The sequence below is a fragment of the Cyprinus carpio genome, chromosome B10 (assembly GCF_018340385.1).
Source record: "Cyprinus carpio isolate SPL01 chromosome B10, ASM1834038v1, whole genome shotgun sequence".
Classification (NCBI taxonomy): Eukaryota; Metazoa; Chordata; class Actinopteri; order Cypriniformes; family Cyprinidae; genus Cyprinus; species Cyprinus carpio.
Window position 1 is genome coordinate 18,974,144 of NC_056606.1, and position 288,358 is coordinate 19,262,501.

The 288,358-nt window shown below is 36.2% G+C and overlaps 18 protein-coding genes, 2 long non-coding RNA genes and 1 pseudogene across 43 annotated transcripts in view; 8 read left to right on the forward strand and 13 right to left on the reverse strand.

Annotated features, from left to right (window-relative positions):
- Positions 1 to 11,151: 11,151 nt before the first annotated feature.
- On the forward strand, positions 11,152 to 14,076 carry LOC122138629 (trace amine-associated receptor 13c-like). The gene is made up of 3 exons (XM_042732038.1): positions 11,152 to 11,260; positions 11,323 to 11,459; positions 12,857 to 14,076. Exons 1-3 carry the CDS (start codon positions 11,152 to 11,154, stop codon positions 13,928 to 13,930), a joined length of 1,320 nt encoding a protein of 439 aa, XP_042587972.1. The 3' UTR covers positions 13,931 to 14,076.
- A 7,810-nt stretch (positions 14,077 to 21,886) lies between these two features.
- On the reverse strand, positions 21,887 to 44,008 carry LOC122138750. 2 transcript variants are annotated; one of them, XR_006155770.1, is made up of 3 exons: positions 43,748 to 44,008; positions 43,134 to 43,208; positions 21,887 to 23,707 (listed from the first exon to the last, which is right to left on the reverse strand). It is a non-coding gene; the product is annotated as an uncharacterized LOC122138750 (long non-coding RNA). The 2 variants fall into 2 exon arrangements; XR_006155771.1 differs by lacking the exon at positions 21,887 to 23,707 and adding an exon at positions 40,945 to 41,451.
- LOC109110672 (trace amine-associated receptor 13c-like) lies at positions 25,600 to 27,261 on the reverse strand. Its single transcript, XM_019123668.2, has one exon. The coding sequence runs from the start codon at positions 27,152 to 27,154 to the stop codon at positions 26,132 to 26,134; it is 1,023 nt and encodes a 340-aa protein (XP_018979213.2). The 5' UTR covers positions 27,155 to 27,261; the 3' UTR covers positions 25,600 to 26,131.
- LOC109110303 (trace amine-associated receptor 13c-like) lies at positions 36,779 to 39,133 on the reverse strand. The gene has a single exon (XM_042733031.1). The coding sequence runs from the start codon at positions 37,880 to 37,882 to the stop codon at positions 36,887 to 36,889; it is 996 nt and encodes a 331-aa protein (XP_042588965.1). The 5' UTR covers positions 37,883 to 39,133; the 3' UTR covers positions 36,779 to 36,886.
- Positions 44,009 to 46,178: 2,170 nt separating the features above from the next.
- Positions 46,179 to 47,439, forward strand: LOC109110673 (annotated as a pseudogene).
- Positions 47,440 to 49,911: 2,472 nt separating this feature from the next.
- On the reverse strand, positions 49,912 to 52,587 carry LOC109110301 (GTPase IMAP family member 7-like). The gene is made up of 2 exons (XM_042733032.1): positions 52,201 to 52,587; positions 49,912 to 51,418 (listed from the first exon to the last, which is right to left on the reverse strand). Exons 1-2 carry the CDS (start codon positions 52,247 to 52,249, stop codon positions 50,646 to 50,648), a joined length of 822 nt encoding a protein of 273 aa, XP_042588966.1. The 5' UTR covers positions 52,250 to 52,587; the 3' UTR covers positions 49,912 to 50,645.
- A 2,675-nt stretch (positions 52,588 to 55,262) lies between these two features.
- LOC109110302 (proliferating cell nuclear antigen-like) lies at positions 55,263 to 57,672 on the reverse strand. The gene is made up of 6 exons (XM_019123359.2): positions 57,185 to 57,672; positions 56,566 to 56,663; positions 56,331 to 56,398; positions 56,052 to 56,246; positions 55,841 to 55,964; positions 55,263 to 55,758 (listed from the first exon to the last, which is right to left on the reverse strand). The coding sequence occupies exons 1-6, from the start codon at positions 57,403 to 57,405 to the stop codon at positions 55,682 to 55,684; spliced, it is 783 nt and encodes a 260-aa protein (XP_018978904.1). The 5' UTR covers positions 57,406 to 57,672; the 3' UTR covers positions 55,263 to 55,681.
- A 509-nt stretch (positions 57,673 to 58,181) lies between these two features.
- Positions 58,182 to 66,257, forward strand: LOC109110674 (zinc-binding protein A33-like). Of its 2 annotated transcripts, none has more exons than XM_042733048.1 (6): positions 58,182 to 62,434; positions 62,505 to 62,600; positions 62,744 to 62,977; positions 63,623 to 63,645; positions 63,735 to 63,853; positions 64,650 to 66,257. In XM_042733048.1, exons 1-6 carry the CDS (start codon positions 61,943 to 61,945, stop codon positions 65,192 to 65,194), a joined length of 1,509 nt encoding a protein of 502 aa, XP_042588982.1. In that variant the 5' UTR covers positions 58,182 to 61,942; the 3' UTR covers positions 65,195 to 66,257. The 2 variants fall into 2 exon arrangements, with proteins under 2 accessions (XP_042588982.1, XP_042588983.1); XM_042733049.1 differs by having other exon boundaries at positions 58,183 to 62,434; positions 63,738 to 63,853.
- A 2,168-nt stretch (positions 66,258 to 68,425) lies between these two features.
- LOC109110675 (bone morphogenetic protein 1-like) lies at positions 68,426 to 102,531 on the reverse strand. 8 transcript variants are annotated; one of them, XM_042733040.1, is made up of 23 exons: positions 102,471 to 102,531; positions 102,298 to 102,375; positions 95,720 to 95,829; positions 94,304 to 94,587; positions 85,472 to 85,582; positions 84,696 to 84,851; positions 84,476 to 84,593; positions 83,020 to 83,198; positions 82,732 to 82,837; positions 79,871 to 79,995; positions 79,346 to 79,461; positions 77,138 to 77,240; positions 76,804 to 76,923; positions 76,579 to 76,724; positions 75,050 to 75,245; positions 74,835 to 74,960; positions 71,457 to 71,620; positions 71,174 to 71,354; positions 70,859 to 70,984; positions 70,004 to 70,131; positions 69,674 to 69,887; positions 69,346 to 69,596; positions 68,426 to 69,251 (listed from the first exon to the last, which is right to left on the reverse strand). In XM_042733040.1, exons 4-23 carry the CDS (start codon positions 94,569 to 94,571, stop codon positions 69,117 to 69,119), a joined length of 3,069 nt encoding a protein of 1,022 aa, XP_042588974.1. In that variant the 5' UTR covers positions 94,572 to 94,587; positions 95,720 to 95,829; positions 102,298 to 102,375; positions 102,471 to 102,531; the 3' UTR covers positions 68,426 to 69,116. The 8 variants fall into 8 exon arrangements, with proteins under 8 accessions (XP_042588974.1, XP_042588976.1, XP_042588973.1 ...); XM_042733042.1 differs by having other exon boundaries at positions 71,457 to 71,617; positions 95,720 to 95,834; positions 102,471 to 102,530; XM_042733039.1 differs by having other exon boundaries at positions 95,720 to 95,834; positions 102,471 to 102,530.
- Positions 98,075 to 123,944, forward strand: LOC109110305 (anthrax toxin receptor 1-like). Of its 2 annotated transcripts, none has more exons than XM_042733047.1 (18): positions 98,075 to 98,612; positions 101,868 to 101,939; positions 102,318 to 102,389; positions 102,703 to 102,784; positions 102,873 to 102,906; positions 104,202 to 104,281; positions 104,569 to 104,637; positions 104,784 to 104,864; positions 105,221 to 105,281; positions 105,518 to 105,616; positions 108,382 to 108,451; positions 109,127 to 109,340; positions 112,386 to 112,481; positions 113,079 to 113,120; positions 115,299 to 115,394; positions 115,482 to 115,649; positions 118,319 to 118,399; positions 121,322 to 123,944. In XM_042733047.1, exons 1-18 carry the CDS (start codon positions 98,458 to 98,460, stop codon positions 121,766 to 121,768), a joined length of 2,019 nt encoding a protein of 672 aa, XP_042588981.1. In that variant the 5' UTR covers positions 98,075 to 98,457; the 3' UTR covers positions 121,769 to 123,944. The 2 variants fall into 2 exon arrangements, with proteins under 2 accessions (XP_042588981.1, XP_018978907.1); XM_019123362.2 differs by having other exon boundaries at positions 109,127 to 109,205.
- LOC109110307 lies at positions 108,265 to 118,531 on the reverse strand. Of its 2 annotated transcripts, XR_006155773.1 has the most exons (4): positions 118,263 to 118,531; positions 117,115 to 117,657; positions 113,529 to 113,565; positions 108,265 to 108,495 (listed from the first exon to the last, which is right to left on the reverse strand). It is a non-coding gene; the product is annotated as an uncharacterized LOC109110307 (long non-coding RNA). The 2 variants fall into 2 exon arrangements; XR_006155772.1 differs by lacking the exon at positions 113,529 to 113,565.
- Positions 123,945 to 126,189: 2,245 nt separating the features above from the next.
- LOC109110676 (AP2-associated protein kinase 1-like) lies at positions 126,190 to 157,590 on the reverse strand. 6 transcript variants are annotated; one of them, XM_042733033.1, is made up of 22 exons: positions 156,608 to 157,590; positions 153,801 to 153,919; positions 153,169 to 153,277; positions 149,991 to 150,133; positions 149,559 to 149,680; positions 147,073 to 147,154; positions 145,909 to 146,041; positions 143,461 to 143,564; positions 143,212 to 143,297; positions 142,965 to 143,131; positions 141,254 to 141,336; positions 140,510 to 140,827; positions 139,346 to 139,521; positions 138,986 to 139,206; positions 138,671 to 138,751; positions 138,160 to 138,219; positions 137,143 to 137,247; positions 136,396 to 136,497; positions 135,364 to 135,474; positions 134,931 to 135,032; positions 129,485 to 129,499; positions 126,190 to 127,551 (listed from the first exon to the last, which is right to left on the reverse strand). In XM_042733033.1, exons 1-22 carry the CDS (start codon positions 156,771 to 156,773, stop codon positions 126,953 to 126,955), a joined length of 3,204 nt encoding a protein of 1,067 aa, XP_042588967.1. In that variant the 5' UTR covers positions 156,774 to 157,590; the 3' UTR covers positions 126,190 to 126,952. The 6 variants fall into 6 exon arrangements, with proteins under 6 accessions (XP_042588967.1, XP_042588971.1, XP_042588969.1 ...); XM_042733037.1 differs by lacking the exon at positions 140,510 to 140,827; XM_042733035.1 differs by lacking the exon at positions 137,143 to 137,247.
- A 938-nt stretch (positions 157,591 to 158,528) lies between these two features.
- Positions 158,529 to 167,823, forward strand: LOC109110310 (annexin A4-like). The gene is made up of 13 exons (XM_042733052.1): positions 158,529 to 158,676; positions 161,058 to 161,112; positions 161,971 to 162,058; positions 163,055 to 163,149; positions 164,408 to 164,521; positions 164,725 to 164,815; positions 164,938 to 165,017; positions 165,197 to 165,253; positions 166,176 to 166,269; positions 166,740 to 166,835; positions 166,926 to 166,984; positions 167,077 to 167,199; positions 167,544 to 167,823. The coding sequence occupies exons 2-13, from the start codon at positions 161,104 to 161,106 to the stop codon at positions 167,601 to 167,603; spliced, it is 966 nt and encodes a 321-aa protein (XP_042588986.1). The 5' UTR covers positions 158,529 to 158,676; positions 161,058 to 161,103; the 3' UTR covers positions 167,604 to 167,823.
- Positions 167,824 to 170,051: 2,228 nt separating this feature from the next.
- On the forward strand, positions 170,052 to 180,218 carry LOC109110309 (beta-2 adrenergic receptor-like). Of its 2 annotated transcripts, XM_042733051.1 has the most exons (3): positions 170,052 to 170,207; positions 172,661 to 173,878; positions 179,475 to 180,218. In XM_042733051.1, the coding sequence occupies exons 2-3, from the start codon at positions 172,673 to 172,675 to the stop codon at positions 179,481 to 179,483; spliced, it is 1,215 nt and encodes a 404-aa protein (XP_042588985.1). In that variant the 5' UTR covers positions 170,052 to 170,207; positions 172,661 to 172,672; the 3' UTR covers positions 179,484 to 180,218. The 2 variants fall into 2 exon arrangements, with proteins under 2 accessions (XP_042588985.1, XP_042588984.1); XM_042733050.1 differs by lacking the exon at positions 179,475 to 180,218 and having other exon boundaries at positions 172,661 to 174,866.
- A 12,194-nt stretch (positions 180,219 to 192,412) lies between these two features.
- Positions 192,413 to 196,599, forward strand: LOC109098144 (prolactin-releasing peptide receptor-like). Of its 2 annotated transcripts, none has more exons than XM_019111759.2 (3): positions 192,413 to 192,446; positions 194,052 to 194,507; positions 195,222 to 196,599. In XM_019111759.2, the coding sequence occupies exons 2-3, from the start codon at positions 194,080 to 194,082 to the stop codon at positions 195,856 to 195,858; spliced, it is 1,065 nt and encodes a 354-aa protein (XP_018967304.1). In that variant the 5' UTR covers positions 192,413 to 192,446; positions 194,052 to 194,079; the 3' UTR covers positions 195,859 to 196,599. The 2 variants fall into 2 exon arrangements, with proteins under 2 accessions (XP_018967304.1, XP_018967303.1); XM_019111758.2 differs by having other exon boundaries at positions 192,421 to 192,446; positions 194,049 to 194,507.
- Positions 196,600 to 201,900: 5,301 nt separating this feature from the next.
- Positions 201,901 to 216,805, reverse strand: LOC109098146 (rab11 family-interacting protein 1-like). Its single transcript, XM_019111765.2, has 5 exons — positions 216,281 to 216,805; positions 209,988 to 210,415; positions 208,020 to 208,986; positions 202,883 to 202,994; positions 201,901 to 202,757 (listed from the first exon to the last, which is right to left on the reverse strand). Exons 1-5 carry the CDS (start codon positions 216,628 to 216,630, stop codon positions 202,551 to 202,553), a joined length of 2,064 nt encoding a protein of 687 aa, XP_018967310.2. The 5' UTR covers positions 216,631 to 216,805; the 3' UTR covers positions 201,901 to 202,550.
- On the reverse strand, positions 204,549 to 207,206 carry LOC122138751. Its single transcript, XM_042733053.1, has one exon. It carries the CDS (start codon positions 206,134 to 206,136, stop codon positions 205,006 to 205,008), a length of 1,131 nt encoding a protein of 376 aa, XP_042588987.1. The 5' UTR covers positions 206,137 to 207,206; the 3' UTR covers positions 204,549 to 205,005.
- A 1,251-nt stretch (positions 216,806 to 218,056) lies between the features above and the next one.
- On the reverse strand, positions 218,057 to 221,931 carry LOC109098153 (PDZ and LIM domain protein 2-like). The gene is made up of 9 exons (XM_042733054.1): positions 221,835 to 221,931; positions 221,558 to 221,709; positions 220,678 to 220,735; positions 220,470 to 220,525; positions 220,347 to 220,398; positions 219,794 to 219,870; positions 219,226 to 219,362; positions 219,054 to 219,129; positions 218,057 to 218,917 (listed from the first exon to the last, which is right to left on the reverse strand). Exons 1-9 carry the CDS (start codon positions 221,853 to 221,855, stop codon positions 218,731 to 218,733), a joined length of 816 nt encoding a protein of 271 aa, XP_042588988.1. The 5' UTR covers positions 221,856 to 221,931; the 3' UTR covers positions 218,057 to 218,730.
- A 1,422-nt stretch (positions 221,932 to 223,353) lies between these two features.
- Positions 223,354 to 232,587, reverse strand: LOC109098147 (glycerol-3-phosphate acyltransferase 4-like). Of its 2 annotated transcripts, XM_019111767.2 has the most exons (13): positions 232,403 to 232,587; positions 231,481 to 231,968; positions 228,174 to 228,243; positions 227,815 to 228,097; positions 226,575 to 226,649; positions 225,959 to 226,048; positions 225,752 to 225,845; positions 225,557 to 225,672; positions 225,406 to 225,461; positions 225,237 to 225,322; positions 225,024 to 225,152; positions 224,425 to 224,504; positions 223,354 to 224,314 (listed from the first exon to the last, which is right to left on the reverse strand). In XM_019111767.2, the coding sequence occupies exons 2-13, from the start codon at positions 231,646 to 231,648 to the stop codon at positions 224,206 to 224,208; spliced, it is 1,356 nt and encodes a 451-aa protein (XP_018967312.1). In that variant the 5' UTR covers positions 231,649 to 231,968; positions 232,403 to 232,587; the 3' UTR covers positions 223,354 to 224,205. The 2 variants fall into 2 exon arrangements, with proteins under 2 accessions (XP_018967312.1, XP_018967314.1); XM_019111769.2 differs by lacking the exon at positions 232,403 to 232,587 and having other exon boundaries at positions 228,174 to 228,742; positions 231,481 to 231,614.
- Positions 232,588 to 233,999: 1,412 nt separating this feature from the next.
- Positions 234,000 to 265,318, reverse strand: LOC109098151 (calcium-binding protein 1-like). Of its 5 annotated transcripts, none has more exons than XM_042733055.1 (8): positions 264,331 to 265,318; positions 243,728 to 243,886; positions 241,852 to 241,882; positions 238,455 to 238,598; positions 238,231 to 238,340; positions 237,138 to 237,212; positions 236,985 to 237,057; positions 234,000 to 235,111 (listed from the first exon to the last, which is right to left on the reverse strand). In XM_042733055.1, the coding sequence occupies exons 1-8, from the start codon at positions 264,859 to 264,861 to the stop codon at positions 235,086 to 235,088; spliced, it is 1,149 nt and encodes a 382-aa protein (XP_042588989.1). In that variant the 5' UTR covers positions 264,862 to 265,318; the 3' UTR covers positions 234,000 to 235,085. The 5 variants fall into 5 exon arrangements, with proteins under 5 accessions (XP_042588989.1, XP_042588992.1, XP_018967317.1 ...); XM_042733058.1 differs by having other exon boundaries at positions 234,001 to 235,111; positions 243,724 to 243,886; positions 264,331 to 264,453; XM_019111772.2 differs by lacking the exon at positions 264,331 to 265,318 and adding an exon at positions 248,117 to 248,974 and having other exon boundaries at positions 234,001 to 235,111.
- An 11,439-nt stretch (positions 265,319 to 276,757) lies between these two features.
- The window catches only part of ggt5b (gamma-glutamyltransferase 5b), a 14,731-nt gene continuing 3,130 nt past the window's right edge, over positions 276,758 to 288,358 (forward strand). Inside the window, exons 1-8 of the mRNA XM_042733059.1 lie at positions 276,758 to 276,976; positions 280,501 to 280,628; positions 282,687 to 282,782; positions 285,397 to 285,592; positions 286,797 to 286,948; positions 287,076 to 287,222; positions 287,315 to 287,448; positions 287,870 to 288,051. Coding sequence (XP_042588993.1) covers positions 276,816 to 276,976; positions 280,501 to 280,628; positions 282,687 to 282,782; positions 285,397 to 285,592; positions 286,797 to 286,948; positions 287,076 to 287,222; positions 287,315 to 287,448; positions 287,870 to 288,051 — 1,196 coding nt within the window. The 5' untranslated portion in view covers positions 276,758 to 276,815. The remainder of the gene's footprint in view (positions 276,977 to 280,500; positions 280,629 to 282,686; positions 282,783 to 285,396; positions 285,593 to 286,796; positions 286,949 to 287,075; positions 287,223 to 287,314; positions 287,449 to 287,869; positions 288,052 to 288,358) is intronic.

The following is a 288,358-nucleotide window of genomic DNA, read 5'->3' on the forward strand; positions in this document are numbered from 1 at the left end:
AATATCATGTTATAAAATGTTTTTGTTCATGAATTATAAAAATTTTAGTTTGGAAAGTGCACTTTCAAGTCTATATTCAAAAATGTGAGTGAGTTAAGGGGTTAAAATGCATTCAAAATTCGGAATAATTTGTAATAAATAATTATTCATGGTATTTTGAAGTGCCCAGATAACAATATCGTGCATATTCATTATTGTAATATATATCGCATTACAGAATACCGGCACATGTCTAACTCATTTATAATGGAAACACATACTTTTATTTTGGAAGCAATTAATCATGATTATACCAAGGTCTGTCTGAATAACTGACTAAACACCGCTTAATTTTTTGTAGAGAGAGATGCACAGACGGGTAACTCACACAGCTGTCATCTCTCTCTCTCTCTCTCTCTCTCTCTCTCTCTCTCTCTCAATCTTGATAATAAATTCAAATAAATGTTAGAATTCATTCTGTGTCTGGTTGGAAGCGGACAGAATGCTAGGGCTAACATGCCATAACCAGTGCGGCGTTAAGACTTTGCGGGGCCCTGGGCTAAGACTAAGGCTAATCCTCATCTCTCATATAAAAAATGTCACTATGGAATTGGACACATAGGTGTAATAATTTAGGAGGTGGGTATTGTGAAATTACATACATACAATATGGCATAACATTTGAAAGCACAATTGAATGTCTATGAAACATCAGTTAATAAAGAATTTTTAAACAATGGCATTTAAATAACAAAAAATTTATTGCAACCATGTAGCCTATGAATGCATGAAAATGAAAAAAAAAATTCAATGAAAGAAAACATACTGTATAGAGTGTAGGCTGCTTTTGGTGCTTGAATTTGTTTTTCAATAATGAGGTCCAAGTTTTATAATAATTCGGTAGAAGTTAAATGTATATGTATAATTTTGTTTCTGTATTTAACAACATTACCTTACAATAGTGAAAGACGCCTTCCCTCAGGTAGATTGTATGTTTTCATACTGGATGTTGTGCTTACGATCAATAATCACGTCTCTGCATTCAACCAAACTGATCTGCAGAAATCAAAACACGAGTCCCAATGACCAAACTGATTTGTAGAATTGAGGGCAGAGGATTCCGCTTGGTCTTAAAGCCTTCCTGCAGTGGCTACGTTTGCAATTCAAACAATGATTTGTAAAAATGATTGTTTTTTTATTATTTTTGATGTTGTTGGGTTTGATTTTAAATATGTGTTTTGTTAAAGGTTATTCTTTTTTTATTATAGCTTTCATATGGAAACGCTTCTCTGATGCCTTAAATACAGGACTATTCTGTATTATACAGAACGGTTGGCAACCCTATTTAATATGCAAAAGAGAATTGTCTCAGATGCCCCCTAGTGTTTGGGGCCCTGGGCTGCAGCCCATCTTGCCCTTTAGGATAACGCGCCCCTGGCCGTAACTGACAAAAATACCCATAATTTTTACGCTTCTTAATATAATTGACAAATAGCTCAGGTAAACAAGATTACACTAGTAGCAGGGCTCCAGAAAAAAATTAAATAAATAATACTAAAATAACTTAAGCAGCCACTGGCTCCTATAAGAAACAAAAATAGGCACCGAATTCATTTTTTAGGTGCCACAGATTAAACATGCTATATTCCTCTTTTTTTTTTTTTTTTTTTTTTTTACACTTTAACATTTCAGTCATACTGTCATTTGTTTATGTCTCATTTTTTTTTTTTTTTTTTTGTCTTTATCAGCATTTTATTCCATCTTGTAGATGTCCTTGGAATTAAGCAGAGGTGGAAAGAGTACAAAAATATTCTACTCAAGGAAAAGTACCATTACATGAATGAAATTTTACTTAAGTACAAGTAAAAGTACCAGTCTAAAAATCTACTCAAGTAAATGTAAAAAGTAGCTGATTTAAAATTTACTCAGAGTAAAAATTACTTAGTTACATTTTAACAGTGGGAGGGAGGTAAAAATGGGACCAAGGGTGTCGAACTCAGTTCCTGGAGGGCCACAGTCCTGCACAGTTTAGATATAACCCTAATTAAACACACCTGATCCAGCTAGTTTAATCATTTAGGCTTACTTGAAAACTACATGATATGTGTGCTGGAGCAGGGTTAGAACTAAACTCTGCAGGGCTACGGCCCTCCAGGAACTGAGTTTGACACCCCTGGGATAGGCCTATTAATCTCAAACTTGTTGTTTTTAATTAAAGGAATAAGTTATTAAGAATAATAAGACATTTGGGCTGTTACCAGGCAAATCAGTATCAACAAACTCATCTTTTCAATGCAGAGGAAATGCAGAAGCTTCATCAGAAGTGCAATTTAGATGTATTTACACACTGTTTAGTGCAGGACAAGAATGCATTTAACCTGCAGTTACAAATGCATGAATAATGTTTTGATATACAAGACATAAAATGTTTGAATACTAATTTGAAATTATAAGAAATTAATTATTTAAAAAAATCAAAAGATACTTTAAATGTGAAATTAAAATGGCCAGTATGTGGTCAGCAAGTCACTGTTAATAAGTGAGTCATTGCGATTGAACCGAATCATTTAAACGGTTGATTCATTCAGGAACACAACACTATCATGTTGCTCAGAGATGCAAAACTGTGCTTTGGTGGCTGTTTGGAATTATTTTTTGTTGAAGAAATAGAGCAAAAACAGGCAATGTGGTGTCTAAAGCGCGAGTCTCTTAATTAACTTGTTTACTGACCTGTTGTAAAAAAAAAAAAAAAAAATGTATGTAATCATGATGATTTTTGGAGGAAAAGGCGGCATTCTTTGTGTGATTTTGATTTACTATATGAAATGATATATATGTAAATTTTCTGCCCCTATATCTTCAATTTTGTGATCATTCTAAATGCATTTTACAAGACTGAATCACACAGTGAAAGAACGCACTATGCTCGCCCACATCATTAAAACAATTATGATATTATCGCAGATGATATATATCGCACACTCCGCACCACTGTCTTTTTGGCTAATTTTGTGCAAAACCTCTTGCTAAAATGTCAAAGCTTAATTTTAACCACCAATGCAGCGATGCAATTATTTAGCTTACCTCTACATGCTTGCGAAGGGTTGATGTCTTGTCGAGATTTTAGAAGCTGCTAGTTTGGTCTCCCTAGGCAAGCACAGCTTATACTGCATAATAAAGCATAAATATGGCCAGGGGTTCACTTCATTTCCTTCGTGTTCAACTTCAGAATATGACGGCGTTTCGTTTCAGCAGTGTCTGCACCACTAACGCCTGTTTTGTCTGTCTGCATTCTTGTGATTTTAGCGCCAGTTTGCTTTCCTGCCCATTATATACTGACGTAGTTTCCAGGGAGCGAATTTATTTATTTTTTACTCAGTAATTAATGTGTTTTAAAATGTAGCGAAGTACAATACTTCAAAACAAAATATACTTAAGTAAAAGTAAAATTACAGATTTTAAAAATTACTTTAAAAAGTAGAAGTACACAAAAAAGCTACTCAATTACAGTAACGCGAGTAAATGTAATTCGTTACTTTCCACCTCTTGATTTAATTTTTTTTTGTATTGTTTTATTCTTGTCTTTATCAGCATTTTATTCCATCTTGTAGTTTTTACTGTACCATCACAAAGATCTGTTTATTACAATGAATCTGTGTGAATATCATATCCATAACAATGTCAGCTTCACTTGGCCACTAATGTAGTTTGGTCTCCTCTTTACTTCACCCTATAAATATTGTCATGTGTCTTAAACACGTCTGTTTTTCTTCATAAGTAACATGCAATTTTATAGGATGTGTTAATTTATATCTTTAGCTCCTTGCATGGTTTCTACAATAGGTTAAGTAAACATATAAATATGCAATATAGTTAATGAATTTAGTAAAAATGCTTTATAGATATTTTTCTAGCTGACTGATGAGCTTTTGGATGCCGGATGGTTATTCTGAGGTAAATGTATTGCTACGTTGCATTGTTTACAAACTTTACACGTTTTCCAAAGTTTGAAACACTGAAAGAACAATTACAGGCTATCTTATAAAATAGCCTACCTCTTGATGTCCATTCATGTTTGTTTTGTATTATAGAGGTGGTACAGAGCAGGGTCGGATCTAAAAATATATTTTTAGGGTGGCAAAGGCATGGCATGGGGTATATGAGGGATGGCAACACCAAAGCAAGCACCCATGCATAGTTTTTGAGGATTTATGGCCTGACATAAAATTGTGTTCACAATTATTGCATCACCATGAAATAATCATCAATGCTGTTTAAAATGAAAAATTAAAAAACAACAATATCCATATCCATCATCGCACCAAGTCAATAAACAATATAAAAAACTTCATCAGGTTATAAATTTTCGGATTTTCATTTTATTACTGTAAGAAATCTTGCAGTAGATGAAAAGCACTTGAAAAGTTCAAATAAAAATTGTATATGAACTTATATGTGTAACAGTGAAGCGTGACAATAAAGCTGAGGATATAAATGCAGGCTTTATTATAAAGAGTGTAGTCAAACAGGCAGAGTCAAAATGCCAGCAGACAGCAACATCCAAGGCAAAGGCAAAAGAATAATCCAATGACAAGCAAAGGTCAGGGCAGGCAGCAAACAATTACAAAACCATGAAAACAATGGAAGAGTCCAGGGTCAAAACACAGGCATGGCAAAAACTAGAAAACAAGGACAACACAGAAAACAACTCGGAAACTATGAATGATATTTGAATTGCAGTTACAGGCAAATAATCCTCAGCAATGTGTGGGTGAAAAAGTGCAGCTTAAATAGTCCTCCTGACTGGAAACGGGTGGAGTCTGTATTGATTCCTAGACTGGGGAAATGTAGTCCGGGGTTGAGTAAAGGGGCTATACTTTCAATAAATTCAAATTTGGCTAAATTTCATTACAGTATACAGTATTGTAGTTTCTCGGTCTCCCGACACAAGACAAGGCAGTCATTTCTCAGTTCTGCAAAAATGCAGTATATAAAAAATGGTAACAAATAAAACTTACACATTTGAGGGTGTACAAAATGTGCAACAGTTTACTGTACACATAGAATAATGAAAATTCTGTCATCTAATGTACTGGTACTGTGTACTGTAATTATACTGTAAAACCATGCAGATGATTAATCTAGCTCTCTCTCTCTCTCCATTGTTAGGATGCAGAGATTCTGATTGGTGTTGATGAATCTCAGACATATACGGACAGGATTAGATATCTCAGAGGATATCTCAGTTAGCTGAGAAGCAGTAATTTTCAGATTTTTGAACAAATTTTGAAAAAATTTGTTAACAATTCGTTTTTTTATATGTGTAAGCTTTGTGTTTGTGAGTCACAAAGAACTGGCATTCTTTGTGTCACTTGTTTTATGAAGCCAACTACACTAGGCATGCTGCATGCGCATGCAACCATCATGTACGGTTCACTGAAAGATGGGTTTTCTTGCAATTATTTTGTGTTACACTGTCATCGCCGCTGCTGAAAAGTAGTACATGAACATGGGCAGTGCTAGGGAGGGGCTAGCAGGTGCTTTAGCGCCCCCAAGAAAAACAAAAGCACCCCCATAGCACCCCCTCACAGATTTTTTCCTGGAACCAATTATATACATGCAGTAAGATGATAATAATATAATAATGGCTGTTTATACGTAAGATTTGCAACTGTCGCATTTTTGTAATGTCATTATTGCATTTTATTTAAAAATGGAGCGCTTCCCTGTGTTAAGTAGGCCTGCCCCCGAATAAAGATTTTTCTAGTCAACTTGTCGCATGTTATATTAAATTGATTAATATATTAACCATCCTTTAATATAGGCCTATAGGCCGACGTATTTTAGGCTATTGTATTCTGGGGTATTAGTCTCGCGCATAAAGCAATCAAAGCATCGGCAAAGTGATTATGAATGTTTCGGGGGGAAAGAAGAGATTTTAATTATTTATTAATAAACTAGTGCCTTCTGAGTCAGTGTCGGGTGCAAAGATGCAGTTGCCGAATGCTGACTCGCCATCTCCACACAGACATACCTTTAATAAAAATAAATGCACCTTTTCATATACGGACTAAAAAATTAAGAACAAATAACAAAACCGAGTGGCCGAGTTTTATTTATATTTAGTTTATTATTGATATAAAAAAAATAATAATAGCATGTTTGGGTTATATTTAATTGCAGGACTCCAGACTGCGACCATTTCTCCTGCCTATGTGACTAAATTTTGTGAGCAGTCGCACTGGCGCAACCACAGCGTTGATCAACTTATAAGCGCTGCTATTTCTGTTGAATATGAGAAATATCAAACGGCAACTCGGTTGAAGTGTGCAGCGCTTGGAGTGTAGAGCATGGTTTATGCTCACCGCGTCAGCACGAGCGCGAAGCTGCGGGCAGCAAAAATGACGCAAATATTGAGGAAACGATGGATGGTTTTTATGCTAAAGTAAAGTAAAAGACATCTTCTTAAACCAGAGAAGGTGAACATGTTGGTATTCTTGTGTGGGGGGAAAAACATGCAAGCACTGTCACCGAAAGTTTAGTTTTACTTTTCTTTTTGTTTTCATTTTGAAAACTTATCTTTACTGTTTACCTCACATTATGCTATGGAGGCTCTCTTTTATTTTTTTATTTTTTTATTTGATTCCTCATTCCTCATTTGCTAAATGTTCTGTAATTTATTAGACATTATATAATACAGCATGTGGTGAAGGCTATGCCATGCCTCACCTTATTCGTTTTTGTTAATAAACATTTTAAGCTAGTTTGTCATTGTATCTTGTTTTAATGTTGTTGTGCTTTTTAATGAAAAATAACAAGGAATCCATCGTTTAGTTTTAGTCTTAAAAAGTGAAAGGTGAATAGCAAAACAGACAATTATCTTTTATTGCAAAAAGCGACAAGATCGCGAAATCGAAAGTGAAAGCATCCGAAGCCGGGCTTATAACAGAGCGGGACTCCCGGACACAAAATTCAAATCACAAATAATACTAATGATGAAAAAGAACGGGTTGAATGTTAACCACTTTTGTTTCCATATAGGCCTAACTATAAACTATGATAAAAGTTCATCAGCATGCATTGATTAATCCCATGTTATAGCAGAAAAAAAAAGGAAAAAAAAAAGTGCTCCTGCAACCAACTGAGGAAGTCGCAAAAGAGCGACCAGTGGGAAGAATGCGTCTGGAGCGCTGAATTGCCCAGCTCCCCCTGTCAATGATCTAGCACCCCCTCAGCACCTGAGTTCAAAATTCTCTGGCACTCCCCTGCACATGAAACACTGCTTACATTTTTATTTTATTCTGTGATAATTCTGGGGTAATTCCCGGTGGAGAGAAGATATGATGGGTTCACGTGCCACTTGAACTGAGGTGCTAAAGCGATTGTTAATGCTACATTAAAGAGCATCAAAACAGTTTATTGTTTGAACATTGTAATGAATTCAGCAACATTTTAAAGTTGATACTTTGTTTATTAAAAGGTAACAGAACACAAAGCTTATTGTGATTACTGGACGGAAAGTGTGCTACAAATAATATGAAGCTCACACATTAACAACATATAGACTAAAGATCTTGACAAAGAGCCATACACACTAAAAAAAGTTGGGTTAAAAATAACCCAACAAGTAACCCAACTATGGGTTGGTATAGCACCTTCCCAACTGTGGGTTATTTTTAACCCAATGAAGTTAGTTTACAAATAAGTTGGGTTGTATATTTACTTTTGTTTGTTATATTATTTTAATGAATAAAATACACAGTTTTTAAATACAGATTGTTTAAGTAGAAAAACAATAAATCTGTTTTAAAAACAGGTTTTAAGTTTTAAATGACAAATTTACTCAATATTGATGAGCCTAGTATTTAATATAAATGTGCACAATTATATTGAATTCAAAATACACGAGTGAACATGCAGAACACATGGCAAATAAATGTTGAAGTACAAATATTCAAAATACACATTAAATTCAAAACAAATATACACAAACAATATACATAAATTCAAATACATGTTAAATTCAAAACACAAATATCCAAATACAGTACAAATATTCAAAACAAATGTGCACATATGGTTTACCAATTCAAAACCTACACAGATGCACATAATACACATTTAAAACAGATGTGCACATACAGTACAGAAATATACAACCTAAACATTTGTGCACATACAGTTTACAAATTCATAACCTACACAGATGCACATATAGTAAGCTTTTAAAATACAGATGTGCACATATAGTACAGAAATATACAACCTAAACATCTGTGCACATACGGTATACAAATTCAAACCACAAATGTGCACATACCAGTATACCAAAAACTACACAAAGTGTGTACACCAAGGACATACCTTTATAATTCAAGAAATAAACATATCCTTAATAAAAAATGCTACAGTGGTCACCATATGCATTGTGTTATAAACACATTTAAGTTATAGTTATAAAGATAATTTTTGTTCTGTTTTTAGTTATTGTTCATCATGTAGTTAAAATTCCGTAAGACATCCATTTATCTTTGGAACACAGTTTTGTATATTTTTGATGATTTATGATAGATCTGTGTTGATTTGATTTATATTAAGGGTCCTTACACCATCAACGTCCAGAAACTTAGCAAGGAGATTGGTAAAATAATCCATGTGACATCAGGGGTTCAACCGTAATATTATACGAGAATACTTTTTGTGGGCAAAAGAAAAAAAATAATGAGTTTATTCAACAATTTGTCTCCTCTGTGTCACCCTAGTGCCATTTTGGACAGTATCCACTCAACGCAAACAGCGTATGCTGTTACTCCTTTTCAACTGCCTCTCCGATGAAAATGATGAAAACTTGGGAGGAATTTTCTTTGTCTCCAAGCACCAAGACATGTGGATCCTGGCTTGTCTCATTGTTGAGGTAGTGCACCATATTAGTACCAACCTTGAAAGAATAAATAAACTTTAGTTGGCATATATGACAAACATTTTAGGGATTCAATATATTTTAAAAAATGAATCAAAGAAAAAAAGGTAAAACTGAAGCAGTCTTGTAGTGAATTAAAATAAGTTAACTCTAAAAGTGATGAATGACCATTAGTCGTGAGAACTGTGGATAAAAAGCAGAGTCACTGAAGGACAGAGTTTATGTACAGAGCTGTGTAATTTAACGGGCCTTTAATTTAATTTTTATTTTATTCTGTGATAATTCTGGGGTAATTTCTGGTGGAGAGAAGATATGATGGGTTCACGTGCCACTTGAACTGAGGTGCTAAAGCGATTGTTCATGCTACATTAAAGAGCACCAAAACAGTTTACTGTTTGAACATTGTAATGAATTCAGCAACATTTTAAAGTTGATACTTTGTTTATTAAAAGGTAACAGAGCACAACGCTTATTGTAATTACTGGACGGAAAGTGTGCTACAAATAATATGAAGCTCACACATTAACAGAACATATAGACTAAAGATTTTGACAAAGAGCCATAATGATTATATACAAAAATTGTTAGCAATATTGCCAATATCCACAAAGCTGACAGCTTTACCTGTTGTAGTTTGTTCAAGTTGTGCATGAAATAGACTCTGCTTTTCTGCACTTTTAGTTGTCACGTTGCCACAATTTTCAATCTCTCTCATGCAGCAACTGGTCCTGCTTTTAGCAGGTGTGCCATCAATGCTGGTGTTTAGCAGAGAGGAGGACTCTTTTTCCTCTAAATATTTAATGCACATCATCAACATAAAAGATGTAATCATAAAACAATCAGGAAAAATAGCATTACATGCAAATTTTTACATCATAAACTTATATAGTCGCCAGTGGCAATCTCAGCAAAAACTTTGCTCGCAAATTAATATGCTTGGTTCCAAATGTGACAGTTTTATTCGCAGTCTTGAGCCCTGAGTAGCCAAGAATCTCTGACGTTAATCATATAAGATAAAGCTGAGGCCAGAGTTTAAATGCAGCTAGAGTTAACAAAAAAAAAAGTGGCAGAATGATAAATAAATGAAAGTGAATTTAGAAGATCACTGTAGCAATGGTACTTGTCAAGTCATGGATGTACTGACGTGGCTTGCCTAAACTAACGCAGTGCTTGATATAAATTGGGTCTTCTTTGATCTACACATGAGTAGCACTATTTGTGTGAATTCCAGACGACACCAGTCTTATTAACTACCTTAAATTGTGTCATCATTTTTTAAGTGATATATAACTTATAAATGAGAATGTGCTACACTTAACTACTTTTTCCTGTTGAGCAGGGAAGAGAAGAGGCGTGTGTAAGCAGTGCTATTAACAAAACACACATGCAACTGTGACGTTGTAACAGGGCTGACAAGACGACTGACGTGCGGATCCATTTGCAAGCTTTTATTTAAACAGACGTTGTCATAAGAGGCATGGGTCAAACAGGTACATAACAGGCAAGACAGTATTACTAGGGCAAGGGTGGGTCAATGATCGGCAAACAATATCCAAAGGGCTAGACACGAGGGGAAATCCAATAACAGAGCAATAGTCCAGGCGAGGTGCAAACAGTCCGAAACAGAAAGGCAAAAGGGTTAATCCAAGATAAACAGGCAATAATCAGAAAACACGGAATGGCTCGGTAAAGCAGCTAACACTAGGAGAGTGAAACATGCAGAACAATAGTCAGTGACTTGAGCAGAATCTGGGTGGGCGTTATAGTGTGTGTGTGTGTGTAACAGTTTTCAGGCTAGCATGTGATTGGTTACAGTTTTGTGCAATCAGTGCAATGGATGATGGGAAATGTAGACCAGAGTATAGTAGAACAGTCGGTGTGGTGTAGCTAGCTGATTGGAACTGGACAGGTAAACAGTTCATGAACAGACTCGCTAGCTAGGAATGGCATTACAGACAGTTCAGACATTTGGAGAAATAGAGCAAGCAGACAGTTCATGAATGGTTTCTATGGTAGTGACCAAGTTAACAGGATAAACATGTAGTGCATTTACAGTTTCTGGGCTCACAACTGGACTAATGGAGCAGATAACAGGTTTCTTCTTGGGAACTGGACAGACGGTTCAACAATAGCCTTATTAGGGGAAATGGGACAGACAGAATTCAAAACCTGATTCATAAGTTGATCCTGGACAGACTGACAGTTCATGATCAGACTCCAACGTTGATTCAGAACAGGGTGAGAGTTCAGAGATGTCCTCATCGGCCGGTTCAGAGCAAAGCAAGAGTTCACTAACGGGCTCCATAGCCGTGACAGGACAGGCAGGAAGTTCACAGGTGGATACTACTGACAACTCTGGAGGTTCTACAGCAGTACCCTCAGGAAACAGGGAAAATTCATTAACATTCTCTTTAACCTGACAGGTACAGCGTTCACCAATGATTCCTTCGACCACAACATGACATGCTGGGTGCTTCCACCATACAAGGAGCTGAAGCGAGCGCCGCCGCCTCGGGAGATTCTGCAGCACACAACTCCACCTCTGGAGAAGCTGCAGCAGGTGCCATCACCTCTGGGGAAACAGCAGCGAACTCTACTTTCTTGGGAGGTTCTGCAACCACTGGAAACATCATAGTAGGCACCATTGCATCAGGCAGTTCTGTGGTGGTGTACGCAGCCCAAATGCAACATAAAGCGATTCCCCTCATGAAAAGCGCTTCAAACAAGGGAATTAGTTCAGGAACAGAAGGGATATAGTGAGTGGGTTTGGGGATACCAGCTGTGCGTGAAGACACCAGCTGTGCATCCCTCACACTAGACACCTGACTGGGATACCGAAAGGCTGACCTTGAAGATCTGGGTGCAACAAAAAGGACCTGACAAGACTCTGGATGATCAGCTGTGATGTGACGTGACTCTGGATGATCAGCTGTGATGTGACATGATTCTGGATGATCAGCTGTGATGTGACGTGACTCTGGACGAACTGCTGAGATGTGAGTTGACTCAGGAAGAGCAACTGACTTGATTAGACTTTGGGAGATCAACAGTGATTTGACTTGACTCTGGAAGATCAACTGTGACTTGACTTGATTCATCACAATCTACTGTGACTTGACTCATGAAGTACAGCTGAGACTTAACTTGACTCATTATTGGCAGCTGTGACATACCGGAGCGCTGTTGTGTCCGACATTTTGTGAACTTGCTCTAGTGTGACCACCATTACACGAGTGAGTGCAGGGTTGCATTCCTCCACGACACCCACGGTAAATAAGAGCCAACAGTCAACAAAGCAAAGTCCAAAAAACAACTCAATGTCAAATGCGGACCCTCACGTCTAAGCTCAGATCTTAGAGGTTGATTAAGGCCATCACAAAAAAAAAAAAAAAAACTCTATCTATAAAGACAGTCCGGTAGATCAGAATAGTGTACTATGGCCAAACACACTATGGCAAACACAGTCCGAAACAGAAAAGCAAAGGGTTAGTCCAAGATAAACAGGCAATAATCAGAAACCACAAAATGGCTCGGTAACGTGGCTAACACTAGGAGAGTGAAACATGCAGAACAATACTTGACAACTTCAGCAGAATCTGGGTGGGTGTTATATAGTGTGTGTAATAGCTTTCAGGTGAGCATGTGATTGGTTACAGTTGTGTGCAATCAGTGCAATGGATGATGGGAAATGTAGTCCAGGGTATAGTGGAACAGTCTGTGTAGTGTGAGAGTCCATGTAGTGAGTGGGTGACCTCTGGTGGTGAGTGAACAGAAGTTAGTAGGATTTGTGACAGACATGTTACTAATTATTATAAATAATTTATTTGATGCTTACAAGAATAAATTTAATTCTGATTTACTATATTATATTTTAAAAAGAAATAAATCTTAGACTGTGTATCCATCATATCAAAAGTTGGGGAAAGAATATTATTATATAATTATTCAGCATCAGAGTGGGTGGTAGATGGGCTGGTCAATCTGATCCAGACACTGTATAAAAGAAAGCACAGTAAAGGAGAGCAGAACAAACTCCTAACAGGAGGAGACTTACTCATGGCTAATGAGTGCTTTCCTGCCATCAACTCATCATGTATCAAGGGAAAACGCTCCAGTTTTGAACATAATATCACCTATATGTTTGTATTATTGCTGTCAGCCTGGACTGTGTTTCTGAACCTGCTGGTGATCATCTCTATCTCTCACTTCAAGAAGCTTCACACTCCAACCAACCTGATCATTCTCCCTCTGGCTGTGGACGACATGCTTGTTGGAATTTTTTTGATACCCATAAAGGGAATCAAGCAAATTGAGACATGTTGGTACTTCGGAGACACTTACTGTGGACTGTTTGTGATCATAGCTAGGTTGCTCCTTATTACATCACTTAGTAATTTGGTATTAATTGCTGTGGATCGTTATATGGCTGTTTGTCATCCTTTACAGTACCCACAGAAAATGACTACAACTAAAACTTTAATAAGCATCTGTCTCTGCTGGTTTTGCTGCTCAGTGTACACTATTTGGTTTGTAATAAGTAACAGATATTTTAATATGTCAGACAAAATACTGTGTTACGGCCAGTGCATTGTTTTGATGACATCTGCTTGGAGATTCATTGATTTAATAGTTTCTTTTATATTTCCTTGTACTGTGATCATCACTGCATATTTGAGGATATTTTATGTTGTGCAGAGGCAAGTCAGAGTTATTAACTCTCAAATGAATGGTGTAAAATGTGTAATGGACATTTCAGTGAGGAGGAAAACTGAGAGCAAAGCTGCTCTGACATTAGGAATCATTGTGACAGCTTATCTGCTTTGCTGGATTCCATTCTTCATCTGTTCTCAAACAAAAACCGTTTCCTCCACTACACTGACATTTCTAACATGGACCATCTATATAAACTCAGGTCTAAATCCTATCGTCTATGCTTTATTTTACCACTGGTTCAGAATATCAGTTAAAAACATTCTAACTCTTAGAATTTTTCAGCCAGCATCCTCTCTGATGGACATTGGACGTCTTTAATGTTTTACAGTGGGGATTTATTTGTTTTATTTTATGTTTTTACCTAGACACCCTCGGAGTTCAATCCCCAAAAATTACAGCATGGGAAATGTATTCACATGCTCAGATATAAGAATTACATATAAAATAATCAACAATAACTAAATATTGAGGCAAAGTTCAACCAAACTTTTGAAAATGGACATCATTTATGTACCCTTGTGTTGTTCCAAACCTGTATGTAATTTTTAAGTCACAGTCTCTGATATCTTACACTTACATTGTATGAGGGAAAATATTAAATGATCATGAAATAAACCTTTTTGGTTGCACTCAAACTTCTACAACTAATACAGAACACAGCAGCATGACTAGTCTTCATTGAGCCCACGTCACACCTCTGTATTGGCTACTAGTTACAGCTCACATCAAGTTCAAGACAATGATGCTTGCATACAGAATGGCCATCGCACATTCCTACTTCACCTCAATCTTACCAGTCTACTTTCCATCCAGAAAGGTCAGAGAGATCAGATTTCAAACATTTTCATTCACTGTCCACTGCTGGTGGCATGATCTTACCAACCCCATCCCCAACAGCCAAATCCCTGACTATATATATATATATATATATGTGGCATGATCTTACCAACCCCATATATATATATATATACTGACATATATATATATATATAAAAAAGTCTTAAAACTAATCTTTCCCATGAGCACTTAACTGCATCCTGCTGAAAGATGTTAAACTTTGTTTTACTAGCACTTCTCATGTTTATGTAGTACCCCTGGAAAGAAGTATAATAATGTTAAAGCAGCATGCTGCTGCGATGGCTTCCATCAGTTTGTAGTGTTATATATACAGTGACACTCAAATCTCAAGCTCTTTACAAACAGAAAAAGGTTTCCAGAATGTAGACATATAAGTCCAGAAATAATGTATGACATTCTCATAAATATATACCCTTAACAACCAAATGACAACATGAAATTTATGATACAACAATGCAGCTAATATATTAATCATAAATACTGTTCAATCCATCATATCTGATGTATTCCATACAATAAAGGCACATACAAGATTGATTAAAACAAATGTAAAGCATAATCGGTACGACAGTATACAGATTTGTTAGTTGCATACAATTGTAGCATTGATCAAAAGAACTGGTAAACAAGATTTCACTGCTAGTCTAGAATCACTGATGTCCATCAGCTACACTAAAAAAAAAAAAGAATTTGACCTTAAAATTAAATACAGCTTCACAAGCAAGGACCACACCACAACCAAATACATAAAATAATAGTTTATTGTCCAGAATGTTAGGGATGATTTAGAAGAGGATGAGAAGTTAAAGGGGATATGATGGTCAGGTTGATCTGGACGTCTGGAATTGATGGCCCAGAGCGACTCAGGAAGGGGGTATCATCTTGTTTGTATATTTAGGCCAGATGATTAGGACCCCCCTCAGTTGGGAAGAGCTGAGGTAAGCTTGTGCTTGACAGAGAACTTAATACTGTTGCGGATGTAGGTGTGGTATGCTCGAGATGACCAGTGGCCAAGGGTTCCGATAGTCTCATCGGAGATTCCACATCTGGTTGCTGATGTTGCTAAATCTTGTGGCCAGTTTCCAGTTTCAGTAAGGAAAAGAGGATCTTTAGGAAGTGATTGGCCTGCGTGTCAAGAGCGGACACATTCGGAAATAGATTCAAAAGGAGTCTGGACATCGTACACCACCACAGAACTACCTGATGCAGTGGTGCCTAAAAGTAGGAGTATGGACAGATGTAGATAGGAAACGATGTTCCTAAAGGGTCAGTTTGCTTCTTCAAAGGGTGAAGATGAGAGTATCTGAGGAGTGGATAGTAATCTCCAAAATACAGGAGTGTATAATATAGACCAGTTGGAAATAGAATTGAAGGTTGAAGGAGTCCAGACTGCACCTTGTGAGGTAGTGGCGCTGGACGAGGCTTCTGGACTGTAGAAGTAACTATTGAGAATTATTACGAAGCACTAGAGCTGTATTGCTGTAAAACGGCTGAAGGAGGGGTGGAAGAACGATGTTGGGTAAAACTTAATAATAACTTTCATTAATATATCATTAACAAACATTACATAATGTTTAACAAATCATTAGTTAATGTATATTCATATATGTAGAAATAAGAGATAATGTGCTCACTAATCAACTTATTAAACATTAACAAATGCTTAACAGATTATTATTTGTAATGAACTAGTTAATTACAGACCGATCTTGAATCTCCCTTTTCTGTCCAAGATACTAGAAAAGGTAGTATCCTCACAATTATATTCCTTCTTAGAGAAAAATGGTATCTGTGAGGATTTCCAGTCAGGATTTAGATTGTATCATAGTACTGAGACTGCTCTAATTAGAGTTACAAATGACCTGCTCTTATCATCTGATTGTGGTTATATCTCTCTATTAGTGCTACTGGATTTTAGCACTGCATTAGATACTATTGACCACAACATTCTTTTGCATAGACTAGAAAACTTTGTCGGCATTAATGGAAGTGCATTAGCATGTATTTAAATCATACTTATATGACCGCCATCAATTCGTAGCAGTGAATGAAGAGGTATCATATCGATCACAAGTGCAGTATGGAGTACCTCAAGGCTCAGTACTAGGGCCGTTACTCTTCACGCTTTACATGTTACCCTTGGGAGATATCATCAGGAAACACGGTGTTAGCTTTCACTGTTATGCTGATGATATTCCGCTCTATATTTCTTTGCAGCCCAGCAAAACGTATCAATTTGAAAAAAAGCGGAATGCATAGTCGATATAAAAAAAAAACTGGATGACAAGTCATTTCTTACTGCTAAATTCCGAAAAAAACAGAGGTGTTAATTATAGGAACTAAAAACTCTGCAGACATGGTGGCTGCTGTCAATTCTTCGTCATCAGTTAGGAACCTAGGTGTGCTATTTGATAGCAATCTTTCCTTAGAAATCCATGTTTCTAGCATTTGTAAAACTGCATTTTTCCATTTCAAAAATATATCTAAATTACGACCTATAGTCTCAGTGTCAAATGCAGAAATGTTAATCCATGTTTATGACCTTAAGGTTAGATCACTGTAATGCTTTATTGGGTGGTTGTTTTGCAGGCTTAATAAACAAACCCCAACTGGTTCAAAATGCAGCAGCTAGAGTTCTTACTAGAAAAAGGGAGTATGAAAATATTAGCCCGGTTCTGTCAACACTGCACTGGCTACCTATTAAACATCGTATAGATTTTAAAATCTTGCTTATTACTTATATAGCCCTGAATGGTTTAGCACCTCAGTATTTGAACAAGCTCTTGTTACATTATAGTCCTCAGCATCCGCTGTGTTCTCAAAACTCTGTTAATTTGATAATACCTAGAATATCAAAATCACTGCGGGCGGCAGATCCTTTTCCTATTTAGCGCCTACACTCTGGAATAGCCTACCTAACATGGTTCATGAGGCAGACACACTCTTGCAGTTTAAATCTAGATTAAAGACCCATCTTTTTAACCTGGTTTACATATAACACACTAATACGCTTCTAATATTCAAATACGTTAAAGGATTTTTAGGCTGCATTAATTAAGTAAACCGGATCCGGGAACACTTCCCATAACACGCAATGTACTTGCTACATTCTGCCGTTAGAAGAATGGCATCTACGCTAATATAAGTCTGATTCTCTCTTATTCCAAGGTCACCGTAGCCACCAGATCCAGTCTGTATCCAGATCAGATGGTCAGTACAGTCACCAGGATCCAGTATGTATCCAGACCAGATGGTGGATCAGCACCTAGACAGGACCTCTACAGCCCTGAAAGACAGCGGAGACCAGGACAACTAGATGAGCCCCAGATACAGATCCCCTGTAAAGACCTTGTCTCAGACGACCGCCGGGACAAGACCACAGGGAACCAGTTGAGTACTCTGCACAATCTGACTTTGCTGCAGCCTGGAATTGAACTGCTGGTTTCGTCTGGCTAGAGGAGGCCCCCGACTGAGCCTGGTTTCTCCCAAGGTTTTTTTCTCCATTCTGTCACCGATGGAGTTTTGGTTCCTTGCCGCTGTCGCCTCTGGCTTGCTTAGTTGGGGACACTTCATTTACAGTGATATCGTTGACTTGATTGCAGATGATTGCAAAGATACTATTTAAATTGAACTGAGCTGGATGATGACATCACTGAATTCACTGATGAACTGCCTTTAACTGTCATTTTGCCTTATTGACACACTGTTTTCCTAATTAATGTTGTTCAGTTGCTTTGACACAATCTGTTTTGTTTAAAGCGCTATATAAATAAAGGTGACTTGACAATGCTTAAATGATTTTAACAGAAATTATACAATGATTACAAGTTTGTTTGTTTAGTACTAATGGTATTGCTAATGATATCATTAAACTTCAGCTCACATATTTGCTAATGCTCATTTTACAAATGTTGTGAAAATATAGCTTAATAATTTTAGGCACTTCACACACTATTCATGTTAGCATATTCATTTACTCAATTACAGTATGTAAAAGTCCCATATTTGGTCTTTGTTTGTTGTGTAGACTTCTATTATTTGCACATCTTAAATAATTTATTAATGATTTGTTAATGTTTTTGCAGTAACCAATCTAGTTGTTTAAAAACATTTACTCATTTTTTTTTCTTTTTTTCTTTATGGGCATTGGACTTTTAGCTACTGTAACAACGTTTGTGTAAAGGATGGTTAAGTTAAGTTTAGCTAAATGCTTGGTAAAGACATAACACACATTGTAATTTGGGTGAAAAACTTGTTTTTATTTACTCAACGCATATATATTAGTATACTATTGTGTATCATTAAACAGAATATTCCTTGAATCATACATCAACAGGAGGGGGAAAACACATTTTCAAGAAAATACTTCATTTATCAAAACAATATAAACGGATTGAATTGTGTTCCCTTATAGTAATCAAATTGACTCCTGTACAATGTTGACCCCTTACCCAACCCTTAAACCTACCCATACAACCAAACCTGTCTCTAACCTTTCTCTAACTTGGAATTTAGAAGTAGCTATTGAGAATTATTAGAAAACATGTAATTGTATTGCTGATTGTTTGTCGTTTATTTACTTCTTAATGCCATTCCAGCATCTGTGGCTATATTCATGGTGAGGACCAGTTAATCCATACATAAATCAATCTGTACACAAGTCGGTTATACACAGGAGTCCAGGGGGAACAATTTAGAATGTTCAATTTAACCAACCTGCATGTCTTTGGGCTGTGGGCTGTATTGCTGTTATCAGCTGAAGGGAAGGGTATAGGAATGGAATTTGGGATGAAAGGATGTTTGGGAGATGGGTATTTATGAGCAGCTGTGAGCATAGAGAAGAAAATAATTTTGGGAGATATCAGATTGAGTGAGTGCAGGTGGAATTACGACTTGCCTGCCACTAGGAGGAGCTGCTGTCTGATGCTGTGGAGAAGAATTTCTTGTGACATCACGTGTGACGGAGAGTGACTCGCTAGGCGTGGCCGGAAGTGCTGAGGGCTCAAAGTTTATGACAGAAGTTTTATTGATACTGAATATAGAATTAATAATTGTTATCTGACTGAACTGGATACCTTGGATTTAAGTGTGTTGAAGGTGATCCGTGGTTCAGTTACTAATGTTGTTCTCAGCTCTGGAAAACGTGTGATGGGAGCCCTGAGACAAGCTATCGGAAGTTGAGCACTGGAGAAGCGGCTTGCAAGGAGAGCAAGAACCACTGTGGCCCGCAGATCCTACTGACAGAGAGGGCAGAGCCAGAGAACAGCTCAGAGTCCTCCCGAGACTAGCCTGGGAGTAAAACACTTACAGGCCCAGAAATTTGCACGACCGAATGCGAGTGCTCAGAAAAACAACTGCGATCGGGATGATGAGAGCCACTCCTTGAGCAACGGATTCATTAATTTTACTAAAAACAAGTAAGTGCTTTTGATGTATTTTCTTTGCGTTTTGAACAAACTTGTCAGATAATTAAATTCAATTAGAAAAAATTGACAAGTTTTTCAAGTTGAGGTCCTTCCTGCCCATCTTGGCAGCAGTGATTTCCACTTCAGTGCTGAGAAGAACAACTCGCGGGAGTGGACATCTTACATTTCAGAAGATTTATTACTCCTTCATTTTAAATGGTAAGTTATGCGTGTTCTATGTAATGCCATGCATTACTGTAAATAGTGTGTTGAAAGAGCAGTGATGAAATGTATGTGGAATAAATGTGTTTAACATAAAATTTACTTCTTGGGTTGTTGAGTCGTTTTTTCGATACTGTTGATGTTAGAAGCAAAACATGTTTTGGCATGTTAAGTGTCAGATTTAATTATCCTTGGTCGTATTCTGGTACCTTAAGATAAATGTCAAGGTTTAAATCAAAAAGATGTTTAGGGAGCATGGATGATTGCATCATGCAGGAAGGATGCATGCATTTGTTAGTTCGGCCTCTTCACAAATTGACGTCATGTTTAGGTGTGCTTGCAGAGCGAGTGTATAAAGTTTTATAGAGGCTTTAAAAAACGTGCTATTACATTTTTTTTCTTCTGTTGGCTTAAAGCAGAAGTGTATGTAGTACAAACCAAAACTGTCATTCGCAATGTACAGGAAAAATCTTATAAAGATTAAGCAAGAGATGAGATCTGTTATCTTTTAAGGCACAGCAGACATACATGGAGCAGTTGTTTGGATTCTAAGCTTTTGTTACGAATTTTTAATGCTATACTGACTAATGTTTTTAGGTAAAAATCAGAAGGAATTTATTATTGTTTTCTCACATTTGTGATCTTAACATCAACAGTAGCCAATGGCGTTTCAAGGTTTAGTGGTGGTGGCATCAGTTTTATTCGTCTAGGATCAGTGATCTTTGGCTGTTATATTTTCTGCCATTTATTTTTTGAACTTGAGCTTAAAGGGATCCTTTGTCATTAATCACTTTACCCCTTGTCGTTTCAAACCCGTAAAAGATTCGTTCGTCTTCGGAACACAATTTAAGATATTTTGGATGAAAACCGGGAGGCTTGTTACTGTCCCATAGACTGCGAAGTAAAATACACTGTCAAGGTCCAGAAACGTATGAAAAGCATCATCAGAATAGTCTATCTGCCATCAGAGGTTCAACCGTAACGTTATGAAGCGACGAGAATACTTTTTGTATGCGAAAACAACAACAATGACTTTATTCAACAATTTGTCTCCTCTGTGTCTCTCCACATCACTTTAGAGTTATTTTAAAGAATATGAGCTGAATGCAGGCATCTTATGCTCTTCTGTGTCAGCCGCGCCAAAAGGATGCGCTGTTTTCTTTCAAATCAAAGTGTAAATACACTTAAGAAACATATCCTTTTGGTGCGGCCACATTCGCATACAAAAAGTATTCTCGTCGCTTCATAACGTTACGGTTGAACCACTGATGACAGATGGACTATTTGGACGATGCTTTACATACTTTTCTGGACCTTTGAAAAATGTAGCTGCTGTTGACGCTACCGCGCTACTTGATCAAAAAAAGAGTTTTGCTACTGAAAAGATATTCGATTCAGAAAACAGCGACGCTGCCACCACACTACTGAGACATGTAGTTAAACTACTAGCATCACTACTTGTAATGACGCTACTGCCCATCACTGCACATAGATCATCACCTCAAAACAATGAGATGGTCACCTGTATGTTCAAAGACTATAAATGAAATGTACAGTGGGGAAAATATTTATTTGATCCCCTGCTTATTTTTGTAAGTTTGCCCACTTACAAATAAATTAAGGGTCTGTAATTTTTATGGTAGGTTTATTTTAATGTATAGAGACAGAATACCAAACCAAAAAATCCAGAAGAAAACATTATATAAAGGTTAGAAATTGATTTGTATTTCAGTGAATGAAATAAGCATTTGATCCCCAAGCAAAACATGACTTAGTACTTGGTGCAGAAATCCTTGTTGGCAAGCACAGAGGTAAGGCTTTCTTTGTAGCTGGTCACCAGTTGCACACATCTCAGGAGGGATTTTGATCCCCTCCTCTTTACAGATCCTCTCTATATCCATATGGTTTCTTGAAGTTCAATAAAGAACTTCAACTTGAAGTTTCAGCTTCCTCCAAAGATTTTCTATAGGATTGAGGTCTGGAGACTGGCTAGGCCACTCAGTGACGTTAATGTGGTTTTTCTTGAGCCACTCCTTTGTTGCCTTGGCATGTTTCGGGTCATTGTCATGCTGGAAGACCCATCCATGACCCATCTTCAGTGTTCTGGCTGAGGGAAGGAGGTTCTTGTCCAAGATTTAATAGTACATGGCCCCATCCATTTGCCCCTCAATGCAGTGAAGTTGCCCTTTACCCTTAGCAGAAAAACAGCCCCAAAGCATAATGTTTCCACCTCTGTGCTTGACTGTAGGGATGGTGTTCTCAGGGTCATAGTCATAATTTCTCTCCCTCCAAACACAGTGAGTCAAGTTAATGCCTAAGAGCTCTATTTTGGTCTTATCTGACAACAGCACTTTCTCCCAAGCCTTCTCTAAATCATTTAGATGTTCTTTGGCAAACTTTAAACGGGCCTGTACATGTCCCTTCATGAGCAGGGGGACCTTTTGGGCACTGCAGGATTTCAGTCCATTGCGGCGTAGTGTGTTACCAATGTTTTGCTTGGTGACTGTGGATCCAACTGCCTATAGATCATTAACAAGCTCCTCCTGTGTATTTCGTGGCTGATCCCTCACCTTTCTCATGATCATCTCAAGATCTTGCATGGAGTGCCAGACCAAGGCTGATTGATGGTTATTTTGTATTTCTGCCATTTCCAAATAATAGCACCAACAGTTGTCACACCCGCCAGCAAAAAAGCGGAGTCTAGTCGACCTGGTTGAAGGTTTAATGCATGTTTGATCTTTTACCTGTGCTTCTGCAAAGTTCACTTGATTTATCGAGACTTAGTTTAAATTTTAATCTAGCTCCGTGTTCAATCTGACTTCAATTTCAAGTGATCATCAAATTTAGGTGGTTTCTCTAATCAAAAGCTGATCACAAATATCAGTTATGTATTAATTTAGGTATTTCATTATTCTAGACATTCCATATTTTTAATTATTCGTTCATTAATAACCTGGCATCTCTTAGAAATTCACTCGGCCGTTTAGTGAATTCACAGACATAAATTTGCCAGTTCTGTTCTTACTCAAAAGATGCAGGGTGGTTACGATATCTTTAAAAAGATGCACCCTGCTAGCACATAACAAAAATAATATTCTTTTTATAACAACTTGTCAAATCAGTGACAGTCAGAAATCAGAAGGTCCCTAATGATGAGCCCCTGCTACATTCATTGGTACATCGGTATGATCCGTCCTGGACACAGATTTGTGAAAATAAAGTAAACAGTAATTAAAAAGTAAATATTACAGTTAACGGATTACTGTAACTATATGGAAAATAGCAGTGTTCCACGTAGGGGGCTAACAAATTCAACAAATTCAACACATGTACAGTAGCTAGTCTATGTGCACATGTAATAGCACAAAAACAACTATAAAGTGTGTTATATGAGCACAATGTGTTTAACACAATTACACATTCGAATAATAAAACGAAATGCATACCTGACCGAAGAGAGAGACACAGCAGCATGTGAATTCTAGTGCAGAGCTCCAGATACATATACCCTGTGGGAGTCTTTTGGTCCGGCGGGTGGATCCTTACATCTATTTCCATCTTATGATAAATCGCTTGTTGTATTCCTCAACTGTAAGTTGGATAAAAGCATCTACCAAATGAATGAATATAAAATGTTAATTTAAATAAATGCATAATGCTTTTAGAAACATCTTTATGATGCTACACTAGGGCACATCATCAGTGATATTACCTGGGTTCACAGGGTATTTCGGATCGTTCGAATATCATACTCCCTCGCCCAGGTGACCCAACCAGGGTTGATCAGACCCCGGCCTGTGCCCTTGCAGCAACCCACGGATCTACCCTCTTTAGCCAAATCGACCTACAGTAGATTTTTAACAGTAGTGCAAGTAATCCTGAGGGCTATTTAGCACCTATTCTGTATTTAAAATTCTTCTGAAATGACAATCTTCGAGAGATTTGTTCATTAAGGATGTGAAGATAACACTTCAGTATATGGACAACTTCTCACTATTAACTAGTTGCTTATTAGCAGGCCTATTATTAACATATTGGCTGTTTATTAGTACTTATAAAAAACATAATATGCATGACAATATTCTACATCTCTAATCCTACATAATTGCTAAACTTAACTACTATACTTTACTAACTATTAAGCAGCAAATTAGGAGTTTATTGAAGCAAAATTCATGGTTAATGGTTTGTTAATAGCGAGACTTGGACCTTAAAATAAAGTGTGAAAACTGTTAGCAGTTATGGTTTAGAAACATTTGCCAACAATTACTAGATCTACAGCTGCATATGCCCTTCGTTGCGAGTTGATCCACTCACGTTGAATAAAATAAAGTTTAAAAGAACGATGAGCTTTGACAGCGTTCAATCAAAATGACCATTAACAATGAGAGTTTTATCATTATTAGTGACACATGAACAAATGCCTGCCTAACTGCCTGTTTTAGCTCTCCGTTAAAGGGGTCATATGATGCGATTTCAATTTTTCCTTTCTCTTTGGAGTGTTACAAGATCTTGGTGCATAAAGAAGATCTGTGAAGTTGCAAAAAGTAAAGACTCAAATCCAAAGAGATATTCTTTATAAAAGTTAAGTCAACCACACCTACCTAAAATGGCTCATTCTAACATGCCCCCATATGTCTACGTCAAGATGTGGGAAGATTTGCATAACACATCCCAAATGTTCACGCAAAGAAAAAAGGCGTAACTTTTATTCTCGCTGTTGCCGCCGGCGACATGGAGACCCTGTGTTTCATTGTGAAAGCGAAGCTACTTTGTTTGGCCTTCTAAAAGAGGACACAACTAGAAATAACTAGTTAAGTTATATTTACAACACTGTCTACGGAACAGTCCAACCCAAATATTCAGATGTGTGCAGCGCATTTTGCGGAGGACAAGGACTGTTTCCTGTGAGAGTAGCCTACAATGGTGGTGTCTGTTTCTATAAAGTGGGGCAGTTCCAACTTTGCAAGGACAGTCTAGTGCTTCTGACTCACAGTCTGTAAGTACGTTTTTATATGTAAAGGATTTGCCACAGATGATTCAAACATGAGTTTTGAGCAGTGTAGAGTAGCGCTTCTTGTTTGTCGTTTCTCCAATCACAAATGCAGACATGGTGTTATGTTTACGTGTCGCGATACACAACGTAACGTATAAAAAGAAAGTATAAGTCATTATAATCAGTAATTATGTCCCCACTGGATGCAACAAAAGCCTCGTTTGTAATAGCGTTTATTGGTATTGTCACGTCAAGCCGGGACACACGCCATGACAGTATGGTAAGGGGTGTAACATTTATGTCACATGCTTGAGGCATTCGGTCAATCACAATGCACTGGATAGCTGATCAATCAGCGTACACCTCGCTTTTCAGAACAATGAGCTTTGTAAAAATCAACGCGTTTCAAAAAGGCGGGGCATAGAGGAGAAACAATAATGTACAGTATGTGGAAAATGTGTTTTTTCTACCTTAAACCACATAAACACATTGCATTAAACCAAATACACAAAATAATGTTCTTTTTAGCAACATCATACGACCCCTTTAAGGTTTCTTGAAGTTCAAGAAAGAACTTCAGCTCCCTCCACAGATTTTCTATAGGATTGAGGTCTGGAGACTGACTCAGCCACTCCATGACCTTAATGTGCTTCTTCTTGAGCCACTCCTTTGTTGCCTTGGCAGTATGTTTCGGGTCATCCTCAGTGTTCTGGCTGAGGGAAGGAGGTTCTTGTCCAAAATTTTATAGTACATGGCCCCATCCATTTGCCTCTCAGTGAAGTCGTCCTGTACCCTTAGCAGAAAAACAGCCCCAAAGCTCACATCATATGACCCCTTTAAAACAGCAGTTAAACAGGCCTCTGTACATGATGCTGCATATTCAACTCTCATTCAGAAGTTCCAATATTGGAAGTGATTTTTTTTCTCATAAAATGTAAAATTTGAAAAGCTTGAAAGCTTTTACGTCATACTACATAAGTATAGTTATTAGCATAAAGTACATTTACTAATTTTATGTTGTTCCAGACCTGTATTAATTTATTTTTTGAGTGGAGCATGTGAATTATAATCTGTAAAAATGTCCACCAGAGAGGATGCTGGCTGAAATATTCTTAGAGTTAATATGTGTTTAATTGACACTTTAAACCAGCGGTAAAATAAGGCATAGATAAGAGGATTCACACTTGAGTTTATATAAAAGGTCCATGTTAAAAAAGTCATTGAATTAGATGGAATTGCTGTGGTTTCTGTAAGAGTACAGATATAGTATGGAATCCAGCAAAATAGATAAACAGTCACAATGATTCCTAATGTCAGAGCAGCTTTATTCTCTGACTTTCTCCTCACTGAAACCATTACACATTTTTCTCCTGTCATTGCGTTTATAACTTTCATTTGTTGTTGTGCAACATAAAATATCCTCAGATATACAGTGATTATGACAGTACAAGGATATAAGAAGGAAATGGTCAAATCAGTGAATCGCCAAGCAGGACTAAACATGACAATACATTGACCATAACAAAATGTGTGTGAGGTATTAAAATATCCGTTACTAACTGCATATGCAACACTGTAACTTGAAGACCAAAACCAGCAGAGACAGATGCTTATTAAAGTTTTAGTTGTGGTTATTTTCTGTGGGTACAGTAAAGGGTGACACACGGCCATGTATCGATCAATGGCAATTAAAACTAAATTACTGATTGATGCTGTTAAAAGTACTCCCATGATTAACATAAACAGTCCACAGAGAGTGTCTCCAAAGTACCAACAGGTCTCAATCAACCTGATAGCTTCTACAGGCATCACAATAAATCCAATAAACAGGTCCGCCACAGCCAGAGAGAGAATGAGCAGGTTTGTTGGAGTGTGAAGCTTCTTGAAGTGAGAGATGGAGATGATCACCAGCAGGTTCAGAAACACAGTCCAGGCTGACAGAAATAAAAAAAACACATACATGATATTGTATTCATGGTTTGAGCGTTTTTCCTTGATACAGGATGAGTTGGTGGCAGGAAAGCAGTATTGAGTCTCATGATCCGCTGTCTCATAGGCCATGAGTAAGTCTCCTCTTGTTAGGAGTTTGCTCTGCTCTCCTTACTGCCCTTTCATTTATAAAGGGTCTGGATCAGACTGACCAACCCATCTACCGCCCACTCTGATGCAGTATAATGACATAATTATTCTCAATTCTAGTCTCAACTTTCAAGATGCATAGCCTAAACATAAATAAAACAAACCAAGGTCTACTTTTTTTCATATATAGTGACTTTTAAAAATTTAAAATATAAATCAGAACTACTGTGAAGCTTGTGTGCATGAAAAATATTTTGAAGAAACAGTTTACACAAATATGAAAATTTAATCATCATTTACTGACCCTTATCTCATTTAAAAAAAAAAAATATGAAAATTTAATCATCATTTACTGACATATATTGTAATGTCTGAAGAACGACTCCAGAAGAGGCTCCATTTCTTAACTTTTAATTGGAACAGAACAACTGTATCACAGGCGCACCGGCCTAACCAGTTTTCTCTTCTAGGCTTTTGAACTCCCTGCATTAACTCTGCAACTGCCTGTGCAAAGTAAAACATATAATCTGTTTATATTATAAAACATATAATATATAATCTGCAATTTCACAATGATTATAAAGAGTCTGTGCTCTACACTATATTTTGAAAGTCAGTTCCATGGTTTGGAACAGCATGAGGGTGAGTAATTTTTTTTTTAGGTGAACTATCCCTCTAAACAAATAAGCACATAGTAAGGAATGAGTATTATTTAGGATCCTCTCACTGTCCATGACTCTGATCATCTAGGTTGTAATGCAACAAATACATGCAGACAAATCATACTAGAACAGTTATCCCAGCTAGCAGAGTAATCAATTCATGTTCCACAAACATATAATAACCATTTGATCATTTCAATATGAAACTTGACACCAATAAAGTTACATGAGCTAATGATTTGATCATAAAGCATGCATAAAACAGTATACAATACAAAAACAGTAAGAATACACACAATGGCCTGGGGATATGCATGTTCATTCACAGAAAGGTTTTTCTATGAATTATTGGGAAGAAGTCTTTCTGTATGGGCAGTATGTGGCTATTTGTTTGGGGAATTAAATGACAGCTGACTCTCGCTAAATTTCTTTGAGTTGTAAACCAAACTTATTTTAATGTGTCCTTGCTGCTATGGCCTGTTCTGCCTCTGGTTGTTAGTTGTGGCTTGGGGGTGGTTCACAGACATCCTAGCACCCAGTCCAATTGTTGGGAGAGGGGTCTCTGTTGGATGATTTGTTAAATATAACAAACAATAATGGATCTGATTTGACCAACCATTACATTCCCCACTTTCAGACATTGTTGTCAGACCTGTAGACAGCGGTTAGCAACAGAAATAAGCAGGTAGATCAAACACGCCTCTGGCACATAAGGCCGTGGTGGCTCTCTGGCTGTTGTTGCCTCCAGGAGTGGTGGTTGTGCCATGGTGGATGCTGTCAGTTGGTGTGTCATGGTGTTGTAAGATGTACTGTAGATACAGGTCTACGAGCTTGTGCAGCAGGTGTCAAGGCAGTGTGACCTGTCATCCTAAAGTCACTTGGTCTGGGTCAGGTGGTTGTTTCAGACTGATTTAGTGATGGTGGCATGTGGTCTGACGTTTGTGGTGTTGCTTTGCTCTTGCGGTGGCACCGACTTGAACTTGTATGAGTTGTGTCTGGGGAGCTTTCGCTGTTGGCCATGTGGACCTGTTGCTTCATTCAACATTGTCTGGCTGCTTCTGGGCCATCAGTTAGTTTACAGGATGCTCCTCCCTTGGAGGGGTCACTGTTTTGTGTTGGGCAGTTAGTCAGATGTTTGTCCTTTCCAGTACTCCTCATTTGAGTTCTGTTCAAGGAGCTTTTCTGCTAGCATCAGCAGCTCATGTAATCCAGAAATAGGCACGTCCAGCTGTCCTTGTCCAGCCTCCATTTGTGACCTGTGTGAAGGGTGTGTAAGAGGATGTTGTTGTAGACTACTGTTGGACACCATGTAATGTTTGCAGGGTAAAGATGCCCTATTTCATGGCTTCTCCCAGTGGTTGGTCAGGTACCTGGGTCTGTCGCCATGGTGACGGTTCTGTACTGTGCTGGCTAGGCCCTTTTTGTAGAAGGGTCTTGCATTGTGGCAATACTAGGTGCCTTCTGGTGCCCACTTTGGATTCTGGGTTTTACAGTTCAGAATCAGTGGGGTCTTACAAACACCTTTTGTAAAGGCATTGTATTTGTTAAAGGCCTTCAGTGTCAGGCCACACAGTTTTTGAATAGGCATTGTGTGGGGGCAGGCCATAATGCCTAAACTTACAATAAGATGGAGGTTTTAGCAGAGGTTTCCTCGTCCATCCCAGGTTCACTGCAAACTCCGAAGTAAGCACGTCAAAGTCTGTAGTAATAAACTTGGGTATTTTCATGCCCATCCTGTTTGGTGGCTAGGGCAGTGATCAATCTGTTTTCAGACTCTGGGTCTGAAAATTCCACGACATGGCAACAGCGAGAATAAAAGTTCCGCCTTCTTTCTTTGTGTGAACATTTGGGCGGCGTTATGCACATCTTCCCACATCATGATGTAGACATGTGGGGGCGTGTTTAAATGAGGCATTTAACTTTTATATAGAATATCTCTTTGGGTTTGAGAATTTAGTCTTTGCAACTTTACAGATATTCTTTATGCACCAAGAGCTTCTAACACTCCAAAGAGAAAGAAAAAACTGAAATCGCATCATATGACCCCTTTAACATGTACGATCACAGCAGTGTGATCACTGTAGGCTGGTCCCTGAAGCATACGATCACACCGGTGTGATTAGAATGTTCAGTGTGTCATGTGATCAACTGCTGAATTCAAATCTGTTTTTGCGCTTTGGCTGGGATGGAACCAGATAGGACACGCTGAGCACTCATCATATTATCACAGCTATTCAGTGTTTTCAACCATATTATGCTTATTTTAGGTTTCAAACATTTAAATACACAAAAGTATGAGCAAAAAATACATATATAGTTTGTAAAATACACACCGATGTCTACACAAGTGGCAATAATGATACTTACAAATATAATCTGACAACATGTTTTATTGTTACGATTTTGGAAAATAACCTAATTGGGATTTTTTTTTTTCTTTTTTTTTTTTTTACCAATATTGTGATTGCGATTTAATATGGGATTATTTTTTAAAGCTTTTTATGTTCTGTATTATTCAACAAAGACAAGCTAAAAAAAATCATTGTATAGTATGACCAACAAAGTATTAGATAGATTAAACAGAAATGTTCTTTTCTGTAGGCCAGGCCTAATTTACGATGAAATTAGGTGATGCATGAATTGATATGTATGACATTTTTATTAAACAACTACAATCACAGTAGTATATTGACTGATTTTATGAACTTCCAACCTTGAAAGCATAAAATAATGACAACAGAGCTCTAAAAAATAAGCCTGGTGTAAACATTAATATACAAATCACACAAACTGAAGTAGTTTGCATAAAGATAAAAACAAATCTGTTGCTTTACCACACTACTTTAGGTGATTCAAAGTCAATGTTATAAACATATTCAAACATGTGGCTTGCACTTTTAAAACACATTAAACACTTAAAAAAAAAAAAAAAAAAAACCTACAGGGAAAAAAAACACCTGCATCACTTGAAACATTGAAAAAATAGCATAGAGAGAATAACTGTTATTATTATTATTCTCTCTGTTATTTATTTGTTTATTGTGGGTTTCGTGCTGTTAAACAAAAGGTTAAACATTTTCAATGAGGAGCAAGTTTGTGTTGTGAGAATAACTGTTATTATTAACTCATCATGCGGTGATGTGCTATGAAATTATTGCGGGGCAATAACTTCATGTAATTTAATAATAAAAGTAACCTAATAATAATAATAATAATAATAATAATAGGCCTAATAATTATAAGAATGTAAAAGGTTTACATTAATTGGAAATGCTAAATCTTCTTATTGCCAATTTGTTATGCTTTTGACAATATCTCTGGCAATCATCGACACATGATACGACCCATCTCAGCACAGGGTGGTTATATTGCCTTTTCGAAGCTGCTGTATATAAAAAAAAAAAAAACATGGTGGCTAAATTTGCATGATATTTAGAGAGCTGAAGCTTACAGACATTCATTACTTTCATGCAATTTAATTAGTTTTTTAGCACCCCCTCTGAACTGTTAAGCCCCTCCTTAGCACCCCCAACAAAAAAGTCCTGGAGCCGCCACTGCCAACAACATTAAACACCGTGTCTAATGCAGAGTGACGCATCTCAACAAAACCCGATATTAAACTGATGCCTTGTTCTATTTATGACGTACTGACATGCGACAACATTAGCATTTGATATAGGCACAGTGAGTGAAGCCAAGAGCAAGATATGGCGTGTCATATTTTCTGCATTTATTTTGAATGACCAGCATCTGCCTGGGTCTGTGTGACATCATCTATGGCTTTTCTCTTCCCTTTCACAAACCGATCCATCTCCCATTCGAAGTTACGTCCTTTGGTTGTTTACTATTTTATTTCTTTTCTTTTTCTGCTGATGGCCCGCGTGCCACCGCAATACTCGTGCGCCCCACACTTTGACAACCACTGCTTCAGAAAGACTTAAAATAAATAAATAAGAATATATAGATAGCCTATTACCTTATTATATAGATTATTTTAAGGTCAAAGTTTTGAAGTACATTCATATTATATATGCTTTCAAACATTTCCATGTATACGGGCCAGTTGCCAGGTTTTCACAACATAACCCGCCCAATTGCTACTCAAAACTAGCCCAATCACATTTCGAGGGGGTCCAATGGTATTCCAGGTGGTATAATACACGTTTTTTGGAGGGGTTCCCCAAACCGCGGACTTGGCAACACTGTAGTGTGCCAACTTGATGCTTCCTCTGAAGACTGCTCAGATGTGCTCGACTTGAAGCAGCGCTGATTAGACTGATTGGTGCGTGTCATCAAAGTACTGTGAGAGCTATAAGAGAGCGGACGTCTCCTTATGCTTTCTCTCGCCATACTTTGATGCCATACACCAATCAATTGTCAAGTCCAGTCGAACACACCTCTTTACTCTCGCGTGTCACATGACCGAGCATAATTTTTTCATATTGCGATATTATTGCAAATGCAATTAATCATTCAGCCCTATTTATTGTTATCATACACATTGTGTAGGTAACTATAAAGTTTACTCTACTCTTCTCCCAGTTCACTGGAGACTTACTTTAATGTCTTTTGGGTGTAGAGGATGAATTTACCTATTGTAAATCCCACAGCTCGGATTCAGCTCAAACTAACATGGCTGCGCACATTATAGATCAACTAACATGGTCATTATAAAAGTATTTAGGCTTTAGGTGTACAGGCTATATACAGAAAAAAGGGGCCAAAATTGTACCTTTTGGAGTACAACAGCTTGTCACTGTAGCAGTCATCTTAAAGGGAATTATTTGTTAATTTTTACCCCTAATAGGTAGACCTTCAAATTACTACCTTAAGGTTATGGATTACTACTCTAAGTTACTAATATGTTCTTATTAGGGGTAAAAAAAAAAAAAAAAAAAAAAAAAAGGTACAAAGGTGTCCTTTTAAGAGTACTGCTACAGTGTCAAACTGTTGTACCCCAAAAGGTACAATTTTGGAAATTGCATCCCAGTCCTGCCCTGCCTTCACCTCCTAAAAATGGATTATCAAGTTTCTTCCCTTGTCTTTTCAAACAGTCCTCTGCTAAATCAATTGCCCTATTTAACCTTATCTAATAGTCAAATGGAACCTCCATGAAGTTGGCCCCCCACCCAACGCAAAACGTTGGCAAAACAGTCTCAATCTTTTGTGCTGTGAAATTTTAGTTTGTGCTGCTTTGGTTTTTTAGATATTAAAATAATATTTATAGGTCAGTCTGAGGTCTCACTGCACCCCACATACTCCAAATTCACCCCAAATAGTCTCTTTTGTTTGTGCTGGTAAAAGTTTTATTTGTGTGGATTTGGTTTTTAAAATATAAGATATTGAATTATAGGCAATGATGTCATCAGCCCCCCCACATGCTCCAAATTCACCCATAACAGGCTCAATCGTTTGTGCTGTAAAAAATTTCATTTGTTTTGCTTTGGCTTTTAATTATAATTTTTTTGTTAAAATAATATTTATAGGTCATTCTGAGATAACTCAGCTCCCCACATACTCCAAATTCACCCCAAATAGTCTTGTTTGTTTGTGCTTCATTTGTGCTGGTTTGTGATGGTAATATTTTCGTTTGTGCTCCTTCAGCTTTTAAATATTATACATCAGATTATAAGCGATGACGTCACCAGCACCCAACATGCTCCAAATTCACCTAAAACAGGCTCAATCATTTGTGCTTCGTTTGTGCTGTAAATTTTTTTGTTTGTGCTGCTTTGGTTTTTTTAGATATTAAAATAATATTTATAGGTCATTCTGAGGTCACTCAGCCCCCCACATGCTCCAAATTCACGAAAATGGTCATGTTTGTTTGTGCAGTAAAAAATTTGTTTGTGCTGCTTCAGTTTTTAAGATATTAAAATAACCTTTAATGGTAATTTTCTGAGGTCACTCAGCCTCCCACATGCTCCAAATTTACCGCAAATAGACTTGTTTGTTTGTGCTTCTTTTGTGCTGGTTTGTGCAGGTAAAAGTTTTGTTTGTGCTGCTTCAGTTTTTAAAATATTAGAAAATTAATTATAGGCGATGACATCACTCAACCCCCTACATGCTCCAAATTCACCCAATATAATCTTCTTTGTTTGTGTTTCATTTGTGCTGTATTTTTTTGTTTGTGCTGCTTCGTTTTTTAGATATTAAAATAATATTTATCTTTCTGAGGTCACTCAGCCCCCTCACATGCTCCAAATTTACCACAAACAGTCTTGTTTGTTTGTGCTTCACTTGTGCTGGTAATATTTTAGTTTTTACTACTGTCTTTTTAAAAGATTTTTCCTAGTCAACTAGTTGCATGTTTATATTTAATTGATTAATATAATAACTTATTAAATAAACTTTTAATAGAGTATATAACCATTTATGTGTAAAAAAGCTTGCCGCAAAGATGAAGTTGCCAAATGCCGATGCTGATGGCCATCTCCACAGTAGGCTTATGGACGTGCCTAATAAAGAAATGCACCTTTTATACAGACCACATAATTAGAGAAGATTTGTTTTTTATTTGAATTGGTTTGTTTAATGTTTTGAGATTTCTATAGATTACTTCTTGTCTGTGAGCCATTTCATTGTTGTGATGCGTTCCATTCACAGAGACTGCATGAGACGACAGAAAGCACATCCAAAAAGTTCTTTCCGCAGGGAAAAAAAAATGTGAGGGATTGCGCCTCCATATCATACAGTAAGAGTGATGATATTCCCCCACTCCTAATAAACACTTGAAATGCGCCTATATAGCCATTTTATTATTCATATAAATAATAATAATAATAATAATAATAATAATACCCTTTTTGGTCTTATTCACTATTAATAGCCCAGCTACCCATCAATGATCTAGCACAGAGACAAAGATATAGTTCTAAACTGAACGTGTGAGAGAAGCATTAGCCTACTTCTAATTTGGCCAAAGAAAACTTGCACAAATCTAAAATTTTCTATATTAATTTGTGTATTTTTCAAATGTTTATTAAAGGTGCAAAAAGTCAAACAAACAAACAAAAAAATCTATATTTTACTTTTTCGGACAGCATTTTGTGTGTACGGTTCTAATTTCAAATTTGGTTTTCAGGAAGGCTGTTCTTTTCTTGTCAAGTAATTTGCCAAAGTTTTGACTGATACACCAAAACTATGTCACTACACTTAAATCAAAATGCAATATGGACTAGTGTCTGTGAATAATAATCTGCAAAAATACAATTAAAATATGAATCCTGCATGTTCTGCATGTCTCTGTGTGCATGAATGGCACACATGCATGGTTTCCTTTACTACACACATACTTAAGCACGCGTGACACTCACTGTGCTTTTAGCCTCTGCCACCTCAATATGAGTACATGAACACAAACAATCTCTAGAGCTGCTCTGAGAGTCACTTTATGAGGATTTTACTATTTATTTAAGTAAAACTATCGTCATATCATATACAAACAGAAACCTAAAGGTTTTCACAGCAACCTGTCAAAATAACAGTTCAGTTTAACTTGAAGAATCTGTGACAGAAATATTAATTTATGTAGTTCAATTACTACTAATAAAATTATTTTAAAGCATTCTTTTTAAAGGAATATTTACCAAAAAAACTATTTACCCGAATTTAGCAGAAAAAATAAAACATTTCATAGGGCCTTAAAAATTTAATTTTTGTTAAACTTTTAATAAATCCCTATTTAGTATTGTAAGTTTCATGATTTCAATTAATAAGACATGCTTTCTGATTAATTTTATTTTATTTAACCATTAAAACAGAGTCTAGAAAACTGAATCCATAAAAATTTTAACAGTTTAAACAGAATTTGAAAAAAAAAAAAAAAAAAAAACTCAATTTGGGAAAAAAATAGGGCCCTACAATGACCTCAGTTTCCATGACCTGTGTACCTTAGGTCAGTTTAAAGAAAGTAAAGTAAATTGGCCAACTAGAGCCAGATTCAATGTTTACAGCACCACCTATTGAAAGAAAATCTGCTCAGCAATTCTTGTTAGACAAACTAGACTGGGCTCTTCTAATGAACAGACAAAAAACAAATCTGTTGTCCATAGCTGTATGTTAGATAAGTTAAATATCTAGAGGCACTACTGGGAAAACAGGGAACATGAAAAGCTTAATAACTGTCCAATATAATGATCATATATAACTCACACTAATCTTTAGTTATCTCATCCAGTTTATCTCTTTTGTTGTTATCGTATGTTTAAAAAATTGGAACCAACTGTCCCACTAGGGCAACAGAAATAAATCCTCAGGGCTCAACGGTAAGAAGTCTGTTACATAAATTAAAGATTATCTCTGAAACACCATTTGAACATTACAAAAACTACTACATTTTTTCATCAAACACCGTGTCACCCTGTCACACCAGATCACAGTTCTTCAGCCTTTGCACACTAAAGCAGACCAAAAAAAAATAAGTGAAAAGACCCTGAAAATGTCCATTAAGGCACCATATTTTTTCACTGTGATTTGCACTAGTGCTATTCAGCAGCATTATTCTCAATGTCTAACCAAGATTTGTCCTTGCACCAGTTTTATTTTTATTTTTAATAAATTCTTAGAAGCTTCTTTAGATTATATTAATCATTTAAAATCTTCATATCTGTCACATTGATCTAGTCATTAGACACCCTGCCTAAAAATTTCAAAACCATGTGTGCTACAAGAGATTATTTTTCACAATGAAGATTACAACAGAACCTAAACTATTCTGTTTGGAAACAGATGAGCTTTAAGCTGTAATTCACCCAAAAATAAACAATCAGATATGATTCACCCAACCTTATGTCATTTCAAAACTGTATGCATTTCTTATATATATATATATATATATGGCCATATCCACAGTAGGCATATTATATTTATATACAGGTATTAAGGAATGCAGAGATATTTTTCAAAATATGTTTTGTATTCCACAGGAAAAAAATAAGTCAACATTTTGGAACAGCGTAAGGGTGAATACATTTTTGCATGAACCTTTTCCCTCTTATGTGTGCTTTACAGAGGCTTTACAGTCGTGCAACACCATAAGATAACCATAAATTCATTTATCTTGCAAGAACAGGTTGAAGTATTCTGATGAAGGTTCAAATATTTTCAGAGTCAAAATGTATTTTGCTGATATTCGAAACCATCTATAAAACATTGCATAAATAAGTGGATTCAAGCATGAATTTGTGCATAAAATCCAATACATTATGTTAATTACAAGAGAGTCACCTGTGTCCTGCCCAAGCGTAAGAGCAGCTATATAATATGGTATCCAACAAAGAAGATAAACCGTGACAACAACCCCCAAGGTTCTTGCAGCCTTTTTTTCTGATTTGGCTTTTTTGTCTAAGAGAGAATTTATATGCTCAGCTTGATGTTTTGCTACGAAGCAGATTTTCATATATAAAGAAATGATTAAACAACACGGTGTTACTAAAGTAACTATAACATCTGTTATGATATATCCCAACTTAATAAAAAGTATACATTCTCCAACACATGTATGATTTTTCTCTGGATAAATTATTGACTCGTACAAAAGGAAAAAAGAATATATGCAGGAAAATACCCAGTTTACAACAATAGAAAGAACTGCTCTGTTGATATTGACTCTTGCTGGATATCGCAAAGGGTCATTCACAGCAATGTAACGATCCACAGATATAATAATCAAATTACCAAGAGATGCCGTAACAACCACATAGAAAATAAAAGGAAATATTGAACAAAATATCTCTCCAAAGTACCAACATGGCTCAATCAATTTGATGCCCTGTACTGGCATAAGAATCAGTCCCACGATCAGATCAGCCACTGCCAGAGAGAAGATCAGCACATTGGTTGGAGTGTGGAGCTGTTTGAAGTGAGCGATGGAAATGATCACCAACAAGTTCAGAAACACAGTAAATACTGATATTGTAGAAATGAATATGTACACAAAAATGTACTCTGCTCCAGGTTTTACATTTCTGGTACAAGATAAATTGTTATTTGGAAAGCAGTAGTGGATTGATTCATTGTCCGTATGTGTCGCTCCCCAGATAGACATTTTGGTGATAGAACAATATAGAGTAGACTCTGTGCTTCATCAGAGAACTATTCCAAATCTGTTCGAGGATGCTTGTCAGTTTGGCCTCCTGCACTCATCACTGACATGACCCTGTTTTATACTTGCAGAAAGAGTAGCGACTACCCATTCAGAATGAGATTTGATTATTCACTTTTTGACCCACCCACTATTTAAATATTCATAGACTGGATTAATCTGATTTATACAGTTTTGAATTAGTAAAACTAATCCAATAATATTTTCAAGACATAGAATAGCTCAGAGCTTCTTTTACAGTTACAGTTTACAAATTAGTGTATCTGTACTGACCCACCTACAGTAGGTTTGACAAGTTACCGTTAGAACAACTGTCCAACATTCAAACATTTATGCATGTTAATACACAATAACATTAAAAGCTAGAGGCGTTAGACATTAAATAATTTTGACGTGTCCTTGGAAAGTCATTGGACAAGTTAGATTTGCACAAAATTATAGTCACATCATTATTGTACATTTTGCATTACGATCACACTTTCATCAAACTAAAGCAAATATACAAACAAAACAGATACACAAATGCCATAAAATGCGCATTTAAAGGGAAAGCAAGACACATGAATGAGAAAAAGTACCAGATGTGCAAATTAAGAGTGAAAGAAAGATGCACGGATGAGAAATATCACAGGGCATCCTTGGTGTTAAAAAGAAGGTTAAAGCCACGAAAAAGTACTCAGTGCAGTAACTGCACACTGTCTGACGTGTGTTGCAGAACGCTGAATCAGTCTGGTGAATAAACCACTGGATTAACTCACCAAATCCATCAAAGCAGCTTCTAAATCAAAGGATGAACTACAAGTGAACTACAAGTTCCATGTCAATCCACCACTACTCTATAATAGAGCCACTAGGCAGTCTTGCTTACCACCAATAAATCAAAATATATGATTGTTCTTGTTATGATGAAGTCCACAAACTGCACAAACAACAGCAAGTGGCTCATGCTTGCTGCAGCAATAGCGAAAGCAGCCCGCGGCAGTGAGTGCAGCCAGACAAACTGTCAGTGATAGAGAGAGACAGCCTTCCACTCCGATCCGCTTAGAAGGACTGTGCCGGTCAGTATAATGAGGGGCGCTGATCGTCACGTGTAACATGTACTGGCAGATCAAGTTAAGCACGCAGGATGTGTGAGCGTTCTGCTCCGATCCGCCCAGGAGGATAGAGCCGCACGATGTAATGCAGCCAGGAGGATAGAGCCGCACGATGTAATGCAGCGGAGAGCAGGTTAGCAATGTGATCTGAACCTGTCTCGAGCCATCACAGATGCTATGATGTTTTCAAACCTGTTTGATATTATCGCCACGTGATCTCGTAATGTGAGCGACACAATGACAAGGTGGAACTAATCCAGCCAGACTGCCCAGACAGGTGATGCGCTCACTGCCCTTCTGCATCATGCATCCCTACACAAGCCACACTTGCAGCATGACATTTCCAACAACGTTGTTAGGAAATTGTGCTCTTTTAGAACTTAGAAATAAGATCTTTTAGGCTCAACCGGATGGCGGCATGGAATCAGCTGGGACCTCTGCTGCTGTGATGCTGAAAGCGGCGGAAAAAGGGGCAAATCAGCCGAGCAGAGAGGTCGCTGGTTCAGCTTGGTCCACTGCGAAGGTGTTTCAACAGCGAGCAGGCTTCGAGTCACATCTGTTTACATTTAAATTTTAAATTTCTAATTTAAATAATATTTCAAAGTTGTATAATTAAAACATTAACCTCAACATGAATTTATGGATTTAATTGCACTCATGCAACCTCTGAACCTCATTAAACATCTGAAAATACACATACAAGCCACTTTTGTGTTATTCTGTGCCACCTGTAGTACACGTTAATTTTTAATACTTATTTCATTTGATTGCTAACTTATTCTTATACTTCTTATTCTACCTGTTTTTTCATTTTGTTGTTTTAAATAGAAATTTTAAAATCTTATAAATATATATTTTTTTTTTTAATTTGACATAAAAGATTACATACTTTTTATAAAATTAGAAAAATGCCATTACGTAAAAACAAAGTTCCCTGAACATCACTTTGAGTCAAATATCACCTCACAATGGAAAGGCAAATTTTTAATCAGAATTTTTTTGAGTACTGAAGTCAAGTCAAAGTAAGAAAAGTCTAGAGCCCTGGGACTAAGTGTATCATGTTATTATTTGGCCTAGACCAAAAGAACCAAACTTCAAGTGTAAACACACTCTCAACTGAAAACTAAGATTTCAGTAACATGTTGTGGCCATCTAGCAAACAGACCAATATTGGTACTATACAAATAAATAGAGAAAAACAAGCTTAAACTTTACATTTACTAGTTGACATCACTGACTCATGTGTTTATGTACACAGAAATAGTCTTTTTCTGCCAAGTACTCCAAAGTCATTTAAACTATTAAACAATTTGTTTTGTTGTAAAGATTTTTGTTGTAAAGTTGAGTAACCCACTCCCAATGGGAAGGGATCTCAGCTACAGTCTCTACAATAGCTCTGGTTGCATCAGCTCCAGTCAGTTTACATTACACCTCTGACTGTTAGGCTTCAACAGCAAGTTTAATGAGACTACAGATGACAATTCTCTGTGACAAGTGCTAACAGACTCTCAAGAGAGTTTCACATGTTAACAAAAACAGGGCATGGTAAAAGTGCTGATTGGTCACAAAAGAGTTCACAGAATTACTGCATCATAAGGGAAGCACATAGGACACTATAGAGACAAGGCTGAACTGTCACTCTAATTTTTTCTTTAGACACTTATTTTTACATTGAAGGAGAAGACATCATTATGGATGCCAAACATTTGTGATAAGTGCTAATAGCCTCTCTAGAGCATTACACGTTTTTGTCAGATAATTAACATGGTCCAAAAAAGGTAAAAGTGTTGATTGGTCACAAGAGAATCATTACATCATTAGTACAGAGAACACTGAAGGGCAGGTTGACCTTTTATTTTTTTTTTTTTTTAACATTTTATTTTTGTTGTGGTTTTTGAGTGTTTTTCAAATTTTCATTATTTTCTTCTTAGAGATGATGAACCCGACGATTACCTATTCACCTACCTTCTTATCTAGGGATACACACACACACACACAGCATTCACATTACAGGATTCTCACACCTATTTGCCTATGAATATCAATTATTTTTTCACAACTTTTCCAGTTCTAGATTTTGAATGACATGGCTGTACATAAATATCACAGAATATCCAGTTCCAGATCTATATGATGAAATATTTTTCAGGAATGAATACCAAGGATTCCCCATATCTCTGTCCAATTCAGCATCCCTGGAATGTGCTGGACCAATAAATCCAATCCACTGGACCAATAAATCCAATCTTTGCATCTTGCAACTTAAAGGATCTGCTACCAATGTCATTAAAAATGGCAAACTATTTCCATGTTTTCCACCTTTTTTTTATGTACGGATATGATCATGCTTTCCTTCTCCCGTTCTCTTGCATTCGTGCACACATGTGGAAAAGCGCACAGAAACTTGTCAGCACTGCCCTGTGAATTTATCAGTAAAATAGTTTCAGAGCTGAAAGCTACATGACATTTCTTGAAGCAGTTCAACTTAAAGATTCGCTATTAGTAGACGCTGCTGCTGAACACTGCTGAGAGATGCACAGATGCAGGTATTCACACACACTTATTAATCTCTCTCTCTCTCTAATAACTGCATTAAAAACTGCATTAGCCTGCTTATCAATGGCTCAAACCTTCGTTATTAGCTCTGAAATTAAGTTTTGGAATTAACAATGGAGGGTTTGGAGTGAGGTGTAAATTCATTCAACACAAAGTTTTCAGGACGACACTGACAAATGTCTTGAAATAGATTTTTAACAATGTCCTGAGATGTGGTTGTGATTCCAGGCTGTTAAAACTATTAGAGAAATAATGCACTAGTAAATAATGCCGTGGGTAACGTGGTAATGTGGACAAGACACTGGAGCAAATTAATGGAACGGTCTTTATCCATTCTCAAACAAATTAAGAACTACATTAGATCTTCAATGACTTAATGCAACCCAAACTACTTTGCGCTTATTATGGTTTCCACTGATTACGAAATATTTTTGTTTGCTATATATTATATATTAGTAGGGAAGGTGGCCCCAAAAATTTATTTTGCCTACGTCACGATAAAATGTAAATCCGGCCCTGGAGGCACACATAGGGTGCTTCTTAAACGGAAGGCTCCATCCTACAAAGGCTGCATATCTCGGCTTCCACATTATCAAATGTTGCTGAATGCCATCTCAGTCGGAAGGATCCTTGGAAGGCAGCCTTTATTTTGCATCCTTCATTCAGCTGAATTTGAAGGATGCATGGGATGTATCCTTCACGACTTTCAGTTGCCCACAATCCTTTGTACCCATTCCATTTCATGAAAATAAACTGACGAAAAACAAGCTTGTCTGAATTTATAATGAAATGTAAGACAAAAATAATGTTTTCGGACATGAAAGGATAGATGTTATCTTTTGTTTGGTGTAAATTACTTACTAAATGCTAAACTGCCAATAATTTAAGCCACGGGGAGATTGTAGATAGCTGTGATTCATTGTACTGCATTAATAGAAAGCCAAATAATACAAAGATTTGTAATACAAAGTATTTTTCCAAAACTATGTTTTAGTATTGTTTTTGTGCGGTGACGGTGAGATGTAGCCACATGCACTTACTGGACTGTCTCATTCTAGCGTTTAATGCTGAGGAGGTGTCTATTCTACAAGACTCTGAAGGACTGAACAAGGAAGGACGCAGCCTCGGTAGGATGCACCCTTCCGTTTGAGAAGCACCCATAATAGAGACAAATATAAATTAATGGGTAAAACACTTTCTAGCTCAGAAAACTAGAAAATATAATTATTTTTTCAATAAAATTTTGGCCGCCAGTGGCACAGATATTAAACATTTCACCTCATAGTATTTGATGTGATAGCTCACCCAAAAAATTTTAATTTTTTGATTAATTGATTCGTTGATTTTCCTGGAAATCAAAATAATATATTTGCAAGAATTAATTCATTTTATTGGGGAAAAAAAAAATACTTTAAGCCTTCTTTTTTATTCCCCGGTAGAAATAAAGTTATACAGATTTAGAACAATATGAGTGTGCATAAATGATAACTGAATTTCAGTTTTTGGTTGATCACACCATCCCTTTGATTTTAAATTGTCCTTACTTTATTTGTTGGCTTGCACAGTGGTCTATGGTGGTGTTCTTCAAGATCACTGAAGGATCTCATGAAGGCCTGTTGCTGGAGTCACAAAAGAGGGAAAATAATTACCAAATACATTAGAAACTCAAGCATGAGTTCAACAAAAATTCTTGCACATAAGAGAAATTCATAATGTGCAACACAATGTTTTCTGGAGTACAGTGTCATTTGTATAATTTGAATTTATGAGTAAATAAAACGTACACATTTTTATAGGCACCAAATGTTTTGCCTATTAATATTGCACTTTAAAATTATAATACCATCCATGGAGCATGTGACAACTACAACAAGGATCGGTCGATCAGACAAAACAACAAATATACGCTGGGTGACATTCTTTAATGTTTACAAATACATAAACAGACTAGTTTTGACTAGTCAAAGACCTATTTAAAAATATGAGATTTAGAAACCAAATCCCCAAAATGTCTCCCTCAGGTATTGCTGCGTTCGCCCTTAAAGTTAATCAGTCGCGTGAACTCCCCGTATTGCTAGACAAAAGGCCCTTAAAATATGCACGAAATGATTCTTGTCCACTTAAGTTTTAAAATTAGCTAAATTAATAGTAGGCCTACCTTTGACAAAACCATCAAGTAACCCTCAGATGTACTAGTTACGCCGCCCATGAGTTTGTGACACCTTTAACAAGGAATAGGTCCGTCAGTCAGTCAAATGTCCAATGTTCGCTAATTAACATTCCTGTGCGTTTATAAATATACATGAATTTTGACTGTATAAAGTTTTTTTTAAAGAACTTTCACTATAATAAACCAAACGCTGAGGCGATGCTCCCCTCATGCTGTCCTTGCGCTTGAGGGGAGTAAACCTGTCGCGAGAGCTCCTCCTAAAGGCAGACTCGCAGACTGCATGGCCTGGTGCACTTATTGATTTGGACAACTTCAAAGGTTTTTTATTAAAAGAAACGAGTATTACTACATTTGGAAATAATTATGATAATAATAATAATAATAAATACAACTTAAACAGTGCTGTCGTCATATTACTGCCCTATAAAATTTTATTCAACATATGGCAGGCCAGCTTTCATTGGGTAAACTGAGGTCACATGACCAGTTAAATAACTAACAATGGAATAAATAAATCGGGAGTGGCGGTAACCGATGTTGTGGAGTTAAAAGTCAATCTACAGAACATAATATAATCAAATAAACATGCAAAGTGCAGGCCTATCTGCACAACAAATTTTAGCATTTGTTTACAACCGAAGAATGCACTTTATTTCAATCCAGTTCAGCATCTATGGAAAGTGCTGGACCAACAACTCCAATCCATGGAACCCAGTCTCACAAGTTGTCGCAACTTGCAACTTAAAGGATCTGCTGCCACTGTCTTGGTGCCAGATACCACAGGGAACATTTAGAGGGTTTGTGGAGTCCATGTCTAGACACATCAGAGCTGTTTTGGCATCACAAGTGGGACCCATGTGATATTAAGCAGGTGGACTTAATGTGGCTGATCAGATATTTACCATGAATCTTAACATTTTATTAATTTTCATGAGTTTCTCAATTATTTGGAAGACTAAATAATGAATTTAAAAATCATTTCAAAGAGATCACAAAGAGCATAATCTATACAATTAAGGGCAAGATATATTAAACAGGGCCAATTGCAATCCGATAGGAGTGAAAAGATGTTAATAAGCTGTTAGCAAATCTGGCCCTAAATATTTACTAGCTGAGCATAGAAGCATGCATATCTACTACAATAACTATAAATGTCCTTTACTTTTCCAGGTCTTGAAACCAGTTTTCAGTGACTGTGGGAATCCTGACATTAAAATATTTTTAATCACAGTTATAAATATTGAGACTATAGACTGTAAAAAAAAAAAATAAAAATAAAAAAAAAAAAAGGAGAAAGGTATTTTTAGTTTGGCTAACGTGCCATTTGTTTACAGTACAGTATATGGAGACGGTTATGTTTATGACATATACTGCAACTAGCCACCAGGGGGCGATCAAAAAGTTTTGGCTTTACTTTCATGATGTGTGAGGCACATTTGATAGAGACAAATATAAATTAGAAATTAAAAACACTGTGAGTTCATGGTGCTCTCAACACACTGAAGTGCTTTTAGGCATGAAAATTTCAAAAATTTTAATTCACATCAAGCATTTTTTATTTTTTTCCCCCTGGAAATCAAAATAAGATATTTCTAAGAATTAACTTACATTTTATGGAAAAACAAAACAAAACAATAAACTACACGCACACTTTACATAGCCTAAAACTTTTTAATTAACTTTGTACCTGAAATGGAGTATTATAAATAAATCAAATGTTTAAGTGATGTTCAATGTGATGCTGCTTTCTCTCACACACTCTCTCTCTTACTTTGTCTATGCACATCTATACTCTTATATTCAGAGGTGATTATGGTGATCCACCCATTTTTAGTGTTCAAAAAAATCCTCACCGCATTTTCACTTTCAGTTACTGCAAATGCTTACCAGAAAAACTTTGTAAAAATATGTGTCTGAAGTTTTGTGGTTATTATATATATATATATATATATATATATATATATATATATATATATATATCTATTATATATATATATATATATATATATATTTGGAAACTTAAATAAAGGTCAGCTTCTAAAATGTTTTAATTTTACATAGCTAAGGCTCAACAGTGAGAATCTCTGAAACATTTATAACTTTGAGCATGTTTCAGAGGCTTACTGATGTTATCTAAAATAGAGCTGTGATTTAGAGCACAGCTTTAACTCAACTGGTGGTACTAGCAATAAGTGTTTTAGGTCTGATTCCAAGGGAACACATATTTTAATGTAAATGTATTTTGAACTAAAAATGTTGTTTATTAATTCATGTTAGCTAATGAGGTGTAAGTAAATACCTAACTGTAATTAAGAGGTATATGGAGACATCATCCAAGAGTTCATGTATGATTTTATTTGTTCTGCAATGTGGCCATGTTTCTCAGAGGTATGTAGAAATATTTGCACATTTTCAGCCGATGTTCGGAAAGAAAATGGAGGAAAATCCTGTTGTAGTTCTGGTCAGTGGCGATGCTAAGACATCAACAAGGCCAAACAAAGTAACAAATGAAAAACCTGGAAAAGGTTCTCCATCAAAGTGGAAGGAAAGTGTAATGATTTTTTAAAAATCTGAAGCTAAGCGACGTGTTGCATCAATACGTTTCTGGCTAAATGCCTTTGCCATGGTAATATTTAAATCAGTTCAATAGTTCACAAAAAATAAAAAATAAAAATAATTAAAAGTTCTTTGTACTTTGAACCAGTAAAGTAATTTTAGATATTGTATGTATGCCAACACATTCTCCATGAGGTGGAGATAGAAAGACTTTAGACAGCAGATTTTAACTGATGTGACATGTACCAAGATCTCAGATGAGGATAAAAAAAAGTACTGGATGAAAAACAATGGACCTATTTTACAAGTGTACAAACCAGCAAAATCTAGATCTAAAAGAGTCCACTTTTTATTAGAGCAGATATGATGCAGTTTAAACCAAAATTAAATTAAAATTTTTGTATTGTTCAATCAAATTATCAATTCAGGCGATTTCTTTTGACATGCAGCATTTTATTTTATTTTATATTTAAGGAGGTAACCAAGCTGCTATCAATGTTAAAAACCCGAAGAAATTAAGGCTTTTCCATTGTGCTTGGGACAGACGGGAAGTGAAAAGAGTGCTACTGGAAACAGCATCCTAAGAAAGCATAATTTTGAATCATATGCCAGTTCTGTGCCAGTAACACAGGTGTGCCAGAGAGCAGAGGAAGCTGTTTGTGGAATCAAAATCAGAGTCATTGACACCCCAGATTTATTTGATAAAGATCTTAAAAACCAACAAGAACAGATAAAGAAGTGCAAAGAGCTCACTCAGCCAGATGTGTATTTACTGGGGATGGAGCTTGGCTTTTACACAGATAGGGAAAGAGAAATAGTTCAGAACATACAAAGAGTGTTTGGTGCAGAAGTGGTAAAAGAAACCATTGTTCTGTTCACTAGCAAGGAGAAATTAAGAGGGAAATCTGTAGCAGAGTACATTAAAAACACTGACACACATGCAAGAGCTGATCAGAACCTTTGGGTCAAGATGTCATGCATTTAACAACAATGACCACAATCCTTCAATGGTTGAAAGGCTATTAGAGATGATTTTGGAAATGAAGAAGAAAAATGGAAATCCTGATATAGAACTCTACTCATTTTGTAAGGAATCAGAGAAAAAAGACTGCGGAAATCAGTAGACACTGGCAACTGATTCACTGTCTTTTGTTCTGTGCTAGTAGTTTGATTTAAAAACATAAATTCATTTTTGCTACAATCAAATAATACACAGTACATCGGTGCAATGTTGCATGTATTATCAAGTGTAAGTACAAATAAAGATATGTATTTTCTTAAAAAATGCTATTCGTGCACTACCGTTTCATATAGTGAACACTTATTCATTAACTATGACGTTTCCCTCAATAAATTCCTAATGTGCTGCTTATTAATAGTTAGTAAGTTAGTTGTTAAGTTTAGGTATGGGCAGGATTAGGGATGTAGAATAAGGTCATGTAGTATAAGGCACTGATATGCTTAATTAGTACTAATAAATGGCTGATATTCTAGTAATATTTATACTAATAAGCAACTTAAGAGACTGCAAAATAAAGTGTTACCGAAACAACTATAGGTCAAACAAACAAAAAACTCTGAAACTCACTATGAATGGCATAGAAAAAAATGTCATCCTTTGCACATCAAAATACCATATTTTCATGTATTAGTCAGAGGTAAAATGTTTTAATTTGGTCCCATAAGTCTAAATACATGTTTGTGATGTTTCAAGATACAAAGTTTTTTTTTTTTTTTTTTTCTTTTAAGGTGATGGCAAGATTTTTTATTATAATTAAGATTCCTTTTGAGAAAAAAACTAAAATATTTTTTTTCCTTGTAAGAAAACACTGAAGAATTTCTTCCTTCTGAGAAACATCCTGCCTGATCAGAAGACATACAGGTGTACTGTTTCCTTTTCTGATTGTTGTTATGCTCAGCGGGGTTTCTTGTTTGTGTTCTAGAACATAGTTTACATAATCATACCATAAGTTGTTCCAAACCTGTATGAGTTCCTTTCTTGTGCTGAACACAATAGAAGATATTTTGAAGAACGCGGAAAAAAGCTGACGGTCTCTATTTAATTCCATAGCATGGACAAAAATTCTAGAAGTCAATGTCATAAACACTGTGACATTTATGGTAAAATAATGGTAGATGTAGCTGCCAGAAATTCACAGTAAAAAATATGGTAGCCACATTTTAGATTTTACAGACTTAACTAAAATTCACAATAAAACCCTGTATTCCACTGATGTAATGTTAATATACAAACATATTTAAGTACTAATATCTGTTTTTAACCATTGTAATACACTGACAACCACCAAAAACAAGTTATGATGAAAAAGTCGCATCAGTCACAAGCTGAGGAGGAAAATACTTATATATGGTGCATACAGTGTCATTCACACAAAACACTAAACACCATCATGATAACACACGATACTGAAATAATACATTAAACATTAGATGTAAGATAAACCCCCATTATGTCACGATCTCTAGCTGGAGTGCCCGTGAGCTTCATTAGAGGGCACTCCATTCCAGACTCTTGCCACTTCACCGTGGACTTCATTTCCCATAATCCTTTGCCAGGACTCCTCATTAATTGCACTCACCTGTCTCTCATCACCTCATCAGTCTCGCACTATAAAGGTTGCACACATCCACACACACTTTGCTGATTATTGTTTAGCCTCTACCCTGTTCCTTGTATCCGTGTTTCTTTGCTTTGCCTTGCCTCGCCTCCTAGTTTTTGACCTTGGACTGTTTATCTGGTTTTTGATTGTTTTGCTGCCTGCCCTGACCTTTGCCTGTTTCGGATTCCTCTTTGTCTTTGCCTGGGACATTATTGTTTGCTGGTACTGGACTCTGCCTGTTTGACCACTCTCTATAATAAAGCCTGCATTTGGATCCTCAACTCTGTTGTCACAACGCCTCCTTCATAACACATTATACATTAAATGTAATTACAGTTATTCCCCATATATGTTATGGAAACTTGCTGTAAACCACTTAATGTGTTTTTACTGTAGCATTTTTACAGTCTTTTACTGTTAAAATCACGATTATCATCTTTTTTGCTTTTCTTATAATTTTTCATTATGCTATATTATTACTAAATATTTAATTTATCCAAAATCATCCACTAATACTGTCACTCAAAATCTGATGTGAAGTGAATAAGTTCAGATCAATGAGGCCTAAAATCAACCAGTTCCAAAACAAAACCTGCAATAATTGAAAGAAAACAATTTGACAAAAAGACTGAATCCAAGATGTGGTCATAATATAGCATAATATGCGATTTACCAGCAATTTTAAAAAAGGATTTTCAGCACAGCACAAAGGTTAAAAACCTGTTTTCTAAGAACTAACAGAAATTCCCGGGGAAACTCACAATGTTAAATGCATTCAAACCAAAAGAATAAAATAATAAAATAAAAAAATAAAAAATACTGAATTAAAACATCTTGAATGCAAATTAAACGGTTCTGGACAAAAAGGTCTAGCAAATGCATAAATGTACAAATGCACATTTTCTAGCAAGTCAAAAGCCAAAAAAAAAAAAATTCCTTAGATATTATTGCTTTAAAAATCATGTTTTTTGTTTGTTTCTTTTTTAAATCTGTGATTTATTTTTAATGGTCAAAAAGGGATGTGCAAACACATTACATTTAAAAACATCCACAGTTCTTGCTTTCACAGTATAAACATTTTACATTTATATACAGAGGATGACTGCTTCTTAGCATACCTTAAAATACAATGGAAAAACTATTGTTATACAGAGTACTCTGAAGAAATGTAATCTTCAACAAGAAAGAATGGTAAAGACAGTGATTCATTTATGTCTACAGTAGTAAAGACTATTTTTTTTTTTATAAAATCTAAAAATATTATAATTACAGTATATCAGGCATTTAATTAACGGGTAATCTTATGTATCACTATACACTTTCTAGTAGATTCCCTGCCTGAATTGGATTGACTGTTAATATCTGTTGTATCTGGTTAAACCAAAATCTTAGTATTTATGCATAAATCAAAGGTCTTCAGATGCAATCAGTCCCAACATCACATTTAGTAGTTTAAACATATCATGACTGAATGCGTTAGTTCAGTTAAAGTCTCTGAAAACAATTCAGAAACTAAAAAAAGAGCTACAGAATACAGTGCCTTCATATTAGAGAAACAAGATTCCATGTATAATTATTCATGCTGCTATGTGCTGCACAGTCAAATTAAAATAACATCATATTCCACCACTGTGTAACATCACATAAATGAGTTGTGTTTATGTTCAGAAGTAGTTTTCATATTACACATCTTCCTAAGATGTCTTGTTTTAGTTTATTTTATAACCATAAGTGTCGCTATCAAGAGCGGCCTGTTCATGAAGGCCCTCCATCAATACTTGTTGGAACAAAGCAACTCTGTTGTCAAGACTCCCAAGAAAGCTAAACTGATATTCTAGAAGCTCTGCTACCGCTCTCTCCACTTTCTGTTGCTGAATCTTTTGTTCTGCTTCTATAAACATTTCCTGAGTGAAGCATTCTCCCCCATTTGCTGCCACCATTTCATCAATCTTCTTAATTAATCTCCTCACTTGGACTCGATTCTTGATGTCAGAGTTATCAAAAACAACATATCTACTACCACAACTCTGGATCACTCTACGGAGTTCTGCATGGCCGGTTTTCACATAGTCTTCAACTGTTTGACCTCTGAGTGCATCTCCATGAGTGAAGACCACTATCATGTATTTTGAAGCTTCTTCTCCAAAGAGCTCTTGCAGGGCCTGGACTGATCTTTGCTCCTCAATAGTGAAACGGCCAATTTGTATAACCAGCAGGAACGCGTGAGGACCTGGTGCTGAGACCTGTATACATCTCACTATTTCTCTTTTGATGAGGTCTTTTGATTTGCTGGTATCTAAGATTCCAGGTGTGTCAATCACATAAATCTCTCTTTGGTCACAGACCATTGCTTTTTTGCACTGCAAAGTGACAGAGTTTGCACAAGGGCTTGATTCAAAAACCTTTCTGCAAAGGATAGTGTTTCCCACAGCACTTTTTCCCACTCCAGTCTTCCCAATCAATACTATGCGAAGCCGTGGGCCTATGAAAACAGCAAAGGATGAAAAATAAAATAGATAATGAAACATGTACAGACAAATTCAACTGCCCTGGTGGATACAAAGACAGAGCAGGGGATGCCTGAGACATTGTATAAAACTGAGTTTTGCATTTTAAGCCTGGCCCATTATATCGTATCACATTAATGCACATATAAGCTTTATGATGCATATGATGCTTTATGATGATATATATATATATATATATATATATATATATATATATATATATATATATATATATATATATATATATATATATATATATATATATATATATTTGATGTACATAAAAACTATATGAGTTATATACTCATCACATATTAATACTCATCCATCCAACTGTATTAATAATCATATCACACTTATCTGACCTTCAGCTTTGGTTGAAGTTAACTTACTATTGTATTTTTATGCATATTTTGATGGTCCCTTTTACATATTCTGTTTACTGTAAGTAACATTGCATCTACACACCTACTAACTCTCATTAGAGTGTTAGTAGAGTATTAGTTACCTGGTGGGGCTAGGGTTAGAATAAGCTCACATGTACTTGCAAAGTTACTTATAATCAGTAGAATGTCTGTTAGGACACCATCACAATAAAGAGTTAGCAGATATAAATCAGACAATCTATTAATACTCTAATGAGAGTTAGTTGACATGTAGGTGCAGAGTTACTTGTTGTCAACAGAATGCTTTAAAGGGACCATCAAAATAAAGAGTTATCAACAAACCAAGTCAAAAATTTTTGCACACAACCTACCTCGCGGAATAGAAGAGCGGAGACAACATAGGCACTTTGAACAGTTCATTTCCTTCAGCAACAGTTTCTCTTCACAGCCACTGAAACTTTTTTGTGTGTGACCCTATTAGTACCAGAATTTTTTGACGCCACTCTTTTTTTTTTTTTTTTTTTTTTTCATTTGTACATAGCTAGCTTTTACTTTCATTTGATCACTTTACTTTCATTTGATCCTGCTTTGCCTCATGACAGATAACCAGAGGTGTTTCTTGCAACCTGGTGAACAGACTGGAAATTCAACATGCCAAAAGGTAAAATACAGTTGTTAGTTTGAGTTTTTGATCAGCTTTTTAAAGATTTTGTTCTTTTTTTCTTAATGTCTAAACATTCTTTATATTCTCTGCCAGTTTCTATATTTTACTTCAAAATTATCTATTACATTTAATTGGGAGAAAACCATTTTAATTCTTCATAGGAGAAAGTTTCAGACGGTGACAGCGTTGTCAAATGCCTGATAGGAAACACCATGCTTAGATATAGCTGCTTCCAGCCAGGAAAGTCCATGTATCAAAAGTCACTAGGAAGAACGAGGGATGAGCTACTCTACATCATAATGAATGAATGAATGATGCATTTATATAGGGTTTTATTGTGTATTGCAGTACACCCAAAGCACTTTACAATCATGCGCAGGGTCTCTCCTCAACCACCACCAGTGTGCAGCATCCACCTGGATGATGCAACGGCAGCCTCAGTACAATGGCGCCAGTGCGCTCACCACACACCAGCTACAGGTGGAGAGGAGAGAGAGTCATAGAGCCAATCAAGTGGATGGGGATTATTAGGAGGCTATGATAGACAAGGGCCAATGGGGGGAATTTGGCCAGGACACCGGGGTTACACCCCTACTCTTTATTTTTAATTACCACAGAGAGTCAGGACCTCGGTTTAACGTCTCATCCGAAGAACGGTACTTTTTGACAGTATAGTGTCCCCATCACTAAACTGGGGCGTTTGGACCCACACAGACAACAGGGTGAGCACCCCCTGCTGGTCTCACTAACACCTCTTCCAACAGCAACCTAGTTTTCCCAGGTACTGACCAGGCTCAGTGGGCAACCTGTCTTGGGCTGCAGAGTGATATGGCTTTGGCACCATATAAACACCCCAGATCTTTTCTGGAGACTATGCCAAAAACCAGAAGCTAACACTATAGAGGAGATAAAGCCATCATGCAGGTCCACGCATGTTCCTTCTGGTACTCCATGATAAACAGCTCTCCCGAGAAGAGGTGGAGATGATTAAAGGAGAGATTTGGAGAGAAAAAGACAAAAAATATTACTGTAGTGTTGATCGACAACAAAGAGACGTCAAGACAGTCCAGCAACATAGAGGATATGAACCTCAAAAAGATTTTACATGAATGTGATGAGAGAATCCAGCAAAGATACCACAGACTCAGACCTAGTCAGACAGCTATTGATACATATTACAAAAACATCAGAGAAACTAGAAGTTGATCCTGGCAGGTAGACTTCTACAAATGGAAAACATTCGGTATTGTCTTGTGCATTGTTCACAAAGCTGATTTCTGTCTTTTTCCCTAAATTTCATCATTATCCTATAGATTACATGAAGACATGAACAAGCATGTTCATCAGAAGGAAAAAGATGAGACAGAACGACTAACAATGCCAGGTAATGCTTACCTATGTTTAATTATCTGAAATTATTCATATTCTAGAATCTAGGCCAACTCCCAAATGCTGCACTGAAAATGTTTTTTAGAAAAGTAAACTTACGTTCAAATGTTTAAGATCAGTATTTGGAAAGAAACTGCTTGATTGTGCTCATAGGTAGCATTGAAAATAACTTAAGAGAGACTTTGAAGCTGATAAGACCCTCAAAAAGATTCTAGATGAGTGCAAGGAAACAATTTATGTTTACAGGAGTAATGTGAAAGGCACTGAGCTGGTCAAACAGCAACATGCAGGATAAGCAGGAATCATAGAAAAACTGAATATATCAGTTACAAATCAGCTCAGTGTTTGACTGATATTGTGCCATAAAACAGATTTTGTTTAATACATATAAAAGAGTTATAATCAGTGTACTGTCTAGTGTAACCAAAAGATGGTGCAATAAACATATGTAACAAAACCGCCTATATCCTTCATGCAATCTTACTACTTTCATGAATCTGAAATAAATCACTGTTCAAATATATTCTTTGCTAGAGTTTCTAGTAAAAGGCTGTAATAGAAATAATAGATGGAAACTGGAGTTCAGTAAACTTGTGCACAAATTTCTTTTAGTCAATTTTACTCATTATCCACAGATATTCAAATTGTACAGATTATTTTAGATTACTGCATTAAGACAAACATTTTACAAAGCATGCAATGAAGAAACAAAAAGCCAAGAACAGCTGTTATCCAGCATACTAGTGACTCCGTGTTATACCAGATTTCGGACAACCCCTTTGCTCTCTTAAATAATACAAGTGTATTTTTCATTTTCATTTGAAGGTCTATATTGTCATTTACATTACGTTTTATTATAATCCAAACTGCTTACTTGCAGCTCACTCATACATTACCTGATCATTACAAATCGGACAATATTCAAAAAAGCGTGAGTTGACTCCAGAAACGCGCGGAATGCATCATAAACAAACGTTTCAGGGTTCCGTTTTAAGATTGGACTCAAACCAATTTCTTGAGCTTCATTCAAATGCAAAGAACCTTGTCTTATAAATGGAAATGTTCCTCTTGAATGCTATTTCTGAGACTTCCTCAAGAGAAAGAACTAACTTTCCTTTTTATAAAACAAGTCAAAAATTATATATATAAAAAAAGGTTGTGCAAACATTACACTGCAGTAAAGTCTGCTACTCTGGCTCCCTCTAGTGGCCAAACTAAGTTCACGTTGTTCCAAATAGAATACTCAACACTTTTAGAACATTGCATTTTACAACTAGATTTTAAGTTTTGTATTTAATATAATTTAATAAGATTTAAACAACCTTCTTTCTTTTAAATATCAAGTGCATTATGACCTAAGAAACACACAGAAGAGAACCATCATTACAAAAACTTTTATTAATGGTCGACTGGATGAACTGTGTCCAATAAGCATATTTACATAATTATCTACACACTGGAATGAGCAGTTGGACAAAAACCTTAAGTGGAGTCAAGAAGAAAGACGAGCAAAGACCAAGAAAAGTAGACTGAACCAAAGTTGAGTCTGTGCAAGCTGTCTTTAACAACTCTAGAATCAGCGCCTGGTAAAGCCAAATACCAAACTACTATTGTTTAAGTGTGCCCGTATATCTGCCAATCACAAGGCTTAGATGGCTACAGAATTGTGAATCCATTGAACTGGAAACCACCACAGACACAAAGTAGAAAAATGCATTTTTCCAAAACATCTATTGAAAAATTTCTGATATGCAGACCAAAACTCTGCCGATGACAGATTTCAGTCTTGTACTTTGGATTTAGGATGTTTCTTCATCAATCTTGGGTGCCAGGTAGTATTTGACGTGTCCCATGTCTGCAATCTTGTACTCAACCACTGCAAAGGAACAAAGGACAGTCATTTAAATTGTTTCAACTCAAAAACTGATTTAATATGGGCATGAGAGCATTTATCATACCTAGCGGAATGTCTGCAGACATGCTGAGCGTGACCGTCTTGGACAGAGGAGTGGCCTTGGTGAAAAAGTTCAGGTAGTTCAATGCAAAGATTAGCTGCACTGGCTCATTCATCTCAATTGTCACCTGTAGGGAACAAATAATACTTCATGACATACAAACTCACACAACTGCCATTTGTTGGTAATTTTGCCGATGTTAAAAGAATGTTACCGCTTCATCCTCCTTGTCGACATTGCTGGTCTGTGAGAGCTTGACGTTGCCTGTGCCCAGCTCTCCACTAGCAGAAAACTTCACACCATCCTTGGCGCAAGAGATCATGACAGCATCCCCGATCTGTGACAGATCCCTGCAGATTCGGGCAAATTCACCAGAGGGCATCTTCACCACACAGCTGTATTCCTGCTCCTGGAGTGAAAAAGAGAAAGAAACAATTAAAAAAATAAATAAAAACATGCACATTCATATCAGTATTTGTAAAATAAGTCTTACTGGAATGCCAAGCTGCTCCACATCCAGATCCATCAGTTTCATCTCATAGTCGGACACTTTCTCCTGATCTGAAAACACATTCAAAGTTCAGAAAGCGCTCTATTATAACTCACAGCACACTATCAATAACATATAGATAGAAAAAAAATAGATAAGGCATAGGTACATTGCAACTCCTTTTTCCTAGTTTTAGATTAAATATGTAACTAAGTGTAATAAAGTCTTGTGAACTCACTGAGTGTTTCAAAGACGAGCGCCAAAGAGTCCGCATTGTCTTCTGCCCTAAGTGTGATGATATCTTCATTTCCAGCGCACTTCAGAATCTTTGACATGCTAGAAAACAAGAAAATAAAATAAAACACTCAGTTTTGGCACTTTTATTGAAACAGAACTGCATTCTGAAAAAAAAAAAAAAAACAATTTCCCTTTTAAAACTATTATTATACACTCGAATATTTGACTGTCAGTTAACAATTATTCACGTCTTTTTTTTGACGAAGTTTTTATTGTCTTATTATGAAGTCATATTGTCATTCAGCAACCCGGCTCTTTTTCGCGCCAACCAGCTTGAGCGCGGGTAAATGACGTCACGCTCAGCAGTGAGGGGAGAATGCAGGAAACACTCTACGCGCCAAATAATACTAAACCTTTTTGAACTGCAATTATTTGGGATAAATGAAAACAGCATTTCAACAATACCAATAATCGTGAAAGGAATAAAACCCATTTATACATCTTACAAATGGCGGGCTCCTCCCGCAGCCGGGCATGAACGGACATGTTCAGCTTTCACGATCTAAGCGGTCACATGGCAAATAACAATAAACTCGCATCATTTCCATCAGTAACGTTACCTGCTCAGATTGACACCCATGGCCAGGTTTCTGTCGCAGCGGTAGGAGTCGAACCCATCACTCCGGAGCGTGAGCTGCACCAGAGACACATGAGATGAATCCATGCTCTGCAGCGAGATCCCCGAGGAGCTGACATCCCAGCAGGCTTCGGTGATGAGGTCTTTCAGAGCCTCCAGAACCTTCTTAAGGATTGATCCTTGAACGAGACGTGCCTCAAACATTGCGCTTCTTTTTTATGGGAGGAAGAAAAAAGTTATCTAATTCCTGTTATGACACAAGCGCAGCCGGGCTTTCTGCTTGTCTTCGAGTGCAGGAACGCAGTAATTTAAGACTATCGGAGTGTTTTAGCAGTAGCACGTACAAATCCAAAGACTGTAAAAGAAACACAGGAGTATCTGTCCCGTCTTCTCTTCTCTCGAGGCTCTGAATGTAACTGCGCGCGCTTTTGCTGGGACTTTCATAAACTGGTCCACTCTTGCCTTCGTCATTTCCTGTGACGCTGGACTCCTCCTGGAACACGGACGGAAGTGCAGCCACTGACCACAAGAGGGCGTCATTTTATACGCGTTTAGTTGAGTTCCACGTGAGCTTGTTTTGTCAAAGCGGTAACTAACAATTAGTACTAGTTATTATTGTTAGTAGTAGTAGTAGTATTTTTTTTTAATGTTTAAAACGGAAATTTTTATAATTATTTCTATTTATTTTTCTTATTGTTTGTATCTGTAATTTTATTTAAAGATTATATAGGAAATGATTTAATGTAATGCTTCTGCAATGTGACATGAATATTGAAAACTTTGAATTTTGAACTGCAATAATTGGCCACAAGAGGGCACCATTTCCAACGCCAATTATTTATTTGAGCATTTTTGTGTGTGTCTGTGTGTTATTGCAGTAAACCGCAACGAAAACAGCATAAAATAAACTTCCATCAACTACATAATTAATATGATGTCATAAAAGTGTATAATAATTAAACAGCTTTAGATTAAATATATCAGTTTAGAATAGAATATAATAGTTTTTTTATTGTCATTGTACAGCTGTACAAAGAAATGTTTTGCTCTCACATTGAAAGTACACACATACATACAAAAATTTTCATTTAACAAAATGTAAACAATGATACAGAAAAAGTAAACGGTGCAAATGTAAAGACAGCATACCACACCAGAATGCCATGGGAAAGTATGCTTCCTACTGAAAAGTGGTAAAAGGACACAAGCAGCTGCTGAGACAGGTTAGTTTTCCTCATCCTCAGAAAGTACAGCCTTCTTGATGCCTTCCAGGGATGTTGTGTTAACAGTCCATGGGAGGTCCTGGGAGATGTGTGTGCTAAGAAATTTAAAGGTGGTCACCCTTTCCACCATTTCTCCTCGAGTGTAAAGAGGGGCTGGGTCCTCTTTCTGTTTCTGGAAATTGATGATGACCTCCTTTGTTTTGGAGGTGTTGAGTGCCAGGATGTTATTGATGCACCATTCTGAGAGTTCAGCCACCTCCTCCCTGCTGGCAGACTCATCACCATTTGTTATTAACCCCACCACAGTGATGTCATCTGCACATTTAATGATTGTGCTTGTACTGTGGGTTGGTGTGCAGTCATGGGTGTATAGTGAGTATAACAGAGGACTCAGCACACAGCCTTGTGGAGCACCAGTGCTGAGAGTCAGAGTGGTTGAGTGATGTCCCCCCAGCCTGACAGTCTGTGTGCGGTTTGTTAGAAAATCCTTTACCCAGAATCATATGTAATCACTGACACCCAGGTTAAGCAGCTTGGTGATCATTCTGCTGGGAATGATAGTATTAAATGTGGAACTAAAGTCCACAAACAACATCTTTACAAATGATCCCGGGGGCTCTGAATGATTCAGCGCGGTGTAGAGAGCTATGTCGATGGCATCATCAGTTGAACTGTTAGCTCTGTATGCATACTGATGTTGATCCAGGGTGGAAGGAAGTGATGATTTAATCTGTCTGAGTACCAGCTTCTACAAACACTTCATCACAGTGCAAGTGAAAGCCACAGGTCTGTAATCATTAAGACTGCTGATAGCTGGTTTCTTGGGGGTGGGCACAATGGTGGCAGACTTGAAGGAGTTGGGGACAGTGCATGTTGACAAGGAGAGGTTGAAGATGTTACAGAAAACCTCTGCCAACTGATCAGCACAATCTCTGAGTGCCCTTCCAGGAATGCCGTCTGGACCAGCGCCTTTCTGGGATTGACACTACGGAGCACTTTTCTGACCTCTGCTGTACTCACAGAAGGTGCCAGGCTGTCACTGGATGGTAACAGCACATACTCAGTCTCATCCGTGCTGACATCAAAGCGGGCAAAGAAGTGATTTAGTTCCTCTGCCACGAGTCGCTTGTGCTGCTTTTATAATTAGCGAGATGTTGGATACCCTGCCAAACTCTCCGAGGGTCTCCATTACTAAAGTGGCCTTCAATTTTCTGCCTGTAAGCTGCTTAATATATCATAATTTATACAAAGTTATAAAAGTGCATGTACAATAATTATATTAAAATAGGTTGAACTATATAATAGATGAACTATGTGTATGTGTGTTATGAAAGTGCATGTATAATAATTATAATATTACAGAAGAACTTTCACAGTGCAGAACACTATATAAGAGGTATGTTGTTACCATAAGTTATCTGTTTCTATGAAAAAATTAAGTAAAAAAAACAAAAATCAACTAGGCCAACATAATATGTGGCTAATTATAAACGTGTATAATAATTATACATAGATTTAGATTAACTATATTATGTCAGTTCAGAACACTGAGAAAACGGATAAATATGATGCATTGGACAATTAGTTTTTTAACATTTTATACAAAGTTATAGAAGTGCATGTACTAATTATATAAAAATAGGTTGAACTGTATTATAGATGAACTATGTCACAGTGGAGAACACTGCTGACACTTTGAGACATGTCACAACAGCTATTGTTATGCATTCTCCTGCATTAGATGCTGAAAGCAATCTACAGAATGACATCAAATTGTGTGTATATAAGCATTCCTCCATAACATGTTCTAACACACACAGAGAGTAGGGAATATTAGATCATCTGTTCAAGTGTGCATGATAAAGCTATTGGAATGGGATCAAATGGTGATTCAAGAAATGCTGTTGACTCACACGAATCAGAGAACAGTTCAATCACTGTCCCATCTTGCAGGCAGAATCCTCAACCACAGGGCTTACCAGCTGGTTCCTAGTGTGGGTTTCTTGCTTTCCCACTTTAGCCCCAAAACTCCTGAACCCACCCAACTAAAGTGGGGTGGAATTTCCCAATGCTTGTAAACAACTGTAAAAGAGTCTGATTTAAAAGCCCCTATCGTGACTGCCAAGTTTCCTGTGAAGATTGCGATACCACTGCTGCAGAGTTGACCTAAAACCCGATTCTGAGTCACTCTGAGCCCTCAAGGCTTTGACTTTGTGTTTCCCAAGAGACACTACACATCCATCTGTGTTTATTCAAAAATCCGCTAGGCTGTTCTTCTCTGTTTTAAATTATAGCTGTAGCGCCATCTTTGTTTTTTTTCTGGGAACTTGGAAGAGGGGCAGGATATATGGAAATGAACCTTAACAATATGAACAGGAAGGAAGCGTAGGCCGATCAGTCCTGGGGAACATTGGCAGGGAGTTCAAGTCCAATGCTTTCTTTTCGGCTTGCAGTCCCTTGAGATTACAGAAGCCACTGCTGCAGGCATGTGCAGACCACAATGGCACTTTCAGCTAGATAAACAACTGTCTTAGCAGTAGTCCAAAATGAGCTATTTTACACTGAAATAATACTAAATGACAATTTGGTTATTGTAATAAAGGATCAAGAGTCACTTTATTGTCAATCAGGAGAGAAAACAAGTTATTGCTTTACTGAGGCATGCAATGCAGGAAAACACAACAGCCCTTACAAAAGAAGAGAATACTAGCATTCAGGTTGAAATAATTAAAAGAAAATAAATAAATAAAATATTAGAAAAAAAAGTTGTGGAAAGAGACCAGATTTTGATAAATAAAATAAGGCATTAGAATATATAATATATATAATATATCCGTGGGTGCAAGAGCAGTAGGTTGTCTGTGTAGCAACAATCAAATACAATAATTAAAATGTAACTGGGTGGAATTTGGGAGACAAAACACTGATAAATATATCAACTGAATTAGCCTTTTAAAATAAAATTTTAAAAAGTAACTGGGTAGAAAAATATATTTGATGCCTCAAAAATGATCTTTTCAAATATTTAATAAACTTATAGCTATTCCTAATGAAAGTTAAAAACAAAAGCAGGGATGCAAAGTAGGGCACATCTGGTTTTACTCACAAAGCTTTTTGTGCTGACATACGCACAGGCATATGGAGGGGATTAAAAGGTTTTGGATTAATACCAGGTTACTGTGTTTGTGCAATAAAGTTTCTTATAATGGAATTCATGGGGACCAATGCATAGATGAGGCTTTCTCTAAAAATAAACAGTGCGTGTCTAGTTTCTCAGTTTCCTGACTGTAGGTCTGACGTCATGTTGAAGCAAAGCAGAGGGGACGTGCAACTCCAGCCAAGTTTCGGCAGGATCAAGCCTGAGACAAGAGCCGCCCCCTCAGCTCCCCCTATCCTTTCTCACAGTCATCAGGAAAGACAGGGCCAGAACTCTGAGAGAGCAGGGAGAGAAGAGACGAAGAGAAGAACAGTACAGAAGATCACACTAGATGTCCAACAATCGTCTCCCATAAGACAAAATGGACAAGCAAAAACTGAGGGCTGAAATCAGTCCTCGAGTGTCCAAGAACTCTGCACAGCGCCTAAGCAGGGATCTCACCTGCTCCATCTGCCTGGACCTGTTCAAGCACCCGGTTTCCTTGCCCTGTGACCACACTTTCTGCGAGGCCTGCATTACGAGTTATTGGAGCGGCCCTCGTGGAAAAGGCCAGGGTGGATCTGGTTCCTGTCCTCAGTGCCGGAAAGTCTTTCCAGGCCAGAGCTACAGACCCAACCGCATTGTGGCCAACATCGTGGAGAGCTACTGCCAGGGAATCGAGGAGAGTGGGGGTCGTCTGACCGGGTTGTCAGCAGACACGGTTCCTCCGAACCCACTTTGCAGCCGACACAGAGAAGAGCTGAAGCTGTATTGTGAGGAAGACCAAGAGCTGGTGTGTCTGGTGTGTGGGATCTCTCAGGATCACCGGGCTCACACGCTGGTGTGCGTGCAAGATGCACAGCAGAGATATCGGGTAAGAATCAAAGACACGTTTTCTAACTTCCTCAGCTAAGCTGAGAGCTCATTGTGTTTGTGATGAACAGGCTTCCCTAACCACTTCAGCAAATGCTCTTCAAAAGGAGCTCAACACTGCTCTAGAGTGTGAGAGAGAAACTGAAAAGGAGGTGAAGAAACTGAAGGTAAGAAGAAACTAAACCTCATGCACACTCTCCAATACTAATCATATAATCAAGGTTCCAAAAGAATGTTTTTGCAGTGATGCCATAAGAAGAACCACTCTGAGGCAAGACATCACCTCATATTCTCTTGTTTTTGTACCCAGGACCACACTGCGGATCTGAAGCAGAGAATCGAGGCACAGTTCAGTGAGCTTCACCAGTTCCTGTACCAGGAAGAGAAACTCCTGCAGGTTAAGCTGAAGACGGAGGAACGGCGAGAGCTGATAAGGCTGGATGAGCACAAGGCCCTGCTCAGTGTGGAGATATCACGCCTGCGCAGAGCTATGAATGACATCGAGGACAAACTCAGTGAACAGGATCCTTACACTCTACTCAGGGTGAGAGCAAAGCCACACGTCACACTGACAGATATCTGCAGAACAAAAGAGACCTAAAGACTTTTTATTTTCAGTAGGAGGTGGTGATTTGGGGTGAAACTAGAGCGTCAGATTGTTGGCAATGGGTGTGCATGAAGAGACCTGATACAGTTAGATACTGCAGTAGAGGAGGAATACCTTACAATCAGTTACACAGAGACTTTCAGACCTCCAGTGATTTTTGTTTGAATGGCAGAATGTTAATTGCATTATAAAAATAGATTCTTGAGATGCAATGAAAATGTTATATATAATATAATCATACAAATGATACTAAACATTTTAAGTAATGTATTAATGATGTAAAACTATACATTTGAAATCTGAAAAGAAAAATATACATTACATATATCTTAAATAATCACTTCAGTAGTTAACTGCTCTGTGGGATATCACTTGGGTCAACACAGGATACAATGTAATGATCTCACCCTTGCAATAGGAAGATAATGCCATTAGTGCAGCAGAAGGGGATTTTCCAGAGTCGCGGATGAAAAAATGAGGTGTAGCTTAGTTTCAAACACTGATCTCATGTGGAAAACTTCTGTCCCTGCCTCTCGAACTGAGCCAGTTTCATCATTCTCCTTTTTCCTGTCTTTCTTGCAGAGTATAAAGGGCCTGCTTCAGAGGTGAGTGACCTCTATGGATCTGTTACAATTAATATTTTCATGAGGAAGTGCTTGAATTATTTTTGTGTCTGGGCTTGTGTTGTTTTAAGCAGGCAGCCACCGAAGTTTGAGAAGCCGGTGCTGACACCACCCAGACTGTGTGAGGGCCGCTTTGCTGGGCCCCTGCAGTACAGAGTGTGGAAGTCACTGAAGGGAAGCATCTATCCAGGTTTGAGAATGATCCTAAATGAAAAATGAATTAAATATGAATTTTCACATGTTGAATCAAGCTGTGTAAATAAACATTAAAGGACTAACGCCAATAAAGGAATAACCAAAAATGCTGAAAATGTTCTTACCTTTAAAAATGTAGTTTGTTTCTTCATTGAAACACAATCGGAGACATTTAGCATTACATCCTTCACTCACCAGTGGATCCTCAGCAGTGAATGGGTGCCAACAGAATGAGAGTCCAAACAGCTGATCAAAACATCACAATAATCCACACCACTCCAGTCCATGTCTTGTAAAGTGAAAATCTGCATATTTGTAAGAAACAAATCTACCATTAAGACATTTTTAACTTTCAACCGTCACTTCCAGGCAAAATACCAGTCCAAAATCCAAAATAATAAGAGCAAAATGATTTAATTATTATGGATTATATTATAGTTTCATAATTTTGCCAGGAGTTGGTTTGAAGTTAGAAATGTATTAATGTTTTTTTTCTTCTTACAAACGTGCAACTTTTCACTTCACAAGACAGGAATCGATGGACTGAAGTCAGGTGATTACTTGTGGATTATTGTGATGTTTTTATCAACAGTTTGAACTGACGGCACCCATCCACTACAGAGGATCCATTTGTGAACAAGTGATCTAATGCTAAATTTCTCAAAATCTGTTCAGTTGAAGAAGCAAACTTATCTGCATCTCGTATGACCAGAGGGTAAATAAATTTCAGCAAATTTTAATTCCTGGAATGCATGAACTAACTCTTCTTTGCTGCACTGTTCCCTTTCTAGTTCCCTCAGCTATCACATTTAACTCCAAAACAGCCAACCCCTGGCTCAGTCTTACATCTTCGCTTACCTGTGTGCGCTACCAGACCTTTAACAACACAGTGCAGGACAATCCACAGCGATTCAACGCCGCGCTATCTCTCTTGGGCAGTCAAGGGTTCACTAAAGGCCGCCACTACTGGGAGGTGGAGGTGTACAGCAGCACCGTGTGGACCGTGGGAGTTGCTCGTGAATCCGTCTCGAGAAAAGGCGTCATCAATACCATGCCTGCCAATGGCTTCTGGACACTCTCACTATCGTATGGAGTTCAGTATATGGCCGGGACGTCTCCACCAACATTGCTGTCTTTAGAAGAGCCACTGGCGAGGATCGGCGTGTATCTGGACTACAAAAGAGGCCTGGTGTCCTTCTACAATGCCGAAAGCATGACGCACCTCTACACCTTCAAGGACATCTTCACCGAGACCCTCTACCCTTATTTTAACTTGGGCTTCCTGGATAAAGTGCATGAAAATGAGCCTCTTAAAGTGTTCCTACCTAAAATCTGATTTTTTTTTCATGGTTTCTTTAATAATGTTAATATTTCTTTTTCATATAAACACTAGGCTGGACCTGGGCATTTTAAGTTAATACTGTTTGTTTCTGAGACTTGCCATTTCCAAAAAAAGAAAAAAAACTTTAAAAAAATGACATGCAAAATTGCATTTGGCTATACTGTCTTAACATTACAGTGGGTTAGTGGAGGCACATGAAGATGAAACAAAATCTTCAAAAATGGTGGAAACCATGGCTTATGACCCTTTCCCACATTAAAGGATTTTAATTTAGACTACCAGGCATGTTACCCCATTACCTGGCAGATATCATATATTCTACATGTTTCTGTGATATTTGATTTTATAAACAAAGGGGTGAGGATTTGGCTGGTCAGCATGGTCAAGCCAGCCCCTGCTGGTAGATGTCGTAACTACACTGTTGTGAAAGCATAAACCTTTTTTTCCCCATTGACAGTCATTCAAAATTGGCTGTGTATTTTAATATTTTTGGCAAGCAACATATAATCATAAAATATACATAAATATTTCAGTATAGTGGATGTTTAACCAGTAACTGATATTTTTTAGATGATCCTAAAAGTGGACTTAAATTTTACTCTATGTAATTCATTTGATGTCACATCTCAGGACTATCACTAGTGAGGGGTTTATGCATGTTCTTGTGCCATCAGCCAATTAAAAGATTTATTAGGACACAAGCATACTTCCACTTTCACCGAGATAAATGGGAATGCTAACACATGTGTTATGGACCTTACTGTCTACATGGTCCTCATTCAAATCCTGCAGAGAAAGAGAAAATATACACTAAGTCATAGGATGATAGGCAGTCTACAGTCTAAAATCTACAAGACTAATGATTTCATATTATTTTGATACAAACATGTACAATCCATAAAAAAACTGATTAAAAACCACCAACAAAATGTTCTGCTTCATGTTTACTGTCTGTGAAATATTTAACAATCTTTACCGTCTCATGCAGTTACCATCACTAACCAAAAGATGGTGCAATTGTACTGACGGAAAGACTGAGAGCGCTACCCACGCTAACTGACTGAATCAGCATCTAGTTATCTCATTTTCGCCAAATCTCTTGTTTTCCAACTTTTTTATAATTATTCGACACATTGACTTAACCAACAAGTAGCGTGAGTCATTAAGTCTTTCAGAAAACTTACACCGCACAATAAATAACTCTGATCTGTGTCCCAAGTCTTGGCTATATTGAAGGTTATGACTGTAGTAATAAAAACCCTGCAATTGCAATGCGCATTAACTACACGATTTGTTTAAAAAAGGATATAAAATATACGACGTTTAAACATGTATTGTGAGGTATAACTATGCAGGTCGAACTGAAAAACGTTAGATTGTTGTTATATATATATATATATATTGTGAGGTATAACTATGCAGGTCGAACTGAAAAACGTTAGATAGAACTGAAAAACGTTAGATTGTTGTAACTGAATACAAAGTTTTTGTAACATTTCAAAATGTGAAACTTTCATATATTCTAAATTCATTACATGTAAAGTAAAACTATTTTTTTTTTTTTTTTTTTTCTTACAGCTCATGAACGTCAAAAATCCAAGTAGGCTATCTCAAAATATTAGAATATTTACATTTGAGTTTCATTAAAAGACCATCACTACAGTATAAATTCCGGGTATCTCTTGTTCTTTGAAACCACAATAATAGGGAAGACTGCTAACTTGGCAATGGTCCAGAAGACAATCTTTAATTGACACCCTCCTCACAGAAAGTCATTACTGAAAGAGGTCGCTGTTCACAGAGTGCTGTATCAAAGCATATTAAATGCAGAGTTGGCTGGAAGGAAGAAATTGGGTAAGAAAAGGTGCACAAGCAACAGGGATGACTGCAAGCTTGAGAATTCTGTCAAGCAAATCCGATTCAAACACTTGGGAGAGCTTCACATAGAGTGGACTGAAGCTGGAGTCATTGCATCAAGAGTCACCACGTCTTCAGGAAAAGGGCTACCAAGCCACTTCTGAAACAGAAACAATGTCAGAAGCATCTTACCTGGGCTAAGGAGAAAAAGAGCTGGACTGTTGCTTGGTGGTCTAAAGTCCTCTTTTCAGATAAAAGTAAATTTTGTTTTTTATTTGGAAATCAAGGTCTGGAGTCTGGAGGAAGACTGGAGAGGCACAGAATCCAAGCTGCTTGAAGTCCAGTGTGAAGTTTCTGAAGTCAGTGATGATTTAAGGTGCCGTGACATCTGCTGGTGTTGGTCCTTTGTGTTTTATCAAGTCCAAAGTCAATGCAACCATCTACCAGGAGATTTTGGAGCACTTTATGCTTCCATCTGCTGACAAGCTTAATGGAGATGCTGATTTCCTTTTCCAGCAGGACTTTAGCACCTGCCCAAAGTTCCAATACCACTTCCAAATGGTTTGCTGACTATGGTATTACTGTCCTTGAGTGGCCAGCCAACATGCCATACCTGAACCCCATATGGAATCTATGGGATATTTTCAAGAGAAAGGTGAGAAACAGTCGATCCAACAATACAGACGAGTTGAAGGCTCAATAGTGCCTCAGCGGAGCCACAGGCTGATCGCTTCCATGCCACACCTCACTGATGCTGGAGTTTGTGCTAAAAGAGTAATGAGTGCATAAATGAACATACTTCAAAAAACTTGAACTTTTCTGTTTTGCAAATCCTTTTTTTTTTCAATTGATCTTAGGAAATATTTAGTTTTATTAATACTTTTACTTTACATGTAATCAATCTAGAATATAGGAAAGTTTCACTTTTTGAAATGTTACAAAAAATGAATTTTTCATGATATTATAATTTTTTTAGATGCACCTGTATATATAAAAGAAAACTTCAAAAAAGTGAGTTTTAAGAGAGGATTTAAAGACATTTTAAAATTATACATGTCTAATATGGTTATGTTGATAAGCTTAAATGTGTCCAAAATCTCTTTAAAACTAGTCAACAGACCAGCCTGACCAAGCTAGGAAACAAAAACATTAACAAATCATAAAGATAAACAAACAAATTTGTTGTTAGCCAGGTTGGCACATTAATACACATTGGACTATAATAGGTTAAAGTTTCAGGACTACCATAAACTAATCATCACAAACATGTCGTTTCGAAAGACAAAGATTTCTGATAAAGTTTGTTCTGTGTACTCATATACCACTCAATCCTAGCTCATTTTATACACAGTCAAAAGAACGATAAAATAAATGTCATCTCATATGTTTATTAGTCGCATTAACATTTTTGTCTTACAACTCATTGCTTCAGGTGGACAATTCAATGTCATATAATTTAAGTCTAGTAGTCTGAATAATCATGTACAACTCTCATGTAAAAAATAATGCTAGAATTGCTTTTTACAAAAGGTATAATCCTTGTTGTAATTATCAATGAATGATATTTTATATATTTCCAAACTCAATTACCGCCAACTAGATGTGTGGCAATAAAGTATTATGATTGTGCATGTCATTATTTCATTTTATATTAAAAGAATCATCTAAAAGTCTTTTAGATTCTAGCCTTTGAGTAAGTGAAGAGATCTCTAGGAGGCAGAAGTGCATCAGGGACATGTTGAATCTAATTTATCCTTCCTCGTTAACTTGCAGTCAACAAAGCTCTTCATACTGATAATATTGGCCACTCAGATGTTCCATTACTTATAGTTTTCAATTGATCCTTTGAAGTACGACAGGACAAATTATGTTGCCATATCCCTACATCAAGCTTGTCCTCCCAGCTTTTCGAAGGGGTTTGATACCACTATGTCGTCTTCTTTGCAGTCTGGAGGGGCGGGAACATGGGGCCTCGGGTGGCATCACTAACACAGGTGTGCAGGAGGTATTAGGGGCCCCTGGCTGCTATGTTCTCCAGAGCGCTTATGTCATGATGAACTCACTTACTAGTGTGCAAGGTGTCCTGGAACTTGGTGCTTGTGTACCGAACATGGAAGCCTTTCTTGTTGATGGTGTCATCTGAGTGGAACTGGATGACAATTGCATCACCAGCTGAGTAAATCTCCTCTGGTGGCTATAAATGATAAAATTTTTGAGACATATAAATTGTTGTACTGTAAAATGTATAGGCATTTTAAGCATAATGATTGCTTATGTTTTTGCTTTACCCCAGACCCACAGTAACGTCCCAGCCTGGGCGCTTTGACATCAGCGCCATCAAACAGCTCCACGTAATCATAGCCGCAGTCAGCTTCCTCCTCAGTCTCAAAGGTGTGGAAGATGAGCTCCACCCCATAGCCCTTCTCTGCTGAGATCACCCACTGGCAGTCTGAAGCTCCGGGATAGTTGTTGTCACCAAACTGTGCATGGGAATACAGATCCTTGGTCTTTGTCTCTGCCTTCAGACTTCCGCCACACTCTGAGAACAAGAGTTATTATCATTAACTGAAATCAGCTGTTCGTTATGGAGAACCTCAGGACCACACAAAAAAATACCTGCTGAGTGAGAGGCCTTAAAACCCCTCTTCTGTACCGAGTTATCCGAGAAGAACTGCAGGAACATGCTATTGCCACTGGAAATGACAGGTGATGTCTTTTTACTCCCACAAAAGCGACCAAAACTGGTTGCTCTTCCATTTGGCCCATCATATATCTCCAAATAGTCATAAGCACACTCTTCATTAGCCTCCATGTCAATCTCCTCAAAAGCCTATGAATAGAGAGAATGCAATTTGAGCTCTTGGAATGGTTTTAACCATTCCTTTGATTACCAGTGTATACTCTATCTTTAACCACTCATTTTGTCTGGCTGAATGATGCAATTACCAGTTTAATGCGGTGGCCTGGGGTGGTGGATAGGGTCCATGTGCAGGCCTTCTTGCTGGGGTATTTATCTGGCCAGTTTGGACTTGTGATGATACCGGAAACACTGGTAATGACCTGATCACAGCCCACTAAAAGCACAAATCCAAGATATTAATGATTGTTGGGAATCCAGAATTAGGATTGCTCTAAAGGCATATTAAAAAGATATTTTCTATTAGCTTATGCCTTTTTTTCATAATTCTAAATCTAAATAAAACATATAAAATGTCTAAATTATTTCATGAGATTCACATGGATTCATTTTACAATGCCTTTATGAAATATTTGGATCTTTTAGCCTTTTCTTTATCTGGACAATAGAGGGTCAACAGAGGGACAGACACCTCTCAAATTTCATTAAAAATATCTTAATTTGTGTTTTGAAGATTAACCTATGTTTTTATGGGTTTGGAACAGCATGAGGGTGAGCAAACGGTGACATTTACTTACTTCTGGGTAAAATATCCTTTTCAAATTCAGGTTTAAAGAGTTTACAAAAAGCAAAAAGAAGTGTTTTTGTGCACTCAGGGCACCCTTGGAGCAATAACGAAATTGCACTTTGCAAAAAAATAATAATAATAAAAAAACGTTTTCTGTATCAGTATCTGTATCTATATGACTTCAAAAAGAATACAGAGCTTTGAAGTATTTAATTTAGACATTTTGTGTTAAAATGCAAATGAATGCTTTCACAAAACATCAGTGTGTTTTAGATTTACCAAATAAATGTTTTCTTACCATTCTAATCCGTTTATTTCACACATGACAAATATTTTCCAATTTATGAATAATTGGTTATGTGATGTGAAGCCAAACCTTCTTTGCAATCATGATTATTGCTATGCAACACAAAGCCGCTGCGACACTGACAGCTGTAGCTCCCAAACGTGTTCACACACTCATGCTGGCAACCTCCATTCTCCCTAGAACACTCATCCATGTCTGCCAGAGAAAAAGAGAAAGTACATTTTTGTTGGACAGAAGGACAGAATGACATTACTTTCTGAACTTACTTGTATCGATTCCAGGATTCTGTCAGAAAAAAAAAGTCAAGTCTGTCTGAAACGTATGAAAATTGTTCATTAGCTGATTATCGGCAAGTTGCAAAGGACAATCACAGATCATTCTCACCAGAAAAGAACTGAGCTTTGAAGCCTCTCTTGGACACGGTGTTGTCTGATTTGAACTCAACGCGCATACTGTTGAGTTGGGACGTGATCGCCTCTGGTTTCTCTGTGCCACAGAATTTCCCATGAAGCTTTGCATCTGTGGACAGGCTGCTGTGTACTTCAACATAATCATATTTACAAACCTGCGAACAGAGGAGCTCATTACTTTGTCATTGTGGTCAAAAGATTATTTGGTCTTGGCAACCTTGTTACAAATCACACAGTCTCCAGCATAGACAGCTTACATCGTTCCCTTCGATCTCAAAAGTATCAAAAAGCAGAGTGATGCGGTACTGCACTGGGGCAATGAGCTGCCACACACAGTTCTTGTTAGGTGGGTATTCCTGCGGCCATCCTGGACTAGTGAAGGAGCCATTGAGTTTGGAGATGAATCCACCACAGGCAGCTGCTGGGATCAGATGGAGGAGCCATTATTATGCTGCTGTCTTGACTGCCAAGCCAGCAAGCAAAGAGACACATATAACAGAAATCTTTCAGTTTTCAGCAACACAATTTTAAATCTTTTAAGATCTAAACAAAACTCAATACAAGCATCGTTAACACTTTATGGCTTTGAATGGCAAATTCCATGCAATGCAAAAATGCTGTCCATTCATAAACAAAGAAAGAGCTAAAAGCTTGTTTGGTTTAATGAATGCATGAGCAGCGCCGAACCAAGATGCCTTTTAGAACTCCATACTCCTAGAAGGAGTCAAGTGTCTTTGTTGTTACCTTTGGCAAGAAAATCAATCTCAACAGAGAGCTCCTAACATTGAGAGGAGAGGTCTCTTTCTCTAATTTCTGTGTACCAGTTTTCTTGTGAGGTATATTCAAGCACTGTTTACAGAATCAATAGTCCTTTTTTGATTTTAACAAATGCACCAGAAAAAATGAGTCATGGACTGACCAAAATTGAGTCCAAAAAATGCAACATTTTTCGTTAGTTAAAAAACCCCCAGTTTAACGCCGTTAAAAATTGCATTTATTTAGAAGCAGAACGTCTTTACGACCACATCAAATGGGAGATTTTCAGACACACACCTCACAACTGCACCTCAGGCGCTAGTCAAACAAGTATGGAAAAGATACAGGTGATGAACCAGCTTCAATATAACGACAGTGAACTGCAGTCAGATGAGATGTTATAAGGCCATATGTCAGTAAAACCAAATTTTCCTGTCCTGTCAGCTGTTACCGTGCTCACAGCATGTGCTCTTTAATTGCATGCACAAATAGGGTGGCGTGCTGTAGCCTGTATCCTTTCATATTAAAATTAATAAAACTACGAGCATGCGTGTCAGATCTGCATCACGTTCATCAGCGGCAGCTCTTATAGTAATAGCAGTTAAATAACCTAATACCCCAGCTGCTATGTTGTCTGATGTGAAGAACACAAGAAAAAAAAAGAGAAAATCAATAACTTTTGTAGTTTTAAGGATTCATCTATATTTAATTAATAAGTTAGTGTTTGATAACTTTATTCAATTTCTGTATATTTCCTAATTGCTGAAGGCCGCAGGTAAATATGACATTTATTATAATGGGTTTATGTGAAGATTGTTTTAAGTTCACTTAAATTAGAAGTTGTAATTTTTTTAAAAGTCTAATAAATGATAAAATTGATAGCTCTCAATTATACTATAATTTTAGTATAGTCAACATTACATATAGTCAATGGTTAATTGTTATGTATTAAGAAAAAAAAAGAGTAGAAGACATCAATAGTATTGGTATCAGTGATACCTAACCCTATATATATATATATATATATATATATATATATATATATATATATACACACACACACACACACACACACACATACACACACATGTTTGTTTCTGTGAATTGTGGGGACTTACTATAGACCTTTATTACTTTTATACTGACTAAACGATATTTTCTATCCTCTGACCCTAACAATTTTTAATAATTTATTTTCCCCTCATGTGGACCACAGGTAGCATAAACTACTTGGGCACTTGTTTATGCCCATAAAGTACACACACACACACACACACACACACACATACATATCAGACATATTACAAAATTATAATAAAAAAACCAACAAAACTTTCCAACTAAAAGATCAAAGGAAAATGCAAAATCACAATATTAATACAAAATTTCTTGAACACAATGTTAGTGGTGGTTCTTTTTATTGTTTGGACAGAGAGGTGCCAGTAGTAACATTTTTATTATGACCCTTTTCTCTGATTTCGCACTCAGATTGAGAAACATGACAACTGTGCGTATGACTTCCTGAAACTGTGAGATCGTGATTCCAAGAACAGCCCTATACTGTTTTTAGCTGTGTATACTTTTGACAATTTGGTGATTAAATAAACTGTTTTAGACCACTGCGATACCTGCAAGTTGTCTGAGATGCAGTGCTGCATTTTGCCCAGTATGTGACTGCCATATTATTTTGTTATTTTGATTAGATAAATATCAAGTGTTCTAAAATAAAAGCAGATAAAGTATGAGAGTATGCATACAATATCCATATGTATGTAATTTCAATGTTATGGCCTTTGTTTAGATATTTAAAGATTGCCATCTTTAAACATGGCTGTTGAAATGAAATTATAATATAAGTATATGGCTATATAAGTATTGTTCCTCATTGGAGTGTGTTAATGTCAACATTTACTATTGCTAATATATTTTTACATTTTAAAGTTTTTTCATACATTTAACATTAGCTAATAAACTATGAACAATCTTTAATGATAAATATAATAATTCATATTAATATTTTCATTCAATTACAAAGTTAAGATACACATTAATGTATGCAACTGTATTAAACCAACTTCTAAAAAAAACATACAGAATTGTTTTTATATATATATTTATTAATTTATTCTTTATTAAAAAATACATTTCTATCTTTTGTATCTTTTATTACAATATCAACATGCACTGACAGTTAGCATGATACATATTTTTACAGGCTATATATGTTAATGTATAAAATTGGTTTTTAAATATTATGTTCTTAAATTTAAAATATGTATGTGGTAATGCATGTATGAATATCTCTGTAATATGTACATATATTACATTTGCATATGGGAAGACCTGAGAATAACAGGTAGAACATGATCTCACATTCCGTTTTAGCCATTATGATTAATAAATACAACTGGATACCACAGTTTACCCTTCCTGAGTTATTATTTTATCATAATCAGCCTATTAGAATGATTTCTGAAGGATTGTGTAACACTGAAGACTGCGGATATGCTGCTTTGCCATCATAACACAAATAAATTACATTTATTTATTTATTTATTTTATTTTTTGTTGTTGTTGTATTTTTAATTCTGTGTGGAGTTTTAACATTCTAAATTGTTCTTAAATGTGAGGTAGATATAACTAGGGTCTTCTTTTTTTTAAAAGTTATTTTTATGGGATTTTATGCCTTTTTATTGAGATATGACAGGAAAGTATTGGGAGGAGGAAGGTTGAGCGGGATCGGGATCAGCAAAGGACCTCAAGACAGGAATCGAACTCGGGTTGCAGTGAGTACAGTTGCACTATGTGTTGACGCACTATCCACGAGGCTATTGGCGCAGACATAATTAGGGTGTTACTTTAACAGGTTTTGGTATCACCTGCACAGCTGCGGCGGTCCGGGGCGAGCTCGTATCCAGGGTTGCAGCCACAGTGGTAGCTGCCCAGGGTGTTGACACAGCGCTGCTCACAGTGACCATTATCAGGCCTGGAACATTCGTCAATCTCTAAATTACAAAAAAAAAAAAAAAAAAAACATAAGGTCAGAAGGTCACAAAGGAGGCAAAGCAGTCAATATATAATTCAGGAGTGTCACCTTTGAAGAAATTAGCTGCAAACCCAGCTTTGTTCACAGAACCGTCAGATACAAACTTCATCCACAGCTGGTTGGAGCTGCTCTTGATATCGTCTGGCTTTTCATAGCCACAGAAGCGGCCCAGTAGAGCACTGTTCTCGGAATCACCATCTCGCAGTTCCAGGTAGTCATATGCACAGTTGTCATGTTTCTCAGTCTGAGTGTGAAAGCAGAGAAAATGGTCATAATAGAAATGTTACTTGTGGTACCTCTCTGCCTGAAAAATCAATTAGAAACAATATAAGAATGCTTCACTGTCAGTACTGCTAATCAGCACTTGTGATGCCATGACAAGAAGCTGAAGCCAGAATAAATCACAGGCATTTCATCGATGCGTGTGTTCTGCTCTGCAATGACTAACATTTCATGACATTTCCGAAAACAGTTCTCCCTTTCTTTTCTCATCATTAAATGCTCTCTCTACACATTCCTCTATAAAAACACTTGTTTTGAAAAAAAAAGTGTGCTCAATTGTACTGAAAGTGTTTGTAGTGTGCTTTAAACCTATATTTTAAAATGTATTTGCAGATAATATTAATGAAATGAAAGTGTGCTTAGGGGAAGGGAGTACACTTTGCTGTATTTCATATTAAATGTATGTCATATTAAAAGTTGTACTTTTTGCAGTACATTTTTTGTGTACATTTTAAATCATTGTTTTCATAATCATTTAGCCGTGTAAATAAAGTACACTTATTTTGATTTCGACTAACATACTAAAGTACTGTACATGTAAAGTACTTGATTATAAGTTTAACTACTGTGATATTTGATATTAAATTTAAAGTTAAGATATCATATACATTAAATTGCAACTTCGTTATTACAAATTTGTAATGTAAATATTTTTTAAAACATAACAGTATTTGAGGTAGGAAGTACACTTTAACCATATTTCAAAAACAATATAATTGTACAAGTAAAAACATCTTTATATATATTTTTTAAATATGGTTAGAAAGTGTACTTTCTACCTCAATTTTTGTTTATTTTTGTTAGTCCTACTAAAAAAACGTCCTACTTAAAAAGCACTCTAAGTTTGAGCTAATTTCATTTAATATCAAGCTAAATTATAATTTATATTTTGATTAATTGTAATTAACATGCAATTAGGTATCCAGAAACTACATTGTTTGCACTTGTTTTAATGTAGCTTTGATCACAGGAATAAATTACATTTTAAAATATACTCAAATAGAAAGCAGTTATTTTGAATATTTAGATTTTTTCACGGGAATAAATTACATTTTAAATTTTGGAACAAATAAATGCAGGCTTGGTGAGCAGAAGAGAATTCTTTAAAAAACAGTAAAAATGACTGATATAATATAATATAATATAATATAATATAATATAATATAATATAATATAATATAATATAATATAATATAATATAATATAATATAATATAATATAATCATAATAAAACTGCTGTCTGAGGCTAGTTACAGAACATCACATGACAAGAACACAAGATTTGTGCACCCTACCTCGAACGACTGGAATACGAGGCCCACATGAAACCCCTGGGGTACGATGATCTTCCATGTGCACACTTTATTAGGCCGATAATCATCAGGGTAATTGGGTGACTCGATCTGTCCACTGTCTCGTCTCACTTCACCTCCGCAAATAGCTGAATCCATGGACAGGACATCACTTATTATTACAAGGGAACACATGAGCCTCTCAGCTGGTGATCAGTGGACTTATACCTTCATAGACAGCAGAGAAGCCTTTCCCCACCCAATTACTGCTGCTGCTGCTGAATTCAATCCACAGTCGACTGTCAGTGGATATGATGGCCTCAGGTAACTGGTCTCCACAAAAACGGCCTGAAGCAAATGCAACAAACTGATCAAAGGTGTTCATGGACAGGGTTGATGGGATAATCAGTTATCTATTGTGACGCATTTGTATATTCTTTTTTTTCAGCAATTTCAGTAATTAAAAAACCAAGAGATTTTTTTATCAAAAAAAAAAAAAATTAATTAAAAGGCATTTAAGACAAAGAAATGCAGTAATGATCTTGATAATTAATGTGAGAACCTTTCAAAGGTGCATTTCTCCAGTATCCATCACGAATCTCCACATGGTCGTACCAGCACAAGTGACTTCTGTACAGATCCATTGAAGTAAAATTAAGAATGATCTAACAAAGAGAATGAAACAGACAAAAGAAATGAGAAGTGGGAAGTCAAAAAAGGTTACCTACACTACCGTTCTTAATTTTTAATGAAGTCTCTCACACTCACCAAGGCTGCATTTATTTGATCAAAAATACAGTAAAAACAGAAATACAGTGAAATATTATTTAAATAAAGTTTTCTATTTTCAAATATTTTAAAATTTAAATTTGAAGTTATTCCTGCGATGCAAAGCTGAATTTTCAGCATCATAACTCCAGTCTTCAGCAGGGCCGTGCACAGACATTTTGAGGGGCAGTGGCCCAAACCAAAAAAAAAGGGCCACTAAGACGGTAGGTGCTTGTTAATACATGGCTGTGGCCAAAGCCGGGTAGATTTCTTACAAATTGTATTCCATTACTGATTCCAAATTACATGATAAAAATTGTAGTCAGTAACGTAATCCATTACATTACACATTTTAGGTAATATAATCAGATTACTTTTTGATTACTTTTGACCTAACTCATTTTATCACATTGATTTAAACAGTATAATCTTCTACCATAATGATGTAAAAATACAAAGAGTGAGACAATATATTCCTTTCATTGTAATTAACAACATGAAGTGCATTAAACATTATTTTACAGCAAAGTTTCCCAAACTGAGGTTTGTAAAGGAACTGCAGGGGGTTTATGAGTTTGATGAAAGGCTAACAAGTAATCCAGATCACATGTTATCAGTTCTGGCTGTGGCTGCCTCACTCTCCATATCTTCCTGTTCTGCCTCTGTCTCTTGCCTCTCTGTCTCATTGTATTGCCTTTCTTTCTCAGTTGGAACGTTTTGTGTGTATGGTTTTGTTTCTATGGCTTTTTTTTTTTACCTTCACTTTTACTTTGTTGAACTGACTCTGGGGCAGTTTCATCTTAATAAAGAGAATTTTTACAATCATATTGTAAATACAATTGTTAGGCTTAGTGCTAATTCGATTTATGTTATTGTAATATAATTACTTGTTAACTGGAATAATTTTATGTCCATCTTTCTTTTTATCACACTCTAGCATATTCCTTTGCTGTCGTACCTGTACTTGTCTGATTTGACTGATGCTCAGTGGGCTCTCCCTCACTCTGAGCCTGCTTCTGCCTCATCTTCAGTGGAAGTATAAGACATTTAATTTAATATTATACAGCATAAATCTATATTATATGCTAATAAACAACTCATTTGGGACATTTATATTATATTTGTAACTATTTATAAGCCTACTATTAATATGGTTTTAATAAAATATTAGCCTATAAATATGATAGTATCAAAGACAAGTAATTATAATGGGAAAATACTTAATTACAAGAACGAAAGTGTGACAAACTGCTAAATATTCTGTATGCTGGAGCTTTGAATCCAAGTTTGCAATGCTGAACTGCCTTTAACAGCCTCCCTCCGCTCTTTCTCTCTCTGTCTCTGTCTTCTTTTTTTGGGAAGGCATTGTTTTTTGTTTTTTTTTGTCAAAATTTGGCAAATTTGGTGTTATTAATATTAGATCTGATTGGGTACAATAATTTGATTAGACATTCTAATTCTAAGATCATGGATATTTTGTACAAGTTGTTAGCACTTTTAAAAGGCCGAGAGCAAATCATTACCAACAGAAATACAAAAACGAACTACCGAATTACTAATTCAGCGGATCAACCACTAACTGTAATGTGGATTGCAATACATCTACCTGTTAATGCAACAAGCTTCAGGAACTGTCGTCTCCACTCTTCAGAGAGCAGTAATGCTGCGGGGCGGGCGGAAAAACACAGAGCGGATTCACGGAATCAGCGGATCTTCAGCGGAGCTGTAACAGAACGCTTTGAGCTGGGGTGGGGGTGAGGGGATGAGAGGGGCACCTCAGCCGGTGAGGGCAGAGGGGCAGTGGCTCTAGTGCACGGCCCTGGTCTTATGTATCTCACGATCCTTCAGAAATCATTCTAAAAGGTACGTTTTTTATTTATTGTTTATTTTATTACAATTCAATTGATTATACAATTTTACTGACTGGTGTAATGTAACTTCCAGCTCATATATGTTTCTGTATATCAGCTCATGTATATGATTCTGTGTCAAGTTCTTCTACCTTCTCCCCAGGCGTAACCGATATCCTCCATATACAGTGAAGATATGCAGCATATCCATTAGGGAACCCAGGGGAGGAGAAGTTTCCAGTGCTGTCCTGAAGGCTCTCGCCACATCCTGTGCACAGAGTCGAAACCACATCGAGACAAACTCACAGATGCTTGACCTGGAAACCAGATCCTCTTATTGGAAAACAGTAGGAGTTTTCCAGATGCTAAGGTCAGTTTTAGGGATCATGCTTTTATTTTGAAGTGAGCAATCACCATCATTCCAGCTGAGATCAAAGGAGATGACTAGAAAAACAAATGTTCTATGACGGGATAATAATACAGCTGTTTCATTCTCCCACTTTACAAGGATAATTAAACTGATGTCACAGTCACAAATGCATCCGTCAAAAACACTCCAAACTTTGGAATCAAGAGCAGAAGGAAATCTAAAAAGCTGGCTGCTTCTTCAAATGGTCGTTCAGTGATGCAAGATTGGCTGCTACAGTACAAAGATGCCTGACGTAAGGGCCACTTACTTGGACACTTGTATAATTTTCCAGCTTGAGCAATGTCCCCTTTGCTCAGTCTCGACCGCTGCCCGATGGGAGGTCGGACTCTATCAACTTCATATTTTGGCAGCATGGTATCAAGATAGATGCCCCTATTTTTCACAAAAGCACAAAAGCAACAGCACCCCAATTATTTGATGAAACAGTAAAGAATAGTAAGATAAAACACAGTAAAGAATAGTAATACTATGCAGTATTATTGTGAAATATCATTGCAATAAAAATGTTTTCTATTTTAATATTTTAAAAAGTAATTTATTCTTGTGATGTCTTGAGTATAGTCAAGGCCAATATGGCCGCTCTATAGGAACGAAGCCCCGCCTTCTGAGCAAAAGAGCCAATCCCTAATCAGTAAAGTCAGCGTGTCACTGCAGCTGCTGTTAGAAGTCTTGGTTGCTATAGAAACAGTCAGCATTCTGAGACGTGTGCTTGGCGAACAGTTTTGATGTTTCCCCATTCAGAGAGACAGGATCTGCACTTGCATGCCCAAGGTATTTTAAAGATGGCCGCCGACTGATATGACTTGCTTTAAAGGGACTTTGGTATAGTCTTATTTTAGTAAAATTTGCATGATGTTAGTTTTTTGTGTATAATTTGAATTAGATTGTTTACATTTTCTGTTTTCATTTTAATTTTAATAATTTTGTTGTTAGTCATTTTTATTAGTTTTTACAGTTAAGCCCCGCTAGACACCAAGAACGATAACTATAAAGATATTGTTCTAAAAATAATTTACAATATTAAAAAATAGCAGAGTCCACACCACAGCTATAACGATAAAGGGACAGAAAGGGACAATATAGTTTGGTTGGATTTTATTTTGGTTTTTTTTTTTGAGGTGAGGTGCGATGATTGACACCCAATGAGAATATATCGTTGTATTCCGATGTTTGGAATTTAAAGTGGTAGACGAGCGTGCACTTAGAATAAACAGACGATATCTGCTGGTGTGGATGCTAATATTTTTTAATAGTTAGCTGTAGTTAAAGTATCGTTAAAGATAGCTATATCTTTATAGTTATCGTTCTTGAAGTTTTTTAAAAATGTGGTTAAACTTGATTTAGTTCAACTTGAAAATGTTGCTTTGACAACTCGCTGAAAAAAAAATATTATTTTCAAATATCTTATTTTATTAGTAAATGTTTATTTTGATTCATGTTTCAAAAATTATTTATGGTTTTAGTTTAAGTTAACATGGTATGTGTCCAAATACATTGCTTGCACCACTCAGATATGAATCACATTTGATTGGCACATATCCACTACATGTAGTCTTTCTCTCTGCTGTTCTGAGGACAGAATGATTGCTCTTTTCTCTCGTCCAGTTCTCATAATGATAGCACCCTGAACAGCCAGCATGTGGATGCAGAGTTTAAAGCATTGCCTCACTGGACTGTGACTCCCTGGAGTCCACCCTGCATGCCAGAGAACAACGGCACTCCAGCCCTGCAATTGTCCAGGACAAAAAGCCTGGAAAAGCTTTATTTGATTTGGCCTAATTCCAGGATCCCCTAACTGCAAAATTCTGAAGGTAAAACCGCACAATGTGAATATTCCTGGTTTAGAGGCCAGAAGGAGAGGGGCTACTTTGCGAAACAATCACAGAGAAACCAAGCCAGCTTCCCACAAACCATTGCACTACTAACTGATGTGAAGTTTTTCTCAGACTCTGACTATGGCTGTTAGAAGGTATAGAAGACATTAACCGCAAGCATTTTGATCAAAACAATTTCCACACGCTCAGTTAAAAAGGATACAAAGATGTCACTGTTGCACTACCCTAAGGTAAAAAAGTGAAAAGGTACATATTCGTACCTTATATAAATGGTACCTTAAAATTGCATATTAGTGCTTCAAAAGTAACCTTTTGAAAGGGTACCACCTCAGTTTTGTACCTTTTTTTCTGACTGTGCATGACATAATTAAGGAATTTTTAAAATCATTTTAAAACAAACTGGTTTGCTAGTGAATATTTTCTGAATACATTTGAGTTATTAATAAAAAATAATACATACTGCACATTGTGTTCAAACAAATTTCAACACATTATACAGAACAGTAACAAAATAAAATAAAAAATAAATTAAGATAAAAAAAAAAATTCATGGCCATGAGAACTCTGACTGTAGTAGGACAGAGTAATGTGACTTTTTACAGAAGCTGACCACAACATCCTGAATTCTTTCTGGTTTAGACTACATCAGCATTATCCTCACTGTTTCCAAACTGTTTGCGAGTTTGGTCAATTCAGAGCAGCTTTGTAAGACCCAAAAGAACTGACCAAAGGACACTCTACCTAAAAGTCTATCTGCACTTCATCCTTGGCTCCCTGTCTGAATTCTTTCTTGCTTGTCCTAAACAACGGGCCCCCTCAAAGCAGCTGGCTGGATCTCCATCCTCAAGCCACTAACAACAGGTTAGTCAGCAGTCTGTGAGAGCGCCAAGTCCTCAAGTCCTGCTCTGTCCCATCAGTTCAACACTTGTCTTAAAAACAGGACAATAACAAAATGCAAAAATGTCTTTTATAATTAGTGTAGAAATTGATATTAGCATTTTTATTTTTGTTTAATACATCGGAGAATAAATACAGAGTATAATTAAAGTGTCAACGGAAAGATGCATAATCAGATAGAAGTGGTATTTAGGTAATTTATATAGTGTTGTCATTTCTTTATAATTATTTGAGGTACGTAGGCTACTAGCAATTTCGGAGTGAAAATTGTTTCTACACCAAATATTTGCAGTATATGTTATATATTATCCAATTATCTCTAAAATAACAGTATCTACTTGTGTGCAGGTTACATTAAAGTCCTATGAATCCAAACCTGGAAAAGGTGTTTCTGGCATAATGCATGATACTGTCAAAGTCGTAAACCTCTCCAAGCGAATCCACATCATCTGGCTCCATCTTTATGAAATTATACTCCTGACCTGTAAAGTGCAACATAGGCTTCAACACACTTCTACTGAATCCCATGCAATTATGAATTATCCTGGGTTTGAGATATAATACAATGCATAAAAGTTATGATTCTGGCAACTATAGGCACATACAGGAGTATCAGAAGTCATTCTACAGTTGTATGTAGTAAAGGTTTTGATGGTTACTGTACCTGGTTGGATGTTTTCTCGAAATATATCAACATGCTCGTCCCGGTCGGGTCGTGTGTGCTCGTGCCAGAATCCAATGACATGCCCGAGTTCATGCACCACGATGCCAAACTTGTCACAGTTCTTCCCGACAGATATAGCCTGTGGACCTCCACCTCTCTGCCCGACAAAGGAGCAGCACCTTTTTTTGTAAACAAAGCCAAACAGGAGTTAGAAAACTCTTTTGGAGCATCACAACCATCAAGTTCATCCTTCATCATTAAGCCTTTTGATTTATCAAAGTTCAGCAAAGTTTAGCTTAATTCAAAGGAGACACACCATGAGCTGAACGCAGCAAACTCTATAGTCATTTAGACCTTGCCGAGAAAATAAGGCTTTGTGCTGACTGAATCCAAGCAAGGATGTTTTTGTCACAGACGGCACATGGGCTACTGTTTTGGGAACTGTGGTGTAGTGATGTGGCCTCAGCAAGGCCCATCTTTTTACTAACAGCCACACAGTCAGTCATTCAAACTAGGTGATAAACTGTTTGATAAAAACTAATTCCATTAAATATTATACTAGAAAACTACAGGAAAGCCCAGTTGGAATGGTGCTGACATGCTAAATGAGCTGTGGATGGTTGCAAGGTTGTTGCTATGTGGTTGCTAAGATGTTCTGAGTGGTTGTTCATAAAATTGATCAAGATTATCAGGAAAGACATTAAAAGACTGACAAAGATACAGGAGATTTCTATTTCTAATAAATGCTATTTTTAAGCCTTTTTTCCATCTAAGAATCCTGGAAAAATCAATCATGGTAAGCAGCACAACTTTTTCCACATATTAAATATGTTTCATGAGCAGCAAATCAGCATATTAAAAAGTATCATGTGACACTGAAGACTGGAGTAATGGTGCTGAAAATTCACAGGAATAAATTACATTTTTAAATAAATCCAAATATAATTTTTTATTTAAATTGCAATAATGTTTCACAATATTACTGTGCAAGCAACTCAATAATGTTAACCAATGGCCTAAACCCTAAACACTGATTTACCAAATTCACATTAGTTCTGGATGCATTAGTGTCTAGTCAAATCAAGTCTCGTTGAATATCCTGAAAATGTGTTGTAATTTGCAATTCACAGTGATTTAATAAAAGGTGCAATAAAATCAGAAAAAGCACCATCAGAAAAAAAGAGCATCACCCAGAAAAAGACACAAACCACACTGTAGCACTCTCTACAGGGAGCCAGATTTGCTCTAGAAGAAAACTTGTTTGTGCTGTTGATGCCTATAGAAACCCAAATAAAGAAAACTGCTGAAAAGATTGGAGCTTTTGAATGCTGGCAGGGAGGTGTGTTTCTGTGCATCAGGGACTGAGGGAGAAACTGGAATAATCAATATGTGTGGAGGGACATTATTGGTGAGCAACAGTTGTCTCTCCCCAGAGACAGACAGGACGTGAACTTACCCACATGGCCGGATAGTAAAGACGATGTAGCTCTCTTCTGTGCTTCTTTCAATGAATGTCACACAAGTGTGTTTCTCCCAGTGACGCATGGCCTGCTTGAAAATGGCTCGCTGGCTTCCTACAAGGGTTTAGTTTATATATATATTAAAAAAAACTAAGGTCATCTAGATAACACTTTGATATTTTAAGAAAACAATTACCGAAAACAATTACCGCTTACCGCTGAAGTTGCTACTGATAACATAGGGTATTATGCCATCTGGCCAAACTCTCTCAGGTCTGGCTGTGGCTGCTCTCCGTCTGCGTAGGAGCCTTTGACCAGCCAAAACTGGGTCGTCCTTTGCATTGCCATTTCCATTACCTGAGGATCTGTTAGCTAGGGCAAAGACAATACTTCAGACAAAATATAAAAGAAAGTATAAAAATAAAAGAAGTGAGCTGCTCTGTCGTGCAACAATGTAATCAGGCTTGTGTAAGAAAAGTACAAAGAAAGAGAAGTAATGGGACCCTGGTATTTCTGTTCTTTTTTCATTTGTCTAATAGACATGAACAAATTATTTAAAAAACATGACCTTTGAAACATGTCTAGTCTTTATGGTTTCACTAATAGTTAGCACATTTTCATAAAGCATCCATATTTGTCCATGCTTATGTTGATTAAATTAAATGTTTTAATCGATTGACAGCCCTAATTATAATATAACCTGATTATTTTTGGATTACTTTTAGATCACTTTTGAAGTAACTCATTGCATAGAACAGCATTATTTTGTACCATATTGATCAAAAAATGAAAAGAGAAAAAAAAATCTACTCCATTCTGGGTTTTAAACAACATGAAGTGTAACATGTTAGAAGTGTAACATGCTAATATGCTATTAAATTTTTATTTTAAATTAAATAATTACGCAATACAGATTACATGTACTCAGTTATCACGTAGCACTGAATATGATTGCATGGTAGCAGCAGTGTGTGTTTCGCAACCATTCTCACCTGAATCAGGTATAGAGAAGTTAGAAGAGTCATTCTTCTTAGCATCCATATAGCTGGCTTTAAGCAGGCGCAGGTCCTCCTCATCTAAGGCTATGTCGCCCAGAAAAGCAGCTAAAACAGAGAGTGAGAACACATCACCAGGTGAACTTCTTAAGCATTATGCAACCCTCTACAACTGACGAGGGAAACACCTTAAGACCTGTGCACAGGTCCCCAGAAACTAAATCTGGGATCGTAAGGTTAAAGTCACTCTAGCTCTCTGAAGTCACAACTTGTATGCCAGTCTCAACTCTTGATTTTTAATCAAGTCACTCCCATACAGGCTGGTCAGGATTCAGGGAGATGGTGAAAAGAAACCACAGACTAGCAACAACATCCAGAAAAAGTGACTTTCGTCTGTCCACCTAATCTTTCCAGAGCAATAATTGCCTGGATGGTCACTCTGCACTGACCAAAAGTGCAATTTTCTCAAGGGCACCTTAATAGAACAAATTTGTTCTAGCAACTCTACCGCGTCTTGAAAAAATTCCACTTTGTGTTAAAACCTACAACTTCTGTGTTAACTGTCTTGTTTATTTGGTCTTCAATCCTTTATTCGCTAAAACTTTAATCTTTAAGCCATGGCCATCTTCGAAGCAAAGTATCTGTCTGTATATTAAAACATTTTCCATGAGTGAAGGGAGAAGTGAAGACTTTCACAACTAAAAATAACTGCTGATTAGGTAAACAAACTATTCTTGCAAACATGAATTTTATATGAAATTTATACATCATCTGAAAGCTGAATAAATAAGCTTTCTATTGATGTATGGTTTATAAAGATCGGACAATATTTGGCAGATATACAACTATTTGAAAATCTGGAATTTGATGGTGCAAAAAAAATCTAAATACTGAGAAAATCGCCTTTGAAGTTTTCCAAATGAATTCTTAGCAATGCATGTTACTAATCAAAAATTAAGTTTTGATATATTTACAGTAGGAAATTTACAAAATATCTTCATGGAACATGATCTTTACTTAATATCCTAATGATTTTTGGCATAAAAGAAAAATCAATAATGTTTTTTTTTGCTATTGCTTAAAAAATACCCCAGCGACTGTTCGATTAATGACTGTTCAAATGTTCGATTAATAAAGCGTAATTTTCGCACAATTACTTGAAGAATATCATATTATGATTTCAAAACAATATCATAATATTGGGAGATTTGAAAACTGATGCTTTTGAATGTTAGCATCGCACATATCCAGCTTCATATCTATGGGTTTTCAGAGGCGTTAGGTTTGTTCGGTAGTTCATGGAGTAAGGCGACGTAAGTTACTTGAGAGGCGAGGAGCTCCGGTTCGAATTCCGTTTAACCACAGTTTGACAAAGCAGTTCAAATCTACATAAAAGGAAGTTGAAATTGCACGGCTGCATCAACAAATGCGTTTTTATATCAGTTTTGCATTTGTTAACACTATCAGGTAGGTTTAGGGTTGGATTTGGTGTAGGGCATATTACCAACACAATAGAGCAATAACTTTTAGAGACAGTCCATGGATATTTGAATTCTGAACCGCCGCAATACGTACCACAAGCAACATAATAAAAACACAGCAATATGTACCCATTTCAACATAATAAAAACATGCCAGATTTCACGAATTGAACCAGTGTTTTAGTGCAACTCAGTGGACATTTCTCTTTGAAACTGCAGCAAAACGTGCAGTAAGGTACGGTGCAAAAAGTGCACAGAGGTACGTATAGCTGACGGTAAGTTAACCGTGCTTTCTGGAATACACCCCTGATCTCATGCTGTCATGCAGTACACAGTTAAACAAAACAAAGCAACACAAACAACACAGCACAACAACACAACAAAATAACACAAAGCAACGTAGAATTTAACAAAAAAAAAAATGTTAACCAAAACTGAAAATGAAAAAATAACACAGCTTTAACCAAAACAAAACAACTTTAACCAAAACAAAACATCACATATTTTATCCAAAACAAAGCTAACTAAATAACTAAAATAAAATAATACATCATTAAACAAAACAAAATAACATCAACAAAAAAACTAAAATTCTTGATTTATAAAGTTTAGAATCACTGTGTATCATATTACCAGCTTTGCATGGGTCCTTGTAGTCAGCTTCATCGCTGTCTCCAGGACCTGTGTGATAGTTTGAATCCACTTTCAATGCGATCGTTAATAAAAGCCAAAGATTGAGCATAAGCAAATATGTCCACAGGGAATTCATGACAGGAATGAATGCGGATGTACTGTAGATGTGGACCTGGAGCTATCAGAGAGCTGCGGGTTGCGGTGGGAGTTTGGAGGGACTTGGGAAAATGGGAGCTCCTGGGAAGGAGGGTTAAGAGAAGTGAGGCTTTGTCTATTCAGGGTCTTTATTCTAGTCCAGTGATTCGCTCACATACCCGGGACTCGGGCCAGCATCAAGCTTACAAACATACACAGATCGGAGGTCAGTGGGCTAAGCGTCCAGAGCCCATCTGTGTGGGAGAATGCGAACGCGCAGGGTCGTGCGTTTCACTCCAGAGCAGCAGCAGTAATGCTGTTGTGTCTAAAATCAAAAAGATTATATTTTAACAAATGATCTTAAATTTTATTCCACATACAGTAACAATATATTGTACTTGGAATACCAATCATAAGATATCCCTACTAGCTGACAGATATCAATTGTGTCCTGAGGAATCACACCTGCAGGGTTGCCAGCCAGGTTTTCACAACAAAATCTTTTCTCAACAAAACCAATTGCTACTCAAAACTAGCACTAAACTAGCCCAATCCGTTTTCGAGGGGGGTCCCCCATAAAAATTCTGTTCTGGGGGGTAAAATACATGATTTTTGGCGGGGTTCCCTTTTATATTTGCATTCCAGGAGCTAAATATCACGTTATTGGGGTCTCTTCAACTCGCGGACATGAAAACAACCCAAGGCAACAGTGTTAAAGTAGCCAAATTCTGTGGGAACAGGCACCGATGACGTAGCCTAATCAGAATTTTTGATTTGTTGCTAGGTCGGTTTGAACAACCTTGGGAAGCCAGAATGTGGAGAAAAATTTAATGAGGGACTTAATCACAACTGTAATTTTGTGAAGTGGTATAGCTTCTCTGTAAAGCGAGTAGCAACATAATGGTGAGAAGAAATTAGTTTCCAGATTTTGTTTTCGGCAAAAGACAGACAGTCAACAATAACATGTTCGAATGGTTCACTGATCACTGGAATAGGTACGAGTGGAGCAGGGGAAATTACTTGATTCGGTTTTCCAGCCAACTGACTTGTGTAACAAGTGCGACAGTATTCGACTAATACTTTTTTAAAACCCGGCCAAAAAAAATGTCTGAGTATCTGATTGTACATTTTTACAAAGACCTAGAACACTGTCTAACACTTGATGGCTGCTCTGTCAATTCTTCGTCATCAGTTAGAAACCTAGGTGTGCTATTTAATATCAATCTTTCCTTCGAAAGCCACGTTTTTCCATCTAAAAAATATGTCTAAATCATGACATATGCTCTCAATGGAAAATGCAGAATTGTTAATTCATGCGTTCATGACCTCAAGTTTAGATTATTGTAACGCTTTATTGGGTTTAAAACTCCAGCTGATCCAAAATGCAGCAGCCCGGTTCTGTCAACTGCAGTGGCTCCCTATTAAACACTGTATAGATTTTAAAATCTTGCTAATTACTTATAAAGCCCTGAATGGTTTAGCACCTCAGTATTTGAGTGAGCTCTTATTGCATTATAGTCCTCCACATCTGCTGCGTTCACAAACTTTGATAACACAAAATTTGATAACACCTAGACAGAATATCATAATCGAGGGCGGCAGATCCTTTTCCTATCTAGCGCCCAAACTCTTGAATAATCTACCTAACATTGTTTGGGAGGCAGACGCACTCTGTCAGTTTAACCCTTGTATTAGGCCTGTGTTCGATTTCTGGGTAGGATTTTGATGGAGCGGGTCAAATTGACCCTAACTGCATTCAATGCAATTCCCTAAATATCACATTATTAAAAACTAGAAAGAATCTGGTATAAACGGAACAATATTACTATCAGTATTTGTCAGACAGTACAAACAATAAATATCAAAAAGTATGGTTTTTAAAAATGTTTTACCACATTTTTTAATCCCTTAACTGTCACCATCCCGTTGGCATAAGTTTACTTCTATACTATATTCTATGCTACTATACAGTAAAATCTAGTCATGACAAACTATATATCGCTGGAAAGGTCTAAGACTCCTAAATAGATATTTTACCACTGTTTTTTGTTTCAAATTATGTAGGAACAGTAATAGATTCATTTATGACAAGAGTGCACCTCAAAACATATACATCATAATAGGAGTTCTGACCTTTTTTTTCGTTTCCTTTTACCCTATCACGTTTTAGTAATAATAATAAATTATATCTCATTTGAATGGATTCTATTTACACTAAGTGAAAATAGCAGTATTTTTTAGCGATATGCTGTTTACACAATGCAAATAGCTATAGATTCTATTTACACTGTTAAAATAGCAGGAATTTCTGCTATTTTAATACTTATTGCAAATAGTGGCAATTATCTGCACCTCAGTATTGTAATACATTATAAAACAGTATGCAATAATAACTTGAGTGTAAATTTTAATTTTAATAAAAATTATTAAATGGGCGCCACCTTATTGGAACAATCCCTACACCTACCCTAACCCTACCTGATACTTTATTTTCAACTTTTTGATTATTTCATTCATTTTTATTAAAAATAAATGCTTTTCTGGTGTGATTTGAAATTTGAAGTTGAAGGTTATTATGCAATAAACATAAAATTTCTCAAGAGCAATTTTTAGGGGACACAAATAATACAGCTAAAATTGTACTTGTAAGGATAAGTATACACAGAGGAAAGCTTTACTACTTTTACGGTAGGGAGACTGTACCAAATTAAACAATTTCATGTTGTTGTGGTCCAGACATTACTATCTGTCAAGGAGGTAATGTTATTGTTGCTTAAATAGCGGACTCATCGAAAAATACATTGGCATCATCTGTATTAAAGAGAAAATAATGTATTTTTCAGTTTGCTCTCCAGAGAGTCCCTAAATTGTGGAAACAGATAAAAGCTACAGGAACTCCTCAAGGCTGTGTTTTGTCTCCTTTACTATATATTTTATAGACAAATGATTGTATAAGTAAACACAGAAATAGGTGTCTTTTAAAGTGTGCTGATGATACATTCATCATGAGTCTCTTGGAAAATAACGAAATATGTCATGGTCGGGTTGTTGATGACTTGTTAAATGGTGTGATGATGCTTGTTTGCAAGTGAATGTGTCTAAGACAAAAGATATGATTATTGACTTTAGAACAAAACCACATTCTTCCCAGGCTACCCTTATTAGGGGTGAAAAGGTAGAATGTGTGGATAGTTATAAATATCTGGGGACCACTACTGATAACAGATTTTGTTTTTATGTGAACACAGAGGTATTATGTAAAAAGGGACAGCAACGTCTATTCTGCTGAAGAAAATTAAGATCATTCAATATAAATAGGACATTGATGGAATTGTTCTATAAGTCTTACATTGAGCATATGTTGTCCTTTTCTATTAGCTGCTGATTTGAAATCTCAGTGTGAAACACAAAAATGCATTAAATAGAATAGGAGCCAGTAAACCACAAGCAATTCCCAAGTACAAAAACAACAATTTATGGGTTCAAAATAGTTTTTAAAAGTTCATAATAACAATTAAAGACATTTTTTGAAACAGATCATGGCTTGTCACAACATTTTTTTTTATTTTTTATTTTTTTACAGAACCTGATTTTACCAAGTGCAACATGTTCCTGGATCAACATCTTTGTTGACCCTGGAGCAAAATTGTGATTAACCAATCAGATTTGAAGAAGCAGTTTATAGTTTTTGTGAAGTTTAGGCTCTGATTTTAGGGATTACTCATGGTTAAGGTTAGGTTTAGGTGTAGGGATATGGTCAAGACTAAATTTTTTGATTAAAATGTTGTTCCAGGGTCAACAAAATATGTTGACTTAGGAACACATTTAACTCAGCAAAATCAGGACGTGCCCAGGCTGCCTGGTTTAAATTACATTACACTTTGTAAAGTGGTGCAGATGTACACCAAATAATGTTACAAAAGCTGTCACTGGGGTGGTATCTTTTAAAAAGGCACTAATATGCACTTTTAAGGTACTAATATGCATCCCGTTTTGGGGTAAATAAATTGTACAAAGTTGTATATTCTGAAGGGGTACTGGCCCAGACAGCTTTTGTGCCATTTTTATTTCAGGGATTGTGATTTAAACACAAAGAATCTTTGGACCTGTGTCTAGCAGTTCATTTTGAAAGGCCCTGTGAAGAGGTTATTTTTGAGCATTTCTATTTGGAACAGCCCTACATGACAAGCCTTCTAAATGACATGCCCAAGAGTGAAAATGGATGCTTGTTTTACAAGTCACATGGTACAAAAAACGGAGCAAATTACTTCATTTTCCAGTCAGGTAATGTTTTTCTTCAGATTCCTAGAACTTGTATAAAGGTGTGCATTATAAACATATCAGCAAAATAATATCTGGTGCTTTCTAAGGTAATAAAACTTTCTGAAGTGAATTTTAAAGGAGGGCAGCAAGACCTGAACTGACATAAGAATACATAATATGAATTCTGACATAAGAATTCTGTTTATATACTGTAAGAATAGTGACACGGTGTCACCACATATAAAAGTGCAACACATTATATGTGAACATTCTTTTTTCTGCGCATTTCCCTTCAACACGCCACCTCAATCTTTAATAATGAGCACAATATACCTTCCTCATAACCACACATTATCACGTACATGAAAGTTTGCTGACCTTCTGTTTCCATTAGTGTCTTTACACTTTACACATTTACTGGCCAGAAAAGCACACATTTAATTTAATTTAATTTAAGGTAAATTCATGAAATAAATATTTGGTCCAAGTATATACTTGAGGCACTTTATTCATTCCCAGACATGTGTGATACATCCAGTTCTCTGTGTCTGAAAGGAATTGCGCCCGGTGTAAAATCTCAATTAAACCACTAAATGAGACCATCTACTCTTGGATATGCTAATTTTGGTTGAAGGCCCTGAAATACATCAAGCAGAATTGTAGAATGAACTGGTGTGACACCATTTCAAGCAAACTGGGAATGCTACAGCTTTCTCCTGATATGTAAAGCCCTTGACTGCACCATTCACTCCATCCAGGCACCAATAACTCTGAATCTACAATTCTGTTCTTGTCCTCAAGGAGAATTCTGATAGGAGGTGGGAGAAAAAAGTGTGTGTGTGATGCATTTCCAACATGAAAGATCTACAGGAGTCACAGGCCACAGTGTTGTTCTCGTTGAAGAAGCCATAGATGATCAGACTAACACCACAATTAAAGAATGCCAGCTAATGAGCTACGGGAAAAAGATAGCTGCTCAAGAAGTCAATCTGTTAGCGGTTCAGATCCTGATAGACCGTGAGAAGCATCAAAGCCCAAAGCGGTAGCCAAGAGACCAAGAGAATGGCAACCATGATGACCATCTTGATGACTTTCATTCTCCTTTTGGATCTGACTCGATTCTCATGTAGGCTGTTGGATAGTTTGGTAGCAATGCAGGTGTATAGAATGCTTATGAGACCCAGCGAGGGCAGGTATTGTAAAGTTTCACTTACAATTTGAGGTATTAATGAATCCCATTAGATTTGAATTATGTGTGGTTTGCATCTGCACAGAATTCCTTTTATTGATCAGGTAGAAAAGCAACAACATCAGCATGAAATGTCTAAAATATCAGCAGAATATATCCAAACAATGGCATCTAACAAATTTTCCAAACACCATTTCCACTTTACACCAGTAAAGTAACACCACTGGGTTGTGATGTTCAAATAACACAAACATGTAACAGAATTACAGATATTGGCACTGTGCGTAACCATGTAGCCCTCTTTGCTATGCATATAATAGTACAGAAAGATTGAAATTATATAGAAATGCTTTTTGAGGTTGGCTATTTTCCACCAGCAATGTTTTGTATCCCCTGAGTGCACGCATTACAATAAATTACATGCTGTGCTCTTCCATGATTTTTAACCCTAAAAAGCACCATAGCCCTTCTCATTTCTCTCTCTCTCTCATGCTGTGTTTATATATATATATATATATATATATATATATATATATATATATGTATATGTATGTGTATGTGTGTGTGTGTGTGTGTGTGTGTGTGTGTGTGTGTGTGTGTGTGTGTGTTGTATGTGTGCGTGTTTAGAGATGTTAACTTATTACTAATCATTACCTGTCCACTGCTATAGCAACCAGGGTGAAGACAGAGACACTGACATGCCTTGGATCATGTTGATCATAGTGCAGGTGATCTGACTAAAAGGCCAACCTGTGAAGAAATCAAGGAAAGAAATCTGAATGCAATGGAGCTGTTCCATCAAATTTTTTGCTTTTTGTTCCATCAGTTTTTGCTTAAAATTAAAGCCACAAGCAGCGTTGAAAGAGCCCTTGCACCCTGATACTCATATCTTATATAACTGTGTTGTTCTACAAAACAACAAACTTTAAAACACTTCTTGCTTCTTACTGCTCAAAATTAGATCACTTAACATGAAACATTTTCCCCCACCCTGTAGCTGATTTTATCCTATGCTATTGGATCAAATGGGAACACAACAAATATATCTTCTGTAATTTCCGTTCACCACTAAATCTATGGTGACTTCTGCTTATATGGTAATGCTGATGAAGATGATGGCCCACTGACCTGAGATAAGGCTGTCAATCAGTGTGGTGGGCACACAGAAGATGCCCACCAGCAGGTCACTAATGGCCAGGTTCAGGATGAAGAGATCAATGGCTGAACGCATGTGGCGGTTCTTGATGACCACCAGGCAGACGAGTCCGTTCCCCATCACACACAGCAGCAGCACGAGCAGGTAGGAGAGGATGTAGCACCATCCTGAGCATATGTAATACGGCAGGAGCATGCAGTAGTCCGAAGTGAGGTTGGCAGAGTAGTGATTCAGGGTCATTTAGTTCATTTTGCATCTTAAAAAGAGAAATGACAATCCATTCTGGTAAAATATTCACATTGGTTTAATCACGTGAAACACAAGCTGCACAATATTAAAAAGAAAGCCAACAAATTACTAAGATGAATGATGAAGGCTGATGAAAATATCTCAAAGGACTTTTTGGTTTTAAAAATAAGATTGTTGTACTCAATTATTCATTAGTCAAATAATTTTAGCAGGAAAAAGACTTTGATTTATTAATGAGATTATGCTAGTGTAAATGAACGGAACTGTAAAATAATAAAAATTATAGATTTATATGAACTTAATATTGAAATAATGCAATTATTTTCAGTTGTTGATAGGATTTAACAACTATTAAACAATCTTACTCACGAAACAATAAAAAAAAATCGAATTAATAAAATCATAAAACAATAAATTATCTTTCACTGTTGTGCATGTTGAGAATTACTCAAAGTATAAGCATATCTATGGTTGTACCTGCATGAATGGTCATGTGACATGCGTTTTCGGTTGTGTAGTGTAGACGGAGATCGTTTCTGAAAAGCAGCAGAAACGCCAGTGTAGACGAGGATCGTTTTCATTCTAAAACGAAAACACAATAGTGTAAACGGGGCCTTAATCAGCTCATCATCTACAGAATATAGAATTAAGTCTATATATTTTTCGGTGAGCGTGATTTCACCAAGTACAACATGCTCCTGGATCAACATCCTTAATCAACCAATCAGAATTGAGATATAACTTTTCAGGAAATATCTGTTTTAGGCTTACAATCAGGGTTAGGTGCTTCTACACCCTTGTTAATCAGCTAACATTTCACACTGATTTTAGGAATAAATTATTGGTAGGGCTAGGTTTAGGGGTAGGAATTAGGTTAATTCTATATTTTTGGAGATTAATGTTCCAGGATCATCAAAAGATTCAAGATCCAAGAACATGTCTTACTTGCCAAAATCACGGTGACCATATTTTTCCCATTTTAAAAGTTTTTTATTAGAATACACTGAATACAAACCAGAGTGTCTTACAATATATATATATATATATATATATATTACAATACTATATATATATATAAATATATATATATATATATATATATGAATTACATCAGTTAAAAAGAGAATATAATCGCTTACCTGTTGCTTCTGACTCGTGAGATACTCTTGTCTGTATTAAATCCACTGGTCTGATGAGCAGGTTGTTGTCTTCTGTTGCCCGGCTGCAATGCGCAACTGGTTCTGCTCTGCTGGGCTCCATATGGAAGGGGAACAGGACCAAACGTCTTTACATGGAACATGTGAAATTTGACGCAACGTAACAAAACGCACAGCAGCCAATGAAAGTGCGGTATTTTAGACAATATTTGCATATACAACTAGATGGTATGTTGCTATAGGTGTACAAACATGTCATTCATGAAGAATGTTCCAATGGTACACTGGTATGCACTTATGCAAACATCAGAGGTTATAATTCTTCATGAGAGATAATGCATTGAGAGACATGTTCAAATTCATCTCTTAATAGGGTAAAACTGTGTAGCTTTACACATACTAAATGAACGCAGTGAAAACTGTTTAAATGTTTTAGGACTATTGGCCCTGTCCGCCTTCCATAGCTCCGCTAAGAATCATATAAAACCCACTAAACCTTGAAATTATTATTTGTGACATTATAAAATATGTATAACAATCTCTTAAACATTTTTTTTTTTCGGATTTCATTATAAACATTTTCATTTCATTGACATTTTTATTAAACACTGACCTATTACTTTCATTAAAAGGGCTTATTGTAGCGTATGCTCATTTTGTAAATGTAAGCTTATGAATTTAAAAAAGACAAGTGCAAACTGGGTGCTTAAATGCAAATTTAGCAATTTTTTTTTAATTGCTAAACTTCTAAAATTTTGCAAAATTTTAGACAATCCGGCTATTTACATTTGGCTATACTGGCTTTTTTTCCCTCCAGAATTGCGTGATATAATCACATTTGATATAAAATAGATATTTGATATAAAATACATATAAAATCAAAATTGCGTGATATAAAGTCGCAAATCTGAAACAAGTGGGGCTTTTTCCCACCTCAGAATTGGAGTATAATTGACAATTGCAAATTTATATCTCACAATTCTGAAAGAAAAAAAATTTAAATCGAGAGAGAGAGAGAGAGAGAGGGATTGTAAAATTATATCAGTGTGAGAGAGATATAGAGGGTTTGTGAATATACATAAATAAAAATCTAAAGATGAACATATATCCGACAGCTAGCACCTCATTAAAGGGTTAGTTCATCCAAAAATGAAAATTCTGTCATTAAAGTCGAGAATACTTTTTGTGCACAAAAAAATAAATTTTTTTTTTTTTTCTTTCTGACAATTTGTCTCCTCCGCATCACCCTGGTGCCATTTTGGAGAATATCCGCTGGACGTATGCTGTTCTGTGTCAGCTGCGTCACGCTGATACACTGTTTCGGTTCAGATCAAATCACAACAACATGAAACAGATCGGGCATGAAGCAGCTGACACAGAACAGCCCTCAGATTCCATCAAAAATATCTTAATTTGAGTTTCGAAGATGAACGAAGGTCTTACGGGTTTGAAACGACATATGGGTGAGTAATTAATGACAGAATTTTCATTTTGGGGTGAACTAACCCTTTAACTTAAGCGCTGCAAGCCATGCATACACCCAGATAGCAATTCGGGCCGGTTCTGACTTGAAATGCAGCACTGTCGGCTCCAAGGGCGTACATTTCGTCTAACAGTAGGGGACAATAAACATAAAATTTCTCAAGAGCAATTTTTGAATGGGACACAAATACAGCTAAAATTGCACTTGTAAGGATAAGTATACACAGAGGAAAGCCTTACTACTATTAGCGTAAGAGGGAGACCGTGCCAAATTAGACCACTTCAAGCTGTTGTGGTTTCACTGTGACAGCGGTCGTGTCCCTTGTGACATTACTATCTGTCAAGCAGGTAACGTTATTATTGCTAGCGGACTCATTGAAAAATACATTGGCATCATCTGTATTAAAGAGAAAGTAATCACTTCATCCAGTGTTTAAGTGAATAAAATAGCCTTGACAGCTGAGATCCACAACTAGCCTTTTGATTTTGTTCTCACTCACTGGACTTGTGTGTAGACCACAAACAGTACCTGAATTTATGTATTTATTCACTGCTGTAAAGAATATCGGACCTAATTGTAGTGTATTATTAATATTTATATTAATATAGTCACTTCATTTTTATTTTTGAATTTTTGAATATATTTAAATTCATAAAAGTCACCACACTGTGGCAGCAGAGAAAAAAATACCCTCAACAAAAAGCCATTTTGGGGAGAGAGGATAGAGCAACAAAGAGACGGATACACACACACACACACACACACACACGGTGGGGGGGGGGTCTGTTTTAAATGTTTTTGCAAAAATGTCACTCCGCCTTCCTATTCATTATAAACCCAAATTTTCACAGAGATCCAGACAACACCAGAGAGAATTAAATTATTTTATGAAGATTTCAAACTAACCCAAGTCACGTTTAACGTATACCTCAAGGGCACGCTGAGGGCTAGCACCTTTAGAAGCCTGAAACACATCTGTGGCAACAGCACAGCTGTATTTGAGCGATCTAAGCGTGTGTCTTTTGAGAGAGAGAGAGAGCGATTCAGGCCAGTCTGACTGGAGCTCCTCAGGATCTGACTGCAGCTCTAGACATGCACTGAGACCTGACCTGCTCCAACCTGGATGGACCAGAGACTACAGAGAAAATCATCTCCACCAAAGTTGGATGTTTTGCTTTGAGGCTTTGCTGGGAAGTGTTACTGACTTCTGCAAGGTTTAAATTACCAGACTGGAATAATGTCCATGGACTGGCGTGGAGGTGAAAGGCTGCTTATAGGCTTGTTTGTGATGCTTATCCTGAGGCTCAGCTGCTGTGCTGGACAGAGCTATGAACGCTGGGAGGCCGGGTCCTCATGCTATGGAGGGTTTGACCTCTATTTTGTGCTGGACAAGTGAGTTTTTTTCATTACCATAAGTTTTGAGAGCATCTTATAAAATGACATCTGAGAATCTGTTGCTGATTAGGTGACCAAGTCAAGCAGGCAATCATATTGGTCTCCAAAGAGACACATCCAGCCAGTGATTCGGCTGTGTGGAGTATCATTTCAGTCTCTCATGCTCTTGCTGCTACAAATCATGAATGAAATATGTGGTTTGTATGTGTCCATATATCTGGTGTAATCCATCTGCTATCTGAAGGTCTTGGAAATGTATAATTTACATTTACTGTATATTCTCTTCAGTATATCATAGGTGTCTCAAAAGGTTGGCTCTTAAACCTAGGTAGTTTTGTCAAAAAGCATGAAAACATAATATACACATGAGAAGTTCATCATTTCATCTGTCACTTGTACTGAAGGGTACACTTAGTATACTAAATTATACAAGCTCCACACATGCAGACAAAATCCTCAAACACAGAACTGCACTGCAGTACTCGCTCTTCTGTTGCATTTTTAACAGCTATGTGGATGCATATGGAACCATTTACCATAAAAGTAGCAACTATGAGGACAACAACCCACCTCCAGAAAACACAAAGAGCTTGGCAAAGAAACAAAGAAAAGAAAACCTCAACCTGCACCTCAGACTTTTTTTAATAGACTCTTTAATGATGGTTGTGGGATATTTGGGGTTTAAAGGGTTATTTTCCTTTGTCTAACTCTATTTCTGAGGTTTTCAGTTCAAGAACAAATACAACAGTTTCAAGTTATTTTAGGGAATTGTTCCATAGGAAATCCTAGAATATTGATGATATCGGGTGTCATGAGGTGAAGGGGAGGGTATCTGAATATAGCGTTCAGGGGTGTTTGCTGCTTTATGTGCTGGACCTTTTCACCAGCAGGGCCAGATGTTCCAAAGCCTCAGAGCTGTTTTGAAGCAGAGTTTATATCTGAGCACAAATGATATGGGAATGAAAAAGAGACAGAGGGGAGGGAGAAAGGGAAGTATGCAATTGTTCAGTCATGCCCGTAGCATTCTTCATTTAAAAACATAGATAAACTCAGAGAAAAGACATGTGAACAATGCAAACCCTGTGATGAATTTAGAGTGAATTAAATGTAATATGCATGCAAAATCTTTGGATTGTGACAGAATAAAACAATGCTTTTGCAGTGTAGGTCAACAGCACAGATTAAGGAAAAGTCTTTTCAGTGATGGTTGTAGGTTCTTATCTGATGAGGTCACAGCAAAGACTTGGCTAACGATGCAAGTTTCATTTTTCTGTTGAAACAGTGCAGAAACAGGCATAATGCTGGTACGATGGTCTATGTGATCAATATCTGCCATTTTCAACCATTCATCTCAGAATATCATATAAAATATCAGTATCAGTATGAGTAGCATGTTTTCTTGTCATTCATACTACAATTCTTGATAAACACACACACACACACACACACACACAAAAAAAAATCTGATTTTCTCATTTTCAAAGCCTGCTATAATTCTTCATCTTCTCAGGTATGGATTTAAATATGACATGTCTGCTAGTTCATTTTGTTTAGAGAAAAGCTGGAGTCTTGATCTCAAGACCATATAAAATCTCTGGTCTGGGTGTCATTACTCAGTGTCTTGGCCTCGAGTTGTGTCACAAGATTTGGTCTTGGTCTCCACTTCTGTTCTCAGATAATTTTCAGTATATTAAACGTGATAATTACCTCAACCACAAATCGGCAAGTGGTTCAGCATTTGAAATACATTTAGAATTTACACATTTTTCATCTCGTTAAAATGGACAGCCAGCTTTTAAGACCAACAGAAAATCCCCTGAGATCCCGATGGTCTGGATCTGGGCCTCAAGGGCTTCATTCTCACGTCCCTCATGTCAAAATGTTACAATAAATTGATTTAAAATAAAACGACTATGTTTCAAATACATCTAGCCTTTGTTTACAGTAATAGAATGTGGTCTGGGTCTCAAACGTAAAGTGTTGAGTATGTAAAGAAACGTAAAGAAATCCATAACTCTAAATAACCACTGTATGAAAACGACCCAGTGTTTCAAATGAATGCTGCAATAAATTCAATCTTTTTTTTTTTTTTACTTTAGCTCACTATAATGCATGGCCTTGCATGGTTCTTCAATTATATTTTTGATCTGAATTTAGAGTTTAGACTGTCTGGGTCATGAATGGTCTGGTCTTGGCTCCATATCTAAATGCCAAATTTTATATTTATATATATATATATATATAAAATGAAATAACTTTTTTAAAAATAGAACAGCCGTTAAAATTAGAGACAATAATAGCCTGACCACGTTCTAAAAAAAATGTTTATCAACATCTGTTGAATTTATCAAGACTGAATTAGCAGCACTGTTGTGTTTGTGGGGGTGGATGTGCGCTGAGGAAAGCTTTTACTGCTTTTGGATGGCTTCAGCGTTGCTTACGTAAGCTTAAAATTCTTTTTTGATTTGTCTCCACCACAACTGCCCAGCCAGATGAGCTATTACACAAGCTGAGCCATTAAAGCAGCCCACTTAAGAAGGAGTTAGCGACTAGATGCTCAGATATCATTCTCTGTGTCAGAAGCTATACTTTTTAAGACTGTTGTGGACAATGACAAACTCCCATGCAAATCTAAAATGAATCTTGAGATAATCCTTAAATAGCCAGGAGGGTTAATTTTAGTGAAAAATCACCACTACAACATATGAGCAGTCTAAATCCTTTTGTGGATTTAAGCCATCATGCGAAATTCTAAATGTTTTCCAAAGAGTTTTTTCCCCCACTAGAAGTAGGGTCTGTATGTTATGGTGGCAGACAGGGTCTCAGACTGCAGTCATAAATGGCACACCTTCTGCTGTTAGATAATCAATGCATTTCCGCTGAGATTTCACATAGACCTGTGATGCTCACTCCCAATGTGTCAATGTGGCACAAAGTGTTTTTAACAAAATGAAACCTAGGAGATTGGATTCAACATCATCAATGAAAACAGTACTAAATTCATCATACGCGATAACTTTCAATGCTTCCAGGTTGATGATTTTGTATTTTTTCTTTTGTGTGTGTAAGATATATATATATATATATATATATAGATATATATATATATATATATATATATATATATATATATATATATATATATATATATATATATTGTGTGTGTGTATATATATTAGTGCTGTCAAAAGATTAATCGCATCCCAAAAATTTGCATAATGTAATTTTGTCATAACCTCTCTTCATTCTCAGGTCTGGAAGTGTACAGCACCACTGGAATGAAATCTACTATTTTGTTGATCACCTTGCACACAAGTTCATCAGGTGATTCTGGAAGAAACTCATACTGTATAGTTTTTATTATTTTCTTGCGGTCAGATTACCTTATTATGTATTTAAAAATTCAGATATGTAACCTAAAGTTTAAGTTGTTCTGTTGTGTTTCAAATTAAATTGTCAAAATACTTCACACTTTACTGCGGTAAGCAGTTGTAAGTTGCCAACCACTGTCCTAAAATATCATAACATACAATAAAAAGGCTGCAGAGCCAATTTAGATGCTAAGGACAAGACAGATTGTATAGCAGAAATAGCTATAATGGAATCCTATTAGACCTAATTAATATCAAATGGGGGCAACTTGCAGCATTACTGTTTTTTTAAATAAAAAAGAAAATCTTACCTATTGTGCTCTGTCTTCAGCCCCCAGCTTCGCATGTCCTTCATAGTCTTTTCAACGGAGGGAAGAATCCTGATGAAGCTGACAGAAGACAGGCAAGAGTTCATAACACATGCTGTGATTTCAATCTGCCAACTCTAACTGAAAAGCTTTCCATTACTTTGATTTCATTGTACCTGCTGTGAGTCTGTCAGCTTTATTTGTATCTTGTGTTTATCAAACAAACCAAGAAGAGCAGGAGGATTCCATGCAGGTCCAACCTTTATGCTGGTGACCTTTGGTTTGGTTCTAGCTTAGCTGGTCCAAATAAAAAATAAGTGTCAGTTACAACAATTGTATCTTAACTACATTTCATTATTTAAACAAAAACCAATACACCATTTCAAAAGGCAAAAATGTAATGTTCAGGGATCAGATTCGTGCTGGACTGGAGGAACTTCAGGGAGTCTTGCCAGGTGGAGACACCTTCATGCACAAAGGTTTTCAGAGGGTAAGAAGTTGTTATTGCCATTGCTTCCAATAAAGTAGACATAAGAACAAAAGCACTGTTCATTGAAACAAATATTTGTGTTTCTTAGGCAAGCGAGCAGATATACTACGGAACAGGTGACGGTACGTTATATATCAAATAATTGATATAAGATGACTTTTGTGACTGAGATGATATTGACCAGATATTTTAAATTATGCCCCTTTTCACAAGGTGTAAAATAAGTCTCTGATGTCCCCAGAGTGTGTATGTGAAGTTTTAACTCAAAATACCTTAGAGATCATTTTTATAGCTTGTTAAAATTGCCACTTTTAGTGTATGAGCCAAAACCTGCCATTTTCGTGTCTTTCCCTTTAAAAGCAAATGAGCTGCTGCTCTGGGGAAGAGAGTAGAGTGCTATTGGAGCTTCAAGAGCTCAAGCTCCAGCAATACCGGTGCTAGCCTTTGCAAATAAACACTCCACTATTAGTACAAGCCTGTTTTCACTCAGGGCGGTTCTATGTTAAAACAGCAGTGTCTGTCGACTTTCGTGGGTGGGGCCTGTGACGTCACATTAGCAGCAATGCTGATAACAGGTTGTATGCTTATTATTTATGGGGATATTTAAAATTAAAATTAAAATTAAAAATTATTTATGGGTGGATTTTTATCATTATAGGGTGGTTGTGTACACACACTGCCAACACACATTTATGTCCAAACAACATGTGAAAATGAATTTTGCATAATATGTCCCCTTTAAAACTTTAAAAGAAAGATTTTTAAGTTAAGTATACTATAGGCTATACTTTTAAACAGCGTTACGACAACCTTAAACGTTAAAATTAAGCCATGGTCATATATTGACTAAATATACAGTAGGCCTAATTTCAATATACTTGGACACGAGAGGCAACTTCGCTTGAAGCTGAAAGATTTCCACATGCGGGTTTGCTGATGCACGGCAAGACAAATCCCTGGCAGTAAACTGATTCTTCATTCTATTTATGACGTACTGACACAAAATACAAATAACTGGCAACAGTCTAAATTTTACTAAATGTTACCGCAATTTTAGACAAAGTACGCTAAAATATCGCATTCGTTCGCCGGAGGTGGTACAGCTGCCCGCTCACTGTTTGTAATGGTACAGCGACAAAACGTAGGCTAGGTCTAAGAAGACTACTATTAGCCTATATGTCATTCTGTTACCATAAAGAAAGTTTAAAACGTGTTAAAGATGACGTTTAGCTAAGTCACTATGGGCATCAAAAGACATTACAGCTGCTCGAAGTGAACCTGTAGTACCTAAAACAATAAAAAAAAAAAATATTAAGTGTAAACAAATAAACCTTAAAGTCATTGAATAACTCACATTCTGGACAGTTCTTGGTTGTTTTGTGACTTTTATAGTTTCACTCTTTCTACTCTGTGTTAGGATACCGCACAGCGAGTGTCATCATTGCTCTGACAGATGGAGAATTGCGCGAGAATGAATTTGACTTGGCAGCCAGAGAGGTGAGACCTTGGATTCTTTTACAGAACTGACATATTTTCCTATTCTTTCTCCCTGTGCATTAAAAAAAGCAACTTAGCACCAACAGGTTTTAGCTCTGACTGTTTGCAGGAACTATTTATAAAAAAAGCTGAACGCTGCACCTCCTTTCTCTCAGACTGTGTCTCTTTTATTATCTAGATCATATTTGCAAAACCTGATATTTTACACAAGCTGACACGTAACGACTGATTATATGCACCCCAACAACATCTTTTTGAACCCTGTCTTTGATATGTTTGAATGGCAGGCTGGTCGCTCACGTCAGCTGGGAGCTTCTGTGTACTGTGTTGGAGTGAAGGACTTTAATGAAACTCAGGTGAGGTGACATCCACACACAGGTCAGAATGATTCGGCCCTTCATTGTGAACAGGTCACCACAACCTTGATCTTTCGGTAACTAAAATACAATTTAAGAGTTAAAGAATACACAAGCATTTTTCATGATTTCTCATTCGGTCACAGCTGGCAACAATAGCTGACAGCAAAGATCACGTCTTTCCTGTTAATGATGGCTTTGAAGCCCTGCATGGGGTCATTGATTCGGTGAGTGAATGGAATAAAATTAAACTATTCCAAACAGCTACTCTTATTTCTTTCTACTGATGATTTTATTGATGTTTCAAATGAGCTATGACACTTGTGTTCATGAAACTTTGGAGCTGCCTATGTAGGCAGCATTTTATGTTATCAGGTTTGTGCTTTTGACACACAAATGGCTTATTTCTGTTCCAAATTCGAAGGCAGCACTTCACTGAATTAAAAAAACAAAACAAAAAAAAAACACTGATTATGCATTGCAAAAACTCAGTGGTTCAGCGGAAAAATAAAATCCATCCAAGATGGCACGTAAAGTGAGATATATATATATATATATGCGCTTTCGTCTTTTCTTGCCTCAGATCCTGAAGAGATCCTGTATAGAAATCCTCGCCGTGGAGCCCTCAAGTATTTGTGCAGGAGGTAAACAGACATCAGACCTGAAGCAAAGACCTAGTTCAGCTCGGAAACAAACAAAAGCAAAACAAATCTGAATTTTACAAAACCATTTCAAACCAAAAGTGTTAAGATATTATTTTTGGACAAACAATTCTGTCTGAATGGCTATATTGGATAACAAATTTTTTAAAAAATATATATATATATTCAGGACACAACATGTATTTAACATCAAACACAATGCGTTTCCTCTGTTCCAGAAACTTTTGAGGCGGTAGTTCGAGGGAACGGATTCCTTCATGCCCGTGATGTGAACAGAATCCTTTGCAGTTTCCGTATCAACAACACCCTCACCGTGAGTAAGTGAAAACAGCACAGAACCATTTCTGCTCCTTGCACTAGCAGCTGTGTGCTGCTGAATTAATAATAGGTTAACCTGTGTTAGCATTAACTGCTAACCGACAACGATCTCCTCATTTGATAAGGAGCAAGAGTGATAGTTGGTAAATCACAGAAGTGAGTCCAGGCCAGGCTAATGTAGCATTGTCATGTGGCAATGCAGACAGTTTTTTTGTACTGGTAAAGAAGCCAATTGAATCCAAATGTCAGTATGGCTGTTGTGTTTTCAACAACAAGCTAGCATGCCGCTCGGAAAGGTTGGCCGCAGCACTTGCAAATCACAAGACTTGACTTCAACACAAACCATATGTGCACAAACACATCCACACACCATTAAAAAACACACCATGGAAAATATTACCAGGATTTTCATTCAAATATGTTGGAGGTTTTTAATTTTTTTGTATATGTATCGGTTTGCTTAGCAAGTGCTTTAACCAATGTCATGAAAAGCATCTTCAAAGCTCTTTTTCACATTTAGGTGAACAATTTAAATTCTTTTAGGTTATAGCACTAAACTCTACTCCCCATCGTATGACTCGTGCATAACCATTACATTGGGTAACTAATAAAATGGCTCAACGCACAGTGCTTGGAATGCTGGATATATCTTGGAAGCGAATGGCTAGAAATTGGTCTGCTGCGGTGTTGATGTCCTAATGATTTCTAAGCTCTGAGCATCTATCCTTCTCTCTCAGCTGCTGTTTTACTTAAAGAATATCAGATGGCATAGGAATGCAAAGTCCATCTCACCAGTGTGTGTGTGCGCGCACACACAAGTCTAGGCCAGGGTAAATAGGCTTTGGAGTCAAACATTTTCCAGTTTCTAATTTTTCATGTGGAAAAATGACAAGAGAATAAAAATTCTGACCTTTAGTTTTAGGCTGAACCAAAGTGGTAAAGATATGCAATAGAGTTTCTGCGTTTTTCTTCTGAAAATAACTATTAGTGGTTACTGCTAAGGCAAGCATCAGCATTACTCATGTGTAGGGGCTTTTCAAACTTCAGCGCATAACTTGTCCTGCACTGTTTAAATAATACCTCAAATCATGTGGCTTATTGAGAAGAATAAGAAAATGATCATGTGGAACTTGAGTCATATCTACAGAACAAAATATCATAGAGGCTTGAGGGTGGACTCTTGACTTGAGCCAGTAAGTAAAAACCTAGCAACCACCCAAAACATTCTAGGAGCTGTATAGTAACACCCTGGCAATCACCCCGAACACTCTAGCATCATGGCACTGAGTCTTGCATCAAAGGAATATTTCACCCAAACATTTACATTTGTGAATATTTGCTCACTCTTAAGGCTTTACAAGGTGTAAATTAATTTGTTTCCTCATCTGAACACATTTGGAGAAATGCGATTTATCCTCTGCAGTGGGTGAAGTCAGAAAGAGAGTCTGATGAAAACATCACAGTAATCCACAAGTAATGCACATGACACCAATCCATCAGCTGATGTCTTGTGAAGTGAAAAACTGCTTCTTTGTAAGAAACAAATCAATCATCAACTTTAATTTAAGTGAGTGCTCAATCAATAATATTGCTTTCAATCAGGAGAGAAATATGCACAGATCCAACATCATTTTACAAGTGAAACAGTCCAAAACAATTCTAAACAAATACGTCAGTGGATTTTGATGTGATGTGAAACAGGAGATGGACTTTCCCCACTTATTGTGGATTTTGGACTTAAATAAAGGTTTTAAGTTAAAATGTCTTAATGGTTAATTAGTTTCTTACAAACAGATTTTCATTTTACAAAATATTAATCAATGGACTGGAGAGGTGTGGATTACTGTACCTGTGGATTATTGTGATGTTTTTAATCAAATGTTTGGACTCTCATTCTGACGGCACCCATTCACTGCAGAGGATCCATTGGTGAGCAAGTGATGTTATGGTAAATTTCTCCAAATCTGATGAAAAACAAACTAATCTACATCTTGGATGACATAAGGGTGAGTGAATTATTTTCTTATTCTATTCCTTTAACAAGAAATACGCACCATTATTCTCCAAAAAAAAAAAAAAAGAAAGAAAATCTAGTTTATTATTGATTAGTTTATTACAAACAGCAATAAATGTTGTATGTTATTTTTGGTGCAAACTACCCTTCTGTTCATAAGTTTGGGTATGGTAAGATTTTTTTTTTTTTTTTTTTTTTTTTTTAGCAGTCTCTCATGCTCACCAATGTTAATTTGATAGAATTATACAGTAAAAAAATAAAATTTTCTATATTACTCTATTTTCCAAATGTACTTTATTCCTGTATGTAAGGAATAAATTACAAATTTAAGCATCATTACTCCAGTCTTCAGTGTCACATGATTATTCAGAAATGATTTTAATATGCTGATTTACTGCTCAAGAAACATTTCTTGTTATTAGTGTTGAAAACGGTTGTGATGGATATTTTTGTGGAAACTATGATACATTCAAGATTCCTTGATTAAATGAAAGCTCAAAAGAATAGCATTTATTGTAACATTATAGATTTCTTTACTTCAACTTTTGATCAATTTATTTTGCCCTTGGTGAATAAAAGTAATTTCTTTAAAAAAAAGAAAGCTTACTGAATCCAAACTTTTAAGTTGTGCATGGTAAAATGTTGTTAAATTATTTACAAACAATTCTTAAAATTAAACCTAATTATTGATATCAACCCTGAGGACATTTATCAAACTGCTTTTTTTCCTGTGTGTTGTTATTTCTCCAGTGAAGAGGCCTCTTGTTGTCGAAGACACGTACCTGCTCTGCCCAGCACCGGTACTGAAGGAGGAGGGAACGTAAGTCTTGCAGGAAACCTTCTCTTCAACTGAAGCACATAAAGCTAGAATGGAAAGAGAAACGCACAAGCCAAGAACCAAATTAAAATACAGGACAAAAAGACGCCCAAAGTAATCTCTATGAAAGTAACTCTTCTCCCATGAATTTTAGCACTTTCAATTTAAACTAACTGTAAATTTTTTATAATTGTTAAGTAATTATCATAACTGTTGTAAATGCTCATCATTTTGAATTAAAGAATGTAAAAAAATCTACAGGAAAAAAAAAAAGATTTGGTTAATGCCATGAAATTATAATTTTTTAACAAGACTATATATGTAACTTTACTGTAACATAATAAAAAAAGTTTTAAATTGTAATTTCACTGTATTAGTGTTTCTTCTGTAATATACTGTACTGTATTTTGAATAAATAAAGAGACTTATTCACTTAGCAAACACAAGCTAATGAATGGTAGTATACTTTATCTGTAATTTAAGCACAACTGGAATACATACTTTTTTGTATTTAGCAGGAAAATCTGCCGAACAGATTTAAATACGGTAAATGTGTTAAACGGTACCGAAAGAGATAATAATAGACCAAATATTTAACAAAAAAATAAATAAATTCTTCTTGTGGATTATTCTTTCTCTGATGTCAGCCAGATTTGTCTGTCTCTTTTTCGTTCATAGGACTGCCTCCCTCCATGTCAGTATGAACAATGGCCTGAGTTTTATCTCCAGTTCTGTGACCATCACCACTGTCAGCTGTGTGAGTACAGTAACCCTGCAGGGCAGCAGTGCCAAGCCCACTACCACTGTTACACTGGGCAGAGCCACTGCCAGTACCACTACACTGGGCAGTACCTCTAGTTCAGCTCCATCTTCAGTCTGCCCTCTGAACACAGTCAGTATATTCTGTCCTACTTGCCCTCTCTAAAAACTAACGCTCGTCTGGTGGGGTGCCATTCCAAGAGCAAACGTAGATCGCAGCAGTTTGGTGCTGTTTTTGCTGACTGCAGAGGCCAAACACAGGGTTGTTGAAGAGCAGAATGTGGGGATGTGACAGTGTTTCATTATTTACATATGGTAACAAACAAATTCAGGTCACATTTCACCCCAGAAGCAGAAAATAATAATAATATATATTAATAAAAAAATAATAAATAAAAATAAAAAGTTGATGTATACATACACAAATGTGGAATATTACCAAATATACAATACCATATATACTACATATACTATCGTGAAATTAGATTTTTTTCCAACAAAGTCACAAACCAACAATATTTCTAAGCTAAAAAAAACACAATCATCATCGTTCATGTCTTTATTGAGCACAGTCATTAAACATACAAAGTAATGGTGGAAAATGTAAAAGAAACACTAGGCTTCTGGTGTCACTAAATGCCAGTTGGAGTCAGATGTTGGCAAACCAGGAGTCCAGTCAATGAAACGAGAATAAAGGTGTTTGGGGCTAAATTGACTGATATAAACACCCAAACAGCGTCAGTGTGCTACTCACATGCAGCATTAGCTGATGTGAACCATGCCTCGCAAAAAAGACATTTCAGAAGACCTACGATCAAGAGTTGTTGATGTGCACGTAGCTGCAAAGGGTTACAGATTAGTCTCAAAGACTTTAGATATTCATCAGTCCACAGGCACAACGCGGAATGCTCAAGGAAGTGAAAACGAACCATAGAGTAACAACTAAAGACTTGAAGGATTCACTGAAGCTGGTTAACATCTCTGTTGTTGAGTCAACCATACATAAAACATTGAACAGGCATGGTATCCATGGAAGGACACAAAGGAGGAAGCCACTGCTCTCTAAACAAAACATTGCAGCACGCCTGAAGTTTGCCAAAGACCACCTTGACACTCCACAACACTACTGGGAAAATGTCTTGTGGACAAATAGAATTTTTTGGGAAGAACATGCAGCGCTATGTATGGCGTAGAAAGAAAACAGCGTACCAACATGAAAACATCATCCCAACAGTGAAGCATGGTGGAGGGAGCATCATGATTTGGTGCTGCTTCGCTGCCTCTTGACCTGGTCCGCTTGCCATTGTGGAAGGATATCCTACAGGATCATCTCAAGGTAGCTGTCTGCAAATTGAAGCTCAGAAAAAGCTGGGTGGTGCAGCACGATAATGACCCTAAAGATCGAAGTAAATCTACTACAGAATGGCTTCGGAGATATAAAATCCACCTTTTGGAGCAGCCCAGTCAAGTCCAGACTTCAACCCAATAGATATGCTGTGGAATGACCTCAAGAGAGCCATTCACACCAGATGCCCTAAGAATATGGGCAGGCTGAAGCAGTTCTGTACGGATTAATGGTCCAAAATTACTCCTGGACGTTGTGCAGGTCTAATTCACGGCTACGGGAAGCGCTTGCTTGAGGCATTGCTGCCAAAGGTGGTTCAACCAATTATTAAAGCACTGTTTCACTTACTTTTTCCACCATTACTTTGTATGTTTAATGGGTGTGTTCAATAAAGACATGAAAGATCATGAACTGTTTGTGTTTTATCAGCTTAGTAATATTGTGATATTTGTGAAGATAAGATCACATTTCATGACCAACTTAAGCAGAAAACCAGGAAAATTAAAATAGTTCACTTACTTTTTCTTGCAATTGTGCAACACATACACCGTGTAATTAAAGGGTTTTTGATGAATTGGTTTTTGCCCCCTTCCTGTTTTTTTATTTATTTTTTGCATGTCACACTTAAAAGATTCAGATCATTAAACAGATTGTAATATTACACAAAGATAATGCAAGTAAATACAAAATGCAGTTTTTAAATGATGATTTAATTTATTAAGGGGAAAAAGCTATCCAAAACTACCTGTTTTGGCATGACCATAAACAGTCCATTCATGCTTGAAAACCCTCCAATGTGGCTGAATTAAAACAATTCTGCAAAGAAGAACAGGCCAAAAGTCCTCCACAGCGATGTGAAAGACTCATTGCCAGTTATCTCAAATGCTTGATTGCAGTTGTTGATGCAAAGGGTTGAACAACCAGTTATTAGATTTAGATTTACTTTTTCACATTGGGCCAGGCAGGTTTGGACAGGTTTTTTCCCTAAATAAATTGAATCATTATTTCAAAACTGCATTTTGTTTTTACTTGGATTATCTTTTTGTAATATTAAAATTTGTTTGATGATCTGAATCTTTTAAACATGCAATTTAAAAAAAAAAAAAAAAAACAGGAACGGGGCAAAAACATGTTCACAGCACTGTATATATATATATATATATATATATATATATATATATATTATATATATATATATATATATATAAAAATAATGAACTTTTATCACAATATGCAAATTTTTTGAGAATGACCTGTATATATAAATATAAATCACATACACACATATTTTGTTTTTTGTTTTTTTTGTATTATTTTTTGATGTGTTTTTTAAATGATCATAAAGATGTGATAATTTACAATTTAAATATTATTACTACCTATTTTTTGCATTACAGTAATAATAAATTATTATTATGAACATAATTATGAAAATTATGTCAATGCAACAATTAATTTTCAGTTCAAGAAATATATAGTCTTTTATTACTTTCCTTTGATTTTGGGCTGAAATGTGACTTTGAAACATTATTCACAGGTTTTGAGAGATACTATATTTGATTTCAGACAAGATAAAGAAAATACACTCAATATAAGATGTCTTATTAAGGGGTTCCTGGCGTAGTCACTCACACTGAGATCACCATAGTGTTTTAAAAAGTTCCTTGCAGCAATTTCTGTTAAAATTCTCTCCCTCAACTATATTACACCACAAATTTATAAGTGGAACCCCATCCAGAAGGGTTTGAGTGTGGCACGAGGAAGATTATTCAACGTTTATTTCCTTTGGACCATAAACCTCCCCCGGATCTGTTTCTCTTCTCTGTCCATCAGACCGACGGAACGTTCTTGGCCATAGCGCTGCTGATACTGCTGCTGCTGATCGCTATGGCAACACTCTGGTGGTTTTGGCCCCTCTGTTGCACAGTGGTAAGTTTCGCACTGAAGCCCCTCATCTTAGCTTTCTTTTTCAAAATTTACCCCAACCAGAGCCCAAAATGGTGCAGAAAAGTGGTTTTCAAGCAGTTTTTGAGCCCAGCCTTCTCTGAAGTGCAAATGAATGCAAAATTCTGAGCCATGGAAAAAGTCTTGCTAGTAAGTAAGATGGAATGAAAGGGAATCATTTCTTTAAAAGAATATTTTGCATTTGAATCTTATTTTTATTCCTTCACAAATGATACCTGTGACACAAAGGGCTGGAACAACAATTTTGATAACACTTTACTTAAAGCCTTTATGAATATAGGATTTTAAAGCTGCTCATAATATACTTCTTTTCACAAATAATTGTAACCAAAGGTAAAATGTAGATTGGTTGTTTGTCATACGTTTTAATGCATTATAGTTTCTAAAAATGTATTAAAAAATGTATTAAATTTTGATACATATTAAAGCTGTGGTTATAATTATTCATGAGATCATACAACGGATTATACAGTGCATAATTGATGCATTAAATACACTTCTATAATTCATTGTATATAAAAGTTTAAAGTTAAGAATTTATTTTCATTCTAATGTCAACAGATTGTCCACGAGCCACCGCCACCAGTCATGGACGACAGTTCGGTAAGAGATGGCGGCAACACTTTAGTATAGGGACCAATTCTCCCTATTAACTAGTTGCTTATTAGCATGCCTATTATTAACATACTGGCTGTTTGTAGATATTTATAAAGCATATTCTGCATGACCATATTCAACATCCCTAATATCTAAACTTAACTACCTCACTAACTATTAATAAGCAGCAACTTATAAGTTTATTGAGGCAAGTCTTAGTTAATGGTTTGTTAATAGTGAAAATTGGACATTAAAATTAAGTGTGACCGAGATGATTTGTTTGTTTCCTGAATCCTGAACCACTTCGAGATCACATATCGCAAAAAGAATCTGATTTAATATGCATCTTCAGACATGAACGTTAGGTAATTAGTAATTTTAGAGGAAATATGAAAATTGTCATCATTTACTCACCTTCATGTCGTTACAAAATTGTATAATTTTTTTGATTCTGTGAGAAACAGAAAGAGGTAGTTAGCAAAAATCTTTCCTTCTCTTAAAGGGTTGATTTCTAGCAAATAAAATTTTACATTGAATGCTTTGCCTTGGTGTCTTGGCAGGATCAACAGTGTGTTTGTTCTCATCATGGAACTTTTACCTTCAAGTTTATTTCAGAGGCCTTTTCTTGTGAAGATATGCCTACTGACATTTGTTCCAAACATTTGCTCAGCAAAGTTTTCACAGATGTGCCCACGGATGCCAAACTCATAGTGACAGAGTGTCAGAAAATTATGTGATTTAAGATCTTGAATTTCAGGATTTTGATTCATTGTAATGATTTTCACACTTTTTTGGACTAAAATAAATGTGAAAACCAGGGGACGAAAAGAAAAGACAAAGAGCAGTTCCACTGAGTTTTTGTACTACCTCTCCAACATTATGAATTTTTTAGAACAACTGAATTGTCCATAGCACATTTCAACCTGGACACCTTGTAGCTCTTCCTCTTTCCAAGTCTCCGATTGCTCCTTCAAAACAGGAAATTCCATAAGCTTAAAGCAGGTCTTGCAGTGTCTGAGGTAACAGTCTGCAGTGGAAGTACAAACCAATCCCTGATTTCTGCCCTCAAGGCTCATCGCACCAAATTTTATATCTGAACTTTACTTCAGAAAGATAAACTGTACTGTACTGATGATGGGTCATGATGGTTTAAAATATTCCATATTCCACAAAGTATTAAGCAACAAACCCTTTTCAAATGTGCAAATAATAAATGTTTCTTGAGCGGCAAATCGGGATATTAAAATGTTTTCTGAAGGCTCATGCAACACTGAAAACTAGAGTAATGATGCTGAAAATTCAGTTACACATTTAATTTAAGAATATATTCAAATAGAAAAAAGTTATTTTTATTTTAGATGTAACAATAAATAATTAAATGGATAAACTGTTTTAAATGCAACATTCTGTTTTATAAATCAGTTTGTTTTTCTTTATCCTTTTGCAAGTTGCTTCTCTTGTCGGTAGAGTTAAGGTCATTACAGTTCGCACATGGACTGCATTTAAAATGAGTTAATGTATTATATGATAAATTTTACATTGTTCTAAACCCTGAAGACAGTGTTTGAGATAAGTGGTGGATCATTAGCAAGTATCAAAAGACTGCAAAAGTTTTCTGCAGCTGGCATCTAGGATAGCACTCAAAATAAAAATAAAATAAAAGTAAAGCTCATGCTATAATTTCAGTTCTTTCTCCTAGGCTGATGTTGCAGTCAGACTGTGTGGGAACATATGGAAACCCAATTCTGTCTTATGAGCTATGAAATCCAGATACAGTAGATGACTGGAAGATATAGGCTGATATCATTTCCTGTCCGTGCTTGGAAAAGATTATCGTTAGATTGTTTTCATGAGAATAAATAATGACTTTGTTCTTGTGTGCCCTTGAGCATAATTGAATTACACAAAGGATGCATTCATTTATAATCAGCTCCTCCAAACACTTCAAATCATCTTTTTAATGCCTAATAATCACAGCATCAGTTTGACTGGCTAGCATCTTTTTCCATCCTCTACTGAAACTTTGTTGTAAGCAATATTTCGTCATATTGTCCATCATAATGTTTTTCCAGTGACAATTTAAAACTAACAGAACTTGACATGGAATTTCAATCCAATCAATTCTGCATTGATAAAATCAAGCCATTGAATAATTCATGTTATCTTAAGTCTGTGTTTCTCTGAGATGAAGAGGATGAAGCCTACCCAAAGAAGAAATGGCCAACAGTGGACGCCTCTTATTACGGTGGGAGAGGAGCTGGCGGCATTAAAAGAATGGAAGTAAGGCAAAGGTGTCTGGAAAGAAAAGAACAGCTTCCATTTGCTCCTGTCCAGTGCAATCATATGAATGTGTATGTGTGTGTCCAGGTGCGCTGGGGAGATAAGGGATCCACTGAAGAAGGAGCCAAACTGGAGAAGGCAAAGAATGCTCGGGTTAAGATGCCAGAGCAAGAGTTTGAGTTTCCGACCACAAGGACCCTAAACAACGGCATGCGGAAACCCATCTCCCCTCAGAAGTGGTACTCACCAATCAAGGTAGATCAGTTTACTTTCAGGGGAACTACAAGAGCAACCACAGGCTTCGTTCACAATATTTAAAAAACTTAAGCATGACATCTAGATATTCTAAATGTCTTGAAAGTTTAAACTTATAAAAGTGATAAGTTTTCAATGCCAATAACCTTGCAGTTATTGCCACGACATACAGCACAACTGCACTCACGGCGACCAGAGTTCGAATCCCGGCTCGTGGTTCTTTGCCAATCCCGCTCCCACTCCCCTCTCTCTTCACCCAATGCTTTCCTGTCTACTCTACACTGTCATTTCCAAATAAAGGCATAAAAAAAACATAAATAAATCTAAATAAATAAATAAAAGTGATGTGCTATTTGCCAGTACCTCAAGATGTGCTGCAAAACCATTACGATTTAATTAGATTCAGGGGCACGCAAATGATATATCCATATTACAATATTGTGTGTCTATTTTACACAACTAGTTATATATTAGCAATATTTAACATGAACATTTAATTGAACTTGAATCTGAATATTGCAAATTCTTTATCCCAACTGGGACATCCAGAACAAAAATACACTTAAGGTTTTTAAATAATATAACAATAAATAATGAGAAAAATAATCGTCACACATTATATTATAAATCGTCAGCTCTTCACTGGCTTGTGATATATTTTAAGTAATATCGTTTTGTTTTTATGTTGTTTTTCAATGTTAATATACTCATTTTTCAAAGTTTTAAATAAAGATTACTGGACTACATTTTATAAGAATATGCTATTTAATACTTTCTATATTAAAAAAAAAAAATTGCATTCAGTTGAATGCCTTACTTGCCATTTATTTGTAATTACTTGTGGAAATTGTTTCATAGAAAATCCAAAATATTTTTTTCTTTTTTAGTGAAGGATATACACAACAAAATAGGTACTCCAGAATGATATAGAGAAATAGATAAAAATAAATAATGTCACAATAATCAAATTAATTTAAATGACAGCTTTGTGACAATTTCATCTTTTTATAACAAAGTCTTTTAATATTTGTTATAGACATTTTTTGTTGCATCGTGTTGAGAAATCATATCGTTAGTCATTTGATCGATGCATCAATCCATACCGATTGCTTTATTGTTACACACTCTAGATTGGGTCTGCGCAAGACTCTTTTTTTTTTTTTTAAATGAACTCCTTTTTTTCTTCAGTTTTTATCTTTTAATATAAAGTCTAAGAAAGTGATTGTTTTTATTCTTAATCTATCAAGTTTTGCTGGTGAACAGCATGGCATTGAGCAGAACCAAACCAGCTCTAACCAGCCTGAACCAGAATGAAAATTCATGCTGGTCTACGTTGGCCAGGGATGGCATCGTAAAAGGTGTTGAATTAATACAAGCCAGTCAGAAAATATTCATATCACAGTGCGTCCTTGCAAAAACACATAACACAACAGCTATGGATGACCCAGTGCAGTGTCATGCTTACGGTATGGTCATCTGGTGGACAACGATCGACTTGGTCATTCATCTGAAGACTGGAAGGAGCGCAGAAGAAGCGGTGTGTGCTGTGGTGGCCTCAGCCAGTCCGGGAAGTGATTCTTGCATTGTTTCATAATGTCTCTGTCAGATGGAAGGGGAGGGTTAATTTAAACCAGACACTGAACTGAGCTGACCCAAGGGAGATGAGCTTTGCAGAGCTGGTACATTTCCCGACAAAACAAACTCCTTTTCTCTCTCTCTCTTCCACCTTCTTTCCTCTGGATTATGTTGTGTGACAGTTCACTCTGAGAGGGAGAAATTAAACACATATAGGTTGAGAGAAATGAAGAGAAGTTTGTGATTTGTGAGTTTGGCCTAGATTCTGCAAAAAAATGTACTCATTAAAGCGATTTTACACCCAAATAAAGAGGAACTTTAATATTCAATGAATTGAAAATACACACCGAAGAATTTGAGTCAGTCAATTAGATGTCTGGGCCACTAAATTCCAACCGTTACTGTTCTACCAGCTTATTTATTTTCTTTGAACCTGATAGGAAATTGGAAAATTAGTAGAACTTCTCAGTTGACAATGTGCATAAAATAAAATTCAACAGATAGGACCTCTATAAAGCCCCTTTCACACTGCACGTTGGTCCCGGAAAATTCTGTGTGAATGCAAACACCTCCCGGAATAGATTCCGGGATCGATCCCAGGTTGGGGACCTAGTAACATTATCGTGCGATTCTTTTACCGGGTGTTTTGAAGGCAGATCAACGTTTGCGACAAAAAAATATGTGCAAACTGTAATGAAGCAGAGATCTGTTAGCTCCTCACCATCCGCGCTGAAGCTGAGATCGCTCGTCAGCTTAAGTGAAAGAGAACACGTTATATTACACGTCACATCGTAATGTCACTTGTATTTACGGGATCTTTACAGGATGTGTGTGAACACGCACAGATTCCAGAAAAATCACTGGCAGGGTGAATGAACTACAATCAAACTATCAATATTTACACATTATCCATGTATTTTCCGGAATTTCTGTGTGAAAGAGACTCTCTGTACCGCTCTCTGTAGTCAATTACAGATTACCCTGAAAAACATCTTTGCATTGTTGATGAAATGTGTTTTTGCAGCTTGAATTTCTCACCAGCATGCTTTGAAGTGTTGATTTCTTCCAACCACTGTTGTGTTCGGATCTTTCAGGGGAAACTGGATGCCCTGTGGGTGTGGCTTAGGAGAGGATATGACCGCGTATCTGTGATGAGACCTCAGCCGGGAGAGAAGGTAATAAATAGTGCCATGCGTAACACAGAAGCTCTATATTAGAACAACGTAAACAATGTATGCACATAACAGGTCAAAAGTTTGGAACAATACAATTTTTTAATCTCGTATGATCACCAAGCTTGCATTTATTTGATTAAAAATACAGTAAAAACTGTAATATTGTGATATATTATCACAATTTAAAACAACTCTTTTCTATTTCAGTATAATTTCAAATGTAATTTTTTCCTGTGATGCAAAGCTGAATTTGCAACATCATAACTCCAGTCTTCAGTGTCACATAATGCTTCACAAATCATTCAAAAATTCTTTGATTTAATGCTCAAGAAAGATTTCTTATTATCAATGTCAAACAGTTGCTGCCTAATATTTTTGTGGAAACCATGGTACACCAAGAAGTTTGGAGTAAGCACCGAAACAAAATTTATATACAACAACATTCATATTTATTGAGTATTAGATTAGAAATTTTGGAGTGTTAATTTGGAGGAGAGTTTTACATTTTAGAAATCTATTTCAGAAAAGGTACTTGGTGAACATAAGAGACTTCTTTAAAAAAAATCCTTATTGCAATTGTTTGACATGTAGCATGTAACTTCATATTAAACTCACAGCATAGATATTCATCATATAAACTCTGTGCTATTTGCTTAAAGGGTTAGTTCACCCAAAAATGAAAATTAGCCCATAAATTACTCACCCTCAAGTCATCCTAGGTGTATATGACTTTATTCTTTCAGATGAATCCAGTCGGAGTTATATAAAACATTGTCTTTGATCTTTCAAGCTGTTTAATGGCACTCAGCGGGTGTTACAGTGCATCAGTCCAAAAGAAGTGAAATAAAAAGCGCTCATCCTTAATAAAAACTCTCTCACAGCTCCAGGGGGTGAACAAAGACCTCCTGTAGCCAATCGATGCATTTTTGTAAGAAAAATAACTATATTTAAAATGTAATAATCACTTGAATCTAGCTTGCGCTCACTGTTGTACACGGAAGCAGTTCAGGGCGGATGATATATGGAGGTCGGCGTTGTGCATGCGCCGCTCAGAAGTGACGAACGCGGAAGCACAGCGGAGAGATCAAAACAAAACAACAGTCACTAATTAGAAGTACAAAACAAGGATTTGTAAAGAAGAATGTCAGAGGATTTTGATATAAGCCAAGAGGAGACTGATTTTCCTTTGCTAAAGTAAGGAAACTTTGCTTCCTTTGCTCCTGTTAACATTGGTTAACATTGGTTTTCACGAGACTCACTAGCGCATGCACAACGCCAGCCTCATACAACATACACTTCTGTTTACAACTGCTGGCGAGAGCTACATTAAAGTGATTATTATGTTTTTAATATGGATATTATTATTACAAAAACACATTGATTAGCTACAGGAGGACTTTGTTCACCCCCCGGAGCTGTGTGAGACCCTTTTTACTAAGGATGGTTTTTCATTTCACTTCTTTTGGACTGATGCACTGTAACACCCACTGAGTGGCATTAAACAGCTTGAAAGATCAAAGACAATTTTTAATATAACTCCGACAGGATTTGTCTGAAAGAAGAAAGTCATATACACCTAGGATGCCTTGAAGGTGAGTAATTTATGGGCTAATTTTCATTTTTGGGTGAACTAACCCTTTAACTCTATGACATTATTTTCAAGTTATAACAACACATTAAATAGGGCTAAAAACTTTCCACACAAGGTAGTAGAAGGTAATGCTGAATAAAGCAGTCCTCTGGCTTATTTTAGAATCTGTTCTCATTAAAATGTTGCAGGCAGATTGTGAGGAACACTTTTAAAAACATTGTGATGTATATCGAGGATGAAAGGAGGCCAGCTGTTAGCAATAAGTGCAGTCAGAAACAGAGGCAGAGTGAAGGTACTCAGGACGCTGGCTCAGCTTCAGACCAATAGGACCAGTCTGCTAATACTGCTCCTGCCTAAAGGAATGCACCATAGTCTGCTTGAAACATTAACCACCCTCCCCTTTCCCTCAGAAGAATGCATAGAGGGGAGTTTTGTGGTGTCTGATCTGCTGTTAAATAAAACAAAAAAGTTGGACGGAAATCAGATGGCCTTTAAAATTAAAGCAATGGGACTGCTTTGGATCTTCACAGGCAAACAAGAGCTTCTGTTGACTCTTTAAAGCTATATTAAACTGCACTGAGCTATATAACACAAAACAGTAAACTGTACTCTATTCATCTCACGAATGCCTTTTTTATCATTCAAAGCCACACTGTGGAATAAATCTGATTTAAGTAGAAACAACTGGTTGTCATAAGAAATCAGATTTTCCTTGATCTTGTGAAAATTTATGAATTTTTGTGAGAATTTATTTATGAAAGAAGTCTCTTATGCTTACTGTATTTGATCAAAATACAGCAAAACAGTAATATTTTGAAATATTATTACAATTTAAAATAACTGTCATTTAGTCAAGCTGATTTTTTTTTTTAGCAGCCATTATTCCAGTCTTCAGTGTCACATGATCATTCAGAAATCATTCTAATATGCTGATTTACTGTTCAAGAAATAGTTCTTAATATTAATGTTTAATATGTGGTAACTGAAAATTTTTTGTTAAGGATTTGTTTTAAAATTTTGTTAAATGCCTTTTTACTGTCACTTAATTTAATACATCCTTGCTGAGTAAAAATGTTAATTTTTATTTATTTTTTTAATCTTACTGATCTCACACTTTTCAACAAAGGTGTATGACATCACGTTCAAACATCAACACCTTTTAAGTTATTTAAAAACTTGGCACATCCAGAAAACATGGCTTAATTCTTTGTCCTGAAAAAAAAACAAAACAAAAAAAACAAAACAATATTTGTTTTCTTGTTTCATTTCTTATACAGAATGTATTCATATAAGAGCTTTTACAAATGAAATGTAAATGTTTGACTCTCCAGGGTCGCTGCATGAAATTTACCCATGTGAAATCCTGCCCGCCCCCTCGATACCCGCTTTACAACAACCCGTCAAGCCACATCTACAGCCTCCCCCACAGCAGATGCCCTCCTGTTCCGCAGGGCACCCTGCCGCCCACCCCGCGCTGCTCCGCCCACTCTCCAACCTCCACTCTGCCCCCTCTGCCCTCAACCCCGCCCCCAACATCCATAACCCCTCCCCCTTACACACCACCGCCAACCAGAGCTCTTCCTCCTACCTGTCTGAACATCAGTGTGACTCTGCCTCCTCCTCCGCCCACACCGCCACCACCAACAAGTTTCCTGCTGCCCTCGTCACCCGGCACCTTACCTCCGCCCCCTCAGGCAGCTCCACCCGGACGAGCCCCGCCCCCTTCTCGACCACCGCCTCGCCCAGGCCCTGATGAACCACAGTGCTACCAGGACTGAGTAGATCTAAGTGATTTGCACAAGAAAAACTAATGGTTACGCCGGTACAAAAATTAAGCACATTTTTCAAGCATTAGAAAGGAGCAACGTGATTGTTATAAATGACAATGGTTGCAAATGGGATTTAATGGGATTCAAGTGACTGTATTACTGCATACTGGATTCTGATTAGGTTGACAAACATTCTTAGACGTTAATTTTCTAAACCTGCACATCTGTGAAGTAGCTTGAGGTTCGTTGACTTTTAATATCACCTTGCCCAGTTCTTTATGAATTGTTTTGAGGTTTCAAATTAACAGTGTCAAAGAGAGTCAGATGAAAAAATCAGAAAGAATAAAAAATTATAAGCATTTGGAATTTTTAAAGTGAAAAATTTTAGATGTATTTGCTTTGCATAGAAAATTTCCATTCATTTGGATTACACAATACACATATAAACTTAATGCAATGCATATTCATCAGTCACTCAAAAACAGGTAGGATTTTTGCAATATTACTGATAAACTGAATGAGTTTACACCATATCCAGGTTTATATATTTATCATCAATAAATCAATCTCACACATTTTAATTATTCAAATATTGCTTGTTGCACAGCTAGCCGTATTTCAACCATTTTTAAGTGAATGAACTGAATCTTTCTAAACAAATGTAATAAATGCATTCTGAATTAGGATTATTTAAATTAAATCAAAAAGATACAAAAAAAAAAAAAAAACTATGCATTATTTAAGGCCACACTATTTTATATACATTTTAAATAAAACATTTTTTAATTAAGGCCTTTTTTGAGGTTGGAAACTGACGTTGGACCCTTAAATAATTGAAGACTAATGTTTTTTAATATTCAACAATTCAGCGGTCTGTTGACAGTTATTCTATGCTAAAAAGTAGCCATGTTTAAATGTCTAATGGCTTAATTGTTCATAAAAAAAAATGATTCTGTAAATTATTCACATTGTATCATTATTAGCATCTTAACGTAGCTTTGCAGATATATTACAAAGGTTTAAATGAGAAGCATCAGTATTATAGATCCTTTAGTACTTGAGAGATCAGGTTCAGCTTTGATGCTTTTTGAATATGTCAGGAAAACATCTGCAGCATAAAACATTCGAGTGACTGCAAGAATGAAACGAAACAATGACAAAACGGATCAAATAGTTAATTCGGTCTGTAGTCCTAAAACCCAGAAGAGAATTAGCACGTCCATAAATTCCCCAGAGAATTTCCAGTAGGAGTTTAGAAAAGTGGTTTTGGATTTGAGTAAAATAAAGTCTGTGTTAACATTTGAAGAGACTTTCACATTCTCAGAAATACAGTGCACACATATTGACTATGAGCATGTGAGTTTATGTGCTTGTTGAAGAATCAGACAATTGTTGTAGTCCTTCTATAACAAAGGAAAGTTTCTTCAGGTTAAGTTAACCACGGACCATATTTCACTTATAAACTGAAAATAACTCCACGTACAACCCATTAGAACATCCAGAATTAGCCTACAAATGGACATCTTGACTGAACAACTCTATTCCAAAGGAAACTGCATGACTGATCAGAAAATGAATGCGGTTAACATTTTAGTGTTTTGATCTGGCTGAATGTTTGCGGAATGAAACAGGCTTTTGTTTTGTACTGTATATATGGATGCTTTCTAAACAGCGGTGCTAACAACAGATCAGTATTCATGAGTAAAATTCATGAGGTGCTTTATAATTTTTAATTTAAAATGTCTTTTGTTCTGTCGTTTGCAAGTGATGGATTTAAAGGGATAGTTCAGTGTCATTTACTGACCCTCATGTCACTCCAAACCCATTTGAGTCAGTTTCTTCTGTAGAACACAAAAAATTATTCAAACACATTTGATATATTTTCCTGTTTATCTGCTAAAGAAACTCATACAGGTTTGAAATGGCATGACATTAAAGTATCACAGAATTTGTAATAATGCTACAAACTATTCATTTAAGCATACAGCAGTTCTGTTTTTGTTTTGTTTTTTGCTACATTTAACTATTCTCTCTCTTTTTATACCTTGCACAAGTGATTTTTATTTCTCATTCTGGGTTGAAAAGCTTGTGCTAGAGCTGTTACAGATGTTCAGAGTGTGTCAGGCTATTCCATTTTAACGAAGAGCATGTTTTTACACGCTTTAATTAAACGTTGGAATTTGTACTTCTGTGTCTTACTTTTGGGTCAGCATATTTTATGTGGGCTCAATGGCATGTTTCAATCAGATTTTGGTAAGACATCTATGATAAAGGAAATGTTCAGCTTGAGTCACATGGCTTTTATTTGCAAATTAAATGCCATTCATCATTAATGAACAGCGATGAGGGCATCAACTCATCAGCAGCACATTTAGTAATGTTAAGTAATTTAATACTTGTTTTTACAGGCATTGCTCTCTACTATTTACAAAGCCCGGTCTCACTCAATTTACAGAAAAATATGTTCGTATTCACTTGCTTATATGATAAATAGTCACTTTGAATGGGCATGATGCCTCTGATGAGCTGCGAGGCTCTGGGGTTAACTCTCAGGGGGGCATGTGCTGCACGCACACTCATACAGAACATAAAGCCATCATTAAATTAACCTGAACCTTTATACTTGTTCCAGGTCAACAGGGCTCAAACCATTTTCTTCTCCGGCTGACATCATTTAAAGATAATAAATAGTGAAATAGCTATTCAGTTATTGTTCTAGGCAGCTTCTGCAATTTTCTGCTAGTTAATGTCATAAAGGTTATCCTTATAATTGCAAATAATGACAGAAATGAAAAAGGAGCATTACACTTTGGGTTTGGTAAGATTTGGTAAGACGCTTATGGTTCTTATTCTTATGCTCAAAGCTACATTTACAGTTAGGTCCATATATATTTGGACACTGACACAATTTTCATAATTTCAGCTAAATAACAGCAACATTAAAATCGAATGAAAATGTTAAACATTATGTTTTAATTTTAGCTTGTTTTTATTGTACTGATTATTATTATCATTGATGATCAGCTCTTGTTTATCGTAGGATCACAGCTATAAATTGCAACAACCATTTATTCTTTTTTGCCGTTAGACCAAGAGCTACTAAAAGCGAGAGACAAAGCACTGGTTGTGAAATACGAATAAGCAGGGTGGAAAATTCCATTCTGTGCTTGTGTGCAGATATTCACAAGGACAACTGGCCACAAAACGAACTGAGAAAAAATTAAAAGCGTTACGTGTCACATAAGAAATGAAAAAGAAAAGCTTTGCTTCTTGAACTGTGAGTGTACATAAAATCATATATATACATACAACCTGTCGAGGTAGGTCAAAGTTTTTCATTACAAACCAATAGTGGGTATTCACAGAGGGCTGAAATCAAGCTTATAAGATGCAGTTTGATGAATCTCAATGCACTTCTTCAGACAATCTGAATCGAAAGAAGAGAGCCATATAAAAGGATTACTGTTTTGTATTCTTGTCTTGCCTGCCTGCACCGTCTGGTACTTGCAGAGGCATATGGACACATGGACAAAAAGATACTGGAGACTCGTAGATTTACATAAATCAGAGAATACACTGCTGTTCTGCCTTAAAATGCACAGAGTAGGCATTTCAAGACTTCTAGCATCAAAAGCAACTTCATGTGTTTTGATATTTCTGTTTTCAAGAACTGAATAAAGTAATCAATTTGAGGTGATGGTGAACACATGAAAGCAAACTCTAGGAGGGTCATGCTGCCGTTCTGTTGCAGAATCCCCTTCAAGCAACTTCAAAAGATGTGCAGAACATAAGAAGTTTTTTAAACAGTAGTGGAATCTGCCAGCAATCTTTGAAACACATTAGCTGTTATTTCAACACCTCAGCACTGCTTCATGGCTCAGTGTTGTTTCAGGCCAATACTCCATATGTCCTGAGATTCATCAATGACAGATCAAAAGTGAATTCATCACATCGAGTACAGATAATGAAAAGACCTGCTGGTCCTTAAAGGGTTAGTTCACCCAAAAATGAAAATTCTGTCATTAATGACTCACCCTCATGTCGTTTCAACCCCGCAAGACCTTCGTTCATCTTCGGAACACAAATTAAGATATTTTTGATGAAATCTGAGAGAGAGAAAAAGTATTCTCGTAGCGTTGTAAAATTACGGTTGAACCTCTGATGTCAATTGGACTATTTTACCAATGTTCTTGCTACATTTCTGTGCATTGATCGTGGTAATATCATTGCTGTCTATGGAGGGTCAGAGAGCTCTCAGGCTCCATCAAAGATATCTTAATTTGTGTTCACATGCTAATAACTGCTGATGAAATGATTATATATAAAATACAGAACTATAATGTATGAATACATAGATAAATAGATCAAATAAATAATATACATTCAGCCTGTAAGTCATATGTAAGCTATGAAGGAACAAAGACAAGACATTTTAACACAACGGATTTATCACGTAAGGAATATACAGTGAATATACAGCAGATCGTTATATAGCAATACTACTATATCCACAATTACAGATTGTAAAAGTGCTTCAATGCTTTCACCTCATTAGACGGTGTGGATCTGACTGTCAGTTACTTACAATCTATTCCAGTCCAGCTTTGGAGTGCCTACAGTACCTTGGGTTCAAGAAAGGGACAAGAACAGCAAAGAAACATGATTCTCCAGCCATTTTTATCTGTCATAAGGTCTCAATGCAATTCTGTCATCAGTTTTTGGGTATTCTTCCAACTTTTAGACTCAAAAAGGTAGTTATTACTACGAAAAGCCTAAAAACCGTTGAATTGTTCCTCTCAGCCACTCTCTTAGACAAAAACACTAATAAACAGAGAGTAACAAAGGTCCATCATTTTCACATTTAATGTCCTTTTTAATACTGTACTCAATGTAAAAGTAAGAAAATGTTTACTATGTATGATATAAAAAACCTCAAACTGTTAAGAAAAGAAATGGATGAATACATGAATGCATATCAATCAAAAGATGAAATCCCTCTCTAAATGTCTGATGGAGCGATGCACAGAGGAAGAACATCAAAGTGAAGCTGAGCTAAAGTGCTGCGGTGATGCCAGATGGTGTCACGAGGACTGAGGTAGTCATTTTATGATAGACTACGCCAGATTTGCTTCCTCCACAGATACTACCAAGCACTGGGGCGACAAGATGGGGCGCTAGTGACTTTCTCAAATGTTAAGGCTTTCCAAATGGGCCCCGAGGTTGGAATGGGGCCGCCAGGAATGGGTCCATCACTGCTCGAACACCTACTGTCCAGGAATGAAGTGGGCCGACGGGGACAGAACTCACAGCCGCCTGCTGGCCCACGCTGGAGACCACACGGTGGGCGGCAATGGGCTGCTGTGGCATTGGAGCCTCGACACAATGTGGAAACCGGATTTGACTGTGCATGGGTGGATGGGACAGGACGGGCTCCTTGCCATTCGAGCACCTCATTACATGTTGCGGTCCAGACAGATCGTTCCTCCTGCAGAACGGGGCCTGGAGGAAGACGTCAGGCTGTGGATGGGCTCGCTGAAGTTGGGGAAATGGCGCACCGGTGAAGATGTCCCTACCATCTGGTCCACACCCAGGGAATGGAGCATTTGAGAAGACGTCTGGGGAGGATGATGGCGAGAGTTTGAAACACGTAGTGTTGAGGAGCTTGGAGTCCAGCAGCAGAAGCTTTGAGCCACTGCACACATGCAGAACCTCGTCTTCTGCAGGAACCTCTGAGTTCTGGATGTTACTGGCTCCTGATGAAGAATCGTAGCCGTTGATGTTAGGCAGATCATCTGCAAAAGTGGTTTAGCAGACAAGTTAAAACAAATTAAAGACTCCCTGTGGAGATTACATTTTTAAATGTTGTTTACATGTCTACCTAAGGTCTTTAACAACGGCAAATGCATCAGTCAACACCACTGATGAGCGTTTCTCCATAAAACTGCAGTGTACTAAAGACAAAAATCTTGAAAATTCAGTTTGAAACAGCCTGTTACCTACAGTCGCAAACGTAACCAACCCCTCAACTTGCAGAGTGGACATACATTTATAATAAACGCTATTTTAGGACAAAGAATTTATCTTCATGTTGAACTGCTAAAATATGTCGTTTTGATTCACAAACGTGAGGTCTAAGGGATGAGATTAGTGACTGGGGGGCTTTTAAAAACAAAAAAATCATAGGCAAAAAAAAACCCCATAGCAACATTTTACTCACTGCTTTAAGAGCTCCTTTAAAATTTATATGATTTTAAAGGAATAAAACTCCATAAAATACTCTAAAAGGCAAAACTGGCAAGTACAGGCATACTGCCAAGAGAATGATTGCTGGAGTATGACAAAGAAGAGTAAAAATAAGAACATACGACTACTATTTAAAAGGTTTTTAGGAACATTTAGTTTTAAAGATAGATCAGGAACATTCAACAACATAAGCTGTAACATAAAACCCTAATGTACGTAAATGACAAGAAAAATCTGAGAGGATACAGTTGGTTCAATGAAAAACATCAAATGTGAGCTGTCAGGGAATTCTGGGAATGTCAATATATGTTTGTTTTTTTTTACTGCAAAATGTAAGACATCTTGTTCTTTTGCAATTAGAATAAAAAAAAGTATATTCAACAGTTTTTTTTTATTAAATTAGATCCACTACCGTTTTCACCATATAGATATTAGTATTTAATGTAGCATTAGTCTTTCACTGTTAAAATCACAATCATTTTAAAATCATCCATCACCAGTCAAACCACACCATTCAAAAAACATCTATAGATGTCCCAACAATTTGAACATTAAAATGTAAACCCATATTTACAGTTTCTTCACATGTAAAGTCAAAATGACAAAAGAGGTCATTAGCACACAGAAGCAGCAGAAACGGCTTGTACAAGTGTAGATAATCACACTTTTGAAGGCTATTTGTGTTACACAATGCCAGCAGGAACTGCACGGCCTGAAAAGAAAATTAAAAGCAAATTAGGCAGTTTTTGCTCCAAAGCGCTAATTTATTGATGAATGCCCTTGCTTTAAGTGATCCTTTAAAGTCAATGCCATTTTGAAACTCCATAAAATCTCCTAAACAGCAAATTTCCTACAATCGTCCTGGCAAGTTTGGCTGCAATGGCTGCATTTTTTATTTTTTTATTTTTTAAGAGAATGGTGTTTGGTTTATGAATTCGATGAATAAAAATAATAAGAACAATATACATACGATTAATATTTAAAAGGTATGATTCAGGTCTGGATGCTGCAACAAGTAGAAGTATTTAAAAAAAAAAAATAAATAAAAAAAAAAAGAACCAAGATGTCCTTGGAAGATGTTTTGTAAGATGTGCCCTCAAATGGCCGATGCTTTTGCCTTGTTTCATGATTGCTTAAGATTCAAAAATGATTAACTTGAGCTGCCTAGACTTCTGTGTCTGCCAGGAGTCCATTACTTTCATCTAAATGCTATTTTGAAATATCCTTGTTCTATTAAATGGGCACTGCATTATGATTTCCAATCAGTAAACATACATTTAGGTCTCAGGTGGAGACCAATACAATTTACTTTTTCCAACCCAGTCATATAGTGCCAAGTCACACACTTTTTTTTTTTTCTTTTTTGGTGAACATTAAGTCAATGTTGATTCTCCCAGAAAAATAATGCTCAAACAACAAAGGAAGAAGAGAAAGAGACGAGCAAGACAGACAAGGGCCTCAATATGAAAGAAGAAATCTTACCTGGAGAAGACAAGGCTGTGTGTGTGGCCCGAGTATCACCGTGCAAATAAAAAAAATAAAAAATAATAATAAATATGTTTTGCATTTATAAATGTGTTTAAAATATGTCAACTGATTAAAATGGTTTCAAAAATTATGGTGAAGATGGCAGTTGCATTTGCTTTCTACAATTAATATTTGTCTAATATAATTTATACAGTTTATAATAATTAATAATTTTCTCTTTTGTTGAACAGGGTGACAAATTTAATTACTTAAGGCTAAAACGCTGTTTAAATACAACTTAATTGTGTAAATTATTATAAAAACACTGACATTTTAAATATAAATAACATTTTCAAATAAAAAAATAATTATTCAAAATAAGTAAACATCATTTTTTAAATATGTATTGTTTATATAAAATATATATATTACTACTACTACAGCAATTCTAATAGAATATAACAACATTTCATATTTATATATTAGATTACATTATTATTATTAACCTAAAATAATAAACATTAAATGAATATAAATAACAACAAACTAAAATATTAAACAGAAATAATAGTTCAACAGTGGTTGACATTTAGAAGGTTGCTGTGTCAACTCTGCTGCTGAGAGTGCTGTTTCAACAAACAAATAATTAACACCGGCACAATTTACATTCACATTTACATGTTTATTTAACACCCCTTTCTTTGTTTATTGGTTTTCACAAAAATAGAAGGTGCACATGAACCCTTTACTGTTCTAACACTGGGCTGAGGGTGTTTGCTACAGAGACCAATGAGGTTCCAACTCTGGGGATAAACATGGTCATAAATATCGTTTTTCTCTGAACAAAAACAGCACATAAAAGGAATCTTTGATTTTTGCACAACAACACAAGTCAAACACTACCCGCGGGGCAAAGACCTCTACTGAGAACTACAAGATGAAGCATTAGGATTGCATAGGTTAACAAGAGAGTCTGCGAACAGCTGTACAGAGGAGAGGCCAGGATATAGAACGATCTCATAGTCGACACTGCCAACAACAAATATCAGTAATAGAGCCCCAGCAGCATCTCTTTTCCTGATGTGCAGTGCTGTTCTGCAGTTTTCCACCAATGCCTCCAACCTAACAATTGGTTTTTTGTAATGTTTTCTTTTAATTACAGAACTTTAGGTTGGGCGGTATAACTAAAAACGTCTATATCACAGTAATGTGAATGTCACAGAATATTTATTGGTTGGAAATCAAAAATGTGTGTGTGTGTGTTTGTTTTTTTTTGTGTGTGTGTTTATATATATATATATATGTCACAGAATATTTATATATATTATATTATATATATATATATATATATATATGGGTTGCAACGGTACACATATTCGTACCGAGCCATTTCGGTATGGTTCTTTCAGTTTTCGTTTTGGTTCTTTGATTTTGGTACGCATGTTTTTTTTTTTTGAAAGTCTTTGATGTGGCATGACAGATCGCTGTATAAACGCCTTGGAGAGCCTTGGGACGGTTCAGAAACGTGCTGGTATAATCCCAACACAAGCACTGACAAGTGAAGTCTAGAGAGGAGCATTTTGCGAAATATTACACCATATACTCATTATATTTTACTAAACCTGTTATAATGTATTATAATGTTAAAATTATTTAATGTACAGTATGTTTAAATTAATCTGTTATGAAACATTTTATGACATTGAATATATTTTAACAGATAGCTTAGAAATTTTATTATTTATAAGTTAATTTAAAAACTGGATTATGTGCAATTTACATGTCTGCATACAATAATTTTATTTCTTTTTTTAACTATTTAAAATAAATAGTAATTAAATTTAAGTTTGGGTTAAGTTGTTAGGCCTAATTGTAACCTTATAATGTAAAAGGGCTCCATATGGTTTTAAGCATAAGCTGAGGTAGATTTTTATCACTAATCAAATTTAAACTATAACTGAATGCATTTAAAGAAAGAGCAACTTGTTCAGTAAACCATAAAAAAAAAAAAAAAAAATATGTTTTTCACCCTGCTGTACCAAAATCATACCGAACCATGAAGTTAAAACTGAGGAACGTACCGAACCGTCATATTTGTGTACCGTTACACCCTTTATATATAAACTTTTTTGATCATGATATTTCATAACTGAATATTTCATAACTGTGCAAACACATCTAAAGTGATGTAAGCAGTATGGGAAATCTCTACGGGGCCGCCCAGCCCTACTGCTGTTGCCCTTGTGAGATGACAACTCATTTCAATGCCATTTACAGATTCAGCAATGTCAATTGAGAAAATGAATTTTTATTTTTTTCGATCTGATTAAAGAACTTTCAGTTTTATAGCGTGTCAGACACTGATTGGGATTCTGCTATTACCGTCCAGCATTAAAGCGAGCATTTTCCATGCTCTTAATTTGAGTAGTCTAATGACTCTCAGTGAATGAAAAGAGAACCTGTGCTTGAAACAGAGGTGCTTGCTGTGGGTCCAGCTGTTCGAACGAAGCAGATAAACCACGTCAAAGACAGAACGACCTTACCACTTTCAACACCTAAGACTAGCTATTTATTTACCTCACATCCACACATACACGCAAACACATACGTACAGTACTGATATGAAGATTGGCCCCAGACATGTCTTAACTTCATACTGATAAACACTGCCATGCTTCGATATGCGTCTGATTCACGAGAACTGTGCCAGAAAGCATGGCATCGGGCAGTAGATTCAAGGATGAATTGTATACGTACAGCGTTGAGGACCGTAGAGCATTTCCCTCAAGACTACAACCTGTTTTTGTCAACAATATACATCGTAGAATAAAAGGCAACGAAAACTGACAACAAATCCAGTCGATTTGCACACGAATGCCGTCATACCATGCTTCAAGATTGTCCTCTTTTCTTAACTGGTTTTGTTCAGCAATGACGATCTGGCCGTTAGAAGATGAAACCGACAATTTACATTCGCAAACACGTCTCAACACACAGAACAAAGAGATAATGTTTTCTCTTAAATAGGTTTCATATACACATATCTGCATTTATATATGGATACTCGATTCATACATTCATTCTCTACCACTCTATTCATATTCACATAGAATCTTAACCGTATATGAAATATTTATTTTAAATTATCTCATAATGATGTATATTTCGGGGTAAGACGGGGATCTCTGAAGGAACTGCTGGACATTTGGACCAGATGCTTTATACACAGGAGGAACACATCACTTTTGAGGGCGGGAGAGTCAGATACTGCAGATATACAACAATTTACATTGCTTCGAGCCAACATACAACATCAATAGAGCTATTTACAAAGAAATAACAGAGAAATTATGATATGGAGGTCGTGAGATGGCAAACAAGTACCACTGATGACAATGAGGAGCTTCTAGTTGGTTTTAAAGTTTTAAAATCACTCTACATGAAGTATTAGGATCCGTTCGTACCGTGCGGTCAGTCTGGGCGAAGATAAATTCTCACAAGCTGTGCTTGCCTACCTGCCGGTCTGTAAACATCCAGCAAAAATACTCCTGTCTGTAAACATTTGGTTCACTTTGTACTTTAATTTTGGTCTGGAAGGAGCCAACTGCACGAGTCTAAACCCATGTGTTTAATCTCGAGACGAGCTTCCTGAGTGCCACTGAAGACACAGCTAAAGACCGAAGAGAAGAACAATTTTGCACTCTTGACTGCGAGGCAGATGAAATGTGTGACGGTCATATATGCGTGTCCAAAGGAAGCACAGATATGGATGCCAGAGGAAACTGGATTTTGAGCCTGTAGAGAAAGGTTGCACCAGACTTGTAAGAAACAAGTTGAACATAAACCCATGAGGGAGATAAACGTCATGGTGCAGGGGAGGAAAGCGGAGTATGTCAAATCAAATGAGCGATGATGGTGATGACAACGACAACTGATAGACATCAGTGGCAGGGAAAGAAATAAAACAAGATGTGATGAACAGGAAGAAACTGAAGCGACGGAATGATGAAAAACCGATTGAAGAGGGAAATGGATGATGAAAGAGGGTGTGGGTGGAGGACATGATAAAGGAAAGCAGGAGGGATTCATGGTTAAAGGCAGAAGACTACAGCGGTTGGCATCATCTTCAGCACTGCAGGAATTATCTGTGCGGTCTAGAGGTCGATGAGCTGGTCCACCAGCAGCAGGGAACGGGCCAGGCTGGGCAGGCTGGACTCAGAGCTGCCACTGTTGCTGCTAGAGTGACCTCCTAAAAGAGGCCAGATTGACAGGAAGGTTAGGGGTGGAGGAAAGGGAGGACAGCCAAATTAAGACAAGGAGAGGTCGAGGAAGGGGATAGCAGAAGAGAGAAGGAGAGAGAGACACAACGGTAAGTTAACGCTCACAAAAGGTCAAGAGAGACTGTCACGAGGAAACACGCTTTAGGGTTGGGATTCAAAAATTTGTGGATTTCTTTCAAATAAGCTATGAAGGAATTATAGATGGTATTTGATTCAGTTAAAGACCTTGCGAAACATAAAAATATGAGATTAATTCCATCAATTTTTAGGAGAGCCTAAAAAAAATTTCTACACCACTACTGAATCTGTAAGTCGGGGAAAAAAAACAAGCTTGTCTCAGTGTCACTATTGTTAATGAAAATTCGTAAAAACTGAATTGAAATAAAGCTGAAATTAAATAAACATAAGATAAAAATATCTTTTTAAAAAAATTAAACATGCTGCATTGACAACCAGATTAAAAGAATTAGTTTAAATACTAAAATAAAATAAAAAAACAATGACAAAACAATAAAATACTACAATTAAAAAAAAACTGGATAAAAAGCTAATTCAAAGAGCTTAAAGGAGCTAATATTAATAAAGTATATGAAACTAACATAACACTGGCTTGTCTGAATACCACAAAATAAAAAAAACAAAAACACTTCCTTATGCCAGTCTGATTTGACAAAGACTCTCTTTTTCTGTTATAAATTAACCGCAATCACAAGTAAAGTACTTTTGTTGTGTCAAACTCAAAATTAACTGTAAACTGTATTACTCTGTAACTGTATTAAGAGGCCTAAATCTGAAAAAATACAGACTGGCAATGTAGAGATGAAGATATACATTCAACATTTTTCAATAAACTGTATTAAATGCATAAAGATTTTGAATATTTTTTCAGTATATACTTATGACCAGGTTGGTTGTTTATTAATTATTAATGTTTTTAGTTATTAGTTAATGGAGTGAAATAAAAAGTGGAACTAGAATTTCTATACGATTTCTATACCTAGTATGCAAAGTGTGCAAAATAACTCATCTCAATTCTGTTTTGTTTGTAACTAACAAAGAATGTGTTTGATAATGTATATTTATTTTTTATATATAATGAACTAACTGCTTGTCATTAAAATAAGAGCAAGATGCAAACTGATCAAAAAAAAAAAAAAATTCTTTAGCTTCCTAAAGCTCACCTTGAGAATTTTTGGAGACCAGTACTGGTATGGGGTCAAATTCATCTTCATTGGCTGTCTCAGCGCTCGGAGCCTCAAAGCCTGAGATCAAACAGTCTGCAGCTGAGAGGCGATGAGGGTTGGGGCAAATGACAGTTCACGGGTAAAAGATTTAAGAGGGTGGTGGTAGGGAGAGACACAGATGGGTGAGAAAAAGACAGCACTGTTAGCATGATGTCAACACTGAAATAATCACATTAATGTTCTTTGGTCGACACTTTCTTACCAAACCTAAACAAATGTTTAGAAAGTGTATATAGTATGTTAATATCAATTTATTTTCATTTTTTAATAAAATGGACTTTACAGTTAATGTTAATATCATTTTATTTTCTTTTTTTAATGGTATGGAATTAGCTATAAATGCCAGCAGAAAAAAAGTGATTTGTTGTACCTGGTATAATCTGGGAGGAGCCTCCTAAGACAGGCGCAAAGTCATCCAGACATGAGGCAGAGCCAGAGGGGAGAGAACAGCCCAGCAAGGAGTCCTCTCCAATTAAAGGGTCTACAGCACAGTGGGGAGCAGCACCAGGGAAACACATGAAAAAATTTAAAACCATCAAGTTGCTAACTACATAAAAATCAGGGGGTCATATCTTATGAGATCCACTTTTAATCTTGGTGAAGGTTTTTGTGAAAACTAAATTTTGACTTTTTGGTAGGACCATTTCCTGCTCTTTTCCAACTCTCAAAATTAAATCATTTTGCTGTATTTTTAGGTTTGCTGAGTCAAACAAAGTTTGTAATGCCCCATCTGGACACCAAACAGGCCTTATAGACGTGTAAATGCAGAAAGTCATCTGTTTAACATCTGTCAGAAAGTTGTGGAGGTTCAAAAAGTGCCTTTTTTGGAACTTGGTTTCAAAAATATGGTCTGGAAAGTTTTTAATTCTAAATTTTAAAATGCATTCAAATTAGCAAAATTTCATAGGTGAAAAAGGTGCACTGTCCATGAAGCACAGTTCACACAAAAGTTACTTTAAACCAAGCAACTTTCTGTTTGTGCAACACAGCCAGTCTGCATGACCAACTTTAAACTGTTGCCAAAACTAAATGGGAAATCTTTCGACCAAAGGTGAAATTCCCAATAGTGTGGATTCCTATTAAAAATATCTGTCAAACAATGTGACCACACCTTTAGAGTGTTTTCATTGTACATTGAATTCATATATATCTAAAGATGAAAGAAAATGTTCTCATTATATGACCCCTTTGAGCATCTCTGCATCTACCTGCTTAAACTACAACGTTCTGCATCCTTAATGTGGGGAAAAAGGATCCTGAGTTTTTACATTTTGAAATCAGCTACATGTATAGTCTTAACCAATCTCTCCACACAAAGAAAACTTTCTGCCACCACTTATGTATTTGACAGGGTGTTAAAATGCTTGGGTCAGTCTCATCCGTCTCTGATGCATATTTTTACCTGCCAGTGCTGATGATGCTGGTTCAGCCTCCACAGGGTGCAGCTGAGCCTGAGGGGGTTCCAAGCCAGGAATCAGAGAGTCAAAACACACTTCCGTTTTGGCTGGGAGTAAGACAGATTGGGGAAAGTACCAAAAAAAAAAAAATTATTCATCGCATCAAATTCATCACTGGTATCTTTCATAATGTTCAAACCAATGATTCATGTTTCATTCTGCTGGATCTTGTACGATGCCTTCAATACAGAGACTTGCTGCATATTCCTGTCTATTCCTCAACCAACTGACATCATAAAAACCTCCTTTCGCTACTTTGAGCCCTACATGATAAATAGATTCTTTGAATCATCTTGGAAATGAGGGGTGTGCATGTCATTTCAACTAACAACAGGTGTACCTCAGGGTTCGGTACTTGGCCCCCACATCTTCTTGATATACACAATATTTCTAGGACCCATCACCAAGCAATAATTCACTCTGCTTTTTCTGCCAATGCAACGCCTTAAACTACTCCACCTGTTGTCCAAGCCTTTTGTGTGTTGATTTCACAACATTTACAAATCAAGTTAAATTTCATGTGGCAAAAAGACAAAATTGAAAGCTATTACAAATAATTCAGGGACTGGCTTGATTATCATTAAACAACAAAAAGTCGAAAATGTCAGCTGTCTCAGAGAACAGGACAGTGTTTAGTTTAGCTTTTGTAAAAGAAAAGCACATAGAGAGTGAGAGTCAGCGAAAGCTGTTACCATCTCTAGTATCATCCATGGAGCTGCCGAAAGGGTCAGCCATGGACAGCAGATCAGGCAGCATGAGAGAAGTATCTGGAGACTTCAGGCCCTCTATCAGCTTCTCTGTAAGCCAGCCAGTGAAAACAGCCAACGTTAGACAGAATAAACACAAATGCAGGCGTGCGGAAACTGGGAGGAAAGCGAAAGGACAATGGAGGATTTGAAAGCCAGACTGATGATTAGAAAAAGTTAACTTACAAACAGAAATAAGCGGCTGAAGAATTATCGATGGGTCTAAATTATACACTGCATAATGCAGGTTGAGAACACAATATAAAAGCAGCAGTTGTTTCGGAGAAATGCTGTTTTGTTCTGCTTTACACTTGTTGTTTGACTAGAATGACAACAAAGTATTTTGAACTTGAACTTTAAAAGTGAAAGGGATCAACAAAAAACATTAGAGGTAGGTTGGCTTATCCAAGTACCAAGTACTGATGTATTAAATGCAGTAAGTAGGACAAAAATCAACAAATCAATCATTAACAAAGTTATGCCTAAAGATACACAAAAAAGAAACTAATGTTAATGTATTGGTATGTCTTTCTTTTCAAACAGTATTAACGTATGATATCAAATGACAATTATTTCAGTAACTTTTTTGAATTTACTTAGTGTTGCGTATTTTCCAGTTTCTGAAAATTTACTTGATGCTGTTGAAAGATATCTGAAAAAGCACAAGCAGATTTATGTAATGATAAGTTATATTTTGTTTTTTGTTCTTTTGCTTTTAATTACTTAGTTTTTTTTATTATTATTAAAACTTTTTCAATAATTACTAGAAAACACCAAAGTCTGACAGGTTGATTGCAAAAAAAAAAAGGTTAAATAGTACATTAGTGTTGCCTTTGGTAGCAAAACTGTTACTGTTAATCACAACATTTCAAAGCATTGGTATTGTGGTGTGTGCACCTCAGTGTGTAGCGACCACTAAGGTGCATAGAGGTCAGGTAAGGCTGGCATGGACCTCTGGATTACCTGGTACAGCTAGCAAACCAGCTCCCAGTTCTAAGCCCAGAATGTCAACAGGTCTTTCAGCTGTATAAGAGCAGAGAAAGAGAAAATTGAAAATGCTAAAGTGGTCAAGAAGTGCTGGAATTGGGTGGCATTAAATGCTGAGCATCAGTTTAAACAAAGCATGCACACGGACTCAACAGGGATGCTGAGGTAACTGGTGGGCCTTGATTCATATTAATAAGAGTCTCCTGCTGATTCCTGCAGTTTGACTAGCCCAGATGCACTGACCATGTGCCATCATACAGTGAGGGAGGCCAGGAATGGTACAGAAATTAAGCAAGAGATGAACAGAAAATGAACAGAATATCAATGGCCAAATACGGCCAAAAATAATGAAGCCATGATGTCACTATTAAGGATTATTAGGGTCACCTACAATGTATTCGCAATGATTTATATTTGTTAAGCGAATTAAATACACATAAATTTATGTAAGAGTGGAACATTAGGTTAGGGCTGACGGTACACCTACCAGAGGATGGAGGAGCAGGTTCTGCAGCTTCCAGTCCAGGAATAAGACTCTCAGTAGTGGCAATCAGAGGTTCAACAGGTTCTGCAAACAGCAAAAATACTTTAATACATTGATAATCCAATTCCAAAATTCATTTCTCACACACCCTCAGATGCATAGTACAACATAGTACTTTTGACACTCTCCACACACACACACAAATATATATATAATCTGTAAATATGTGTGTATATTTGTATATGCATATATATATACACACACACAGACACATATATGTGATAAGGTATACAGTAGTCTGTGAGAAAGTAAAGTTACCGTCAGCTAACTTGGTGAAGTCTTTGTTGAGCAGGTCCTCAGCTGTAAGTTTGGAGAAATTGTCATCACCAAAGGGATTCCAGGTGGGCTGGTCAGGGGGGCTTTTCAGGCTGGAGGCCGAGGCAGGAGCTCGAGGAACAGAAGTGCTGCCCTGCTGTGCAGGCTGGTACACACTCTGCGTGGAGGACTGGGGAGAGTTGGATGGGGTGGCACTGGCTGACCTAATTGTGCCCAAATAAAGAAACGAGTGCTCAGACAATAGATTTAAGTAGGTTCAAAGCTGACAAAACATTTCTTCTTGGCTAAGTAGGGAGTATAATAGCAGTGACTCTCGCCACATTTATACGTTAGATTTCTCACTTTGACTTGTTAAGGCTGGCCTCTGCTGTGGCCGCCTGCAGCTGCTGAGTGGACTGGCTGACCGGAACACCGAACATAGCGCTGTGAGTGACATCACTCTGAATGCGTCTGTGCCCCGCTTTCTGGGCCGTCCTTGGGGACGAGGGAGGAGTTTGGGAAAGGCCAGGGGCTACAGGCTGAGGAAAAGACAGCAGGATAAGCAAGAACTCTTAAAATACAGAGAATTAAGAGTGGGACATAACATTTAAATTTAGATGCAGTGAAATGGCATGAATAAAAAAAATAAAATAAAAAAAAAAACATGAAAAACCAAAGGTGAATACAGATAAGAAATAAATATTAAAAACTGATACATAATTTCCAACATGACCTTTTTTCTTTAAAAAAAAAAATTGTTCAGACAAAATTGTTGTCAAACTCAGATATGGCTTGGTGGTTTGTGGTAACAAAAAAACTCCAAAATCACATCTATACTGTTCAAAAGTTTGGGGTTATTTAAATATAATAATAAATGCTGTTCTGAAGTATCATTTGACGCTGAAGACTAAAGAAACGGCTGCTACAAATTCTGCTTTGCCACCACAGGAATAAATTGTTTTAAAATATGAAAACAGTCCTTTTTAACTGTAATATTTCACTATATAACTATTTTTAACTATATTTTTGATCAAGAACATGCTGCCACATTGAGCCTAAGAGAATTCTTTCAAAAAAAAAAAAAAGTGTATACAGTGAATAGTAAATATATGGAAAAATAGTAGCGTGTAAACAGTAAATGATTTATTTTGCTCCTCTTTCTGATGCTAAAGTCATTTGTGTGTAGTGTGTTGTAAATATATGGGATATTAGTTGCGTTTACAATTGGATTTCATCACTTCATCATCTGAACTGACAAACACTTCAGAATGTGATGTAAACGAAGCCTAGAAACCATAAAATTAACAACACTTAAGCTTATGAATGTGATGTTTATTTTAATTTTTTTTTATTATTTACTGTCTGTTACAATTTTTAGACAATCTTCAGGGTTACAGTAATTAAACAAGGAACAGATGGAGGCATCATGATGAGGAGGCATGAGGCTGGATGATGAGGGTGAAAGTGAGGCTGCCAGCTTTTGAATTAAACAGGACAGAGCAGCATGCACACGATGGAGGTGATTACCCTCTCTTCTGCCTTCTCTGGGCTGGTTTGGGATTGAGGCGCTGGCTGCTGGACAGTGGGCGGCACTGCTGCAGGCTCAGCCTGTGCTGGAGGCAGGGCACCAGGCGGCTGAGTGACAGTGGGCTGGACGGGCACCGGCTGCTGCAGAACCACAGACGCCTGCTTACGACGGGCGTTCCGTGCAGGTGCGGTGGGCGGGGCGGGGCTGGATGGAGGAGGAGTTGCTACTGCTTTCTGAGGGGCAGGGCTGCCAGCTGCAACTGGAACACCCCCTCCTGCTACTGCAGGTGCAGCTGTGACGGGGATGGGCTGCATGGGCTGTCACACAGACAACCATACTATGATGTGAACCATAAATGTGACCTTTACATATCATTGTTACTTTAGTTTAATAAATGCAATCTACAGGCTGGAACAGAAATCGAAATTAGCTCAAATAAAGTGACACCCAGACTTGAAAAAAGATTGGTATCTCTCACAATCAATAAGTGAGTTTGAGGTGGGGCTATCTGTTCATCCTACCAACTGGAAATCAGTAATCTTTGAAATGACACATTCTGTTATGGAATTAAATTGAATGAAGTTAAATTAGAACAGCGTTACACTGCTTATATGCTATTTTATCTTCCTAGTTAATTATTATCCTAAAATTCCTGCTCTGTAATAGACTACAAAATTAAAAAGAGCTGAGCATTGTAGGTTTTGATTAGTGCAGTGCGATACAGACAAAGTAAAGAGACTCACCGTTTTCTGCTGAGGGGCCGGAGATGCCTGGGCTTTCTGAGACTGTAGTGCTGCAGCCGGCTGAGCCAAGTTCAAGCTGACAGCTAAGAAACAGAGAACAGTTGTGCAATTTAATAATTATTTATTTTGAATGAATAATTTTATCTCTTAAGAGAAATCAGACAATAAAAAAAACTATTAGGGCTGTCACTAATGATTATTTTCATGAACAAGTAATTGGCCGATTATTCTGACGATTAATCTAGGAATCAGATAATTATATATATTTTTTAATAATTAATAAAAATATACCAAAACGAAAAATAGCCTTTAAAATGCATATATAATATCAATGAGGCAATACTAATACAGTATCAAAGGCAAGTAATCATATGGTTTTATTCAGGGCTCAAATTGAGGGGAGATGCTGGTTGAAAAAAATGACAAAAAGCATCCCCTTGGTTAAACCACCATCCCCCTTTACCATCCCCTTTAGATTAATAATGTGCATTATGTAAAACTTATGCAAATGAAATGTTCAAATTCTCTACTTAATAATTCACAAACTAAATAGCGGCGATTGGCCAATCAGAAATCGGTACTGTAACAAGCTGCTCACAAGCTGAAGCAAGTTTTCATCATTTTTCGCACGAAATGGTTCAAGCGCAACTTTTGAAGTTCTTTAAAAAGAAGACAACAGAAAAGGTATTTTTCCTTGGTTATAATTTAAAAACATTTCCCAACATTTTGTTATTGTTCTGTATGTGTGACTGTGAGGGATTGAGAGATGATAGGAGAGCTGACATTATCAAGTCACCAACTTTGCAAAAACCAAACAACAACGCGTCTTGAGAGTCCAAAAGCATTTACTGCACGATGAAGCCTGTTAGATTGCAGTTAGAAGGCCCTTATAATTCAAGCAATGAAAGAAAAAAATACCCATGTATGAGTTTTTACATTTTTATATTCATTGCACAAGCAACAAAAATGAACACTTTTTGTAAGTGAAGAAAACAAAAATAACCACTTTATTCAACAATTCTTTTGTCAACAGTCTCCTCTGTGTCTCTCCATATCACCATATGCTGCATATGTTTTTCTGTATCAGCTGCACCACAAGGATGCACTGTTTTCTTTCAAATCAAAGCTAAATACACACAGAAACAGCGCACCCTTGTGGCGCAGATGATACAGAAGAGCATACGATAATATGGAGAGACACAGAGGCGACTGTTGACAAAGGAATTATTGAATAAAGTCGTTATTTTTGTTTTCTTCGATTACAAAAAGTGTTCCCGTCACTTCATATAACCCAAATTGCACGTCTGTTGGCAGATGGAGTATTCTGACGAGGACCTTCATACCTTTTATGGACCTTTGACCTTTATTTACTTGGCAGTCTATGGGACAGTCACAAGCCTCCCGGTTTTCATCCAAAATATCTTAAATTGTGTTCCGAAGACGAATTAAGCTTTTACGGGTTTGGAATGACATGGGCGTAAGTGATTAATGACAACATTTTCATTTTGGGGTGGAGTATCCCTTTAATGTTAAAATGTTACTAATTTTGTTAAAGACGTACATTTCTTACAAAAGTTCAGAAACAAACAAAACAGCTATTACGTTTCAGTTCTGCTTTTGGTTCAGAGATGGCATACTGTAGCTGTAAGCTTATTTTATGCTCACATACATGTAAGTGTTCATCATTAAGAACAGTTCATAATATTGGTACCTATTGGCTGGGCGGCCACAGCGGGCAGGTTGGCTCTCTTGCGAGGGGTCAGGGCAGCAGGCTGGATGGGTAAGATGCCCCCTAGTGCCTGGGACTGGGATTGTGCTGCTTTGGGCCGCTGGCGTGGGGTGATGGAAGTTTCAGTGGTGGGAATGGGGTCCGTAAGTCTACGGGACAAAACATGGAGACACAAATTTCAGGTTAAATTTACCAACCACAGAGTACTATGGAGTCTCTGGACAAATACCTCGCCTTGGTCTGTGTTTGGCTCTTCTTTGCGGCTGCTTCGCTCGCTCGGATTGGATCAGGAAGTTTAGCAGGAATGGGAGAATTCTGGGGGGACATCTTTCAGATTAGTCTTGTTTTTATGATTTCAAGCATTCCTACAGGCTGACACACACAAGCACCCAATCCAACAACTGATCCCAGAAGTAAAAGCACTGACCCAACAACAGGCTGAGAGTGACCGCAGAGGAGAGGAAGGAAAGAGACTAACCTTAACATTTTGGACAGGGCAGTCCCGTCTGGCCAGTTTGAAAGCAAAGTAGGACACCTGATAAATGTCAGGCCTCTTATCAGGGTCCGGTTCCAGCATGTACCCTGACAAAATCACCACCACAGAGAGAAGGAAAGAGGAGGGAGAGCAGGAGAAACAGAGATTGAGTGTCACCATGTGACAGACAGAAGAAGGGCAGAGCAGATGATCGGTATTTAGTGTTTAGAGTGTTTATTGATATAAGGAAGTTGAAGGAATAGTTCATCCAAAAATGAGTCATAATTGCTTACCCTCTTCTTCAAAACTTGTTCGAAAACCATTTGTACTTTTACAAAACAAAGCATATCCTTGCTTATGTTTTATATATATATATATATATATATATATATATATATATATATATATATATATATATATATATATATATATATATATATATATATATATATTTATATATATATATATCACAATACACTTCTTTTGAATTCATTATTGAATTTTGTGCATAATGCGATTAATCTCAGAAAATCATGCGATTAATCGTGATTAAAAATTAAAGAACATGGAGACTAGGGCTATAAGTAACCAAAAGGATTAATATTACCATTAAATGTGATAGCTTTGTGTGAGGTACAAACCAAAATTTGAAGGAAATTGTCATAATTTAAAGCCTAACTGGTGGCTTTTGCATTCCCAAACGCACGCTCAACTCACAGCATGTACTATAAATGAGTTCACTGCATTCATTCACTGTGAACAGAGCCATTCTGAGGTGTGGAAAACACTGGATCACAAGCTGAACACCTGAATGGAGTATGCGCTTCAGTTTGAAACGCACAGTGAAAACAGACTTGAAGGGAATAAGCCATATTGTACTTTCTGTTTTGGTTTGTTTGACAGATACTGTGCCAAAGCAAAAACACAAGTATTTTTCCATAAACCTGCTGCTGTCGGCGTCATTAAATGTTAATCAAACAACACAAGAAAGAGAGAAAATCACTCAATGCTGTCTAGTTTTAATAAGAGTTAACCTGTATTTAATTTATACAAATAAATATGTCTATTCGAAAGAATGTTTTAGTAGGCCAGGGCTTGTCAAGTGGCAGCCCATGGGCGAAACATGGCCTGCCAGTCATCTTTATTTGGCCCTTTTTAACATTTAAAATCTGTGCGGTTACTTTAAGATCGGAGCCAAACAGATTTGTTCCCTGCTGGAAGACGTTTAAAAATGACAAGAACCAATTTCTACTCCCCGTATGCATATTATTTGCCAGATGAATGACAAAAAAAAAAAAAAAAAAAAAAAAAAATCAAGACTGAAAAAATGTTGCTCTCTACCTTGATGAAGAGAAAAATGGACAGTGAAAACAGTTTTGTGGCGAAATGACAGAAAAATATCTGTTTCTACTTTATGAAATCTACCATCTACCTTAGTATGTTCGATATGCAGTGAGTGTATGGCTGTAACAAAGGAGTACAACTTGAGAAGACGCTTCAAAACCAAACATGCAAACTTTGACACTCAATATCCTTCTGGCTCTGATGCTCGTCGACGTAAAGCGCAAAGTCTTACGGTTGACTAAGAGCAAAGACGGACCATCATGTTTCGATCATGTACCGAGCAAGAGAAGGCTACAGCAGCCTCTCTCCGTGTAGCATGGATCCTCTGGAAAAATTTAAAAACGTTCACTGATTTGGAGACTGTGAAAGATTGCATGCTAGCAGTTGTACAGGATATTGTGACTGAGGATAAAACCAGAAACAACAAAATTCCCATGTTTGCCACATCAACGACAGCACCGCATGTTTCGCAAGCTCATATCAGACATGTCTGCTGATCACACTGATTTGCTCCTGCATAATGAAGTAATGTGGCTAAGTAAAGGCAATGCACTAACACGGTTCTGTGAACTTAGGCAAGAGATTGTTGCTTTCCTTCAAGAAAGTAAGCATAAGAAAGCCGCAAATTTCTCTCTCAGATGCTTGAATATCATTAAAAGGCAAAATACTGGATACAAGATGTGTGTGCATGTTTTTTAAACCAGTATTCATCAATGTTTGTTATTTGACAGGTACAAGAGAAGATACTGATTTATATTTTACTGTTCCTAATATAAAGCTACTTCATAACTTCAGAAGACTATAAATATAGCACACAACTCACTGATCTTTAAAGTGATTGCTTTGACATTTTAGATAGCACAAGTAATCTAATTTCATAATGAGCCACCTTTGCTTTCATTAATGACAAGGATTTTTAAGGATTTCAATTTTGTGTTCAATGGAGGAAAGAAATGACACGAGGGTACATAAACTATAAAAAATTCATCAAATCATTTCTGGCTGAACTATAACTTTTCCAGTGAGACCCACAGCCATACTGAGCCAGTGGTGAGAGAGAGACAGAAACCTAGTGCGGGACATGAGCAGAGAGAGGCAAATACTTACGGATGAGACGGTGCATGTCCTGTGAGTACCGAGAATTGTCTGGAATAGTGAAGTTGCCATCACAGATGGCCACCTGACTCTCGCCGAAGGGCAACGTGAAAAAACAGAGTTTATAAAGCAGACAGCCCATTGCCTGAAAGAAAGAAAAAAAAGTCATTACACAGTATGGGGGAAAAGACTTTTGATTTATAATATAATAGCCTTGAATAAAGATAACGAAACATTACTACTTCCAACTTCTATATCAGATTATTCTAGTTTTGAAATACTTTAAAAAATACATTCAGAGGCAATTCATAAAGTCCAGAATACTCTTGTTGTATGCTTTAAGAAACATTCTATCTTTCTGTAGAAATTTATTATTTCAAGTTCATGGTACACAAAGACGAGATTTTTATTTTCTTATTCTTTGACTTATAGTTTTATCTTTGTGTTGTAATTAATTACTAAAAAATAAAGCATCAAGCACTATCCCTTCCACATAAACATGAGCTTCTGTTCTAACCAGCCACAATATTTACCTTTACATTTAGCAAACGCTTTTGTCCAAAGCGACTAATATATATAAAAAAAGAATGGAATAGAACAGAAACAGAATTGAATGGGTAAGTGCTAGTAATAGTTGGTCAGGTGCTGGCGAAAAAGATGCGTCTTTAGAAATTTTTTGAAAATGGCCAAAAAGACTCAGCTATTCGAATTGAGATAGGGAGGTCATTCCACCAGCTAGGCACAGTCCAGGAAAAGGTCCGGGATAGTGATTTTGTGCCTCTTTGGTATGGCACCACAAGGCATCGTTCACTTGCAGAACGCAAGCTTCTGAGGGGTGCATAAGTTTGAACTAGTGAGTTTAAGTATATTGGTGCAGTGCCAGTTGTTGTCTTGTAGGCAAACATCAGAACCTTGAATTTGATGCGAGCAGCTACTGGTAGCCAGTGTAAACTGATGAAGAGAGGTTTAATGTGAGCTTTTTTTCGGCTCGTTATCAAGAACGAAAAGCAGAGACACGGGACTTTGTAATTTGTTCTGGAACATTAATATAACCAGTAACTTAGTAGCCATTCAGCTGTCGATTTAGGCATGGAAGAACGATTCAAAACTGGGATGAAAAAGCCACTGATGTCTTACTGACTGATTTTATATATCTTTGATATATTTAATAATTACCCAGATGTCTGCTTTAGTGGTGATGATTTTGCCGTTGTACAGATTCACCATTTCAGGAGCGCGATAGGACAGTGTTGTGTACCTAAACAAAACAGACATTTTTATAAAACACTGTATTGTAAGTAGTGTTATAAAAAAAAAAAAACTATATATCTGTGACCATAATTTTATTGTTCAATGTAGTTTTTTTTGTTGTTGTTTGTTTTTAATTAATGCCAGTATAATGTCAGCTATATTGGAAGCAGACAATACAATATATTCTACGCCAGTTTTCTAATGTGTTAAACATTATTTACACGGACTCGTTTACAAAACACTTTTATCAATAGCAATTGCACATCAGAAGGAATTTGACAACTTCCAATAGTTAATTTGAAATGTCAATACATTAAAATGTCAAAATTCTTGGTTAAAGTACAAATAGTACTGTAAAACAGGATAGACTGAACTTTAAAATAACTAAAGTAAAATGCTGTTACGAACAGTGGCAATCTGAAATTTTTCAAGGAAGAATGATATGTACCATCAGATCTAATATGTGTTTTGTTGAAAATTACACTCCTCCTAACATACACTACTGTTCAAAAGTTTAAGGTCAGTAAAATTGATTTTATATTTTTTGGAAGTAGTATATTATGCTCACAAAAAAATTTTAATATTGTGAAATATTTAATTTATTTAAAAAACTGTTTTAATTTGTAGAGATGTAATTGTTTGAAAATTCCTTATGATTATAGTGACTAAAATTATCACAGCTACCATTATTATCACGTTATTGTTAAAATGTGCTGGACATGTTCAAAAAGTACTGACACATAAATCTTTTAACCAAGTTTTGTATATAAAATCCACAAACAACAAATAAAAATTACTTTTTTGTTGGCATAAACACTTAATCGATAACATTACTAATGATGACCAGATTTTAAAATGACTACATGACTGACAACAGTTTATCTAACAGCATGTACAAAATGTTCAAATAAAGCTTTAAAAAAAAGTTTCATAAAATGAAAACGCTGCATGTGCTCTCCTGTATCATCTGCACCACAAGGATGCGCTGTTTTCTTTCAAATCAAAGCTAAATACCCGTAGAAACAGCGCATCCTTGTGGCGCGGATGATACAGAAGTCATCATCAACAGAAGCATACGCAGCATACAGTGATATGGAGAGACACAGAGGAGACTGTTGACAAAGGAATTGTTGAATAAAGTCAGTATTTTTGTTTTCTTCACTTACAAAAAGTGTTCCCGTCACTTCATATAACCCAGCTCACACGTCTGAGGGCAGATGGAGTATTCTGATGACGACTTTCATACCTTTTCTGGACCTTGACACTGTTATTTACTTGGCAGTCTATGGGACAGTCACAGGCCTCCCATTTGTTATCCAAAATATCTTAAATTGTGTTCCGAAGACGAACAAAGCTTTTACGAGTTTGGGATGACATGGGGGTAAGTGATTAATGACAAAATTTCATTTTGGGGTGGAGTATCCCTTTAATTCTTTATTCCTTATCCAAATTGTTTAAATGCGCAGAATCCACAGTTTGTTTCTTTTTTTGGGGGGGGCTTTGTCAACCGGGGCAAAGTTTACAGCAGGGCATGCAAATTTTTTTGTTTTTTTTGGCCCCAAACTGCACACAGTTTGAATGTAAATGTAACTAAATCCACTCTCTGACACTAGGTGGCGCTTATGGAATAGCAGAATTACAGCTGTTTCCGTAACCTCTCTGCGCAAAGCAGCATTGCAATTAAGAATATTAACTTAGGTATTACATGGAGTGAAGATGAAAAAAAAATGCCATAGCATCTTTTCTGAAGACAGTCAGAACCTTCAGAAGTACATTCATATAATTAATTCATTTATATATTAATTTGTATAATTCCCTTAGCACTCTTTTAAAACCTCCCAGCTTTTCCCTCATGTGTTCATACAAAATGAAAATACGCTGCATGCTGTTTCTTAAGACTGTGCTTTATGCTGGACAGCATAAGAAGATAATCGTTAATCATGCAGCCCCAATACTATGTTAATATGCAATTTATTCCTGTGAAGCAAAGCTGAATTTTCAGCATCATTACTCCAGTTTTCAGTGTCACATCCTTCAGTGATCCTTCAGAGATCATTGTAATATGCTGATTTGCTGCTCATGGAACATTTCTTCTTTTTGTCTATGCTAACAGTTATGTAACAGTGCTGCTTTTCACATTATTGTTAAAAATGTTTTTAATTTGAAATTGAAATCTAGACTCCGGCACACATACACATTACGAACGTCTTTACTGTCACTTTTAATCAATATAATGTATCTTTGCTCCATAGAAGTATTAATTTCCAACACCTTACTGACGCCAAACTTTTGAACAGTTTTGAAACTGATTAAAAATGTTCATTTTTATGAGTAAAATCTCTTCTGACAGAATGCCACTGGTTGTAAAATTATTTCAATTTCACAGAAACCGGCTGATCGGAAAGAATTACTTTTTAATTTCGTCCTCCACCACAGTCACTCCTTCACTCTGGGGGTTCTGGAACTTCATGGTGGCGCTGCCAAAATCACACAGAACATAATGTCCTCGGTCATGAAGCAGGATGTTTTCCACCTGCAAAGAGAGACCAATATTATAGGTGATATTATAAAAACACAAATTACTCTCCGTTACAACACTGCATCTTCACCTAATGAAATAACCCATTTGAGAAAAAGCCCAAGGAGTGCAGTTCGGCCTGCTGATCAAGTGTTTGCTCTGGAGTGGTTTTTACCATGGTAACAGTCAGTCACAAATGGCTGTTAACTAGAATTCATTCCATCAATGACTCAAACTGAAATATTCACTCACACAAGTGTTGCTAGTATGAGAAGTCAAAAAGGAAGGGAAAGAGCAGATAAAACAAAGCTGAAAATAAAGTTACCTTGAGGTCTCGGTGGATTATGGGAGTTTTGTACTGGTGCAGACATGCCACAGCTTCACAAGTGTCACAGAAGATCTGGAGCGCTTCCTGTTCACTGAAGCCCGTCTGCAAACGCTGGTTCATTAGGTTCACCACTTGACCACCTGCACACAAACAAATGTAGGGATGGTAAATGTTACAGTACTTCAGCAGCAAATCAATACTAATACTAAATTTTGAAGAAATCTTTAGGCAAGACACTACAGCCATTGTTTTTTTTTCATACATGCTTGTTGGTCTACTTTGCTTCCATAACATGTCTTTTAGTAGGAAGAAAAAAGCCAAATACCCATTTAAGTGTTTATTTTATTACACTTTGTCTATTTGCATCTGGGTTTTTTTTTTTTGGTAAGTGTCAGAAATCTCCACATCAGCAGCAACATTTTACAAAAGGGTTTTCTTTTCTGAAAACGTACTGAATTTTGTGCATATTTAATCAGATAATGCCTGATTTTCAAATCTAAAAATAATATTTCACAAAACAATGGTCTTGTACTGTAATCAACTATTAATTAACATTTGTTACCCTGGACCACAAAACCAGTCTTAAGTCACTGGGGTATATTTGTAGCAATAGCCAAAAATATATTGAATGGGTCAAACTTACTGATTTTTCTTTTATGCCAAAAATCATTAAGATATTAAGTAAAGCTCATGTTCCATAAAGATATTTTGTAAATTTCCTACTGTAAATATATCAAAACATTTTTGATTAGTAATATGCATTGCTAAGAACTTAATTTGGACAACTTTAAAGGTGGTTTTCTCAATATTTAGATTTTTTTGAACACTCAGATTCCAGATTTTCAAATAGTTGCATGTCGGCCAAATATTTAGTGGGTTTTGTGGTTCAGGGTCACATATGTGTGCGGTCGGCGCACTGTTCACTAAAACATCTTATTTCTGCTTGAACACAGCTCCGTATATTCATGTAGTTGTATACAGTGAGTGTTTTATAACAGATGCTTGTGTGTTTTGGAGAAGTTTGACGCAACGTCGTGACGTGACATACAGCCAAGTATGGTGACCCATACTCAGAATTCGGTACCTTGCTCAAGGGCACCTCAGTCGTGGTATTGCCGGCCCGAGACTCGAACCCACAACCTTAGGGTTAGGAGTCAAACTCTTAAACACTAGACCACGACTTCCCCAAATTTACATAACCATCTGTGAGGATCAGATGGTTATGTACATATGGGCATCAGACGCTACAAACACAGACACTATTGCTTGTTCTGCCTAAGGAACTGTTTACTGAGGATGTCAAGCTGCCTTCAGATCGCAGAGTTTCCGCACATTCAGAATGGTTTCATTTTTCATTTGTATTTTGGTGTTTAATAGTTCTGAATGGATCCGTAGTAGATTATATGTAGTCCTTTGGCATCTCCCTGTGGTCTTGTGTGGTAATGCAGGTTGACTTGTGCATATTTGTTACTGTATAATTGAGCTTTATGTATTTTTAAGTTATTTTATTTTATTTTTATTATTATATTTTTATTGTATAAAATAAAAAAAAATTATTGTATAAAAAATATTTTTCCTTCCACCCTAAATTTTTTCCACCACCATGTCGCTTTAGGGGCTCCATACAATGGAAAGCTTATTTATTCGGCTGATGTATAAATCTCAATTTCAAAAAATTTACCCTCATGACTGGTTTTGTGGTCCAGGGTCACATATTAGAATTTGATCCTATTTTTTAAAAATCCTATGTTAGGATTTGTGATTAAACGCTTCAAAAGCACAACATAAGAGATTTCCCTTTGGGTGCATCTCAGGACATTACCACATAAACACATGTGTCCCTGAATCCATCTGTAAGCACTTTAGAAGTCAATTACATTTACATTTAGTTATTTAGCAGATGCTTTTATCCAAAGCGATTCACAAATGAGGACAATGGAAGCAATCAAAATCAACGAAAGAGGAATGATATGCAAGAGCTCCAACAACAAGTCTCAGTTAGCTTTACGCAGTACACGTAGCAAGGTTTTTATTATAGAGTAAACAAAAAGAAAACAGATGGAATAGCTGGTGTTAGGGCCTTTTTTGCTTTTGTTAATTGTGTTATAAATAATAAGAAAACAAATAGAATACAAAAAGATTAGAAAAGCTAGTGTTAATTATTTTTTTTTTTTTTTTAAGAAAACAAGCAGTTAGTTAATAATAGAATGCAAGTCTAAAAGGGACTTTTTTTAAGGAATAAAATTAGAATAGAGAGTGCTAGCCAGCAATTATGCCAATTTGCCTTTAATTGACTCCCTAACGAGCATGTTTAATCTGAATCAATTTCTTGTGTGAAAGCGCATTCGATACATCCAAACGCTTGACCTTTTGTGAGCACTCGAAGCTCTTCTGGAAGAATCAAAGGATCAGTGGGGCTTTACAATAACATCTTGCACGAAATGAACTAATAAAGACATATTGAAAGCTTTTCAGATGAAGAGACAGGAAAACGTTTTTGAACACATACCCCAGTCAGGTTTAGTACGACTGTGTAGGTGTTGTAAGGAAATGACATAGCAATTTGATAAATGAAAAGCTTTCTCGAAGAATAACAAGACTAGGAGAAAAGATTGTGTCAGGCTACCATGAAGGACTGAAATATATCTAAAGGGTCCCCTCAGGCGGATGAATTGCATAAATACAGCATAAGCATTATTTTTCTTACAACAATAAAACAGTACAATATTATATTAAATACAGAACTTTTATTACCCTAAATAAGATGGGTGACATACAGAGCTCTGCACATGACAAAGTTCATTATTATTTTTGATGAAAAACACAACAATACAATAAACAAGGACAAACTCACTTGTATTAAACAGTAATATTGCCAAAAAAATGCTTTTGCTTGACACTAAAAATTCAAACAACTAACACTGATAAAACTGACTACTAGATGTGCAAAATAATTGAGAGATCCTTTTAAATAAAAGAAAATTGGAAAAAGAAAAGCTTAATGGTTGTTCACTTTTCTTTGGAAAGACCCATGACAAACACTCCCTTCGTTTTAAACACTGTTTGCCATCTAGGTGGTACCTGTTGACTCTTTGCAAGGTGTATGCTTGTTTTCCCACACAGAGCACAAGGCGGCTGTGTGCAGAGGCATTGTGGGGCTGAACAGCAGACTTACCTCTGCAAACGTCCATGAGGATAAACACCTCCCACACATCTCCACCTCCTACAGCCGTGATGCTGGAGTCCAGGAACCCAACGATGTTCTTATGACCATTGAGATCCCGCTGGAACACAGTCCACAAAAAACAGAAAGAGTATGACTGAGCTCAAACTGACAAGATATCACAAAAATGTTCTCTCTGAATACTGTATGGTACCTACACTAATGTTTAAAAGTCCGGGGGTTGCTAAGTTTTTAATGTTTCTTAGTCTCGTGCTCACTAATGCTGCATTCATATAATAAAAAATTAATATTGCAAATTTTTTTTTAATTATAAAAACAATTTTCTATTTAATACTCAATATTTTCTATTTAAAAATATAATTTAATCCGGTGATGGCAAAGCTGAAATTTTCTCCAGCCTTCAGTGTCACCTGATCCTTCAGAAATCATTCTAATATGCTGATTTGGTGCTCGAGAAACATTTCTTATTATCAACAACATTGAAAACAGTTGCTCAATATTTTTATAGAATTGTTTTGATGAATAGGAAGTTAAAAAACAGCATTTATTTCAAACAGAATTCAGAATTAGAAATCAATTCTCTCTTCATTGCTAAAGCACAGTAGACATTACACCACACTCACCATGATCTGGATCTCACGCTTGCAGACCTGCAGGTCATGCTCGTTGTTAACGTACATCCTCTTTAGGGCACAGCGCACCCCCTGATTGGTCCGCACCAGGAAGACGATTGCGAAGCCACCTACAAAAGGTAAAAACGCATAGTTTAGGCTGTTTTCCTGAAAACAAGCTTGAGGACTGGAAAAGTAAGAAGATATTTATACCACAACACTGCCACCATGAGGGAAACAGAAGGAAACTGAATTCATTTCACCACAGAAGCTGAATGTCGGTTGTTGTTGTTTTGTTAATATTATAGATTATATTATATAACAGTGTTTTTTTTTTCTCACAAAATATAGTATATATAGCTTATTTGTAAAAAAAAAAAAAAAAAAAAAAAAAAAAGTACTGTTTGTATTCAATCACTGATCGCCCTGTCCATAAGTTTACAAAATGCATAATTCACATTTCTGCATGCAATAAATTACATTTTGTTGATCCAGGTATTTAAGTGGAAGCACTCAATGTGAACAGCATTTAGACAGCATATATTAATGTTATAGTACATGCTGATATGTCCAACCAGACATCAGAGTCTGTATGTTTGAACTCAGATTTGTTGTGTTGGCATAGCGTGGAGCAGGACCATTCCTCAAAGCAGGACCAGCTCTATCATGAAGGATCTAGCTCTACAGGAACAGTCAACCATTCAATGTTATCTCTCTCCTAAGCAGATGTTATTGGTTTTATATTGCAGAGCAGAGAAAAGATGCTGAGATGTGTTTAAAAGGGACAGATGAGTCTGAGAAGCGCCAGGCCTGAAAGTCTATTAACTTCGTTACTAGCTCCATCTGTGAACTGGAAATCAAATTAAACAGAGTAAACAACTGTTTCCTTCACATCACAGATAACACATGAAATTCATGATGATGCAATGAATGCTCACCCTCATGTTGTTCACCAGTTTAAATTATCTTTCATCTATATATCACAAAAGATGCTTTTTTTAACATTTGTAAAGCTTTGACAGCCCCTGGAAAACATTTACTTTCATAATGTGATATAAAAGTAGCTTTGTTTACAAACTGTTTTATTGACATCTTTCTGCAGTTAAAACACAGACCGAGCGATGACATGAGGCATGGGATGTTCATTCATGTTTATTTCAACGCTGCTGTTTGAACAGTGATCTGTAGTGCCACATCAAAGAGTGTCAAAACAGCATTTATTTATTTCAAGCATCCTCATAAACACAGTAATTAAGGTCTTAAAGGTGCACCAAGCGAATTTTGCCAAACATTGTTAATATTTGAAATAGGGCTGGGTTTTGACACACATTTCACGATTCTATTCTCATTCACAAGCTTGTGATTCGATTCAATATCGATTATTTTGGATATATATCCGGTACAGTACATGCCAAATTTTCTCAAGGAAAAAAAAAGAATCTCTCAACAAATGCTGTTAAATATACATGAGAGTCAGTTGGTACTACATTACTATAATACTGAAGGTTAAAACTGACTGATTTGTTAAATTACACTTACCCTAATGAAGTTTTTTTTTAAATAATAAAGTTAGAATTACATAATAATATTTCTACTTCAACAAATAAAATGCTCTTTTTTTTGTCCTACCGAAAATGTGCCTGGAGTCCACCTTTGTTATTATAACAAACTACACTTTCCATGTGATTTTCAACCATTCAAGTCAAGAAGACTCACAGGCTGTTTTCTCTGCTGCACACACAACCTTGTGTAAGTGTTCTTTAGCCTGTTGATTTTCATTTATAGTATTCAGCTAATTATGAAAAAATTTGTAATAAGATAATAATATAATAATAATTTGTATTTTATTTATTACCTTATTGGAATCAAAATTAGGAATTGACCAGAATTGGAATCATTAAAATTCAAATGATGCCCAGCCTTACCCACACCCCACATTATTTTTTACTGGCGTCTTTCTATTCACACTGTTTTAGCCCCTTTCTTTTCTTCCGAACCTTAACTTACCCTTTTTTGCTTTTGCTCTTCTTAAAAACAACCACATAATCTTATACCTGAATGTACTTTTCAAAATTAGTTATAAAACAGATGCTTCTGGCAACAGGGATAGGATGTACGCTTGCTTAACATAGCGTCAAACATGACAATTTATGAGACTAATATCATGTTCTGCTCCAAAATCACTATATAACATCAGTCTGTTTGAAACAGATAGCTTCTGTGGTTCAATGTTGCTTCGTATCACGAGACAGAAAATATATATTTTAATAAAATTCTATACTGTGATACAAGCTATGTCAATTAGCATTGCTTTGCAATTGTGTGTTTATTGTCTTGAATGTTTGATTTGTAAATGTGTATCTTTCTTCTTGTTATTAATATGTTGGCTTAACTGATGCATTTGTCCATGTTATGGCATGATACTCATATCTGTTAATTAAGTAAACAGACAAGTTTTTATGCATAGTTAATGGATTACATTATTAGGTTACTTTGACCATCGCCCACTAAAGATCAACATAATCTATAAAGGTGAGAATCAAGAAATTTCATGATATAATAAAAATCATAAATAATTTTTTTTTTAAAAAGACCTTGCTTGTGCGACCAACTGAGAAAGTTAGTCGCAAAAGAGTGACGGAGCCCTGGATAAGGATTTTTTAAAATAATTATTTACAGAAAGAATCGACATTCAAAAATCAATTCTTCCAATTAAACATTGTATAGCTAAAATGCTAAACATAATTATTTTGTTTGTTAACTAAAAGGTTGTGGGTTCAAGGCCTGCAAGGAGAATATTAAACATCAGTCTGACATACCTTCTGCCAGAGTTTCTTCTACAGTGACCTGGTGTCTTCCAACAGTGAAAGCCCGTCCGATAAAATTCCCACCAACACCGCTGCTGGATCCAGAACCTCCAGCTCCACTTCCAGAACCGGGTCCAGAGCCCACCAGCTCCCGCCGGGAGTCAAAGAACTTCTTCATGATGTATCAAAAATCCCTTAACTACTTATGCGAGTCTATAAGAAAGTGGGATGCTTGTTCTGGTGCCAGACGTCTAGATCAGCTGTCAAACATGAACTCGTAGCCCAATTCTGGTTCTGATCACAGCTTAAATGAAGCGTATAGCAACAATAACGTATTAGTAAACGAAAACAACAGGTATATGTGCTAAATTAATACATCACAGTTAAGTATATATAAATTTACAGCATCTATCAGTGATGGCCTGATATGATTAAAGTGTTTGTCTAGTGTCTATATACGGGACACAGGCCCATATCACGATATAAATACTTAAATCCAGCTGAAATCAATGTAAACATTTAAGTCCTGTTGAAAAATGAATCTTCAAACGTGAAGTGAAGAGAAAATATTTTTTTGATGTATGAAAGTCAAACTCTCCATCATCAGAAGCTTTTGAAAACAACCCACTTTTCGCAGAAAAGTAGATGACATGCGATGTTAATTAGAATAATAGATTATTTAATTTGTTAAACGTCCATAATAATATTGATTCGTCTCTTGTTTGATGAAAAAAAGAATAATTTAAATTCAACAAATACTCAGCTAGGCGCTAACGCTAGCATTCCTGCAAAACGCGCTCGGACGCGTGACACATCTCATCTGCGCGCTCCGCCGGGGGCCTTCCGGTGAACGGTGAACGGGTGCGGTTTGATTTTAATCGGACAAAACTAAATTCAGGCAGAAATGAGCGTGTTGTTCATGGCGTTTCTCGTCTGCGGCTTCGGATGCTGCAGATGCGCCAGCTAACCGGAAACCACACCGGAAGCGTGAAGCTTGTGCTATGAATCCATAATAAAAGTCTAGGATTCTTCATAATTAAAGTCTTTTCTCCACCTTTCAGCAGCAGGGCTGAGGAAAAGGCAGTGAAAATGTTGACCTCGTAAGGTCAAATTAAATATAATATGAGCAGAATTCATTCTTTTTTATTTGTACGAGTTTTGCCCAGTAATTAAAAAGTGTGGGACATGCACATATGATATAGAAGCCTTAAAGATTTGTAAGGTTTTGGAAAGACATTAAATTGTGTTTTTGTCAAGAGGGGAACGAGTGCACTGTCCATTTATTTTATCACTGTACTTACCAAAAAAAAAAAAAAAAAATGTTATATTTAAATATTTGCCCATTCTAAAATTGAAAAAGGTCTCTACCGTCATACTTGAACAGCAAAACAGACAGTAAATTACCGCAAAACCTTACATCTATTATTTGACTGATTGATTCACAATGCACGGACTGCTTAGTTTTAAAGACGAAGAAACTATAAAAGAAGTTTATGTGAAGGAGGGGCGCTTTTAATTTTGTCAACCAAGAGGGGGTGCTGTAACTCTCTATGCAAATATGAGTTAACATTGTCACTTGTCAGCTTTATAGAACAGGTACATAGTTACAAAATTATATTTTTGTTGCTACAGCTGGCAGCGTTCTACTCGTCTTGATCCGTGATAGATAATTTGCACCCTCTATAATGCAATTAATTTTAAGTCAAAAATACTTGGAAATCCCACGCGACGATAGAGTTTAGAGAAAAAAAAAACAATTAAAGAAACTTTTGAAATTGACTGTGAGCACAGCTGAAACGTGACAGAGTTTCAAAGCTTCAGTAAGCACATGAATGATCATATGTGGGTGAAACATCACTGTCAACACGCGAGTCCTAGTTTCAGCACACTGTTTTGAACTGTTCAGTCTCTCAACGTAATATAAGGAGGAGGGGCCGTAAATGAGGAACTGTAACACGATTCTGTCCACACAGGCCAACACCCACAAAAGTTGGCAACAAAACTCAGAAAGATTCTCTCAAATCTCCACGTCCATTCAGAGAGACGGGTGCAGCGCATCTCTCAATCCAGCGCTTCAGCAGGTAAGACGGGAAACACTCCCACGCGCTTTCCTAAAAACCTTGCTTAACTTTCATATTATTAGCGTCTCTTTCACGGCATGGAAATAAAACTTAATCGTGGGTTAAAGCTTGTTTGTAAAATGAAACGAAGTTTTCCCTCCTAAGGTTTTGCCACAGCACTGAACGCCCTTCTTCCGTCACGTGTCTCCATACTGCTAAACATGATCCCTTCAAATGTGGCTTTCATTAAAATACAATGAGTCATATTGCTTTGCATGGCAAATTAATGAGACCACACGCTTTACAAACACAAGGCAAATGACCTAGATCTAGTACAGTCAGCAAGGAAGGATATAACCACAAGAGGGGAAAATGAATGAAAGCTCTGTGTTATAGGCTTTTCTCTATTGTTTCGCCAGGAGTTTAATTTTTTTTGATGCTATAAGGACCCCCAAATATGATTATTTCCTTGTGAAGGACTCTCTTGTTAAAATATAAAAGCAGCTTTATATTTTCACATATTTAGAAAAAAAAAAAAAAAAATATAATATTATTTTTTCCTTGTTTTGTTTTGTGTGTGTCTGTAATGTGTTTGGTGAAACATAAAGACATCAAAATCAAATAATTGTTTCCAAAATAATTATAAGAGTACTTTTTGTGGTAATTGTTTACTGCAACATAAAGACATCAAAATCAAATTTTTTGTTGTAATTCTACCAATATTATCTGAAAAGTCTTATTCTGTTTTAATTTTTTATTAAAGTTGACACGTGGAAAAGGTTTTAATAAATTTTCTGCGTGTTCATGTTTTAACAAAGATATGCAAATGTAACCAGAATCTGCACATAGCAACCACAAACAAGATAGTTAAACACAAATGCGGACAATATAGACCAATATTTTTGATATGTCAGGGCCGCGCGAACACACTGAGGCGGCCTACTAGGCTCTGGCGAAGAGCTGGTCGCGTGTCGGGATGCAATTTTCCTGTATTTCTCCGTCGTGCTCTTTTTAGAAGTGGTGTGACCAAAAAAATCCAAAATTTCTTTAGTGCCAAATATTTTTAGTATTTTTATACCCTTCACTGTTGCAATACGTCTTCGACCTTGACGTTCAACCGTGATGTTCACGTTGGGTGAGTTTTTTTTTATGATGGTCCATTCTGGTTTCCCTGGGGACCCGTGGCTACGTTAGTTTTTTTGAGGCTCAGGTCTTTAGAAAGCAATTACATATTCCAAATTCTTTATTTAGTATCTAGATAAATGTTGAGATCGGTTTTTTTACAACACGTATTTGAATTAAAAGTGGCTTGTCACGTGAAACACCGCAAGCAACAACAGAAAATTTTTTTGACCAGTCTTTAGAAAGCAATTACATATTTAGTAAATGTTGAGATTAAAAAAAATTGTTTCACTCATATACTAAACATCAGAGATTGTAATATGTCTTGTTTTTTTTTTTATTTTATTTGTTGAAATTTTATTAAGTTCATGAGTAATTTTTTTTATTACGAGCAATAACATTTTCTTTTGGGTTCTATTTGCGGGTTACTCTGCAGATGCAGAGCTTTTTCAAATAAGAGCAAAATCTTTAATATAAAACACTGAAATGCATTTTGAGTGTCAATGAATTCATCTCTGACACTGAGGCTCAATCAAAAGAGGTTTGTGAACAGTGTTGCTGTTGCACACCATGAGTCAAATATAATGTCGACAGGATCTTTGAACATACAGCACATTGTATGCAAAGAATAAATTATTAAAAGATCTTAAATGATGCACTATATTGTCATGGGCCACTGCCAATGTTAGAACACAATGAAGTGAAAACTGAGAGACCGTCAGATGTCTCTGCGTTTTAAATGAGGTCTTTTATGGGTTAGAAAAGGTTGTAAGTTTATTGTTTCAAAGGGAAACTGATACTGAGCATTAGGCTGTTAATTACTGGTTGAGCCTCTTCTGCTTAATGAGCTGAATAGTAAAGTGGAAACCATTTTGCTAGTGCATCCAAAGGTGTTATTTATTTAGTAGTGTCATTAACCCTGTTATTAAGAGCTCAGTACTAAATTTCACTTAAATAAAACCCAAACAAACTGGCATGTGTTTCCTAAAATCGTTGTAAGCCTGAAAAGATCAAAGAAACCAGTGACACCAATAAGATTAGAATTTAGGTTTGCAATGTTTTTCATTGTTATGTGTCAAAATAAAACATATTTTTTTGCTTATAACTTGCTTATAACTTTTGCTTATAACTCAGAACTATATAAATTGATTATAGCAAACCACTTTTGCATTTCATCAGTTCTAAAAGTATTTGTTTTATATGTACAGTTGCCTATACAATGGCTTCATATATATTATGCTTCCATATATTTAACACATTTTTTTATTTCTTGCCTTTAGTGTTCTCATCTCCTCATCTCAAAACTTAAACCTTTCCTCCAACACAATGGCAGCGGTAAGAAAAGTATTTTGAATGTAAAAACACTGTAACTATCATCTTTTTACTATTATCTCTTTACCATTTACCATTTTACCAGTCAAAAGTCTGGCAAATAATGCTTGAAATTCATTTAGTAGAAAAACTGAATGTATGTGAATTTTAAAAGGGTGGCAACTTTTAAATAAGCTCAAATATAAGATTTAAGAAGAACAGTCACAATAAAGAATGTGTTTGGGGTTGCTAATTTTTTTTAAATTACTTTTATTCTGCAAAGATGGATTAAATGAGACAGTAAAGAGATTTATAATGTTCCGAAAGATTTCCATTTGAAATAAATGCTGTTTTTTCGAGTGTTCGGTTCATCAAAATACTTTGTAAAGATGCATCATGATTTTGACAAAAAAAAAAAATATATATATATATATTAAGCAGCATAACTGTTTTCAAGATAATATTTCTTGAGCAGCAAATCAGCATATTAGAATGATTTCTGAAGGGTCATGTGACACTGAAGACTGCAGTAATGATGCTGAAAATGTAGCTTCACGTTTACAGGAATAAATTACTCTTTAAAATATATTCTAATAGAAAAGTTATTTTAAATTGTATTCATGTTTAAAAATATTACTGTATTTTTGAAATGCAGCTTTGGTTAGCATAACGGAATTAAATTTTTAAATTAAAATAATGTAGAATTAAATTACATTTTAACGTTTGAGAAATGTTTTGCCTTTGACACAATCAGAGCCTAAAAATATCTAAGCTGTCAAGCTGCCCTGTGACAGCAACTTGAATTTTCAGGTGTCATTTTATCCTTAGGTTTTGCACTTGTTAAATCTGTCTAAAGGTGATGTTATCTCTTCTTTGCTGTAGTTGGGAAACCGTGGAACTGTGACTGAGGCATCAGGCTTCAAACCAGAGGAAGATGCCCAGAAACTCCATAATGCTATGAAAGGAGCTGGTAAGTGAGAGGACAAACCAGAACCGGGCTTCAGGAAGAACGTATTTTCTATTTTAATAAAATGAGAATCATCACCTGGTTGCATTTTAAATGATGCAGCCAGTTGATTTCTTATCAGGTAGATCAGAGAACTACATCTCTCTTCATTTCCAGTTAAACCTGCAAGCTGTTATCAGCGCTGACACCTGTGGTTTAGTTGGGCTTTGGTCCAATGCAGAGGTTGATTCTCTGGCATTCGTCCTGTAACCGAAAAGGTGTTTCCTCGTTGTAGACTGGAGAGTTCTAGTTAAATGGACTTCAGCATGAGGTGCATTACTTGTGTCGTTTGACACATGCTTACTTGTTGGCCTTAATTGAGTTAGGAGTAACATGTAATTTGATACTTTAAATAACAGCGAGCTTGTGATTCTGAAAATGGCAAAAATGTCTATGCAGTGCAAGAAAATGAAGCAATCTCTTGCCGTTTTACAAACAAGCATGTGATGTACAGCCTGGGGCTTTGTGGGTAACGTGTAATTTGATACTTTAACAAGCAGCTTGTAATTCCGAAAGTGGCAAAAAATATATATGCAGATGTGAAACTGAAAACTGTCATAATTTTACTCAAGCTCATCATTCCAAACCTGCAACCCTTTTTTCTTTCTTCCATGGAATGTAAAAGAAGTTCAGCAGAATGTACAATTCACAAAAAAAAGTTCTATTTATTTAAATGTTTTTTTATCATGGTTTCCAAAAAGCAACATTGATAATGAGAGAAGTATTTCTAAAATTACAGTTTAAAATAAATGAAAATACAAATGCTGTATAGTAAAATGTAAAACAGGTAAATTATTTTTGACAATATTAGTTTCTAGTGTTCTGGTGAAGATGACAAAAGAGAATGTGGTTATCAGTCGATGCAAAATGCTTAAATAATTGGTTTGAACTGACATAAGGTTGACTAAATTATCACAATTTTCGATTAAGTTGCTTTAACCAAAACTGAATGAATTCCAGGTACCAACGAGGCGACTATCATCGAGATCCTCGCTCATCGCACTATTGCTCAAAGGCAGAAAATCAAGGAGGCTTTCAAACAGAGCGTGGGAAAGGTAATACACTCGATACTTTAATTTAACCCCGTAACTGTCACTCACATTTCTGAACATAGAGTTGAAAGAGCACAATCCAAACTTAATTTTTTATAATTCATGAATGAAAATATTTTGTAACATGATATTGATGTACCATTTTCATGGTAATGCAATGTCTGATTTTAAAATGGGTTTCAAATTATGAAGTTTGAGATTTTAAGTTTTCAACTGATATATCATTTCTGATTTTTTTAGATTTTTGAGGTGCACTCGTCATAAAATAATCTGTTACTTAATTTTTAACAAAAAACATTGGTAAAATATTTATTTAGGAGTCTTAGACCTTTCCAATGATATATAGTTTGTCATGATTAGATTAGGACCTCACTGTAATATAGTGAAGTAAACGGGTGACAGTTAACAGGTTTTGACCAACGGTTGCCAGATCTCACTTTGGACCAAAACAACATGTTTTTCTGGTCGAAATTAGGGAAGCTTGTAGTCGTGTTCTTATCTTTGTGGAAGGTCCTAATGGCAGGGACGGTGTGAGCAACAGCCAGGTTGTATTTACATAAAACCTACGGTTCGCAAGGTGATTAGATAACAGTGTTGACAAATCTTGGTGAGTCTGTAGTCAGTTTGAAGATAGACAAAGCAGAGTATAAATCACTGATAAGAGATGCTGTTGACCGGCTCCAATCATTAACTCATCAGATGGAGAGTCCATCTACAAACAGTGTCTTTCAGGAGACATCCATGCTTTATGACTGTTATCATAAGCAGGTATAAAGAACACAGCATTGACTTTTATTGCACTTCCTGATGGTTCCCCTGGTCTCGATTAATCTGTAAACCTCTGTAACGATGTAATCAGTAAAAGTCACGGTCAGGTCTTGCTGCTTATGTGAATGGAAACACTGACTGAATACAGCGCTGTCTACATAGCAAGAAAGTGTGAGTCATTGTGGGGGAAGTTCTGGCCAGCATTCAGGACGGTCTCGTGGAGATGACATGCCTTCCCCACCCAGACTTACAGCAGATATTACAGTTTTGGTCTGCAACAGAACATTATTTCCTTACACAAATCCATTTGTTTCTTCTGTGATGTAAGATGTGGAAATGAAGCTTAAAGCATGAATGAATATATCCAAGAAGTAATGTTTGAATTTGAAGCTTGAAAAGCCTGGATTTGTGTGCTGTCTGTGCTATTTTAAAAACAAACTAACACTGTTTTCCCATGTGGTAAATCACACTATATTTTAAAATGCCTATTCAGGACCTGCTTGACTGCTTGAAGTCAGAGCTGACTGGAAACTTTGAGAAGGTTGTGGTCGGCCTGATGATGTCCGCCCCGGTGTACGACGCATATGAGCTGAGAAACGCCATCAAGGTTAGTGAGTACTGGGAAATGTACATAAGTGTACCATAACATATGAATAAAATAATACATGAATATAGTAATCATTTAGTCATTCAGTTGTATTACCCATCACTGGACCATGGTACCACCACAATACGTTTTGTGAGTTTGTATATATATTGTTTTTAATATTATTTTAGTCACTGATCACAATATCTTTGACCTTTTTCCAGGGTGCAGGGACAGAGGAGGCATGTCTCATTGACATCCTGGCCTCAAGAAGCAACGCTGAGAAAAAGGAAATCATTGCTACTTACAAAAAAGGTACATATACACTACAGCTCACACTTGGACATGCAGTTGGTCACTGTGAAAAATATACAGGTCTCCTCATATAACACTGTTTTCAATTACTTTTCTTGTGCTGATGATGTCATTAATCGCAGAACATGGCAAGAGTCTTGAGGACGATGTCTGCGGAGACACATCTGGAATGTTCCAGAGAGTTTTGGTGTCTTTACTCGCGGTAAATAAATCACCTGCATTATCTTATTTGTGAAGAAGATTATATAATGCCTTTACACATCACCTCTTTTGTTTGCCATGCAAAACCTCACCATCCACAGTGTCCGGCCGGGGCAGGTGTGACCCCTGATAGTTTGGCATATGAGACATATTGATATTGTTTTTCTGCTTTGATTATAGGCTGGGCGTGACGAGAGCACCAAGGTGGACGAGGCTCAGGCCGTTCAGGATGCAAAGGTGAGGATTTTGTCGTGGTTAGCAGTAGCTTTTGGAGTAAAAAGCACATGTTTAATTGTTGTGGTGTAATGGGTTCTGATTACCTTAAACTGGGTATAACTTTGACATTACTTGATTAGCAAATCCAGTTTGAATTGGCAATAGTAGTGCTTCAGTAAACAGCGACCCCCAAATCTCCTGGACATGTCAAAAACACTTTCAATTATTTTTATCAAATACTTCTGACAAAACCTATAGCGTTCATCATTGTACAACTGACTTACAGTAAGTGAAGTTTCAAGAGCATTAAGTACAAACAAAAACACAACATTGAAAGCTGATTTGCTTCTAAAATATAAGCTTATATTATATAAAACGGATTTATACAAATCATTTGTTTGGGAATCGGTTGGACTGCACTGGTGGCTCTCTAAAAGTGTTTTATCCACTTAAATATCAATTTCTCACAAATCGGACTCCACTGGTTGTGCTGCATGCTTATGATTCAAAAGAATTGTCTCATAAGAGTCGTTCATCGAGTATTCTGACCACACTGGTTGTACTGTGTGTTTATGATTTATTGATAATAACCAGCTTATACAGTAAGAGTCATTCACTATGGAATGCGCCTACAATAGCAACGAAAATGTGTTCTTGCGGTGCCTTTCTTTAGAATAACTATTGTTTATATGTTATCTAATGTAGTGACAGATTTATTTCTGGCTGAGGTTTGTAAATACAAATTGGCCTTCTATATATTCTCTGTATTTACAATTCTTCAATGGACATTTTTCTGTATATATATATTCAGTGTCAGTAAACTCCTTTATAATGTGTGGATTTCAGCCTTAGGCACATAACAGACATGTTGATGCTCATTAATCATTAACAGCATAAAAGGAAATTGCTCAGATAAAATTCTCAATTGTTTCTCATCCAACAGGACATCTACGAGGCGGGCGAAGCTCGCTGGGGAACAGATGAGGTCAAGTTCCTCACTGTGCTGTCTGTGAGGAACAGAAATCACTTACTTCGAGGTATGTACACACGCCAGATAACAACAGAAACACTGCTCCCCAGTCAGGTGACAGTAGAAAGCAGCACAGTGGGAAAATGACTTTGGGTCAATAAAGTAGACTCATTACTTCCACCCAGTGGTGACAGGATGTAAATAAAGTTGTTTGGAATAGACATCTCAGGCTATTCATACTGTTAATTTAAATTTTGCGCAGTACACTTATTTTTTAATTAATTAAAAAAATTAATTTTGAATTAGCATTTTACATTTTCAGTTTAATTTGAGTAGTTTTGTTATGTGTTTTCGTAATTTTTGTTAGTTTAATATATAACATGTACATGATTAGTTATATTTTTAAATATAAAAAATATAAAAAAATTAAACATGCAAGATCATGTGGCAACTATAGCTTTTGAAACTTCACATATTGCATGTTGATTCTAGTAGTATTACATCCAGCATCTTCTCCAACCATTTTTCTTTTCCCAGTGTTTCAGGAGTATCAGAAGATTTCTGGGCGGGACATTGAAGACAGCATAAAGAGGGAGATGTCTGGCTGCCTGGAGGATGTATTTCTGGCAATAGGTCAGTTGTGAGTATTGCAATATTTCATTTATTATCATCACATTTTCGATTGCATACTGGGATCTAAAAAGCATCTCTTAACCTTTGCAGTGAAATGCATGAAAAACAAGCCTGCATTTTTTGCTGAAAGGCTCTACAAGTCGATGAAGGTAAATGAAAACAACGACTAATCTACTTTTTGCACACATTAGGGATATGACCAGTACAAAAGTTATATTAACTTTTGTTTCTCGGCTTTTAGGGTTTAGGCACCACAGATAGTGTGCTGATCAGGATCATGGTGGCTCGTGCCGAGATCGATATGCTCGACATCAAAGCAGAGTTCCTCAAGATGTATGGAAAGACCCTTCACTCCTTTATAAAGGTGGGACACAGCTGTTTCACTCAGAATATTTGACTAAACACATTATTTGAAAGCCATTAACAACATATTACAAATACTCTAACACTTAACAACATTTAAAGGAATAGCAAGTAATGTAATGTTAAATTTCTCTGTAAAATCTGTTCTGATGAAGAAACAAACTCATCCACATCTTGGATGGCCTGAGAGTAAATACATTTTAAGAAAGGTTTCATTTTTGGGTGAATAAATCCTATAATTTAAACTAATTTTGCAGAAAAATGCAAAAAATCCCCCTAAAAACACTACTAAAGGTAGTACTAACATTTAAGCCATCATGAAACTCTGTTCTGTTGGTTTTCTAGGGTGACACGTCGGGTGATTACCGCAAGATCCTATTGGAGCTGTGCGGAGGAGAAAAGTAACACGTTGGCCGTGTTCATTAGAGTGAAACGCTCTCTCTCAGACCAGGCCTACAGCATTTCAAACACATTCCTTGTTTGTAATACCAATTTAAACCGAACAGTGATGTTTTAAATGAGATTCATGATTTTTTTTGTTTATTGCCTTGGAATTTATGGGAGTCCTTTATAGATTGGCACATCTTAGTGTTTGTCAAATAAATAAAAGGAGAAAAGAACAACCTGTATTGACTGTATCGATCTGTTGTTGTCTCATTGGATTTTTTTTAAATCTCAGCATACTCACTGAGGTCCATTTGTGTAATTACTGAGAATAATTTGCTTAATGTACAACATCCATGTGTACTTGTTCCAATTATACTAATTGCTCATGGTTTGAATAAGCATATAAATTCTATGTTTTTCTAGATTGCAGGTTTCACAGACTATGTGCCTCAATTTAATCAAGTGCAACATATGAATCATATGAGTGAATGTGGCATCTGTTAGAATTGTGGGGAAAATGACAAAAAAAAAAAAAAAATGGTGTATCTAAAGTGTTACCACTGAGTGGCGCTACGCACATACTCATCTGTACAGGTGTGTCACAAAGATTATTTTGATTTTTGGACCAAGTTATCATACTTTTTATGTCTTCTGAAACAGAGAAATAATAATAAAACAAACTTAGTAAAAGGAGGTGCTTAACCTTCAGTCAGTGTTGACTGTCCACAAACCAAATATTATATAATCTGTCATTATTTTTTTCATATATTTTATCTAGCAATAAACACTAAATACTAAAACATAAAAATTCATTTTTAATGACTTGAAATAGGGTTTGATTATTTGTTTATTTATGTATTTATTTATTTGAGGATAAATCCTTTTTCTTGCTTTGGTAGTTTCTCATTAAAATATAAAAATCTAAACATATAGACATATTTTAAAAAAATAATAATAATTACTAAGATGACAAAACACAAATTACTAAATTAAATAAATAAAAACTAAAAATATTAATAAAAATTATAAAAGTACCTCAGTGATATTAAAATAACAGCTTTAAAACTTTTAATTGTTTAATTGCATTGTTAACTAACTAAATACATTTATAAATTTAGTTATGTGAGGCAAAATCCTTTTTCTTAAATTTTGGTAGTTTGGTTAAAAAAAAAATATTTGAAATACGATTACTTCAAATAATAATATTACAAAATTATACTTGATGTGCATGACTTGACATTCTCGACTGTACTGGAATATATAAGAACACTTTTTTTTCATACCAGTCATATTCATTACTTTAAATAATAATATATGTCATATTAATATTCTGTGTGTGTGTGTGTGTGTGTGTGTGTGTGTGTGTGTGTGTGTGTGTGTGTGTGTGTGTGTGTGTGTGTGTGTGTGTGTCTTGAAAAAGTCGCTGAATTGAATTGAGTCAACAATCTTGGAAATGCAGTGTGTTTGGTCAAACTTTGTTATCTCAAAACTAAGAGTAAGCTTAGTGTTTACAGCAGATTGTCAGAAGGTTTTTGTTGTATTACAAATGAGCCAACACGGACAACAATGTCTTAGACGAATGATGCCTTTGTTTATCGCCTGTGCAATGGAAGACAATATCTCTGTCAACCCACAAAACTGTGACAGCAATGGGTTAAATTGGCCCAAAATGGGCCCAGAGCACTCAAGGATGACGGGGAATGAGTGTTGCACAGCAACTATGACAGAAAGCACTCTCTCTTTCCTGAGCTAAAGGTGGCCCACAACATAAATAAATCTCTACCACTTAAGGCGTTGCAATTTTCGCCAAGAATATGTTATTTTTCGCTCATGCGTGTCAATTTGATCGGAGAACCGAAGCGAGTCTGTGTATGTGTGTACAATTGTGCATTAATGTCAAGCTAGTGTGCTGTACGGTCATCATATGAATTAAAAACACACCAAAATCAAAGAATACATATCAAATGACACGTTCAACATGTTCCCTAGTCAGTTTTCTGTACGATTTATTTGCCTTGAGCAGTTAAGACGATTTCAGTAGCTTTATTAACATGGACATCCTGACAAACAATCTGTCACTCTAATATTTTTCCTATTAAACAGTCTGTCATGTTCAGCAGTAAACCGAACGATACGCTGTGAATTCAGTGTAAACAAAACCAAAACTAAGCAACAACAATACAGGAAACAAGCAACGTTCTGGAATTAAGTGTAGATTGGATCAGGGCAATGCCTTGGCTGATCCAAGAGCTATGAAACGTATCAGAAATACAAAACTACTTCAACAAAATACATCATTTTCATAATCTAATTATTTAATGAACAATTGTTCAATACATTAGTATGCTGATTGCACATTTTTGATAGTGACGCGCCCTTTCTGCAGCAGTTCTTTTGTAAAGGCCATAAGTTCTACCACAGGAAGTTGACAATACTGTGCCCGCCGCAAATCACACATCCTGCATCCTTCTGTACACTTTGTTCACATCGATATTTAGAGGCGTGGGAAGGTACACGGAGAACAAGTGCACGATAATGGAAGATAAGAGTTTTGAAGAAGGGTTAACTTGCTAACAAGCATAAATTATTGCAGATAATTTGAGAGAGGAAGTTGCTTTCTGGGTAAGCTGTCTGAAATTGCTTTATTACTTTATAAAGGCATCAAATTTTTCATGTCGGTCTGTTTCATTTCAATACGGAAGTATGTCATTTGGAATAAGTATGCAGCTTTTTATTAATTAATTAAATGACATTAGCAAAAAACAATGAATTATGGGTCAGGAGGAGGTATGAGATCATCTCAAACGATAAGAAGTCTGGGTAAGCTGGCTGAAATGGTTTCATTACTTCATAAAGGCATTAAATATTTCCATGTCGATCAGTTTAAGTTTAGAACGTAAATACGTTTTTTGAAATAAGTATGCAGCAGAATTGTTTCTGTGAAGTTATATTGCATGAAATAGCTGTAAATATCAAGAAAATAATACGATACAACCATTAAAATAAGGCACAAATAATGCATTATGGGCCAGGACGAGGTATTTGATCATCTCAAATGACTGTAAGCTAGCTGAAATTGCTTTATTACTTCACAAATGCATGAAACGTTCCACTTCATTTCGGTATGTAAATCTAGTCGTGGCCTAGTGGTTAGAGAGTTTGACTCCTAAGGTTGTGGGTTCGAGTTTTTTGGTATGTTCCACTTCATTTCGGTATGTAAATCTAGCTGCTCCCCGGGTGCCGCAGCATAAATGGCTGCCCACTGCTCTGGGTGTGTGTTCACAGGGTGTGTGTGTGTTCACTGCTGTGTGTGCACTTGGATGGGTTAAATGCAGAGCACGAATTCTTCATTTTAATATTTTGATATGAGTAGCCAGCAACAGCCTTGTTTTTGTGAAGTTATACAGTGGTGTGAAAAATTGTTGGCCCCCTTCCTTTTTTTTTGCATGTTTGTCACACTTTAATGTTTCAGATCATATTAGTAAAAGATAACACAACTAAAGGTTTTTATTATTAAGGGGGGAAAAAAATCCAAAACTACATGGCCCTGTGTAAAAGTGTTTGCCCCCTAAACCTAATAACTGGTTGGGCAACCCTTAGCAACAACAACTGCAATTAAATTAAAAGATTGTGATTGGTATTTGTCTTTGATGTGGATGTGTTTTGGTTTTCTCATCTATGCAGAATTTTTGTAATTCAGCCACATTGGAGGGTTTTTGAGCATGAACCTCCTTTTTAAGGTCAAGCCTCAGCATCACAATAGGATTCAGGTCAGGACTTTGACTAGGCCACTCCAAACTCTTCATTTTGTTTTTCTTCAGCCATTCAGAGGTAGACTTGCTGGTGTGTTCTGGATCATTGTCCTGCTGCAGAACCCAAGTTAGCGTCAGCTTGAGGTCACAGACAGATTACCAGACATTCTCCTTCAGGATTTTTTGGTAAACAGCAGAATTCATGGTTCCATTTATCACAGCAAGTCTTCCAGGTCCTGAAGCAGCAAAACAGCCCCAGACCATCACACTACCCCCACCATATTTTACTGTTGGTATGATGTTCTTTTTCTAAAATGTAATGTTACTTTTAAGCCAGATGTAATGGGACACACACCTTCCAAAAAGTTAAATTTTTGTCTCATCAGTCCACAGAGTATTTTCCCAAAAGTGTTGGGGATCATCAAGATGTTTTCTGGCAAAACTGAGATGAGCCTTTATGGGGGTTTTTTTCTGATCAGCAGTGGTTTTCTTCTTGGAACTCTGCCATGCTGACCATTTTTGCCCAGTCTCTTTCTTATGGTGGAGTCATGAACACTGACCTTAACTGAGGCAAGTGAGGCCTGCAGTTCTTTGGATGTTGTTGTGGGGTCTTTTGTGACCTCTTGGATGAGTCGTCGCCGTGCTCTTGGGGTAATTTTGATCTGCAGGCCACTCCACTTCCATGTTTTTGCCATTTGTGAATAATGGCTCTCACTGTGGTTCGCTGGAGTCCCAAAGCTTTAGAAATTTCTTTATAACCTTTTCCAGACTGACAGATCTCAATTACTTTCTTTCTCATTTGTTTCTGAATTTCTTTGGATCTCTGCATAATGTCTAGCTTTTGAGGATCTTTTGGTCTACTTCACTTTGTCAGGCAGGTCCTATCAGGAAGGGGGCCAACACTTTTTCACACCACTGTATATGCAGATTAGTGCATTAACAATTAGCAACATCAGCGATAATGCAAACAGCTCAAAATATCAATAAAATAGTACAATAGAACCATGCCACAAATGTGATATGATCATAGAAGTTATGTGACATTAAAAGGTCTCTCATATCTATGTGTGAAAACACAGTTCTCCTACCCACCGCATGCTTCCCCTCCTCCTAGTTCACGAAAACAAATAAAGTCTTGCCCAGCTAGTTAACTTACAGTCTGTGGGTTTGCATGCAATTATATCACATGTATATGCCGCTGATATCTCCTCACTGGTGAAAAAGTTCTGTTATTCCATCACCTGAAACCTTTTTCTTGGAGGACATTAACCCAGCACTTTGGAATTGACCAATCCTGTGTCCATTTCTCTTTTTCCCTGAAAGATTCCTCTCAGGATGAGCACCAACAGCTCCAGCCTGGTTTATGATGCACAGCCCCTGCTCATTCTTCCTCTGGCACTGGTCATCTTCCTCACGGTGATTGGGAACCTGCTGGTCATCCTGGCTATCGTTTGCACTCCTCTGCTCCACACCACCACCAACGTCTTCATCATCTCCCTGGCCTTCGCGGATCTCATCATGGGTTGTGTGGTCCAGCCTTTGGGTGCCAGCATGGTGGTCGGCGGGAAATGGCTTTTAGGCGACAAGTTTTGTGACTTGTGGACGTCCGTGGATGTGCTTTGCGTCACGGCCAGCATAGAGACGTTGTGTGTCATCGCCATTGAGCGCTACGTTGCGGTCACAAGACCTTTTGAGCATAAGGTCCTCCTTGGGAAGCGCAGAGCTGGCTACATCGTCTGCACGGTGTGGATGGTGGCATCCCTAGTTTCCTTCGTGCCAATCATGAACCATTATTCTCATGCTAATTACAAGGAGGCAGAAATATGTTACAATAAATCAGAATGCTGTGATTTCCATACGAACAAGACCTACACCATCTTTTCCTCGGTGGTGTCCTTCTACGTGCCCCTCATTATTATGGTGTTTGTGTACGGGAAGGTGTTCGTCATCGCAACCAGACAGTTGAAACTCATCAATAAGAATAGACTCCGCTTTCTGAGTACATGCACAGAAGACTCTTGTGAAAGTCCATGTGAAACGGTGCATAATTTGAGCCGGAGGTCAACGAGGCATGTCTTGAAAGAACACAAGGCGCTCAAGACGCTGGGGATTATTATGGGCACCTTCATTCTCTGTTGGCTGCCCTTCTTTGTCTTTAATATCATCAAGGTTTTTGATCCTCTAGTGCCATCCCAGGATGTGTTGCTCCTGTTGAACTGGCTCGGCTACACCAATTCAGGCCTGAATCCTATCATCTACTGCCACAGTCCTGAGTACCGCACTGCCTTCCTCAATCTTTTAGGGTACAAAAAACTCAAGCAGTTAAATTGCAAAACAGTGCACAAACATCTATGGACCGTCAGCTCGTGCATCCAAAGCAACGGTTCTGTAAAAATGGATCGCTTAGGTCATGAAGATCCATCTGCAAAGGGTGGGAACATTTGTTCTGACACATGTACAGTTTTCAAAGAAGAAGAGGTGGAAACTCAGCCTCACAATGACTCAAATGTGGCATGGATCAATGTAGAAGAGATGTTAAAGGTAAGTGCGTCTTTAATTTGAATGATCCCTCAAACCATGCAAGTTGCTGAGGTCTGTTATTTATCTAAGTGATTAGATTTTGACCTTAAGGATGGACATTGAAACCACCTAGAATCTCAGGCAACTGCACAGCAACTCAGAATCACTGTCACTGATAAGCTACTACTAAATATTGTATAAACTTAATTTTCTGTAAAGTTGCTTTGCAACGATTTGTATCGTAAAAAGCGCTATACAAATAAACTTGAATTGAACATAGCATAATGGCATTGAGTTGTGAAGCAGCACTCACATTTTCTTCAGAAAATCCTTCACATTTATTTATTTAGCAATTTTCTCTCATTTCTTACAATACGAAAAGCCTCGCTTATAAACAGCAGGATATTAAACCTTCAATAAAATACAGAATTGATCTTTGTTTGCATCTTTGAATCATTATTTTCCTGTTTATCCCTGTAAAGCTGCTTTGAAACAATCTGAATTATATAAATGCTCTATAAAAAAAAAAAAGTTTACTTAACAGATGCTTTTATCTAACGCAAGGAACACTGAAAGCAATTCATCATAAGAGCCAGCAATGTAAGCAATACACAATACCATGTTTCAAGCTAGAGCAAAAATGAAATCCAGAAGAAAGAGAGAAATTGTCTACCAGAGAGGACTTATTATATTAAGTGCATTCATTAGTGGTTGTGGTTAAGTGCTTGCATTTCCTTTAGATCACCTAGACCAATCAGTATATGATCTTTAATTTTTAACAATCAGGATTAACTTTGAGAAAGCCACATATGAGAAACTCCCACGCCTACCATTTCCATGTGGTGAATGCGGTTAGTCAACTTATGCTCACATTCAGTTTGAAGCACTTCAGTGTTTCACTGAACTTCCTGTTTGATGAATGGCATTGACCCAACACAGGAACTAATACCTCTAACTCAAACTGATTATTAAAGATTAGTGTAATTAAAATTAAAATGTAACTAAACATTTAAATTATTTTTTTTTTTTTAAATCTGCATTTTAATTAAAATTAAACATCTATGGTCACGTTTAGTCAAATTAGAAATGAGCTAAATATAATAATATTAAAGGGATAGTCCACCCAAAAATGAAAATTATCCCATGATTTGCTCACACTCAAGCTATCCTAGGTGTATATGGCTTTCTTCTTTCAGACCAATACAATCTGAGACATATTTAAAAATGTCCTGGCTCTTCCAAGCTTTATAATGACAGTGAATGGGGGTCTAGATTTTTAAGTTCAATAAAGTGCATCCATCCATCATAAGTGCTCCACACAGCTCCCGGGGACTTAATAAAGGCCTTCTGAAGTGAATCGATGCATTTATGTAAGAAAAAAAAAACAACAAAAAAATGTATAAACCATACATCTCTAGCTTCCACTAATTGTCGTATGTGCATTCATGAAAAAATGGCGTTCCAGAGGATGATGTTAGGCGAACACGGTGACGAATGCAGAAGCGCAGTGGAGAGAGCAAAACAAATTAGAATTACAAAACAATGATTTGTAAAGGAAAATAGTCAGAGGATTTCGATATAAGCCAAGAGGAGACTGGGTTTCCTTTGCTGTGAACAAATCTTGGTTCTCGAGAGGTTAGCATATTCTCACCGGAGCTTATGCTATGCCTACTTCCTGCGTGATCCGTGATTCCACAGTTAGCGGAAGCTAGAGATTACGGTATATAAAGTTTTAAATATGGATAGTTTTCTTAAACAAATGCATTGATTTGTTTTAAAGGGGTGGTTGATTGTGATTTAACTTTAAACATGGATGAGCACGCGGTTGCCGTGGTAGCGAGCAATACTTGCTGGCAAACACTTCTTACGGTTACAAAAATGCTACAACGCAATCATGTATTCTGCTGTATTAAAGGGGTCATATGATGCAATTTCAAGTTTTCCTTTCTCTTTGGAGTGTTACAAGCTGTTCTTGAATAGATAAGACCCCTAAAGTTGCAAAGACTAAAGACTCAAACCCAAAGAGATATTCTTTATAAAAGTTAAGACTTGTGCACGCCCTCCTAAAACGCCTCGTTTAAACACTTGGGAAGATTTGCATAACACCGCCTAAATGTTCACGCATTCTCGCTGTGGTATTGTTGCTGCCGCCATGTTGTGGAGACACTGTGTTTTGTTGTGAAAGCGAAACTACTTTGTTTTTTCTTCCAAAAGAGGACACGACTAGAAATCAGTGGTTAAGTTGTATTTACAACACTGTTCCAGAACAGTTCATCCCAAATATTCAGATGCGCATTTTATGAAGGGCTGTTTCCTGAACCTGGTCATGCACAAAGGTTGTTTCTGTAAAGTGGGGCCATCCCAACTTTGCAAGGACAGTCTGGTGCTTCTGATTCACACCCTGCAAGTACGTTTTCATATTTAATTAATTCACCACTGATGATTCAAACACAAGTTTTGAGCAGTGTAGAGTAGCGCTTGTTGTTTGACGTTTCTCCGATCACAAATGCAGACATGGTTTTATGTTTACGCGGTGCAATGCGCAACGCAATGAGTGAAAGGATAGTAAGTCATTATAATCAGTAGTTATGTTCCCACTGGATGCAACAAATGCCTCGTTTGTAATGGGTTTTATTGGTTTTGTCTCGTCGTGCTGGGAGATGGCATCACAGTATGGTAAGGGGCGTAACATTTCCATCACACACATGAGGTATTCAGCCAATCACAATGCACTCTATAGCTGGCCAATCAGCGTACACCTCGCTTTTCAGAACGATGAGCTTTGTTAAAATCAATGCGTTTCAGAAAGGCGGGGCATAGAGGAGCAACAATAATGTACAGTATGTGGAAACTTAAACTGCATAAACACATTGAATTAAACCAAATACATAAAATAATGTTCTTTTTAGCAACATCATATAACCCCTTTAAAGATTTAATCAGGATAAAACCGTATATTAAAAGCTAAAATAAGCAGTAGCATTTACAAATAACAGCGTATCTAAAAGTATGAGACAACAACAAACAAAGAAACATACCGTTCTGAAACGTCCTGTAAGAGCGGTGCTTGTACAGGTTCTGTGCAATCCTCTTCACTAATATTCTCTGGGTCTCAACTGGGCTCAAATTGATAAGCAATATTTTCGACGCCATTGTTTACAATACAACCAGAGCACATTCTGAGGTGAGGGGCGTGACATTTCTGAACTGCACTAGGCGGTTTAGCCAATCACAACACATTGAGCCAGCTAATCAATATGAGCCCATCACGTATTTCTGAGGGAGGGGCTTCATAAAACCAGGAAATCATCATAGTGTTTATCAGAGAAGGGACAGAACGTTGTAGAATAAAGGTAAATTATGTGAAAATAATGTTGTTGTTTTTTTGTTTGTTTCTTTTTTACATGTTACAGTAGACTGCACCCCATAAACACAATCAAGCCTAGAAAAAATCCAGTCAACTACCCCTTTAAAAGGCCTTTATTAACCCCCTGGAGCAATGTGGAGTAATTTTAATTATGGATTCACTTTATTCACTTTAATCTCAACTGGCATTATAAAGCTTGGAAGAGCCAGGATATTTTTTAATAGGACTCAGATTGTATTCATCTGAAAGAAGAAAGTCATACACACCTAGGATGGCTTGAGTGTGAGCAAATCATAAGGTAATTTTCATTTTTGGGTGAACTATGTAAAATTAAAAGATAAATAAAAATAAAATGAAAGAATTAATAAAAATAAAAAGCTGATGAAACAAACAAGCAACAAAATAAAAAAGGTTTTTTTTTCCACATTGTTTCCATGTACCATTATCCTGTATCTGAAGTACAGGAGATGATGATTACACACACTAGGACATAAATCTACCTGTTCCTCTTCAACAGAGAACCAGAAGAGAGGCCTTGCCACTTAACCACATGCAGTACTGGATTACACCTTCATTTAGTCAAGATGTGCCCCACTGAGCAAGATTAAACCTCTTATCATTTACCTCATCCTTTTAAAATACTCTAGGGTGATATTAGACCCTCAAAAACGATTGGCATTGCACAACCAATCAATTCAACATGTTTCTCAACTGGCTGAAATGAGTCATCAGAGATTCTGAAGTGTGTTTTGTGAGCATGAGTATAGTGTGTGTGTGTGTGTATGAATACTTAACAGTGGGAAACCCAGGGGTCTTAGTTCATTACCTCATTAGTGTGGAGATAATAATAGGAGATTTGAGCAAAAGGTGCACCATGTTACATGATTTAGGAGAGGCCTTGAGTTCATGCTTAAGGTGATGAGCTCACACAGGATACATGTTGATTACCATATACACAACCATTTTCTTCTTGTGTTCATCTAAGCATTTGGTTATACTCAAAAAAAGAAAAAAAAAGGAGTAGTGATTACTGTGACTAAAATATCCAACAATTAAAATGTTAAAACAATTTCAAATCTGGGTGGGAAAACCTCACATACTGTAATATCTCTTCAGAGGGTCCATGTATGTTTCCTACACACAACAACAAGTGCGAACTGTGGGGTCTGTTTTGCAAACAAATGACTCTCATGAACTGTTAAAGATTCACAAAACAGTCTCGCTCACGAGTCAGCAGTATGTGAATCATTCAGGGCTGCATTTTACAAAAGCACTGTGATCCTAGTTGATCGTATAAAGATGACTGGACAGTTACCGAGTTGCCAAATAGAATAGAATCCTGAATCAAATATAGGCTAAACCAAATATGAATCCAAAGGAATCTTGAAAAAAATATTAAGACAAAAAATTTTTATCCTGTTGTATATTTTTCAATAATATATTCCACTAAAATATTAAAGAGCACAACTGTTTTCAACATTGATAATAAGAAATGTAAATCAGCATATTAGAAGGATTTCTGAAGGATGATATGTCACTAAAAACTGGAGTAATGATGCTGAAAATTCAGCTTTGTCATCATAGGAATAAATTACACTTTAAAATCTATTTAAGTAGAAAACAGATATTTTGAATTGTAAAAATATTGCTGTGTACTGTATTTTTGCTCAAATAAATGCAGCCTTGGTGAGCACATGTATAAATGAAAGTCTATGGATATTTGTTAACATTTTTTTCATCCACCAAGCAAAAAGTCCAACCATGTAGAAAAGAAATATCCCACCTCCAACATGCTGCATGATTTTAGATATCATTAATATCAATCACTCATGTCTCTTTAAACCCCTAACCCTAGGAATGGCTTTAACAAGCACTACTAATTAAAATAAGTGAAAAACTAAGTGAGCATTACAGTACACACACAGCAGAATCTGGCATAATAGTTCTGGTCTGGATCAGAATTATGCTTCAGTTTATGATTGTTTTAATAAAGAACACACATCTTATGCCACAGGGGATTAGACACTGTAGTGTACGTGAATCTCATGTACTTAGACGCGAACACATCTGAGAAACATTTCAGCATAATTCCTCTGATGTCACTCAAGACGTGCAATGATAGAAAAATACATATTGTGCATAAACAACTCACTGAAACATGTACCAGAGCACACAAAAACACAAGCACTAGCTGTCTGCTCTTTTCCAGTTCAAATGTCTAATGATTTCATAATTATTTTCCTCCCCCAGGGCCACTGAAGATGGGAAACAGATCATATGCATTTCAAGAGAATTAACTGTACTCGAGCATCATGCTTTTCAACTGGACCTCGACTGTATTACATTTAAACCATGTGCACAGGCAAAACAGCCAGATCCTAATGTACAGAGCAGCAAAGCGGAAAAAAGATAAGAGAACAAACCGTGACACAAAAAACGATTACTCAGTGACAGCTTTTTGAACTTTAAACAGAGTGAAATTGTAAACTGAAGTCCTAAACTGTCATCTCTTTACCTCACAAGTCTGTTGTGTGGACTCTTTTCTTTTTCCAGTTCAGTCACTACCCAGAGATTAAATGGAATGCATAATGCATTTGATCAATGTCCAAGATGTGAGTAAAACTTTTCTTTGGTGATTAAATGAATGAGAATGTCTCCAGCCCATTGGTCAGAAACATTGTTTGAAACATAATTATGGAATAGCACAGGCACAACTGTGCTGTTTGTAGTGCTGCCCAGATATTTTCTTCATCAATGCAAAGAGCTTCAAAAAGTACACAATCTTGTTTCTGGCATGGGATAAAAAAGGTGATTGTGATTTTTGTTTTATCCCACAATTCTCCAATATTTAAACTTGGAATTGTGAGAGATAAAAAGTAATACAATTGCAATTGTTAGTTTACTTCTTACAATTCTGACTTTATACCTCGTAATTCTGAGAAAACTAAGTCTGAATTTTGAGATGTAATATCAGAATTGCGAGAGAAATATTCAGAATTTCTCAAGTTTGTGACAATTTATTCTAATTTTTGTTTTAATGTCTGCATTTCTGAGTTTATATCTTGCAATTAACTTTTTCTCTAAATTCTGAGTTTATATCTTAAAACTGTTTTTTTTTTCACCACAGAATAAAAAAAAATCTAATTGGAACTTTTTCTGTCACAATTCTGATTTTTTCGCGATTACAAGTTTACATCTTACAATTCTATGAATAAAAAAAAATCTAATTGGTATCTCACAATTCTGACTTTATATTTCTCAGTTCTGAGAAAAAAGTCTGAATTATTAGATGTAATGTCAGAATTGTGAGTTATAAAATTCGCAATTATCTTATTCCATAGCGGAAACAAGCTTCCATAAAAAAAAAAATTAAAAATCTTTTCAAACTGTTTAATAAAGTAAACACCTCCAAACTTGTAATAAACCACCAGAATGACTGCCTAAAAACAGACATGTAATTCCTTTTTTTTTCTCAAAAAATCCAAATTGCAGTTTCATGACTGGAAGGAAATAATTACAGTAATTTTTCTTAGTTCACCCACCATCAGCAGGTGTGGAAAAGCATTAATTTTAAATGCTACACAACTCTGGAGTGAGTCAGCTTGATATTTCTCTGGCTGTCTTGTATCATACATCTGAGCGTCTGTTAGATTTCAACACTTCAACATCAAGCATACAGCCCAGACTAACACAGAGCCAAAGCTTATGGCTTATAAATATTCAACTCTGGCCAAACAAATCTTGACACTGAACGGTTGCAAGTCAGAGTGTTTGGTTTGGGATATTGGTATTTTGATAAAATGTTATGCATCATGGCATCAGTGCACTTGACGGTGAGGACAAGCTTCAGAGCACTGCGAGTTGCCTTTACTCACTTCTTTGATCCTGACTGTGTAACTTTTATCCTAGTGAAAAAACCTTGTCCAGAAAATTGAAACAGAATGAATAAATGCATGCACTTCATAATTTATTTACAAAAATTCAGGTACAACATGTTCAAAGTAGTGTCTTTTTCATGTATCTTCATACTTTATGAATTCAAATCAATGCCTTAACAGTGGAACTGAGTCATTTTAATTGGTCTGTTCTTTCTGCTTGTCATTGTCATGTCCTCTGGAAAAATCAAATGTATTATTTTGATGATGCTCAACTTCACAACTATTCAAATAGTGGAAGCATTGTAATTAACTGCACACGCACAAAAGCTCAGAACATTGTTTGAAACTGCTGCATCAGTCTTTTGTTCTGACACATCAGTCTGAAATGAGTATCCCGAGGTTTTATTTCAAAATGAGATGTAAAAACCCGAACGCAAACTTGATTCTTACACTGTCAATCAATATGAGGACCTGATACAAAAAATAAATATTTTTTCCTGTAAATTCATTTTCACCTTCTGGTTCATGCAAATGAGGCTATTATGCTACTGTTGTTTACTATGAACAAAGCACCTGCTGAAGGAACACAGGATTTAATATTTGTTAAGTCTGAAATGCCATACTACCCTTTTACTCACACTATTTATAATTTCATACATTTATGAAATGTTACAATGCAGGTACTGTATAATGTTACAAAAGATTTCTATTTCAAATAAATGTTGTTCTTTTGAACTTTCTATTCACTAAAGAATCCTCAAAAAATGTATCATGGTTTCTACAACAATATTAACCATTTTCAACCCTGGTAATATTAAGAATTTTTATTTATTTATTTATTTTTTTGAGCAGAAAATCAGTATATTAGAATGATTTTTGAAGGTTCATGTTGCAATTACAGTTAATACATTACATTATAGTAAACCGTTTTTTTTTTTTTTAATTGCAATAATATTACTATAATTGACAATATTACTATTTTTTACTGTATGCAGCTTTGGTGAGCATAATAGGCTTTTCAAAAACATAAAAAAATTGATATGTGCTATGTTTGAAGTGGTATACTACCTCACTATTTATACTATATTTATACTGTGTGCAACATGCACATTTTTTTGTATGCAAAACATGCAGTACTGTGCAAAACTACACAACACAATTGTGCTTGCTTTGACTTTCCATTTCATGTGTGATGAATGAACTGTAAGTAAAATTATCTATGACTTTCAATATCTTTATTTGATTGATTTAAGTGATTTTATTTTACTGATTGTTTTACAGAAATTCAGCTTTAAATGCAAAAAAAGAAAATAATAATAATAATCTAAAGATAAAATAAAATGAATTAGAATAACTTAACGACAGTAACTTTTATGATGAGAACGGTTTCTCATACTTTAAATTATTGGCATTATACGGTGTACATGCAAACTACGCAGTATGCAGAACGCATTATACTGGCATTCCAGTACTGCACTGCAGTGTAGCCATTTGGATCTTTTCTCATCTGAAAATGAATAAGAAAGAACTGATATCTGCAAGTATGTTTCCATGAGAAACTTCCTTGACTTTTGCTAGGTTGTCTTGAATTAACTTGTGTCATGCTCATGCATAATAATGTGTACATCCTTGAAATTTCAAAGCAAAAGATTTTATTACGAATGCACTCTACAAAGAAAGCCAAAATGATAGTTTTAGCATTAATCATGAGCTAGCATATGCTGCTCCTCCAGCATCAGACGACATTCCCTGACATGACTGCTATTAAAATAGGCCAAGTGTTGAATCACAAGAAAAACAAACAGCATAATAGATAGCGAAAGCTTTCAAATCTTGCGGAGTCCGTGACACCATCTCTCTGGATTAGCATTGAGCATCAACTGAATAGCACCCAAGAATGAATGAGGTCAAAAATTCAGAAAACACATTTGGTAACCTGCTTACCAGTGTTGGGGACTAGCTAACTAGAAGCTGTTATGCTACAGATGTACTGACATATGTTATAAATGTCAATGTTAGCCTATGCTAATTTGGCTGGTTTTAGCTGGTTGCGATGGTCTCGCAGCCTGACCAGCAGAAGGATCTATTAGATTGATTAACTGTTTTTTAAAACGATTGATTAAAAGGCAAAGTCATGCAAGCCATTTGACGTGAATAAGACTGTATTGTTTGTATTGCATGTTTAATTTGCTATTGAATTGGAGAAAAGAGGCTTTTTGCAATTTTAAAGCCACACACTAAAGACATGGTAAAGCAATGTGAATGAGGTAAGAAGAACACAGCAAAAAAATGTTTAGTGACTACTCAAATTTTAACTTCATTTATAAAACTACCTCGAGGTTTAACCATACACTGCATTTAAATCTGTTTGAGATTAACTGCATTTATCGCCCAATCACTGAAATTTCACAACATTTCAAAGCATCAGGTGATTTGGTCAGTTTTATGTGAGCTCCAAAACTTGGATTCTTAAAAATAATAATAATAATAATAATAATAATAATAATAATAATAATAATAATAATAATAATAAATTAACTTAAAAAATTAAGTTTTTTAAAACCACATTTCAAACAGCAACACACTATAGTTTTTTTGCACACAGCTAGTGAAGACAGCTACACAATATTTGTCTAATTTCAGACTGCAAACACACAAAAATATTGCTTCTTTTGCCATGGCACTATAGATCATACTTGTAACTGTAACTGGAGCTTCAAACATGCTTGAGCAGCATGGAAGTGGACACAGAATGCATGTGAGCTGAGAGCTTTTGTTAATGCTATTTGCTCTGGAGTTTTAAATCAAGAAGTTGCAATCTTGTAATAGGCTCATCTTACAACATTTAGTTGATGTTCCCCGTTTGATGTCTCATTAAAAAGGATACACTGTCCAGAGGTTATATTTGTCAGCCATATTATGTCATCGAGGCAGTCTTATTTCAGAACACCAACCATTACAAACAAAAGTGAAAACTCTTAAAAATAAAGGTGCTTCACGATGCCCCCCCCCCCCAGATTCCTTTGTGTTTTTTTCATAACCACGTCTGAACTGAGATGTTTTAAAAATAATATTGAAAGAGACAGGCTGCTTCTTTTGCTCTCTCGTTACTTTAATTATATAGAATAATGTTTGCTGTAGAGTGGAAAAAAGCTTACAGAAAATTACCCTTCCTTTCGCTTTCTCTAAAATGTTTAGAGAGAGAGAGAGAGAAAGAAAGAGAGAGTGCAGGCCTAAAAGCCTGTATACAGCACAGGTCTGATTGCTCATGAGAACCAGCCTGGCCGTTCCAGCACAATGTTCCCTTATCAGAGTAGAGTACTGCTCTCTTCATCAGTGGTTCATACTGCTGATGTAACAGCATGTGGAGCCGCTTTGCACATGCACAATATAGTGCATTTACAGACTTTGAAAATCCTGAATGTAGTCAACCACTTTAGAACTAATCTTTGTCTGTCTGTCTGTCTTTCTTTCTAATCACATTGAGAGAAATCCAAATATTAATTGGCTATGCAGTCCAGGTGACAGATTTTTCCTATACATGTCAAGTTAAATAAAATTATGGTTCATTAATGCCCCCTTCAGGATGTAAGGATGTAATAATTTGCCTCATCAGCTGTCATTAAAATGGTATATCTTTTTTTTGTGATGTTTTGATTTATTAGTTTTCATTATAATGTTTTATTTTTACATTATATATACACATAAATAGAGAGAGATATTAAGTGAACAATAAATTCATAACAATATCAACCTATTTTTCACGTGATCTTGTGTGTTATTAGATTAATGGAAATGATTGCTGATCTACAAAGACATGGGAGGATAACAAGCACAGCTGCAGCACAAGTTGTAAAGGTTCATCAGTACAGCACATGAGAGAATTTGAATGGAGAGCCCTCAAAGTAGTTTAAAAGACTCCTCTCATTGTCAATTCAATGCACAAACCTTCAGATCATTCATTCAGACTCAGAAATAACGGCACAAGCAGGAGCTGAGATGAATGATGTATGTGGAATGATGAAAGAAGACATTTTTTGCCTCCAGGCAGCATCTGTTGTTACGATGGGCACAACCAGCAAAACATCATGACCACATGTCAATTATTACTGCTATCTCTACCTCTAAATTATATATACACTAAATCATAAAAATATCTAAATGTTCAGAACTGAATATCAGAACAAATAAAAGTACATTTCAGCTGATAAAGGGCTTCTGAGTCTTTGTCAACAGTAGTAGATTTGAAATTGTCGTAAACACATTGCTGAAGCATATCAGTTTGGCCTAATAGTGCTTAAAGGGAAAAGTTCAAATATTCTAGACTCCATCCTAGCTCTAATAATAGTGTATTATAAGACTGTGAACCCATATTACACAGGAGACAGTGCTCTAACCTTCAAACATACTACTGCGAGCACCTGGTTGCTATTTAATGAAAGGGCCAATGGGTAAAGATCTTGCCATCAATATATATAAACTTATGAATCTTTTATAATCCATAACCTAGCATGAAAGCAGGTGAGGCAAATGTGTGTTTGTATGTGAGTGGGGAAGGGAGAGAGAAAGCACCAAAGGAATAGTGCACCCAAAAATGAAAATTTGCTTAAAGCTCACTCACCCTTAAGATGTACGTAGATGAGTCTGTTTCTTCATCAGATTTGAAGAAATTCAGCATTGCATCACTTGCTCACCAATGGATCCTCTGAAGTAAATGGGTGCTGTCAGAATAAAAGTCCAAACAGCTGATAAAAATGGGTGAATTATGAATAAGTGTTCAAAATGATTATAGTACATCAATTAATATCCTGTGAAGCACAAAGCTGTGTGTAATAATTTTTTTTGTTTTGTTTTGGACTGTTTTCGCTTGTAAACAGTGTATTTTGTGCATATTTCTCTCCTGCTTCAGACGAAACAACTTTTTCAGCAAGACAGCTAGAGGACTCATATTTTAGCCCAAAGCGATTATTGGATTTGTTACTTATAAACATGCAGCGTTTTTGCTTTACCGGGCATTAGCCTAATTGATGGACTGGAGTGGTGTGGATTGCTTGTGGAATATTGTGATGTTTTTATCAGCTGTTTGAACTCTCATTCTGACGGCACCCATTCACTTCAGAGGAGCTATTGGTGATGCAATGCTAAATTAAATTAATAAATCAACATCTTGAATTGCCTATTCCTTTTTGTTTTTCAATTATTTTATAATGTGATATCTCAGAGTGAAAAGGGACTTTAAATGGAGGAAAACGAAGGCAGGACTTGATTTTATCCATTATTGGTTGACCTCACAACAGTTTGCCATATAAAACCATCAATACGACTGAAAGCACTTGCAGAAATGGGGCTTCATACTGATAAAAACTGACTAACTCTTTCAGCATGTCAAAGTCTACCTCTAGTTAAAATGTCTTTTCAACAAAACAGCTGAAAATGTTCATGAATGCACGAACACCCAGTGCAGCACTGCCATGGCGTCACATACCCCCTAAGATGTTTGAGCCAAGTAGATTTTGAAGGCAGCTTCCAAAAGACAAAAATAGCCAAATAATATTTTTTTTATATTTGATACAATCACACCAGCATGATTAGATCGTTCAGTGCATCTCATAACCAGCTGCTAAATTCAAATCTGTGTTCGCCTGGCTGGTGCGGAGCCAGACTGAACTCTGGCTAGATTGAATTTGATTAGATTGAATGCCCTGCATTACTCGTGACCCCTCAGAAATAATGAGTGCATGACGTCCATGAGCACTGCTGATTGTTTGCTGGAGGTAGAACATCATGCCTTGTAGATCTTGACAAACCCATGTTAGCAAGGGGGCTTTGCAGGGTGATGACTTTCATTCACACTCATTTTCAGTTGGAAAAATTGATAGTGAAGGAAAATCTACCCTTGAAGGCATGGTTCACTCAAAAATCAAATTTTTTGGCATCATTTACTCACTTTCATGTTGTTCCAAACCTGAACAAAAGACTTGCAGGTTGTACAAGTTTCGAACTACATCTTGCTTCCACAAAGAAAACACTCCACATGCTCTGTACAAAAATTACAAATAAATGAATTTGTTCTGATGGTCTTTCCATGCAAGCAGGGCACATGACACATAATGAAACCCATGTGGCATTCAGTGCGCATACAATAAGAACATTCATTTAATTCTCCACTCATACCAAAATGTGATCATTTCCCATAGCAACATGTAAAAAGGCAGATTAGTGAATAACATTAATAAGATTTCAGCATCCACAGAGATGTTTTCTGAGCTTTTTAAGAGACCTTTAATTGGATTCTCAACTGTGACAACAAGCTTTTAAACAGAGAAGGGAGAAAAGGAAAAGGCAGAATATAAGAATGAAGTGGAGCAAAAATAGAGAAGCTTGTCGTGAGAAAGGGAATTATGTTGTAGTGAGAATAGCCAAGAGCTGTGGTCACTAAAAAGCAAAATGGATGGGTGTTTTGTGAGGAGGGGAGATAAAAAGCGCACTTTAAACGCACTTTCTTCCAACAGAGCTGACGCCATGGTTTTATGACGCCAAAATGATTTATCACCCTTTGACGCCTATGAAAGAAAATTTTCTGCTACATAATAACAAAGCAAATACAATCCATTAACAACCAGAGAAGACACATCTGCTGTTGCCAGGCAAACCGTTCTTGGACAGCAGGACGGTAACTGGCATGAGCATGTGGAAGCCTTCGAGACCTGATCAAATAAATCTAAATTAAAGGCCAAAGTCACATTTATTCCATAACAATGATAAATGTCATTTGACATTTAAATTACATTTAATTTAATACAAACACATTTAATTTAATTTAAATTGCAGGAACAATCACTCAGACTCATCCTCATTCTGCACAGTCTATCTATTAATCCATGCGTCCATCCGTACCAAAATAAATAAAATAACACATAATACTGTGTATTTTAAAAAGGCTATACATATTATGTAAAAGAAGTACCAGCAGAAACTGCTTATGCAAATACCAAATTAGCCAGGCATCTTCATAGAGTAAAAAATATTACAGTAACTGCGTCAGATTGAGTCATACGGGAAATAATTTGTGCAGAACGAGACCAGAAGATTTTATAAGTCAATTTTGCTAATATACACGACTCCCAAATTATCAAATAATGTAGCCGAATATAAATTAGAGAATGTGTGATCTGTTCTGAATGGGATGGAGGCTGTAAATGGTGTGCTATTAATTTAAAATTCACTTGCGTGAGTAAAAGCTTGTCCCTTGTATATTCTGATAATGTGCAGACCAATATGATGTTAATTCAGCTTGCACTACTGCCACGCGCTGATGATGTCAGGTGCCACATTATGTTTTCCCCTCAAGCCAAGCTCTGATATATGAAACGTCCACAGACAAAGATGCGCAAAAGAGCATTTCTCTGAATTTCAGAGCTGTGCGGCTTGCTTTCAAGTGTTTTGTTTATCTCTTCATTACCAGCATGCTCTGCAGCAGTGCGAAATTTACTGTTAAAAAGGACGACCCGGAAACCGTGGTTCAGAGAAGATGCTTTGAGTAGATCAACATAACTCATTAAAACCATAGACTGTATAAAGATTAAAACATAGTGGACCAAAAAAACAATCTCATACATGGTAGGCTAAAAAACAATCACAGCAAAGAATAAAATGTAATAAAAGCACTTGCGACAAATCAAGTTTTAAAAGCCAAGCAAATAAAAATAGTGTGGCACTAAATGGTGGAGTAAATTAGTTTTAGTGTTTTTACAGGTCACTATTATTCATCAGAGCAGGTGTTTGTCTGACAGGTGCTTGTTATTGGCAGCACAAAAGAGCTGATTTCTGATCCTCATGCCATGAAATCTCATCATTTGAAACTTGCCACATAAGTAACAGAAAATAAATGTAAGCTCATTAGTTTGCCTTATTATGTTGACCTCTGGGCTTGTATCAGATTAGCATTTTTCCAATTTTACTTTAATTGGATGGTGGTGTTTCCTGTCACTGGTTAGCCCACCATTTAATGCTTCTCTGTTTCAAAGGAAAAGTTCAACTTGACCCCAAAACTTAAATTCTGGCATTATTTAGCTACTCACCCTAATGTTACTCACCCAAACGTTGATGGTTTCTTTCTTCAAAAAAAAAAAAAAAAAAAAAATTACACGAACAGAGATTAGTCTCAGTGCTCTATCCATATTGAACACCATCAATCAGTGTTAGACAGCTTCATGTGACAGTTAATCGACTTCTGCTCCATATTGGAACATGACGTAACGTTAACCGTTGAAAGCTACGGTTTTGTTTTGTTTTGTTTTCAACGGCCCTGCTGCGAAGTAGTTAACATTTGTAATAAGAAATGAACTAGCGCTGATGCAAGCCATTCTCTCATATGGACAGCAGTCAGAGGCAGATATAATGTACGAATTATGACTTTAATTTAATTCGACGTTTTGTACCCTATGTCTGTCAGTAATTTTCAGCTGAGGGCGATCGAAGTACTCGCGCAGCCGTACTGGCACAATAGCGGAGTTACGTTACGTCAACCGTTTTTCAGAGGTCTTTTTTGACATAGTTCTATTTGCGATGTGTAAATTCACAAAAATTAATAAGCCAGTTTGTAGATGTGCTGTACAATTTAGACAGCAAACAAATGACGTGCTGTACGGTTACTTCCTCAGACCGACCAACGACACTTCGCTAATCGCTAGCGAGCGAAACGACTAATTTGGAAACTTTTGTAAATAGTGAAACGTTGTTTAATAAGTGTATAGATAGATAGATAGATAGATAGATAGATAGATAGATAGATAGATAGATAGATAGATAGATAGATAGAATTATTATTATTTTTTGCCTTAATTAGACCCTACCCAACCCTCTGATTAGAAAGGTCTTCACTGACTCGTGGTGACAGAAGTTGAGCGACAGTAAGTGAAACACTTGTTACTGCAGCACGTTCAGTCTCTCGCTGATTTATGTGGTTTGCTCGTTGAAGCCGGTGTTCTGAAATATTCGGTGTCTGAGATTTTCGGTGACGCTGGGCGGAGCTTACATGAATATTCATGAGTTTCCTGTTTCGCGTTAAAGCGTCTCTGATAATATTAGTACGTTGTCACTGAAACATAAACGATTTTCAAAAAGGTATGTTTTAGCCTAGAATGACATTATGCTTAGTGTATTGTTGTTTTTATTACTATTGTTAATATGCAAAATAATTTAAAGATTGTGATTGTCGTAATGATTTACCTGATGTAGGCTACGCTCCAAATGAGCCTACAACAATTAAGCATTTTTATAATATTAAGAGTCCTTAAAATGTGTCGTTTTAATAACTGTTCCAAAATGTATCTGTTGTGCCATAATAAAATGTATGATGATTATTCTGTCATTCCTAATCGTTTGCTCAATCATTCAAAAAAATGTTTTTAATAACAAAGCAAAAGATGAATTTTTTTTAATGCACACATGAACTGGAATATAAACATTCTTAATCTCTGTATTTATTTATTTATTTGTCTAAAAAATATACATTTAGTAGATAAAATGCACTATATAGTTAAACAAAAGTGTACAAATGTCTTTATACACTTTATTATTGTATTTAATCATATACACATTGTGGTGCACTTGACAATCATTTTGACTCAAATGTGTATTGGTCAAGTTTTGAAATCCCACAACCTTGCAGTACTTTAACAATTTTTGCTTATTTCTACAAACTTATAACAATTAAAATGTTTTTGTAGTTTAATAGAAAGTGGCTATATCAAAACATACAGTAATTTGTATATTTTCATTTCAAAGATAAAAGTAGATTGCTTTTGCTGAATAAAGACTTCAACTGATTCGGTGTTAAAAGTTTTATTAACCGATGTGGTGAAGACATTACATAAATGACATTTACTACACACCTGTATAAATATAAAATACATGGTCATGTTTTGATAAAAAAAATAAATGAAAACAGGTGAAAGCTACACAAGGATGTAACAACTTGTATATGTGTTCAGGGATAGGCCTACTGATCAACATAAGCAAGCACATGTTATATGACTTCTGTTTTAAGTAAATTATTAAATACATTATTAAAGTAAATTCCTATATGAACAAGAAATGGCAAACAGAAACTTATGCACCATGAACAAACTCAATGAAAATCAGTCTAAATGTTGGGAGAAGAAACATGCTTCCAAATCAATGGGATCATATTGTTTATACCACTGCAGAATAAGCCATTCAAGAATGACCCACATGTTTTTAATATTAGTGGAATATCCACCAACATGAACTTTTTTACAAAACCCTTTATCCATGAAACATGTTTTATTAGGTTGTGCTTGGTTTGATTACCTTTGATTATCTTGATTCCAAAAGTGTGGATTTTCAGGAACAAAATGTAGTAAAACTTTAAAACTGGTTAAATAATACAACATTTGTATCAAATAGTAGGCTATACAAGTTTTTTTTATTTTGCATATGTTTTTGTTTAACTATTACACTGATAAAGTACACATCCACCATCCCCTGCATCAGATCAAAAAAGCAAAAGTTAATTCTGAGAACGTTTACGCATGTCTTCATCTATGTGTGCAATAGTGGCCTCATATATAACTTGACAAAAATATAAGTCTCCCCCATTAGAAGAGCTTGTAAGCTATAGGAAAAAAATAACAGGCAGAAGTGCAAGTATCAAACTCTGCTGATTTGTAACAGATATATTAATTACAAACAAACAGCTTCTCCACATGAACTGTAGGCTGTCATGCACTTCCATGTGACACCTTTTTTAAGGAGAAAAAAAAAGTTAAATAGTTGTTACTACATAAGAGTCTTTATATCGTTCTTCATTTCTCACCTTACAGTCTTACAATACAGTGAGCAAGTTTGTGCCACCATATGCTACACAAACTTCAAATGACATACTTTTCATAGCAAAACAGAGGAATATGAGAAAATATTTAACAGCTACTGGCCCATTTACTTGTAGCGTATTCTAACGATAGGCTGCTTCTGGCAAATCAGTGGCTGTAATCGTTGAGTAAACATTTAAAACAGCAAAGAATAACATTTTGTGCACAAACGAACAATTATATTCAACATTTGCTTATCTTCGTTAGAAGCTGAAACGTAATTAACCTACCTTGAACAGTTTTTGTGATCCGGTGAAAACGTACTAATATTATCAGAGACGCTTTAACGCGAAACAGGAAACTCATGAATATTCATGTAAGCTCCGCCCAGCGTCACCGAAAATCTCAGACACCGAATATTTCAGAACACTTGTTACTGTAGGAGGTTCGGTCTGTAGATGATTTGTGTTGTTTGATCTTTGAGAAGCAGGAGCATCTCTTTATCTTAGGTAATGTAATATTTTTACATTCTAAAGCAAATATCTTTTTAATGGTAATTGTACTGTGCATCGATTTTTCTTATTTGTGCAGTCAACAGATAGGCTGTAACAGAAAGCATTTATTAGAGAGTTCTGCATTTAGGCTGCAGGCTGTCAAGGGTGAAGAAAGCTAGGCATCTGTTTAATTTTGCAGCTTGTGCGTGCTGTTAATGAGCTCTATAATGATTACATCTTTTATCAAAAATATTTCATACCGCAGTTTCTTCACTTTGGTGGTATGGTAGGCTACCTACTGATTTGTAAAAGTACTAATATGCACTTTTAAATAATTTGTACCATTTAATAAGGTACAAATATGTAGTCATTTAGCTTTTGTCTTGAGAGGTCATTTGAGAAGCTCTAAGGATGTAACTGAAGACATGAAAATAATTGTCCATTATCATTCTGCCCTTCCAGAGGTAATTAACACTTATGGTTAAGAGAATGAATGGGTTTATTTATGGTTATGCAGACTCACTTCCACAAAGATCATAATTATCTTGTCTGGAATTCCTTTTGAGGCGGCATGACCTTTATTCTGAAGTATAATCTAGATTTAGTCAAGAGGCTTTTATCTACTGTTAGCAGCCCTTATGAATATGATAATATATGAAATATATTAATTTTTACAAGTACAGGTATTCAATTCCTCTCAATTTAAAAGATCTTAAAACCTGCTTGCAAATGAATATTAAAAGAATAAGAAAATGCCGTTTAAAACACTTTATAAATAAATTCAATGTCAACTGCTTATCAATATTTTACTAATTAATTTTTAAGGCAAACATATTGAATTCAGTAGCTTCAGTAGCTTTACATTTCATAGTGTAACTTCTATACTTATTTCATACTTCTTACCATGCAATGTTTGAGAGGGGGCATTTTATGAAACTGCAAAGTTTTACTTTTGCACACCTGAACTCAGCAAGAGAATATAATGCCAATTCATCAAATGACTGCCATTTAAATGTCTTTTTGCATTTGCAAAAATTACATGAGTGCAATGTTTGAATTTAAGCAGCTCTTACCTGCTAAGATTTGACATTTTTTATTCTTGTTTGTCTGACAGCGAAAGTACATTATGTAGAAATGGATATTTCAGCACCCCAAATTATAGTCACTTCTAATCCTAGATTGCTGAAATGAAATTTCCATATGCTACTTCTGTTTGAAATGGAGCATTTTATCAAACTGCAAAGCTTTGCTTTTGCAAAGACTAAAGAATAATAAAAGTATTTTTGTACAAATTACATGAAACGTTTGAATTTAAGCAGCATTTAAGCTTTGACTTTCATAATTGACAGTGAAAGTACACAGGCTCTTTAGGAAAATGTATCACTGCAGGCAAAAACTGCTGTGTTTTAAAATGCCCGGATGCTTGGAAAAAGTGAACAAGTCACTTTCATATAGGTACATTAAAGCATTTCAAATAACAACTGAGCAGTTATGTAACAAAGTATTCAAGACTGAGAGAGAACAAATGCGAAAGTTTATGAAGCTGAAAACCCACACTGATCGGCAGTTAATCTGAATATCACACATCAACCAGTGATGACTTGTGTTTTCGTCCAGCAGGGGGAGACTGGAGCGTTGTGATCAAAGGATGGAGGGCTCTGGCTGGCAAGATGTTGAAAAGCCTCCTGGAAGCCAAGTGTATGAGGTGATGGTGGTCCAAAACGCCACAGCCCCTCACAACTATCCCTTTGCAGACGTTGCCCTGCTGCAAACCTTCAAGCCGCTTATCATTCCCTGTTACGTTCTTGTGGTGCTGGTGGGTGTCTTTGGAAACTACCTTCTGATCTACGTCATCTGCCGCTCCAGGAAGATGCACAACGTCACCAACTTCTTCATCGGCAACCTGGCCTTCTCAGACATGCTGATGTGTGTGAGCTGTGTCCCCTTCACGCTGGCCTATGCCTTCAGTCCTCACGGGTGGACGTTCGGCCGCTTCATGTGCTACCTGGTGTTCCTGATCCAGCCCGTCACTGTATACGTGTCCGTTTTCACTCTCACGGCTATTGCAGTCGACAGGTGAGAATGGCTCACGCTGTTACAAGATGCAGATATCAAAGCTAAGTGGTTTGGCTTAGGAAGTGAGGACTGAGTGGAGGGTCACTATATGCTGTTTCCAGCTGTTTTGATGTTTGTTGACAAACTTCTTCCAGTTTCTTGCATTCTTTACTCATAAAATCTGTTAAGGACATGTCTGCATCATATTTCACCCCATAAATCCCATATAGAAAGAAATAATTATGTTTTATTGTGGAAGAATAATGAAGGTTTTTTTTTTGTTGTGATTTTTTTGTGACATTTTTTCTTTTTAAATATTTTGTTTTTTTTTTTTATTATTATTAAAAATAATGTAATAATATGAATTTTTAAATGTTTAAATTATTTTTTTATTGAATTAATGTTGATTTAAATAAATAAAAACACTATATTACTGCATTTCTTTCACTATAGTAAAAATACAGTTCAATTGATTCTGAGAATTAACATGGTTTTAAAGGGTTAGTTCACCCAAAAATAAAAATTCTGCATTAAAGGGGACCTAACACACACAATTTCACCCAATCTCATATTTATCTCGAGTACCTATAGAGTAGTACTGCATCCTTCATATCTCCAAAGGTGTGAAATCCCACAAAAAGGTGTGTTGATAATGGAAAAGGACAATAGAAAACATTAAAATATAATATATATATATATATATAACAATGTCTAAATCTTTGTGTGTTGTAACAGGTACTACGCTACAGTGCACCCTTTGAAGAAGCGAATCTCAATGGCTGCCTGCGCTTATGTGTTGTCTGGGATCTGGCTGCTGTCGTGTGTGCTGGTCGCCCCCGCTGTGGCCCACACGTATCATGTGGAGTTCAGAGAGGAGGGTCTGACCATCTGTGAGGAGTTCTGGTTGGGCCAGGAGACCCAGCGACTGGTGTACGCCTACAGCACGCTACTACTGACCTACATCCTGCCTTTATCTGCAGTCTGCGTCTCTTACCTCTGCATCTCGGTCAAACTCCGCAACTGCGTGGCCCCCGGACACCGAACACGTGACCAGGCCGAGGCCCAGCGGGCGCGCAAGCGGAAGATCTTCAGGCTGGTGTCTCTAGTGGTGGCTGCGTTCGGAGTCTGCTGGCTGCCCATCCACGTGTTCAATGTCCTGCGCGACATCGACATCCGCCTCATCAACAAGCGCCATTTCCTGCTGATCCAGCTGCTGTGTCATCTGTGCGCTATGAGCTCGTCCTGCTGCAACCCGTTCCTGTACGCCTGGCTCCACGACCGTTTCCGCGCAGAGCTGCGCAAGATGTTCACCTGCCACCGTCGCATCGGCATACCGGCCAACCACTGCGCCACAGCGAGCGTCGTGCTATGATGCCACTCATGGCTTCAGAAAGGCTGAAAACACTAAGTGCTATTTAAGATCTAAATGGCCCACAAAATGTAAATACAGTAAATGTCTGGGTCCAAACAGATGAATGGAAACCCTTGGATAATTGAGGGACTGCAAATGCTAACATGAATGATTCGTTATCATTTACAGTACTGAGATGATTCATTATTTATTGAAATAAAAAGGGTGATTGTAACCTTCATGTTGGGCTTTTCTCAGAGTGCTCAAAAATCAGACGAGCTTGAAAGGTTCCTCACAGCGATGCCATAGAAGAACCATTTTTGGTTCCCCCAGAACCATCTCTTTCTTACATTTTTCTTGCGAAGAAGAATCTTCTTTCGCAAGAAAGAACCTTTTGTGTAACAGAAAGGTTCTTCAGATGTTAAAGGATCTTTATGGAGACAGAAAGGGTCTTCCATGACATCGTGAAGCACCTTTATTTTAAGAGTGTACATGAAGTGACATTTGCAATTTAGCTTCTGTTTTATGAGTAAAATGATGTGAAATAAAAAGGACGGGAGTTAATTTTATCCATCAGGAACTAAATGGATGGTGAGAAGTGTCTCTATATGTGAAAGATGGAGATGTTGGTGAAAAGGAATTGAAGGGTCTGACCAAGACCATCCGTTTTGCTGAAAGTATACAAAGAAATTACATAAGAAATGTTTTCTTTGGAATCATGCAGAATAAATCCAGAAACTTGTTTTAAACAAGTAAACAGGGTCAGTTTTATGCAGAATAAATCCAGAAACTTGTTTTTTTTTTTTTTTTTTTTTTTTTTTTTTTTTGCCATTTACATTTCCATTAGCCGTTTCCTGCTTATGAATCATGAATCAAGAGGATTTTGTGATCGAGTACACTATGAATGTGCAGTGCAATATGTGAACACACATAATAATCATAGATGTTAAAGTCTGATTCATAATGAATGGAAGAGCCTAGGCACAAGCATTTGAGTCACACACACACACAAAGAGAAGAATAAAAATAGCGAGGACAACAAAGTCAACTAATTTATCTGTGCTTTGAGGAGAAAGCTTCTGAAAGTTGTTTAAATTATTGCATGCTGTTCATAAAAAAAAATAAAGATTTATATTTAATCAGTCGGCATTTGGTATTTTTTAAATGAATGTACAGTAGCCTATTGTTCAAATGTTTGGGGTCGGTATGATTTTTTAAATTATTTTTTTTAAGAAGTCTTCTATTTGATTAAAAATTAAGTATTTTTCGGAAGTGTTTTCGCAAATTTTTTTCTATTTTAATATATTTTAAAATGTAATTTATTGCTTTGATGCAAAGCTGAATGTCCAGCATCATTACTCCAGTCTTCAGTGTCACATGATCCTTCAGAAATCATTCTAATATACTGATTTGCTGCTCAAACATTTATTATTATCAGTGTTGCTCTGCGCAATATTTTTGTGTGAATGGTGATACAGTTGTTTCAGGATACTATAATGATTAAAAAGTAAAAAAGAACAGGTTTATAAAAAATATATATTTATATATACATTTTTTTTAAATGTCTTTGCTGTCACTTTTGAATCATTTGATGCATCCTTGCAGAATAAGTGTGTTAATTTCTTTCTTTCAAATAAATGAGTAATCTTGCTAACTCCAAACTTTTAAGCAGTATGTATTTCAAGACAGTTCTCAGGTTGACACAGATGTCCAGGCAGAACAATCACAGGTGTAGATCATCACATTAACTATGCTCTTTCTTTTGAAGTAAAAGCCGGTTAGCGGTTAGATTGATATTCTGTGCTAGCCTATCTAACGCAATGACTTTCTAATGTCTTCACGTGTACTATACCTTGTGTAAATGCATCAGACATCAGAATGCTAGTCGTCGACTAAGTTCTTGTCGCTAGAAGGGCTTTTGTTCAAAGCAGCAATTGATCTTAAAATCAACAGCTCGCATGAAGGACCATACAAATAAGACAACATGAGAAGAGGCACTTTAAATCATCGTGACTGCCACCCTCGAGATCACTCACCTGCGGGATATTTTAAACAGTCTCGGACGCTAATAATATTATCAGGGTCTAGGAAATGAACGTTCCTGGAATGATCATCCAAAAGGACAATATGTTAACAGAAAATCAATTTAGAGATTTTAGAAGCTGCAATTTATGCAAAAAGCACAAGCATCAATCAAACAACATGAAATTATACACAACTTCACAACAGCCCTGCATCTTGAAAAAAATCCTGCTGATTTGCAAAAAAAGGCTTAATATTACCTATTATAAATATGTATCAGCTTTAATGCACTTTTCAAAATAACAGCAGTGAAATAATTTGTTTTTAATGACAAAAAAAAAGTATTCAACGTATAATTTATCAGTTAGCAATACATTTTCAAATCCCACTTTTAATTTCTTACCTTAAAGTTTCTAAATTATTATTATTACAAAAATAGAAAACATTTGGGTTTGCATTTTCTTCTGTCACTGGCAATAATTCTAAACTTGACATCAGGATTATTGGTATAAAATAATGTCATACATGTGAGAGAGTTGTTCAGAGGAAGATGGAAATCTTGTCTTTGTGACCTTTTAAATGGTTTTCAAAAGCAAAAATATTTTGTGAGAAAGTGACTAGAGCACAACTGGCTAAATTTGTGGAAACAGCAGCCTGAAATTAGTAAGAACAATTACTGGATTCCATTCAGCACTGAATAGCACTAGCACTAATTAAATAAAATGGCATCATAAAGCAGAACAAAAATAGTCAGAAATAATTAAGAAATTTAACTGTTCAAACAAAAATACATTTATTAAAAATGAACAGAACAATCTGTGCAATCCATGAAATAAATTAAATCAATGTAATAATAATAAAAAAAACTGATGGTATCAGGAAATCAGCAGCAATTAAATATAAGCTAACACAATGCAATTATTCACTCCTTAAGTTCGTTCCAAACCTTTCGATACATTTCAATTTCATCCTGAGAGAGAATGTATGATTCTTTTTTACTGTCTGACATGTCTTCATCTCCGGTCACTTCCAGCTGCGGAAGCAACCCTCTGCCACTTGTGACTCCAGTGGTCTGGTGGTAGTAAATCACATCCAAAATGAGTTGTGTGTACATAATGTGTGTGCCTGAATCTAAATACACACACATGCATGTATATAATAAGAAAAATATGTTATGTTTATATATTAAATATTTTTATACAATGAAAATTATACACACATACATACATACATATATATATAAAAACATAATAAATATACACAGTACACACATATTACATAAAACTTTTATTTTGGATGCAATTAATCATTGCCCAGCACTTTTTTTTTTTTTTTTTTCAGAAATGCTTTTTATCCATTAAGAAAATACATACTATAAATCTCACATATTTATTTTGCGCACCTTTTTTCAATTTGCTTGAAATTGCCTTTATGTCCTTTACAGTTTTTGTTATGTCTGTTTTTAGAAGTGATGAGGCTTGAGTTTTAAATAATAAATAAAAATGTCAAGATTATCTATATTCATTTATACAAATCTAAATAGCTTAGAAAAACAGACTGAGTTTCAATTTTTTTAAAATTTGAACACAGTTGTGCCACCTAATATTTTTGGTGAAACCATTTTTTTTTTCCAGGATTCTGAGTAGAAATGTATATTTATTTATATTTATATATATATCAATTTTTTTAAAATTTGAATAAATAAATTTAATTAAATGTATTTATATAATTTATACACACATATATACATGTATATATATATATATATATATATATGTGTATGTATATATATATATATATATATATATATATATATATATATATATATATACACACACACATACACACATATACATACATACACAAAATGCACAGTATATGCATTTGTCATATTTCGATATCTTACAAAATGCACTGATGATAGCACACGTCACAAGTCACGCAAGTCAAGTATTTACATCTGCAAGATGTTTTTTTTTTTTTTTTTTTTTTTGAGTGTTTACACATCTGCAATACGTCTATAGGATGTTTCCCTATTAGATGTAAAACAGACGTTTATAAAATGTCTTTCAGGTGTTTATGATTTGGAATGTGCATAAATCTGACATCTTACAGATGTGTGTAAACAAAAGATGCTTTCCAGATGAAGCGATCTTTAACGGACATCTTGCAGATCTGGACCACAAACACCTCACTTTCAGTGTTAATCACTTAATGGCACAATTCTGAAAATATTCCGTCACTCACCATAGGATTTAGTGACTGCCAGATCAAATACACCGCTGCAATGAGGAGGGGCAAAGGCTGGCGGCCCGTCACTATCCAGCCATCAGAAGCTAGTTCAATCAAAACAGATGTCCTGTCCGCCAGCCATTGGGAGACTCAGCAAACACCTCTTCCACCTGTCGAGGACCCAGCTTGAAACTACAAAAAACACAGAAAGTTAACAATAAGACTTTACGTCAACTAAGACATCGTGCAAGTCATAAAAGTGTTCGACATACTCATAGCAGAAGCTTTCCAGGATGTCCATGACTTTTAACTAGGCTGTTAAATACTAGGACATGTTGATCTTACCAGCAATTAGATTTCTACAAGGTTGCTTGAACACCTCTGTGGAAGAGCTGGACCAAGCAAAAGAAACAGATGTCAAACCAGCAGTTTTCAAGCAGACCGAATTAAGATCAGTTAACAGTGAAGCGTGCAGTGCTGTGTTACCTCTGCCCTGGGTCTCATCGCTCAGTGTGGTGGTCAGATGTTCCTCAGAGACCACACACACCCACTGCCTCTGAGAGTACAGATCATACTCCGCCACATTAGACGAGCCAGCGTCGGGACAGCTGCTCGGCATACCTGCATGAGAATATATCAACTACTGGACACTATCAGACTGTGAATGCAAACACTTTACAGAATATCTAAAAGCTTTAAGCAGGTGCTAATTTAGCAGGGTTTTGTTTCTTTATATCCGACCGTCTACTGATCAGCAAATGACAAACTTTCAATCATATGCAATACGGAACGAATGAAAGAGAATCACATTGTTCAGCAAGTGTCAAAACAAACAGACAATGTACATTAATTAAATATTTGTGCATCTTACTGGTGGCAGATTATCATCATATAGTCGGTTAAATATTACTATGATACACAATCAAAGTGCGTTGTTTCTGTTTCGCACAAACAACTGCATGAGGCTACTCTCATATCTTCTTGCGACAAGTTTAAGTTTGTTTTGAACGCCGTCGCTCTTCCTGATGACGTTATTGGTCCGGGCGGAAACGAGGCTGTCAGTAAACGTTCCATAATAATAAGTTCCTACGTGGGGAAACTTGTAAGATAAAACTTAACACGGTATCAAATGGTAAATATTCTTCTATAATTTTCTGACTTAATTTTAACATTGTTGTATTATTATTATTATTATTTAATTTTTTTTGGAAATGTTAGTTGCATACAAGTTGCATAGACTAGCATCTACAAAAATAACAGTTAAATAACTGAGATTACAATAAAACTGCTGGAAAACAAAAGCTGGTTGAATGGTTTTAGCTGGTCTTCTTCCATCCTGATCATAGCTGGTTTGCAAGCTGATTTTAGAAGGATTTTGGCCACTTATGTAGCTGGTCAGGCTGGCAGACCAGCTCACCAAGCAGCTCAAACCAGCTGAACACCAGCCTAAACCAGCCGTCTAGCTTTAACCAGCTTAGCCAGCCAGTATGGTTTTAGCTTTCTTCTTCTCTCATCAGGTTAAATGTGGTATTAGTGGAATCTAGCCAAAGAAATCAATATGGTATCTCACTTAAACAGTGTAAGAATACACATTTTTATAATTTTATTTTAAATGACAGTGAAAGTTATAACCACCAAGTTATAAGAAATGATGAACACCTTGGTCAATTTCAATGTTCTGAAATCCCACAGGTACTGCAGCATATAAACACTGTCAGGAGTCCTGTGAAGACAGCCAACATATTTGTTATGGGCCATAACAGCATCTAAAGCTTAACCTGTATTCTTAAAAATGCACAGACACAATCGTGTGATGCAGCCCTTTACAAAGCCACGCCTGGGACATTCTTTATTTCAAAAGCAGAGAATAATAAAGCTGTCAGCTTACGTGACAAAAGGCATAAAGTACAAATGATCACGTTCATTATTTACAGATGAACTGATTCTTTTAAAGTGCTTCATTGAAAAGAAAACAAAGTATCAATACAGAGATCTGTCTACAAAATATATAGCTTTGTAAATTTTTTTATATAAAACATTTTTCTAGAATATATGTAGCGCTATTTTGTTTACTTAAACATATGGGTTGCATCCATTGAACGCTTTGATAGCTGGTATTTATAATTTATATAATACTAATCAAAGAATATTAGCAATTCAAATGGAAGTAAAATACTTGGAGAAAATACTTAACATATGATTTATTTTAACATGTACAAGAATAAACCAGCCACATAGTTAGGTGGATCTGAAGCAAGCCAAATAACAAACATTCATTTCGTCACCATTCAGCCAGAGATGTCAAGTGTGCACCCTGATCTTCGGCTCACTAGTGTCTGCAGTTACAGCTACTGGATTTAGTCGAAATCTCTGTGATTTACCCACAACCATGCACTGACGTTCACCCCATATATGTGATTACAGTGCACATTAAATACAAAACCCTGTTACAAAAGTGCTCAAACTGACTTCTTCATCAAGCTCAAGGACATTAAGATGTTGGGGCTATCCTCCATGACACGGACAAGAAGATTGTCTATATACTGCTCCAGTTCCCCAATCTTAGCATCCTTCTGAGAAAGCTGCTGCTTCTGCTTTTCTAACAAGTTAATGAGTTCTTCATGGGTTAGCTGGGAGTAAGGTCCCGTCCCTTTAGCCTCTGGGGCCTGAAAGATACAGTTAAACAAAAATAGCATGCTTAAAAGTCAGCTGAGAAAATCTTAACAGCCATATTTCTATTTAATGCATGGTAAATGGCTACACAATAGTAAAGAGAGAGAAAAAATGCTACCTTCATCTTAACTTGCAGGTCATCTGTAATTTTAGCAGATCTGGAAGCGTCTTGGGTCTCTCTGAGGTCTGGCTGCTTGTCAGTGGTGCTCAGGGGTTTCACTGCATGGGGCCTGAAAAGAAATCGAGAGCTATAAGTCTTACAGGCAGATCTGAGTTTGCAGGGGTGGAATACGAAGCAGTCAATTGCAGAACTCTGCCAGAAGACATTTTTGCATAATTTTGATATAAAAAAAAAAGAGAGAAAGGATGACGAATACATATTGCCCTGAATTTTTGAACTTCAAAGAACATGGAGGAATTGTTAAATGTGAAAACTGATGCCTTTATTTTCAAAGATGAAAGTGTTCATATCTGTGGTTTTCAATTATCGGATAACTGTAGAATTTAGAATTTATGCTAAAATAAAAAGTTCACACTGGGAAATTAAACATCACAACCATATGATCTGAAACTCTGAAAAGACAAAGTTTAAACCATTGCAAACCATGTTCTTCAGAAAGGCAAGTTATGTGGAATGTCACATGAAAGTCCCAAGGAGTAATCTAGGGTCCAGAGTGTAATAATGTAAACAGATATGCACACCTTGCAGTCAAGCAATAAGTTACATGTGGCACAGAAACCACTGTAACTTATGCCTTCCTACCGTTTGGGAAATAATCGTAACATTTTAGGAGTTTTATGTTCTTTGACTAAAGTGCAAAGAATAAAATGCAGTTGGCCAAAACAAAAGACAATTTTAAGACCTAGCAAAAGGTAATCCATCTCGTAAGCAGTAAGCAATAATTCAGGGAGGACAGGGGTGGCCAATCCTTTCTGCAGAGTTTACATCCCAACCCTAATTAAATAAAAAAAAAATAACCAGATATTTGAGGTGTCCAATTTTGCTAGGAACTTCCATGCCTGTGTTTCCCAAAAGCAAATGGTTTTAGATACTGTATCTATTTTAGCCTATGATGCTTTTGAGAAATAGTGTGTTGGGGCAAGTTTAAGCCAAACTCTGCAGGACAGTGGCCCTCCAATCACTGAGGTGCAAAACTTGGTGAATACTATGTCATGTAATTAATATTCATGAGTCAAGTTGGTGAGTTTAATAAAGTTTTCCTACTTCTCAGGTCATTCTTACACCACTGTCAAATGAGTGGAATACTTCAGAGTATTCTTATCAGGAACCTACAGCCAACATCTGCTACTTTGCTACTGCTACTAATGCCGCTGTTCCACTGTGGTATGACTCGACTCGGCACGGTTTGCGTTTCCACTGCAGTTTAGTATCGCTTTAGAGTGAGCAGGATTATTTACATGTAGTTATAGTTGCGCCGCCTCTACTGCACAACTAAAAAAAAAACTTTTTCATTCCACGTCGCCCCATCAAGCTCTCAGTGGATCCGCTCCTCTGCTATCAATGAGAGGAACGTCTGTACTTCTGCAACAGACAACAAAACTTTTTGGTGGTTAACAAAAGGTGCGCTCTTTCAAAACAGTTGCGTTCAATCCTTCGCTGGCTGTGCTGATTTAAATCTAGCAGTTCTTTTGTGTTTGTGTTGCAAGTTCAGTGACGCAGGTAGTGACGATTCTCTGGCCAATCCGTGATCAGCAGAGTTTACGTGTCACAATTTGGTAATGGTACGGTTCACCTAGAATCTCAACCAAGGTGGTACTAAAAAAAGTACCAGGTACCAGGTACTGTACCCAGTGGAAAACTCCCCAAAAGTGAACTGTACCGTGCAGTACCATGCCGTACCATGCAGTGGAAAAGTACCATATGTGCACTCAACCATGGATGAACGAGTTTGACATATTCACAGTACTACCTAGTGTACTCTTCTGTCTCAACATTTCACCTTCCGTGTCTGAAGTGAACTTTGGGCTTTAGCATACTACAGAAACGCAGAGAGTCACTTCCATGCAATTATTATTTAAGCTGTGAACACAGGTCATGGATTTGCCTTTTAGCAGAACTGGTAAACAGGGAGACGTCTGGAGTATAGATTCTGCAACAAAGATTTTCAACATCACAACCTTTAAAAAATTTTTCAAGAAACACCACAGGATAGCTAACGGGAACCTACCGTAAACATCTGCTTCTACTTCTAAGGGTCTCTAGAAGTTCTATGCATGGCCTCACCTGCTGGGTTTGAAGGCAGAATTAACGGTTTTCTCACTTTCACTCCCATTTTTCTGCCCAGTGACGGGCTGAACATCAATAGGTGACACTCGGGCTTGTGGGAGAGACCGGCGCTCTGACCCATGACCTGCTTCCAGTTTCAAACGAGCGACAGCCTGACTGGAGGTTGAAGAGGAGTTCACCAGGGATTGGGAAAAACCTGAAGTTGACTTGCTACTATTAACAGTTAATGACTTGTCTTGATCTTGTATGCTGGGTTGACTGGTTGAGTTCAGTGCAGCTTCTGGTTGCTGGCTGGATGCTGATTTGGCAGGAGGCAACGGGGCCTGTCTCTTCTTTTTGGAAACGCCACTCTCAAGCAATACATTTTCAGCATTCTTGGGATCATTCACATAGTAGAAAACCTTTTCAAGGACTGGATCAGACATTGAAGGTATGTCTTCTCCAAGAAAGTCTAGATAAGACTTTTCTGGTAAATCCTTGTGTTTACTTTCTCTTGAGAAAAGGCCTTCGAAGTGCTCCAATTTGGTTGAAGGCTGTTCATCTGCAGGAAGATCATCAAGCTTGTCAGTAGACTCATCTATTTGATCAATGGAATTTGAGGTAGCACTGGTTTCACGTTCAGCTTGGTTACTTGTTTTAGTTTCAGATGCAGATGTCTTGCAAGACTTTGACTGTAATGAAGGCTTTGGAGCTGGACCCTTGTTGTGTTTAGTTGTTATGACCTCGGCACATATAAAAGGGTTGGTTTCTTGTCTGTTACTGGGATGACCCTGGCTAAAATGCGATATACTGGTGTTCCCAAAATTGGCTGCATCAGAGGTCCTTGACTCATCTTGTGAAACTGGGCACACTTTGTTAGTCTGGTCTATTTCCTGGAATCTAGTAGCTCTCCATCCACCGTTATGAAGAGGAGTGGTAGTTTGGTCTGCATGTGTGTTTTGAACTTCTTGCTTGTTTTTTGGTGGTAAAGGGGCGGGACATTTGTCCCTTTGTAAACTACAGGAATCAGAGTCTCCATCATCTATAGTTGCTATAGATGGAAAAGCTTTTGTGGCTTCAGGAATCGCTGGTGCTTTTGGAGGGACATCTGGTTTTCCCTTCTGTGTCTTGTTCTTGGGAGGCATTGGGGCACGTCTTTTCTTATCTATCCTTTCTGTGGTGTCTCCGAGATGGACAACTTTCTGAGTGTTTCTGCCATGAACATCGGAGTCCTCTAAGAATGGGTTGGTGTTTGGCACAGACGCTTGTGAAAAGAAGATTCCAGAAACAGAAGAACTGAAGAAGCAGGATAATGAAAGGGAACATTAAACTTGATCAAACACATCTGATAAATATCGAAATGGATTGGCAAACAAGTTAAAGCCACTTTGCTCTGGTCAACAACTGTGGAAACCACTAAAAGGGCCCTTTTAAGTCTTTAAAACTGACCCTATTTACTTTCATGTTATTGAACAAATGTCATCAATATCCATAAACTTTTTAAAGGGATAGTTAACATCAAAATTACAATTCTGACACTCATCCTTATGTTATTCCAAACCTTTTTGGAATAGGTTTATGGACATTACATTTGAGCAATAATGATTTCTGAGAGAAACTCTCACAAAACCTCCTTACTTTAACTGCTGCCTTGAAGAGATAGCTGGTTTAGATTTAAAGAGCCTCCCTCAAATCATGCTATTTGCTCTGCAGTCTTCTACACATTCCAGAACTGTTTCATGAAGCCCTCAAGTGCATGAGTCAGAGAAAAGGAACTGGCTGGTCAGCTGTTTTCCAGGGAAACAGATTTCTCCAGCTTCCCCTCGGTTAGACCTCAATCAAGTACCACACGAGAGCTAACAGAATGAGGGTTAGAGACCTTAAAAATAACTATCACCATTAATGCATCTCATCAGAAATAAACATAAGACCATGGTAAGAAAGACTCTTTATTCAGGTTTGGGTATTTCATTTGCTTAAGGGTTACTCATTTTATTCGGTATGATAATCATCTTCAGAAAATATGATGAGAAAAACAAAACATTAATGTGGATTGTCCTTACTTTGAGTCCTTGAAATAGTTTCGAAAGAACTGTGTTGCATGCCAGATGTTTTTTTGGACTTGTACAGACACGCACTCATACCAACACACACACACACACACACACACACACACACACACACACACACACACACATACACATACACAATACACATACACATACACACCTATATACCACACACACACACACACACACACACAAGAACTGTGTTGCATGCCAGATGTTTTTTTGGACTTGTACAATTTAGTAATAGTGCCATATGCTCTTATATGATGCCGTTAATCATGATAGCGTGGTGTTATGGGCCCTACCACACTGAAATTGAGTTGGTCTAAGCATACTACAGAAACACTGAGAGACACTTTCATGCCTTTAATACTCAAGCTGTGATCATGGGTCATGGATTCGCCTTCCAGCAGAATTGGTAAAAAAAAGCAGACGTTTGGAGAATGATTTAAAACAGCTCTGTGAAATGATAAAAGTATGAGTTCTGAAGATCATTAAGAGTTCTTAGAGATATCTGTCAAAAAACAAACTTCATCAAAAAGGAGTGTTTCCTTTTGGTTCTGATTAGTAAACAAAAGCTAAATGCATTCAACTGACTGGTCAAGGTTGCTTGTTTACAGTACAAATAGAACTTTTCATGAAAAGTGTCCCCGCTCACAGTGACATTCCATTGGTCCAAAATGTGCCCCTCATAGATGTATATTAAACATCAAAGATGTTCTGTGTGGCTGATTTTAACACCTCACACACCTATTTCGCTTTCATTGAGAACAGATAAATTGTCAAGTTGTCATGTTGTGTTTTTGGGCCTAATTCATCATGTAACACATACAGATTTTTATTCTTAGGCAATAGCTGGTTTCACTAACAATTTACATAAAAAATTGTATGTTTCATAAATAAGGCCAAATGGATGTAATTTAAAAACAAACTTCTGTGTTTTCAGGTAAGACACTGACCTTGGCTTGACTGCAGAGACTTTGGTGGACCGACTGAGGGCTTCAGGTTGAGAAATGGTGGGTTGCTCGAAGGGATTGGAGGAGCTCTCGTCGAATAAGAGGGGGTCTTCAATGGGATTGGTGAATGGGATGCGGTCTGAGTTAATCTCATCAGATGCATTTTTACTCATATTCAGTCGAGTACTCCTGGGTTTCGCCTCGGGCTGCTGTTTCTCTTTCTTCTGTCTTTCTATTTCTTCTTTCTCTTTCCTGATTCTCTCCTGGTCTGCTTTCTCTTTCAGCTTCCTCTTCTCCTCTGCTCCCATCTTTTCTTTTTCCTTCAGTAGTCTCTCCTCTTCAGCACGTCTTCTGTCCATCTCCAACTTTCTTATCTCTTTTTCTTTCTGCAACTTTTCATTCTCAAGTCTCGTTCTCTCCTCTTTCTCAATTCTCCTCCGTTTATCTTCTTCCTGTTTCTCTAGCTTCCTTTTCTCTTCCTCTCTCTCCATCCACTTTCTTTCCTCCTCTCTCTCAATCTTTTTCCTCTCCTCTTCCAGTTTCTGTATCTTTCTCTTCTCTTCCTCTCTTTCCAACCGTTTCCTCTCCTCTTCTCTCTCAATCTGTTTCCTCTCGTCCTCTTCAGCCTGTCTTCTTTTCTCCTCCTGTTTCTTCTGTTCCTCTTGACTTCTGCGCATCTCTTCCACTGCATTCTCTTGAGTTTGGTCCGAGGAGTCCACTGAGGTGCTGGAGGTTTTCCTGTGATGACCTCTGCGCAGATCCTCCATGGATCCGTGGCCGGAGCTGTTCAGGCTGAAGGTGGAACCGGCCCTGGATCCTCTGGTGTCTGACTCTTCTGTGTAGACGTGACTGCCGTTGATGCACGTGTTGCTCTGCACCATGCCCAGTCCAAGAGACCCAGTACCCTGGGAAACCTTGCTGTCAGAGCTTCCGGTTCGCTTGTGCTTCAGAAATTTGAACTTCTTTTTGCCTTTGAAGAAAAAAAAAAAGAGGAAAATCACAATAATACTACAAGCTATTGAAATTTTGCACAAATCTATCAATTTTAGCAGACCCTAACTTCTGTTAATTATGTTTTTTTAGTTATGTTTTAATTATGTAGGGTTGGACAATATATCGGTACTACAGCAATTATCCGTATTTATTATACTGGAGATTTTAGTAATTTTTTGGTAATTTATCAGTCATTTATAATGCTCATTTTCCATATTTTCACATTTAGACTACCTTCGTCATCATCTAACCCTAATTTAACATCTGTGTTATTTTAGTATCATTAAGATATTATATTTTTTTTTTTTTTTTTTTTTTTTTATTTTACATCTTTAGTAATTTTGTAATGTAGTAACTGTGTTTTCTTAAAGAATTATTTGTCATTTTTCTTCGTTTTTTTAAGTATGTATAGTTTTTATTTATTTTTATTTCAGTTTTATTATTTCAGTCAAGTTTATTGTTTTTATTTTTTTTTATTTTTTTTTTGTTTTTTTAGTTTTTTTTTATTAACTGAAAAATAAATAGCTTTTTTTTTATTATTTAATATTTCAAATAAAAATCTTTATTTTATCTGGTTTTACATAACTGAAATATCCCTAATTAAAATGAATCTTTAAAAACCATAACACAAAAATAAATAGTTAATTATAATTTATAATGATAATCAAATTAATAAATTATCAGTCTATAATATAGTTTAAATTTTTAAATAAATAAATAAATATGTGAATACATAAAGCCAGTCAAACCTTAGCCAAATCAGACTTAATCAGTATAATTCATATCAGAGGATATCAGTATTTACATTGGAATTTGGCAGATCCAAGGGATTTGGATATATTTATTAGTTTATGATTTCCCTGGTAATCAAACCTAGCACTTTGGTGTTGCTAGTACCTGCAGGAACAATATGGTAGCGGACATATCATCCATCCCTAATATTAAAAATATAACAACAACAAATAGTGTCGCATGTACCTTCAGGAGACTCTATATTTAGGCCAGACGATCTGCTCAGACTGATGGCCGAGTCTTTTTCAGGCAGGGTGGCGAGTGTGGACATGGACTGGGACATGTTACGGTGCAAACCCGGCTTGGGTGCGAAGAGGGATTTGAGTTTATTCTTCTTTTTGGCTCCAGGTGTGGCATCGGGTTCTTCTTCTCCCTCACTGTCAGTCAGTACGTGGCTGACTGAAGGCACAATGGCAGAAGCAGAATCCGACATCCCATCTTTCTTTTTCCCTTTCAGCTTATCCTTGATCTTCCCAAGCCGTGAGCGTGACTTGTCCTGCCCAGAGAGGTCGTACATGCTGGCCGTCATGTTGTTCTTCATGAACTGAATGTCTAGAAGCACCTCACCCCTGTCTTTATCAGCCTTCCCCGTCTTGCCCATCAATTTGAACCATCTGTATGAACACAAATAGCACAGGATGTTTCCTTTTAAGCATTTTTCATTTCCCAAAGCACCTCCCTTATCAAAGAAAAGAAAGCTAAAAGCAAGACATGACATGGAAGATATGAGATGTTGTGTTACCTAGCTACACTTTACAAAATTGGTCAGACCTGCAAAAAGATTGTTGTGCAGTCAAAGCTATGGATTCACAAAGTCCGAGTAAATAGTTTCACGTGATTGTTGACATTCCTCAACAGCTATAAACCAGAACAGCACATTAAGGTTCAATGACTGAGACTCTGTGTTGTCATAACTCAAGGATACTAGTGGATAAAGACTTCAGGGTCTAAAATAAACACCTACTGTGTAGAAAGTCTCAAATTAAAATAGGTCTATCAATCTAAAAAGTCCAAAATACAACTTACAGCCTTGAGCAAGCTGTTTCTTCGCTACAAAGAGAGATGTATCATGTTGTTTTCCAGGAATGTCTAGGCTGGTGAGCTAACATGTCTATGTTAACAACCAACTTAGATCCATGAAAAACAGAGAGGAATAAGATGAGGACACAAGGGTGCGGTAACTGCATGAAGAACTCGTTTCATGGAAACTTATGTTTGCAGTAGCGTATGGCTGGCGAGAATGGAGTGGGTGGCTTAGAAAAGCAATTTTGAGAATGCCACAAAACTGACACACATTGGCAGATTAGGGTCAGGAAAAAATGGAAATTCACTAAAACCTTATAAAAGTCAACAGGGAACTGGTGAAGCTTGACATCTCCAGAGTTCTCAATACAGTCAGTAACCATTAACCATCTTGTTTCTCAACCAGCCTTAGTGTTTATGACGACAGTAAGTGCACTGGACCCAGTGAGTAATGCAATTCCAATGCTACAGAGAAAATCACATGATGGGCATGGGTTGCAATGACTTTGTGGCTATCTGCTAAATAATACTGCGATGAGTCTGAAGCTAAATATAACAACACACTCTGGGATTATTAGTGAATGATCACTGCTGCCTGCCTATGCCTCAATAACATTTAGCACATATTTACGTCCGAGAATAACAAACTAGCTAGTTGGGATAAACAGTACAATTAAAATCAACTCATTTCTGTCTGTAATATTAATTTGTTTTCTCTGAAATGGCTTAAAAAGCTGATTTTTTTCCCCTCATAAATCACAATATAGACCCGTTAATGTTGCCAAGCAGAAGTGAAACAAGAATATTAAGAATTTAAATAAAGTACATACATTAAGTCTTTTAAGTTTTTTAAAGTATTTATTTGCTTAAAATGAACATAAAAAAAAAAACTAGTGGCTAATGGTTTGTTTGCACCAACATAAAACATATAAACAGCAGTATTTACCTATATATTAAATGACTTGAAAACATTTTGTATTGCCAACAATATAATGAATATTCTTGTAAATATTTCGCATAAACACATTTCTGAATCACAGCAATTACATGCAAACAATCTACAATTTGACATGGTATAGAGTTTTTAGACTTTACTAACCATTAAACTACAAGTCTGAATACCTGCAATCAGGTATAAAACAGGTGTAAAACAGGAATTTCAGGGCGTAAAATAGGAGTGGTTAAAGGGCTGGTAACCAGAAAGTTGCTGAATCAAATCCTGGAAGGAGTGAACCATGAGCGATCACAATTATGGCCTTAAACAATAAAAGCTGTTAAACCACATTACCTTAATACTAATTACATAACGACAAGAGAAATGGCTTTGCACGTACGGGAGGTGCTTATATGACTCGACATGTTCGGACGACACCTCGCAGCCATAGAAATGCACTGATGCAAACACAAGCAGCTTCTGCCGTCATGTCATTGCACAGAAGTTGCATTAAAGTTCTGGTCACAGGAGGGAAGTTGCAAAAGGGTGTTGCCTGCTTTGAGATGAGCTCAGACCTTTTAGACAAGCTTGAAAAGCTATATACAAAATATTAACCTAACATAAAAATCAGCTAATTTTTTTTAAAATTAAAAGTCTACACCCCCCCCCATAAAATGATTTTTGTTCTGTAATGCAACCTGACCTTCTGGATTACTTCAAATCATGCAATCATTTTAACAATATACTGATATTTAGATTTGATATTAAAGCATGATGAAATTCATTAAAAAATTAGATATACTGTGTTATACTGTTACTGTTTGATATGCTGCTATAGTTTTTGATAATTGCTAGATTTTCATTTTAATTTTAGTAAATGTTTTTTTTTTTTTTTTTTTTTTTTTCTCTCTCTCTATATAGTTTATTTTTATATGTAAACTAAACAAACATGTGAAATGCTGCCCTGGCAATTAGTTGAAATAAAATAAGTTCTTATATGTTCATTTATTTCAGTTAATGTTTATGAAAATGATTATCATTTTTATTTTTATTTTTTTTATGGTTTTAGTTTTAGTTTTCCCTAATGATAATAACCCTGCTAGAAACTGAAAGAAGTGACACATTGTGGACTGTTTCTACATCAAGAATGGAATATAATTGATTGTTTATATGACTGACATTTAAAATTTTGTGTTTAAATGCCTCTATTGAAGGAGGGAAAAATGACTTATTTCCAAAATAAGCCTATTTTTGGAAAGTGTTGGATAAGATAATAAGGGACTTTAAGAAGCAAAGTTCTTGACAAACTCATCTGTCTCGCCCTGAAAGATCCTCAATGACAGCTGTGCCCTGACAGGAAGTGAAGGCAGCATCAGATGAATCAGCACTGGATTTTTCTTTGTTCCAGTGTGTCTCTCAGCAGCTTGACTTCCTGCATGTGCCAGCAAACTGATAAGAGTGTTATGTGATAGGACTGTTTTATCACACGCAGCAGCGCAAGAACCTTCCCTAAGCTCAACTATATAGAGTTTCACTTTACTTGTTGTAAAATATTAAAATAACTATGCATGAAGCTCAGATAATTGGACATGTGGGACATAACATGGGCTTATGTTGATATTTCCAACTAGCAAAATATTTGTTTTGATAATGGATTCAATATCCAAGTTTTCATCATCTTGAATTATTTCTGTTGAGGTAAAAGACATTGAATTTAACTCTATTTCTCCTTGTAATATTACAGGTTCAACCAACCAGGTTCAACCAACAAACTAAACTTTGTTAGGTGACAGTCAGAGCAGACGGGTGACGTGCTCCCATTCTGCCTCGAATCAGGAAAGAGTTCCCGTGTATAAGTGTCAGCGCATGAGGTCACGCAGAAAGAACATTCTGATACATTCTGTATTAGCATGAGGCATTTAGCATATTTTAGGCATATCCTTTATATGTGTGACTGAGAGAGAAAACTGAGTGTTTTCATGACTTTGAAGTCTGAAGCAGTTGACAAGCCTTGACTTTATGCCACACTAACAGAAAATGAGTTATCAGGCAGCGCGTGTGATGTGTGTCAAAGCCTGAGAGAGAACTGGGGCACAAACAGAACAATCAGACGCCAGAAAAGGGATGTTAGATATTTAACCTTCTCTAAAATACTGTTTCATTTAAATGGCTGCACAATATAAGAGAGGAAATTTGAGTGTGAGAACAAATGTGCACAAAGGGGTTTCAGATTCTGAGGGTTGTTAAAACACACAAGAAAAGATTGATTCAAAAGATTGAGATCTTTAAGATTTTTTTTAATGTCTTTTAAAGGAGTGTCTTCTGTTCAACAAGGCTGCATTTATTTGATCAAAAATACAGTAAAAACAGCAATATTTTGAAATACCATTACAATTTATAATAACGGTTTTCTATTTAAATATATTTTAAAATGTAATTTATTCCTGAGATTGAAAACCTGAATTTTCAGCATCATTACTCCAATCTTCAGTGTCACATGATCCTTCAGAAATCATCATAATATGCTGATTTTCTGCTCAATAAATATTTATTATTACCAGTGTTGAAAACTGTTGTGCTTAGCAACATTTCCATTATATATTTTTTCAGGATTCTTTGATGAATAGAGAAAGAACAGCATTTTTTCCAAATATATATATTTTTTCATGTCTTTGCTGTCATTTTTGATTAATTTAATGCACTTTCGCTTAATAAAAGTATACATTTCTTTCGAAAATAAATAAAATCTCACTGTGAAGCTGAACATTTGAACAGTAAGTATCAGTGTAACACTTAAGTGTTATTATTAATTACAAGCTTTATAAGTAATACTCTTTCTTTTTAAATAAATTATTAGGTTACGATAAAAGAAAAACCAGGAACTAGTTCTGGGAACAGCAGATTAAAAAACACTGATATGAAGATCAGTGAAATTGACAACAATGAGAGGAATAGGAACTAATTAAAGTTTTCTGATTCATGTAGGCATAAAGAATGAATCAACTTTATTTTATCAATATTCTGGGTTCAACAGAAGTTGTGCTTAATATTTCTTAAAAAACAAAAACTCTAATATAGGTTAAATTTACAATAAAAGTGAACGGTGGCAACCTAAATTTACATTTCTGCTATTAAATTCTCCAAATATTAGCCCATTCACACATCATAACCTTGATTTGTTTTTGTTTTGTTTTTTTAATTAAAGAAAAAGGACACGTTGAAATTGGAAGCTCAACTTGCACTGAATCGGGAATATTCAAATGATCAAGCTGTTCCTAACATAAAAAGAGTTACATTTAAAAAAAACTATGTTTTCCAGTGATAACACCCTGTTGATGTCAACACCAAGACCGTCAATCGTATACACACACCCTGAGATCAAACTTCGAAATCACCATCAGAACTGCAGATCGGTTCACAAGAAACGCCGAGGTCCAGTTTCATATGAGAGTCGGCTTACTTAGAGAGACCGGAGTGAGTTTCCGGTTCCTCTGACCTGGGGCAACAGCAGCCCACGTGGGTGCACAACAAGATATGACATAATAAGCTCTTACACTTGACAACAGGAAATGTCTCAGTCAGACCCTAAAAAGACTCAGGAGCTGAGCTCTCTAGTGGACTAGTTAATTAAAAAAACAGCTTTCATCCTGACTCAAACATCAGATGAAATTATACAGCAAAACAATTATTGGGCAGAAGGCCAGACGAGCGCTGGCTGTCTTTGTTCATGAGACTGAATTAGGTCTCATATTAAAAAAAATACCAGGCAGGTTCCAATCAAAGGCTTTGAACATTTACAAGAAAACAATGGAAGTCATTCAGAGAACAGGTAAAGAAGCACAAGCTCTTTAAACCAAGGTCAGAATGCTGTGATGGATTTGTGTGCCGAAACTTTGCTTGCCGTGACTGATGTTACAATGATGTCTAGAGCTAAACTAATTTATTCATGAAGTATGTGCATAATGTACGCCGAGTGGCCCTGGATTACATAGAGAAGAAATAACCACCAGATCCAGTCAAACAGATTTGCACTGACCTTTAACAAACATTCCAAAGGAATGCTAATGGAATTTCATTAAATTATGATTCCATTTAAGAAACTGATTCTGATCCTTAAGAAACTGTCGTCTGTCAATATAAAAAGACTGGATTCTGAGTCATTGTGGAGGTCAGTGACCTCTGGTCTGGTTGAGGGGAAAAAACTAATAATAATACCACACTGTTTCACTGTGACCAAGTCCAAGAATATTCAAAGCTCAGCTCATAATTTCCACACAAGGAAGTTTTGATGCCGTCTTTCAGCACAGAAGCATCCTTGTAGAAGTGTCCAAACACTAATAAGTAGCCGAGAAAAGTCAGATGCACTTGAGAAAGGCCTTGTGTTTTGCCAAATAAAATAAAACAGAAGGCAAAATTTATATAATATACTGTACAGTATATAATTTTGCCAATATGAGGACCAGAACTGTTGTGCAGAAATTAAGTCTATATATTGTTTATATAAAATATTATGCTCACTCACTCAGTTTTATTACGGGATTTATTGTCTTGGAGTTCCAGGAGGTTGATGGTCGCCTGTCCGAGCATTTTGTCGGGTCCCATCAGAGCCCGGTGCATCACACACACCTGTAGGGTGCAGCGCTCCGCGTTACCGGGGTGAAAGAGCGGCAGGTCGAACGCGGCCTCCTCTTTCCACACCGGCGCGACGCTCTTCTCCGCCACCGAGGTGGAGAACTTATCCTTGGCCACCTGCATGATGGCGTACGCGTCGTTGGTGCCATTCTTCCCCTTGCTCCGCAAACCCCTCGCCTGGTGCACCGTTACCTGGACGCTGGTGGGAAACCACTGCTGGCTTTGCTCTGCCAGAGACATTTCTGTGAAAACCCAACTCGTTTCAGTTGGGACTGAAAAGTCAGCAGGACGCGCGTGCTGTCCCGTCTAGCGAGAAGTTTAAAGGCGTCAAATGTCCGTTAATGTTTCGCTCGCTGGAAAAGTTCCACCTAATCCAGTGAAGCAACAAGTGAGTCACTCTACAGCCACGCCCACAATCCTGAGCAACGACGTGTGGGCGTGGCCCGGCGTGACGCAACGTAGAGCTGAAGAATAACGTAACGCCTGGAAACAATATTTGCATAACAATTGCTGTAAAAATTCTTCTCTATTTGCTTTATAATGATGATTACAATAATAATATTTCTATGATGTTCCTTTCAGTTATGACAATTTAACAGAGGTGTGTAATTAAAATGTCCCATGACTAAATTTAGACATTAGAGAACTGTAGAGCTCTGACACAAAGCTACAATTATACTGAACTGTCATGCTGGCAGTGACCACTTCTCATTGTTCACAAAAAAAGGGGAACCCACAGTTGTTATTTTATTGCACATGAGTTTAAACTAAAAAGAAAGACTTCTGAAAATAAAACATTCCTCCCTCTCGTACAGTAAACTGAAGAAATAAGCATTTACAGCTAAAATTAAAGTCATTTGATGAATTTTGCAACATTAACACTCTTATTACACTGTTTATTACTGTGAAGCTGCTTTGAATCTGTATTGTATAATGTGCTATATAAATTTAGCTTGTTTCTATTCATAATTGTACATTAATCTGTTGTTTTTCCACAGTTCCACCAAGTCACCATCATTCATTACTAATGAATCTCCATTGTCACTTAGGCTTTTAATAATAAACACGATGTGAGCAAACAGCATGTTCCTTTGTGAGGATAATGCGTGTTTGTATTGTTCCTGAAACCCGTCATTCAGGGCCTTCATAGTTCTGCATGTCAACTCTCTTTTACTCTATTCCTTTACATAGTTCAGTTAGGTCAGACTGCAGGCTACTGAGGTGAATTGCTATTCATGTAATGCCACACTCTTTTTTTCTATGTTAACATGCATTCTGATGATGTCATCTCTTTCATAATGATTCCAGATATTTATTGATAGCATAAATTCATCGTTCAGCCACAGCTCAAAGTCACACACTGCAGGTATTTAATTACTGTAATGCAATAGTGAAACAATAGTGAAATAGAATAGAAAATAGTACCCTCTACTGAGGACTTAGAACATGTGCAATGAAATAATTAAGCTAAATATTTAAATCCTGTCATCATTTACTCACCCTCATGTCATTCCGAACCTGTATGACTTTCTTCTGCAGAAAAAAGTATGTTGGTAAACAAACAGTTTCGGCTCCCACTGACTTCCATAGAATGGACCAAAAAAAACTAAAAAAACAATGGAAGTCAATGGGGACCAAAACCAACATTCTTCAAAATATCTTCATAGGTGTTCGACAGGAGGGTGAGTAAATGATGACTGAATTTTCATTTTGGGGTGAAATATCCCTTAATGCATGATTTGTTTTGAATATGACTTAAATTTCAATGTGTTCCTCACACAAAGCTATTGTACGGATTCAGAGTATTTCAGGACTGTTTATGATGCTTTCATGGTGCTTCTTTGTCCTTTTTGGAGCTTGATAATCCTGGTCACCATCCACTTTCATTGATTAGGGAGATCATTTCTGCTTTTGTGTTGCATAGAATAAAATAAGACAGAATTTATAGGTAAATTATACGTTTGCCACTATTATAAAAATTTTGAAACAGCATCATGAGCATGGTCTATCTGAAAACCAGTATTATTAGTATATAAACAATCCTTTTTGTTACCAGAAATAAAATGAAAACAACCTGAAATTAAATAAGTAAATATTCCAGCTAGTTGGCAAGGCAATTGTCTAATTTTAATTTAAAGTAAAACTGATATTTAATTAAAGAAAAAAAAAAAAATAAAAAATACTTAAAAAGAAACTAAAATGATACTAAAATGACAAAAACGTACGATACAATTAATAAAACTAATATAAAAATAAAAACTGATTCAAAATATTAATAAGAGCTATAACAGCTCAATGATAGTAAAATAAAACAGCTGAAAACATATTAAAACGTTGAATTCAAGTGTTTTTAGGAAGTGAGTGAAGGCCATTGGCTGTCTGGCATCTCTGCTGAGCGTGTTTCCCACAGTACAGCTCCTCATCCACACAGAAATGTCCTCGCTCCATGAGACTAAAGCCACAGTCCCTGCAGGTATAGCACTCCACGTGTCTGTAGCGTCTCTCTCTGATCTTCACCACCTGAGTTCTGCAGCAGGACACACAGACAACTGAGCTAAACATGCCTGTGATCGTCATGCATTCCTGACATGAACTGCACTTTAAAAAACTTAACCTCACTTTTCTTTCTTGAGACAATATGAGCTTAATTGAAAGGTTCTTACACAATGATGTAACCACATCTCTCACAAGTGCGAAACCTTTGACACCGCTGGACCACTCCAGATGGCAGTGATGTTCCTGTACAATTCATGTGTGTTTTTATTACATGAGGCATCCTTAATGCTTTATTCAAGAGGTCTGAATGCAAGAGATGCAGTGAAACGCAACACTCACGTTCTAGTCCCTCCTGTAGTATTCTGAAAGTGTTGGACTGTCTGGGCTGCTGAGGTTGAACTTGCCTTCTCTTGAATCTCATCAGCTCTTCAGGATCAACTGGCCCGTAGCTCCATACTGGATAATTAAAACTCACCCTGAGAAAAGAGTCAAACAGGAATGTGAGTTCAACAGGTATGGGACAAAATGACATGAGCTATGCTCGGAAGAAATGATGCATTTTATGTTAACATTTATAATGTTATGAAACATTTCTATTTCAAATAAATGATGTTCTATGTAACCTGAAAAAATTATTAATATTAAATGTGAATATAAAACAAATACAGAAAATAACATTCATAATAGTCAGAAATGTTTCTTTAGCATCAGATCAGGATATTGGAATGATTCTGCAGGATCATGTGACACTGAATGATGCTCTTTTCAATTACATTTTATCATACCATTTAGAACAAAATAGTATGTTAACCACTATAAAGTATGCATATTTTTAAAATTGTATGCATATAATGTGAAGTATGCAGTAAGTAGTACATTAGTATTCCAAACATAATATTGGTATTACTTTTTCTTGGTAGTCTGCGATTCATATGACACTGTTTGGATACAATCAGATGCAGAGTTATGTCCTGCGGTGAACTCCTGCAACCAATAAACAGTGGAAATAAAAATAAACATTAACTGAAATAAAATCACTTTTTTAGCTAGCTTCCAAGGCAAAATTTCTCTAAATAAGCTCAAACTAAAAAGTAACACTTAAAAAATATATTTAAAAAACATTAATTACAAAAACAGCAAGCAAGATTACAAAAACTTGAAATGAAAATGAAAAGAGAAAATTGAAAAAATTATTATTATAATTATAATTATTATATTGTACTAAAAAAACTATAATATATAGTTGATACGTTGATGTTTAAATAACACTGCCAATAAAACAAGGGGGGGGAAAATTATTTCTTCAAATAATTTTTTACTGGACCACAAGATGGCAGCAAAGCCTTCAAAAGACTTGAACAGTAGGTTTTGTCTATTTAATATTGTTAAACTAAATGTACAAACCTGAATTCAAGACAAACATTATTAAAATGTAAAATGAGTGTCTGCATGTTCCCCACCTTATGGTATTGCTTCAGCTGCTCTGGACCGTAGTTTCTCTCCTGTGGGGCTCTGAACACATGAACAATGAGAAACACGTGATGTTGTTTGAAGATATCTCAGTATGGTTCTGGTGCACTGACCTCTTGGACTGGCCCTGTCCTGACTCATGGGTTTGTTTTGGCCGGACTGAGGACTCCTGGGTTGAAGGAAAACAGCAGGAAGTTTCAATACACAAAACAGGATCGTTCTCACTATTCAAACAAGCTGAATAGGCCTTCCCTGTAGCAATATTTAACATTAACAGTATGTTCACAAAGAGCTGGTCAGTTAACTGTATGAATAACTAACCGAATTAAGAGGAAGTCTTGGATCACCACAGCACTGTATGACATCTGTTTTTGCTGGTCTGTAAGATAATAAGAAACTAGGTTATTATGGGTTTCAGTGAAAAGCAACACACACCAGTGTTTGCAAAAATTCACATTTTCACCACAAAAAACTAAAATATATTATATTATATACATATTTGAATATAAATATTCATAGAATGTTCGTTCAAAGTTATCTGGTCCTTGCAAACACATTATTGCTATTTAACGCTTTTTCTTGACATATTTTAGTTGGAAATTCGTTTAACAATTTAAAAAATGTTACTACTTGTTTCAGTATGTTCACAGAACATTCCAAATGAAATGTTCCCATAATGATTTTGCATAACCAAGACAAACATTTTTAAATCAATTTTTACAAACTGGATGTTTTGAACATTCACGGAACATTTTTTTCTTAGGGAAAGGTTTGATAGGGTTTCTTTTTTATTTTTTATTTTTGTCTGCTGGGTTTACAGTGTTTTTTGAAATTAGGAATTTTTGTTTTCTTTGAAATTCTCTTTATTCTCAATGCTCATTGTAATTTTGAATTATTCATTTTTAAATGAACAAAAATAAATTCAATTTTTTTTTTCTGTATTACAGTAAGGAGAGTAATTTTAGATTATTGTAATTTGAGTTTTGGGAGAAAATGTTCTTACTTGTCAAAATAATGCATTAAAAAACAAGCCCCTGGTATTTGTAATATTATTGTACATTTTTTTTTTTTTTATTGTGGTTTGGGGTTTAAATATACATGGTAATGGTGTGAATGTTGTGGATGTAGCATTTAGTTATGAAACTGCATGTTTCTGCCAAAGCAAAGTCATGTTTTTTGTTGTTGTTGTTGTTTTTACCACCTTTTAATTAGAAGCCACAGCTGATGTTCAGATGTCTTAATTTTGTTCCGAGCCTCCATATTCAACATGGCTCCAGTATCCTGACCATTAATCTCCAGTATGCCGTCCCCCACCTGCAGCCCAGCATCACCTGCCCGGCTATCTTCACAAACCTAATAAAACACTCTATGGTAAGTCCTCACAGCTCCTTAACACACCAGAAATCAAAGGCATCTTATGCTGAACACATTCCATATTTTGTTCACAAGAAAATGTGGGCCAAATATCTTTAACTCACCTTTGAGACAGTCAGGGTCATCTTGAAGTCTCTTCCTCCACAGATACGAAACCCCCATGGTGGTGGACCTGTCAAATTCAGCCGAATCTGAAATGTCTTCTGTATGCTTTAGGTTTTAATTTCCTTTCAGAACAACAAAATTGGTTTGTGTTTACTCTGGCCTGTGCCAGTAAGACTAAAGGGGTCAGCCGTGTTTATGGTGTATTTTTAAAGTTCTTCTGTAGCTTAGAGATATGGAGGCTCTGTGTGGAGTCAGCACCACCCTTAAACATCTGCACATGATGTTCTCAACTGATTACACCTTCTGGTAAACAGAATCAAGCCGCAAAGACACGTTATAGTATTAAAATAGTATAACACAGTAGTATAAAAATAAAATGTTTTGTAAACCGTTTTGAAGTGCTAATTAAGGTGGGGAGGTGGGGAAAATGCTTTAAATTTAAGGTACAATATTGTAGTATAACTTCAGTAACTACACCAAGTCATAAGTCAGTAAAGTGAACTAAACATACACTTGTAACGTGTTCGACAAGTAAACATAGAGGTTCGCTGTATCGGACAGTACAAGGATAAAATGTAGGCTAATTATTGTCAATATTTATCATGATATTATAGAGAGCTGTTCACATACAAAACGTTTTCCATCTCTCATTTTTAAGTAAACATGCGTTAAGGCCTGTTCACACCAAGAACGATAACTATACAGATAGCTATAAAGATAAGGATATTAGTGTCCACACCAGCGAAGATATCGTCTGTTTACTCTGAGTGCAAGCGTGTCTGCCGCTTTAAGGTGGCGATAATGCACTTATAAGCCTAGAAGAAGCAAGAAGAAGAAGAAGATGCCTCAGGCGCCTGCTGCTGTGCGTTCACAAGAGTTCTAACAGTTCGGACATTGTGTAAATCAGAGGCAAAAAAATCTATATAAATACTGTTCAGTTTCCTGCACAAACCGATCATTTTGCATCTTTACACAATAATGTATCATCACGAGCCGCAGGGTTTAATTTGGATTTGTCTGTGCATGTTTTTTTTACTCTCATAGATTTTGTTACCATTGTCATGCATTTTACAACTGAGAGACTGTAACGGCTGAAGCTAAAAATCATAATTTGTGTTCTACTGAAGAAACAAAGTCACCTACATCTTGGATGCCCTGGGGGTAAGCAGATAAACATCAAATTTTCATTTTTGGGTGAACTATCCCTTTAAATTCTCCAGCTCATGATAGGAGGATGGATTCTGATTGGCTGTCAATACTTTTATCATTCATCAGCTGGAAAAAACAGTTCAGAAAGTAATTCCAATGATATTGTTTCTCGGTCCCTTTATTGTTATAGTTGTGGTGTGGACTCTGCCATTCTTTAATATTGAGAATGATTTTAGTACAATATCTTTATAGTTATCCTCCTTGGTGTGAACGGGCCTTTAGATGCAAGTGCTCAACAAATACGTTTCGCATCTGTTGCAACGTTTCGCGCTTGTCATGGTCACGCATTCTAAAAATGCTTCGCTCAAGTGAAAAGTGATACAATTTTATTTAATTCGGCTATTTTTATTACATAGCAATTTTTATTTTTCCACAATGGAATAAAAAAATGGTAATTGCAATTTAACTTACAAATCTGGCTTTTTTCCCTCAAAATTATGATTTTCTAAATTTTAATAATAACCCGCAATTCTGACAAAACAAATAAATACATATTACTAACTAATTATCTTTTTACTAGCTTGATAGATAGATTGAATGTCAAATTAAAAGTAGAAATTAACAATGTTAAAAAAAAACAAAAAAACATTTTATTAAAAAAATGAACAAACAGCACACTAGAGAGGCTGCCATGAGGAGATGAACGCTGAGCAGCTAAACACGTAACAGATATGGTTCCTCATGGTTCTATAAACACTGAAGTTCTACACACACCATTTTTTCAACTTTTCCTCTTTTTTTTTTTTACAAGCTTAAATAAATAATTTCAAACTCTTCCACTCATTCCTCTCCTGGGACTTCATGCATTATAGTAACAGCACAAATATTCAAAACTAACAGACTGTGAAGGGAAAAAAAATAACAAGTATGCCAAGTGTAACTCTCACTCCAAACTGAAATCATAGTCAGCCCAGGAATTGACTGCCACAGACACTTTCATGCAATGCTGCAAAAGCTCCTGAGGCGCAGCAGTGAGCCGAGGGTCTAGCAACACACTTTTCCCACCAACTCACAATGACTTCATCAGTTCAGTTCTACAGTTCAGTATGAGTAGGTTCAGGAAAGGGCCAGTCTGGGGCCACACTGCATCCGCTGAGGGTCCAGGCTCTCGCTGTGAGCACCGAGCAGCATGTGTGAAGTCAAGCAGACAGCTGCGTCCCTTCAAGAGTGACTGCGGTCTTCGCTGCTGCCCACTAAAACCTTGCTGTAAAGTTTCTGCTGCTCCTCCTTGAAAACTTCTTTAACTTTCCCTCGTTTTAAACCACCATCCCTGTGAACATGCAAAACACAAATGTTTTGAGCTTCACTTCATTTCAAAATGTCAATGCACATCCTTTTTAGTGACCTGTGTGTTTGACACTCTTTAATATGGGAACTCACCACAACAAATCTGCCAGTCCTCCCTTTCTAGCGATGGCCGCTTTGACCCTATTGGCAAACTGCACAGCGTCCTCCCCTTCCTGTAAGAATATGATTTTAAAACTCACCTAAATATAGTGAATGAGTGACCGACAAGCTCAAAAATTGTCTGAGTTTTGAAAAGAAAAACAAACCACTGTTCACAAGGCTGATTGATTTGATCAAAGCTACAGTAAAAACAGTAAAAGTGTGAAATACTATTACAATCCAAAATTACCGTTTTGTTTTTAATGTATATTTTAAAATATGGTTTATTCCCGTCTTCAAAGAGTTTTCAGCATCATTACTCCAGTCTTCAGCGTCTAATGATCTTTCACAAATCTGATGCTTAACATTGTTTTGGATGCATGTTTTCATGTTTCTTCGATTAATAGAAAGTATAAAAGAACAGCTATTATTTGAAATACGTTATGTCTTTACTGTCACTTTTGATCAATTGAATGCATCCTTCCTCGATAAAAATATAAATTTCTTTAAAAAAATATCTTACTGACCCCAAACTTTGAACAGCAGTGTGTATATAGTGATGCATGTGTCTCTTTGGAAGCTTCACCACTCACCATGCGGCTCATTGGTGGAAGGTACCAGACGCTACACACAATGGCCCAACTGCTCATCATGTGCAGCAGGTAGTTCACCATCCCAAACTTGCTGCTGTTCCAGAACGCATCACCAAAACGAGGGTCATACTGCCAGAATAACAGCAAGAGGAATTTAAAACACTTTATAAACAACAAAGCCAGCACGTAAGAGAAAACGGAGGCTGTTCTAACCTTTATGGCCACAGGGTAAACAGTGCAACCGATCTCAAAGCTTCCCTTCTTGAACATCATGACTGAAGTGTTGTTAATACAAGTTCCTTTAGAAATGACAAAACAGTGTATTTATTCCACATATACTTCAGTACGAAATGGTAATATAAGCAGGAGTTTGAACACTCACCCTCTGGGAATATGAGGATTGGCAGTTTGCTTGTGTCTGCAACGTGGTCACTTAATCTAAAAAAAAAATTAAATCAGTTTGTTCAAATCATAACTGCAAGTTAATCTTGGAGGAGTTGAATACTGTATGTGTGAGGGAAATGCAATGTTACCGTTTGGCCACTAGGTGTCGGTCCTTCACTTCAGACCTCTCAAACCAGATGTGAGGACAGGCCTTCACCATCGCTCTCTGAATGACCCCCATCAGACCACCATGGACCTGACCCACCTGATTCACGCATAGAGACAGAGGTCATGCATTCAATATCAACACTGAACCTAAATCATCAACACAAACATCACACTACCATAGCGTAGCATCCGTCACTGGCCAGAATGATGACGTCGATAGGTGAGGTATGATTGGCCACACAGATTCCTCCGTTTTTGGGTTTATTCTCACTTTAAGGAAAAAAAAGTCAAGTGGATACTAAGAAATATGAAAAGTAAAAGCAGGCATAGAGATCTTTAATAGTGTTTAATATTGGCATATGTTAGCGTTTATGTGTCAGTACCTGTCATGGTAGGTGATGATGGCCGTGAGGGCTCTTATACAGATCCGGTAACACATCAGATGAACCTTGTCACTGAGATAATTCTTCATTCTGCCCAGTAGAGAAATCAGTGTTAATAAACACATTTACAAGCCATAAAAAGATTAATTTCTGTGATGTAAAGCTGAATTTTCAGCATCATTACACAAGTCTCCAGTGTCACATGATCCTTCAGAAATCATTATAATATGCTGATTTGCTGCTCAGTTGTTTTCTTATTATCAATATTGGCTCTTGTGATCAATGTTGGAAACTATTTTTCTGGATAAGTTTTTCTTTCAGAATTCTTTGATGAATTGAATGTTCACAAGAACAGCATTTATTTGAAATAGAAATCTTTTTGATCACTATTAAAGTCTTTCCTGTCACTTTCTGATCATTTATCATTGCTGAATAAAGGTATGCTATTTTAATCTTACTGATTTCAAACTTTTGAATGGGAGTTTACATCAATGTTTACACTGTTTTCTCTTAAAGCACAACTGAGCCAAACTTGTGCATCACAGGACAGACAGTCATAGATAGACAAAGTCAATCAATTACCAAGCATTTAAATCAGAAGTCGACCAAGACATACCTTCCATTTGGAAACAGGCCAACGATTGACGTCAGAACTACGAGAAGACCGACCCCGGTGAAAGCAAGCGTGACCCTGTTAAGAGCAACACAGCAAGTTTGAAAAGCAAAATCTAATAATGACACTGCTTAGCATTATCAGAACAAACTTTATGTCTGCATTACAGTACACATCCTGGGCTAGAGAAGACTGCAAACAGCCTCAGGTGACTTGCACATTTTTTCGGAATAGTTCTTTTGAATAAAAATATAAGGTGTCCATTTAACCTTGAGCACTTAGCATTTGGCACCTGAAACCCTTAAAACTGCTGACGGTTTAAAATCGCTGATGGTTTAAAACCGCTGACCTACATCAGTTTTTAAGGTTTGGAATCAGGCCACATCTCTATTTCCTCTCTAGAAGCTATTTCTCACTGAAATACACTGCATTCTTTTTAATCCAGAACACTAGATGTTATACATTTTCTGAATTCATAAACAGTTACAGACTGGGCATCATAGACTAAATGACTGAGAATCCCCCACTTTCAGACCTAAGGTGGGAATCACACACTAAAACGTTTGATATCCTCCAATTGGATGAAATCAAAGTCGTAAGCTTAAAAATAAATAAATTAAAAGTTTATTAATTAGTTATGTGACCCTTGAGCACAACACCAGTCATAAGTAGCAGGGGTATATTTGTAGCAATAGCCAACAATCCATTGTATGGGTCAAAATTTTATATTTTTTTTTAATTTTTGATTAGTAATATGCATTGCTAAGAACTTCATTTGAACAACTTTAAAGGTGATTTTCTGCACCCTCAGATTCCAGATTTTTAAATAGTTGTATCTCAGTCAAATATTGTCCTATCCTAACAAACCATACAGCAATGGAAAGCTCATTAATTCATGATGTATAAATCTCAGTTTCAAAAAAATCTGCCCTTATGACTGGTTTTGTGGTTCAGGGTCACATAGATTGTGGTATATCTCAACTTCAAAATCTGCAGATTTTGACCTTCATCAACTAACACTGACTCGTCCAGACTGCAAATCAGGGGAAAACTGTGTGCAAAAGTTGCGTAATATAATCCAGTCTTAAAACTGATCTTTCTGTTAGCATGTCTTTAAGAATGAACAGGAATATGAGAGCCAGTTCAACTCCTTTAAACTGATTACCAATTTAAAAACCCCTACTATCACGAACAATATCCATCCACAAAGCATTCATGCAGCATCCAAAGATCTTCCTCTGACCTGAGTGGCAGGAGAAACCCATATCGGATGAGCACTCCCACTCCCCAGAGTGCAGTGAGCCTGGTGCTGATGTGGTGGAAGTTGTAGTTGCTTCGGGTCAGCAGGTTCCAGGACTCCAGCTCCTCCGCCGTGAAGCGCTTGGTCACTTCATCATCGACAATGCTCTCCACACCTCGCCGGCAGAAATAGAAGATGTCAGACATGTCAAACTCAGGCTCTGCACCGCCACGCCTCATTTCCTGGACCTCCTGTTCGAGGGACACTGGCTCTTTAGCGATTATCCCTGAGGGGGGAAAAAGCAGGGTTATGATGATATTGAAGATAAGATGTCGGTGGCAATGATCTTTTTAGTGTTTCACCATTGCTGTAGGGTTTGTAGAGATGCTGATTCTTCTCCTTAGCTCCTCGCTCCATTCTTAAGGTCGCCCACTGAAAACAGAATGAGAATTAGACACACAAATTAAGCAAATCACAACCTGTAATAGTTCAGCACAGTACCCTAGTGTGTCCACAGTAGTTTCGTGTTAAAAGCCTTAAAGCAGCAATAATATATTTCAAACTGTGGTACTTGACCAATTTAAAAGTGCTAAAGTTTTTACTGAACCTTTGCATCATGGTGATAGATGATGCATTTCATTAGGGAATTACATTACATGAGTCATGATATCTTAATTGAAACACTTAATCGTCCTTTTGTTACACCATGTTACATTTATTTTGTATCCCCAAAGGCAGGCTGGACTGAGACCCCATGAGACCTCAAGCAGCTGTCATGAGGATGGGGAAACAAACAACATTCAAGCGGTAAACAGCCTTTGGGGAGCCAATTCCACAGAATCACAGCCAGCCGCCCAAAACACCACTGGGGAGGAGAAGACAACAGCTGATCCGTGTGTCCTTGCCGGGTCCTGGAGTTCAGCCAGAGCGCCTGAAAACCACAACCACTGACAGTTCAGCAGACTTTTGAACCAGTTCTTTTCAATAATTTGGTTAAAACGATTCACAAAGCATCTGTCAATCACTTAGAACTTACTCATCGCTAATAATGAAACTTTTAAAACCTATGAATCCAGCAATAAACAACATTCAACCCAATATTTACCTATAATGCAGTTTCTAGGAGCACTTGACTCACTTGAATCAGTTCAGATTGAAACGAACAAGCTAAAAGAACCTGTCTGGCTTAAACCTGCTGCCTCACACTGAACTAAATACAGGATTTCTGCATAGGTTTTAAAATCAAATTTAAGACATATCACATTTAAGATTTTATTTTTTTTTTTTTGTTTTCTTAATGGGTTTTAGAATACAATTCCAAAATAAACCATGAATTCCAGATATGTTTTTGTAACCAAAATGTCATGCATTTCTTCCTAAATATTTTTGAATGTTTTCTGAACTGATTATTTTCAATCAAGTACTACAAGACACTGCATTTCAATTAAATACTGAGCATAACTTTTTAATGAGGGTTTCAAATAAGTTTTAAAGATTGTTAGTAACCAATGAAAAGAAGAGAATCACAGAATCATTGAAAAGGTTTACACTTGTAAACCATTTCAGATATTTAATATTTTTTTACTTTAAATTTGCTCAAAATGAATTTAAGATGTTTTAAGACTCACAGGAACCCTGTAAATATTTTCAATATTTTGCTTTTTTTATTGATACCTGCACATGTATGTACACGTGTACACAACATTTGATGTTGCTGGATCTGAATTTTCCCTTAGGGATCATTAAAGTGGATTAGCCAAGCAAGGACAGCAGCTGAGCACCGAGTGTGGAAAGATGTCCATGCGCTCTATCAAAGTAAACAGTGACTCTCGCAGGCGCTGATGATGCTGTGACTCAGGAAGGTCAGGATAGGGAAAGAGTGAACAGTCAAGCTGCTTGTCAGACTAAATCTCGCACCCCTGCTCAGGGTCACAGAACAGCAAAGTACAGGGCAGTTAGTCACTGGAAAACAGCCATCTGGAGTTTCTTAGGAAGACTGGAGAGGGTCAGAAAGAGTGACTACATCAGTCCAGAAAGATGAGAGGGGAGTGGCACCATAGGAAATAATCAGAATCTATTTAAGGTCACACCCAGAGCTCTTACCGACATGCATTACGTAAACAAATGATTGCAACAATTAGTAACATTTAGGCACCTCAGGATTTTATTTTCATTTAGAAAAACAATGTGATTACAAAATTATTCTTGATGCATCTCAATCACAAAATAAGGATACAAATCTTTAGCATCAAGTCATGCATTAGACCTACTGATTTGTGTCACGCTACACAAAGTATGTGAAATCTGTGATACTTGCTGTCAGTTCCAAAAAGAGGATCCTCGAGCATCAAGAATAGGCCACTGTTTCGCCATTTCTGGGTGGAAACATCCAATATGACAATTTCTGAAACAGCACTGGCAAAAAACAGCACTGCCAAAATGTGCAATATTACAATAAAATTTAGAACTGTTTAAATGAATTCCTATCTCTGTATCATTTTTCTCAGCTCATGTTCAGTAAGTTTGGGACCGGTCTTATTTTTTTAAATGTTTATGAAAGGGTCCTGTGCTTATAAGCATTGCATTTCTTTGATGAAAAATACCGTAAAAATCAGAAATATTGTGAAAAGATTTTTACAATTTAAAACAACCATTTTCAAATTTATATATTATAAATGCAATTCATTCCTATGAAGACAACTCTGAATTTTCAGCATAATTACGCCAGTCTTCAGTGTCACATGATCCCGGAGAAATCATTCTAATATGCTGATTTGCTGCTCAAGAAAAAATTCTTATTATTATCAATGTCCAACAGTTGTGATGTTAAATATTTTCGTATAACCCATGAGACATTTTTTTCAGGATTATTTAACTAATAGAGAATTCAACAGAAAATCATTTATTTGAAATGTAACTCTTTTGTAACATTATAAATGTATTTACTGTGATTGATTAATTCAATGCATGTTTACTGAATAAATGTATTAATTTCTTCGTTTAAAATACAAGAAATTGTGCTGACTCCAAACTATTGAATAATAGTGTACCTGACCCATCAATGTGGGGTAGACTAACATTTAGTGTGTGTCTATCTTCTGTGTTTATAGGCTTGCATTTTGACATAAATTCAAGTAAAGAGAATTTTCTCTTATGGAAAGAACTTTCATATCATGTGCTTATTAATAATACAGACTAACATGCACTTGAGGACACACGTTTCTAAAACTTGCACTTGTGGCATTCACATTCTCACCCATAAATTCACACCTTTACAAACCACTCTGAAATGACCCAAACTGCCAGAGTCCTGCAACAATGCATGTTGTCCATAAAGTTTTGAAGATGAAAGAATATGTGACAGCACAGAATAAAATGAGGAAAAGTCGAATGACAGCCAGACCCTCCAGACTTACAAATTCAGTCAATTGTGAATCTATGTTCTATTTTGGGCCTCTATCATCCTCAGTAAAGGGAAAGAGTGCTGACTGCAACTGAACTAAGTAGTAAAAACACAGAGCAAAACTCCCTGAATGACCTTTCAAATTAAATTACAAGACCACTGCAGACCACCAAACCTGCTGTAACTCTCCACAGCTCCTCAGATATTCTTGTTGAGTAATTTATTTACTGTAAAATGGCAGGCATTCTCAACATCAGCTCACTCACCTCAAACAGCTTGACGAGGGACTCCATATACAGTCTGCGGATCCCAAAGGACACACCGAAGATTGCAGGTACGATGATGAACACCAGAAGAAGGGTGAACCACACCGTGAAGGAGATGCCCAAGAGCATACAGATCAGGCTGTCGAAGGGGAAGAGGTAGGACTCCATCTTGACCAGAACGTGGACTATTTAAACGTGACGAAATTACCTAAACACAGTCTGATGGACTCCTCTAAAGCGCCTCAATTTCTGAAGCCTACGCTGAAACACGGCCTTCATGAGCATAAAGGGAAAACTTATGATTTATGCCTGGAACAATGGACAAATATCCATTAAATTAACGCAATAGACATATCAGCGGGACACATCAAGGTTAAAAAAAAACTTAAATATCCAATCCTTCCTGCTTTTAGTCTCTTGGGAAGAATATTGTGCTTCAGTGACCTGTGAAACGGTCTCACATCAGTCCACTGCCAGTTCTGTCATATCTAGAAAAACAGGAAAGAAAACACTGAATTATGTATAAGATTTGCTCATAATAAATTGCTTATATAAAATACTCTTGCATTACTTACGAAATAGAATGATACGAGCCTTTTCCACCTTTTAGATTATTTAAAGCAGAATTATATTCTAAAGAACGAAATGTGTTGATAGGCACTATTAAATGGACTGTATTGGACCATTCGAAAGCACTCAAAAAGCTAAACACATTCTTCATCTAAATTTTAGAGATAAAAGTCAATTATATCTAAAATGCATCATAAACTGAGCAAAACTGCAGCTGTATGAAACACTGTTTGCTATACAGATGCACGTTAAATGAGAGGATGCTAAAGCGCTAATCATCAGCTTCTCTTTCAATCCCGTCATTAACCCGCCAAACGTCTTTAAATGTATGAAACCCGCTGTTTACACTGACCTGTGCCCGGAAGATAGCGTTTAAATGCTGATTTGTCTTCTCAATAAAACACTAATTTGACATTTGAGCATCGTGAGACGCTGCTGTTATTGTTGTTATACAACATGTTTAAGCGCATCAGCAGCGGCGCGTGCAGCACGGCTGCAGCAACTTCCGCTTCCGGTGGGCTCGTCTGCTTCGACATTGATGATTGGATGATTGTCCCTCCTACCGCTGATCTCCGCGCAGCTGGTCTATGAACGCAGGTTGAGTTTTTATTATATTTTTTTATTATTTAATTGTATTTATTTTAATTATCAATACCCTTCAGACGTGGTGTAATTTCCTCTAAAATTTTATTTAATTTTATGTATTTAGGATGCATTAAATGTCAGCTTTGAAATTAGCCTTAAGTCAACCATTTTGCTCTAAAAATGTTACAGATAATTTGTATAATTTGTAATGTGATGGAAATGTTCATGACACAAAATATGACTGATACATGTGTACACTGTTGGTAGAAAAATCAAAACATCTAGAGAGAGTGTGAAAAGTGTGTTTAGGAGTTTATTTTGAAAAAGTTCAACCTGCCACATGCACAGATGACACAGTTGGGTCAGCCAGAAAATCAGATTTAAGAAGACTGCATCGGACTGTTAGGACAGCAGAAAGAATCATTGGTGTGCACATGTAATTCATTCTACATTTTTAATTATTGCCTTCTCAAGTATTATGTAAATACATATGCATATCTCTTTATCTATACAGTTCTGTATAGAGTAAAAAAATGCACAAATCTGTACATAAATCAATCTACTGTTCCAGAATCATACACATTATTTATTGTTAAGGCTTACTATTTAAATGTGTTTTTTCTTCTCTGTTCTCATGTCAGATGTGTATTTATGTATATACCAGGAGCACCTTAAAACACACACACACACACACACACACACACACACACACACACACACACACACACACACACACACACACATTCCTCGTGTGTGTGTGTGTGTGTGTGTGTGTGTGTGTGCACACCTGGCGAATAAAGCTAATTCTGATTCTGATTCTGGTTTTTTGAAAGTCATCCAGTTCCTTATCATCTCAAATGTTTATACAGCAAATTTGTCTTTACAGACTTTCAGTGTCCCAGTTTGGCCTTCTGAAAATGGTTTATTTCATTCCTATCACAGAGAGCATTGTGATTTAAAAACATACATTTATAAATGAAATGCCAAGGTTGAAATGTACGTGCCTCACATACTGCAGAACCATCTGTGGCCAGATGCTGGAGCTGGAACTCTACTGTGTGTCATGCAGGTAACAGAAACACGTCACTATTAACTAGTAGGTTGCTCTTTTTAGCAGCAAAAACATTTCCATCTTATTTTGACAGACGAACGTTAGCTATTTTTTGTAAATGCGCGAAACTTCCGTTTCATATGTGGTCATATTACAAGAACAATAACAAAGTGCAGTAAACTGTAAAACTATTTGCTTTACAAACCAGTGTTTATGAATGCAATACATTAAAATTATATGAAAAACTAGTTTGCAAATCAAGCAGCATGAGGGACTGTTTTTGTACAGCTAAAATAACTGAACGCAAATGACACCGGAAGTCGTAGATATGTGGCTCAATAATACAATTGCTTTATTGTTGACAAATTAGTCTTGGTGTTTTAAGAATACAAGATCAAATCAGAAACTGTTTGATTGCACAACTCTTTAATGAAATCTACACTCTACAAAAAGTTGTTTTGGCATGCAGAGAATAACTAAGGTAAGACAAACTTGAAATCACATATAGATACAAGAAAATCAATCCAACCTCTCTCTCTCACACACATTCACTCACACAAAGTATGTCTCAAATACTGTATTAAGATCAAAGATGCTTGTTGGACTGTTAACTTACAACATTTAAATACATGACAGAACCACACAAGTGTAGGCTACTTGGCTGTGTTGACTCAATAGTATCAGCACTAGCATTCATGCAAGACAGTGTGCAAACAAGGGCAATGTAATGTTTTCTTTATGGCAAATCTTTCTCTTCATTTCAAAAATATGCCCACGCATACAGTAGTGCATAGGTCTGATGTATTTTACAATAATAGCAAATGATTGATAGCAAAGTTTCCAGCATTTCCCAGTACATTGATATATAAAATAAAATCTTTGTGAGTAATAATCTATCATAGGCTATTAAGAGTCTTTTAAAGGGAAACTACACACACTCATCTTTCTATATTTTACAAATATTAATAAATAGCTTAAATATGAAACAGCAATGTTATTGCGATTCATCTGATGCGCCATACTGTAACAATGTAGGTGTGAGATGCCAGTAAATGAAAGTAGTGAATTTTTTCATACTTTGCTGTTTTGATTGGTTGCTTTCTTCGCAGGCTTTATATTGGGTAAAAAAAAAAAACCTGTTACACAAATATATTTCAGCGATCACAGTATTAGATTCATCCTCTCGTTCCCACTGTTGGCTTCTGGGCTTCAGGAAAGCTGTTATGGAGGGTAATAGTGCAGTTCTTTCTTGTGTGCTTTGAGGTCAGAGGTCATGTTCCAGAAGTTCCTCTTGTGAGGATGCTCCCGCTTCCTCCTTTTCTTTCCTCTCCTCCATCCTCCTCTATCTATGCCGGAGCACAGGTGATCCAGTTTATGACATGGTTTGTCCGCCTTTCCTCTAGCGAGACATCATTCGCACAAATTCTGATAGAAGAAAGACCAGAAATTGTTTTATTAACCTGTAGGCGCCAGAGCTGTCATAGGCCATTATTACTGGCGACTGTCTGTGTGTCCCAAAGTATAAGACCTCTTTTGGTCAGTCTGCTTTCTCTGCAAAGGGGCCAAAACTACCAGAAATTGTTTTATTAACCTGTAGGCGCCAGAGCTGTCATAGGCCATTATTACTGGTAAAAACAAAACAGCGGTGGCCACTGGGTTATTGTCTGAGCATGTTACCTTTGCTCTAATGCTTATGCATATAAATAATTCTGAATATGTTTTTTTTTTTTTTGTAATTTCATGGTATATTTTCTCCCCCTCCTCCCCCCTTATTACTTTTATTGTTAGCATTGTTATTATTATTTTGTGTGTGTGTTATTATTATTGTTTTTTTCTAAAGCCTCCCATGGAAAGGTGTTGAAAATGAGCATGTATGCTAAAAAAAACTTAAGCAAATGCATATGGTTTGTCCAGTGTATTTGTGATGTCCATGTCCAAAATTTAATTACATAAATAAATAAAACACTGTAACAGTGGTTCCCCACTGGTTTTGCTTAAAAATCCAGATTTTACATCAAGTGGTGACCTAACACGTTATCACAATTTATACACTTATGTAAGTATATTTATTGCACCCAATTATAGAAAATTCTTAAAAAATAGGATACATTTTTTTAAGGACTGTATCCTATTTGTGTGTGTGTGTGTGTGTGTGTGTGTGTGTGTGTGTGTGTGTGTGTGTGTGTGTGTGTGTGTGTGTGTGTGTGTGTGTGGTTTTGCCATGAACAACAACACATTTTTCTCCCTTTTGGAGCATATAATTTGCTATCTAAACTCTGCATAATTATATTATTAGTGTGGCATTATTTTTGCATTTGCCATTGTTTTTTTCTGCTGTCTGTGTCCCAGTTTTGGGTTGCAGCCCATCATTTGGGAACTGCTGCTCTATAAATTCTTGCTTTATAAATAACGGAAGAAAAAAACAAAACAAATGTACTATTGACCTCAGATGAGTCAAAGTTAGCCTGAGCTCCAAATACAAGAGGACGCTGAACTGTCACACCTCCAGTCATCAGCAAGAATAACAGTGCTAGCTATTTTTGTCCTTGCCGTTTTCATGCTCTTTTTGAGCGTGGTTAATCTGAGAGGTGAAATAATCCCATGGTTAAGAGATAATCTGGTTGACAGCTCTACTACTGTCACTTTACCCCCTTCACGAGGATGAGATTCAATAGCGGCTCACAGCAAGAGGGAGCAAAATAAATAATAATGGATCCAAAAATATGGATCATTTGTCTCAGTCCTTTTTTTCATATTCTGTATTTTGCATTGCATTTTTTTCCACTTATGTTAGTCAAGGTTTCTTCCATAAAAAGTAATTTTCCACTTTTTGGGACAGAACAATTATTTTTGCAATTAGTTTCAGTAAATGTTCTGGTTAGACTGAAGAGCTTGTGCTGTGAACACTAGAGTACTTCTATATATTTTTCCCTCAAAAAGAGCTAGGAACATCAGTTTTCCCTCAAGAAATGTGCTTTACAAAAGGTTGATTGCTACTTTAATAACATTGAGATCAAAATGAGAACAAAAAATGAATTAAATTTGGGATTAAACCTTAGAATTATTGCTTTCCATAATTAAATTTTACTGTGGATTCCAAAATATGGACAAGAGACACACGGAAGGGAATGTGAATGGAATATTTTGTAGATTATTGTTGACAGATCATAGCGATCATTTTCTCCAGTGCTGGATAAACCAATTCTCTACACCTAGCACAGCAATAAGACACTGCGGCAGTGGAATTAGCACTGAAATTAGCATTATTAATTAGCATAGCAAACACAAGGTGGCTCACCTTCAAAGTCCACGTGCCCGTCTCCGTTTAAATCGATGTCCCGAAGAATGTCCTCCAGATCTCTGTGACCCACCTGAGTGAATAAGAATCAATAAAAGGATGAAAGGAGAATTGGATGAGAGCTATAAAAGCTTTTCAGCAAAGTAACATCACCTGTTGGCCCAGCAGTTTCTTCATGGCCTCTCTTAGTTCTGCTGTACTGATCTGACCGTCTCCGTTGGTGTCAAACTGAGAGAAAGGGAACAGCTTATTTTTTGCTTATTTTATTTGTGTGCTGTTTTTGTTCTGTGTGACGTCACCTGGCACCTCTCACTTTAGCGCTGCATTGTTAATTGAAATAAAATCAAAATTGTAGCATGGCTTAGATTTCGTACTACAACTATCAAATCCTAAAGGTTGTGTGCTAAATAAATAAATAAATATATATATATATAAAATAAATAAATATATATATATATATATATATATATATATATATATATATATATATATACATCAATGCACTGCATGTTTTATAGTATTGTAATTTTACAATTATTATTATTACTATTAATTTTGTTAAATATTTCAGTAGTAATATTTCCTGTTTTGTTTTTCTACTATTTTTATATTTTATTTAGTAATAATAATAAAATAATAACATTATTATTATTATTATTATTATTATTATTATTTTACTTTGGCCAAATTGTGCAGGCCTACCAACAAGCCCACCAAACCTGTATTTCACATTTTAAAGTACATTTTTATAAGAAAAATTGCACCTCACCTTTTTAAAAGCACCGCTATTAATTGAAACAAAATCAAAATGATAATATAGCTTAGTGCAATTATCTAATTGTAAAGGCTGTGATTATATTAAATAAATGTATGTGCTGTGTGTTTCATTAGTATTGCAATTTTACAATTGTGATGTAAAATAAAATTATGGTGATATTATTTTACTTAAATTCTCAATATTTTACTTAACAGTAAAATAGTACAATTGTAATATTTTTCTTTTGTTTTTTCATTTTTATAATAATAATTAATCATTTTTAGATAATTTCATATAATTTTTATATAATTTATATAATTTTTAATAATAATAATTAATAATTAACATTATTATTATTGCTATTTATTTTTTAAATTGCAATTAAAAAATGCAATTAAATTGTTTAAAACTGCATTTTACATTGCAAGAAAAATATATCAGAAAAAACACAATTTGCTTTTTCCCGCAAATTGTGCAGGCCTACCTCACCTCTTTGAAAGCATCTCTCAGTTCCTTTACTCCGATCATATCTGCCGTCTCAGCCAGAAGTTTGGGGCCCATCAACTCCACAAAGTCCTCAAAGTCCACATGTCCTCCCACTATAAGACAGAAGACACATGCTGTTAGTGAACTTCTCGAACTACACAGAGCCCTATAAAACCTATATTTTTAAATAAATGTTGAACAAAACAGGTTGATTTGATGTTGCGTACAGTTCATGTTGATCTGCTGACTCAGTTCGATGAGCTCCATCTCAGTGGGCATGTATCCCATGGTTCTCATGCAGTTCCCCAGGTCTTTGCAGCCAATGAAGCCGTCTTTGTCTTTATCAAACTCTTTGAAGGCTTCTCGTAGCTCTGTGAAGATAGAAAGCATGTCAGGAAAAAAGAGGACAGAGCGAGTAAGAGATAATGAAAAGAGAATATTTTATAGCACAGTTATGCTTCCCTCATGTGCTCTGTTTTCAAAACAATTTTGAAGACAATTACAAAGCACTTACAAAGCACAACAATGAATCTCTGAATGACCAAAACACTTGTAACTGAATACTTCATTGCAAACCTTTTCTATTCATAATGAAATAAAAGCTCTTCAAAATAAATTGGAACAATTGACACATTATATTGGAGTGTGTTGGGAAATTTCAGAGTGAGAATTTGCACACATTGAAATGTCAGAAATTATATGCGATTAAGGGTGTATTCACACCTGTCTTGTTTGGTTCGATTGGAGCTAAATTTATTTTGTTTCTTTGTTGTTGTTATTTTTTTGGGGTGTTGATACAGTAATCACACTCAGGTGCGGACCAAACAACTGTACCGAGACCCAGCTGAAGACGTGTTCTCAGTCCGCTTCCAAACAAACTCTGGTACAGTTGAATGGATGAACCAATGAATGGATGACCTCAAACACACGTGTGGTTTTGTTTACTGTTTCTGGTTCACTTGCAAAAAGGGCAGTGTGAAAGCGAACCGAACCAAAAAAAAAAAAATATCAACATTGTATTTGGTCCGAACCAAATCAAGTGACCTAGCGGACTTTCCTGGTGTGAATACACCCTAAAACACTTGAGCATTCTACAGACTCTAGTTCAGTTTAGTTTAATATCAGAAACACTGCAGGTTAACTATGAATGGCTTCTTTTCATAAGACATTTGAATTTTCAGCATTATTACTCCAGTCCCCTGCTGAAAAACTAGCATGGATTCCAAGTTGGTCCAAGCTGGTTTGTGCTGGTACAGTGCTGGTTTATGATGGTATAGTGCTGGTTTATGCTGGCTAGTGCTGGTATAGTGCTGTATCAGGCTGGCTTATGCTGGTATAGTGCTGGTTTAGACTGGTTTATGCTGGTATAGTGCTGGTTTAGACTGGTTTATGCTGGTATAGTGCTGGTTTATGCTGGTTAGTGCTGTTATAGTGCTGGTCCGGGCTGGTTTATGCTGGTATAGTGCTGGTCTAGCTGGTGGACAAGCATATCCAAGCATGCTGTTCTCAAGCAAAATGGAGCTGGTGATGCTGGTTCACCAGAATGGGGGTATGGTAGGGTTGAGTGTCAGTAGGCCAGCTGTAAGTTAAAATCAGTTAAAAAGAGCTTGTGTACATTGGATAACAGGGGTTATGAGAAGAGCTCTTTCATTGGGACAGTTAATAACAACTTCATAATGAAAGTTCAAAACTGAAAGTTGTTGTTTTTAAAGATTTTCTTACTTATCTGGGAAGTCAGATATGTCTAAATCCAGCTGTCAGTCACTGATTTCAAAAAGTACACATAGTAAAAGGTATGTCAGTGCAGTCAGGACCATGAAATATTATTGAAAATAATAACTTTGACGAATTGCTGAAACAATTCGTTATTTTAACCAAAGTCAATGGCCAAGTGCTCAACTAAAGGGAACGCTAATTACCATAATGATAACAGACTTAAGCAATATTTGTGCATGTACCATATGAAAGAAATAAAGCCAAACTGGTTTGCAGTAATTGAATATGGTAATTCTGTTTTTGCATTTGTTTAATCATCCTCTGGTGCAATATTGATTTCATCTAAGGCTTTGTGGCTGTAAGTAGTTGTTGTGTTTCTGCTCACCTCTTCACTTTTTTCTGTTCCTGCTGTTCCTCTTATCCTCAGTGATTCCGCTTGTTAACTGCAGGTGTCATCACTATTGCTCAGTCATCACTTGTAGAGTGAATCTACTTTATTTCACTAACTACAACACTGCTTCAGTGTTACTTTTATTCTCTATAGATTAGGATCATATGAAAACTGAGCAGTGTTTGTTTAACACTGGGGATTTTACAGTGTAAACATGTAACCACACTCTAAAAAATACTGGGTTATTTTATTAACCCGAATGATGGGTTCAGCCCATCATTTTATAGGGTTGTTTTTAATAAAAAAAATTTACCCAGGTGCTGGGTAGTTTTTCTGTAACAAAGTTGTTGAGTCATTTTTATACGCTGGGTTATTTTTTTCTACCCAACCTTGTCTCCCAGCTTGTCTCCCATGAAACAACCCAGCTGCTGAGTTACAGTCAGAGCGTGGGCTTTTTTAAGTTTTGAGCATCTTTCAGCTATGACTGAAACGTGAGGCGGCAGTTTGAAGTTTGCAGTTCCCCCGCGAACAGCAGTCCTTCACCGGCTTGGATTATAGCTACACACCGGCGCAAGAATTAGCACTATTTCAGTGAAAAGCGATTAAAGAGAAAGCCTGAATTCACTTAAATTAAAATGCTACTTTTAAATGTTACATTTTTAATGTCTAAAATTCTTGTTAAACGAGTTTAAATGTATGTAATATTTTAAACTATGCTGTATTCACCCAAATAAATTTAAATTGTCTTGTATTTTGTCCATGTGTTCTTGCTTAATATTAAATGTTCATCTTTTGATTATTGCTGTAGGCTCTAGTAATTCTCTGTGTTTTTTAAATTTCCAGTCCATTTTAAGCCAGCAATATAATAATTTTTAAACAATAGATGACTTGAATAAAACAACCCAGCATGGTGGGTAAAAACATTTAACCCAACCAGCTGGGTCAAAATGACCCAGCATGTGTTCTTTCCAATATTTACTCAGCGCTGGGTTGCTAAATAACCCAAGTTGGGTTGTTTTTAACCCAGCATTTTGCAGCAACATGTGCTTTTCTTTATTAAATAGTTTATTAAAATTTATTTGGAAAATTGTCTTGATCTTTAATTACAAACACTAAACAATTTCAAAAGAAATGCGATTATCTAACACATGCACAAGTTTTGTTGCCGTCTTGCTGGGATCATACCAGCACCTAAAAAACAACAAATGTTGGTCCACCAGCACACCAGCATCCCAAGCTAGTCACAGCATGCAAAACATCCCTTATGCTGGTCCACCAGCACACCTGCTTACCGTGCTGGGGACCAGCAAACCAGCAACCAGCATGCAAAACATACCTTATGCTGGTGACCAGCAATGCTGGATTTTTCAGCAGGGTCTTCAGTGTCACATGATCCATCAGAAATCATTCAAATATGCATTTGCTGCTTAAGAAACATTTTTGATGACTCAATTTTGAAAACAGTTGTGCTCTTTAATATTTTTGTGGAAACACTTTAGCAATGAGGTAGAACTTACCATCCATTTCCTCTGGTCTCAGCTCTCTGTTCTGCAACAAAATAAACAAAGTAATCACCGACAATCCATGCTAATTTGTGCAGTTTTGTTCCATTAATGACACAAGTCAGCTGGCGTTCTCCTCCTTCTCTGAAGAAAAGTCATTTAATTCTATGCACTATTTCCTGCAAGAGAAAAACTCATTACAGCATTAGGATCACAATGGCACGTGTAAACTAATACACCCAACCTTTTCAGGGTTTTTTCCCTCCTGCCTCTAAAGGAATTAATGTCTGGTTTTTAACTTTGATCTTCCCATTTGGATTAAGTCATTTGGAACTGCACATATAAACTCAGGATTGATCTCTCATAATCAGCTCAAGCTGTTAGTTTCTTTGATCCCAGCATTTCCTGCTCACACATCTCCTCGAACGTGAGCGCATGCAGGGCTCACCTCCAAACACTTTTTGAGCTCCTGCAGAAGAACTCAATCACATGAGCCTGACCCAAGACCCCTGCAGAGGTTAATAAAGGCAGATTGCTGCAGTTCGTACATAAACCCAAGCACGTAGCACTGCTTCGTCTGGGAAATGTCTGCATCTGAGAAGAACAGCCTTGAAAATGTATCAGTGCTTCAGTGTATATAATATCACACTTGTCGTGCAGTATTTTTGATTTGTTAAAAACAGTGGTCATTGTATATTTTTGATTCATTAAAAAGAACCGTCTCATTAGACTCACTCATTCAAGAATCAGACTACATTGGTCACAATATATGTTTCTGAATGACTAACATTGACTAACAGTCTTTCATTTGTGAAAGAGACTACACTGGTCACTATGTATATTTCTGATTCATGTAAAAGAACCGGCTAATAAAAGTCACTTGTTCAGGAATCAGACTACATTGAATACATTGGTCGCACTATATGTGTTTGATTCATGAAAATAAAAAATGGCTAATCAAAGTCACTTGTTCAGGAATCAGACTACATTGGTTAGTGCTATATGTTTTTGGTTCATTAAAAACAACCAGCTGATAAGAGTCACTGATTCAGGAATCAGACTACATTGATTGTGCTAAATGTTTCTGATTAATTAAAAACAACTGGCTCATAACAGTCACTTGTTTGGGAATCAGACTACACTGGTCATGCTACATCTTTTTGATTCATTTAAAAGTACCGGCTCATAAGAGTCTCTCGTTTGTGAATCAGACTACACTGTTTTGATTCACTAAAAAGAGCCATTTGTTTCATTCATTTATGAATCGGACTACAATGGTCCAACTAGGGATTGTATGTTTGTTTATACCTGCATCCCCTTAAGACAAATCAACAGGGAGAGATTTCTTGACATTAACTGTAAGTACATATTAATTCAGTACAGACTATGTGATATTGCATCACATTCACAGCTCAGGTAAAAATGATTACTTTTGCTGCCCCACTGAAGATTCAACAGCAGGGAAACGCTGCTGCTGAAATACAGTGCAAATTTCATTAAAACCTATTTGTCATAATTTTAAACACTTTTTGCCTTTATCATCCCATTTTAAACTGTCCTGTGGAGTGACGAATATCTACAATTTAAGTACATGTAATCTTGGTAACTTTATACCAATTTTCATATATTTCAATTTATAAATGTATTTCAATTTAAATCAATAATAAAATGTAGATTTATTTAGTTTGAAAAGTCAGCCAGTCAAATACTTCAAAATAAACTCCATTTCAGGATAATAAAAGACTATTTAGTGATAATAACTGTACTTTGTCCATAATGTTCAGTGCATATACTGTGTTGCTTTGAATTCTGAAATTTCCACTTACAAGATAAGTGAGAACTTGTTTTTACATTAATGTGTGTGCAGATGTGCATGTCCAGACTTACGTACAGCCTTCCGGCTCTCAGCGAAGCCCTTGCGGAGGAAGATGCAGGCAGGCCCGAGCACATTGTGCATGTAAGTTGAGTTCTGAGCCAAGGCCGCGAGGGCCTCTCCAGATGTCACCCCTTCATCACATGTTTGCACTGCTTTGTAGCTGCGCTTCCGGTCCTGAATGTGGCCGTCATGTCCCAGCAGTCCCAAACAAGTAAGTGAAAAAGGAACGTGGAGTAAAGGCACAATTAGAAACTACACAGACGTCTTCTGGACACACTGGATGGACGGGTCAGTCAGTCATTTCAGTCAGCTGTCAGGTCAATCGATTGGTTCTTTCTGTTACGTGCTTCTGCATCAGACAGTGAGAAAACAAAGCTGAGCTCTACCTAAATGTAATTTACCCGAGTACAAAATGTTTCCGGATCAGCATTCTTCCATTCAGGTCCTCCTGGGAAGTTCCTATTTACGAGTGATTATAGTTGGAATAAAATTGGTTCTCTTGGCAGTATCATGTTTCATTCTCTCTCCTTTTCGCTTCCTGACTAACACAGGAAGGTTTATTTAGCACCGATGCAACATAAAGGAGAAAGAGGAAGCGCAGTAGGTAGGTGTGTAATCAGTGTTTGATGTTTTTAATGGTGCGTCCAAATCCTGTCGGAAAGATCATTTTTATCAGTTGAACGCACATGAACGCCACCACACAGTCATAACTACAGAAACTTTACTTTCTTTAAGCCCTGAGTTTTTGAATCAGTGCTGTGTCAGTGAGGAAAATATGCTGGACACAATAAATACAGTGTCTGTTGATTTTGTTGAAATGAATGGAATTATTGTTTTCTTATTTACAATAAGACTAGCTAAGTTGCATCTACAAAATATAATAGTACTGTACAATTATGATAGAATATATAAAGATTCATATTTAAAGATTTTACAGCACCTTCATAAATTGAATCAAAACATAAAGCAAAAACAAACCAAAAGCAAATCATTTATTCATCATTAAGGCTAGTTGAATAGAGTTAAAAAATATTTGTGTTTTTTTTTTCTAGAAAAGGTGACAATCATCTCGCTCCACCCAAATTGATTTATAAACACATCTGATGGCATAATTATGACTTCCTAACTGGTGAACACACCATTAGCGTTCTTGTGCTGCCAAGGAGGATGATGGGAAATGTAGTTTGGGGCACACAAGGCAGCTCCTTATAAACCCGCTAAATGAGAATTTTCTGAAAACCTTTATGGCTATATTTCATCTCTATAGTACATAAAATATGGAAAAACCTAAATTAGGCCACAACATTCATATACACATTATACTCATATTTTTTAAGATTGTATGACATTAACATAGTGGCACCCAAAGTTTTTTTTTTATTTACTAATAAACTTTTACTTATAAAACAAATAAAATGCATCAATGAGTCAAAGTTCCTACCTTAAAGTGTGTAAAATTTCAGTAAATTAATATTTCTGGTTCTAATGGCAAGCATCAGACAACTGCATGATATATATTTGGAAGCCAGAGATATCGGGTCACAATATCCCACATCTGAGTTCGTATGAAATGTACCATTAGGGCGATGGGTGTTTGACAGGAACATTGTTCTGAGTCCAACAAGGGCTGTTGAGCCAGGAACATGTCCTACTTGGGTAAATCACATCGAGCCATACTTTGCCCTCTATTCTCTCTTCCCTCTCAGCAACTGACAGAACCTTTAAGATCAGATATCATTCAAACTGAATAATTCATCCACTTTCATACTCGCGGCGCACTGCCGCAATACTATGCCATTTGATTGCAGCCATGAAAACAAATGATCACGCTAGATAAGACGGTTTAAAAGCAAATCCAAGTGGTTCTCAGCATGTTCTAACAAATGAATCTTTGGCATTTTGATCATCGAAGGGTGAAGATGTGGGTTAACCAATGTCATTATATTAGAGTAGATCCTCAAATAACATAAAAGGCTAGTATGTTTTGAGAACATAAAACCGCTCATGTTTAGCAGAGGGCTAATCAGGATAAGAATGAAACCAGTCAGCCAGCACATTATAATGACCAATTAGCAGACAGGCAGAGAAGGTGAAGAGCACACAGAATATAACTCACAAACACATAAAGAGCATCTCTCCAATTAAACACAGACCCATGGGTTAATTAAAGAGAAGACTGACGTTATAACAACTAAACAGATAGCTTATCAAGAAGCAGCAAAACTGTTTTGCACATATTTCCAAAGAAAAAAAAAGATTTTGCTGTGTCCCAGTTTGCATACTATCCATAAATATTATAAAGAATGAGAATGTGATGTAAGGCCGTGTTGAGTTCTGGGAAAGTGATCAGGTAAACACTGTAAACCAAACTCTACAAAACCTAAGAGAAAAAAAAAAACAAATTATCATGCATTGCGATAAAAAAGCTTCTCTTCCTTACAATGAAGAATGACTGATTGTTTATCTTAAAGGCAAAAACAAAACAAAGATTTGCAGTTATCCTTATAGAGAATGAGAAGTAACCATGGGAACGGATAGCATATCCTGCTAATATGGCGGCGCCTTCCCAAATTGCAATGCAGAGTGAAAAGATTGTGACGTAACTCCTCATTCTCTATTCAAGTTTGCCCCAAATTGTAGCAAATTGCAATCAGTATCCCACAGGTACCGCATATTTTTACAATTTCGTATTTTTGAAGTGCTGATCCACCCACACTCTAATGGCTAATATTGCCCACAACCCATTGCGCTTTGGTGAAGGATGTGGTTCAGAACTACAAACACAAATAAAAAGTAATAAAAAACTACAAACATGGTGGATGTGCTAGTCATACAGTAAAGAGCTTTAAATAAAGGAGTCTGAGGGATTAATAAACAGCATCTAATCTGATGAAAAATACTTATGTCATTTGCAACTGCACTGTGAACTTTCATAAAGATGTTTGGCCATTAACCTATAAATTCATCACTATGCAAAAATTTCCACGACTGGCAGATCAATGTGCCACTTCTTTTCTCTCCAATACTTTTCTCTCCAAGTTGTTGAGTAATATATTATTGTTAACTTAAACTATTAACATAATAAATGTAGCTGAAATAAAAGAAAATATAGATAATAAATACAGATAAAGAAAATATACTTGCCTCTCTTCTGCTATACTCAAAAGTGTATACTTTTCTTTCACAAAGTGAGAATACATACTTTTAGGCCATAGTATATACAGGGCAAATTGGGATGCAGCAATTGTAATCTTTCATCAAAATATAAAAAATTGCCCTGCCTCAGAAACAACTTTCCTTTCACATATCCCTTATTTGTTCAACTCCTCCCCTCCAGCCATCTGACTTGCTCACTTTTCACAATCCAGTCAGTTTCTAAATAAACAAAGTCCCACTTTTTTTTACTTAATATCCTGTTTTACAGGCAAATACAGATTACGTAAGTAAAACAGGTTTTTATGTTGACATCAAATTGATTTTATTGACTTAAGAGTATCATATTCTTGCATTAGATCTTCTTTTCCCCCTCTCTTCCGTTCCTGTTATCCTGTCCTACCACATGCAGCTAAAGTAATCTGCATCCGACTGGTGGCTAAAATTGAGGTATACACTTACAGACGCACACTAGCGGTTTCATTTGGCCCCATATACTGAATCTTGCCATGAGCCTAATCTTCTATGCTACTTTTGGTAAAGCTTTTATAATGTGATGGCAGCATGATGCATGCACATATGTGTCTTTGCAAACATCCCCTCTCTATTTGCACATGACCTTCACACTCCATCTGTTGCCAAGGCTGTAAGGTGCCAGCTCATACGTTCTTCCAAAGAAACCTGTGCCACTGGGCACACCAGGAGAGGAGCTCTTAGCAAGTGCCAGTGCTAATCCTTGAGCACATACATCCCAAGTCATCTAGAGATGATTGAGAAGAACTTCAGAGAACTTTGAGAACTTTCAGAAGATACTTCAAACGTTATTGTCAAGAAATTTACGGTTTACCCTCATTCAAGTACATTAAAGCAGTGTGATCTTGGATATCATTAAACATATTAACATACACAACTTACAAGGTCAAAGATAGCAACCAAACACAAAACATCCTGATGCAGGACAAGTCCGTTTATACTGACGTTTTTGCTTGGTTTCATTAGGTTTTCAAGCAAAATACAACAGCTAGTTGTCTACATTAGCATGCACGAACTCTAAATGCAACAATTTGATGAGGTTCACTCAGTCCAGAGTGTTCTTTAAGAATTACCATGATGATACTGTATACAGTTGTGTAGAGGAATTCGGAGCATGGCTATTAAACTCATCTCTGACAGTCCATGCAACACAGTCCAAGTCCGGGTCGAGTCTGTATGCCACACACACACTCTCAGCTATCAGAAAGAGCATCTTACCTTCTTTGAGAAATTCTTAAGCGGCGATTTAATGCAGTTTCCCATAGTAAAATCCCTTCTGCTAATTTTACGTGCTTGAGAGTCAATGCGGCCACTTGTGCACGTGTGCGAGCATCCACATGTCTCCATGCATGGATTACGGATGGTTAGATGAGGTCTGCAGGCTTATCTTCTAGGAAAGATGGGTTTTATGGGAAGGTGTAGATGATCCAGGGGTGGCGATGCAGGGCGTCAGGGTGACAGGAAGGGAGGAGTGAAGAAGTGGATGGAGGGATCAGAAAAAGGAGACATGTGTCTCAGTGTGAAGGGCTGCTCAGAAGAGAAAAGCCAAGATTGCTTGTTCACTTGCTAGCACACTCTCTATCTCTCTCTCTCCCTTTCACCCTCCCTTCGTTTTCCCCACTCTCTCTTTCACTCACTTCCCTCCCTCTTTCTCTCTCTCCCTCACTCTCAGCTGCTCAGTTTTAAAGCCGTCCATCCAAACAAGGCAAAAACAGACAAAGAGGCTCGTGCGGACGAGCGTATCACCTTCCCCCGAGCAAGATGCTGAAGACACTAATCCAAAAACACACACACTGGCGAGCGTGCGTGTACGAACACAGTCGATTACACACATACGGATGTGGGGCTATGGAGCTAAAAATACACATACTTGGCATGTAGTCGTGCCGCCCAGCCATGAGGGCCAGCGTTCAGATCAAACACCGGCCGGCGAAACACAAGCTGCATGAGAAAAGGTAAGGTTGGGCCGCACCGGGCACGGATGGGCCAAGGCTGCCAAATCTCAGCGCACCATTCAAAGGCCACGGCAGGTTATTAGGGGAGGACAGGAAGCCCTTCCCAGAATTCACCTGCTGAGCTAGCACTCGCCCACTGAGCCCAATCATTTCCTGTTTAGACCACTCTCTGTTTTTTACATCTTATTATATATATATATATATATATATATATATAAGAAACAAACAAACAAAAAAATAGTTCTTGAAAGGGATAGTTCACTTAAAAAGTATTTATTTTGGCATTATTTATTCACCTCTATGTCAATCTGTATGAACTTTTTTCTGTGGAACATAGAAGTTATTTTCAAAAATGTCTTAGTGTTTTTTGACCATGCAATGGATGTCAGTGGTCACCAAAACCGTTGGGTTTCCAGCATTCTTCCAAACATCTTCTTTTATTTTCCACAGAAGAAAGGAAGTCACACAGGTTACAGTATGCATGACGACAGAATTGTCTTTTTTTAACTATCCCTTAAAAATCTTGAATGTATTTCCTAGACAGCATTGACATCAAATAGAGAACAAATGGAGACTTTTGGCCAAAACGGCACGATTATAAACAGCCTATAAGAAAGCTAACATGCATAATTTTTTTGTTCCAATAGTTTTCCACTAGACTGGATGTTTGATGTCATTTGAAGCATCATCCTATAGAAATCTAGACTGAGATCTAATATTAGCCAATATATCATTATCGGCTTCAAAAATTAAACCAGTTATCGGTTATTGGCCAAAATGTGCATCCCTAATCAAACACTGAGAGGGGATTTCAATAAAAATTATAGTGATGTTTATTTGGATATGATACATTCATTGTTTTAGCATAGTAGCAAATTATTTATGCAAATCAGGGGACAGCACAAACAAACCCACTACTGAAACAGAAGCAGGTGATTTGGCTCTTTAAAATCTTTTGGTCTAACATTTACGATTGGCTTAAAGATTCAGTTAATTTGGCATCTGAGTTTATGAAACAACATTTGGTATACTACGTGAAGATATACATATGCTGTTTTATTTATTTAAAAACAAAAAAACTGAAACAAGTGCATTTGTTAACCCATTGTAAATTTTTGAGTTTTACTAAATGAAAAGTGAAGGAGAGTGTTATTTTTAATTTATTTTATTTGAGTTTATTTCAATTTAATTTATCTAAAGATTCTGGCATTTGTATGGTATTAAGATGTTGTTTGTGTTCGTTATTTTATATAAATCTTTTTTTTTTACAGTCTTCAGTTCTTTGTATTCCCTTTTTTATATTGCCTTATTGTAATTGTGTTTTCAGCAATAAAAAATGCTCCTATCCATCATGTGATCATTATTTGATGAATCACCAAGGCTGGGATCACTACTGCCCCCTTTCTGCAGGCTATAATTGCACAGTATTAATTGTGTTTTGTAAATAAGGTGCAACCTGTTACAAACCTAATGTTCGCACTCAAAACAACTACAATTTTTATAATATGCACTAATATTTAGATGTATATAGCAACTGGTTAAGCTGTATACTGGGTTGTTAGTGAGTAAGATGCAAGTGATTGTTAGTGTCTAGCTGATGTTAAGGCCTGGATGTCCCTAAATTCTCTTCACCATAATGAAAGCAAAACTGAGATTATAGTTTTTGAATCATCAGAAGTTGCTAGCTCCCCTGACTTAAATCCTGTCCATTTGGCTTCCTGTGTGAAAACAGTAGTGAAGAATTTGAGGGTCTATTTTGATAGTGCTCTCAAATTTAAGGTTTCTTCTAGAACTGCCTCTACACTGAATGAGTTAACAGCCAAATTCAAAACCCATCTTTTTTTCTCTGGCTTTTAACTGTAGTTAATTGTGCTGTGTTAGCTCTGTTCTGTGCTGTAATTTATGTTGTTCTGAATGTTAATGTTGTTGATATTTGATTGATTATGAGTTGAGTTAGTGAACATATCAAGTAAATACATTAAAAAAATCCTCTTCAACCTCCCTGCAGACTAAATTATTTATGGAATTCGATTCCCATTCATTTTATAGCTCTGTATGTCAATATTTGTTTCATTTGTTTATAATCTAATTTCTCGAAGGGATTTTTATGAGAAGCACCAGTTCAATGAGAACTCCTGAGCTATGAAAAAGCAACCTCTGAAGACATCAATTTTCCTCTGCATCATCAATATCTCTGTTGTAAGCACATTTAACCTCCCTGATTAATTCTCAGCCGTTCTATTGGGTTTACTCATGTATGGCTGATCGCTCTCTCTCTTTCTCTCTCTGTCGGTGAGGATGATTCATCTAACTGAAGCCAGCCTCTTCACCGGAGGCTCATTGTGAACTTCAGAACACATCAGAAATCAGAGCCAGGCGCCGTCCGCTCTCATAACGTCAACTCAGCAAGAGCACACGCACCAGCAGCGCAGAAACACACTCACACACATGCACACACACTCGCATATCCATACATGCTCAGACCGGCTCACAACAGCGCGCCGTAATCGCATAACTGAGCGTGCATGTATGCATAAATCATCCGCACATGGCGATTTAAGTTATCTTTCCACTATTGTAGTGCTTACAGGAGTGTGTCAAGGTTAAATAAACAGTTCTGATTTAGTGCTGTGGGTTCATCACAACCTGTTTAGCTGGTCTTACTGTACATGTACATTTCAGTAACATCATCTGTTTCAGCCAATCACACAAAATATTGTTCTTATTTTTTGCAGAGCTGCTTTCCATGCATTAAACATACAATAGACAGAATCACAGTTTGCCAATCTGATACATTATAACTGACATTATAACTGCATTTTATTAATCACATTTGCATAAAATCACACCTGCAGTAATTTAAACTGAATAAAAACACCTCAAAGAGTATTAGGATGCTGTAGCTAGTGCTATTTCTAGTGGTATTTTAGTATTATTTACACACTTCTAAAGATATTATTAATATAACTTTTATTTGTATATTTTCATTTTTCATTTTAATTTTCATTCAATTTATAGTAATTTTTAATAAGATTTTTACTTTTTTTATTATAACTATTTTGTTTGAATTTATTTTTAGTTCAGCTTTACTTTTTATTTCATTAGTAATTTTCCTGCTTTTCAACTTAAAACTGAAATTTCAGTTAATTGGCAACATTTCTAATTTTTGTTTAGTTTATATTTTCATCTACTATTTGCATTTTACTTTATTTTATTTCAGCTTTTTGACAAATGTTTTTAATATTTTAATACTAACAATCACATCCCAATGTTACGGAAAAATCTGAAATACTATCACCGTGATTTTAACATCTCTAATATAATTTTATTTGGTTGATCTAAATTTATTATATTTTACAAAACTGATCTAAAAATACAGAATTATGGTATTAATTTCGCAAGATCATGTGCCAACAGTGTGTAATATAGTAATTTACTAAATATATATATATATATTTTTTTTACCATATTTTTAAAAAGTAGTAGGTAGTATAGTACTGTGCTCTTCCTACGATTAATTACTTGTTTGTCATTTGTTCTTTCAGCTAAACGTGTCTGTTCAGTGAATAAATGTTAAATGCACTATGTTGTTGAATGACATGTACTCTCTTCTTTCATTTAGCAGATCAGTAAGAGAAACAAACCCCATGACCTTGAAGTTGCTGGCGTCACACTTCTGCATTTGAGCTCCAGGAACTCAAGCGTTTGAGCCACACACGCACAAAACGGATCATTTTGACAGCAATGTTAATAAGTACTTCTTCGTTTTAACGAAGATGTGAGGTCATGGATAATCCTGTTGGACACGGCGACAGGCAGCCAGAGAGACAGGAAGACGAGCAGAGAGGTTCATGTTCATCTTGAGTGCTCTGACAGCATTTGAGCTTCCTGCTTCGTCTTACAAAATCACACACACACTTGGACAGGAGCCGTCCTCCAAGATCAAAGATCAAAGAAACATCCCTGACCTTGGGAACATTTACAAGAAAATATAAGCTTAAAAAATATAGAATGAAAGGTAGATTATTACAGCATCTGAAGAAAATGTGTGCACTAATCTGTTGGGAAGTATTGAATAGGTTATTCGCTTTAATACACATTTCATGTCGGTTTCTCAAAGGGGAGCTGGATTTACACTCAGAATTAGACATTTCTCTTGAAATATTCATTTACGTTCTTCTAAGAGCATCAAAAATGTAACAGCTCTTCAGAAGTGTTGTTTTTTCCCCATCCGAATGCTTCATTAGCTCTGGTTTCACTCTGTCTTCCTCTGTGCTCGACCCTTCGCACTCACCTGCTGTACCCGATCGTCAAGCGCTTGCCTCAGGTGCTGCTTTGTTTTGTTGTTATGAAGACTTGTGCTAAACACATAGATGTCCTTAGTACATTTTTTATGAATGCTTGTTCAAAAGCACTTGGATACACGTTCCGATGCCGTAAGAAAGAAAAATCGCAAATGGAATCTCTTTAATACTGCAAGAATTTCATACAAATGGAGAGCAAATGGAGCCTTTTGGTTAAGTGAAAATTCTGTCACCATTTGCTCTTTCCAAACTCATAGAAGACCAAAGCTTAGCTAAACTTCTTCGCTCTTTTCCATGCAATACCAGTGAATAGGGACAAAAATGAAAAAGGTATGACAAAAACACTATAAAATGACTTCTGTGCTATCCATTGTCAGTTTTGCAGCTTTGACTGCCCACGTGCCAATTCTGGAGTTTCAGAAGACATCTTACAATGTTATTTGTTCAAATGATCTGAATAAGCTGCTATCCACATAATTTTTGCATATGCTGTATTTTCATACTATATGTCGAGAATTGCGTAATTTGTGTCTGTTTTGGAGTGAATCTTGCAATATGTGTCAAGAACATAAACATAAAAAGAAATAAATGTTGCAAGAATATCAAGCTGTACTTTTAGGAACAATAAAATTAGTCTTGCATTGTATCTTTAAATTAATTTTATATTTGTAATTAATTTCATGTTTTCTTTTTGAATTTTTGTAAATTAAAATGATCTGAACTGCTATCCACAAAGTATTAAGTATGCTCAATACTCATACTGTATTTTAACAGTTGCATATTTTTTGTCTATTTTGGGGTGAATCTCACAAAACTTGTCAAGAACATCAAAATCAAAAGAAGTAAATAAAATGTTAAGCAAAATGTTTATACTTCAGAATTAGGATTTGTTAATTAATTATATAAAAAATTATAATTCTATATTTTGTATTTTCTTTTTTTCTTTTCTTTTCTTTACTTTTCTTTTTTTCATCTATTTTTAATTATATTTTTTTTATTTTTTTTATTCCTATTTTTGGAGTGAAATGTGACCTGCATATTGTGAGAATCACCTTTTTTATTTCTCCTGAGGAATGAAACAAGTGAGAACTTGATAAAGTCTCTTGAGCTATAAAAGATCAAGCTCAAAGCAATAACATGTTCCTCTGGGATGTGCCGAGGATGGAATTTCAAAGTCTATTCTCTCTCTCTCTCTCTCCCTCTCTCTACGCAGACTGAGAAAGGCTTAGAAATTCTGTGTATCCACCCCTGCAATCCATGGGCGAATAAAAAAACACACACACTGGCTTCTATAAATAGCACAGGACTTCGAAATTGTATGGAAGACAGATATGACGTGGAATTTACAACACAGCCTGTATTCACATATCCTCTTTTTGCTCATCTATTTAAGCCCGGTTCTTTCAGCAATCCCTCCGCTTGCCATCCGCCCTCCCTCTTGTTCTCTATTTCTCCCCTCCTCAGACCCCTTGCAAGGTCGTTGTGACCCAAGTGGGCTGGAGAGAGAGGGCGGGAGCGACTGAATGCTCTGGAAAAAGCCCAAAGAATGAGCACAAATGGAGCCAAGTGAGTGAGAGGCAAAGCTAAAGTGGTTCTGCATCACCTGATTCTGAACACTGAGCCTTGTGTATTTTTTACATAATACATAAAGGTCTCTCACGCTTGCCCTTTTCCTTCCTCCTTGCACCTCCATCTCCTGCATCCATCCATTCCAGTTTGGCACCAGCAGGGAGATAGGATGCGAGCGACTTGACAAAGAGTGACAGAATGTCATTTTGTCAGAAGAAGTAGCTGTGTGTCTCTACCAGAGCCAGAGAGTCTGAGATGTGCAGCCCCTGCTGGCAGAGCAAAGGCATTGATCTGAAATCTCACCGTGAAAATGATGCACAAAATTGTGCTTTTGATGCACACAGCACATCTCCAAGAGTGGCATAATTCGTTGTTAGTGAACGTAAGTCAGGTCAAGGGATGCCAGCATTAGGATTCTAATCTCTTCTGCCTCAAGAGAAAGAGAGAGAGTAAGAAGAAGATTGTGAGCAAAGCACAAGACTTCTGCGACACACAGCGGCTGAAAAGAATCCAACAAGGAAACTGACCAGATGGAGATGTTGTGGAATGATATGCTTGTGGTTTAAAACATCTGCTCTAAAAAAAGATGATGCTAATTCAGTAAATTGTTTAAAGGAATTCAGTTGTACATACATCCAAATAATCAGTTTGGATTGATGGCTTAATTGGACTAACAAGTCTTCATGTAAACACTTCAATCTTAAGAATTTTTAATCGATTTGGAAAGAGTGGTTTAGACCTAAAATAATCTGATCGATAGGAAGGAATCAAGCATTTTCACAGTTGGATTCAAAAATACCTTTGTGTTTTATGCCATATATATCATATAGGCTATTTATTTATGTCTCATGTCCTATGAGCTGGTCAGTGGACTGAATGTTTACTACTACTACTACTACTACTACTACTACTAAAAAAACAACTCATATGACGTAAAAGTCAGCTTTCTTTTTAGGCATGTCATCAAAGGAAAAATGGCAATAATACTCATGGCAGCTCCAGTGACATTATGGCTTTCTCTGTCCTGAATGCAGCAACTGGGAACTGTTTTGTTGGAATAGATGTAAATGAATAGGTGTATCAGATGTGATGTTTAGGGTTTATATAAACAGACGTTTTCTAATCTGAAATGGAATTGGATTCTTTCCGATTTGCAAAATTAGTGCGTGTAAACATACCTGTTGAAAGACAAATTGCATTCTTTTCTAATACAAAAGTGAATATTGTAAGATATAGAGACTGTATAAGTAATAAGTAATTACTGTATAAGTAATGAATAATAAATTTTGGTACAATAATATAAAAGCTTTTTGTGTGTATTATTGTTTGTATGTTAGATCAATCACCAACTATATATCTGTTTTTAGAAATTTCTATTATCTGCAAGATAACGGTATATAATTCATTAGATTAAATTTGTGTATGTTGGGAGTAGGTACATTAACTGGTGTAGTGAAATTTTAGTCTGAAAGCCATAAACCTGTCTTCCCATTTTACTTTAAACTATAATTCTACAATTCATTGAATTATATCTGTGATTTTAAAAATTAAACCTTTCTAAAAAGTCAACAATATTAAATGTAAAGTAAACTTTTGGTTATGTTAAAGTTATATTTAATAAATAATGTTTTTACATCCATTTCCTGATTTACCCCATTTAATTTTATATTATTCTTTTTCTCCACATTTTTCTCCACAATGCACTGACATGTATATGTTTTTTATATGTAATTTTTTTTTAAAGCATCCAAGTGTAACTGTGTAAATATTTCTGATTGTCTGCTTATGTTGCAAAGCATTATGGATCGGTGCTATTTGTTCTCTTGCAGAAGTGCAGTGCCTTTAATTAATGGGGTGGTTTTGTAAAACATGTCTACAGGTTTTAAACTTATTTGTTTATTCCATAGTAAAAGTTCCTATTTTAGGATCCACTGTTTCTTTTTTTTTCTTTCTGAAATTTCTTAAAATGCCTTAATTTTTTTTAAGTGGTTCTAAATAGAACTAAATTACAGTGTTTTTTTTTTTTTTTTTTGACCTTTTTAGAATGTTTTTGTGAAAGTATATAAAGTTGAAGTTTGTTCTGAAGAAATGTGTGCATGTGTGAAGCTGTTTTTCATGATTTCTGTAAATGTATTTTTTTGTAAATTGTTCAGATTAGAGTTTTTTGGCAATAGCAGGGCCATTTTAGAATGCTAAATTAAGCTCATTTGGCTTTCATTAAGAATGTACACTTTAAGAAATAAAACTTCCTTTCAGGTTGATGAAAGAGATTAAAACATTTTAATTTAGAACCATATCTACAGTCGTGGTCAGAATTATTGGCACCCCTGGTAAATATGATCAAAGAAGGCTGTGAAAATAAATCTGCATTGTTAATCATTTTGATCTTTTATTTAAAAAAAAATCACATAAATCTAACCTTCATTGAAGAATAAGAATTTAAAATGGGGGGAAATATCATTATGACATAAATGTTTTTTCTCTAATACACATTGGACACAATTAACAGTACTCTTTTATTCAATGCTTTTTGAAACCTCCATTTGGCATAATAACAGCTCTGAGTTTTCTCCTATAATGCCTGATGAGGTTAGAGAGCACTTGACAAGAGATCAGAGACAATTCCTTCATCCAGAATTACCCCAGACCCTTCAGATTCCCAGCTCCATGATGGTGCTTCTCCTCTTCAGTTCACCACACTAATTTTCTACAGGGTTTAGGTCAGAGGACTGGAATGGCCATAGCAGAAGTTTGGTTTTGTGCCCAGTGACCCATTTTTGTGTTGTTTTTAAGTTTTTTTTTTTTTTTTATTATTGTCCAGGCCAACATGGCCCTTTATAAGATTTCTAACAGAGTCAGTCACTTTTTGATTTTTTATCTGTTGGTATTTGATAGAATCAAAGATGCCATGTATCTAAACAAGATGTCCAGGATCTCCAGCAGAAATATAGGCCCACAACATTAAAAATACAGCAGTATAATTCATTGTACACAAGGGGTACTTTTTATCCCTGTGTGCACCAAACACATCTTGAGTGTCTGTTGCTAAAAAGCTACTTTTTTAGTTACATCTGACCATAGAAGCCAGTCCCATTTTAAGTTCCATTCGTGTCTGACAACAGAATATGCTGGGGATTGTTTTTGGATGAGAGCATTTTCTTTTCTTGATTTTTTTTTCTTGAAACCCTCCAAAACAACATGTGGTGTAGGTGCTGTTTGAATTTTTTTTTTTTTTTTTTTAAGGTTTTCTGACCATGAGACTCAAATGTTTTCTGCAATTCTCCGGCTGTGGTCATTTGAGAGTCTTTAGCCACTCAAAATCCCCTCCTCACCATGCAGTAGGATGATATAGACACACGTCCAGGCAGATTTGGAGCATTTTCTTTTTACTGGAAATCCTTAATTATTCCCCTGATGGAGGAAATGGGAATTGTCACTGCTCTAGCTCTTTTCTTAAAGTCACTTTCTAATTTGTGAAGCTCAATTATCTTTTGCTGAACATCAGAAATATATTCTTTGGTTTTTCTCATTGTGATGGATGATTAATTTTGCCTTTGTTTTCCCTCCTATTTATATTCCTGTGAAACAGGAAGCCATGGCTGGATAATTTCATGATCATAATCACCCTAGTATGATCAAAATTGTAAATATGAATGGAAATATACTTCACATATACTTTACTCATAAGAATTTCTATAGGGGTGCCAATAATTGTGTCCAACGTGTATTTGAGAAAAACATTTATTTCATAATGAGATTTTCCCCCATTTTCAATTGTTTTAGTTCAATGACAGGCTAGATATTTGTGAATTTATTTATTTTCACAGCCTTTTTTGATCATATTTACCAAGGGTGGCAATAATTCTGACCACGACTGTATCTAAAGAAACTTTTCATACTGAACTGATTCATCGCAATTCTTTAGCCCTAATTTCTTCAGTCATTTCCCATTTCAGCATCTAAAGTGTCTTTAAGAAGATATGCACCTAAACTAAACCTTCTTTTAAGAGTATATATAACACACTGCTTGCATATTTGAAGCACTGATTGATCATACAATTAAAATCACACTTATCAATCAGTCAAACACTGATGATAATTTTCAAACTAATGTGCAAACAGATGTTTCTATATGTTCTGTCATGTACATTAGACCAGTCTTGACAGGGTGATGAGCTACGCTCGAATCCGCTCTTCGGTTTCACGGTTTCAAGGTTTTAAACCCCACGTGTCAGGTAGCTAATGGATTTGAATTTTTCACTCCAGCACAAAAGACAGCTTTCCCCTCTCCTCTCTAATCAGGTCTTGAGCTGCTATATTTAGCGCCTGCTGGCGGAGAATGATTTCTGTAGGGATTGTATGCAGGCCTTGATGTTACATAAGGAAATATGAAACACTGCATTTGAGGAATATCAATCCACTATGAGGAAAAAATAGACACGGCGGAGCTACAATTACAGCAGTGTTTCCATTCGCATTAAGATACAGGGCTTTTCTGGATGCGAGCCGAGCGTATGCGTGTGCGCACATGTTGTACGACATCGCAATCGCGTGTCATGTCAGTCACGGCTGAATGTTCCTTCAAGTAATGTGCATGCTTTTAACTTTTGCACAGGTCTTACATTGAGGAGTTGTGACAAAATGACGGCATGACATTTACAAGCCAAAGACTAATGATGCCTGGGAGCCGCTTGAAACCCAGCAAAAGTGTCAAAACTGGGACCGACTGGTTCCTGGCAATACTGAATCTTGAGTTTCTGACTGTACGAAAAGACTTAGATATAGTGACAGAATAGGCATCTAGTGACGTTATCAGGTGTAGGTCTCAAAAAAGGCTTTGTGGTAACAATGTGATTTCTGTTACCTGTATTACATTTATAATGATGCTGATTATAATGACGCACTGCTGAATGGGCTTTAGAAATAATGCAGTTAAACACACTCTCTCAGCTCTTTATAAATGCTTTTTCAGATAAGTGCCCTTCTCTTCACATATTAAACTAATTCACTTTCATTTAATTCATGGTTTGATTTATTCCAGCTCAGGCACAGAGTGATGAAGTGATTCTGTGTGCTTATGTGTTCAGCTTGGGCTATAATTTTTTCAAAATGTGCCCACAGATATAGTGAAACATTGAAAATCGACATTTGAAGTGTTGCTATTTGTGCTATTGTCTATTTGTCTTGCAATTTCAATGCTAATAAATGGGTCAAGTCATGTTTCGCTTTAAATAATCCCAACAGGTCTGAGGGTTGGGTTTAAGGTTTTGGTTTAGTAAATCTCTTTTAGTAAATCTCAAAATCATTGCATCCTCACTAATACTGTATATATGAGCCTGGACCATAAAACCATTAATAATGGTAAATTTTTTTAGATTGAGATTTATACAGCTGTATGTCTACATTTATCTTGCAGAAAAACCAATCATTTTGACCCACACAATGCATTGTTGGCTATTGCTACAAATATACCCCTGCAACTTAAGACTGGTTTTGTGGTCCAGGCTCACATATAAGGAATGATAGAGTGAGTGAGTGTTTACTGTTAACTGTACTTCAGAGGCAAAAATGTCTCCAGAGGTCAGCTAAATCTGACAAAACCAGAATGTCCTTGAAGCTAAAAATGATATAAATAATTTATCGTTTAAAGTACAAATTATGCTCCAGCCAGAAACATTAATAAATACAGCTGCATGCAGCAATAATCGGGGCCAAGCCCTATTTGGTCATGTTTGGCCTATTTGAACGTTGGACTTTATTTGGATACTTTTAGACATTGCACAGTTCCCATGGTTAAACACTTGCTACAAATTGAATTTGTATAGAATCTTCAAAGCTACAACTTTTTGATTTACACAAATGCTGATGCTCCATAATTCAAGTGACACTCAACTCAAAACTAAGATTTTGTATATAAATATGTAGTATTTAATAATCTTAGATGAGATCATACTTTGAAAAGCACAACATCTGGAAAAGAAGCAACTTCAGCATCATTTCTTGCCACAGTAAATATGGTTTAGAATGTGCGAATGAGCTCCCCGATAAAGTTTTTTAGCATTTTAACCAGAGTAACATTTAAGTTATGTTAATGGTAACACGGCTTATGGTTAACTTGATAGCTAAAGAGTCTAATTAAACAGCTTGGTAACTCGTTAGCCTGTAACTTATTAGCATGCTAAGCTTAATAGCATAAGACAAGAAAAACAGGCATGGTCAACTTCCGAGAGGTATTTCTTGGGAACAGTAGCAAATATCAAAAATATGTTCAGTCATTTCTGTGCGGCTCAGTCTAAACATCATATGATCAGATTTTGGGCAAAATTGGACAAAATTTGTAGGAGAATAAGCAAAAAAACTGTTTTTCATTTACTTCAATATGGCTGGCAGGCACATTCATGGAAAATGACAAATGAGACATCGTCAGAATAAACACCTTGAATTTTTGGTATCTCACGACCCATAGGTGGCGTTTGCCCAACTTTGGCATGAACCCTCAGATCATGGTGGTGATGAAGTGAACCAAGTTTTGTTTCGATTGATCAAAGTTTGGCCGAGATACAGCCTCTGAACTAATTTTGGGTCAACGTCGTTAAGTTCACAACATCATAACTTTTTTTTTCACCAGTAGTTAAAAAATTCTATTAAGTCATTTCTGTTCAGCTCACTCCAAAGATCATCTGAGCCAATTTTGGTAAGAATTGGATAAATTGTAAAGGAGAAGTAATGAAAAGACAGAATACTGTACTTTTCAAGATGGCCACTTTTGTAATTGGTATTTTATTTTTTTTACATTTTCGAAATGGTATTTTTTTTTTTTTTAATTAGTTTTATTGGTTTAGTTTTTTCTAGAATTAGGGGTTCAGGTAATATTTCAATGTTGATTTTTTTTAACTAGTGGTGGTGCTATAGATTTGGTCCTAGAGACCCCAAAGTTGGTCAGATCACTATTCATGTCCATCGCTACAAGTGTGCCAATTTTCATCGTTTTCCTGTGTTCCGTTGATAGGGCTGCCATAGACTCCTATTGGGGAAAAATAATAATAAAGAAAACATACAGATACAAATACAAAAAAAAAAAAATTAATCACAAACTACAACTTTTCTTTCTATTATTTTGTACTTCATGCAAAGCCCCTAAAGGGACACGGTGATAAGGAGGACAAAATTATATTTCAATGCTTTTGCATTCTCATTCTCTTCTCTTTCCCCAAGATACTTTGCATTCTAGACTATAGCGTTCCTCTGAGAAACTCTGCATTCACTTGCAAAATATTTGCGGTCTCTCACAAAATGATTGTGTTCGGAAAAGCACTGAGACATATGTTATTTCCAACACAAAACTTTTTGTGAGTAAATGCAAAGATTTTGGGGTGATGCAATTTTTTTACGAGAGAATGCAAATGTTTTGGGGGAAGCACAAATTTTGTGAGAGACCATAAATGATTTGTGAGCAAATGCAGTGTTTCTTCAGAGAACACAACATTTTTGCGAGAGAACACAATAGCACTGAAATACTATTTTTTTCTCCCATTAAATTTTTTTTACCATCACTATGTCCCATTAGTGTTTCTGTATGAAGTACAAACTACAAAGACAAAAAAGTTGCCGTGTTAATTTGTTTATTTGCATTTGTAAAAATGCTAAAGGTCTTCTTTTAGGTGTAGGGTTAAGGCTTGGGTTAGTTTTAGTTAATTAACTTTATATAAAAAGAGTTTAAGTCTATGGTATGTCCTCATTTAGATAGCTAGATAAATGTGTGCCTTTCTGTGTCTTTGACCTGTTGAAGCTTTAACCTGAATTTGGAGGTGTTATTTCTGTGGCACATTAGCAGGATGGTTAGTTATTGTCCTTCAGAGAAAGAAAGCAGCAAGAGAAAGTGGCATCAAATTACAGTGAAGAAGAGAATGATGGTGTATGAACATGTTATAGGTGATAAAGGTGTAACACACAATGTAGAAATATGGTCCAGTGCACTGCCTTTTCCTTATATTGCACTGTATGAGAGTGTATATGGAAAAAGTCATAAAGCTGAAAATTTCAGTAGAGTCTCAAAAGATAATTTCATATTTAAATAATTCCATCTAACAGCTGAATAACCAGAGATTCAGAAATTATGCTCAGATTCATTTTTGTAGCTCCTCTCATTTCACTATATAATATACATATCAGTTATCCATCAGTCATACATTGCTGTGGCTTCAGATGTGACAGCATAGGGTCAGATCAAGTATTTGACTCCTCAGCAGCCTTTGTTTTGTCTGTGAACTCTGGCCTCAACCTTGCACATCTTTGAGATTTTTGTTTCACTTTAATCTTCAAACCCTCATGCATAATTCAGTTTTATCATCATTATCTGATCATAGAGAGATCATATCCCCGAAGACACATGCTCTCCAATTACACATCATTCAAAACGTTTTCTATGAGGCACTGTGATGCAAACTTAAGTGTCATAAACCATAATTTAGCTGGACAGCATTAAAGCGAGAACATTCACTAATGACTAGTCATTTAGTGGAAACTTTTATCTGAAGTGACTCAAAACTTATTACATTTTTGATTTGTCTTTGTAGAGCCCTAAATGTCTAAGACAAATCCAAATTCTAAAGCTGGAATGCAGAAGACTTTTACAGACTTTTAAACTGGTTTCTGGATTTCTGTTTAATTCTCCACTGACCACCTGCTGAGTTTCATTTATTTTTATAATTTTATTTTGAATAATAATATATTTTGTGGCCATATTTGTGTTAACTTTATATAAACATGTTTGGAATTATATCTACACTCTTTTACAAAGGGTATAATCATTCTGTCTGAACAATTCTTAATAAAGAAATTATTGAGTGAATCCAATGGTTTTATGGTTCAGTCCCATTCACTGTCTTTCCCAGCATGCATCGATGCATAAATAATAATTATGTTTAACACTGCTGTTGTTGTCATGTTTAGAAAATTATTGCGATGCTGATTCACAGTTGATTAGTTGATTGTTGCCCTACTGCAGTGTGACAACAAAATAGCTAAAACTATTTTTAATTATATATACACAGTATATATATATATATATATATATATATATATATATATATATATATATATATATATATATATATATATATATATATATATATATATATATGAGGTCATAAAATTGTAGGAAATGTGTAATTATACATTCATATTTTTATTTAATATATTTAATTGTTTTCATAATAAGATTTTAGTAATATTTTATTTTATTTTTATAATAATAATACTTTGTCACAGAAATTTATTGTGAACCTTTAAAAAGGCTAAAGATTATTACAATTATTACTCTTATTGATATAAATTCTATCCTAAAAAGTCTTGAAGTCTTGTATTCAAACTTTATAAATGTACTTATGTACCACATTAGATACAGAACAATTTAAAACCATCTAACTCATTTTAAATTATTCACTTTTTGATTGAAACTCGCTCAGTCAAGTACTTATTGTGATCTGTTGCCAGTGAGTATGCATACTGCATCATTAGTGTACTTCAAAAAATGTACAACAAGTCACTTTAGATACAAGAATCAGCTAAACGACTTAGTAGCATAGCACAGTAGTCACCCTACCTGTCCAAAGACTGATTTGACTATGGGATGGAGGTCTGCATCAAGCGCGCGGCTGCACGCGCTCGCTCTCTCGGGGGCGCGGGTGCTACTGGGCTGAAGCGCTGGAGGTGGACTGAAGGTGAGGGTCTGACGTTTGTCCTTCGTTTCAAAGAACAGCGCGGCTTCCTCCGAGCGCTTGGAGAGGGATGAAGTCGGCGAAGGCGTTCGGCTGGTGCGGGGATTCCCGTGGAGTTGGAGAGGAGGGTCAGTGGTGTGGTGGTGCCGTGATGGTTTGCGGTGTTCCGGTCCATCCTCCTGATAATATCCATCCTGACCGCGGAGATTCTGGACCTTCTCCGTCTTTCGTCCGTGTTTCGGTTGGCACAGGGGTCTCCTGGCGGTGGCATCGCACTCTTCGGTCCAGCACGAGTCTCCGCTGCCGCCTCCCGTGTGCCGGTGACCGTTGCGGTGGCTCGCGGGGTCCGCGCGGACTCTCCGGTTGGTTTTGATCAGGGATGTGGTGGATTCGCTTTTTGGAAGCGAGGAGCTCATTTTGACCCCCTCACAGACTCAAGAAGTTTCAGGGTTGAGTCAGGAATCTTTAAAAAAAAAAAATCGAAAATTTAAACGTGTCTTTGGGCAGGTGGGTACCTCTCCGGTGAACGCCGAGTGAAGGACTTTATAGAGCGCGAGAGCATCGCACAGGTCGCTCGCGCGGAGTTTGTTCGGTCCCTCGTGACCCCATTGAGCGCGCGCTGCCACCAAAATTCAGCATTAACAAGTAAATCTCTCTCTCTCCTTCATCTCTCTCTCTCTCTCTCTCTACCTCTCGGGATGAAATTTACGTCAAACTGCCTCTAGAAACCATTGAAGAATAAAAGGACGTCAAAATATTAATGACGGTGTGACGTGCGCAGGTGAAAGAAATACAGTGACGGGAAAAAGACATTGACAACAAATGATGAGAATGTTCTATCAATATTCAACCTTTACAGGCGGTTCCATTGTTTAAAGCACTGACTACAACATTTTTTTTTTTGAACATTTGCATCATTTAAAAAAAAACAATTCAACATGGGTCGACCTCGTGAAAAAATGTTCATTAGAAGACATGACAACATGCCCAATAGCAGACATGGAGTAGGCCTAAGTTTTTAGTTGTCACATTGATCTGAGAATACGTTTTTCAAAATATATTGTCAAAAAAGGAAAAAATAAATAAATAAAATAGAAATAAATATAAACACAATATGCAGTATATAAGTTGTTCTATTGGCTTATGGCTTTTCATTTAAAAATAATAAATTGTTTTAAATGGTAATATACAAGGATACGGATCCATGTGTTTTGCTTAACAAAAAGTATTGAATATAACAGGCATAAAAATATGACAAAACTGTGTCATGTGTGTACTGTGTATATTTATTATGAATAATACACACATACAGTATATATTTTGAAAATATTTACATGTATATATTTATATTCATATAATTTGTGATACATATTTTTCTTAAATATACATTATTAGTGTGTGCTTATATTTTCATATACATACTACACACACATATATTATGTAACCAAAAAAAAAATTTATTTCTTTTTTTTTTTTTTGATGCAATTAATCGCTTAACAACACTAGTTTTAACTTTATAAATATCTTAAATTAACTAAAAATGTGTTTAGCCTGCTGCTAAGGAATAATTGTAAATACAACTGTAAACATAGAAAAAACATTCTAGTCACAAATTTAATTGCATTTTGCCAAGATATGCTCTTTTAACCAAAAGCTTCAATGCCAAAAACAACAACAACAACAAAAAACATTCTGAATGTCGACTCTGAGCCATATATTCACGAGTCAAAACATCCCACTGCTTTGAATCCTTTGTAACTGATGTCTCGGCTACAGAACTGCTTATCATGCGTTTTCTGAAGGTCAGTCACATGCTGTGAGTTTTGATGGACACTGCAGTCAATCTGAAGTGGCTGTACTCTATCTTTACATAATTTAAACTTCTTTCACATTTAATGTCTTGTTGCCATGCAGATGCAAGATGCACTGTGTGAGCTACATACGGTAATGTATGCAGGTTGGCTAAAAGTAGATGAGATGTTTCCTGATCAAACAGGACCATCGTGAAGTCCCATCTGGTTGCTTGCGTTCCTTCAGTCTCGGAGCAGCTGCGCAGGGTGTTCAGGTACTTTTGTGCATTATGTCACTATATATGGACCCAATTAAAGAAGTAAAAACTGTGTCTAAACAGTGTGTGAGATGTTGGAAAGTGGAGCTTCTGCCCCACACAGTCTCCTGGGACTTTGTGTTCACTGACATCTGTGTCTCCGTCTCACTCGCTCCAGGGAAAGATGGAATCTTTCGCTTCATCTCACTATCTCTTGCCCCACATTACTTCCTCCTTTCTTTTTGATTGACTTGGCTCCCCTGGTCTCAACGAAACTTCTGGAATGCATACTGTGACTTTTGTGATATTTTGCTTTTGCTTGAGTTGTGTTTAACTCTTTTTATTCAGCAAAAAAAGATGAATTTTTGGTTCTTTAAAGAGACACACCCCTCCCACCTATCTGTCTGCAGCAGGGGACACTAAAGCCCCAGGGTTCAATCTGGCCCATTTGCTATCAAGGGAGCAAAAAAAAAAAAGAAAGAAAGAAAAAACAAGATGTGTTTTTATCTCACACTCCAGTAGATACTTTGAATCATATGGCTTGCCACAGTTACATAAAAGGAACTGAGCTTTCTCTAAAATGTCAAAATATAGATCTGCAAACTTTTAGTGACCAGACAGTGCTTTTCACAAAGCTAAAGTGCTGTGGGTGCATTTCAGATTGTAAAACTTACTGCTTAGATCTGATCTAAGGAGTAACATTTACAATCTGAAATGCACCAACAGCACTTTAGCTTTGTGAAAAGCACTGTTTTTTCTTTAGAAAATGCAAAAATCTAATTTAGCTGTGAAATTTCATTTTTAGTTGCAGTTACTACTATTCAAAAGTTTAAGGGTAGTAAGATTTATTAAGCTCATTTATTTATTATGCATAATGCTGCATTTATTTGATCAAAAATACAGTTCCTATTTAAAATATAATTTTATTCCTGTGATGCAAAGCTGAATTTTGAGCATCACTGCTCCAGTCTTCAGTGTCACATGATCCTTCAGAAATCATTCTATATGCTGCTTTGCTGCTCAATTAACATATCTTAGCAATGTTGAAGACAGTTGTACTCCTTAATATTTTGTGGAAAATGTTCTACATTTTTTGAGGATTTTTTGATAAATAAAAGTTGAAAAGAAGAGTACATTTATGTGAAATAGAATTTATGAATGTCACTTTTGACATCATATACACACACGCACACACACATTTTAACAATAGTGTAAACCTTAAGAATATTCCATGCTTAATTTAGTGCAATTATGCATGCACTCAAGTCTCATTTCACAGCACAAATCAATTTTATTTGAATTCTAGGGGTAAAATATAAAGTATTTTAAACAGCAGGAATAAGCCAGTAGTCAAAATACTAGTTGAGACTAAAGTACTTGTTGTTCCACTTGATAACATTTAGGCTAAAATTTCAAGTGCTCATCTTACAGTCTCTGATGGCTCAATTCCATCAGCTCATTTTTCAGACTTTCCTGTTTGCAATATGCTCAGTATGTTTACTTCAGCTACTGTTAAGAAATTCTTAACAAAACACTCCAGGGTGTTCAACTGAGAAACTACAGTCAAAGCACTTACCAGAAAGCAGCATTTGTGTGCTCTTTTCAGGAACGATGTTGCCAGTCAACTATCTGGTCACGGCTTACCCTCTCAATTAACCCCCGTTTGCTGTTTCTGAAACATTCATGTGATGGGTTAATAATTGAAGAGTCAGCAGCTTGAGACCCATGAGTTTTGACAGACCGAATGTTGTACACTTCTGCTTTTGTATAAACACATCAGTGCTATAAAGTTCAGCCAAATATGAAGGCATCATTAGCCAAATAGCTTCACAAAGGCACAATGTGTTGCTCGGGTAATGAGCTTTATAAACAAATTAGTGAATATGAAAGTTCTAAAACATTAATGAAGATGTCCCAGTTGCATAAATTAAACATTATAAAACATAAGCATGCGTAAACCAGAATGCCACTGGAACAAGTTCTTACAGTAGTATCTATACTATTATAATTTTTATTAATATTTTGAAATAATTATTTTTTATTTTCTACTTAATTTTGATTTTTAAGTTTAAGTAATTTTATTGTAATTTTTATTAAATGTGTGTGCAGTTTTTATTAATTGTTTAGGCATTTAATTTCTCTGTATTTTAGCAAGTCAAGTTAAACTAAATTAAAATACAAAGAAAAATGTTGCCTGGGCAAGTAATTGAAATAAAAATGTTTTTCAATGATTTATTTCATTCCTGTTCATGTTTACTTTATTATTTTTTTAAGTAATAAATTTTTTTTTTATGGGTTCAGTTTTCATTTTAGTTTTTGTTAACTATAATAATGCTGCAGTGGTGTTTCTATCATAGTCAGAAAATGATCCAAAAGTACTGAAATAAATATCCTAATGAAGAATTTAATAAAGTTTTGAAAAATAAACTGAATGGTGATTCTTTGATCATATTATGATTGATTCTAAATTATGATTCTATTAAAAAAAAAAAAATTGACGAGGGTTAATTGGTCAGATTTGGTCTCAGATGCTTTGTTTATGAGGTCACAAATATTTTTATTGCATTCTATGCAATTTAGACTGCAATTCATTTAAAAAACTTTTCTCTCATCTCATTCATTAATATATATTTTTTTTTTACCCTATCCCTTTGTATGCAGGGCTGACTCAGTGGAATGAAGATACATTTGGAAATCTTTCACACTTGAGTGAAGGAGAGATCTGCACTTGGCTTATGTGTTCTTTAATTCGACTGTCTGCCCCCTAGTGCATTATGTCACTATGTAATCCCCCTCTTTAAAACCAAGCAAGGCTGAAAAGTTTGAATGCACATGTACCCTAATAAGGAAGACAAACTAATGCAGTAGCCAAAACATATCCAGTACGGTTTCCTTCTAGAGGTCATGAAAAAGGCATAATAAATGCAAGTGCAAAAAAGCATAACGTGTTCTGAAGGGTTGTTGCTGGGAAAGCAGGGTGGGGGTTTTGCTTGAGGCAAAGGGGACAGAATAATTATTAAGTCTATTTATGGAAGCACAACGATGGAAGCCACTCATACAGCACTTCTGAAACCTCCCTGTGGGTTCTCATTTTAAATTAATCAATTTGGGTTTAATGTGATAACTCTAACAGGCAGAGGATCCTGCTTGGAATGTGCTTGGAGCTCAACATCGACATCAAGGCTGTTAAACAGCACTGGCCTAAAAAAAGGATAGTTAACCCTCCCAAAATATTCTTTCTTTTGACTTTTTCTTTTCTTGAGCAAAAAAAAAAATTCAGAAAACTGCTGATGCTTGTAGACTGACTTAGAAGCTTCAAAAAAGAGAGTAAAAAAAGTAGGATGGAAGAGTAGAGAGGAAAGGAAACTATATATAAAGAGTAGAAAATAAACCGCAGGTGTCAATTTACAAATTACCAGGTTGCAAAACATCATAGACAAAATCTGCAAAAAAACACTGCAAACTGTAAGAAACTCCAACTGTATTAATTATTCATGTCTTGGTGCATGCTGGGAACACCTGCATTGTGCAGTTTAGTATATTTTAACTTTAATTTAACTTTATTTAATTCAAGATTTTATTTAATTTTCTATTGTTAAAAAAAGTACCCAAATAAACTCTAATTCTAAGGGTTTATACTTTAGAATCAATACTCGATAACTATAAATAAATATATTTATAAAAAAAATCCACTGTAAATAAATAAATTTGCTTAACCAATTGATTTGAACAATATAATGGAAGCAAGTAGAACTCCATTAGAAGATAAATGAGTCGTTTTTTTGTTTTTTACAAATATATATACATTTAATTTCGATATTTCATTCCTATGCCTGAAATTGAGTACAAGTATAGAATATCATTGAACGTACTTGAACTAACTTATCAAATCCAGAAAATACAAACTCCTATCTGCTGCATTTACATTACACAATCATTTTGAACACGACTGAGTGTAAATTATGTCATTAATATATTACATCATGAACATTAAAACACATACATCATATGAATGGAAGTGAGTTAGGAGCAGATGGAATCATTCTCATGTTGTGTTTTGCCTGAGGGGTGAATGCTGTGCTGAAGGTGAGGTCAGTTTATTTACAGAGAGGACAAACTAGGCCATGTTGCTTTTTAAACAGCACATGTGGTACATATGGCATGACCTGTGTGTGAGTCTGAAGGAGAACCAGACAGGAAAGAGATATCAGATTTTCATCAGTGGCCCATATCAGGGTGCTGTTGCAGGCATCGGTTTGCACTAAAGCAATTAGGGACAAATCCCCTCATGGTTTAACCATAAGAGCAAATGATGTGAACGTGATACCCGACACTGCTGAACTGCTAATGCACCCTCGTTTCATTAGGTTCTGTACAAATGCGCCTATACACAACATAAATTATGTCAAACTGATGAATATAAAAGCTAGATTTCGAATTTCAGCAGGACCATAAAACAGGCAAAATGTCTCTTATGATTTAAGGCTGGAAACAACCTAAAAACTTAAAAATATGTTAATGTTAATATATATTAACATTAACATATTTTTAAAATTTTGCAAACATTATGGGAATATTTCTATTTTTCTGAACATTCTAAAACAAGTAATAACCTTTTTTTAAAAAAAGGTTAGAAGAACATGCAACTAAAATGTTTAAGAAAAAAAAGTTCCATGTTTACTTAAAGGGATACTCCACCCCAAAATGAAAATTTTGTCATTAATCACTTACCCCCTTATCGTTGCAAACCCGTGAAAGCTTTTTTTGTTAGAGACAGAGGAGAGGAATTGTTGAATAAAGTCATTATTTTTGTTTTCTTCGTGTACAAAAAGTATTCTCGTCGCTTCATAACGTTGCGTTGAATGACTTTTTGGTTGTTAAAAAAAGGTGCACTTGTTCAAAACAGTTGCGTTCGATCCTTTGCTGGCAGTGCTGATTTAAATCTAGTGGTTCTTTTGTGTTTATATCGTAAGTTCAATGACGCAGGTAGTGACGATTCTCTCCGGAATATCCTGTGATGTCCACTTCGCAGGGCACTTACGTTCGAATAGAACAAACGTCTGAAGCCATAAGAGAAATATACAAAAGGTGCAGAGCAGGGGGCGCGAGAACTAGAATTGAGAAACGCTGATGTAAAGTCACTCCTGTAGACTTACCTGACTCACCTTCTGTGGAATACTTGCCTGCTGATCCCGACCTCTTTCGTCTGCTGCCAAACTAGTACCAGGACACCTGTGGAAAGAAGTAAAGAGCTGGTTAGCTCACCAAGCTAAGTGGACATTATCTCCAGTAAAGTTGATGCTCACCCTCTGACTCTCCACTTCTCTGCACCTGATTCCTTTTGTTTAATAAACACCAGATCTCTTACCGGTTATCTGTATTGTGGTGTCCTTCTGTTTTGTGACATGCAATTCTTTCTTTTGCTGATATTTTGAAAAATGTTGATAACTGAACCTTTTCAGTCTCCATCGACTTCTATTGCAATTTTTGCCCATACAAGAAGCCAATGTGACCCAAAAAGTCCTATAGTAAGTCATAAATGACATAACAGATTACATGTATTATATTTGTCAATGAGAAACTACCAGTTTCCTACTGCCCTCTTCTGTCCACAAGAGGAACGCTCTCATGGTGTTCATACTGTATGTGAGACTCTGCTTTTCAACATATATTTATTTCTCAACTAGCTTCATAAGCTCCCTGGATTTAAGCTTCTTTATCCGCGCTTAGGAGGTTATCTGCAGCTGCAGATGAGGTGTACAGTGTTGAAATCCTACGCCTGCAGTCTTCTTTCATTCTTTGTTTTGCTTTGACATTTGATTTGTCAGGGCTTGTGTTGAAGAGTTTATCATTACTAAAAAATGAAAAAAGTCTGGATGTTGGCTGTTGCTCTTGACTGTGCAAACTAAGCTTTTCACTCTCAGATCAACATAAGCCTGATAAAAAGTCCTCCAAGTGCTGAGCAATCTCAAAGTTCTGAGTGGACTGAATCACATGATTTTCAGTACAACAGCAGCACTCTTATACTAGTGTGATACTGCTTAAAGAGACAGTTCACTTAAAAAATAAATAAAAATCTGTCATTTACTCACCCTCATGTTGTTACAAACTTGTATGCTTTCTTTCATCTGCGAAAGACAAAAGAAGATATTTTGCAACACCATTCACCAAAAAACGTTCATGTTCCACAGAAGAAATAAAGTCATATGGGTTTGGAAATACAAAATGGTAAATAAATGACGATGCATTTCTGCTACACAAAAAGGTGTCAGTCTGAAAGTTGTGTCTGCCAATGTGGTTACTGTTACCAGAGTGTTTGGAGAGCTTAATTCGGCATCTGGTGTTCAAATGAGGTTTAGCTGAGTTTAAATCACCTTTTCATCTTAAATATGTTTATCTAGCCAACTCTTTGCTTTGGCAGCAGATGCTTTAGTTTCACTTGAAAGTGTCTTTTTCAGTCATCATATCTCTTATCTTCATCTTTAAACTCGCTATACAGAAAATCGCTCATTACCAGATCAACCCTCATATTTATCATTCTAATCATGCTTACAGTTTACAAAACACACTTTGGGGCTTTCCAGGTGCTATGTGCACAACTACTAATTCGGTAAAATCTAATTTCTTTTAGGACTAGTTTTTTCTAGCACAATGATGGATTACCCAAGAAACATTTCCTCATATATACTGTTAAAAGACAAGGTTTTGTTTTAAATATTGAATATTACATATAATGACCTGCTCACTGTACCTTATTAACAGTGCCAACCGAATAGATTATCTATCTAAACCATTTGTCACATATCCAAACCCAGATCGTTCTAGTACCTTCCGCTTTTATTTTTGTATCAAATTTCCTTGTGTTTTTTTGTTTGTATATGATGTGTTTTTTTTTTCATGGAGTGGTGGACATCAAAACAATTGCTTTCAGTCCAATGACAAAACAAATACTTCACTTTCGTTGTTCATATAACAGCACACAGTTGTTTTCAATCAACTTTTACATATTTAAAAGGCTCCAGTTAGAAGCAAAAATATAGCCTTTATAGTCTAATGCGTATAATGTGTTCTTTTGGTATAATTCTTTTTGGTTTTTTTTTTTTAGTGTGTAGAAACCAATACTCTGCTCTGAACACTTTAAACTTTAACTCTGAACTTTTATGTCTTCTGATAACCAACTTAAGAAACCTATAACTACTGTGAAAAATGAATCTCAAAATAAAGGTTCTTGTTATCTAGAACTATTTTTGACTGTATAGGGTTCTTGAGTTGCTAAATGTTTCTGGAATGTAGGAAAGTTCAAATGAAATATTCTGTTGATCAGTGTTTTCATTTCTAAGTATTTCTAAAGCACCTGAACTTCGATGCTTTTCTAAAGAACTAGAAAATGAGTACTCTACATTAATCAACCTTACTGTTTCTAATTAAAACCTTTATTTTTACAAGAATAGTTTACACAATGAAAATCAGCTGAATATGTACTCACCCTCAGGCCATCGGGGATACAGATGAGTTCTTCATCTGAACAGATTTGTAGAAATTTAGCATCACATGACTTGCTCTCGAATGGATCCTCTGCAGAGAATGGGTGCCGTCAGAACGAGAGTCCAAACAGCTGATAAAACATCACATTAATCCACAAGTAATCCACACCACTCAAGTCCATCAGTTAAAGATTTGCGATGTGAAAAGATGTGCATCCATCATTAAGGTGTTTTTAACTTCAAATCATTGTTTCCATCTAAAGTACAAGTCTTCTATCCACAACATTGCTTTAGAAATAGAAATAGAGCTCATTTACATCTTGGATAGCCTGAGGGTGAGTATACATTTTCAGCAAATTTAAATTTTGGGTGAACTATTCCTTTAAAAATTTAAGAATAGAGTTCTTTAATGAACTCAATATTATGCAAATAATTTTTACTGAAACTTATCCAATCAGTTACAAAGAAAACTGTCTGTACCTTATTTGTTTCTTCAGGTAAGCCTATACATGGATGAGGAAAAATTTTGCTTTGGGAAATATCTTGTTTTCCTCTGTATGGTAAGAAAGAAGTTCACAAAATGTAAAAGCTCAAGCTAATTATAGTTTCTTGAGAATGGAAGTAAAGACACATTTAATCAGTGCTTATGTGATGCTTCTGACCTACCAAACTTCCAAGGAAGTGAAAGGAATGCAGCTGTGTACTGTGTACTGTGCAGTTACTTTGAAGAAGAGCCAGCTGTGACAACATAACAAACAAGAAACAAAAACCTCTCTCTGTTCATTCAGTGTGCATTCTCTATCAATTTCAGTGAATTTATCCAGGTTAAAAAAAGAAAAGTTTCAAAGGCCCTGGTGGAATGTGATATTGTCTCTTGCCAATATTTTATTTTTCCTAATGTGATCAAACTCACCTAACAATTTTTTAATGTTATGGTTGTCATCATTCATGACAGATGACAAGCAGATGGTGATGAGTTGACTGAAGTGAGATCACAGATTCTTCTTGCCAAATATTAGTGCAGTATGAGAAATCGTTGAGATGAAATTCTAGAAGAGATGAATACAAGATTAATCACAGGAATCACACTTCCATAACTGAGATAATAAGGATAGTTTATCATGTAACTTTCTCATATGTATAGGCTATTAGTTTACTTCTTTAAATTTTGAGGTAGCAAAGTTCTGTTACTTTTCATTCTTTGTTAAATATCTCTACTGGAATAAAACTTTGATAACCCAGTTAGGTGCAAATATAAACTAACTTCCTTGTGTCATGATCCGGTTACTAAAACTTCCGTTAATTCACCACCAGAGGTTTTCATCCACAACACAGACTCTAACACTACAAAGTACACCCTGGACTACATTTCCCATGCTCCATTGCACCAATCACATTATCCTGATAACAATCACACCATGCACCTGAGACCAATCACACACACACAGCACAATCATCAGACACACTTTATAAGCATTGGACTTCCACTCACACACTTCCGAGTATTGTTCTGCACATATCCCTCTCCTAGCGATAGCTGCATTATCAAGCCATTCTGTGTTTATTTTCATAGTCTTGTTTTGGTTTCTAGTTTTCATAGTCTTGTTTTGGTTTCTGGTTTTCATAGTCTTGTTTTGGTTTATGTTTTTGTTTTTATTGTTTTGTTTTGTTTTTTTTTTATTATTATTTTATTTCTTCATAGTTTAGTAAGACTATACTAAAGTTGGTTGGCTGGTACAGACTAAAATCAAAAGCTGAAAACAACAAACAAGACGGGAGTAGTATGTCCATCTAATCTTCCAATTAATTTTTACAAGAATAGTTTACACAATGAAAATCAGCTGAAAATGTACTCACCCTCAGGCCATCCGGGATACAGATTCTTCATCTGAACAGATTTGGAGAAATTTAGCATCACATAACTTGCTCTCGAATGGATCACATTAATCCACAAGTAATCCACACCACTCCAGTCCATCAGTTAAAGTTTTGTGACGTGAAAAGGTGCGCATCCATCATTAAGGTGTAATCTTCCAATTAATCTGCTCTCCTCCTCCCCATCTCCTCCTTTTTATGCATTTTTATTTATCTATCTTTCTATCTATAGGAGGCTATCGGAGCTCGAGAATAGTGAGCCCTCCATTGCAGACATCAAGCCAAATCTGTTTACCACTAATGCATAGATTATATGGGCACACAAACTCGTGAAATTAAATTTTTAGATGCCAACTCCAGTCTTCTGTACTGCTGTTTCTTCTAAAATTTGACTTGTATTTATGTAGCTATGGTATTACTGTAATAAAAACATATTGTTCCGACTAAAAATTCTAAACTGATAAACGCGCAGAAAGTCGTAAATAACGATAAATAACATATTGCACGTGCCTCACTGCACATTAGCGATTTCCGTTGGCAACAGCGAACTGTAGCCTATTAATTGGCGGATGAATTGCTGTTTTTTCTCACCTGAATAATGAAACATTTAAACATTTATATAACTTCATATAAAATCATATTTCAGTAGGCGCCGTTTTATAACATCAAAGGGCGATGGGCTTCATAAAAGTCACAGTACAGTAACTCACTTCTCTCCTGAATTGTTTCATGAATTCCTTCGAATATCATTTCGTGTTCTATTTTCGTGTTCACACTGACTTCACTGAACAGTTAGCCTACTTGTACTCTCTCAAGTAAGTTTATGAAGTTAACCATCTTGTTTCTGTTTTAAGTGCGTCCTAAAGTCACTCAGTCTCGCGCCTCCTCTCCGCCCCAACACTCAAAAAGTCAGTGAGCAGCGCGCGCGTCTCATTCTACCTGCTGAACGCGCGCTGATCAAAGCATGGCCAAATCTCAGTCGAGACGCTGCTGTTTCTGCCTGCTCGCTTTAGTGTGCTGTGTTGTGATTATTTGCATTTGCATCATTTTAGCCACCAGACAGAGATGCGCGTTTACGCACGCTGCTGTTTCTGCGGACTCTTCCAGGTGCTCCGACATCGGCAGGTAAGAAGACGTTCGCGTTATGCGAATAAAGATCTGATTGACGCCACGCTGACTTTCAGTTCAATGCAGTACAAGTTAAGAGAATTAATGTCATATCTACAACAGAATCGGCTACAGGAATAGTTTTTAATAAGCTGTTGGCACAGTTTGTTTTAAATAGAGAGTTTAATATGAAGACGCAATTTCAGTTATTTCAAACAATGATTAACAACGAGCAAAAAATGTAGAGAGATAATCAGTTTAAGAGATTAGATAATGCAGCGCTGAACATATGGTGACACACTTGAGTTTGGATACACTTGTACTGATGAATCTTATAGATTTGGAATAACTAGAATTATGACATGAAAAAATAACCCAAAAGTTGAATGAAGAATGGGTCTGTCCGGACTATTGTTTATACATACAATCTTGTTGACAGTCTGTGCATTTTGTGTTAAATATTTTATGCAACCATTTAAACCCAAGTGGTGCTGCACAAATCCATATACAAGATATTTTGTTCTGAGCACTCATTAAACTGACAAGAGCCGTGGCATTAGTGACAGCCAAGACCTCCTGCCAGTCAAAACTGGGTCAACCAGTTTTACAAACCCCTATGTAGAAGTCATGCTCTTAGATTGGCACATTTTTTGTCCCCCGTCCACGTTTCCTGCAGTTTGTGCCAAACATACAGAGTGTTTCCTTGTTCAATGTGTTAAGTCTTTTATGACTGCATTTAAAAGAATTGGTTGTTTCATGGGGTCATAATTTACCCTGCAGGAGGTAGACAGGAGTTAGTTAAGGCTTCCAGGCATATCCTGGATAGAGAAGGTATTTGTCCTCTTTTGGACTAATGTCATGTGATGCTTGAAACACGTCGCACATTTTGTCAAACAAAACAACATCTGAATGTGAAAGAAGTAAAGAACATTGCATCTCCACAGACACACTGTCGTTACCCAGAGTTTGGCACATCAGTATCTAACAGAGATTGTTACTCACTTGCCTGCTTCATATAAAATGATGCTGTTCATCAGTATTCAACCCCTACAGGGATGGGCTCATTCATATATATATATAGATGGATGGATGGCTATAGACACTGTAGTTCAACGATTTAGTGTTTCCTGAAAGCATAGTTCAAATGAACATTCACAAACAGCATCGCAAACTTACAAGTTTGGGACCAGTGTTGGGGAAAGTTACTTTTAAAGTAATTCATTACAATATTGTGTTACTCCCTAAAAAAGTAAAGTAAACTAATTGTGTTACTTAGTTACTTTTTATGGAAAGTAATGCGTTCTGTTACTTTTGAGTTACTTTTTAAATCTGGCTTGCATGTTTGTTTTTAATATAATAAACTTCTTTTACAAATGTAAAAGCGCTTTTACACCAAAGGTGAAATGAATGTAGGCTGACTGAAATGTAAATTCATGTCTGTATAGTAGATGGTGCAGCTAAAACAAATTGTGTGAAGAATTATATGATAGGGATGTGAGTTAGGAGATGTTAGTTAGAAATTATTTAGATGTAACAAAAATGTGTTGTATTTTTTTTGTTTAGTTGAATTATAACATCGAAGGTCAATAGCAAAGACATTGGCTGATGGGATTAAATATATAAATTTTTTTTATTTTTTATTTATTTATTGTTTGTTTGTTTTTTTTTGTTTGTTTTTGTGTTTTTTTATTTTTTTTTATTAATACTGAATCTGTTTTTAAGCAGGTAAGATGAGTAAATATGTATTCATATTTAGTCTAGAAATATAGTAAGCATCATGTTCACACAGCATGTACAATGCCTCTGCACTTACTCACGATTTCTCTCAACGTGGGGACAGGAGAGATACATAGGAAAACAAAGTAACTGGAGTTACTTATTTGAAAAAGTAACTCAGATATCTCTTTCTAATTTAAAAAGCAATGCATTACTTAACTAGTAACTTTAAAAAGTAATCCGATTACATAACTCACGTTACTTGTAATTCATTACCCCCAACACTAGTAGGGACTACAGCTCTCAACCATCTTGTGGTTAGAAGCATAGTTTGTTAATGTAGACTTAAATAAGAACACTACTGTAATGTTTTTGTAGTGAAGAACAGTGAGATTGAAGGTTCTGGAACAACAAGGCTTCATTTGTTCAGACCATAACTGGCATTTGTAAGAATGGAATTTGCCCTCCATTTGTTCTCTTTGCTATCTAGGGCAGAAAATTGAATATTGTGATGTTTTTCCTGTGGGAATTTCCTTTCTTGACTTATGCATTGTAAAATTGACACTGTAACACTGATCTAATCTTTAATCTCAATTTTCAGATTTAACAATAACTGAAATGTCATTTTAACAGCATTGTTGACTTCATAAATGCACATACCATCACAATCTGATAATATGCTTTCAAAGACTATTCATTATCGTGAATATGAGTGATACATCATTATGTGATTGATGGTCATTGTCCTATCACTTAACACTGATATAAAGACTGTGGTATTCTATAAGAACTTTTCTTACGTTTCAGATGTTTGATTTATTTCATCCCTGCATTTGAAAGACCTCACATTTCCTTGTATCAGTTCAGGACATCCTGCGAAATCAGACATTTGAGATCATCCTTTGTGGTGTATTACCCTATTTCCCAAAATCAGAGCTGCGTGCAGAGACCCAACCACCCATATAGTGTTTAAAAAAAAAAGAGTGCAAAAAAACTGATCTTCTAGAAAGCAAGAATTTTGTGTGTGTGTGTGTGTGTGTGTGTGTGTGTGTGTGTGTGTGTGAAGGCTGGAACTCCTTAAGGTTCAATGAGCTCTCAGATATCACTTCTCCTCTGGCTCAAACTTGCCTCAAGATTCTCATTTTTCATTTTGATGCAAACATGTAAAGAAACAGTGATTTATCTGTAGCAAATGTATTTGTGAATTTGTCACATATCCCAAAGCACTGTGTTTTTAATGTTGTTGTTTTTTTAAACACTTGAATGCAGAGATCATTTTTAGACTGAGAAATGTAAAATTTTTCAAAGGACGTGGGGAAGTCGTGGCCTAGTGTTTAGAGAGTTTGACTCCTAACCCTAAGGTTGTGGGTTTGAGTCTCGGGCCGGCAATATCACAACTGAGGTGCCCTTGAGCAAGGCACCGAACCCCAAACTCCTCCCTGGGCGCCGCAGCATAAATGGCTGCCCACTGCTCCGGGTGTGTGTTCACTGTTGTGTGTGTGCACTTTGGATGGGTTAAATGAAGAGCACAAATTCTTAGTATGGGTCACCATACTTGGTTGTATGTCACGTCATTTTCACACTTTTTTTTGTATAACAATTAATCTTAAGATATTGTTTGTATTTTTACGTTGACATTAAAGCTCTAAAACTTAAGTTGTCAGGTCTATTTGTTGAACAGAATTTAATTAATGCTCATTAAAAATACATCTTAAAATTTTAATTATTGCAGTATGCAGATTTAGCCATTTGAACGTTATGTATCCCGAATATTGCACTAGTTGTAACCCAATGCTAAATTTATGAGACATGTCCTCTGTTTGCAGGGACATGTTGCTTGAGGGGGGCTCAGCGGTGGACGCAGCAATCGCAGCTCTGCTCTGCACTAGTTTGGTCAATCCACAGAGCATGGGTTTGGGTGGAGGGGCCATCTTTACCATTATGGACAAAACAGGTATGACTATGTATATATATTGTAGTTGCGTAAAAAGCACTACATAAGTAAACAGAAATTATGGTTGTTTGTTTTGATCTTGTGATTGAGGTGACGTAAAGTCTCATTTTAAACCAACATTTCTTTATTCCCTTTATAGGAACAATTCAGAACATGTCATTTACTTTATTTTTACTATGACTCATAATTCTACAAGTATAATCTAGTTTTCATTGGTACAGCTCATTGATTTTTTTCTAGAAAATTTATGGAAAGGTGGACTGACCTGACCTTAACCGTGTGGTTTTTTTTTTTGTTTGTTTGTTTGTTTTTATTGAGGAAATATAGAAAACAGATAATTCCTCCCAATTTTCCTTATACAAACAAAATCTAACCAAGTTATAGTTCTTTCTGCAGTTATTAACTATATATTTATACATACACCTGCAGTGCATACACAATAAACATCACAATCCTATACATGCACATACAATCTAAGTATGCACTGTACATGCAGACATATGCACATATTTTCTAACATACTATACAGGAAGTCCTAAAACCAAACAAGACAACTCTCCACCAACCCACCCACCCACTCTGTCTGCCTGGTACGCACCACATAGTGTGGAATACTAAAAGAAAAAACATTTTGTACAAAAAAAAAGGGGGGGGGGGGGGTGTTAAAGACCAGAGATGGAATGGATCTTAGATCCAACTCAAATTAAGTCAACATCCCTCTCTTTCAAGTCTCCTCTGCCTTCTTCCCCTTAATCCCTTATAAAGGGTTCCCAAGTTTTAAAAAACTGTAGTCACTTATTCCTTAGACAGAGCCATATACACTCCAAATGTAGTGTATTTGTGAGTTCGTCAAGCCACAGCTGGAAAGGAGGTGGCAGTTTATTTTTCCAGAATGTTAAAATAAGCTTTTTAGCCGTTAAAAGTCCATAGTAAAGAAATTGTTGTTGAGAATCAAAGCTCATTTCTTGAAACACCAAACACGATTAAAAACTTGTCGGGTTCAATATGTTGCATAGTAATTTCAGAGATGACATCAAAAATTTTGCACCAAAAGCTTTTAAGACTGGGACATAATGCATAACTGTGAAGGAGAGTCGCATCAGCCGTCCTGCATTTATCACATTTTGGAGAAACACCTGGAAATATTCTAGATAATTTTGTCTTAGAGTAGTGTAGTCTATGCAAGATTTTGAACTGGATAAGGCGGTGTCTGGAGTTTATAGAACATCTATTAATCTCTTCCAGGCTATCCGCCCATAACTCATTGGAAATTTCTGACCCAATTTCTTCCATCCATAAACTTTTGATTGAAAATGTAGTAGGTAATTGGCAGGCCTGGAGAGTATTATAAATGCAGGAATTCATTTTTCCTTTACCAAGATAGTCCTTGAGGCAGGTGTCAAGACATGAAGGGCTAATGGTTGCAAACCTATTTAAATAGGATTGTACATAGTTCCTGACTTGCAAGAACCTAAAAAAATTACTTCTATGGAGTTTGTATTTTTCCTGAATTTTTTCGAAGGAAATAAAGGTACCATCTTGAAACAGATCGCTTACTGTGTGAATTCCTGCATCTCTCCATTGCTGTAAACCTTTATCTAGTATGGAAGGTATAAAAGAGGGGTTGTCAGCTATGGGAATTAGTAAAGGTAACATCTTTACCCCAAGATGCATTCTAATTTGTTTCCAAATACGAATAACACTGCTAATGACAGGACTGCTTCTGTAAATTTCTTTTTTACAGCTTGTTGGTGAAAGAATCACAGCACCGAGATTGTACGGGGTACATTCATCATGTTCTAATCTGAGCCAGTCAAGTTGTCTGCTTTTATCATTTAATATTATTGATACGATTCTAAGGTTCTAATATTATTGATACGATTCTAAGGCCGCCCAGTAATAGCAGCGGAAGTCTGGAAGAGCAAGACCCCCCTAAACAGTGTTTTTAAAAGAGACAAAAAATATTACATGACGTTAATAACAAGGATAGATAATGCTTTTTTGAAAAAATAAAATCTGCATAAAACCAACCATTTATGGAGTCCTCTGTTTTTCAAGGCAATGTGAAAATCATCAGCTCAAGAGAAACAGTCCCAAAAGGTGTCCAAGTGGATCTGCTGAATAAGTGTCCAAAAACCTCTCCATTTGCTACAGGTAAAGCTTTTCCACATGAAAGCAGGGTAAATTATCCCTAATTGGCTTCTCATTTAGACAGGAAGTTAAAATCACCCATAAGTTCACCCAACATTTACATCATGTATTCAACTTCTGTCTTTTTTTATTTTCTTTCTTCCATTAAAAACTAGTGATTTTTGTCTTTTTTTGTAGTTTAGCTGTATACAGTAAATCACCATTCAATTTCATTGTGTGAGAAACAAGTCTGGACATTCCGTTTTTGTGTCTCACGGAAGAAGGAAAATGATAAGTGGCTTGAGTAAATAATGACACATTTTTTTAGGTTAAAATAAACATGCCGTTTGGAAATATAGAAGTACAATGGGACATTGTGCTTAGGATGGGAAATTCTGTCTTAAGGGGAATTATGTACTTAAGTGGAATTGTTTTGCTTGTTTCTTAATCTTAAATGTACTTCCTGGACAGTTAAAATGTTATTTTGACTGATTCACTATTGCCAAATATATTTACCCAGAATTCTAGGGGTGCAATGGAACGTAGATGATCCGTGATCCGTACAGATCAGGCTGCACGGTTCGGCATGCATGTGATTGGTGGATTAACTGTTTTGTTTAACCATCATAGAGTTAAAGTTTATCATTTGCACATGTTTTGACTTGCTAGTTTACACATTCAAGCAATTTTAACTTGTGCACTGTTTTCTGTGTGCTCAGCCGCTGCCGCACACACGCAGAGAGAGAGAGACACCGCGTGAACAGCGAATTGATTCCTCTTTTTACATACAAATTTATGTAAAAAAAAAAAACAGTTTTGGCAAGTATTCCAGTAAACACAGTCGGTTATGTCTTAAGTGAACGTAAACAGCTGAAAAAAAAAAAAAAAAAAAAAACGGATGTGTGTCAGTATTAGGTCCGTGCACTTGGTCTTAAAGTGACAGCAGCCAATAAATACCTGTTTCTGTCTGCTAATCAAATAACACAACAGCTCTAACCAAGATTAATCTGTATTTAACTTGTGCAGTGAGCACCGGTGTTATTTTACACTTAATTATTACATTTCTGGACCTAAATACTACTGTTACTGACTTTATTTGTAACAGTGTTTTGTTGTATTCATCTGTGCTTGTACTGTAATTTGTGTAATTATTCTTGTTTTATTACTAACTTTATTAGTTAAGATAGTAGTTTTTGCCGTGGTATAGAAGTATTTAAAGGGATAGTTCACCCAAAAATACAAATTTGATGTTTATCTGCTTACCCCCAGAGCATTCTAGATGTACAGTAGGTGACTTTGTTTCTTCAGTAGAACACAAACCAAGATTTGAACTCAAACCGTTGCAGTCTGTCAGTCATATAATGTAAGTGAATGGGAATCACCGCTTTGAGAGTCAGAAAAACATACACAAACAAAACCAAATTAAACCCTGTGACTTGTGATGATGCATCGATGTGTAAAGACACAAAACGATCGGACTTTGCAAAAAGCTGAACAATATTTATATAATTTTCAACTTGAGCACATTTGCATCTTCTTCTTCATGCTTGCTTTACAGCGGATTGCAGACTTATAAGTGCATTACCGCCACCTATCTCTCAAATGGACCATTGACACTCCTAATTGAGATTGTAGATAGAGTGTCACTGGTCCATTTTTTTGACTCTCAAAGCCGTGATTTCTATTCACTTACATTATAAGACTGAAAGACTGCAACGGTTTGAGTTAAAAATCTTTGTTTGTGTTCTACTGAGGGTACAAAGTCACCTACATCTTGGATGCCCTGGGGGTAAGCAGATAAACACCAAATTTTCATTTTTGGGTGAACTATCCTTTTAAAGTAAGTTTTCAATAATTTAAAAAAAAAACAAATTCATAATATGATCCGAACCGTAAGTTTTGTGATCCATTGCACCACTACAGAAAGCCAGACTCAGCTAAATTTTATACTGTTGATAAATTTTGTGTAGTTGCCTAAATGTTCACACGCTGTTCATGCATACAAATGCATCTCTAAATACAGTATGACCACTTTTGTGTCATATTTTTACTTAAAAGATGAAAAAGATTAGTTTTTTTTTTTCCCAAAAGCAATAGTTTATGTACCGGTAACTTGGATAAGAATGAAACTCACTGTGTTGTTCTGTGTAATGCAATAATGTCCACTGAAAACAAATGAAAGCTTTTTAAAAAAAGAAATAATCTGATTTGGCAGTGTACAGTGTTCCTTTAAAAGGGCTTTTCTGTTTTGTTTTAGACCAGTATTACTCAAGACTTTAAATTTGCCTTTCCTTATTGTTCATACTTAAACTTTGACACATAACTAACAGCCTAACAACACCCTGAGAAACAACACGCACAACATCCTATAATTGATCTTCAGAAAATTCAAAAATCAAGTTTTTCAAAATTTGTAACCCATACAATACCTATTGTCAATGCATTTATTTGACCAAATACAACTGTTTTTACAATTCTGTAAAAACAGTAATATAGTGTAATATTATTACAATTTAAAAGAGATTTTCTATTTGAATATATTTTAAATGTATTTTATTCCTGTGATGCAAGTCAGAACTTTTGAACAATATTGTACTCCAGTAACTATTGTATGTTTATTTGTCCATGTGTCTACCAGGAAGTCACTGGATAGGTGTACCAGGAGAACTCCGCGGCTATGAAAAAGCTCATCAGATGTATGGAAAGCTGCCCTGGGCCAAACTATTCGAGCCCTCCATCAAGCTGGCACGAGAGGGCTTCCCCATGCCAGCCTACCTCGCTCAATTCTTGCATCATGGTTTAATTAAAAAACTTATTAATGGCACTGAACTCAGGTAATGTATCTTCTCCAAACAAACACATACTCACTATCATGTACACGACTATTTGCTATGACTGACATCTCACTGTCATAGTTTATTTAATGGGACAAGTATGCTGGACCTTGACGAGAATTCTTAACGATCAATGTCAAAGAAGTAGGTTATGACTTAGCCCCAGGCAAACGGCAAGAAATATAAGAGCTCTTTCATTGATGTGTAATAAGACACTTTCTGCTGCAGGAATCAAAGCAGCTCCAGTTTTCTATTAAATACCATTTTTGTCTATTGTAAAACATAATTTGCTGAATTATACACTGTAACTCACTAAATATGTGTGTATATAATAATGTTTTTTGAAAATAGTTAATACTTTTATTTAGCAAGGATGGATTCAAATCATCAAAGTTACAGTGAAGATATGTATTATCATTTACTAAAGATTTCTATTTAAAATAAATTCTCTTCTAACTTTGTATTTATTTAGTGTTTTAAGTAAGGATGTTGTTCGGGTGAATTTATTTTGTAAATTTCCTACAATAATTTTTGATCAGTAATATGCATTGCTAAGAACTTCATTTGGACAACTCTAAAGGTGATTTTCTCAATATTTTGATTTTTTTCCCTCAGATTCCAGATTTTCAAATATTTGTATCTCGGCTAAATATTGTCCTATCCTAACAAACCATACATCAATGGAAAGCTTATTTATTCAGATGATGTATAAATCTCAATTTCCAAAAATTGACCCCTGTGACCGTTTTTGTGGTCCAATAGTTCTGGAAAAGATTGTTTATAAACAAGAATATTAAACAGCACAAAATTCATCATTGCTATCTCACGGGAATAAATATAATGCAGTTATTTTAAAATGTTAAAGTACTGGACACTATGACTTTTTAGGACTGTGTTTTTGCTCAAATTAATTCTTTGCTCAAATTAATTAATTAATTTTGCTCAATATAAATATTAAATAAATATTATATATATATCTCAATGACATCGCAGCATTTGATTCAGTAATATAAGCATTACAAGAAATACCATGATGTTTAAGTTTTTTTTTTTTTTTTTCTTTTTTTTTCATTGTTACTGTTTTGGGGTGAAATATAACCCAGACATGATTTTGGCAAGTTTCATCCCATTTTGTTTCTCCTGGCTGGCTTATGTTACTTGAGTTGCTTTCTGTCTGGTTTGATAAGATTATTTCTTTGTATAGTGAACTGTTCTATAAGAACAACGCAGTTCTAAGGGACACCCTCAAGTTCCCTCAGCTGGCAGAAACCATGGAAACCATCTCCAGAGAAGGAGCCAATGCCTTTTACACTGGAAAAATTGCCAATGACTTAATACAGGATGTACAAGCGAGAAGTACGAACTGTTTGTATACAAACAGCAGTCACTGTAATCAGAACAGATGTAGTGCTTCCGAAATACAAGGTTTTTTGTTTTTTTGGCTGGTGTTCTTGTTTACACAGTTTACTTTTGGTATTTCCAGATGGAGTGTTATCATTAGATGATCTGAGAACTTTTCAGGTCAGAGTCAGTAACGCCTGTTCAGTCCAACTTGGTGATTACAAGATGCACTTCCCTCCTCCACCGGCAGGAGGAGCGATACTCAGCTTTATCCTCAAACTAATGCATGGTAGGAGTAGATCACAAAAGACTATCAACTTTGCCTGCTATACTGAACCAGTTCTTACTTATAAATATTAAACCTCCCTTTGATTTCCTCAGGATTCAGGCTTTCTCCAGCCTCTAACCAAGGGGACCAGAAAACCTTGAATTTGCATCGGTTCCTTGAGGCGGTTAAGTTTGCGAATGGACAAAAGCACAACCTCAAAGACCCCAACTTCGGCTCCAGAAAAAATGTATGGATACAGCTTCATTTAACATATTGCATTGATTTTCTGTCTGGAACATTCATTTAAAAATTACACAACAGCAGAGTTTCTCATGTGCTTAATTTTGTTATATTTGCTATTTTTGGCAGTAGTAAGCATAATATCGCTAGACGTCAAGTGCAGGGTTGAGTAAATACTATGAAAGGCCGGATGTTATTTCTCATGAAGGCCACACAAATGCAAGCAATTAAAATGTGAAATAAAATCAAAGGCTTCGATAACGAAGCATGCATTCAAAGAGGTTTGATTTCGTTTAGAAACATCATTAATAATTCCACGTCTGGCAAAAAAAAAAAAAAAATGCAAATAATGATCAGACTAAACTGAATTAATTTGTCTGGGAAGTATACTAGATCTATTCATGTTTTTTTGTGCCCTGTGAATGCAGATGGAGTACATCAAAGATGAGAAGTTCATTGAGCATATCAGGGCTTTGATCACTGACGGCTCCACGCACAACGCCTCTTACTACAACATCACACCATCAGTCGACCGCTTTGGCACCACACATGTTTCAGTGATGGCGGAAGATGGCAGTGCTGTGTCAGTCACCAGCACCATCAACCACATGTGAGACACATTTACAGCATATGCCCAGCAGAGATCCTAATTGTGTTTCAAGATTTAAAGGGATAGTGTGTGAATATATATAAGTAAGCAGTGTCTATTTGCACTAAGTGAAAATAGCAAGATTTTCTTACTGATATGTTATTTACACTAAGTGCAAATTACTATAGAATCTATTAACACTGTTAAAATATCAGGATTTTCTGCTATGCTACTTATTGCAGGTAGCAGCAATAAGTTGCACCTCAGTATTGTAGTATTTATAAAACGGTGTGCAATAATAACATGTTGAGGGCAAATTATAATTTTA

Coding starts and splice junctions, on each gene's coding strand:
- LOC109110672 (XM_019123668.2), bottom strand. CDS start 27,154: ATGGCCTATGAGACAGCGGATCATGAGACTCAATACTGCTTTCCTGCC.
- LOC109110676 (XM_042733033.1), bottom strand. CDS start 156,773: ATGAAGAAGTTCTTTGACTCCCGGCGGGAGCTGGTGGGCTCTGGACCC. Junction 149,681..149,990: donor TAATCCACCGAGACCTCAAG/GTAACTTTATTT, acceptor CTCTCTTTGCAG/GTGGAAAACATCCTGCTTCA. Junction 135,475..136,395: donor AGCATCATCAGCACTGGCAG/GTAAAAATATGC, acceptor ACTGTGCTGTAG/ACCCTTTAATTGGAGAGGAC.
- LOC109098151 (XM_042733055.1), bottom strand. CDS start 264,861: ATGAGCTCCTCGCTTCCAAAAAGCGAATCCACCACATCCCTGATCAAA. Junction 241,883..243,727: donor TCGCTGAGAGCCGGAAGGCT/GTACGTAAGTCT, acceptor ATTTTGTTGCAG/AACAGAGAGCTGAGACCAGA. Junction 237,213..238,230: donor TGAGAGATGCTTTCAAAGAG/GTGAGGTAGGCC, acceptor CCTTTCTCTCAG/TTTGACACCAACGGAGACGG.
- LOC109098146 (XM_019111765.2), bottom strand. CDS start 216,630: ATGTCTCTGGCAGAGCAAAGCCAGCAGTGGTTTCCCACCAGCGTCCAG. Junction 210,416..216,280: donor AAATCCCGTAATAAAACTGA/GTGAGTGAGCAT, acceptor GTGTTCATACAG/ATGGTTCAAATTGATGGGCA. Junction 202,758..202,882: donor ACCTGCAAGTTAAGATGAAG/GTAGCATTTTTT, acceptor TGTATCTTTCAG/GCCCCAGAGGCTAAAGGGAC.
- LOC109098144 (XM_019111759.2), top strand. CDS start 194,080: ATGGAGGGCTCTGGCTGGCAAGATGTTGAAAAGCCTCCTGGAAGCCAA. Junction 194,508..195,221: donor ACGGCTATTGCAGTCGACAG/GTGAGAATGGCT, acceptor GTGTTGTAACAG/GTACTACGCTACAGTGCACC.
- LOC109110675 (XM_042733040.1), bottom strand. CDS start 94,571: ATGACCCTGAATCACTACTCTGCCAACCTCACTTCGGACTACTGCATG. Junction 83,199..84,475: donor TTTACTATCCGGCCATGTGG/GTAAGTTCACGT, acceptor TTACAAAAAAAG/GTGCTGCTCCTTTGTCGGGC. Junction 71,621..74,834: donor GGACCGCCGCAGCTGTGCAG/GTGATACCAAAA, acceptor ATCTGATCCCAG/CAGCTGCCTGTGGTGGATTC.
- LOC109110309 (XM_042733050.1), top strand. CDS start 172,673: ATGAGCACCAACAGCTCCAGCCTGGTTTATGATGCACAGCCCCTGCTC.
- LOC122138629 (XM_042732038.1), top strand. CDS start 11,152: ATGTCCTCATCGGCCGGTTCAGAGCAAAGCAAGAGTTCACTAACGGGC. Junction 11,261..11,322: donor TACTACTGACAACTCTGGAG/GTTCTACAGCAG, acceptor TTAACCTGACAG/GTACAGCGTTCACCAATGAT. Junction 11,460..12,856: donor CTCTGGAGAAGCTGCAGCAG/GTGCCATCACCT, acceptor TCAGCATCAGAG/TGGGTGGTAGATGGGCTGGT.
- LOC109110305 (XM_042733047.1), top strand. CDS start 98,458: ATGTCCATGGACTGGCGTGGAGGTGAAAGGCTGCTTATAGGCTTGTTT. Junction 109,341..112,385: donor CAGTCTGCCCTCTGAACACA/GTCAGTATATTC, acceptor TCTGTCCATCAG/ACCGACGGAACGTTCTTGGC. Junction 112,482..113,078: donor GGCCCCTCTGTTGCACAGTG/GTAAGTTTCGCA, acceptor TAATGTCAACAG/ATTGTCCACGAGCCACCGCC.
- LOC122138751 (XM_042733053.1), bottom strand. CDS start 206,136: ATGCCTCCCAAGAACAAGACACAGAAGGGAAAACCAGATGTCCCTCCA.
- LOC109098147 (XM_019111767.2), bottom strand. CDS start 231,648: ATGGAGTCCTACCTCTTCCCCTTCGACAGCCTGATCTGTATGCTCTTG. Junction 225,846..225,958: donor ATCATCACCTACCATGACAG/GTACTGACACAT, acceptor TTTTCCTTAAAG/TGAGAATAAACCCAAAAACG. Junction 224,315..224,424: donor GGACTGGCAGATTTGTTGTG/GTGAGTTCCCAT, acceptor GCATGTTCACAG/GGATGGTGGTTTAAAACGAG.
- LOC109110302 (XM_019123359.2), bottom strand. CDS start 57,405: ATGTTTGAGGCACGTCTCGTTCAAGGATCAATCCTTAAGAAGGTTCTG. Junction 56,664..57,184: donor ATGGGTGTCAATCTGAGCAG/GTAACGTTACTG, acceptor CTTGTTTTCTAG/CATGTCAAAGATTCTGAAGT. Junction 55,759..55,840: donor GTCTGCAGACATTCCGCTAG/GTATGATAAATG, acceptor GTTCCTTTGCAG/TGGTTGAGTACAAGATTGCA.
- LOC109110301 (XM_042733032.1), bottom strand. CDS start 52,249: ATGAACTGTTCAAAGTGCCTATGTTGTCTCCGCTCTTCTATTCCGCGA. Junction 51,419..52,200: donor CCGCTCTTCTATTCCGCGAG/GTAGGTTGTGTG, acceptor CTGTTTTCATAG/GCCCACGGCTTCGCATAGTA.
- LOC109110303 (XM_042733031.1), bottom strand. CDS start 37,882: ATGTCTATCTGGGGAGCGACACATACGGACAATGAATCAATCCACTAC.
- LOC109098153 (XM_042733054.1), bottom strand. CDS start 221,855: ATGACCCTGACTGTCTCAAAG. Junction 219,363..219,793: donor TCGCAGACTACCAAGAAAAA/GTAATACCAATA, acceptor CTCTTTTCTCAG/GGTGAGTTTTAATTATCCAG. Junction 218,918..219,053: donor AGATGTGGTTACATCATTGT/GTAAGAACCTTT, acceptor GTCCTGCTGCAG/AACTCAGGTGGTGAAGATCA.
- LOC109110674 (XM_042733048.1), top strand. CDS start 61,943: ATGGACAAGCAAAAACTGAGGGCTGAAATCAGTCCTCGAGTGTCCAAG. Junction 62,601..62,743: donor AGGAGGTGAAGAAACTGAAG/GTAAGAAGAAAC, acceptor TTTTGTACCCAG/GACCACACTGCGGATCTGAA. Junction 62,978..63,622: donor ATCCTTACACTCTACTCAGG/GTGAGAGCAAAG, acceptor TCTTTCTTGCAG/AGTATAAAGGGCCTGCTTCA.
- LOC109110310 (XM_042733052.1), top strand. Junction 164,522..164,724: donor AGCTGAGAAACGCCATCAAG/GTTAGTGAGTAC, acceptor ACCTTTTTCCAG/GGTGCAGGGACAGAGGAGGC. Junction 167,200..167,543: donor CCCTTCACTCCTTTATAAAG/GTGGGACACAGC, acceptor TTGGTTTTCTAG/GGTGACACGTCGGGTGATTA.